Source organism: Muntiacus reevesi, chromosome 3 (assembly GCF_963930625.1).
Source record: "Muntiacus reevesi chromosome 3, mMunRee1.1, whole genome shotgun sequence".
Taxonomy (NCBI): domain Eukaryota; kingdom Metazoa; phylum Chordata; class Mammalia; order Artiodactyla; family Cervidae; genus Muntiacus; species Muntiacus reevesi.
This window is the reverse complement of record NC_089251.1, coordinates 66,863,017-67,151,374: the sequence shown is the minus strand read 5'-3', so window position 1 is coordinate 67,151,374 and position 288,358 is coordinate 66,863,017. Positions and strand designations below refer to the sequence as shown.

The 288,358-nt window shown below is 38.2% G+C and overlaps 4 protein-coding genes across 7 annotated transcripts in view; 2 read left to right on the top strand and 2 right to left on the bottom strand.

Moving 5' to 3' along the window:
* Positions 1 to 133,017: 133,017 nt before the first annotated feature.
* ASB3 (ankyrin repeat and SOCS box containing 3) lies at positions 133,018 to 248,582 on the bottom strand. Of its 3 annotated transcripts, none has more exons than XM_065929298.1 (10): positions 248,443 to 248,582; positions 219,541 to 219,749; positions 211,202 to 211,360; positions 176,979 to 177,091; positions 176,252 to 176,387; positions 173,541 to 173,718; positions 170,975 to 171,172; positions 158,285 to 158,542; positions 152,308 to 152,441; positions 133,018 to 134,814 (listed from the first exon to the last, which is right to left on the bottom strand). In XM_065929298.1, the coding sequence occupies exons 2-10, from the start codon at positions 219,734 to 219,736 to the stop codon at positions 134,609 to 134,611; spliced, it is 1,578 nt and encodes a 525-aa protein (XP_065785370.1). In that variant the 5' UTR covers positions 219,737 to 219,749; positions 248,443 to 248,582; the 3' UTR covers positions 133,018 to 134,608. The 3 variants fall into 3 exon arrangements, with proteins under 3 accessions (XP_065785370.1, XP_065785371.1, XP_065785372.1); XM_065929299.1 differs by lacking the exon at positions 248,443 to 248,582 and adding an exon at positions 247,615 to 247,723; XM_065929300.1 differs by lacking the exon at positions 211,202 to 211,360.
* On the top strand, positions 224,001 to 233,290 carry CHAC2 (ChaC glutathione specific gamma-glutamylcyclotransferase 2). Of its 2 annotated transcripts, XM_065927339.1 has the most exons (3): positions 224,001 to 224,262; positions 230,062 to 230,097; positions 231,678 to 233,290. In XM_065927339.1, the coding sequence occupies exons 1-3, from the start codon at positions 224,128 to 224,130 to the stop codon at positions 232,071 to 232,073; spliced, it is 567 nt and encodes a 188-aa protein (XP_065783411.1). In that variant the 5' UTR covers positions 224,001 to 224,127; the 3' UTR covers positions 232,074 to 233,290. The 2 variants fall into 2 exon arrangements, with proteins under 2 accessions (XP_065783411.1, XP_065783412.1); XM_065927340.1 differs by lacking the exon at positions 230,062 to 230,097.
* Positions 248,583 to 248,688: 106 nt separating the features above from the next.
* ERLEC1 (endoplasmic reticulum lectin 1) lies at positions 248,689 to 272,264 on the top strand. The gene is made up of 14 exons (XM_065929301.1): positions 248,689 to 248,996; positions 254,943 to 255,047; positions 256,478 to 256,558; positions 257,058 to 257,135; positions 257,269 to 257,332; positions 258,128 to 258,162; positions 260,320 to 260,543; positions 260,636 to 260,765; positions 265,433 to 265,594; positions 266,236 to 266,295; positions 268,796 to 268,920; positions 270,297 to 270,374; positions 270,677 to 270,752; positions 271,691 to 272,264. The coding sequence occupies exons 1-14, from the start codon at positions 248,835 to 248,837 to the stop codon at positions 271,760 to 271,762; spliced, it is 1,452 nt and encodes a 483-aa protein (XP_065785373.1). The 5' UTR covers positions 248,689 to 248,834; the 3' UTR covers positions 271,763 to 272,264.
* Positions 272,265 to 288,103: 15,839 nt separating this feature from the next.
* GPR75 (G protein-coupled receptor 75) overlaps positions 288,104 to 288,358 on the bottom strand; it is a 9,099-nt gene continuing 8,844 nt past the window's right edge. Inside the window, exon 2 of the mRNA XM_065929296.1 lies at positions 288,104 to 288,358. This exon is cut by the window's right edge and continues 4,009 nt beyond it. The gene's annotated coding sequence lies outside the window, so the exon portion shown is untranslated.

Here is a 288,358-nt window from a genome sequence, read left to right as displayed (position 1 = left end):
CTGCAAATCCTGCATACTACCAGACTCACTTATTCTTCTTTCCTACCTACTCACTGCCCTCCGAACACCCAGGTCTTCTTTCTGTTCCATGATACAGAAGCTCATCTCCACCTCTAGACCTTTGCTCTCACTGTTTCTTCTTTATAGAACACTCTATACACCAATCTGTGTCATCCAGATCATAATTCAAATATTGCCTCCTCTGTAAGACCCTCCTTGAATATCAATTCCATCAACCAGTTATTTTCTATCATTGTTTTACTTTTTCCTTTGATCTATTCATAAGTTGAGCTTCTCTCGTGAAATTATTTATTAAGCAGAAACACTGCTATGCTCCCAAAATGTCTAGAACAGGGCCTGGCCATAGTGTTAAGCCAAGGCCTTTTGCAAGAATGAATGAATTTTGTCCTCAGAGTTTAAAGTGTGAAGCAGTTCTTCAAAACAAAGCCTCTTTGAGTTTAGTTAACATGTGTGAATCTTCAGGAAATGTTACAAACTATTATAAAGACTATTGGTAGTCATTACTTAGGTTACTGTTTTAAATCAAATTTCTTCCCAACCATTTAAAGTGTTTAATTTAATTCTGAAAGGTCAAGGGCTTATTTCTGAGTCAGATCAAAGCCATTTTGTTTTGTTTTGTTTAGCGATAATGATACATCAATTTTGATTTCCTTTGAAATTAAATTTTTATTAGATATATGTCCACTTAAAGCAGAAAAGGGGAATATTTTCCAATTGCAGATCAAAAGGAACCCACAAAATACTATTAAGGATAAAGCAAATAAATAATTTTTCATCTCAAACAGGACATTTTTGAGAGCCAAAGGGGACAGTATTATTAACTGAGCTGTAAAAATAATGTAAACTAGAACATACTGTCACCCTAGTTAAGGGCCAAGAGATAATTTCAAAAGTAAGATGCAGTTGTTTGAACTAATTTTTTAATTTATATTTGATGGGAGAGTGTGTTATATTACAGATTTTTAAAAGAGAGAGAAATGAGAAGGCATGAAAGTAGAGGGCAATATGAAAGAAACAGAACTAGTTTTAAGGTCAGGATACAATTAACACTACTTGATAAATATAATAAAATACATTTATTTTAGATCTATATTTTGGAGGAAGAACAAAGAGGAAAAGTGAATGGACAGGAAAAGGACAAATACACAGAGAATGGCAGATGGGAAGAAAGTCAGAAACAAGCAGTGTGGCACACATAGACCCAAGAAGCTATCATTGGTTGTGTTTCTCAACCTATGGAAGGAAGATGGTGAGATGAAGGCTAGCATGTAGATGTCTAGACACCAGTATCTGCAGAAGCATGGGAAAGGAGGCATGGTTGGGAAGAGGAAGAAGTTATACTGTGATGCAGGACCGACAAAGCCTTCCTCCTACCTCACAAGGAGGTCTGGAGCCAGGAGGACCCTTCTGAGTTATCCTAAATTGGAACAAGGCAGCCAGGTCTTTACAACAAGTGTCGATCACTTGTTAGATGTGGGGATGTCTGAAAGGAAGCATGAGAGTGAGCAAGGCAGTTTTCTCCAGTAACACCATCTCCAAAGAGAGCAGAAGGCACAGGGTCCATGCAGAAGCTCAATGACTAGACAAGTCATTTGATTTCTCCCTCTTTCTCTCTGCCAGATGTGTGGCCTTTCACATATCTCTGGCTTTCATTTTTATGCCTATGAGGAAAGTGTGTATATATACTAATTTTTAAATATTTCTCTTCACATGTCCACTTGGGTTAAAATATCCTTAAGGGAGCAACTTGCCCCTTTTCCTTACTGTTTTATCCCAATAGCTCTTAAAATAAAACTAATTCATTTGTAGATATTCAATAAATAGTCTTGGAGAATTGAAATGAGATTCAGTCTGATCCCCAGCATCTTTCACAATCTGGAGCCAATTGAAAATGAATACTTCCTTTCTTATGTTAACTCCTTCCTTTGTAGAGAGAACTGCCCATAGTTTCCTTGAATTAATCAGTATATTTTTCTACTGCCTATATCATCATTCCTTTCTTCATGGCAACACTGAAGACAATATCTGATGCAGAGTAAGCAAATCAGAAAATGATAGCAATTATCATTAACTCTATTGTTTATGGGTAAATGCTTAAAATATATGAAATGTCAATTATGAAAGTATATAGTATAGTGTATTTACATTCATGAACAGAATAACAAATAACATTTAATCATGATGATCTTCCCTGAAATGTTGAGAACAGTCCATCTCTCTCAGCCTTAGATTCCATCAATGAGAATATACAAATATCTCATATTACTCAAAATTTTACCAGAAAAAGAATTGCTTACTATTTTTAGTAAAACTGAATTTCCTCCAAAAGTTCTAAGTACTCAAGCTTAATTTTGGTGTTTATCTTTCACCTCCTACTTTTCCAGATTTCAAAGGTATTAAAGGAAATAATTCCTAGACAACAATGTAAACAGTATTTTACCTTATAACATTTTGTCCTTTTCATTCTTTGATAAACTTGCTACAAAACCATAGGGCAAAATTTAGGGCAAAAATTTAAGCCTATTTGCAAATTTACATGCAAGTCCTAACCAACTATGGGAGGAAGCTGAGATTTTTAAACATGTGGGGTAATTTTATAAATCACCATAATAAAAATCACTTCTACATGCTTGAATTTTAACTTCCCAGGAGAAAGCAAATACTCTGTAAACTAATAATTGCATAAAAATAATTTAGTTTTAACATATTAGTTGTTAGTCCTTCATATTTCAATCAACTTGTTGGGACTTTTTATATTTCTGACTCAGTTTGCCACTTTTTCTAAGGATTTTTAGATACTTGCGATAATTAGATCTTTTACTCTCCTATCGGAAGCTTTAGTTTCTCCCTCAATTCCTGCCAAAAGCTGGGAAGTCACTGGGTGTTTTAGGGCTTAGACAAAACAGACTGACAACTTCAGAAAATTTTAAATGGAGACAGGCAAGTTTCAAAAATAAAATTCTAAGATATTACTAGCTATAAGAAAAGTAAAATTCTTTTTTTTAAGTTTTCAACCATAGATTAGATTCCCATCAAGACAGCATAAAAAAATCAATCAAATTTGAGTTCAAATGTTCTGACCTTCACTGTGACCAAAGTGTCTTTAATGCTCTGAACCTAGATTTTTTTTCACTCGTAAAATGATCACCTCCAACATCATTGTGATGATCCAATCAATAGACACTGAAGATAATATCTGATGCAGAGTAAGCAACTCAGAAAATGATACCAATTATCATTATTTCTATTGTTTATCAGTAAATGCTTAAAATATATGAAGTGTCACTTATAAAAATATACAGTGCAGTATATTTATATTCATGAACTGAAAAACAAACTATATTTAATCAGGGTGGGCTTCAAATTCATGTTTATGCTTTCAAATAAGTGTTCATGTATGGATGTGAGAGTTGGACTAAAGAAAGCTGAGCACTGAAGAATTGATGCTTTTGAACTGTGGTATTAGAGAATATTCTTGAGAGTCCCTTGGACTGCAAGGAGATCCAACCAGTCCATCCTAAAAGAAATCAGTTCTGAATATTCATTGGAAGTACTGATGCTGAACCTGAAACTTTGGCCACCTGATGGAAAGAACTGACTCATTTGAAAAGACCTTGATGCTGGGAAAGATTGAAGGCAGGAAGAGAAGGGGACGACAGAGGATGAGATGGTTAGATGGCATCACCCACTCAAAGGACACGTTTGAGTAAACTCTGGGAGTTGGTGATGGACAGGGAGGCCTGGCGTGCTGCAGTCCATGGGATCGCAAAGAGTCAGACACCACTGAGCAACTGAGCTGAACTGATCCTTTATATACCTTTCATGTTTTGGGCTCTCCCAAAGTTAAGTACAAACCAATTAATTATTTCTTAACCCTTTTATCTTTTCTTTCTTACAAGAATTCAAGAGTTCACTTTCTTTTTACCTTGATAAGTATCAGGCCGAGGGCAGGCCACACACAACTGATTACAACTAGGAAAGCACACCTCCATAACCATCCTGTGACAAATTATTCCACCAATATTTGGAGAAAAATCTTTTCATAGACAACTTCTCTCCCCAGCCATTTGTCTTACATCTTTTTACCTTATCACTTCTCTGCAATTCTGCAACAGTGAGCAATGAGAACATGTCTCTGGGTGTATGCTTTAAAGACACAGTATTTTCTTTCTATTATTATTAATGAAAAGATTTAACATTGTCTGTTACAGTTTTTAGTGTTTGTCACAGGCTTGTAGATACTAACAACAGATTTTAAAAAGCTTTGAGCTATCTGGATAATTGTTTACCTCATGTAAGAATTATATGGCAATGTATTAAATTACTTTATGACTGAAGTCGTGCTGAGTAGCTAAGAACATCAGCCATGCATATTCAATAAGAAATGGGAAACTTTGAGAGAAGTCCTAGCTGAATACCAACCAACTGAGCATCTATTGATCTGAGTGTTTTTCTATTTTTAATTAGAAATTGACTTTTGCAGTCATTTTACATTAGTAACAGATTAAAACAAGCAGGAGATTTAGAATATTTCGACGCTTACCTAAAAACCTGATATTATGTGTTGTTTCTACAAATCCAATATTACATGGGGGATTGAAGTAGTTATCTGGATAATTTAAAAACTCATTATATGCTATTAAGTGGAAACGGTGGGAAGTAGGGAATGGAGACTCAAATTATACATTTAAGAAAGCATTGTCTCTCCATTTACCACCATTAGTTCCCAAATGAAATGCCTCATTTAGGAGACAAGAAGTTCCAAAGCAAAGAGAATATTTCAATGCAATTATATCTAATTGTTTTTCAAAGCACTTCCAAAACAATTATTCACATCAGTAAAAAGGGGGGAACTCTGGCCATGGCATCACAAGTAAAACTTTGTCTAAATTATTTAGGCTTTTCACACAATGTCAGCCTTGCCCAAATGCGAGCTCCAATGCGAAGCAACAAGGTCTTGGACATGTTTGAAAAGCCAATGAAGTGGCTTCCCTCCCCTTCTCCCTCCAGTGTGATCCTGATGGGTAGAAGAGATCCAGAAAAGTTAAGGCAACGAGACAATCTGAATTGGTTTGGAAGTGGCAGCTAAGGTAGGATCACTGATACAGAGATCATTGACACCATCAATAAACTTTATTTTAGTCATGCCATTCACATCTACTAAAGCTTTCCCCCTAAAAGAAACCTGATAGATAGAAGACAGAAATCCAGGTACAAACCTGTCTTTCTACCCTCCTATTTAGCTGCCTTTCCACCAGCCTGGCTCCCTGGGACAAGAGGATGAAGCTTACACACTAGACAACAGACCAGTCTAAACCCAGGGTACTGCCTCACATGCATATAAATCATTCTCTTTAGGGGAGCCATGCATCAAGCTTTCTTTTGACAATTTAACATGAAAATTTGTGTCACATGCTCAGTCCCTGAGTTCACACTCCTTGAACAGGTTGAATGAAGTAAAATAAACCTGCCATCTGTTCCTGACACTTGTTTAATTTTGGAGGGAATCTAAAATTTGACTAACTCTGTAAGAGAAGCTGAGAAAACGTAAACAAAGCCTCTTAATTTAAAATTGACTAAATGCGTGTTTTTCTCAGTTCCAGACAATCTGCTGTCTTCCAGCTGTGCTTGCTCGGTTCTGCCTCATTCTGGGAGCCCTGGTGTCAGCACAGTGAATAGGATGGGTTCAGTGGAGATGAGACTGCGCCAAGCCCGCTTCGCCCACAGCATACCAATGAGCGCCCCGGGAAGGCATTAATAATGCACAGCGCACCAGGGCAGCCAGCCTGGCGCCCGGCACGCGCATCAGCGGACGCAGCCGGGCTCACACGACCGAGTGTGTCTGCGCAGGCCGACCGTCTGCGAGGCTGCCCGGTCTGCTAATCGCCAGGCTCCTTTCCTGTCACCCTCAAGGGCTTCATGAATAAAGATGAAGGACAGACTTTCTGCCACTTTCTGCCTCGCTTTAGTACCTCAGCAGGTGCACACTTAATAAACTTTCTTATCTCTCTGGGTACGAATGACCTCAGACGTTCTGCAAACCCAAAACTGTCATTATTTTTTCTCCTTTTGTCCACTAAAGATATGCCTGAACCACAGAGCAGGAGAAAATGCATGGGTGACAACAGTGAAAACAACAACAACAACAACAAAATCTCCAAGAGATGCACAATGTCCACTCAGAAAACATCCACCCACAGTCATAAATGTGCCTCACTCAGCAGCCCATCTGCTCTACCCACCAAAGAAAAATCAACGAACTCGAAGTTTTTGTGTGTTAGCACATGATAAGGAGCCCCGAGTATTTCTAAGAAAGATTTCTGAACATCTTTGGAAAGAGAAATTGGGATTGTATTAATTTGGTCATCTGAACAGATAAGATGTGATGCATGCATGCTCAGTCATGTCTGACTCTGTGAGACTCTATGGACTGTAGCCCACCAGGCTCCTCCGTCCATGGGATTTTCCAGGCAAGAATACTGGAGTGGGTTGCCATTTCTTCCTCCAGGGGATCTTCCTGACCCACGGATCAAGCCTGCATCTCCTGTACTGCAGACAGATTTTTTTTTTTTTTTACTGCTGAGCCAGCCAGGAAGCCCCATCTGAACAGCCAGCCAGCCTCAAACTCTAAAGCTGATGCAACAGCTACAGACATAACATGTAGCCATCATGGAAAGCATAAAGGGGACGAGTTGATGGTACAGACTGCTTTCACATTGTGGTTTACCATCAGATTACAACCTTTAACTGACCCATGATAATATGAAGACACAGATGCATAGGCGAGTCAGCCAGAAATTAAATACATTTTCAAAGTTACAATTATCTACAAGTGAGTTTGTTTTTATACATGGCAGCTTCTTTCATGCCACAGTGAGAGGCACATGGTAGGTGTTTACTGGATGCTTTGAATGAATGGGTGACAACACGGTTAAATTGTGGATCTTGCTACTGGTCTCTCTTGCTTCCCAAGTGTTCAATGCCTCTTCCAACATGCAGTTGTTATCATCATACAAACACACACACACACACACACACACACACACATTGCGGTAAAATATTCAAAAGGACTAAGCATGAAAATCAGGGAAGTATGAACTCAACTAGAGAAAGATGAGGATAACAATGAAAAAGCACTGTGTATAGGTCATAACAGCCTGTTGAGTTGCTTCCAAACTTCCTGAGACCCAAAAGAAAGAGAAAATCTGCCCAGTAACACACACGTTTGTGTCACCAGAAAGGACAAAAGATCTCAATTTCTTAGAAGAAGTCATGTTCTAAGTTAGCATCAATATTAGAACAATATGCTCATATGTAAAACCCTGTTCTGTTATTACAAAAACATGCTAGTTTGGGGGGCAGGAGGTACAAGGAGCCGGACCCACTCATGCCTCAGGCCTTTGTAGTCACTGTGTACTCTTCAGAATACTCTCGTCTGTCATCACATGGCTCAGTCCCTCACTGCCTCAGGTCTTAACCTCAAGTGTCACAGTCTCAGCGAGGCCCCAACAACTCTGCTTAAAATTGCAATTACCTCCTCCTTCCCCACCCTGCCATTCTCTGGTTTATTTTTCTACATAGTTTTCTAACATACCATAAAATATATCCATTTTGTTTATGCCTTTAACTTCAGGCCCATAACCAACTAGAATATGAGTTTCATGGAATCAGATTTTCCTCTGTTTTGTTCACTACTGTATCCCAGGGCCTATAACAGTATCTGGCAAATTTACTGAATGAATGAATAAGTGGACAAATTCTCAACAATGTTGTTATGACATGCTACAGTTTCCCAAGGTGAAGTGATTCCAGTGGACAAGATAACTTTGTCCTATTATATGGGCATCTAGCCCTGTGGCTTGATATAGGGTCAGATAATTAAACCACCCACAGAGGCTCTTAACCATAGAAGCAGACTGCTTTTATCATACTCCTTTAAGCCTCTCAAGAAAGAAATAGACCTTCTATTATACTGACAAAGAAAAAAATATACTGACAAAGAAAAAAAAAGAAATGAAAGAAGGAGCATTGCTACTGACATTACAAAAATTAAATATATTACAAGGAAAATATTATAAATAACCTGATGCCACAAATCTGAAAACTTAGATGAATCTCACAAATTCCTAAAAAGACATAAATTATTAAACTGACTGAATACAAAATAGAAAACCCAAAGAGACTTATAACAAGAGAATAAGTTAATAATTAAAAATCTTCTCATTCTGGGAATTCATGTTAAAACATAACATAAAACATAATTCCTCTTTTTCTCTCCTTTCCTTGTTTTATTTTCTTTAAGATAGCATCTTCTAACATTATGATCCATATGCAAACTCATTTCCTCCATTTGGAGATATCAGCAGACAGTCAATATAGAAATGAGTTGGAAAGTTTAAAGTACTATACAAAAGCTTCCCTGGTGATTCAGTGGTAAAGAGTCTACCTGCCAATGCAGGAGACATGGGTTCCGTCCCTGATCCAGGAAGATCCCACATACAGCAGAGCAACTGGGCCAATGCACCACAACTCCTGAAGCCCACTCACCCTAGAGCCCATGCTCCCCGGCAAGAGAAGCCACTGCAATGAGATGCCCACCTACCACAACCAGAGAGTAGCCCCCGCTCTCCACAGCTAGAGAGATGCCTGCACAGCAATGAAGACCCGGCACAGCCAAAAAAGTAAATAAAATTATTCTTCTTAATATATAAAGTACTATACAATATTAACCACTAATAACAATAGCAATTTTAAAAAATTACGTATACCCTAATTTGACAAGAAATACACAGCTAAGGGAAACATATTGGACCCCAAAACAGAGTATCTTGTATTCCCCTCCCACGAATTAGGAACACCAATGATCTTTCTGTCCCATTGGCCTGAGATGTGAGATAGGAGATGGAAAGCTTCTTAAAGGGATGGATTCTGTAGAAATGTCACAGAATGTAATCTCCAGGCAGGAGAGATATCTGAGGCACCTCACTTCTGGCAGCACAGAATTAAGGTGAGCAATGAAGCACAAAATGAAACCAGAAATGGCTCCTTGGGTATTGTCTTGTCTCGTACCATCCTTTAAAACTGTCATCTCCTCAGCTAATGAGTGAGGACTGAAACCCAAATCTGGCAAGAGCTTCACTCTTATTTCTCATGTACCTGTACTGGGGTCAGACTTAGGACTCGGTTTTCTTCCATGCCTGAAAAAACATTGCATTTTCCAGTCATCTGCAAGAGATAAACAATGAACATTAAGGAAAACAACCAACTCTAGAAATAGGTTCTTTCCACAGAGGGCACTCATAGAATATTTACCTCAAAGTCTTCAAAATCCAGAACACCGGGAATGTCGCAGGGGGCCCTAACTAAGCAGGTGAACCTCGGAGGACCTCACAGCTCTATGTGTTTTAGGGACTAGAGCTCCTGTTGCCCTAGGAACACTCACGCTGGCTGATAACCAACATCCTACTGATCTTCTGACGGGCTGGATGTTAAAATGCCAATTGCACCATGAAGGCTTTACGTTAAGGTTTACAGACATTTGCAGCTTAATGTTAATGAGTGTCAGATCCTTTTGTGGGCATGAGTCAGCATTTCAAGGAGGAAAAATACACATTGAATCAAAAAGTAGTGCATGTCAGCCACTTTACAATTTTACCTAGGTCAGACCTGAATGTGGATACTGATTCAGCTGATTGAAAACTACCACTTCATAAAAATGGAAACATTTTACTAACAAAAGCCGTCTATTTTATCTCCAACAGGAATGGCATTGTGGCTTAGAATGTGACTATCTGGACAGGAGGGAATGGAATACATCAATTTATTTGAAAATCATATTTGGAAGGAAAAAGAACTTGAGAGACTTTAGTGTTTCATCATAATGAAAGAAATCGTAATCCCCTGAAACACTGAGCAGGTAAAATAAAATTAGAAAAACCTAAAAGATCCACTTATTTCCTTAATTGTGGCAGAAGAACTGTTTTCAACAACCCCCAAAAATCGCAGGCAACAATGAAATAGTCTGAGGTACATAAAGTAGTTCTCTGAGCAGGGAAAACAAACAAACAAAAAAGAAGCCATTGGGTTGGCCAAGAAGTTCGTTTGAGTTTTTAACAAAAATAAGCTAATTTTTTACCAAAGGTGAGAGCCACTGGTGAGTGTCTGACTGCGCTCCTCTTCTGAACGGGGCTTAATCTGGAGGCGGCTGTGTTGGGCGGCCTAGCAAGTTGCTGAGCACTGGCTGGCCCAGGCCTGGCAGGAGCCTTGGTGATGATAGAGCCACAGTTCAGTTCAGTCGCTCAGTCACGCCTGACTCCTTGTGACCCCATGGACTTCAGCACGTTAGGCCTCCCTGTCCATCACCAACTCCCAGAGTTTACTCAAACTCATGTCCATTGTCAGTGATACCATCCAGCCATCTCATCCTCTGTTGTCTCCTTCTTCTCCTGCCTTCAATCTTACCCAGCATCAGGGTCTTTACTAATGAGTCAGTTCTTTCCATCAGGTGGCCAAAATGTGGTCCACTGGAGAAGGGAATGGCAAACCACTTCAGTATTCTTGCCTTGAGAACCCCATGAACAGTATAAAAAAGCAAAAACAGGACACTGAATGATGAACGCCTCAGGTCGGCAGGTGCCCAATATGCTACTGAAGATCAGTGGAGAAATAACTCCACAAAGAATGAAGAGACAGAACCAAAGCAAAAACAACACCCATTGTGGGTGTGACTGGTAATGGAAATAAAGTCCAATGCTGTAAAGAGCAATACTGCATAGGAACCTGGAATGTTAGGTCTATGAATCGAGGCAAATTCAGTTCAGTCACTCAGTCATGTCCGACTCTTTGCGACCCCATGAATCGCAGCACGCCAGGCCTCCCTGTCCATCACCAGCTCCTGGAGTCTACCCAAGCCCATGTCCATCAAGTTGGTGATGCCATCCAGCCATCTCATCCTCTGTCATCCCCTTCTCCTCTTGCCCCCAATCCTTCCCCACAAATTGGAAGTGGTCAAACAGGAAATGGCAAGAGTGAACTTCAATATTTTAGGAATCAGCAAACTAAAATGGACTGGAATGGGTGAATTTAACTCAGATGACCTTTATATCTACTACTGTGGGCAAGAATTCCTCAGAAGAAATGGAGTAACCATCATAGTCAACAAAGGAGTATAAAATTCAGTAGTTGGATACAATCTCAAGAACAACAGAAGGATCTCTGGTAATTTCCAAGGCAAATTTAATATCACAGTAATCCAAGTCTATGCCTGGACCAGTAACGCTGAAGAAGCTGAAGTTGAATGGTTCTATGAAGACCTACAAGACCTTCTAGAACATGCAAAAAAGATGTCCTTTTCATTATAGGGGACTGGAATGCAAAAGTAGGAAGTCAAGAAACACCTGGAGTAACAGGCAAATTTGGCCTTGGAGTACAGAATGAAGCAGGGCAAAGGCTAATAGAGTTTTGCCAAGAGAACGCACTGGTCATAGCCAACACCTTCTTCCAACAACACAAGAGAAGACTCTACACATGGAAAGAGTCACAGCACTAGAAAATAAAGATAAAGCCTAAAATTTTACCCACATGACAGGGGAAACATGGGCCTTGAGAACTCACACCTTGGAAGGCCACTTCTTAAGAAAACAAACTTGACACAGAGCTCTTAGCAGCCTCAAGAAGCACAGAAGCTGCCTGGGTCTATAGCTCCCTCAGTCAGGATGTCAGTGGAGATCTACCAAAGCCATAATGGTCATGTGTGAGTTTTACATGAGAAAGATGACCACTCAGGGCACTCCCATACCCAGCATGAAGTAAAATAAGCCTCCCCTTCTCGTCACAGCAGACTGAGCCCTCAGAACAGGCAAGTTGGATTCCACCTCAGGACAAGTGACCAAACAAGTGTCCAGGGGTTGTCCTTAAAATAAAGCTTCTCAGCTTACAGGATCAAATTCTGTATGGACTTTTGACTTTCAAGATCATTATTTGTTTCCCTAAATTATATGTTTGGCACCTGCTATCTTGGGTTAAATTTCCCAAATCTGATCAGGCCAATTCCAATCAGGAGAGTCATAAACTCCTTTTTAGTTCTATTGTGAATTATTATAGAAAACGTCATGTTTTAAGCTTTCAGTTCAGTTCAGTCCAGTCACTCAGTTGTGTCTGACTCTTTCCTTTAGGAGTTAAGTATTCAAATGTTTTATTTAATTTATTTATTTATATCAATTTTTCCACTTTATTGTAATCCAATATAAATGTAAAGGTCAATATCTCATGGAGGAAACTATGAGAAGAAACTTCACCTCAGTGACTGAATTCGTTCTCCTTGGACTATCTAGTACCCAGGAATTGGAGATTCTCTTCTTCATGCTCTTCTTCACCATTTATATGGTCACAGTGGCAGGAAATCTTGGCATAATTGTCCTCATCAGTGTCAATGCCCACCTCCACACCCCCATGTACTTTTTCTTGAGCCACTTATCCTTCATGGATCTGTGTTTCTCTTCCAATGTGACTCCAAAGATGTTGGGAATTTTCTTATCAGAGAGGAAAACCATTTCTTATACAGTTTGCGTGGTTCAGTGTTACTTTTTTATTGCCTTGGTCCATGTAGGGATCTACATCCTGCCTGTCATGGCCTTTGATCGGTACATGGCAATTTGCAACCCTCTGCTTTATGGTACGGAGAAGGCAATGGCACCCCACTCCAGTACTCCTGCCTAAAAAATCCCATGGACGGAGGAGCCTGGTGGGCTGCAGTCCATGGGGTCACTAAGAGTCGGACATGACGAGCGACTTCACTTTCACTTTTCACTTTCTTACATTGGAGAAGGAACTGGTAACCCACTCCAGTGTTCTTGCCTGGAGAATCCCAGGGATGGGGGAGCCTGGTGGGCTGACGTATGGGGTCGCACAGAGTCGGACACGACTGAAGTGACTTAGCAGCAGCAGCTTTATGGTAGACATTCTGATGTCTAAGTGTGTGCACATCCCTCATCACTGTGCCTTATGTATATGGAGCGCTCACTGGACTGATGGAAACCATGTGGACCTACAACCTAACTTTCTGTGGTCGCAATGAAATTAATCAAATGTTTTAAAATATAGCTTTTTAAATTGTAATTCATTTCATCTCCTAGAGTTATTGCTAAAAATATTGAATGACCTAAAGTTGTTAAGTTTGGTAGTGCAACCAACCACAATGCTTCCATTTTATAATTATTAGGATACTACTGGTGTTTCTGAGGTTGCAGTCCCACTCTGCTTACCCTATCGACTGCTTTTGTATGTGTTCCAGTTAGTGCAAACTCCTGTGTCTTCACATCCCCTCTCCCTGCCCATTACCCCAGCAAGATCTCATCTGAGTTCCCACAAGCTTCATATAAGTTTCTCAATGAACTTGTTTCTGGGTCAAATTTTTCTTCCCCCTTCTGTTTCTCTGCTACTCAATCCCATCAATGCTGTTGAATTAAAAATTTGAAGCTTTAACTACAATATTGTAAAGTAATTAGCCTCCAACTAATAAAAATAAATGAAAAAAAATTTTTTTAATAAAAATTTCAAGCTTTAAAAAAATAATAAATTGGAAATTACATAGTCTACAGTAAATATTTTACTCCCTCCAACTATTACTTGAGAAGTAGGTCAGCTGAAAAATGTGCATTTGCCATCCGTAAGGGGTCCCTTCCACATATGTTATAATTTAGTTTACATCTGGCTTTCAACTCACACCTACAATTCCACATGAAACTCCTGAACAGACAAATGAATGGTTTTATGAAATAAACAGGAATAAAAATAACCTAGCAAATCTCCTGGCATCCAACAGAGTCCCCAAATATGCAACTTTATTTCAGTGACAACGGTAGCCAAATATTAAATAAGGAATTAAAACCGTAAGTACTAAAAAGAAGGTCCTCTAATTTGTTACAGCTCATGTCCATAGAACATATATGAATCTTCAGGTGTCCTCTTAGCTTCCCAAGACTCCTAGATTCACAAATCTGGAATTTAAAAGCAGCTGAACCTCACTTGCACCTCTGGTTTTATGTTCCTGAATCTACTTAATTCCCATAACTCTAAGAAGACAACTGCTCAAGGTGGGACCAAATGCCCTGTGTGATTGCTCCAACCAAATGCAGTTGAGTTTTCAGACAGGACTTTGAGAAGCAAAATGCCCAGTACAGTGGAGACGTATCTAACTCTTCTAAAATTTTAGATTCAGAATTTTAGTACAAGTAAAGAGTGAAAGAAAAATTATGTGTGCAACTGTCAGCCTATCAACTCTTAACAAATAGAAAGATTCCACTCATCTAAACCTTACTTTGGTCTAATGACAGATAACTTGAACTGATGGTTCCTGTACTTATCAAAATAGCATCTGTCAATCCTGGCAAGAAGTTGAATTGTGTCTGTGTGTCCTCTTACAGAGCTAAAACTAATTATCAGGGTCTTAAAATCCTTTTGATGGATTAAGAGTTCCTGGTGAGCACAGTTAAACAAACCATTAGGTTGAGAACAAAATTTTTTTTCACACTGCAATGATCTGCTAATGAGCTGACTGCTGCCACATTAATCAGTTAGGAATTTGAACAATAGAAAATCTGAACTATTTTTTTCTTTGTTTTTTTTTCCTTTGTTTGAATTGAGATTATTTTTATAAATAACAAAACACATAGATTTTTAGGTGTATATTTGATAAGTTTTAATAAATGTATATATCTGTGTAGCCATAATGCTGGTTAAGATATAAAACACTTCCATCACCACAAAAAGTTCCCAGTGCTCATTCCAGTGAATCTCACCATCACCACCCAGAGGCAACCCCAGTTCAAACTAGAATAGTAATAGAAATTACTATTATTAATGTTAATTTAGTAATAGAAATTAATTAACAATATAAATTACTATTACCATAGATCAATCTTTCTTATTCTCGGGCTTCATGTAAATGGAATCATACAGGATGTATTATTTTGCATCTGGTTTCTTTCACTCAATGTTTTCAAAGTTCATTCATGTCTGTATTTTATTGGTTATTATGTGAATATATCAGAGTTTGTTTTCTACCCTCCTGGTAATGGACAACTGAGCTGTTTCCAGTTTGAGGCTATGAAAAATTAGCTGCTCTGAACATATTTGTACAACTGTTTTGGTAAACATACGATTTATTTCTCCTAAGTAAATACCTAGAAGCAGGCTTGCTGAGTTGTAGGGTAGTTACAGGATTTAACATTAAAAGCAATTGCTGAGCCTTTTTTTACATGAAAACTTCTACCTCCTCCAATTTCTTCCACTGATGACTACATGTCAGACGCCATTCTAAAGATAATGTATAATTTAAGATGTTTTGTTTCTCTCTTGCTTTCTGCTCTAGCAAGTAACTTTGATTGTCATTGGCAAGACAGCTTTAAGAACTCAATCCCAACCACTGCCAGTAAAATTTAAAAAATAAACAACAAATAAAGAAAATATACATATATGTATATGCATAGCTGAGTCACTTTGCTGTACACCAGAAACTCGCCTAGCGTTGTAAAGCAAATATACGTCAATAGAATAATTTTTTTATAAAGGATGCTCAAAAGATGAATTAGCTGCCTAGACCAGATCTTCAGAAGCTCTGCCAAGAAGGGATGTTATGCTTTTTGTTACAAGGGCATCATTCCTTGGTTAGCCTCTGGGCTTAGACAGCTGGAAATATTTTTTTTTAATACCACTTGGTTTAAGCAGTGAAACCACTGCTAAAAGAGAGGGTATTACGTAAATCAATATTACAATTAACTGCATGTTACTAAAGTAATCTTGAACAGGTCTTTCCCTTTGTTTCTGCTTTGGAGACTTGGGGTTCCCCAAATCCTCTTGGGTGGCATTCACCAGCACGAGGGGCAGGAAAGCAGTTGTTCACATTAAGGCAGATCCAGTTTTGGCATGATCAGCAGCCGTGCTCTTCACAGGATTAAGATTCATCCTTTCGATAATATCAAAAAACAAGAAAACAAAAGACTGCTTGAAAATAATGATTTAGCACAGAACACATTTTGCTTCAGTCAAACCTTTTTTTTTTCCTAAGGAAAAAGTGTGTGGGCTTATCTCTTGAAAATGCCAGCATGGCTGTGAACACTGGGGAAATTAAAAGACTGAATAGAATGGATTTCTTAGGAAAAATCAGTGTGAGTATGCAGAGGGTTGCATGGCTTATTTATGAAGTTGTGTGCTAGGGGAGGATTATCTGCCTCAGACTTATCTATTACTTTGTGGCAGTGGGTTTTAAATATAGAGGCTTTCTTGCATTGTGCAAAGCCAAGTTCAAATGGAATCTCAAACTAATAACTTTGGCAACTTTGGTTACGACATAGAAATCAGAAAATCAGAGGTATAAATACCATCTCTACCACCATCCCTTGCCCAGAAAAAGGAACATTCTGTAGCCTTTTGACATAGCGCCAATTATTCTTTCTTAGAAACAGAGGGCAATGGAATGTTAATGAAGGTGTCTAGAGTAATGAATGCTGCCTAGTAAGGCTGACAGTCGGGACATCCCCATGTACCACTGTGGCCAAAAAGGACCAAGACTGAGGCGCCTTTGTCATGTGAGGAAGAGAGTCACAATCTGGAATTACGTGTTACATAAAAAGAACCACCAACAGGACTGTGAGTGTACATTCCAACAGTGGCTGGGTGCCTTGAGGTTACACGCTGCCAGTTAATAGCGTTATTCTGCATCAATAATTTTTTTTGTTTTTAAGTTGAAAAGTGCTTTATAGCTATTGGTCAATTTTCAGAGTATTCTGAAAATAAAAACGCTGAGTCAATCCTTTTATTCTCAGATTTTATCTCAGAAGAAGATGACTAGGAATAGAAAAGTTACATAAAGAATAGACAAGCATTAGTCCCCAAGACTGCCTCTTCCCAGTCCTGACCAAACATAGTACTTTTAATTAAAAACATGAGTCTCTACAAAGAGTCTATGAAATGCTCTTGATAGTTCTTCAAAATTAATATTATCCAATGAGCATCCAAGTTGAACAACAGCAATATGGAACGTGGAACATTAAAAATGTGATGGGCTCTGTCTTATTCTGGCCCCCACAGTTACTTCTGTGTATAAAGCATGACATCACTATTTCCCCAAATGTAGCACTTGAAATGTGAGTGTCCCTGAAAGCAAACCTTTCGCCTTTTGGCAATAATCCAACTGGACTAGATCTTTAATTAAAATTTTGTCCTAAATGCATGGGTTACTTGCTATTAGAAAATATTAACTAGGGAAAAGTTTGCAATTTCCACCAAAGAAAGTGAATGACCCATCATTCCAAAGACACCACAGTCATATTTGTTTTCTTTCAAGACTCATAGTTCCAACCTAGCACACTCTTACAAGCACTGTCATGAGTGACAGACAGAAATACAAAGTGTAACATGACTCATCCTATAACCAGACTCCATATGAGGAGAGTGGATCTTAGAACTCTGCCAAGTGGTTTGACTCCTATGACATGACAATTCTTCATAAGGAAGTTTTACCTAAAAAGCATCAGGATGGCTCTCCGATGAGATTTATCAAGAAGAGGCTCATCTCCACAATTCCTTGAGTGGCACTCTCACTCACCTTGGGTCTTGGTTCCTTTCATTTCTTATTCATGTAACAGAAATCCTGCCTCCTCTGGGATGACCATGTGTTTCTTGAAAGAGGATCATCTGGCCAGACTCAGATCATTAGGCTTCTCCTGAAACCACATCTAATCCCTAGTTTTCATAATAGACAGGAAACAGAAAAACTACTCACCTGTGACAGGTTCATTGGTTAAAAGAAATCTGGTTATTTGCTAATCTTCATGTTTAAAAAGTGTAAAAACAGTACATTGATCTTCAACACAGAAAACTAATACTAGAAATAAAAAACCAAAGCCAAGAGTAGTTCAGAATCATTTGTTTTAACAAGCTTTTACTTAAGTTCTGTCCCAATTTAAGAGCCACATGGGCTTAGCTACTGTCATTCAGGACTGTCTGACAATCTGGACAAGCCTCCATCCTGTTTGGGGTGAACAATTTGTCCTGAATTTCCTGGGACTTTTCTGAATTTTACACTCACTGAAAGCTCCACATCCCCAAAACTTTCTTAGTCCTGGAAAAATTTGTGTGGTTGGTCTCATTATTTTAATAGCTAGCAGCCTGGAATCTCATTCTGGAATCTCTTTTAAGATCTAACAAATCTTATTAAGATGAATCTTCTTTTAGTATCTTTCCTACAAGTTCAGGCTGTACTTCTAAAAGATGCAGAGCAATAGGTGTACTAGTTTTCTAGGGCTACCATAACAAATTACCACAAACTAGGTGCCTTGAAACAATAGGAGTGTATTATCTCACAGTTCTGGAAGAGGCCAGAAGTTCTAAATCTTCCCTCCAAAGACCAGAAGGAACAAACCTTTCTTGTTTTCTAGCTTCTGGTGCTGGCCAGCAATCCTTGGTATTCCTTGGTTTATGGCAGCATAACTCCAGTTTCTGCCTCTGTCTTCACATGGTCATCTTTCGTGTGTATCTAAGTCTCTTTGTGTCTCTCCTAGTCATTCGTATTGGATTTAGGGCCCTAGTCCAGTGTGACCTCGTAAAGAAGATGTGGTACATACATATAATAGAATTCTACTCTGCCATAAAAAAGAATGAAATAAGGCCATCTGCAGCAACATGGATGGACCTAGAGCTTATTATACTAAATGAGGGAAGTCAGAAAGAGAAAGACAAATATCGCATGATGTCACCCATATGTGGATTCAAAAGTATGGCACAAACGAAATTATCTATGAAACAGCCTCAGACTCGCCTACATAAAGAACAGACTTGTGATTGCCATGGGGGAGGGGAAGTAGAGGAGGAATGGATTGGGAGTTTGGGATTAGCAGATGTAACTACAATATACTGAGAAGGAAATGGCAACCCACTCCAGTACTCTTGCCTGGAAAATCCCATGGATGGAGGAGTCTGGTAGGCTACAGTCCAAGGGTTCGCAAAGAGTCAGACACGACTGAGCGACTTCACTTCACTCACTTCATACTTCACTGGAGAAGGAAATGGCAACCCCACTCCAGTATTCTTGCCTGGAGAATCCCATGGACTAAGGAGCCTGGCGGGCCATAGTCCCTGGGGTCACAGAGAGTCGGACACGACTGAAGTGACTAAGCACTATAATATATAGAATATATAAACAACAAGGTCCTACTATATAAAATAGGGAACTAGATTCAATATTCTGTGATAAACCATAATGGAAAAGAATATGAAAAAGAAGAATCACTTTGCTATACAGCAGAAATTAACACAATATTGTAAATCAACTATAATTCATTAAAAAATAAATATATACATATATATGTGTGAGTATACACACACACATGCACACACATATTTATGTGGACTTTCCTAGTGGCCCAGCAGTGAAAAATCTGCCTGCCAATGCAGGAGACACAGGTTCAATCCCTGGGTCAGGAAGAACTCCTGGAGAAGGAAATGGCAACCCTTGACAACCAAGTATTCTTGCCTGGGAAATCTCTTGTATAAAGGGGCCTGGAGGGCTATAGTCCACAGGGCTGCCAAAGAGTTGGACACAACTTGGCGACTAAACAACTCCAACAAAAACAACTAATATGTGTGTGTGTGTGTGCGTGCGTGTATAAACCAATTAGATTCCTAAAGACCTTATTTCTGAATAAGACTGTATTCACAAATAAAAGGACTTCCCTTGTGGCTCAGCTGGTAAAGAATCTGCTTGCAATGCGGGAGACCTGGGTTTGATCCCTGGGTTGGGAAGATGCCCTGGAGAAGGGAAAGGCTACACACTCCAGTATTCTGGCCTAGAGAATTGCATGGACTGCATAGTCCATAGGGTTGCAAAGAGTTGGACACGACTGAGCGACTTTCACTTTCACAAATAAAAACCAGGAATTAGGACATCAACAAATCTTTTTGTTTTAGTCTCTTTTATTCTGCTTTTTTTAAAAAGTCATATTCCATTTGAGTCCTAAGCATGTAAGCAGGTACCATGGAATGTAAACAAGTAAGGAAACAGAAATATACTGAATGAATAATATGTGAAACAATGCTGTGACTTGTACAAATGAAACTGCTGCTTTGGCTGCACAAAAGAATTAACACTAAAACGTTTAAAAACAGACAACATAGGAATAAGCTATTTTAATAAAGCAAAAACAAAGTTTTGTTTATTTGGGTTTTATTCATTTATTTATTTCAATTGGAGGCTACTTACTTTATAGTATTGTAGTGGTTTTTTGCCATACATTGACATGAATCAGCCATGGGTGTACATCTGCTCCCCATCCTGAACCCCCCTGCCACCTCCCTCCCCATCCCATCCCTCAGGGTCATCCCAGTGCACCAGCCCTGAGCACCCTGTCTCAGGCATCAAACCTGGAGTGGCTATCTGTTTCACGTATAATAATATACATGTTTCAATGTTATTCTCTCAAATCATCCCAACCCCACCTTCTCCCACAGAGTCCAAAAGACTGTTCTATACATCTGTGTCTCTTTTGCTATCTCGCATATAGGGTCATTGTTACCAACTTTATAAATTCCATATATATGCGCTAATATACTGTATTGGTGTTTTTCTTTCTGATTTTACATCCATTAGTTCTAAAAATAAAATTAGACTTTTCCAACTCTTAATATCTGCATTTAATAATATCTTCTAACCAAAATACAGATGCTAAAACAGCAAATTACAATATATCTTGTACAGCATACAATATGTTTCACTGTTCACACTTACTTTAACTCTAGTTGGTCATTATGTACTCAGTGCATAAACATCACTTCAAATAACGTTTTCACAATTAACAAAAAATGTGACAAGGCTGTCTTAAAATGGCTCTGCTATAAATTATATAGAATATACAGAATTACAAAGTCAAGTATTTTTTATCAAAATATACACCTTTCCCTGAAACTAACACAAGCTTCAACATTTTAAAGAAATAATACAATTATAAAAAATATTTGCAAAATTATTTTTTCATGTATAAATATTCTGCCATATTTACCTTGGTCTAGATTTACCAGCATACAAGTCTACTTAAAAAATATCCACATGGAAGGGCTGGGAGACATCATTACATGTAATCATTTTATACTTGGAGTTACTGCAAATCAAAATGACTGAAATACGCAGTAATTCTTGATTCATAATCCTGATTGAGATAAAACAGATTGGCAGATCACAGGATTGCTTATTCAATTTTCTAATTATCAATTCAAAAATGATTTTCATAAGCCCTTTGTGACTATCTCTTTAACAAAACCCAAATAAATAGTTCAGGTGTACATATATACAATATGGCAGAAAGTGAAGAAGAACTAAAGAGCCTCTTGATGAAAGTGAAAGAGGAGAGTGAAAAAGTTGGCTTAAAGCTCAACATTCAGAAAACTAAGATCATGGCATCTGGTCCCATCACTTCATGGCAAATAGATGGGGAAAACTGTGGAAACAGTGGCTGACTTTATTTTTCAGGGGCTCCAAAATCACTGAAGATGGTGATTGCAGCCATGAAATTAAAAGACACTTACTCCTTGGAAGGAAAGTTATGACCAACCTAGACAGCATATTAAAAAGCAAGGACATTACTTTGTCAACAAAGGTCCATCTAGTCAAGGTTATGGTTTTTCCAGTAGTCATGTGTGGATGTGAGAGTTGGACTATAAGGAAAGCTGAGCACTGAAGAATTGATGCTTTTGAACCGTGGTGTTGGAGAAGACTCTTGAGAGTCCCTTGGACTGCAAGGAGATCCAACCAGTCCATCCAAAAGGAGATCAGTACTGAATGTTCATTGGAAGGACTGATGTTGAAGCTGAAACTCCAAAACTTTGGCCACCTCATGTGAAGAGTTCACTCATTGGAAAAGACCCTGATGCTGGGAGAGATTGAAGTCAGGAAGAGAAGGGGGCAACAGAGGATGAGATGATTGGATGGCATCACCGACTCAATGGACATGGGTTTGGGTAGACTCTGGGAGTTGGTGATGGACAGGGAGGCCTGGCATGCTGCGGTTCATGGGGTTGCAATGAGTCAGACACGACTGAGTGAACTGAACTGAACTGAACTGAACTCATTTGCATTTTTCCATTTTCCTCTATTACATAATACTATTGGTAAGTGAAAGTAGATGAACAAAAGATAAATGCAAATATAATATTGGGGTTATATAACAGCAAAGTACTACAATATAAAAAGATCAGCTTTGATTATGTCCTTTTCTGGGCGTTTGGATGCTTTCTGATCCACCCCAATCCATAAGAAGTCTTTTTTGTGGAGCCATCACAACACTTGAAGAGAGAACCTGGAGTCCTTTGAGTCATTTCTTCACAATGGTAACCTTGCAGCCGTGGGTAACCTTGGGTTTCCAGCTGTCAAATCCTGTGAACACAAATGGCTGCAGGTCACCCTTGAACTGGGTTCTAGATTCTGCTCATACTGGTGATCTGGTGATCAAATAAACAGGTAAGGACATTTTCTCTCTCCCTCCTATTCTGGCAGTTTAAAAAGTTAAAAGAATCATGACTTCCAGCTTCCCAGGAACCTAGTCCACATGACGGAATATCCTATAGGATGGTTAGATTTTGAGGGCAGTGTTGATAGTGCGGGTCAGCGTAAAAGAACATTAAACACAGAAGTGGGTTTTTAGCAAGGGGGCTGAAAGTGGCTCAGTTGTGTCCGACTCTTTGCAACTCCACAGACTGTATAGGCCATAATACTGGAGTGGGTAGCCTTTCCCTTCCCCAAGGGATCTTCCCAACTCAGGGATCAAACCCAGGTCTCCCACACTGCAGGCAGATTCCTTACCAGCTGAGCCACCAAGGAAGCCCAAGAATACTGGAGTGAGTAGCCTATCCCTTCTCCAGTGGATCTTCCCAACCCAGAAATCGAACCAGGGTCTCAGACGTCTGCAAACATGAAGACAAGGCATCTGGCTTGTGGCTATATTCTATATATTTTTGAGGCATGTAAGTAAGTGATGGAACCTCATCATTCCACATTCTGTCTCCCCACCCTCAAAAGACAAAGCTCCGTTTAAGGCGAGGAAGCCATCACTTCCTCTACCCACTCAAGTCATTATTGGGGGGTGAGTGGGGTGGTATTTCTGTTGTCCTTTATTTTTTAAATAGTATATGCTTATGGGCTGCATGATTTCCAAGAAGGCTAACAATTGTAGGGATTAGGCTTTCTGTCACTTTCAAGTCTCTAGGAATTCACAACCGTACACGTGCCTTGCACTTAATTTGCAAGACACTCCTTCAGTGGCGTAGAAGGTGCCAGGTTTTACTTGAACCCTTGAGAACTGTTAAATCTATCTGGAAAGAGTTCCATGTCCATGGCTTTGTGATGGATGGACATCAACAAATCTTTTGAGGAAACATAATTTAATCCAAAATAGCAGGTCACCCCATCTTTATGATTCTAGAAGTTATCAACTCTGAACGCAAATTAGAGTCACTTGAGGGAATGTGAAACACACACACACATATATATATATGCACACACATTCCAATGCTCCTTCCATTCTCCTCATTATAAATTAAATTAGAGTATCTGCAGGAAGCCTGGGCATTAGTAAACTTTAAAGTAATTCTCATACACATCCACTGCCCATAACATTTAATAACCTTGAAGAATAACTACTAAAGTGACATTAAGTATGACCTCCTCTCTCCTAAATGCATCCTTTCCAAACCAGCTTAAATTAACTTTAAGTGGTACCTTGAACTCTTATGTTTCCCTTAGTAAATTTTGAGCCAAAAGTAAAATTGTCTATTTTAATAACATCAAGAAAGCGCCCAACAATTTATCTCAGCCAAGAGAAAAACTATCTGGCAATTTAATCTCCCAAATTCAACATTTTTTAATGCTAAGTTAACCTAGATACATATTTGACACTTTTTTTACTGACACAAACTTGCCTTAGAACAAAAGAGACAATTGTTCATTCCAGAGACACTAATAAATATTTCTGATCAGAGAAAACTGTGACCTGTCCAAGATGAGGGTCAACCAAGAACACAAAATTTTTTCAAAAAATGATTTGGGAGTGGGGAGAAATTCTTGGTTTCAGATAAATGAGATTTTTTTCCTTTGTACTTTCTCATTTCTTTGTGGGTTTTTCCCTCCCCATTTAAACAAACTGGAATTAGGAAGCCATCTCTTGCTATCTGTTTGCCTACTCTCACCACCAGTTTTTCTTTCCTAATTTACATTTACAAGAAACAGCATTTTCTGAAGGTTACTCATGCTGAGGTGACCAGCAGCGAGCCTACTGAGATCCCATAGGATGCTAAATGAGTCAAAGGGACCAAGAAGGAATGAAATGATTGTTCTTAATTTAAGCAGGTCAAAGATACTGCATCGTGCACTCACCTGACATTTTTTCTCTTCTCTGAACACTCACATGCCTGCAATGCATTTAAGGCACTTTTCTTTCCTGCCAGATCTGTAAGGGGAAAGATTCCCTTCTCCTTCCCAAGGTGTCAAGCTTCGTTGTTATTGATGGCTACAAACCTGCAATTACTTGATGAAGCTAATGGGTAAAAGCACTTAAAAGGCTATGCTTTGTGGTTCCAATGTCATAGTTGATGTAAAATAAACCAGACCCAACACAGCCTGACAAGCTTTCAGCCTATTATTATTGGGGGCTTATTTAAATTACAGATTTGATTAAATTTATAATTTAACCATTGTACTTAGTATGCTTTCCTTTAAAAACTAACCCCAAAGTGAAAGTGAAAGTCACTCAGTCATGTCTGACTCTTTGCAACCTCATGGATTATACAGTCCATGGAATTCTTCAGGCCAGAACACTGGAGTGGGTAGCCTTTCCCTTCTCCTGGGGATCTTCCCAATCCAGGGATCAAAGCCAGGTATCCCACATAGTAGGCGGATTCTTTACCAGCTGAGCCACAAAGGAAGCCCAAAAGAGATGCTTAAAATTTTCCTACCTCCAACCGGTAAGACGAGAAAAATGTCAAGTGGCTTGGATGGTCAGAGGGAAGGGTTAGAGTGTACTTAGAATTAGTTCAATTCAGTTCAGTCGCTCAGTTGTGTCCAGCTCTTGGAGACCCCCATGGACTGCAGCACGCCAGGCTTCCCTGTCCATCACCAACTCCCGGAGCCTAGTCAAACTCAAGTCCATCATGTCGGTGATGCCATCCAACTATCTCATCCTCTGTTGTCCCCTTCTCCTGCGTTCAATCTTTCCCAGCATTAGGGCCTTTTCCAATGAGTGGGTTCTTCACATCAGGTGGCCAAAGTATTGGAGCTTCAGCTTCAGCATCAGTCCTTCCAATGAATATTCAGGACTGATTTCCTTTAGGATTGACTGGTTTGATTTCCTTGCAGCCCAAGGGATCTCAAGAGTCCTCCCCAATACCACAGTTGTTAGAATAGTACTAACACTAAGTACTAATAGTACTTAGAATAGTAAACTTAATACAAATCGAATTTCACAGCTAACTGCTTTTTACTGCTTTGTCAATGGATATAACATACATATTCATCCTTTTTTTAAAACTCCCCTATTAATTCTGCCATTGCATTGGAAAAAGAGCAGTATGAAAAAAAAAAAGTCCCCCACGTCATCCTCCCTTACTTATCCCTTCTTGATCAGATAAGCTCTTAACAAAGCATGAAGTGATTGCATTAAATTTTAATGTTTTAGCTCAAGAGTAGGGACACCACTTCAGATGTCTTCCTTTGGAAAAGAGCAGTATCACCTTGAAAGGCCAGCAACATATAATTATTCCTAAGACAAATCAGTTACATTTTAGACCATTCAAAATGGGCACCATAAAGTGATAACTGATGACACACGCACAGAGATATTTGTTTTTTTTTTTTGCACAGAGATATTTTATTGCAACAAATGTGAAGGCATCTTGCAAGAAAATTAACCCCAACATAGGTGTAGTGCAGAATGAATCTGTTTCTTCATCTATTCACACAACAGTCCCTGAGCACTGACCCAGGGCCAGACATGGCACAGAGGACAGGGACCCAGAAACAAGGCCTCGGTGTTGAGCAGGAAAGATGAGTATGCACGCAGTAATTACAAGGGACTCTGGTAAGGTCCTGTAAGAAGACTCTTCTTTGCTCAGAAATCCCAGAGAAACAAGACTCTGTAGCTCTGCCTGGTCGGGAGGTGGCAGGGAGGTTATATAAGACTTGAAACAGGAGATGGTTTTGATGTGGATATTTAAGAATAAATTATTTACAGAATTAATTGGCCAGGGAAGGACATTCCAAGGAAAAGCCACACGCTAGGCCCAGGAGAGACCCAGGAGAGGGGAAAGTGCAAAGTGTAGCACTGCATGGCCGTGGTGTCTAGAGAGAAGTAAGAAAAGAAGCAAGAGGTGGTGTTGGTAGGACCATGAAGGCTATGAGTCAAGCTAAGTGGTCTGGGGGCTTCATCTTCTGAGCTAAGGGCATAATCTGGTGACTCCCAGACATTCTTTCTTTTTTTAAAAATTCACACAGTTTGTTTTTGAAAACATTGAGCCAATATTTAAAATTGAGGAATTTCTGCACCCTCCCCAAAAAATAAAATATCTGAAACTTTTTTTTTTTTAAATATAGAACTTCTGGTGACAATAAGCCTGTATTCCCACATGGATTTAATCAGCTAGATATGAGTAGTAGAGCAGTTTCCCTACACGGGGCGTTCACTTTTCAGTTGGCCACAGTCTCTGAAATTCTCCTGGATCTCTCTAATACCAGGATGAGTCTCAGCTGCCATTTATCACTGACCTTAACCTTGTTTTCCTTGCAGTAGAGAGAAATGCTTCTCTGAACCCATGTGTCTATCACAGACAAGAGAACAAGAAGTCTGGGGGAGACACACAACAGTCTACTTTGTTCATTCACGGTAACTACCTAGCTTCCAAAGTTTATCTACTTAGATTATCTACTAGACAGAAAGGGTCAACAGATAATAAGATGGTATAATAATAATACTTTGTAATATTAGCAATGAGAGTAAGTTGTAGGGTTAGGAATGGCTTAGGAGTATTATTAACTGCTATTTGACTAGAAGACCCGGGATACCTGAATTCTATCTTAGATTCTCTCCCCTGAGATATTCTTGATGGAAATAAACTCCATGAGACAAGAGAACATGACCCATTTGATTAGTATGAGGGAAAGTTGTGCTTCTCATTCCACTGCAGAGATTTTCATTAAACTGGGCTAAAACACAGGGTATAGACTTAACACAGGCAGGCCTTTCCTGGTCTCTTCTAAAAGGCAGAGCTCAAGTGATACTGCCAGCCCGACAGAGTCTTCAGAGGAAGAGAAATAGTAAGGTGGCCATGCCCACAGAGGGAAGGCAGCTTCCTACTCAGCTCACCACCCCGCTCAGGACACAGGACCAGAGAGCATAATGGCAGGCATGGTCCTAGCTGTTGATAATGTGAGCCAATCCATGTGCAGGAATTTGAGCATTCCTCTGCCAGATCCTTCATAAAGGCTTCCCTGGTTATAGTGTATATAAGTTGGTTTGGGAAGGTGTCAGGAAGCATTTAACAAGAGGCTTCCTGTGTGCTGTTTTGGATCTGTCAGAAACCCTCTGGCCCTTATTAATTCCTGAATATTCAGGAATTAAGAGGAGAGGCACTCCTTTCCCAGGGCAGAGGAATCCAGGCATTTCTCATTACGGTGATAAGGACCCTCTTCCTTTTTATGAGCCATACGGTAAAAGGTGATTGTTTGCAACTCTCTGAGGTTATGTTTTGTAAATCTGGAATTTTAATCTTTATCTTTGCTGAGAATAACTACCTTATATATGCCCACACCTTGTTGATTAAAACACCTTTGCTCCATCAGACCTTGGGTCCCAGTGTCTTTCTTTCTATTCTTTCTTTCTATCTCTCTATTTCTGGCTAATTCCTTGGAGTGCGGAGGCCCGCTGAGCTCACTTTCTTGCCTGGGCTTCTAAGACCCTCTCAAGAAGGCACATTGTGCCTTCACCCACTCGAGAAGGTGCCTGGTGCCTACATGCAGCAGCGCGAGCCCTAAGAATAGGACTCTATTGGCTCTCCGCGTAAACCAGGGGATATTAGCCTCTTTCTCTCGCTTACTTTCTTATTGTCAACTCCGGACCACCAGGTTCTGGTCCATTAAAGGACCAACAGGAAGGGTGACAAGAACATCGGTGAGTAAGCAAAAGCAAATGTCTATGCAGAAAATGGCACCCAGCATCAAAATGAAATGGAAATAATGTGTGTTTAACAAATGATGTAAATGTAACAGTGGGACCCCAAACCCAGCACTGTCTCCCCATTACACCTCCTCTGCAGTGCAGGGGTTACCTCAGTTCAATGTCAGTGCCCAGACTATAAACAGAAATGTTAGCCAGACAAGGCAAAATGGTTCCCTGTGGGGATTATCACTCCTTAGTGGAACCAGACTTGGCAGAGGTCTCGGGGAGCCCACCGGGAGGTGAGACCCTGGGCAGGACACAGTTTAAGGACAAGAAACACACACTGTTGTTGGGGAAAGTTCTGTGCTGCCTCTCGGTCATGACAGGGAGGAGAGGCAGGCCCACCTTCGCGAGCTGACTGCAGCCCACACAGAGAATCAGTTAACAGAGGCCAGGCTGCACGTGTTCCCTGAGGGAGAGGAGACTCTAGTCAAACTCAATATTGAGTTTGAATCTGGCACAATTTCCCTGAAACATGTGACCAGAGGAGAAGAACACACACAATTGCCCCAGGGCCATTGGGAATGACACTGACAAGACTTAACTACATAAATCCCCATCACAGTAACGAGAGTGCTCAGCCATCAGTAGCTGAAAATCCCGCTTTTTGGTGGCCTGAACAGAGAGAGTTTATTTGCCTCCCATCACAGGAAGTCCAGCACAGGCGGTCCTGGGGTGATGCAGTGACTGGATCGAGCTGCCGGAAATGCCAGCTCTGTTTTCCCTCCTCCGCCCTCCAGTCCTTGGCTTTATCTTCATGCTTGTCACTTCTTAGTTGCCCGCAAGAGCTTCTGGCTCCCACTTCATCCTGGGGCTCAGATTTACATTCTAAGCAGAAGGGAGTCGATAGAGGAGGGAGAATGGAACAGCTTCTCAAAAACAAGCAGAGACAAGAGGCACCTCCAGCACAGGATTTCATCCTCCCAGATCTACCAAATACTCAGCGACTGGATTCCTATTCATGCACTTCTGACAACAGCCAGTATCCTAATTGTTGCTCTTTAGTCATTTCAGTCATGCCCGACCCTTTGCGACCCCATGGTCTGTAGCCTGCCAGGCTCCTCTGTCCATGGGATTCTTCAGGCAAGAATACTGGCGTGGGTTGCGATTTCCTTCTCCGGGGGATCTTTCCAACCCAGGGATTGAACCCATGAATTCTGCATTGGCAGGTGGATACTTTACCAGTGAGCCATCAGAGAAGACCATCCTTATAATAAATGTGACCATTTTCTTTTACTTTATTATATTGGCTCAAGTTCACTTCTGTCACTTGCAAAAAGAATAGTCTGATCAAATGTATTTATGAGGTCAGGTTCACCTTAGTCATACAGATATCTCCGAGTTTATGTGGCCCTTCAACTTTATGTTGGAGATCTGTTTCTAAACATTATGATTAACGGCTTATGCAATAATAATAGGGATGGTAGCCACTATTTATTGAGCACATGATACACTGCAGGCACTGTTTGAGGCATTTTATGCTCATTCTTAACATCCTCACATCCGGACAAGTGTCCTTGTACATAAAGGTATTGATGCTCAGAGAAGTAACTTTCCTGAGCCTGTTCAGCTAGTAATGATCCAAGGATAGGCCGACCCCTCTGTCTCCAAAGCTCAGTCCACTCAGATGTGGTTTTTTGAAGTTATGATCTGAGGGTTTTCTGGATTAAACACACGCTGGGTATTCCTAAATATTCAAATTCCTGAATCCTTTTTTTAAACAGACTGGTTTTAACTTTCTGGGGTTGGGACTGGAGGTTAGAATTCAGGAATCCAGTTTAGACAAATTTCTTGCCTAACTCTTCTCCAGGCTGTTAGTTTAAAACCGTGGGAGCTTCCCAGTGAAATCTGGAACTGGCTCCCATACACAGAGGGCAGGGAGAGACCAGGAAAAGAGACCCTAGACCACTCCAAGTTGGTAGGTGGCAGTTTTAATAAGCAAAGGAACACACATGCAAGGTTTGTCTTGGGTGGCCACAAGACAAGGAATCTCTGTATCTTTCTCTCCTTTTAAAAACCTGAAATGTAGTTGATGTACAATATTATATAAGTTACAGGTGAACAATACAGTAATTCACAATTTTCTTAAATTCACAGTTTTTTATACATATAAATTTTATATATCTTTAAAATTTTTTTCATTTAAATTTTAAAATTTTATATATAAAATTTTTTTCTATTTATAGTTATTATAAAATACTGGCTATATCCCCTGTGTTGTGCAATATATCCTTGATGCTCATTTTGTACATAATTGCTTATACCTCTTAATCCCCTACCTCTTGCCTCTACCAACTTCCCTTTCCCTATTGGTAACCACTAGTTTGTTCTCTATATCTGTGAATCAGCTTCTTTTTTGTTATATTCACTAGTTTGTTATATTGTTAAGATTCCATATATAAGTGATATCATATAGTATTTGTATTTCTCTAATGTATTTCACTTAGCATAATACCTTCTATGTTGCTGCAATTGGCAGAATTTCATTCTTTTTATGGCTTAGTAGTATTCCATTGTCTGCCTGATAAGGCAGGAGATGTGGGTTCGATCCCTGGGTTGGGAAGATACACCAGAGAAGGAAATGGCCACTCACTCCAGTACTCTCACCTGGAAAACCCCATGGACAGAGGAGCCTGGCAGGCTACAGTCCATGGAGTCACAGAAGAGTCAGACAGGACTAGCAACTGAGCACACACACAGTATTCCATTGTATATATTGATATATACACCTCATCTTTTTTATCCATTCATCTGTTGATGGACACATAGGTTGCTTCCATGTTTTGGCCATTGTAAAGAAAGCTGTTATAAACATTGGGGTAGACTTATCTTTTTGAACTAGCATTTTTGTTTCTTTCAGCTATATATCCAGGAGTAGAATTTCTAAGTCAGGTGGTAGTTCTAATTTTAGCTTTTTGAGAAACCTCTGGACTGTTTTCCACAGTGGCTATACCAATGTACATTCCCACCAACAGTGCGCTAGGGTTCCCTTCCTCTATATCCTCCCCAACATTTGTTATTTATATTCTTTTTGATGAAAGCCATTCTGACAGATGTGAGGTAAAATCTCATTGTGGTTTTGATCTGCATTTCCCTGATGATTATCAATGCTGAGCATCTTTTAATGTGCCTGTTGGCCACCCACATTTTCCCTTTGGAAAAAATGTCTATTCAGTTTTTCTGAACACTTTTTAATCAGAAATGTTTCTTTTTGTTTTTGTTTTTTTGATGTTGAGTTGTATGAACCATTTATATATGTTGGATATTAACCCCTTATCAGTCATATTATTTGCAAATATTTTCTACAATTCAGTAGGTTGTCCTCGATGGCTTCCTTTGCAGTGCAGAAGCTTTTAAGTTTAATCAGGTCCCATTTGTTTATTTCTGTTTTTATCTTCTTTGCTTTAGGAGACAGAATCTTAGAAGAATGTATAGAGGCCTTAATTGGGTTTAGTCATGTATACCATCCAGATGGTCTCAACACCACATTACTCTCTGAAGGTTGCATCCCTGCAATGACTCCAGCTATGAAAATGGTGGGCAGAATATATATTTCTAGAAGGAGGGAGTGAGGGATCTCCAATTGCCTGTGTCCAGCTCACAGATCAACCAACAGGCAGTCACACCCTCCTAATGGAGGACCAAAACAGGCTAGAGCCTGGAAGGCACAGTTTCTCCTTTCAGAAGTTGTCCTATGTTTAGTATGGTTAGCTTGTCTGTGGTTAACGCCAAGGGCATTTTTTACTGGAGTCAGGAGTAGTGTAAGGACAAAAAGCTTTTTAATATGAGGCCTAGTTCTTCCTGTAGAAAATAATAGAAGAGAATCTCCTACCTCCTTTTTCTTAGAACACTGACTTTAGAAAATTTATAATCATTAAGTACTTTCTCCTTCCCTGGTGGTTCAGATGGTAAAAGCATCTGCCTGCAATGTGGGAGACCTGGGTTTAATTCCTGGGTCAGGAAGATCCCCTGGATAAGGAAATGGCAACCCCCTCCAATACTCTTGCCTGGAAAATTCCGTGGATGGAGGAGCCTGGTGGCTACAGCCCATGGGGTCGCAAAGAGTCAGACAAGACTGAGTAACTTCACTTTCACTTTCTCCTTCTGAGATGTATATAAATCCTTCTGAAAATGAGATAGGCCATCTGTCAGCTCTAGGACCCAGAAATGTCTTTCTCAAAGGACCTGGAAGCCATCCCTTTGGAAGGCAAATATCTCGGGAGGTAGCACCCCTCCCTCCCAATTTCTGTGGGAAGGTCTGAGCCTAACCTCATTAGGGTGGGGTGGGGGGAGCAGAAAAGGAGGGCGTTTCCAAATTGCAAAGCTACTTCCTGTCATAAAGACATGAGACCTGTTTTCTTCTGGATCAAGCCAAGATGCTAACACAGACGGTTGCCCCAGTTACCAGATAAAGTTGGGATGAACTATTTGTGGCAGCCGGCTCCATCAAGTCCTCTTCCTTGATGACTAGCTATGGTCTGTCTCAGAATACGTATGGAGTGGGTAGTATCTGCTGGGTTATGTAAGAAGTGAGATGCCTTCCTGTCTTTGCAGTCTCTTAGTGGACTACCTGATATATACATCACATCCTGGCTTAATGCTTATTCAATAATAAAACTATTTTATTTTTCTACTACTTTTGTGAAGAGGTTTTCTGGGTTGGGAGAAGATTTGGTTTTTAATTATACTGACCACCTGACCTGCCTCTTGAAAAACCTGTATGCAGGTCAGGAAGCATCAGTTAGAATTGGACATGGAACAACAGACTGGTTCCAAATAGGACAAGGAGTATGTCAAGGCTGTGTATTGTCACCCTGCTTATTTAACTTATATGCAGAGTACATCATGAGAAACACTGGGCTGGATGAAGTACAAGATTCAAGATTGGAATCAAGATTGCCGGGAGAAATATCAATAACCTCAGATACACAGATGACACCACCCTTATGGCAGAAAGCAAAGAAGAATTAGAGCCTCTTGATAAAAGTGAAAGAGGAGAGTGAAAAAGTTGGCTTAAAGCTCAACATTCAGAAAACTAAGATCATGGCAACTGCTCCCGTCACTTCATGGCAAATAGATCGGGAAATAATGGAAACAGAGATTTTATTTTGGGGGCCTCCAAAATTACTGCAGATGGTGACTGCAGCCATGAAATTAAAAAACGCTTACTCCTTAGAAAGAAAGTTATGACCAACCCAGACAGCATATTAAAAAGCAGAGACGTTACTTTGCCAAGAAAGGTCCTTCTAGTCAAGACTATGGTTTTTCCAGTAGTCAGGTATGGATGTGAGAGTTGAACTATAAAGAAAGCTGAGCGCTGAAGAATTGATGCTTTTGAACTGTGGTGCTGGAGAAGATTCTTAAGAGTCCTTTGGACTGCAAGGAGATCCAACCAGTCCATCCTAAAGGAGATCAGTCCTGAGTGTTTATTGGAAGGACTGATGTTGAAGCTGAAACTCCAATACTTTGGCCACCTCGTGCGAAGAGCTGACTCATCTGAAAAGACCCTGATGCTGGGAAAGATTGAGGGCAGGAGGATAAGGGGATGACAGAGGATGAGATGGTTGGATAGCATCATCGACTCAATGGACATGAGTTTGGGTAAACTTCAGGAGTTGGTGATGGACAGGGAGGCCTGCCATGCTGCAGTCCATGGGATCGTGAAGTGTTGGACACAACTGAGCGACTGAACTGAACTGAACAGTACTAAACAGTAGCAATATTCTTACTCTATAAGATAAAAGAAAAATTATTTTGATTCTTCCTAAATCAGTTCAGTAGAATATATTCCTGAGAAAATGTTATTATTCATGACCATATAAAGAGTAAAGGTAGCAAGCTCAAACACAAGAGGTATAGGTCCTCATCTCACACTTGCTGCATGTTCTCCCTTACAATGAAGATAAATACCCCCAAAAAGACCACCTCAGTTTCATCATCTATGAGCTGGGATGCCACAGTGACAAAACCACATGGCAGGCTTAAGGCACTTCCTCACAGAAGGTTCCTGTGAAAGTGATTATCCATGATAAGATCAAGTTAAAATGATTCTGGAAACCATACTTGTAAAAACCTCATATCAGGAAATAACATAGAATAGAAATAAGATAATAGAGTCTAGGAAGGTTAAAACTGACAATTTCCACCCACCACATCCTTTCCCACAAAGCCCCCACGGCAGACTATCCTATAAACACTGAACAGGCCCGAAGTCCCAGTATCATAATCTCAGGTGGTGGGTCAGGGTTGACAAACCTACCCAACAAGGAACTGGGGGATGCAGAGTCAGGGACACACAGGTTCCTGTGGAAAATAAGTCCATTCCATCAAGGATATAAACACTGGCTTTTTCTGGAATTACTGAAAGATGATTTCTTCCTTCTGCCATTCTAGGGTTTTCACCTGCAAGGCAGATAAGGGAAAAGTGAATGGAATCAAAAGAAATGGGAATCAAGAAGCTACAAGGCAATGGAACAGGATAGAAAACCCAGAAATAAGTCCATGCACCTATAGTCAATTAATCTATGACAATGGAGGTAAGTCTACACAATGCTGGGAAGACAGTCTCTTCAACAAATGGCATTGGGGAAACTGGATAGTCACATGTAAAAGAATGAAATTAGATCATCAATTAACTCCATAAAAAAATAAGTTCAAAATGGATTAAAAACCTAAATGTTAGATCAGACATTATAAAATTCTTAGAGGAAAACATAGGCAGAACACTCTCAGACATAAATCACAGCAAAATTTTTTTTAATCCATCTCCCAGACTAATGGAAATAAAAGCAAAAATAAACAAACGGGACCTACTTAAACTCAAAAGCTTTTGCACAGCAAAGGAAACAATAAACAAAACAAAAAGACAACCCACATATTGGGAGAAAATGTTTACAAATTATATGACTGATAAGGGATTAAACTCCAAAATTTATAAAAAGCTTATGACACTTAATAGCATCAAAATAAACAACCCACTCCATGGGCAGAAGACCTGATAGACAATTCTCTAAAGGGGACATACAGATGGCCAATAGGCACTTGAAAAAATGTTCAAAATCTCTAGCTATTAGAGAAATACAAATCAAAACTACAATGAGATATCACCTCATACCGATCATAATGGCTATCATCAAAAAATCCATAAACAAATTCTGGAGAAGACGTGGAGAGAAGGGAACCCTCCTGCTCTGTTCGTGGGAATGTAAATTGATACAGCCACTATGGGGAACAGTATGGACGTTCCTTAAACTAAAAATAGAGCTACCATACGACCCTGCAATCCCACTCCTGGGCATATATCCAGAGAAAAACATGGCGCAAAAGGATACATGCACCTGAATGTTCATTGCAGCACTGTTCACAATGGCCAAGACATGGAAACAGCCTAAATGTCCATTGACAGAGGGATAGATAAAGAAGATGTGTGTGTGTGTGTGTGTGTGTATTACTCAGTCATTAAAGAGAATGAAATAAGACCATTTTCAGCAACATGGATGGACCTAGACAGTGTCATACTGAACGAAGTAAGTCAGAAAGAGAAGAAGAAATATCATTTGACATCTCTTATATGTGGGATTTAAAAAGAAATGATAAAAAATGAACTTATAAAACAGAAAGAGATTCATAGACTTAGAAAACAAACTCATGGTTTGCTGGGGGGGAAGGATAGTTAAGAACTTCAGGTGGGATTTAAAAAGAAATGATAAAAAATGAACTTATAAAACAGAAAGAGACTCATAGACTTAGAAAACAAACTCATGGTTTGCTGGGGGGAAGGGATAGTTAAGAACTTCAGGAAGGTCATGTACACACTGTTATATTTAAAATGGATAACCAACAAAAACCTATTGTGTAGCATATGGAACTCTGCTCAGTATTATGTGTCATCCAGGATGGGACGAATGTGTTTCTATCCTGAAAAGAAGTGTGTCTCAGTTACATGTATATGTTTGGATACATGTATTATATGTATGACTGAGTCCCTTTACTCTTCACCTGAAACTATCACAACATTGTTAATTAGCTATACCCCAATACAAAATGTTTTTGGTTTTAAAGAAAATAAAGAATAAAAAATTTTTTAAAAGAAAAAAAAGAAAGATACTAGGGTTTTATGTTTGCAGTTTTGTTTTTGTCTTTTTTGCCTTTCGGTCATTTTGTTTCTATTATTCTCCTCGTGGTAAGTTTAAAATGTTTACATTTATAAGCAAATTATGAAGGAAGGAAGAAAACAGCACCAACCTCATTTTTTCATTTAAAATTACCTGCAGTCAAAAGTAATGCTTAAGTTCCATGTTTCTTAGTGCTTTCTATTAAATGTATAAAAGACATAACAATAATCAAAGCTTCTTTACTAAAAAGCCTGAATTTGTGTTTTCACTCAATTGTGAGTTAGTTAAAGCATAAATCCTGAAAGAAAACTTCACCTATGCTTTTAAACACAGGAATGGACCACGTGCCTGGGGAATTCTCGCCAGTCCTTCAGTCATTTCTAGTAGAACACTCTAAGTCTGGATCTTTGTCATTGAGGGTAAGGCTGACAGCTCATTGTAGATTTCCATTTAGATGAATGTGCTTCTATCCTGAGAAAAAGTGTACTGCCCCAGCTTCATTAATGTTTCTGGCTAGTCCTCAATACTCACAACTGACTAAAGAGAGAAACACAGTCAAACTGTCCAGCCACCGCTCAGGACAACATCAGTAATGGGGCCACTCTGGACATTTAGAATATAATTGCAAACTTCAGTCAGGTCAGTAGGAAATAGAAGACCAGATAGGAAAATAAAGAACTTGTTACATAGAACTCCTTCAGTTGAGTTTAACACGGCTGCCTCCAAAGCAGGAGTGAGAAATTACCATGAAAGTGGTCAAGATTAACACTCCTTTCTAAGTCACGAGAAGGCTTTTCTCATACTGAATGCATGGCCAACCTCCACTCTGGAAAGGTAATGTAAATGCCAATTTAAGCTTTTATAACTGTCAAAGAGCCAAGCATGAGCAGCGCACAGCAGATGGCAGCTCTCGCCTATACTGATGCAAGTGTGGTCCTGGTGAAGAGGTGCCCCTAGGAAGTACGTGGTGACAAACTGTGTCTTCAGGATCCCCAGTCTGTCTTATTCCTACCTCCTCACAACTACTTCCAGCCTACAATCCCCAAAATATGAGACAAACCAACTGGTCATAATTCTAGTTTATTGCTACTGGGGAGGAAACATGCTAGAACAAGAGAACATTAACATAAGATGAGGCTGAAATTAAAAGTCAGTGTGTAGACACTTACTGAAGGAGCCTTTGGGCCTAGAAAAGAAAACACCAGTCTCAAAGGCCCTTGCTGAATCATCTAACTTCAGAGAAAACAAAACCAAACTTTAGGTCCTGCCCTGATGCTCCAGGCCGGTTGGATCCACCTGGGACTTATCACCCCCTGCCCAAAACCTCCCACCCCCTCTTCAACTACAAATGCCATCTCAACTAAAGAATACCCAAAATGTGCCTCCTGACTAATGTTTCCCTTATCGCTTCCACAAACCACCCTTTAAATATGAAGCCTCCCGATCCCTCTCGTGCTCAGCCTGGTTTTTAGGCTGACTGTCACCCCTCCTTGCATGAATAAAGGTAACCTACCTCTGTTGAGGTTGTCTCTCCTTTTCTGCCTCAGTCTGAACTGTACCTTACACTTACCTGCTACCAATGATGAAACCTGTGTTTCCTTTCTACTGGGTAGAGGTCTGATACTAACTGAATTTTTTCATCAGACATTATGTCTGACTCTCTAATGTTGAGGATTTAGAGATTTGCTTTGCTTTTCATTTTAAACACAAAGAGCATCTGTTGGCTGAAATAATTGCCTGTTACTGACACCCCATTTTCCCTTCTGTTATCAGCCCAAAAAGTTTTGTGTGGCTGCCATGGGCAGAAAGCCTCTGCTGTTCACTCTGCAGCCATCAAAAGATTTTGGAACTGAGCTCAGAGGGAGCCTGGGGAATGAGGTAAGCCTGCTGGTCTCCATGTAGGAGTGCACTGGAGGAGGAAGTGCCCCTGAAGACAGGAACTGCAACATGAGAACATTCCCCCACTTACCAGGTGGGGTTCCTGCTGTGCTTGGGATCACAGTGGGAATAAAGTTGGAAGAACTGTGCTCTGAAGTACTTCCCAACAGCCCCTTCCCTGTGGCTTCTGATGGCAAAAATGACTAGAAAAATAAACTGTGGGCACACATGTGTAAGCAATGTGTATTTCTCTTTCTGGTTAATTAAGACCTTAATTTTGATTGGGGTAACTATGTCCCTATCCCATGGAATGAATTTTGATTGTGTAAATCAGTCATGACCACCCACTGTCCTCTTTCCCAGACATTCTTGCGCTGGGAGAAATGTGTCTCTGTCGTGGTAATGACTTGTCTAAGGCAGAGGCCTTTGGGGAAAGTTTCACTTTTCTAGTAAGTGAGAAAAATGTGTTTGGCGCTATCCTTTTCTCCCCCTTTTCTTCCTGCCTTGAACACAGATATGGCATCATAAGCTTGGACATTTTGCTACCATGAAGAAACAAAGAGGATGAGAGAATCATCGACATGCCAGCTCTAACACTGAGTCACTGAGCTAACAATGCCGGCTTGTTACATGGGGGAAATGTGCCAATAGTCTGGATTTCCGTTGTTCACAGAAATAATTTCTGAGTTAAAAATATCTGCTCATCTTCTATGGCTTTGAGAATGAAGCAGTTTCTCATGAGGAATACCAGTCCTTAAATTGTCTTCCTGTTTATTTGGGATTTTTCTTATAAGCCATTATTTTTTCAGTTTTATAATACATCAGGTCCACAAGAACTTGTCCTCATGAAGGGCCAACCCATAAAGAGATGACAATGGTGTTTTACCCTCACAACTCAAGACAAGAGAAATTACATTGGTCCACCTGCCTGGGTCCCCGCTGGTCACACACAGAAAAATGGTTTTCACAACTGGTTAACATCATAGTGTGGCAGGAGGCTCAGGTACAGAAGCAAAAGTTACTCTCCATAAAAACAGACTCAGAGAGATGCCAATAAGGAGGTGGTGGGTCTTAAAATCACAGTGTCACAACAGTAAAGTTTGTGCAAGAGTAGTCTCTCATAGATAGAAGAAAAATTTGCCAAACTAAATGAAAGGCTGATATCTTTCAACAATTGATGAAATTGAGGAAAGACAGGCAGTTCTCCAGGGCCCAATGATCATTCACAGGCAAAGGAGCTGCTCATCTGGCTACAGGCAGTCTTGCCTCGATCATACACAACTATCAAGTGGCCACCCCAATTCCACGGTCTGTCTGAGACACCAGAAGAGTTAGATACTGTGTGCTCTAAAAAACATTGCCAGAGCATAGTAAGTGCTCAATAAATATTTGATCAATGTATACCACATTTTCTGACTTAAAAAAAAGAGAAAGCCCCTGCAAAGGGATGCTGGCCACATTCAAGCTTATATAGAAGAAACAAATGAGTAGGTAGAGATGACAATTCACATAAACCATGGTGACATATCCTGGTTTCTGAACAAACTCCCAGCAGAGGGCTAACAGAAAGTCCACTTACTTTGTAAATCCAAGTGTCCTGGGTTGAAAGACTTACATCCCAGCAGAGAGAACTTTCCTCTGAGAGCACCAAACGACTTCCAGTAATCTAGAGACTCCTTGTAAGATCTAAGTGGACAAAATCATTCATATTAAAATAGACCATTTCTTTTAAAAAATTAAAAAGAGAGAGGGAGATTGTGAATTCCCCAAGCTGATTGGTTGAATTTGATGGGTGAGATAGTAGGTGAGATTCCGCCACAGGGAAGCTGACAACAAAAGAGCTAAGACCTGTTGAATGCTTACAATGTTTGGAATAGGTTAGTTCATTCAATCTTCAAAATGACCTTAGGCAGTTAATAAGCATTATTGTTGCTCATTGTATAGTTAGGAAACCAAGACTTAGCAAGATTAAGCTACTTTCTTAAAATCACACAGCTGTAAAGGGTTGGGGTTCGGATTCAGCCCAGACAGTCTAATTCCAGAGTCCATACTAATACTCCCTTAAAATTATCCTTATTTTCCTATAAAATGTTAGCCCCTTCATGCAGGCTAAGGTATAGTTGGACTCCCAGGCCAGAGAGTGCCACTGGGCTTGGTCTGTGCTCAAGACAGAGAAGCAACCTCACTAAAAGGCCAAGAAACAGTCTAAGGAGAGGGTTTCTTAGCACCCCCCCCCCCTCCAGCTCTTTATCCCTCTCTGTAACCTTCCTCTCTCCACAATGTACACTCCATAGCATCTAATAATGCTGTTTAAAGAAGCACATTTATCTTACCATGTGTTTCCCTTGGTCCTTTTAGACTCTTTGGTATTTTTATTTTTTTTTGTTTTGTTTTTGTTTTTATTTTTTTAATTTTTTTAATTTTTTTATTTTTCAGTGGGTTTTGTTATACATTGATGTGAATCAGCCATAGAGTTACACGAATTCCCCATCCCGGTCTCCCATCCCACCTCCCTCTCCACCCGATTCCTCTGGATCTTCCCAGCCCAACAGGCCCGAGCACTTGACTCATGCCTCCCACCTGGGCTGGTGGTCTGTTTCACCACAGAAAATATACATGCTGTTCTTTCGAAACATCCCACCCTCCCCTTCTCCCACAGAGTTCAAAAGTCTGTTCTGTACTTCTGCGTCTCTTCTTCTGCCCTGCATATAGGGCCATTGTTACCATCTTTCTAAATTCTGTATATATGTGTTAGTATACTGTAATGTTCTTTATCTTTCTGGCTCACCTCACTCTGTATAATGGGCTCCAGTTTCATCCATCTCATTAGAACTGATTCAAATGAATTCTTTTTAACGGCTGAGTAATATTCCATGGTGTATATGTACCACAGCTTCCTTATCCATTCATCTGCTGATGGGCATCTAGGTTGTTTCCATGTCCTGGCTATTATAAACAGTGCTGCGATGAACATTGGGGTGCACGTGTCTCTTTCAGATCTGGATTCCTCAGTGTGTATGCCCAGAAGTGGTATTGCTGGGTCATATGGTAGTTCTATTTCCAGTTTTTTAAGAAATCTCCACACTGTTTTCCATAGTGGCTGTACTAGTTTGCATTCCCACCAACAGTGTAAGAGGGTTCCCTTTTCTCCACACCCTCTCCAGCATTTATAGCTTGTAGACTTTTGGATAGCAGCCATCCCGACTGGCGTGTAATGGTACCTCATTGTGGTTTTGATTTGCATTTCTCTTTGGTATTTTTAATTCATTAGGAACTCTTTTGTCTATGAGAGACCCACTTCCAAGTTCTGTCACCAACTTACCATACAACCTGTACAGCAAGTCAATCATAGTTGAAATTATCTTGTTTCCCAGTTTGCTTGCTTATTTTTGTCTTTTCTCTCTAGAATGTTAAATTCTATGAGAACAAGGATCATTTCAATCTTGGCCTAATGTGGTAGCTGACACACAAACGTCGCTTAATTTATATTTGGTAAATGAATGAATAAATGAAGAAGAAAGCCACAGATAACAAAGCAGTTGTATATTATGTCTGCCAATTCAGGGTTGCACAGATAATTGAATTCTTTTTCTTCTTCATTATTGTTATTACCAAAGAAACAGTTGTAGATTATTAAGTTGCCTATTAATTGCCAACACTATTGGGCATTTTAAATACATTATCCCATTTAATCTTCATAAGTAACATTACTCTTCCTGCTTTACAGATGAGGAAACTGGGGCTTAAAGAAATTAAGTTGTTTGCCAAAGGTTTCCAATCACCCTTGAGACAGGGTTTAGCTCTCTTAACATAGTTTACAACCTCATCTTTTTTTTATAGCTCAAACTTCAGACTGATGCTACATTCTCTGTCAGTTAGAATTGTAGCATATGGTAGCTTACCACATTTATTTTTCCATCTAAGAAGTCCAGGTAGTAAACGCAGGACTATCACAATAACTCTATGATATCAGCTCCTTCTGTTTTTCTTTTCATGCTATTCCAATATGCTGTGTTGTTACTTCAGGACCACAAATGGTAGATGTTCTTGCAAGTATTCTATCATCATTCAGAGGAAGAAGGAGGAGGAAGGGCAAAAGTCCATGGCAAGCAAGTTTTCCTCCTTAATCCTAAAAACAAAAACTTCCCAGATTTCCTCCAGCAAACTGTGCTAATATCTCATTGCCCAGAAATTTTATCACATAGCCATCATTAGCTGCAAGAGAGGCCTCTATGAGAGAAGATGGAAAAGAAAACAGAAGATAGAAATGGTTCTCGGGTCAGCTAATCAGCAACATCTGCCATCCAACCATCCAGACCTACTTCAGATGCACATGTCAATACTCACTCTTGTTTCCAGATCCAGTTCTTCCTGCTCTGCTCTTCAGCTCAGTGCAAATGCTTCCTTTTTTTTTTTTTTTTTAAATCCTTCCTGACTTGGAACTTCCTGCCACCAAGAGTGGGTAAATGCTTCCTATCAGCACCTTGAACTGACCTGCCTTTTTTCTCATCTGCATTCTCTTCTAGACCAAACCCTGTGAGAGTGCCACATCTTCTTCCTTGCTGTATCCCTGGCATCCATCACAATGTCTGACTCAATAAACCTTTACTGAATGAGTAAAGTGACAAAGCAAGGCGTCAAATTCTGGTCATTTCAGTTCCAAAGTCCATGCTCTGTTCCCTAGATAACACTGACTCCTAGGATTAAACAACCTTTCAAAAATCTATTAAAGAGACTTCCCTGGTGGTCCAGTGGCTGGGAATTCGCCTTGCAATTCAGATGATTCTGGTTCGATTTCTGGTCAAAAAACTAAGACCTCATGTGCCACAGAGCAAGTAAGCCTGCGTGCCACAACTACTGAGCCCATGTACCACAAGGAAAGATCCTACTTGACGCAATCCAGATCCTGCACACCTAAGCTAAGACTGGATACAGCCAAATACATAAATAAATCCATTGAAAGTTCTCCAACCTTCCCCTTCAGAGACACTATGGAGTTTTACTCTCAACATCATCACTATCATATTTCCCACATGTTGTCTAATAGAAGATCCAGAAACATTTAAAGTCACCAAGAGTTGAGCAGGAGGAAACCAGAACCTTAAAAATAGCCCAGTGAGGTGTCTAGTGCCCAACCCAAAGAAAATTGAAAGCTGAATATAAATAATGAAAACCAGTTCAGAATTCAAGTAGGATGCTCTGGTCTACTCAATTGTAGCTTTAGCACTAACTGGCATTTGCTTTTCATATTTCCATGTGTGTTTAGTAATTACAGACCATAACTCATGTTCTGTGATTTAAACAAAAAAAAATTGAATTCCAAATGCATTGTGATGACTCAGAGGTAACTGTTCATTTAGATGAAATGTACACCCAACAGACAGAGCTTTCAAGGCAGACAAGGCCCCTCAGAGGTGGCTAAGAAAATTTTATGCTTATCCTATGTAGTGTGGTTAGAAAGAAAGGAAACTTCTTGCCATCTGCTGGCAAGACACTGTTCCTCTACCTAATCCTCTGGACCTTAATGAGGGGCAAACCAGCAATACCACTGCTGCAGCCACCACAGGTACAGAAATCATTATCTTTACCTGGGAGCACAGTCTGTTTCCTTTGTCTTTTTAATTTTGACATGATAGGTCACTTCCTCTTTCTATTTTAATACTTCCCCTCACTCAACACATATATCTCATACATGTTAACACATATACCTCATACATGTTAAATGAGTCATCCATTTTTCTGTCTCAGCATATTGCTAATGAAAAGAAGTCTAAATAACTCTGGCAATCTAAAATATATTCACAAATGTTTTGACATACCTCCTTTCAAAAAATATAGCTTATTTCCCTTCCCTTTGAATGTGGGCTATACTTAGTGACCCACTTCTGACCAATAGAATACAAAGGAAATGACAGTAGAAGAATGGAAGACCAGATCACAAAAGGCACTATCTTCTCCTCCTCCTCCTCTGTCATCTTTCTTTCTTTCTTACTTACTTCCTTTCTCTTTACCTTCCTTTCTTCCTTCCTTTCATCCTTTCTCTCTGTCTCTCTTTTTCTTTTATCACTCACTCTGGGAGAAGGTCCATGAGACACTCAAGAAACCTTATACAGAGACCCATGCAAACAAGGAACTGAGGTCATATATGTGAGTTTGGAAGCAGATCTTCCAACCTCAGCCAAGTCTCAAATGACTGAAACCTTGTGAGGGACCGTGAGCCAGGATCATCCAAGCTGCTTACAAATTTCTGATCACCAAAACTGAGAAATTAAAAATGCTTGCTTTTTAAACCATTAATTTATTACACAGGAATAGATGACTGAAACAGCTACAATTTAAAAAATATTTTGTACAATTCATATATACAAATAGCCCTTCCTCCCAATATGATTTTCATTTTTGCATATTATCTTCTGTTTGCATATTATCTCCTGTTGACTAAAAAATATTCACAGTCTGAAAATAGAGTTATTTTATTTGGTGGGAAAATTTTAGGACTTTAAGCCTGAGATACAGCATCTCAGGTAGCCCTGAGAGACTGCTCTGAGGAGGTGGGAGGGGGAATAAGGATATATAGAAGCTTATGACAAAGGGAGGTAGGCAGTCTGAACATCAAAGATCACTATTAATTAAGGAAAACTAGATATCTCAAGTAAAGGCATTTAGCACTCTTCCAGTCCATGGGGTCTCAAAGAGTCAGACACGACTGAGTGACAAACACTTCCACTTTATGTAAGGGAAGATGCAGGAGTCTGGAGTTATTAAAATCATCCCTTTCATATGATCTCCGCTATTTGGGGCCAGCAACCTGTTTTTCTGATTCCTCACACCCCCTGATCTACTCAGCAACCACCTAGGAGGAGGGTAGGCACATCTGCTGGATCACAGGCTTTCTTTTCCCTTTCGGTAGCCCTCATTCACAGCTGGAGGCCCAAAAAAGCTGATGGCTGTTACATCCTTGTTTATTGATATGGCAGTAGATATTCCATTTCATGAGCTCCCCAGGTGGCACTACCGGTAAAGAACCCACCTGCCAATGCATGAGATGAGGGCTTGATTCCTGGGTCAAGAAGATCCCCTGGAGAAGGGGATGATAACACACTCCAGTATTCTTGTCTGGAGAATCCCATGGACAGAGGAGCCTGACAGACTACAGTCCATAGGGTCGCAAAGAGTCGGACACAGCTAAAGCAACTTAGCACAGCACAGCTTTCCATTTCATACTTCCATATGGAAATGCTTTATATAGTTATCACAATGAGGAGAAGGGGACGACAGAGGGTGAGATGGTGGATGGCATCACCAACTCAATGGACAGGGGTTTGGGTAGACTCCAGGAGTTGGTGATGGACAAGGAGGCCTGGTGTGCTGCGATTCATGGGGTCGCAAAGAGTCGGACACGACTGAGCGACTGAACTGAAATGAACTGAACTGAACTGAAATACAATTCTGACTTCTGCCATTTTCTCATATTTTGTCAGAAACATTTCCCTAGTTATTGTCTTCAAAGTTATCATTTTAAATATTTTATTAATATTTTATCATAATTTTTTAAACCATTTCCATGTATTGCTCATTTCAGCTGTTTAGTTTTTCCTACTAGAGCTTTTATTGCAGTGAATATCTTTGAATACACAGCTTCTTGCTTCTCTTGATTTATTTGGTCAGAATAAACTTTTTATATTTGAATTACAATAAAAAGATTGTGACCATCTTTGTGGTTATCATTACATATTGTCACATGTATTTTTTTAATAAAGATACATAAATTCCTTAGCAATGAACAGACATATCAGCTATACACAATCATGATTGTATTATAATCTTTTACAGTTTTGCTAGGAGGTATAAAATTGCATCTCAAGGTTTCATTCACTTGAATTTGATTTCTAATGAGGTTATAGGAGTTTTTTGCTTATTTAATTATTACTTGTTTCCCCTCATGTAAATTATCTCCTCCTATATTTTATGCTTATTCTAGTTTTAATGTATACCCTTTCTTATAAGTTTGAATATAAAATTACAGATTAGAAATATTCAATTCAGTTCAGTCGCTCAGTCATGTCTAACACTATGCAATCCCATGGACCACAGCACGCCAGGCCTTCCTGTCCATCACCAACTCCCAGAGTTTACTCAAACCCATGTCCATTGAGTTGGTGATGCCATCCAACCATCTCATCCTCTGTCGTCCCCTTCTCCTCCTGACTTCAATCTTTCCCAACATCAGTGTCTTTGCAAATGAGTCAGCTCTTCTCATCAGGTGGCCAAAGTATTGGAGTTTCAGCTTCAACATCAGTCCTTCCAATGAACATTTAGGATTGATTTCCTTTAGGATGGACTGGTTAGATCTCCTTGCAGTCCAAGGGACTCTCAAGAGTCTTCTCCAACACCACAGTTCAAAAGCATCAATTCTTCAGCACTCAGCTTTCTTTATAGTCCAATTCTCACATCCATACCTGACTACTGGAAAAACCATAGTCTTGACTAGATGGACATTTCTTGGCAAAGTAACTTCTCTGCTTTTTAATATGCTGTCTAGGTTGGTCATAACTTTCCTTCCAAGGAGTAAGCGTCTTTTAATTTCAGGGCTGCAGTTACCATCAGCAGTGATTTGGGAGCCTCTCCTGCCCCAAAAAAGTCTGTCATTGTTTCCACTGTTTCCCCATCTATTTGCCATGAAGTGATGGGACCAGAGGCCATGATCTTTGTTTTCTGAATGTTGAACTTTAAGCCAACTTTTTCACTCTCTTCTTTCACTTTCATCAAGAGGCTCTTTAGGTCTTCTTTACTTTCTACCATAAAGGTGGTGTCATCTGCATAGCTGAGGTTATTTATATTTCTTCAAGCAGTCTTGATTCCAGCTTGCGCTTCATCCAGCCCAGCGTTTCTCATGATGTATTCAAAGAAAGGCAATCCCAAAGATTGCTCAAACTACCACACAATTGCACTCATCTCACACGCTAGTAAAGTAATGCTCAAAATTCTCCAAGCCAGGCTTCAGCAGTACATGAACCGTGAACTTCCAGATGTTCAAGTTGGTTTTAGAAAAGGCAGAGGAACCAGAGATTAAATTGCCAATATCCGCGGGATCATCGAAAAAGCAAGAGAGTTCTAGAAAAACATCTACTTCTGCTTTATTGACTATGCCAAAGCCTTTGACTGTGTAGATCATAATAAACTGTGGAAAATTCTGAAAGAGATGGGCATACAAGACCATCTGACCTGCCTCTTGAGAAATCTATATGCAGGTCAGGAAGCAACAGTTAGAACTGGACATGCAAAGACAGAATGGTTCCAAATAGGAAAAGGAGTACATCAAGGCTGTATATTGTCACCCTGCTTATTTAACTTATGTGCAGAGTACATCATGAGAAACACTGGGCTAGATGAAGCACAAGCTGGAATCAAGATTTCCGGGAGAAATATCAATAACCTCACATATGCAGATGACACCACCCTTATGGCAGAAAGTGAAGAGGAACTAAAAAGCCTCTTGATGAAAGTGAAAGAGGAGAGTGAAAAAGTTGGCTTAAAGCTCAACATTCAGAAAACTAAGATCATGGCATCTAGTCCCATCACTTCATGGCAAATAGATGGGGAAACAGTAGAAACAGTGTCAGACTTTATTTTGGGGGGCTCCAAAATCACTGCAGATGGTGATTGCAGACATGAAATTAAAAGACGCTTACTCCTTGGAAGGAAAGTTATAACCAACCTAGACAGCATATTAAAAAGCAGAGACATTAAAGGTCCATCTGGTCAAGGCTATGGTTTTTCCAGTGGTCACTTATGGATGTGAGAGTTGGACTGTGAAGAAAGCTGAGTGCCGAAAAATTGATGCTTTTGAACTGTGGTGTTGGAGAAGACTCTTGAGAGTTCCTTGGACAGCAAGGAGATCCAACCAGTCCATCCGAAAGGAGATCAGTCCTGGGTGTTCATTAGAAGGACTGATGTTGAAGGAAACTCTAATACTTTGGCCACCTCATGCGAAGAGTTGACTCATTGGAAAAGACCCTGATGCTGGGATGGATTGGGGGCGGGAGGAGAAGGGGACAACAGAGGATGAGATGGCTGGATGGCATCACCGACTCGATGGACATGAGTTTGATTAAGCTCTGGAAGTTGGTGATGGACAGAGAGGCCTGGCATGCTTCTATTCATGGGGTCGCAAAGAGTCGGACACGACTGAGCGACTGAACTGAACTGAACTCTGCATATAAGTTAAATAAGCAGGGTGACAATATACAGCCTTGATGTACTCCTTTTCCTATTTGGAACCAGTTTGTTTTTCCATGTCCAGTTCTAACTGTTGCCTCCTGACTTGCATACAGATTTCTCAAGAGACAAGTCAGGTGGTCTGGTAATTTCAGAATTTTCCACAGTTTATTGTGGTCCACAGAGTCAAAGGCCTTGGCACAGTCAATAAAGCAGAAGTAGATGTCTTTCTGGAACTCTCTTGCTTTTTTGATGATCCAGCGGATGTTGGCGACTTAATCTCTGGTCTCTCTGCCTTTTCTAAAACCAGCTTGAACATCTGGAAGTTCATGGTTCACGTATTGTTGAAGCCTGGCTTGGACACTTTTAAATGTCTTTTCTGTTAGTTTCAGCTGAAGGCATTGTAAATTTTAAAATCTCTTTGATATTTTTCTCCTTGCTCACTTATTTCTCTCAAACCATTTAGAAAATGTGGTTCAAGTTTAAGAACCTGATTCCTGAATTGTGAAAGTGTTCAATAGCCAGTGCACATCTAGGAGAGGGTATTCCATGAACATCCCTCAGTCTTCACCACACCGAGAGTTTGCATAACTGCTTCTCTTCTCTGTCCCAAATGCCTTTGTACTCAGGGTGCTTACCTTCTTTCTCAGATACAAGTACAGAACACTAAGCCCTTACAGCCTCCATTTCAAAAGGATGAGTTAAAATGAATGACAAGTGGCATTTGCTACTTCCATTGAATGCAAATCTCTCGAATCTCTTTTTCTCCAACAATACATTGAAAACTGAGCACTCTGACAAGATTTTGATAGTAAGAGCACTAAACTGCCCTATTCTACAGATCCTGTCACAAATGAACAATGGTTGGTCCTATTAATAGCCATCTGAAAGATTGCAAATATCCAAACAACTTGAAGTTAAATAACAAGTTAAAATAAAATTTGATGATCTATATAAGTGTTTTTCATAGATTCTATGAGCTCCATGGGCTTCCCTGATAGTTCAAACGGTAAAGAATCTGCCTGCAATGCAGAAGATCTGGGTTTAATTTCTGGGTTGGGAAGATTCCCTGGAGAAGGGCATGGCAACCACTTCAGTATTGTTGCCTGGAGAATCCCATGGACAGAGGAGGCTGGCGGGCTACAATCCATAGGGTCACAAAGAGTCAGACACGACTGAGCGACTAAGAACATGAACTCCATAGAATGCTAAGGGTTCTGCAGAAATATCTCAGATGAGGGTAGGAGGAATTGAGAAAGTAGAGCTTGGTTCTGGCCCCCTCTTCGAGTGAAAAGCTCTGCTTTTTTATCTGTATTACATACAGGTTGGTCTTGTACAGAATATTTCACTTGGAGAAAAGATTTCTTTTTTAAATTTTGAAATACTATTAACACTTGATGCTTGGAGCAATCCAGATGTTTGCAATCAGGCAAAAACAATCAGATCATTAAGAAAAAGATAGGAAGAGACAGATACTATCTCTATCTTATTTTTGTTTTTAATCTTGCTATTTTCAGTTTAACGATTTAATCAACACATAGGTATATTTTCCAAATAAGAACTGAAAAAGAGGCTTTCAGTATTGGATCCTTGTTGTGCATCTGATCATCTCGACAAATGTTAGAGGGGTGGGCAGTAAGAGGAAGAAGGCAGGTTCTCATTGTTCCATTATAATATAATAACCTAAAAGCACAAATTACTGGCATAACTGTAGCATATTGGCAAACACAGTCTATTTCTATTGATTCCTAAACTTAAAGAGTCCATGACCTCATCCAAAGTATGCTTTTTAATAATTCACTTCATTTAAGAGTCCATTAAAATGTCAGAACTGTCATAAAGCTTGTAAACAGTTACCTCTAATGTCTTCAAAATAAAGATGCATTATTGATGAAATCTTGGTTTACAATCATTTTGCTTCCATTTGCAAAGCCAATGTAGCACATGCTTTCTCCATATCCCATCACACACTCCTCCCCCTTCAACTACAACACTTTGTTCCTAGGTCTCCCATAGTTCTTCCAAAAAGAGCTCTTTGGAACACTTTCTTGTTCTAAGCTAGGAAAATTGACTTATGGGCTAATTTGTTTCAAAAAAGAAACTAGCATATTGGTCTGATTATAAAGTTGGCTGGATAAGCCACCAACCAGAGTATGCAAAAGTGAGAGGAAAATAGACAGTGAGAAATTTACTGCTAGCTGAAATGCTGATTTCTTTGAATATGTAAGGCTTTCTCCTGTAGAAATTTCTGGGAGAGTGTAAGCAGGAACCCTTGGTTTCATACACCTTCTCAATGGAACATAAGCACAAAGAACAACATTAATTTGAGTATAAATCAAACAAGAAAAAGGAAAATACATTTTCTAATCTATAGTGATTCTCCCTAAAAATAAGTTTGTCAAATAAAATGCAAGATGCCTAGTCAAATAACAAATAATTTTTAGTGAAAATATGCCCTAAATATTGTGTGGGATATACTTATAATAAAAATTATTTGTCATTTATCTGAAATTCAAATTCTACTTGGTGTCTTGGACTTCTATTTACTAAATCTGGCAGTCCTACCTTCTAAGGCAAATCTTAAGCTTCACCTAACATTAAAAACACTGATAGTCACAGCTTAATAGTTTCTAATCCTGGCTACATGTTAGAATTATCTGTGGTTTCCTAAGCCCACCCTTTAGAGCAGCTAAATCAGAGTCTCTGGAGTGCGGAGTGGTGGGGCACAAACATTCTTTCAAACTTCCCAAAGGTTCTAATGGGAAATCAGGTTTCAGAATCACTATGCTAGAGGATTTTACTGACTTCAGTGTAAAATCTCAGAGAGGAATATCAGATATGTCTTGGGTCTAATGGTAGGGAAATACATGTCTTTTTTCAAGCATATTCAATATTTTAATGTAACTTTATATTTGGAAAAATAAAGTCAATATTTTATCGACTCTTGGTGACCCTATGGACTGCAACACACTAGGCTCCTCTGTCCATGGGATTCTCCAGGGAAGAATACTGGAGTGGGTATCCCTTCTCCAGAGGATCTTCCTGACCCAGGGATTGAACCCAAGTCTCCTGCATTGCAGGCAGCTTCTTTACCAGTTGTGCCACCAGGGAAGCTCTTTATATCATAATCTACTCCCCAAATTAAGAATAAAATACTGATCTAGCCCTGGAGAGCTAAGAGACAATGAAACACAGGGCTTGGAACCTGAGGCAGGTCCTAGACGAGTGGAGTGGCTGGGATGGAGAACAGGAGGCAGACAGGATCTGAAGGATGCACAGGTATCCCAGGTCAGAGGCTACCACAGACCAGAGCTGAGGAGGGTGAACAAGCAGGACAAGCAGAGCCCAGGAGTTTAGACAGAGTCATCAGTCAGGCACCAGATGACGCACAGCTGATCTTCTAGCCCTGCCAACTGTAGTATCTGGGGAGATGGAGGCATCAGTCCCAACACCTGGCAGACCCAAGGCTCACAGCTGATGCAAGGGTGAGCATTTGGCTAGAACAGGGGAAAAAGGTACAGAGAAGGGCATCTGGTGAAGTCTTTTATCTCAGTACGACTGACCTGCACCTGCTGTGATCCAAAATGAGTTTTGCACTTAGAAGACACAGCTTTTTGTCCTGTGTACTTTAAGCAAGTTGAGTGACACCTCTCAACTCCAAAGTTCTTTGAGAAATGGGGAGCCCGTAACCTTTGCAGGCACTTGTAGGTAGCATTTTAAATCATAAGATATATGTCAAAGTGGAATGTGGCCTACAGGTGTCTTCATGGAAGCCTGTCACTTTCTCGGTAACTGTCTCTACTGGCATGGGCCCCATGGCCTCTGTGTTCAGGCCTCCCCGGCTCCTCCTCAAGGCTCATTACACTCTCACTCATGTAAGTGGCTTGTTTATAGGACAGTGGGGATCCAGTACCTGTGTTGACACCCTGCAGGGTGGATCCTCAATGAATGCCTTAATTGGACCAAGAAATCCAAACAGATGTTTCTACCTCTGAAACACTTCTTGGTATCCCAATCACTGAATATTTTCATTTTCTCTTCTATTGATATCAGTTTAAGCCTTGTATTTATTAGCTGTGTGACTTTGAACAAATGATTTAACTACTCAAAGCCTCAGTGTGCCCATCCTGTAAAATGAGAGCATTAGTACCTTGTTGGCTTAAAGAATAGTCACAACCTAAAAGTTGAGTTATGTTTTATTCAGTGAAATTTTTAGGACTTAAGCCCCAGGAGGCAGCATCTCAAGTAGCCTTGAGAGAACTGCTCCAAGGAGGCAGGGGGAGGAACTAGGTTATATAGAAGCTTGCAACAAAAATCAGATATCCCAAGTTAAGGAATTTAGTGCTTTTCTATGTATGGGAAGATGCAAGAGTCTGGGCTCACTGAAATCATTTCTTTTATACGCATCTCAGGTATCTGGGGCCAGTATCCAGTGTTTTTCACATCCTGAGTTCCTCAGGGCTCCCCAGAGGGAGTGGCTGCAGCCTAATGGCTGTCAATCACAGGAATTCTTCTCCTTCCTGAGTGCCCTGGAGGGCTGGAATTGCTGATGACTGTAACATCCTTGTTTATTGATATGACAGGAAATATTCCAATTTTCAACCTTAAAGATTTGTGTTGAGAATTAATTCAGATATGTATGAAAACCTTAAGCCCAGTATCTAATACTGGATACTTCAAAAATATTAGCTATTACTAGAATTATCATCACTCAATTCAGCGTTATTCAAGCAAGATTCTTGACTTGGATATACGCATTCCATGCCACCCCTAATCCAAGTACTCAGAGACAGGTTTGCACTTAATGCTACAGTCCCACAGTAGAAGCTGGGCATTCTGAAGTCACCTACTGTTTCAGGAATCATGAAAAGAAACCATAAATATCCCACAGTTGTCAGTGACTACAAAATAATAAAAGTCATCCTGCATTTGCTATGTTCCCCTCCATCTTTATTTTCTGTCTTGGGTCTATATTTTATTGAGATTTCCACTCTACTAATAAAATAAAATCATGCTTTTATGATCTTCTCTATGTAAAAAGCCTTAAACCATCTCATCCCACCCCCTAAAGACATAAACTTAAACCTAAAGCCATATGGCACTAGAATTAAAGTCAGCATATTGTTGCATTGTATAATCCACCATCATTATAAATGATTTCTTGGTGATAACATTGTATTAACCCACTCTGCTGTGCAGTGATTCATTACAGATCCAAGTTTTCCTTTGCAGCCCAGGCAGCTGCCTTTCAAATGGAGCTCAACTGAATTTAGCGCACAGACATGTGTTGCCAGCACCATTCCCCAACCCCACCGGCTGCCTCGAGGAAGCTGCCTGCTTCAGACTATCCATGGAGTTTCTGGTTTTTAGTAAAGAATGCTGCAACTCCATAGCCACAGGATCCCATTATAATGTATGGAGGTAATCAGTTCTATTCATCATTAAAGACATATGACCTTGTGGCTCAAATTACACTAGAAAACGTTTAAGTCAGGGGCACAGCTTTCTAATTTGTTAATTTGCAAGTTTGATGGTATGAATGAGATTCACAAGAGAGACGGGGAATTTCCTTTAATTAATGAGAGGATGTGAATGTCCCCTCCTTTTAAGGAGGGAGCTTAGTAGTTAACATGCATGACAACAACTACCTAGGCAAATTTTATATATATATAAAATACATCACATATTAAGCACACAAGTATGCTTGTCACCTTGATGTCCCCAATCTTAAAGCCTATCTTAATATTCAAGTAAAATGATTCAAACAATAATACTCTTGAGAAACAGAAAAGTAGCCCCTGATATCCAGGAACTGGCCTGGCACACACAGGTGGGTGTTTTTCTGTTGAACATAACAATTTTATGGAACATCAATATCAGACAAGGCCACTCTGTGGCCATGATGGGTAAAGACAGAAACAGGACAACTCCAGATGTATAAACAGATTAAGCCATGAACGTGGTCCAACCCACAAAACACCAAAATATCCCCATCCCTGGTAACAAAAGTGACGGCTGTTTCTTTACCAATTACACCTTAAGCCTCTCCTTTAGTCTGGTTAAGATACCCAATCAGAGAATTACCCCTCCTTCTGACAGCATCCAATCAGAGCAAAGCTCTGTTTCCTTAAAACCTCCCCATACATCACCAACACAAGTTCAAATCCTATAACTGAACATCCTCTCCCTGGGATGCCACACAGTTTAACAAGCAACAGCCTCAGCTTGTTTCACGGCTTTCTGTTCCTGGTGGTCTTTGGCTAGAGGACATCAACACCACAAAATATCAGTACTTATCCTTCCTCCCTTTTCAAATGGCATCTGGTATCTTTGAGGGAAAGAGGTTTTATCTGGCTTCCACATCTGGATCAACCCTGCTTCACAGAAGTTCTCTAGATGCTGACTGGTACTCTTAGTTCTACCTTAGGAGCTCTAGGACCATTATCTTTTGACTTCTTTCTGAAGAACACGACAAATGCAAGGCTGTGAGCAAAACAAGCTTTTTTGTGAGGATTTGAAAGTAATGGAGTGCAGCATAGAACATGTAACTTAAAGCTGACTAATGTACATCCATGTGCTAAAGTTTCTCAGGTACTCTGTGTCACCTCCTCCCCAGTGCCACCCTCCTCCATCACTCCTTAAAATTTTGTATATGGGATCTCCTCGTTCTCTTACCTCCATGATACCAGCTTTGTTTATATGTTTATCTGTCCTTCCATCCATTTGTCCTGTCCTCTGTACCCCTAAACCTCAGCCTCCAGCAATGTCTCCCATGTGCCTCCCTTATTTATTTGCAGGGACCCCAAACCTGGGCTTTCTTAACCATGGAAAGAGGACCAGATCCGAAGTGACTCAGAACGTGACTGCAGTGGTCTCCAGGGACAGAAGGGAAGACTCCAGCGACCCAAGAAGTATACAACATAGAAGGTGGGAGAATGCAATTAAGCAAAATTAAGCAGTGGAGGTAGTAACTTTATTATACATGTCATTTTCTCTCTTGAATGCCTTCTTCTGAGCAGGTCATGTTGTGGTTGGGATGGAGCTGGGGGAAAGGTTACACACAGGGATACAATTTTTATGAAGCCATAATCCCAAGGAGGTATTTAAATTTCAAAACAAAAGAAAATATTCTTCCTGGTGAAATTCTGCTCTAATTCTACTAGAATTTGAATTCTTCTAGTCCAAACTTTCTTGGTCGGGAATCTCAGTGAGAAATACATTTATATGGCAACCCAGCATATATATACACAAACATGATAGACGACAGGAAGACAGAAAAAGATGTAAAGACACTACATCCTCATTAAGATGCTCTCTGATTTTTTTTTTATTCTACTTTATTGTTTAATGAAAAATTTCTACTTGGCTGCAACCTGTCATGTTGATTTCATGACCCACTAACGGATTGTAGATTGTAATTTGAACACAATCTCCTAAAGCAACAGCATTTAAACTGACAAAAAATTTTCTTCCACCGTATGTAGAGAGAGAAGCCCGCCTGAGGCATCATCTGGCCCATGGAGTGGGTTCCAAAGCCAGGGGGTTAATTCAAGAGAGAAAAAAGAGTAAATGAACTCCTCTTAGCTCTAGGTTATATAAGCAACATGGACTCACCTGATTGTAGCAAGGCTCAAAACAGACCATCAATTCACATGGTGACCAGTTCATGTGAAGGACTTCCTTGCAGGTGGAGGGAGTTGAAGCTTGGCCAAAGGTGGAGTAAGTTGAGGGCCAGATCAGAGGTGACTCAGAATGTGACTGCAGTGGTCTTCAGGGACAGAAGTGAAGAATCCAGCAACCCAAGAAGTATACAACATAGAAGGTGGGAGAGTGCAATTAAGTAAAATCAAGAATAATGGGACCATAGCAACAAATAGGACAGCTCAAGGGAGTCAGTATCAACATAGAGGAGAAAAGGTGGTTGATGGAAAGAACAGAGGGAGGAATGTCCCCGAACAGAGACCAGCTGGGGATAGAGGGGTAGAAGCCCCACAGGTGTAGTGATAATTACTCTGTCTCCAGAATCAGAAACTGTGGGTCCTGTAGGAAATGGATGTGCTTTCTTTTTTTAATATTTATTTACTTACTTGCCGGCATCGGGTCTTAGTTGCAGCACTCGAGATCTTCAGGGCATCATGAGAGATCTTTCAGAGAGGAACACAGACTCTCTAGTTGTGACACGTGGTCTCCAGAGCACACAGGCTCAGTATTTGAGGCACAAGGGTTTAGTTGCTCTGTAGCATGTGGGATCTTAGTTCCCTGACCAGGGATTGAACCTGCATCCTGTGCAATGCAAGGCAAATTCTTAACCACTGGAACACCAGGCAAGTCCCTGGCTGGAGTTACTTACAAACATCAATGCAGCTTTCAACTATCAGCAGTTCTTCTCTGAGCCGGAAAGTCCACTTGTGAATGTGAAGACCCCTGATATTTTTGCAAGGTGAGACCTCATTTCTATGAAAGGCAAAGACAAATTATGATACATTATTAAGCCCAGCAAGAGCTTCCCCCATGGCTCAATGGTAATGAATCTGCCTGCCAATGAAAGAAATGTGGGTTCAATCCCTAGATCAGGAAGATCCCCTGGAGAAGGAAATGGCAACTCACTCCAGTATTCTTGCCTGGAAAACCCAACAGACAGAGTCTCGTGGCAGGCTATAATCCACGTGGACATGACTTAGTGACTTAACAACACCACCAAAAGCCCAGCAAACTTAACAATAATGATGGTGATAACACACTGGTTTCAGCCAGAATTTGAGACAACATTTCATTTTGAGTAGCCACTTTTCAGCACCTTTACCCTTAGAATTTATCTATTCTCAAAGAAAGGTTTGAGGTGTTCATTCATTACCTGTCCCTGAAATTAAATTTATTTTAACTGATTTTTAAACTCAAGACAGCCTTGCTGGTATGTTTACACTGTGGTGTTTATTTTCAGAGGTAGAACTGCAATAAATAAAAAATATTTTCCCTTCAGTAGAAAGGGAAATATTACACTTAGATATTTATAACTATGACTGGTTATTTTTTAAAACATGAATTCAAAAATACTATAATTATTATACATCGCTAGCAATAATTTTCTGAGTGTTTCTGGTATAAAGACTGAAAGTAATATTCATGACAGGAACTATACCTCAAACTGAATATGGAATAAAAATGGATTTAAATAACCAGAGTGAACTGCATATCTAAGTAGTACATGCAAATCAGTTTAACTGTTTTATGTTAGAGTTACTATTATGGGAAATCACCACAATAAAAGTAATAAAGGTACAATTTTTGAGTACCTATTTTATTCCAAGTACCATGATGGATATTTTACATATTTTCTCTTATTTAATACAACAGCCCCAGGAAGTAGGTTCTATTAACCCTATTTTAGTAGGTTCTATTGACCCTATTTTGTAGATGAGGAAACCAAAGTGCAGAATAATTAAGTGATCTGCCCAAGGTCACAAAGCCAGTAAGTGGCCAAATACAATTGAGACCCTTATTACCTGGCACAAGCCTATGCATGTTTTGTGCTCTGACATGGTCTCCTCTATCTCAGGCTTTTGGGGGATAATATGCAGGTGCTTATTCTGACTATACAAGGTTTTGTCTAGTAAGATGCCATCATCTTATTAGTGGAACCTATAATATACAGAAGCAGTGACTCGTTCTACTGCTAAGAAGTAACCACACTGTATACTCATTCATGTGAGTTGCAAGCTGAACTCAAGTGGGTTTCGGAGGGTTTCTTCTCAGAGAGCTGCATTCTCAGCAGGAGCCTTCTACACCACTGCAATATCTGGCGAGTCTGGTTTAGCCTGTGATTTCAGATGGCTTTGGATGTTTCCCCCAGCAGACTGCATGCTCCTTAGAGAACATAGTAGGTAGCACAGAGTGGGCCACTCACTGAGGACACATAAATCATGATTATCTGCTTAGGGTCTGTAAGGGAGCAAGAAATTTTCCTCCTTTCTTCTAGGTTCTTTCTTCTAGGTTCTTCTGGCTGACCCAGGAATTAAACTGATATGAGACAGATTAAGAAGAGAAAATCAAACAAGAGTTTACATGTATACAAACATGTATACAGTGATAAATGCAAAGAAATAGAGGAAAACAATAGAATGGGAAAGACTAGAGATCTCTTCAAGAAAATTAGTGATACCAAGGGAACATTTCATGCAAAGATGGACACAATAAAGGACAGAAATGGTATGAACCTAACAGAAGTAGAAGATATTAAGAACAGATGGCAAGAATACACAGAGGAACTATACAAAAAAGATCTTCATGACACAAATAACCATATGGTGTGATCACTCACGTAGAACCAGACATTCTGGAGTCCAAAGTCAAGTGGGCCTTAGAAACCATCACTCTGAACAAAGCTAGTGGAGGTGATGGAATTCCAGTTGAGCTATTTCAAATCCTAAAAGATAATGCTGTGAAAGCACTGCACTCAGTATGCCAGCAAATTTGGAAAACTCAGCAGTGGCTTCAGGACTGGAAAAATTCAGTTTTTATTCCAGTCCCAAAGAAAGGCAATGGCAAAGAATGCTCAAACTACTGCACAATTGCACTCATCTCACACGCTAGCAAAGTAATGCTCAAAATTCTCCAAGCCAGGTTTCAACAGTACGTGAACCATGAACTTTCAGATGTTCAAGGTGGATTTAGAAAAGGCAGAGGAACCAGAGATCAAACTTCCAACCTCTGTTGGATCATCAAAAAAGCAAGAGAATTCCATAAAAACATCTACTTCTGCTTTATTGATTATGCCAAAGCCTTTGACTGTGTAGATCACAAAAAACTGTGGAAAATTCTGAAGGAGATGGGAATACCAGACCTGAGAAATCTGTATGCAGGTCAAAAACAACATTTAGAACCAGACATGGAACAGCAGACTGGTTCTAAATTGGGAAAGGAGTATGTCAAGGCTGTATATTGTCACCCTGCTTATTTAACTTAGATGGAGAATACATCATGCAAAGTGATAGGCAGGATGAAACACAAGCCTGAATCAAGATTGCTGGGAGGAATATCAAAAATCTCAGATAATGCATATGACACAACCCTTATGGCAGAAAGCAAAGACTAAAGAGCCTCTTGATGAAAGTGAAAGAGGAGAGTGAAAAAGCTGGCTTAAAATTCAACATTTAAAAAACGAAGATCAAGGCATCTGGCGCCATCACTTCATGGACAATAGATGGGGAAACAATGGAAACAATGACAGACTTTATGTTTTTGGCCTCCAAAATCACTGCAGATGGTGACTGCAGCCATGAAATTAAAAGACGCTTGCTCCTTGGAAGAAAAGCTATGAGAAACATAGTCAGCATATTAAAAAGCAGAGAGATTACTTTCCTGACAAAGGTCTGTCTAGTCAAAGCTATGGTTTTTCTAGTAGTCATGTATGGGTATGAGAGTTGGACTATGAAGAAAGCTGAGCACTGAAGAATTGATGCTTTTGAACTGTGGTTTTGGAGAAGACTCTTGAGAGTCGCTTGGACTGCAAGAAGATCAAACCAGTCAATCCTAAAGGAAATCAATCCTGAATATTTTTTGGAAGGACTAATGCTGAAGCTGAAACTCCAATACTTTTGCCACCTGATGCGAAGAACTGACTCCTCCTTGGAAAAGACCCTGATGCTGGGAAAGATCGAAGGCAGAAGTGGACGACAGAGGATGAGATAGTTGGATGGCACCACCGACGCGATGGACATGAGTTTGAGCAAGCTCCGTAAGCTGGTGATAGACAGGGAAGCCTGGAGTGCTGCAGTCTATGGGGTCACAAAGAGTTAGACACGACTGAGTGACTGAACCAAACTGAACTGAATACATTGGGAGAGTCATAGGAAAACTGAGTAATTTACAAAAATGGCTGAAAACCTCCCCTTAACTACCATCTTCACCTAAAGAGTAAAGAGGATATTGGGGGTGGTGGTTTGGGAGTTGAAGGGAAGGAAGGCAATTGACATAGAGATGAAAAAGCAAGTGTTTGCTAAATAAATGTTTGCTGGGCCCTGCAGAGACAATGGGACACAGTGTGTGTGCTCAGTCACTTAGTCGTGTCCGGGACACAGAGGAATTCTAACAGACTTTGCTGGGTTCTTTCTTGTCTACACACCTAGTTCATGGTGTAATGATGACTCCCTTCCTGGAATAGGTCCTCTGTCTACATTCTTTAGATAGCCAGGAGGAAGATCAAATGTTCTTCCCAAGTCTTTGAGCCTTGATTGCTTTCAGCTACAAATAACTGGCATGCCAAAGAGACATTTTGGGGTGACAAATTTTGTTCCCCTGCAGGTCTCTCCCAGCAGAATACTTCAGAAGAGTTGCACCCTGCAAAGATTTTCCCCCAATCCTTCATTTTCATAATTTCATTTTCCTGATATCCTTTCCAGATTCCCTTAGAAACAAAAGCATCTCTCACTCTCTTCCATAGACACACCTTCCAGAATTAAAATGCACATGTTCAAATGAGTGTATCAAGGTGACAAACCCGAACTTCACTGTGCTCTTCCTTCATAGCAGGGGACTGAAGAATGTTCTCCATAACATCTTGCATAAATCCCTTAGCAGCAACCAGGGATTCCTCCATAGGGAAGCAAACTGGATACCTAAAATAGGCCATGAAAGTATTAGACCATTTGACCAAGAAGACACTTGGCATCACAAAACCATTAGCGTTAATTTGTTGTTCAGTCACTAAGTTGTGACCCCGTGGACTGCAGCACACCAGGCTTTCCTGTCTTTCACCGTCTCCTGGAGTTTGCTCAAACTCATGTCATTGATTCAGTGATGACATTCAACCATCTCAACCTCTATCTCCCCCTTCTCCTCCTGCCCTCAATCTTTACCATCATCAGGGTCTTTTCCAATGAGTCGGCTCTTGGCATTAGGTGACCAAATTATGAATCTTCAGCTTTAGCATCAATCCTTTCAATAAATATTCAGGGTTTATTTCCTTTAAGACTGACCGGTTTGATCTCCTTGCTGTCCAAGGGACTTGCAAGAGTCTTCTCCCTCACCACAATTCAAAAGCATAGATTCTTGGGCACTCAAAATGAATTTCAATTTTAATAAGCTAGTAAATCATGTTCCTTGAATTTGGAAACTATGTACATTTTTAATGGACATTGTCCTCTCTCAGAAGGAGCTATCTCTAGTTTTTTGCCATAATTGTGGGATACATGAACTAATCATGATTTCTTATACAAGTGGTAAGAGTAAATATAAAACTGTAATAAGCAAGGAGGGGAGAAACAAAATGGAGACCAGTCTTCTAAATTTAACATAAATGGGACAATAAACAGTCGTGAAAGGAATTTTGATGATACAATAACTTTTATTAGCTTCATATGCTGACTGAGAAAAGAAATAGCATGCATTTTTAAAAAGTGACTTTTAAGGAAGAATAATTTGTTTGCATAAAATATGATTACTTACCCTCATAAATGTTTATTTGAATTTATTACACTATAACCAAAGCCAACTGCATCAGCCACAGCAGGGAAACCCAATTCTGAATTGCAAAACAAACCAAAGGTGTGACTGGGAGCTCATCAGCATTTCATGCTGACTCGGAGAAATTTCAGCAGTTAAGATTCTGCTGATTTCCCAGGATAAGAGGCTCTAACGAGGCTGAAACCTTTAGAAACAGGAAAAAAAAAAAAAAAAAAAAAAAACACAACAACTCAGACTGGGGCCCATCCTTCCCCAAAAGAACAATACCCAGAAGAGGCAGGTCAGCACCTTTCTCAGGCTCACCTAAGTTTCCAACCTGCCAGTCCTACTGGAATCTGTCAACCAGCAACTTGAAGCCAGTCCAGCAACAGATGCCATTTCTATAGGTTAGCATTTAAACAAGTTCAGAAGAATTTAGAGCAAAGGTTACAAGTACTATGCCCTCCAACGCATGAGTCTCCCCCATTTCTGCTCTTCTTGGGCTCCTACCCTCCATCATTTACCTACCCAACCACATGGGCTTGGGACCTCTAACCCACACACCTGCCTTTCAAGAACTCATGAAATACTACTCTCTTTCTATCACCAAGCTGAACACCGGAAGCCTTTTAAGGACATAGGCTCATAATGTCTCCGTCTAGAAGGAGAGAGTGCAAAAAGGACTTCGACAGTGGCTTTTATAATAATTATCTCATTGAAGCTGCTCAAGGAAACACAGCAAGTCAGAGGGAGCCCCGAGACTTAGTATCCCCATTTCCTAGTGCCCAGGCCTTTCAAAGGCCTAAAGTTACCTCTACTTCTAATCAACTGGATGTTCAATAAGCATTTATTGACGAAGGATGCAAGGAATGTCATGGAGGAAATGCAGAAGGACAGGCAAGGTGCTAAGGGTCAGAATAGAACATCTTGAAATCATGCAATTATGCAAAAAGTAAAATTGTTTTTATTCTGGTTACTGTCCATAATTGGATAATTTATTTACTTGGTGTCATCAAGGAAAATCTCTTCAATACTATGATTTTTGTTTTTATATAAACATGAAAGCATGACTTCTGATGTCAACTTTGCTACTTCTACTATTTAACCTTGTCTCACAGAAAACAATATAAAAGAGGGACAGGAAAAGGGATAAAAATAAAAAGGTAGAAGTATTGAACCTCCCAATGTGCCAAGCCCTAGGCTTGGTGAGTGTGTGTCATGGGATCCTCACTGCTCCTCATTGTAGAAATCTGGAAACAGGACTCACAGAGGACCCTGACCAAGGTCACAGAGCAAGTAACAACGTAGATCTTTTAGAGCTGCTAGCCAATTACCATTACAAGTCTTTGCTTCATTTTTTCAGATTATATTGCATGACTCAGGCTTTGGTTTTTAAGGCTGAAATAAAAACACAACATACTTACTGTGACATTTTCATTAACATGGGCAATTTCCATTTCCCCTTCACATACCTAGTTAAGGCCTTAGTGGTCCACAGTTCACTGAGTAACCACAATTTTCAATCTGATTCCCAAAGCTGTGACTTTAGAATGCAGTTGCAGAAGACAGAAGGGGCAGGTGTCAGTATTAATGCCACCGCATTGAGACAATTACAGGAAATGTAGCCTGAAGGAGGATTTTTCTGAACTCTACTGATGATGGTTTTAGTGCTGTTATTACCTTTGGCTATAGAGGAGCCCGATGTTAGTGAATAATTTCAGCTCCTCTAATGGAGACCTCTTTCCCCAGACCTCTTTCCATTGAGAGCACTACCAAATAACTTAAATATAAGGGCTGATAACTGTATTCCTAGACACCATATTATAACTGTGTTCACCATAGGAAGCTGATGCTGTCTTTTAAAAAAAGCATCATGAAGGTATCCTCACAGCATGAAATCTGAGAAAGAGCTGAATACCTCACACAGTGTCAAGAGGAGAGTTCACCAAAAAATTGCAAATATTTTATTGCCACATTATTTCCCTAAGCCCCTTTGTTGTCCAGACTTTTCCAGCCTTTAAACCACAGGTAGCTCTGACGAGGCTTGAGACAGATGGCAATGTAGAGCTCCTGGCAACCGAGATAAATGTGCATAATATCCAGCACCCACCTTGCAGCTTCAGAGGCTCACAACATCCCAGCTCCTTCCTGAGGCCGCAGGAAGGGTTGCTTGCTAAAATCATTTTCTGGTTAACAAGAAATCTATGCAACATTTCATGCCCGATGTTTCAGAAGCCCCCTCTGAGGGATCCACAGTCTGCATTTTAATTTAGGTCTACATGTTTCGTTTTTTAATAGAATGCACTGTGCATAACAACACACTTCACAATATGAAATGAAAAGCCCTTGATACAGTTCATCTACTGGAAGGTTTTAACTCTAAATCCAGAACAAATAAAAGCAAAATAAACACAGCAGGACTCCAGCTTTCCTCTGCCAACATTTGGTAACTAGTTCGGGCACGAAATGAGGAAAGATTTGGGGCACAGAGGAAGTCAGGAAAGCAGTAAAGCACATGAATGTTCATGATCTGCTAAGAAATGCTTAAACTCATCTCCAGTCAATGACCTTTTATTGAGCATCACAGTGTGTTAGACATTGTCCTGAATCCCTCTTGGTCATTTTGCCACATTTGCTGGTAATCAATCCTTTTGCAATCAGCTCAGATTTCAAATAACCTTTGAGAAGCTTTTTACTGTTGTAACATGTAAATTAAGATTTCAGGTCCATTTGATAACCCAGAAGGAAGGTTAATCTAGAGATAATAAACATTTTCCCTTTTCTTGCATTCAAATCCATGAGATTTTATAGAACTCCAGGAACTTGTTGGGAACACAAACTTTCTAACAAAAGCTCTGTCCATGAGCCGGCAGTGGTCTTCAGGAACCTGTACTCCAACGTCTGACTGAAGAGGAGTAAGATCAGGAGTGCTTAGCCGATTTGCCCACAATTCCACAGTGGCCAGAGGAGACTCCTCCAAACACGTCTTCAGAAGGCATGCCAGGCTTGGCAACTGATTCTGTGTCAGCCCTACACAGTGTGAAAAAGCAGAGACATCACTTTGCTGACAAAGGTCGTATAGTCAAAGCAATGATTTTTCCAGTAGACATGTACAGACATGAGAGTTGGACCATAAAGAAAGCTGAACACGGAAGAATTGATGCTTTTGAACTGGGGTGGTGTCGGAGAAGACTCTTGAGAGTCCCGTGGACTGCAAAGAGATCAAACCAGTCAAGCCTAAAGGAAATCAACCCTGAATATTCATTGGAAGGACTGATGCTGAAGCTTCAGATTCAATATTTTGGCCATCTGATGCAAAGCGCAACTCAATGGTAAAGACCTTGATTCTGGGAAAGATTAAGGGCAGAAGACAGGGGTAACACAGGATGAGATGGTTGGATGGCATCACCAACTCAATGGACAAGAGTTTATGCAAACTCAGGAAGACGGTGAAGGACAGGAAAGCCTGGCATGCTGCCATTCACAGGGTTGCAGAGTTGACACAGCTTAGCGACTGAACAATAATAACAATAAATATTTTTAAGGTTTCCTTGGTGGCTCAGATGGTAAAGAACCTGCCTGCAATACAAAAGACCTGGGTTCAATCCCTGGGTTGGGAAGATGCCCCGGAGAAGGGAATGGCTACCCACTGCAGTATTCTTGCCTCTAGTATTCCAAGGACAGAGGAGTCAAGTTCCTCACAAAAGTAAATACAATGCTAAGTAAATAATGAGTATTTAATAAATATTTGTCTTTGAAAAGACTGACAGTAAGAATAGGGATTGTAGAAAGTTAACTCTTCACACTTGTAAAAAAACAAAAAACAACAAACAACTAAACCTTTGAAATTCTAATCTGCTTCATCAATATGTTGGCTAGTGTGTATCTCTGTCCCATCTAAAAACTTCATATATAAAAGACCTGACCTAAAACCATGCAGCCTTCTTCTCTATTGTAACAAAGGGGAAAAAAAAAACAAACCTCTATTTCATTATTCAGAACACATGAGCATAACTTGGCATAAGTTCATTTTTCACACACTCAGGACCTCAATGTCTATTCCTCCTTAATGAAATATCTATAGAAAATATTGCAGGATTCACTTGAAAGAGAAAAAGAAATACATATCAAATTATAAGAAATAAGAGCTGGAAATAACTGCTTAAGGCACAAACACAGGTAGGATATACCTAAATTCCTCTAAGTTGGTTGATGAAAATCTAGCAGTTATGTCATAATAAGAATGAAGAAAGTTTATACTCTAAAGAAATGCCCTATGAGCATACCAAGCAAACTGTGGGTGTAAAGTTCCTAAGAGTTTACACACCATCTGCCTTGATATTAAAAAATGCAGTTCTAGGCATAAAGGGAAGCATAACAAATTAAAGAAACTTCTAAACTGGAATGTCCTGAAATTCAAGCTCTAAACGTTCCTCTTAATGGGAGCTGACAAGCTGAAGACTTTTTCTGAACAAACACATATTACAAGAGCATTAGTGAAGCAGTCACACATATATCAGTCTGTGTCCTTTCTCAGGAAGAGGCAATTTTCGAGTATTCTGGAGACAGAATACAGATGCCTACATTGATCCATACCAAACAAAGAAAGTATCTTCTCTGAGGAAAAATCTGCAATTCTTAACCACTATCGACCACAGACAATTGATTAAAACACACTGCTACTGCTTTACACCAACCATGTTGGGGTTCTGTCACCTCTAGTGGCACTTCTGAGGAACACCTAAGAAAGTGGCCTTCTAGACCCTGATGGTGGGAAAGAATGAAGGCAGGAGGAGAAGGGGACAACAGATGATGAGATGGTTGGATGGCATCACCAACTCAATGACATGAGTTTGAGCAAGCTGTGAGAGATGGTGAAGGACAGGTAAGCCTGGCATGCTGCAGTCCATGGGGTTGCAAAGAGTCAGACATGACTTAGCAACTGAACAACAACAACACATTATCAAGTGCTCACTGGCAAGTCATCCTTAGGAGGTGATAAAATAGAAAGCATGCAAATAACTTCAGAGACTAGCTCCAAGAGAAGTCACCAAAGCCCACCCAAACCTTTCCAGTTGCTTTCTAAACTGCTCAAAAAATTATTCCTTTTACTAATGAAGTCATTTGTGTGTGTAAGTTACTCAGTCAGGTCCAACTCTTTATGACCCCATGGACTGTAGCCCACCAGGCTCCTCTGTCCATGGAATTCTCCAGGTAAGAAAACTAGCGTGGGTTGCCATTCCCTTCTTCAGGAGCTCTTCCCAGGGATAGAACCTGGGTCTCCTGCACTGCAAGCAGATACTTCACCATCTGAGCCACAAAGAAAGCTCAAAATCATTTAGTCACTTTATTTAATAGACACTTACACAGTCCTTTTACATACTTTCACTAACCCTACTGTGTAAATAAGGATACTGGGCACAGAAAGACTAAGCAACTTGCCTAAGGTCACACAGCTCATAAGTGATTTGAACACATATTGTTCAGGCTGCTAAGTACACACTGCTCTGCATAAGTGTGAATGACCAATAACCCTCTTTGGTCATGATCATCACCTACTTAACTTGGTGGTTAGGATTCAATATATGCACTTGGAAAGGGCATAAATATTCAGCTCATAAAGGTCACAGATTCACAAGTCTTTATTTTCATCACATTCAAGCTATGAAGGAAAGAAGAAAAACTGGTCTTAGAAACATGGGGGAGAGGGGATTCCCAGCAGCCAATAGTGTGGACCCATCTGAGCAGCATCCAGGGACCAGTGAAGCACTTGCTCAGTCCAACGTGAATGCTAACCCACCTGATGTGTGATCTCTTTTCTGGAAATATATGCACTGGAACATGCCAACAGAGCTAACAACATGAACTATTTGAGCCATATTAAGTCCCTTAGTCCTGCTTCCATGGTTGACAAGTGGCCTTTTGATAATTTTGTTTCTCATGCACATTATATGTCTCCAGGGAAAGCACACCTGTCAGGTCAACCAGGAATTTCTGGTCCCAAGGCAATTGCATTTGTCATAGTAAATTATTAAGCTGGTATCTAGACTTTATATGTCAGCCAGTTGAGAGTTTTCATGAAAAGAATCTCCCATCAGCCCAATCAACTCAGGAATACCAACAAGATCTCTGAATTTTGGAGTGCAGAGAGCCAGATTCTGATTCCTCCAAGTATACACCATCTTGTGGAATCTCTGAGTGACCAATAATCTAGTTGTGCAGCACCCTGGATGGATGACCATGACAACATAACTGACATACTTTGAGCAATAGGATCACACTTAAAGAACAAGTGAAGCATAGAGCTTAAAGAGCGTTGGAGTTAGACAAACTTGTGATTAAATCCCGGTCCTACAACTTACCAGCTTTGTTGTTTAACCTCTGGCTGTCAATTTTCGCATTTGTAAAGCAGAATAAATGCCTTTATTAAAAAATCAGTGGTTCTGAAAGTATAGATCCTGGATGCCTTAGTCTGCTCAAGCTGCTATAAAAGACTACTATAGACTGGGTGTCTTATAAACAACAGCAATTTATTTCTCACAGTTCTGGAGGTGGGGAAGTCCAAGATCAAGGCACTGGTAAATCTGGTGTCCTAGTTCACAGACAGCTGTCTTTCCACTTTGTTTTCATAAGGCAAAAAAGACAAGGAAACTCTCTTAGGCCTCTTTTAGTAGGGCTAATCCTATTCATGAAGACACTGCCCTCATGACCTAATCACCTCTCAAAGGGCCCCCTCCTAGTACCATCATGCTGAGGATTAGGATTTTAACATACAAATATTAGGTGGACATTCAAATTCTTAAAAGATGGGAATACCAGAACACCTTACCTGTCTCCTGAGAAACCTGTAAGCAGGTCCAGAAGCAACAGTTAGAATCAGACACGGAACAGCAGACTGGCTCAAAATTGGGAAGCAGTACAAGGCTGTATATTGTCACCCTGTTTATTGTACACCCTTATATGTACACCCTCAGAGTACATCATGAGAAGTGCTGGGCTGGATGAATCATAAGCTGGAATCAAGGTTGCTGGGAGAAATACCAACATCCTCAGATATGCAGATAATACCGCCCTAATGGCAGAAAATGAAGAAGAACCAAAGAGCCTCTTGATGAAAGTGAAAGAGGAGAGTGAAAAAGCTGGCTTAAAATTAAACATTCAAAAGCTAAGATCATGGCATCCAGTTCCATCGCTTCACGGCAAATAGATGGGGAAACAATGTAAACAGTGACAGATTTTATTTTCTTGGGCTCCAAAAATCACTGCAGATGGTGAGTGCAGCCATGAAATTAAAAGACCTTTGCTCCTTGGAAGAAAAGCTATGGCAAAACAAAGGTCCATATAGTCAAAGCTATGGTTTTTCCAGTAGTTATATAGAGATGTGAGAGTTGTACTATAAAGAAGGCTGAGTGCCAAAGAATTGATGCTTTTGAACTGTGGTGGTGTTGGAGAAGACTCTTGAGAGTCACTTGGACTGCAAGGAGATCAAACCAATCAATCCTAAAGGAAATCGACCCTGAATATTCATTGCAAGGACTGATGCTAAAGCTTCAGCTTCAATATTTTGGCCATCTGGTGCAAAGCACGACTCATTGGTAAAGACACTGATGCTGGGAAAGATTGAGGGCAGGAGGAGACAGGGGTAACAGAGGATGAGATGGTTGGATGGCATCACCAACTCAATGGACGTGAGTTTGAGCAAACTCTAGGAGATAATGAAGAGAAGCCTGGTGTGCTACAGCATGCCTCAAAGAGTGGGGTCACAAATAGTCAGACACGACTTAGTGACTGAACAACAACATAGCACTGGACAGGCAGCACCAACACTTTAAAGAATTTATTGTAAGTGCAAATTATTAAACCATACAATAACCCTTCTAAATTGGAAGTTCTGAAGATTGAGCCCAGCAACCTGTATTTTAACATGCCTTCCAGAGTATTCTGATGCTCACTAAAGATTGAGAAATACTGGTAGGTTGTTGTGAAGATAATAAATTACGTATATAATGTGTCTAGTACAGCACCCAGCACAAAAGCAGATACTCAAGACACTTTTGGGCTTCCCTAATAGCTCAGTTGGTAAAGAACCCACCCGCAATGCAGGAGACCCTGGTTCAATTCCTGGGTCAGGAAGATCCACTGGAGAAGGGATAGGCTACCCACTCCAGTATTCTTGGGCTTCCCTTTTTCACTTTCACTTTAATCACCACAAAAAAATCTGAAGAATGAAGGAGTCTCCCAAGATCTCCTCACCTAGTAACAATTAAGAAATTTGCTGTTTTAGACATATAGTCAAGATCTTGTCATTGTTCCATTTTGATAGATTTTCCTTCTTTACTCAGCAACACATACTTTTTCACAGCATTCAAATTTCAGTGGTTGCCCAGAATTCATCAGGTGGACACGCCATAAATTAACTGTTTCCTTGGTTTTGACTAATTATGCTGCTTCTAATTTTTCAAGAAACATCTTTGGCATACGATGTATTCCTTTCCTTTGGAACATTTCAAACTCCTACGTGGAAGAATATCATGTCCCAGAGAATGAATCTGTGTGAGTGTTCTTATAAATGGCCTAGAAACAAATTATTATGCCAGTGTTTTCATTGGACTATCCCCAACTAGAAATGATATCACTTGGCATTTTATTAAGCAGAAAAATAATTAGTACTGTTAGAAATATTTTTAAATTACTACCAAGTTTGAATATTTATGTTTACTAAAATGCTATATGACATACAATTTATTATTTGAGTAACTCACAGAAATTCACAATTATTCTTCTCTGTAAATCTATACAAATGGGCGATCTTTTTAAATCTGAAAAACTGTAATTCTGATTTGGTTAAAAACTGATGGATTTCTGTATCCTTTTATGTGAGAGAATATGTAAATAAATAAAATGGAAGATAGATTCCTTTTATGAACTTGTGTTTAAATATTTAGAAACCTGATGAATTTTACTGTTGATAAATAATTCTAAATCTTGCCTTGCATTAAATTGATATATGCAATATATGAACAAAATTGAAAGCAATATAACATTAGTATTCATATTATCAGTAAAGACAATTATGTATTATGAATAAAAATAAAAATATGATATTTAACTGCTGTGTAAACACATAAGGAATTGAGATACTCATATCTGCTTCTGAATTACTATGTTGAGAATATATATAAGCTGAAAGATTAGAATTGTTTTGCTACTGCTGTTATCACCACCACAGTAGGAAATATACTATGTTTGGGAAAGTGGTTTAGTGGAATATAATGGGATAAATACTTATTCCTAATTGCTGTTTTGTTAAGATCCTAAAATTGTACTTAAGATTGAAGGCAGGAGGAGAAGGGGACAACAGAAGATGAGATGGTTGGATGGCATCACTGACTCTATGGACATGAGTTTGAGTAAGCTCCAGGAGTCAATGATGGACAGGGAAGCCTGGCGTGCTGCAGTCCATGGGGTCACAAAGAGTCGGACACGTGAGCAACTGAACTGAACTGAACTGAGAATTGTACATCTTGTTTATCCTTATGAAAAGTAGGAATCTTGAATTTTTCAATTTTATTAAAATTAGAAATTCAATTTTCAGGCCAAGAGCTATAAACTTCAGTTCAAAACGAATACATTACAGAAAATATGAAAACATAAGAAAATAAAGAGATCTATTATGAACGCCAATAAGAAATCTAGACAAGGTTTCTAGAAACAAAATCAATTTACTAAAAACTCTTTACAAGAAAATAAGAATTATCAATTTAAAAAAGAGCATATAAGATCTTTAAAGAGAATATTTTAAGATTCTAATTATAGGTTATAAAAGATATGACTTATGTGTGGAATCTTAAAAAAAAAAGGGTACTAATGAACTTATTTATAAAAAAGAAGTAGAGTCACAGGTGTAGAAAATAAATTTATGGTCACCAGGGGATAAGGTGGGGAGTGTTAAATTGGAAGAATGGGACTGACATATATATAGTACTATACATAAAATAGATAGCTAATAAGGACCTATTGTTAGCACAGGGAACTCTACTCAATACTTTGTAATGGTCTAGATAGGGAAAGAATGTTAAAAAAGAGAGGGGGGGGGGATATATGTATAAATGATTCACCTAGTTGTACACCTGAAACTAACACAAGATTATAAATCAACTCTACTTCAATAAAAACTTTTTTTAGAAGACATGAATAAATTGAGGGGCTCAACCATGTTCATGGATGTGATAGCAACATGCTAAAGGTGCCAATTTTCTCCAAATTAACTTCCAGACTTAGTATAATCCCAAACAAAATCTGGTTTGAGGAACTTGATAAATTTATTACAAACATTTATAGCAAAATAAAAGAACATAGACAGCTAAGTTAACTTTGAAAAAGAAGAGCAAAAAGGTAATACTTACTCTACCAGATATTAATACATATCTCAAAACCTTAGTATTAAAAATAATATGGGGCTCACCAAGAAATACATAAACTGAAAATAATAGAGCTCAGAGATACACAGACACAGGCATACATATAACACACACACACACACTCACAGAGAGACATTTGCTTTGTGATAAAGATGGGTACCACAAAGCACAGATTTAGTGGATTTTGTTGTGTAGACCTCTCACCACCTCAATTGCTACCACCCTGTCAAAACCACCATAATCCTTCACCTTGATTCCCATAAAAACCTCCTCTCGGGTCTTCTTTTTCCCTTAGATACTCTTTAGTCTATTTAACAGTGATCCTGTTAAAACATAAGCAAATCATGCTTGTGTTTTTCTTTTTTTTTTTTTCCAGCTTAACTGGAATAAAATTTGACATATAATATTGTATAGGTTTAAGGTGTATAGGGTTGATTCAATATACTTATATATTGCAAAATTATTACCCTCATAGTGTTCATACTTGTGTTTTTAAAATATGAACAACTTACATGAAGACACAAAAGACTTTCTGGTCCAATAAAATTAGGCAGAAAATGAAGAGAAGTGTTAGTCGCTCAGTCATGTCCAACTCTTTGTGACTTCATGGACTGTAGCTCACCAGGCTCCTTTGTCCATGGAGTTCTCCAGGCAAGAATACTGGAGTGGGTTGCCATGCCCTTTTCCAGGGGATCTTCCCAACCCAGGAGCTGAACCTGGGTCTCCCATATTGCAGGCAGAGTATAATAGCTAATAATTATTGCATACTTTTCTATTATTAGGGATTATATGATTTACATATAATCTTCATTTAAGATTACACATATCACTTAAAATTATACATAATCAATTACTTGTTACAAAAAACCTGTGAAATAGGCAGTATTTATTCCCTCTATTTTAAAGAGGCACAGAGATAAAACGATTTACCAAAGATCACAAGTTAAATACTTACCTCTCTGTGTAGAGGAAGAGCTGGGATTTGAATCCTGGAATTCCAGCTCCAAAATATTTGAGCAAGGTTTGCAGCACAGAAAGATTTGTTTCCTAAGACTTTTAGATTCTCTACATAGTTTCAATTAATTAGAAAATTAAGTCATGATGTTCATAATTGACAGCTATTATTCAATTAAATGGTAGGAGGGAATTATTACAAAATTTATTACAAAATTCAGCGTGTTGCTTGACCCAGCTTTCTGATGTCTGCCTGGTTACTACTACACTATTCTTTATATTATTCTCCTCTGCAGCAGGCATGGGAGATCTTTCCTTGGTTCCTTGATTTTTCTATCCCTCCATGAGAGATCAGACTGACAACAGGCCTGCACATTCCAGGGCTGTCCTGACACTTGATTGTTGATCAATCAGTGGAAGTAGTTTTGCTGGGGCAGAGAAAGGATGGAAAAGAAGGCGAGCAAGGGCAACAGAGCGGTGTGGGCTCAGGGGATTCAGTTTGCAGTAACCTGAAAGCCAATAAAAACTCAAAACAAGAAGAGTAATGCAAAGGGCAGGATGAACTGCAAAGGGCGTGCATGTGGGTGAGAGAGAGAACATTTAATGTATCAATACTCTCCTCTGAGTTGAACAAACCATGTATTTACATAGACCCTGCCCAGAGTACCTCAATTATCCAAATTAGCCAAGAAGTCAGGGACATTAACCCAACTTTAAAGACAAATATTGACCTGTGTGGCCATGACCTAAAGAAAAGACATAGTGAAACTCTAAATTTGAAAAACTGGATGCAACATTCACCTTTAGGATTGAGGGTTTGAGGAGTCTGGTAGGCAGAAAGGGAACTGATGATATATTTGTTATTGATACCTAATATCATTTTCCTTCCAGTTTTATTGCAAATATAACTGACACATAACATCATATAGTTTAAGATGTACAACATAATGACTTATGATATATGCATATATTGCACAATGATCACCACAATAACTGTAGTCAACATCCATCATCTCACATGAACATAATTTTTTTCTTATTATGAGAATTTTTAAGATCTATTCTCTTAAAACTTCCAAATATATAATTCTGTATTGTCAGCTATAGTTACTATGGTAGATATTACATCCCTAGAACTTATAACTGGAAGTTTGTACCTTTTGACCACCTTTACCCATTCCTCCCACTCCTTGACCCCCTATAGCAACTGACATTATTTCATTTAAAATTTAACAAATGTATAAGAGTCTTCTAGGTTTATCACAGGTAGTATTAATTGAATATTCAATATATGTGCCAGATGCTGAGTTATTGTTCGGACCTGAGTTAATCTCATTTGACCTTAACATAACCCTGTGGAATAAGGACTTACTATCTTCATTTTATTGATGGGGAAATTAAGATTCACCTTGATTCCCACAAAAACTTCCTGTCTGGTCTTCCTGCTTTTTCTTTTGATGCTTTTCAGTCTATTTAACAGGGATCTTGTTAAAACATAGTCATGATATCGAAGAGAAGAATAAGGATTTTAATTCAAGTCCAAGTCCAATACCTAGACCTCAAAAGTTATTTTAATAATGAAAGATTTGTTCATTTGAAAAAAATTAAGTACCAAAGATAATAGAGTAATTAAGAACAATAGAGTGAACGTCTATGTCCCCACTACTCAGATTAAGAATAAAACATTTCAAATACATTAGGCTCCTATGTTCATCTTGTTCCCTCTCTCGCAAAGATGACCATAAACTTTAATTTGGTTTATCATTCATGAGCATCCCTTTATATTTTTTTCTACATATGCTGGTGTACTTAAATAATATTTGATATTGTTTTGCATGCTTATTTAAACTTTAAGTAAATGATACACTGTATCCTTTACAATTTATTTTTTACTTATGGTGAGTGTGTGAAACTTATCATGTTGATAAATTTACCTCTAGTTTATTTATATTCTCTGTTATACAATATCCCACTTCATGAACACATCATGATATATTATCTGTTCTTTTGGTGATGAGCATTTAAATCAACTTTGACTTTTATCATTGCAAATAATGCCACAATGAAAACACTTGTATTTTTCTTCCTGTGCAATATTTATAACTAGAATTGTTGCATCTTAACACACTCACATCTCCATATTTACTTACTGTTGTAGAATTACTCCAAAGTGATTGTTCTAGTTGCCACTCCCATCACCAGTGCATGGCAGGATCTGCTGCCCACATCTTTGCAGATAAAAAAGGTTTTATCAGACTTTTTAATTTTTGTCACTCTGAAAGGTATGGAACGACATCCAACTGTGGTTTTCATTTAAAATTTTCCTCATCACCAGTGAGGTAGAGCTGTTTTTCATAAGTTTATTCAACTACTCATATTTCCTTTTCTGTGATTTGTCTGTTCATCAATTTGAGCCTAAAAGGTATAAATACACGACTCCTCCAGAGGACAAAAAACTGGAACTCAGGGCTCAGTATTAAAGATCCTACTATCTAGAAAGACAGACAGACAAGGGAAAATATCAGTAAGTCTGCAAAGTAAGTTGAAAGACGACAGGACTCAATGGGTAGGGGAAAGCTTTCTAGGCTTTCTAAGGCTTTCCTTAGGCTAATGACTTGAGAATTCATGACAGCCGTGAACAGAGGGAAGAACATTCTACAGTGAGGAAATGGTACCTGCACCTGCAAAGCCAGGGAGAAAAGGAAGAACCTGTTGTGTCCAAGAACATAACTGGTTGGAACAGAGGCTTCCTGAGCAGACGAGTGACTAAGAAGGGGAAGTGGCAATCAGATCTTGCAGGTCGTGTGTTCTGCACAAGATACTTGTAAGTATGCCCATTTTACAGATGAATAAACTAAAGAGTTTAAGCATTTTCTCAAGGTGATCAAAGTACATGGCAGGGCCTCAGCTTGAATCCTCTCTGACTCCAGAGATTTGTATTCAATCATGTCTCTCAACACATAAAAGTCTGGTCTCAGTTCCTGGTATATTGTAAACACTCCATTTATGTTACTATTGCAATTCTATAATGGTCAAATATTTACAGAAGAAAGGGTAGAGTCTTGAGGTATTGGTTAGAAATGTTTAAAAAGTACAAGAGAAGTAACATAATCCCAACCAATAATTTTGGAGGACAGCATACATCCACTTTGAATGGTAAAGTAAACTGTGCTTGTAGGTCTGTTGCTAGAGAAGTTTACATTCATCTATAAAGAAATAAAAATAGCACATTTGGGGAACAGAAAGGAAAATGGCCTGGCTGGCATAGAATATCCCCACTGGAGTATGGCAGGTAAAAGAAGTGTGTGTGAGTATTAAGGGACCAACTAGGGAACACGAGGTCACTCTATTACTCTCTTATATGTTTAATTTTATTTCCAAGAAGAAATGATCAACTTGGGACAAGAATTACTTCACGACTGAAATAGTGACTGACCAGATATTTGTGCTTATAAAAACTTTTGCTTCAGATAAGGGGTGTAAAATATTATTCACTCCCAAATCATGTGTGGTTTTAATACTACCTTGCAAAGGGATGAGCGGAATTAATGAGGTGTGATTGGAACTGGTGCCAATCAGATAATAAGAATAATGTTTACAGCAGACATGGTTTCTCTCTGAAACAAGTCAGGCCCAGGTGAGGCAGGAAAGAGCCAAATGTTTTCTCAGCCCAGCAATGATGGGACTTACTCTTTTGAAAACTGCAAAGCCAAAGCCAAGCTGGATAGGGAAAACATTCCTTGTCCTAGGAGACTGAACTGTGTGGTTTCTAAGAAAAATGAATTCTTACCCTGGTGAGGGGGCTTACTTCTTAAGGAGGTGAGTAAGAAAATCAGCCATGGAAATGCCTTCGTAGCAAAACAGATCCTCATTCAGAGCACCCACACTGACCCTCAAGGGCTTTTGCCCTTGCAAAAGTCTAAGACACTGGTCATTGCTGCAGTTGCAGGAAGGCCCCAACAGCAGAGCTGCTACTGAACATCACAGAGTGTGGCTTGGGAGTATGCCTGACTCAGGGCCTTGAAGAGGGGTGTCCCGTGGGAGTGAGATTGGAGAGAAGGACAAAATGCCCTCCTAGCCAAGTTCTAAACCTGAAAAGCCCTCCCCATTTGTGCCGTTCTGAGTAATATAAGGCTCACACAGAACCACTCTTCTGAGACTCCCTTGTCCCTTCAATAAAAGTTTCATAAACTTGCCTAATAGTCCAGTGAGTTTTATCGAGCGGAGAGCAGAGTAGCAGGGAGACTCCAGGAAGAGAAGGGATTCATCCACTTCCACCATCCCACAGAACCCCACCAGAGACAGGCTGCTGGGCTGTCTTCCCCCGCATCTCCGTGGATCACTAGATGAAATGAAGGGGCATGGAGAAGACCCCTCTGTCCTGAGGAATGCTGTGCTCCCAAATAGGGTTCCCTCGCCCAAGCTAAGGAAGAACAAGTTTTGGTAGAACAAAGGGGCACTGATAAGTAAGATCAAAGCAAAGAGGAGCAGGAAGGGCAGGACAACCTACTGATTCTCCAAGCACATACCAGGCATCAAGTGACCCTGACCTAAACGTAAGAGAAATAGAAAAATACTTAGCAAATCTGAAATCCTGTGAGCCAACAGCTAGATTCAAGCCATAACCCTTTCTAGATTCTCATACACTGATTTTCTGCCTGAATTATTTTCAGGAAAAAAATCAGGGCCCTAGGGCCTTCCCTGCATGATGTGTGATAAGTCACTTCAGTCATGTCTGACTCATTGCAATACTATGGACTGTAGCCTGCCAAGCATCTCTGTCCATGGGATTCTCCAGGCAAGAATACTGGAGTGGGTTGCCATGCTCTCTTCCAGGGGATCTTCCTGACCCAGGGATCGAACTCACATCTTCTGTATCTCCTGCATTGGCAGGCAGGTTCTTCACCACTAGCACCATTCCCTAACTCTCAAGAATTCTATAAGACTGACTTTTCAACCCCATCCCACTTTCTCTCTCCATGGATATACACAGACTTCCCCACAATTTGTACAAATTCCCAGGGAATCAGGTTCACCTAGGCCCTCTGCCTCCAGGTTCCTGCTGAAATTGATCTGTTCCCCACAACACTCATGAAGCATGAACTTAGTCCCTTTTCTAATCTTTACAACCTGAAACGTATATGGGTTAAATCTGATTTAGTGAAGATTTCAGTGAGGCAAAGACGGTTTACATCACAACGACATGTGCCTTTTCAAATGGAACCATACGTGGCATCATTCACAACTGTCTGCAGCCACAGTAAGACCTGGCAGTGTTCCTGGCCCTGCTCCCCACCCAGCCCAGTTGCTCTTCACATCACTGGCTCTATATCACCATCCTTCCTTCCTTCTCTCTCTTTCCCTCTTTCTTTCAAGAGAAAGAAAACAAAATCGAATTCCCCTCCTTGGTCCTGTAGCTCAATTTAGCAGTCACTGTTGGTGGCTTCTGCCCTTAGGAGTCTCATTCCTCATCTTCCCCTCAGCTAGGATTAAAAAATACAAAGACAATTCTCTCCTTGAAATTTGATGCCAACTAAGCAGGGCCAAGATTCAGGTGAGGTGTGTGAGGCTCTTATCTCAAGCACAAAAATTTGAAGGGACACCAAAAAACTCTATAATCGAGATATGTAATATTTTAATGTGGTATTTTTAAAAATCAAAATTAATACTGAAAAATTCCATGATGAACAAACTATCAAAATTTTAAATAAAGTAGGCTGCTGTTGTTTGTTTGCTGAGGACTCTTATAAACACTTATTTTCCAATTAGCCCAAGGTTTCCAGGCAGAGGGGCCTCTGTGTCCCCAAATCTGCATTTTTTGACAGTTGACAATAGAGTGTTTCAAAACATAGGAAGATATTTTGACCAGTGTATCTAGAGATACACATTTGTGTTGTGCCTCGGGCTCCAATATGGCTGGCGGGGTCCCCAGCAGGGCTGCAGCTAAGGCAGTACTGGTGCTCGCCTGGTGTTAAAGGTCACCATGGTAACGCACCAGAGAAGGGAGCAGCAGGGCATCCTGGGTAAGAACTTTGAGTCAAAGAGACCTGGGCTGAGGTACAGCTGCTCCTCAACCACAGGCCGTGAGGCTTCAGGTGACTCATTTTTCCATCTTCTCTCAGGCTCAGGGTCCTCCCTGGGAATACACAGGAGGTAACAGTGCCTGCTTCCCAGGATAGCTGTGAGGATTAGATGAAATATTAATCATCAAGCAGTTGGAACATACAAAGTGACCCATAAATATTAGTTGTCATTCTGCTGTGTGTTGTGTAATACTTAGCTGTGATGAGCAAATAAGTTGATTGTATTTGACGATATATCTCCTAATCTAATGGTGTGTCTATTTCACTGATAATTTTGCTTAAGGAGGATCTGCTCAGCATACAATAAAAAATTTGTTTGAAAGTAATAAATAAATAGTACCAATGCTTTTTCTTTCTCTCCATGAAATTCTTATTGGTCTTTTAAAGTCTGTTTTTTGATGTACTGTGCAAACCCAATCCAAGGCTGCAAGTTAGCAGACACTAGGTGCAGAAGCATCAACATATACACAACTTGCCTTCTTATCTAATATAAACAATCATATACTGTATACCTACCATGTGCTCTATGTGAGTTGCTTAACAAACTTTAACCTTGCACCAGCTCAATAAGATTTTACAACTGACAGAAGGAAGCTCAGAGAGGTGAAATAACTTACTTAATATAACACAACTAATAATGGTACAATGAAGACTTGAACATTGTCCTGTTCGTGCATTATGAATACTTCCTTTCTTTTTCTCATGGATTACCGTAAAATAGAAATGAAAACAATGGTATGGTCATAGTTCCGAGATTGGAATGTACTTGTGGCACTACAGGTTAACATGTATTTCCAACCTGGTGAATTTTTCTGACTACAAGAGCCAAACTCAGGGCTGAATCTTTGAATAAAAACAACTGATGGGGTGTTAAGAGAAGTTAAACACAACTTCTTTTGTTTTCATCAAGTAGGTTTCAAGGTAACAAAGTTCATAGCTTTTCAACAAGCCCTAAGTCGTTTAGAGCCTCTAATTGAAGCTCATCAGGAAGGAAAAAAACCAAGCTGGGAAAAATATATTTTATCATTGCCTCAAAACTAGGAATGAGGTTAGGGGACACATTGAAATGAAAATATGTGAATAAACTCACTATAAATTCATTTGCAAACCAGGAGGTTTGAGCAGTAGGGGCTTTGATGGCCCAGATGTTGTCTCATTCTTTTCTTGCCACTCAATCTACTTGGAACTTTTCTTTCTTCCCCCTTCTAATGCTCTAACACTGATGATATTGTTTGAAATCAGTCTGGGACTGGAGACAAAAATGCAGATGCAGTTATAGAAGCATGAATAGCTGAAGCATGAAACTAATACGATCAAGAAAAGTAATAGAAAAATCCTAGAGGCTGGTTTTAAAAAAAAAGAGAGACAATGCTGAATCAGAATCTTTACTGCTGGGTAAATGAGCTGGAAGGACCATTACTGGAGGGAAAGTAATAATTATTCACACCAACATTAACTAGAAAACAGGGTAGCCGTGAGCAGTATACCTTCCCTTTAAGGCACTAGGCCAGAGCAAGAGCGGGCATCCTGCTTTGCCATGATATTCCTCATTTATTTTTTCTCACCATCCCTGTGTCTCTGTGAGAAGGGATTGCTAGAACCTGATTCCAATCCTGAGATCAGATTTGGAACAGAATTCTTCCCACCTTCTGAGATGTCACATACCCAGCTGGAAACCCTGAGCCTCTGTGACAGTGCCACATTCTGCTTGCTATGAGTTACATCCTCAACGCCTCCTGAGGCTACTGGTCAAGGCTGTTCACAGAGAAGGGAGGCACATGCGCCAGGATTGAGATGAGGATGTGTTAGAAAATGCAGAACAGAGTACACCATCCTTCCCTCCTACAGACTCACAAAAATAAGGAAGAACAAATATCAGCCAGTGGTTACTTTGCGTTTTGAGCAAATTCTTAAGATGTGAGACCATTAGGCAAAATGGGTCTTCCAGGCACAAGTGAAATCATCAGTAAGATCAGAGGAGGAAGTACTAAGAGAAGTGAAGCAGAGGCAGTTCCCATGGCTTTCTGTGCCGATTCCAGATATTACTGCCAGAACATTCAGCCTAGAGGCACAGGTGAGTGCCCTGTGTCAATAAAGTCTCTTCATCCAGATTCTGCAGTCACCCACCCACAAGATCCCCTCCTATACAGGTTCCTCCAAGATCTGCAATAGCTTTGGTATCTAAGCTATTTCTTCCCTTTTTAGGCTGTACTAAGATCTTACTTTATCAGCTGGAGATACAAGTGTGGGAGGGGCAGATCTTGAGAGTGAGCATCTTCTTTCAAGGATCCACCTCAGGTGAGGTCATTTTCACAGACTACAGGGGCTACTTCTGCCATCCTGGGGGCTTCAGGGCAATCTGGGGATGTACTGTTCTCAGACACATCTACCAAATGGGTCCATCTCAAGCTTTTGGGCCCCACTTGATTCCAACCAGGGCCTTGACTCTGACAAAAAAAACCTGCTGGGCTTACACATTCAGCCCCATTTGTAGCTCTGCCACCCTTCTAATGAGATCCTTATAATTCCATGCAGGCTTCCTGAATCTGCAGTGGCAACAGCCTCCTTCAGAGCTGTCATCAGAGGCCTTCTGGCTTCAAAGTATGTCATGCATTGGAACTTGATTGTAATAGTCTACTACTGTCTTTTTTATTTGTTTTTAAGAGTAACACAGTTAAACATAAAAAGATGCTGAATATCACTAACTACTAGAGAAATGCATACTCAAACCTGCAATTAGGTTCCACCTCACACCAGTCAGAATGGCCTTCATTAAAAAAAAAAAAAATCTACAAATGCTTGGAGAGGGTATAGAGAAAAGGGAACTCTCCCACACTGTTGGTGGGAATGTAAATTAGTATAACCACTGTGGAAAACAGTATGGAGTTAATCCTCAAAAAACTAACAATAGAGTTGCAATGCGACCCTGAAATCCCACCCCTGGGCGATATCTGGACAAAACTAGAATTCAAAAGGATGTTTGCACCCCTATGTTCATTGAAGCACTGTTTGCAATAGCCAAGACACAGAAGCAACCTAAATGTTTATTGACAGAGGAATGGATAAAGATGATGTGGTACATATATACAATGGAATACTACCCAGCCAGAAAAACTAATTAAATAACATCATTTGTGGCAACATGGAAGGAAGATTATCATACTAAGTCAGAAAGAGAGACACAAATACCACATAGTATCAGTTATAGGTGCAATCTAAAATATGACATAAACTACCTTACCTACAAAACAGAAACAAACCTCACAGACATAGAGGACAGACGCGTGGTTGCCAAAGGGGAAGGTGAGTAGGGGAGGGAAGGATTGGGAGTGTGGGATTAACAGACACAAATTATTACAAATAGAGAAAGGATAAAGAGTAAGGTCTTACTGTATAGTATAGGGAACTGCATTCAATATCCTGTGATAAACCAAAATGGAAAAGAATATGAAAAGAAAGTGTGTGTGTATACACACACATATATATAACTGAGTCACTATATATCAACTATACTTCAATAAAAGAAAATTTTTAAAGATTTGTATAAAATAAGAGTAATGCAGTTAACAGAAGCCATAGCACTCCATCATCCTCATCACGCCCCACACTGCTCCATCAGTATACTCACCACATGACCCAGGACCTCTTCTTCCAGCTGCACAGCCTCCCAGTGAACTAGGGTGAAAGAAGCGTGAATGATTGCAATACCACATGGCAGGGTGATCACCACCTCCCTTACAACAAACAATGGGATCCTGGAAATTCCCTGGTGGCCCAGTGATTAAGAATCCAGCTTCCAACGCAGGAGACACAGGTTCAATCCCTGGTCGGGGAACTAAGATCCCGTACACTGTGGGGCAACTAGGCCTGCATGCCACAACTACTGAGCCTGGCATCTCAGCTTGAGAGCCTGCATGACACAAACTAGAGAGTCCACATACCGCGACTAGACAGAAACCCGTGTCACACAGCAAAGATCCTGCACGCCTCAACAAAGACCTAATGCAGCCAAAAATAAATATACTTTTTGAATGGGATTGTTGGTGCCATCAAACTGCTGAGTAATCCAGTTGAGGAGCTGCTTCTCCCAGGCTTATATTTTGCACCTGCGTTTCTTCCCCACAAGACGTCCACAAGATCTTCTCCTGCATGTGTTCCCTTAGGTCTGGCAATTCCTTTGGTTTGTAAGCTGTTTTATTCCTAGAGCAGAGACCTTGCCTGGGTTCCCCAGAACGCAGAGCCTGAGCCAGAAGACTTGTAGCTAATACTTAATTAAAAAGTAAGATACCAGAAAACAGGAGGGAAGGACAAAAGAGTGCAGAAGGACCAAGAGCCAATACACTGATGCATCAAGGAACTGGCCACAGCACTAAGTGTAACTGGTTGCTTGATTTGTAGGACTGTATCCCCAAGAAGTTTTATAAATAGCATTTCAGGGTAATAAACATACAAGTTCCCTGGCTTTGGTCAGATGCACTGTGAGAATTGATCTTTGCTTAGCCTGTTAAATTTCTTTTTCCTCCATGCACCTACTTGACATAATCACAGTTCCTGGGACTGCATGGGTGTGGTCTGAGTTTAGTCAGAACCAGGCATGTGAAGTAGCTTTTTAAACACAAGTTTGGTGGAAGAATCTGATACTTGTGTTCTTAGCTAATACCTAATGGTTCCCAGTGCAGCATCATAACCAAGGAGCAATGATAAAACCAGAGCTGGAAAGTCAATGGAACATGACATGATATGGCTCTTCATATCACGTGGCCAAAATATTGAGTTTCAGCTTTAGCATCAGTCATTCCAATGAATATTTATGGTTGATATCCTTTAGGATTGACGTGTTTGATCTCCCTGCAGTCCAAGGGACCTTCGAGAGTCTTCTCTGGCACCACAATTTGAAAGCATCAATTCTTCAGTGCTCAGCCTTTTTTATGGTCCAGTTCTCACATCTGTACATGACTACTGGAAAAACCATAGCTTTGACTATACAGACCTTTGTCAGCAAAGTGATGTCTTTGCTTTTTAATATACTGTCTAGGTTTGTCATAGCTTTCCTTCCAAGGAGCAAGCATCCCAAGGAACTTTGGGACAAAACCCCCAAATATCAGTGTCTGGATATCTTAGGCCATCTTGTGGATGCATGGTCTGGCCAAAGATAAGGAAAGCGCACAAGACTATGCACTCCATATTCCAACACGCCACAGGAGCAAGTGCAAAGTCACAGGGCAATTATGATCAATTCTAAAGTAACACTGTCCAGGTTTCTGCCACAAATGCTATCCTGCCATTTATATTTCAGGAGAAATACTGCAAGGAGCCTCACCTGCTGCTCTAAGTGGCTCTTTATTTTGGAGGTTGAGGAAATGGAGCCCATCACTGGAATTCGTAAGGAGGAAAGACCATTGATTTTCCCTACATGTGTGGTCATGTAACTAACCCTAAAGTCAAGTGCACTGGCCTACAATCTTAGAACTCCATCTGGAGTTCTTTCTTTACCAACTAACTTTAAATCCTGCTACTAACCCTGTTTTCTAAATACCAGCTGATCATATGTTGTCCCTACCCAAAAGACTTCAAAAGTTCACCACTGTTTTCAGCCCACATGCCTCACTCCAGCATTCAAAGGCTCTATAATCTGGCCCCAAACTTATATCCTTGGTATAGACCTCCTGTACATGCCAAACTGATATCCCCACTATTACCTAACAAGCCAAGTCCATTCCCATCACGAGCCTTTTAAAATGCCCTCTCCTTTCTAACTGTTCATCCAAATTCCCTAATTCACTCAAAACCTACCCAGAGTACCATTGTCAAACGTCTTCCCTCTACACAATCCTACCAATAAAATGCTCTTCCTAGAAGCATCAGTTTTTCCACTTCATAGACTATTGTCATGATGGTCAACTTCTCATGCAGGAATAATGTATCATTTTCATACTTAGCATCTACACTGATCTGCTGTTAGCATACTTGAGAAAAAGGAAAAGATCTATATTTCTCATGGAAGGAAGACTGAAAAATCCAAGCTGTCCTTACTAGAAGAAATAGACAGTGGAGTCACAGTCCACAGAGAACCTCCTTGGGCAAGACTGCTGGCTGCTTCTCTAGGACTCCTGACTCAGAGCACAGTCAGAGGACAAATTTCCAAGGGCCAAGTTCATCCTAATGGTTCATACGACAAACAGCTTGAGCTTTGGGATGCAACCCTTAGTTCTAGACTCCTCCCAGTCAATGAAGTCAGACCTCTTGCTCTATTTACATAAGAGAGGAGATGCAGGTTAAAACAAATATATTGAATTACACATCCCTCTGCAGAAAGTGACATGGTTCCCCACCTACCCCCAGCCCTGTACTCCCTTACTAGAATCTCCACAGCACTTGAATCTTGGCACAGAAGACAGCTTCTTAGGATCTTTTCCTTTAATGAAAAAAAAGTTAACCTTTGCACATCAACTAAAAATTTCCCAAAGCCTAGAACCTGATTATTCCTAAACTTCATGAATTATTCATGCTGCTTCAACTGAGATAGATCATATTTAATAATGTTCTGAGAGGGCATCTTCCCTGGAATTAGATGGAAAATATCATCATCTGTCTACTGAGCTGTTTGAAGAACAGGTTATCATGGGTTTTCTACAGAACTGTATATGCTGAGGAACAAAACAGGGTTCACTGGATTGGCATAAGGGGAATTAATACGAAACCAGAGACTCTTTTCCATATCTATGTGGAGCCTGTTTCTATTAAACCCAGGCAAGAATGACAGCAATACCAACACATACAAACCCTAATAAATTAGCTGCACCCAATTATTAAGAAGGCAGCCTTAGGTCATAAAAATGATTTTGTGAAATTGATCTTAAATGAAAAATGTGTAATTACACTTAAAGCAGTTACAGGCTGCTAGTCAATGAAAAATTTATATTTCCTGTGGAGTTGTACCACTTTCTCTGCATATAAAATCAGTTGGACTGGTAGAAACATTACATTCGGAAGTGGTTCAAGAGACAGAAACATTTTTCATTATACTTTTCAAAATGATCCCACAAACTGGCCAGCTATGCACCCGATGTGCATGTTATAATTTTACTGCCTTTGGCCAAAATCCACTGTAAGACCAAGTAAGTGTTCAGAATTGTAAGCAAGTACTTCACAGTATTTTTAAAGCCATGAATGCATTTGTTTCTCTATTCATTTTGTTAGTCTTTCTTTAAGATCTGAAAGGCTTATATTTAGTAAAAGGAAAAATGACTGAGGGAGTAAGTATGCATATAGGTGAAAAGCCATGGTATTCATCCCTTACCTCACCCACCATAACCCATCTACCACCAACTTCTGTGGGTTCCATCTCCAAATTTACCTCAAAACCATACACTCAGAAGAAAAAAAGGGACAAAACTATACATTTCTCTTCATCTCCACTGCTGACACCCTGGCCCAAGCCATCATGGCACCAATCTCTTGGCAGGCTTTTTCCTCCTGCTCATGATCCTTGCAATTCATTCTTCCCATAATAGGCTGAGAGATCCTTTTCAAAATTCAATCAGATCATATCACTGCTCTGTCTCAGACCATTCAAATGTTTCCCATTGCCCTTTAAATAAAACCCAAACTCCTCTTGTGGCCCATAAGGCCTTGCTTGATCTGGCCTTTGGCCCCTTCCTCAACTTTGCTTCTTCTTGTTCTCATCCTGCCTCACAGTGGACCACCACAGTGATTTTCTTTCCATTCCTGAAGTTCTTCTACCTCTAGAACTTTGTGCTTACTATTCCTTTCCTCTGGAATGCTCTTCACCTGACTCATGATATCTAAGTTCCTCTGCTTATTTCCTATAGAATAATCACTTTATTAATGTGTTTATTTGTTGCAGCCTGTTTTAACCTTCAGTGAATGCAAAACTATTGAGTGAATGAAATAACATATTTAAGAAATGGTAAAGTTATGAAGAAATACTTGAATAAAGAAGCAAATAGTTTAAGGGAAATTCAAGTTTAAGCATATAATTGTCTGCCAAAAGAACTAGCCCATTTCAGGGTTAAATTCTACTTTTTAGTTGCACTAAAAATTACATGAGGCTAGGAATTAAAGACTTCACTGAAGCGAGGGGAGATAAATTAGGAGTTTGAGATTAACATGAAAAAAAGACTTCACTAAAGAAATTCATGCTACTAATAAACACAAGCAATTTTGTGGCCTCTTTTATACTGAGCATTTCAAAATTTAAATGTATACATTAATTTCACCAGGGATATGTATCTTATCTTTTGTTTATCCTTTGGTAATCTTATATGACTTATCTGAAAGAGTCTCATTGACTTAGAGAACAAACTTAATGGTTGCTGGGAGGAGAACATAGGGAATTTGGGATGGACATGTACACACTGTGATATTTAAAGTGGATAAGCAACAAAGACCTACTACATACAGCACTTGGAACTCTATTTAACGTTAAGTCATATGTATGACTGAGTCCCTTTGCTTTTCACTTGAAACTATCACAACACTGTTAATTGCTATACCACAGTACAAAATAACAAGCTTAAAAAGTTTTAAAATATGAAATAGTCTCATTGGGAAAATATTAAACATTATTCCCGATACTAGTGGGTGGAGTCAAATAATATATCCATAACACCCACAAACTACCATACTTAGGTTTGCAAAACTTAGAAATTAAAGAGATTCAAAGAAGTATAAATAGAGATTCATTCATAATGGATCTTCCAATCTATTCTTGAGACAAAACAAAGATGGGAGAAGGATGGATGAAGGAATGAGTAGATAGATACTCAAAAGAGGGAGAACTCATCCTACAGGGAAGAGATCAGGGCAGCCATAAGCTGTTCTTTGCAAAATGGCTAAGTCTCAGATAAGAAAGGAGGGCAGGGCAATATTCCAAGCAGAGACAAGAATGACCACATGTGTCAAACATGCATGGAGAGAAGTGAGCAGAGGAAGCAGTCAAAACGAAAGAAAAAGGTAGTCAAGAAAGTTTAAGAGAACTTGGGGCTGAAAATTCAGATTATCATGCAGCAGCTTACTATGTTTTGGCCTCACAATACTAAAGAGTAATGGAAGATTTTAGCAAAAGAACAAATTAATGGGAGATAAATGCTCCCATTGTGAGAAACTCAGCATTTGAGAACCTGCATTCATGTAGGGTAAGGATGGACTTCCTCAGTGGTGAATGGTAAAGAATCTGTCTGCCAGTGCAGGGAACAAGGGTGTAACCCCAGATCTGGGAAGATCCTACATGCTGTGGGTCAACTAAGACCTTATGCCATAACTACTGAGCCAACAGTCTGAAGTCTGCAAGCCACAACTACTGAGTCCATGAACCGCAACTACTGAAACCTGCAGGCCTAGAGCTTGTACTCCGCACAAGAGACGCCACCACACTGAGAAGCCCACACACTACACCTAAGAAGTAGCCCCTGCTCACCACAACAAGAGAAAGCCTGTGTGCAGCAACGAAGACCCAGTGCAGTCAAAATAAATAACTAAATCTTTTTAATAACAAATACATCTTATTAAATCAATACTCAGAATAAATACATACCTTTTTAAATCTTCAAAGCAACTACAGTACTCTAGGGTACACTCTTTACAAAATCTTTAGTTACAGGAAATAAGGATCTCAGAAACCACACATAATTTGTTCAGAGGAAGGAAAAGAGTGACCCAGAGAAAACTGTAAAATCATGTTGCAAAGTAATGAGCACATAAGACCGAGTTCTACAGTAAACATGCATACATGTGTACTTCATCACTTATCTAATAGTTCACTTTTCTGATAATTTACAATTATCAAGTCTTCAAAAACCCCTGTGAAGCACAGTTTCTGGCTTTTCAAATAAGAATGAAGAATTAGGTGACAAGTTCAAGGTTACAAAGACAATTTAAACAAATAGCAAGTAAAAGGACTCTCTGAATTATTGCAACTTCCTTTCATCTCTACCATTTTACCAAGAGTAGCAAAACTCAGTGGTAGTTGTTATATGTGCACTGTGAAAACAAGATCCTGGTGGAAAACAAGAACTTAAAGACTGGGAACCGGCACTTGGAGAAATTTATATCTTTTCCATGTCTTGTGACCATCACACTTAGCATTTTATAGCCCAAACCCACAGATTACATTTGACCCTTGAACAACATGGGTTTGACCTGCATAGGTTACTGATACATGGATTTTCTTCAATAAATACATACTACAGGACTACACAATCTTCAGTTGGTAGAATCCTCAGACACAGAATCAAAGAAACAGAACTATGGATACAGTGCTGACTGTAAAGTTATGCTCATATTTTTTACTACACAATGTCAGTGACTTAACCCTAATGTTGTTCAAGGGTCAACCCTTGAATATATTTGTAACACGTTAGGTGGTGCAATGATAAAGAATCCACCTGCCAATATATGAGATCCAAAGGACATGGGTGTGAGCCATGGGTTGGGAAGATTCCCTGGAGTAGGAAATGGCAACCCACTCCAGTATTCTTGCCTGGAAAATTCCATGAACAGAGGAACCTGGCTGATTACCATCCATGGGGTCAAAGAGACAGACAAGAATAAGTGACTGAGCACAGCACACACCTTTGTTGTTCAGTAGCTCAGTCATGTCCAACTCTGCGACCCCATGGCCTGTAGCATGTCCTTCACAATCTTCCAGAGCCTGCTCGAACTCATGTCCATTGAGTCCGTGATGCCATCCAACCACCTCATCCTCTGCTGTCTCCTCCTCCTGTCTTCAGTCCTTCCCAGCATCAGGGTCTTTTTCATCTAAACTGTCCACAAGAAAAAGAAACGCAAAAAGGTAAAATGGTTGTCTGAGGAGGCCTTACAAATGGCTGAGAGAAAAAAAAGAATAGAATTGAAATGCATAGGAGAAAAGGAAGATATACCCACATGAATTCAGAGATTCAAAGAATAGCAGGGAGAGGTAAGAACACCTTCCTAAGTGAACAATGCAAAGAAATAGAGGAAAACAATAGAATGGGAAAGATTAAAGATCTCTTCAAGACAATTAGAGATAGAAGGGAACATTTCATGCAAAGATGGGCACAATAAAGGACAGAAACAGTACAGACCTAACAGAAGCAGAAGATATTAAGAAGAGGTGGCAAGAATATAGGGAAGAATTATACTAAAAAGATCTTAATGACCCAAACAACCATGACAGTGTGATCACTCACCTAGAGCCAGACATCCTTGATTGTGAAGTCAAGTGGGCCTTAGGAAGCACTACTAAAAACAAAGCCTGTGGATGTGATGGAATTTCAGCTCAACTATTTCAAATCCTAAAAGCTGTGAAAGTGCTGCACTCAGCATGCCAGCAGATTTGGAAAATTCAGTAGTGGCCACAGTACTGGAAAGGTCAGTTTTCATTCCAATCCCAAAGAAGGGCAATGCCAAAGAATGCTCAAACTACCACAAAATTGTACTCATTTCACATGCTAGCAAGGTAATGCTTAAAATCTTTCAAGCTAGGCTTTAACAGTACATGAACCAAGAACTTCCAGATGTACAAGCTGGATTTAGAAAAGGCAGAGGAACCAGAGATCAAATTGCCAGCATTCATTGGATCATTGAAAAAGCAAAGGAATTCCAGAAAACCATCTCCTTCTGCTTTGTTGACTACACTAAAGCCGCTGACTGTGTGTGGATCCCAACAAACTGTGGAAAATTCTTAAAGTGATGGGAATACCAGATTACCTTGCCTGCCTCCTGATAAACCTGCATGCAGGTCAAGAAGCAACAGTTAGAACCAGACATGGAACAAAGGACTAGTTCAAAATTGGGAAAGGGGTACATCAAGGCTGTATATCATCACCCTGCTTATTTAATATATGCAGAGTACATCATGCAAATGCCAACCTGGATGAAACACAAGCTGGAATCGAGATTGCCAGGAGAAATATCAATAACCTCATATATGCAGATGACACAACTATTATGGCAGAAAACGAAGAGGCACTAAAGAGCCTCTTGATGAAGATGAAAGAGAAGAGTGAAAAAGCCGGCTTAAAATTCAACATTCAGAAAACAAAGATCATGGCATCTGGCCCCATTGCTTTATGGCCAATAGATGGGGAAACAATGGAAACAGTGAGGGACTTTTTTGGGGGGCTCCAAAATCACTGCAGATGGTGACTGCAGTCATGAAATTAAAAGATGCTTACCCCTTGGAAGGAAAGTTATAACCAACCTAGACAGCATATTACAAAGCAGAGACATTACTTTGCCAACAAAGGTCCGTCTGGTCAAGGCCATCATTTTTCCAGCAGTCATGTATGGATGTGAGAGTTGGACTAAAAAGAAAGCTGAGCACTGAAGAATTGATGCTTTTGAACTGTTGTGTTGAAGAAGACTCGAGAGTCCCTTGGACTGCAAGGCGATCCAATCAGTCCATCCGAAAGGAGAGCAGTCCTGGGTATTCACTGGAAGGACTGATGCTGAAGCTGAAACTCCAATACTTTGGCCACCTGATGCAAAGAGCTGACTCACTTGAAAAGACCCTGATGCTGGGAAAGATTGAGGACAGGAGGAGAAGAGGATAACAGAGGATGAGATGGTTGGATGGCATCACCAACTCAATGGACATGGGTTTGGGTAGACTCTGGGAGTTGGTGATGGACAGGGAGGCCTGGTGGGCTGAGGTTCATGGGGTTGCAAAGAGTTGAACATGACTGAGCGACTGAACTGGAACTGGACTGAAATGTCCTTCTTTGCCTCTTCTAGTCTTTGTTTCAATGTCTGTCTAGTCAGAAATAAATATAGCTACTTGGGTTTCTTTTCATATCCATTTGTAAGGAAGATCTTTTTTCATTTCCTCACTTTCAGTCTGTCTTTAGATATGAAGTGAGTATCTTCATATATATGTAGGCAGCATACATATAGGTCTTGTTTTGGAATCTATTCAACTACTCTGTCTTGATAGAAGCATCTAGTCTGTGTACTTACTGTCATTTTGTTGTTTTCAGGTTGTTTCTGTAGTTCTTTTCTATTTCTTCTTCTTTTGCTTTCTTCCTTTGATTCTGAGGACTATTTTATTTTTTTGTTTGGATTCATTTCTCTTTTATCTATTACAAGATTTTGAGATTGTTTTACCATTAGTATACACACACACACAGCCCACGGGGGCACAAAGAGTTGGACATGCCTTGGCAACTGAACAAAAATACACACACACACACACAATTATTTCAAGTTGATGATCTCCTAAGTTTGAACACATTTTAATAGCCTAGCATTTTTATTCTCCCACTATGCTTAGTGTTTTTGACATTTTATATACTTTTTTTGTGTACCCCTTAATTACATTTTATAAATATAGAGTTAACCCTGGAACAAATCATGTTTAAACTCCACAGGTGCATTTCTATGTGGATTTTTTTTAATAGTAAATACTACACAATCAGTGGTTGGTTGGGTCCAAAGATGTGGAACCTCAAATATGAAGGAACTGTGGACATGGAAGCTTATATATGAGGGATAATTATAAGTTACATGTGTATTTTCAACTGCTCAAAGCATGTGTCCCTAATCCCCATTCTATTTAAGGGTCAATCCAAGTTGACTTTACTATTTTTGTCTTTTAATCTGTTAGCTTTATAAGTGGTTGATTTGCTACCTTTACTTTTACCATTACTAACAATATTGTTCCTTTCAGAATTCTCTTATTTCTAGTTGTGGTCTTCTATCTTCCAATTAGAGTGTTGCTGAAGTATTTTAGCCTTTGTTCATCTGTAAAACTCTTTTATATCTCCTTCAATCTGATTAATAGCTTTGCCAGGTACAATATTCTTGGTCATGGGCTTTTTTCTTTCTATCACTTTGAATATATCATGTCACTCCCTTCTGGCTTGTGAAGTTTATCCTGAAAAGTCAACTGCTAGTCTCATGCATGTTCCCTTGAACATATTTAGTTGTTTTTCCATTGTCATTTTTAAAATTCTCTCTGTATCTTTAATTTTTTTCATCTTAATTATAATGCATTTTGGTGTAGTCCTCTCGGGGTTGATTCTGATTGGAACACTCTGCATTTTGAATTTGGTTGTCAGTTTCCCTTCCCAGATTAATTAAGTTTTCAGCTATTATTTCCTCAAATAAGTTCTCTGTCCCTTTCACTCTCTCTTCTCCTTATGTGTCCTATAAGGCAAATGTTAATATATTTAATATTGTTCCAGAAGTCTCTTAAACTATCCTATTTTTACATTCTTTTTTATTATTTCTATTCAGCATTAGTAATTTCCACTACTAATTGGTTCTGTCCTCCAATTTGTTAATCTGTTGCTTTGTATCATCTAAGCTAATGTTGACTCCTTCTAGTACATTTTATCTGTTACTGTATATATAGTTTTATTTGGTTCTTCATTATATTTTCCAACAGTTGCCAACTATTTTCCAAACTTCTCATTGTAATTATTCTTCTCCCAATTTCATTGAGCATCTTTATGATTATTACCTTGAAAACTTTATTGGGTAAATTCTTTATCTCCACTTTGCTTGGTTCTTCTGGGGTTTAGTTTTTTTCCTTCATGTAAAACATATTCCTTTATGTACTCATTTTGCCTAATTCTGTTTTATTTTTATGCATTAGATAGGTCAGTTACATTTCCTGATCTTGGAGAAGTAGCCTTATATGGGATATCCTGTGAGATCCAGATGCACACTCCCTTCTGGTGTGCCCCCCAATGGCCTGCATGGGCTCTTTTGCTGTAGGGCTGACAATTGCGGGCACACTGCAGTCTGGTTGACTTCCAGGCCCTGGCTCATGCAGTAGCTGTTAACCAGGTCCTGGGACAGCTGGTTGCCAGTCCCAAGGGGGCCCAGGGTTTGTGCCAGATCACTGGTGGGTGGAGCCTTGTGCCGGCAAAATTGACTGTGGTCCAGGGGGTCATGGGGCTGGTGCTGACCAGCTGCTATGTAAGGCTAGGTCCTAGAGCAACTGGTTATACGGGGTTATGAGGGTCTGGGGCTGGTGCCAGCCTACTGGTAGGAGGAACAGCTCAAGGTCATGAAGGGCCCAAGGCTGGTGTCAGTTCACTGACAGATAAGTAAGCCCTTAGTATTAATAGGTTAGAGGGAGGACTCTAAAATGGTGTTTACCAGCACCAGTGTCTTCATGATAAAACAAACTCCAAAAATGCCTGCCACCAGTGTCTGTATGTTTCCAGGGAAAATCTCAGCCACCTCTGCCTCTCCAGGAGGCCCTCTGAGTCTGACCCAGGCTCCTTTCAAATTACTGCCTCTTTACTGGAAGTCAGAGCATGTGGAATATTTGAAGCACAGAGGCCCCATTTCCTATGTTTCTGACTCTCCTATACGGAAGCCCCATATTGGTTTTCAAAACAGAAATTCTGGTGGCTTGTCTTTCTGGTATAGGAATCCTGGGTTGGGGAGCTGGATGTGGGTATCAGATGCCTCACTCCTTGGAGAGAACCTCTGCAATTGTGATTATTCTGCTTATGCATCACCCACTTGCGAGTGTCGGTCTTGACTATACTGCATTTCCGCTGCTCCTACTTGTCTTGTTTCTTTTTTTATATCTTTAGTTGTAGAAAATCTTTTCTGCTAGTCTTCAGGTTGTTCTCATAGGTAGTTGCTCTGCAAATAGTTGTAATTTTGGTGTGCCTATAGGCTGCATTGGGGGAGACCTGCATTCAATCCCTGGGTTGGGAAGATCCCCTGAAGAAGGGAACAGCTACTCACTCCAGTATCCTTGCCTGGAGAATTTCATGGACAGAGGAACCTGGCAGGCTACAGTCCATGGGGTCACAAAGAGTTGGACATGACTGAGCAATTTCCACTTTCACGGAAGGAGATAAGCTCAGGGTCATCCTATTCTGCTGTCTAGGGTATACCAATATTTTCATTATTTTAAAAAAGAGCATTAGAAGATTTTATTTTTGACAATATACTTACCCATGGCTTAACATTTATTTCTCATAGCCTGGAGGCTAAGTCCAAAACCAAGATGCCAGCAGACTCAGTTCTTGGTAAGAGTTCTTTTACTAAACTTTTAGTTCAGTAAACCCACATGCTAGAGAAAGAGGGGGTTTCTAATATCTTCCTTTTCTTATAAAGAGCACTAATACCATCATAGGAGTGCCAATTTCATGACATATCTAAATCTAATTATCTCCCAAGGACCCAACCTCCATTAGGAAATAAGACTTCAACATATGACTTTAGAGGAGATACAAATAAATATTCAATCCATATCAGCAAGCCAATCTCAGACAAAATCACTTGCACTCTTCTAGCTCCTTTTGAGACTGTCAAGCAGATTACTTCGAATCAGTTTACAAATTCTAGGGCAGGACTCTATACACTTCTGCCTTTGCATCTTGGTATCAGATTAATCAAGAAGAATACAATGCAGTCAAGTCCTGGATGAAAGAATTCTTTACACATAGAGAAAAGACAATGCAAGATTAGCTTCAATAGTGGGTGTCAATCCCCCACAGCCTGTGGGTCTCTACCAGAAACATATTCGGGGCAATTTTCCTATGTTGCACCCCTCAGGTACCACAGTAGAAAGACCCTGTTCATTCTTCTGGAGGACAAGTAGGGTTGGCCAGGTGCTATGTGAAACATACTTCTAAAGGAGACAAAAGAACATTCAGTGAGCCGGAAAAGGGAAAGATGTTCCCATACAAGTTAATAAACCCAGCACAGGCTGTGTGGACTCTTTGTCTCTTAGTGAGGAAGTGTTCTAAGCCCAAGGTTCATTCTTATGCCACCAAGTGGAGGCCAAAAGACTGCATACACAAGACTGCCTTTTCTAACACAGATCTTCACCAGCCTATGTACACATGTATAACATACACCACACTTTTACACAGAAATTTCCTCGAGGAAAAACATTCAAGTACTTTCAACATTTGTTGTTGTTTAGTCGCTAAGTCATGTCTGACTCTTTCCAACTCCACGGACTGCAGCACACCATGCTTCCCTGTCCTTCACTATCTCCTGCAGTTTGTTCAAATTCATATCCATTGAGTTGGTGATGCTATCTAGTCATCTCATCCTCTGCTGCCCTCTACTCCTCTTCCCTTCATTCTTTCCCAGCATCAGGGTCTTTTCCAATGAGTCAGCTCTCTGCATCAGGTGGCCAAAGTACTGGCACTTCAGCTTCAGTATCAGTATCAGTCCTTCTAAAGAATATTCAGGTATTGATTTCCTTTAGGACGGACTGGTACATGCATTTTAAAATACTCTGAAGTAGTATTACAAGGGGGAAATCACTTGTTTATGAAAATACATTTTATTTCATACTAGAGTACCAAATTTGAGAGGGAAAGGGATATAAAATAGCAAAATAAATGTATCAGAATCAGCAAACACTAGTACATGGTCAGAGTTGTATTAGAAAGATGTTTGTCTTGCTGTGTGGGCAGGAAACAGCAACCCAGGGGAAGTTTGATCTTCCTCTCCATATCTCAATTTCTGAAACTTCTCAACATGCCACATTTCACACAAAACATTTAATGACCAAGGCTCCAGAACACCTTAAGTACTACACTACTTTCCAAGATGGCTGTGAACTTAAGAAACAAATGGAGTACTTTAGTCAGTGAACATAATTCCATCTTAGCATCTAAACTGCTAAGTGAAGATGCTTGCAACATGAGGACCAAAATAAAACTACATCCTTGCCAAGATATTAATTTGCAATTTTTCCCTTCCTTCTGGAATGTTTTCCTTCATTAGACTATTCAATTCTCAATACAGTTCTTCCTCCCACCACCCTTGCACTTAAGCTCTTCACATTTGCTTAGTTGGATCCTTGTCTTATTTCTTTGGTACACTGAAAACTCTCAGTAACAGTTATACTCTCCAGGCAATTTGAAGGGTCTACTGTGCACCTGGGCAGCGGGGCCAGGTGTTTTATATATACCTTGAATATACACATACATTGAATAATTTATACTCAATGTATAATTTAATATACTATCCAATACCATATTCACCATAAATCCACTTATATCTGGGTAATGTACTTATGTTCCAATGTGTTTAAAAGCCTCATCTGGTCTCTCCTGAGGTTACTAGGCAAGCCCACAATGTGCATTCTGAATAATTCAAAATTAAAGCATATTCAGTATTATGTAATTTGTTGTCTATTAAAACAAACAAACCAAAAAAACCAGAAATGCTTAATTTTTTTCCATTAGACATATTGAAACATGAAATTTCAAAACTAAATATAAAACATAAGTATGACTTTAGAATTAAGCATATTCTAATCAATTTCACTAAAATAAATATACCTCATATGATATATACTAAGCCAATATAAAAATATTAGCAGAACATATTCTTTCTCAACTATAGCCAATAATAATTACAGTACAACACAGCTAAAAAAATAAAAAATACTGTAAGCATAGATACACAGTAAATACTTGCTGAATGATCTTCATAGCTATCCTATAATATCCTATGAATCATATTATTTAAATCATAAAGTATCTTTCAAGTGCGGCACTCATCTATCCTTCCTGACTATAACTTCTGGAGAGTAGGAAACATTACCTGCTAATTTTTTATATTCCCCTCAAGCACCTCTTCTCTCAGTACCTTCAACACTGCCTTGAATTCAGTGCCCTCTTTTCAGGGAAGTGGGAGCCCAAGGACTGTAGTCTGGGCCAGGTGGGAGATATCCAGAGCCTGGGCACAGAGAGGTCTATAACTTACCCATAGGTGAGCTGAAACATCTTGAGAAGAGCCAAACTGAAACCCAGGCAGATCATCCACCTGAATCACTATACAAAGAGGCCAGAAGTGAAGACCAAGCATCCAGTAATGCCAACAGAACCTAGCAAGATCTAAGATCCTAAGAGGCCAGTGAGAAGAGACGCACCTGGAACAATCTTCTGCTTGTGAAAAGGCTGTTGCTGTGCCTTTCTTTATACAGCTTTCCAGTAGCTTTAACTATAGAGTGAGTCAAGAGTCACCAACCTCACATGAGTACTTTTCTCTCAATAAATGGAAGGAAAACAAGGAGGCAGAAAAAACTTGGGATCCATTTTTTCCTTCTATAGGCCTAGAGTGCTGCAGTCCATGGGATTGCAAAGAGTCAGACACAACTGGGCAACTGAACACCAACAAGAATATTTTATGACAAAGGATAATGAATGAACCATACACTTTTGCATACTTTGGGTGGTAAGAAACTAAACACTATCATAGTTCCTTTGCAAATTTTCTTGATAAGTAAAATTTCAAATAATGTTCCTCTATGAGCCTCCTGATGTAGAATCCAATGTGAGAAAATGACTGAAAGGGATAAGGTCCCTTCAGCAATTCCTCATAAAGGAATGTCCTTCATGTGATGGGAAGGGGAGTAAGGAACCAGCAATGCCCTAGGACTGTTTACCTTCGGGCTTTCTAATAAGAAGCCTCAGGTTTATATGCATAGAATGACTCTTCAGATGCCAAGAATTGCCACTGGCAACACTGTACACTATGCAGTATTGGCATCTTCAACAGAGCTCACAGTTCTTTCATATATAACAGCAGGGAGGAGGAACCCCAGCAATTTGTATAGTCGTGTTATCCTCCCTAATAAATTTAGGCATTTCTTCAGCTTCCAAATCATTTCCTCTAAACCAGAGGGAGGGAAAGTTATTGAGAAGGGAGATGTTTCTTCAATCTCATTTGGACAGGGTGGAATGATTTTGGCTTATTGCTTAAATCATTAATCCCCCATCATTTTCCAATGAGACTGTCATTTCATTAAAAGCAATAATAATTGACAATCTATTACTGTCCCTCATGCCCTAAATTATTATTGCTGCATTTTGTCATGGAGTATAAAAATAAAATATATAACTGCCAAAGATCAATTCAAAATAAACTCAAGAATTTTATTATCCAATGAAATATTCTATGGGTGCTCTATTTCCCATCTTGGGCATTCTACTAAGTTCCATGTGTCCAGAAGAGTGAAATTAGCATATTGTTCCAAAGTTCATCTCCGTCACTGTTATTTGAAATAATTTGCTGAACCAAATGGAACTCTAAGTCCTCAAGGCAGAGGGGAGAAAACATCTTTCCTCTGAGACCCTGCTGGACTCTGCTAGATAGGGCAGTCAACTGAGAACCTTACATTATCAAAGAATAAATATATTTTACTATTTAGGGTAGTGAGGCCAGGTGGGAGAGAAAAGTAAATTCTACTTAGCATTTGATCTTGGGAAAGCTACTTACAGTCACTAAGCCTATTTTCCCATCTTTAAAATAGTAAAAATAATATCTACCTCAAAGCACTTACCCCAATATCTGTTTATCATTTAAACCTTCATAAATGTTACTTGATATTATTTTCAGTATTACTTCCTATGGAAAAGCAGCAGTATATGAAATTTAAAAGACTGAAACAGTTCTTATTTAATCTTCAATATTATACTAAAGAGTCTAGATTTCGTAGCAAAAAAGGAATCAGAAAAAAAATTAATAACAGAAGTGACATGAACACATCTGAGTTTTAAGAAAAAAACAGAATCAAGCCGTGAAAGATACAGTAGATATAAATATAGATGTGGATTTAAATTTTTGAAATTTACATTTTTTTCATTTACCAAAATGGCCCAAAGCTATTAGCATAGTTCCTTCTTTGGTATAATTAACATATTATCTAAAATACTACAAAATGTCTATATTGCCAACTTATTTATTTTCCCTCTGGTGAAATAACGCCAATGGCTCAAACAGGGAGAGATTTTACCAGTCAGTCTTGTAATCAATAATCTCCTATACCAGGCATAAGCAGAATACTACTGATTCTTAATAACTAAGTGGCTCTCAGTCATTTGCATGTCATTTCAACTGAAAAAGTTATCTTAGGACATCCAGATCTACAGTGAGGAAGGAAAAACACCACAGATCTGAAATACATTTTCAAATGTTAATTTAAAATATAATCTAAACTATTTGTGAAAAGGGAAATTCTTTGACATTTTTTAACCTATCGAATTGGCAAAGATTCCTAAAAAGACAATACCCAGTGGTAGAGAAGACAGATATATTTTGGTAGGAGTATGAACTTTACACTACCTTTGTAGATGATAACTTACCAATTATGTACAAAGTTAGGAACTTCCCTCGTGGTCCAATGGCTGAAACTTCATGCTTCTAATACAGGAGGTCTGGGTTCGATCCCCACTTAGGGAACTAGATCTCACATGATGCAACTAAAAGATCCCAAGTGCTGCAGAAATGATCAAAGATCCTGTGTGCTGCAACTAAGACCCAGCCAGCAAAGAGAGAAATAATAAAAGTTTTTTTGTAAATCACAGCAAGATCCTCTATGATCCACCTCCCAGAATATTGGAAATAAAAGCAAAACTAAACAAATGGGACCTAATGAAACTTAAAAGCTTTTGCACTACAAAGGAAACTATAGGTAAGGTGAAAAGACAGCCCTCAGATTGGGAGAAAATAATAGCAAATGAGGAAACAGACAAAGGATTAATCTCAAAAATATACAAGCAACTCCTGAAGCTCAATTCCAGAAAAATAAATGACCAAATCAAAAAATGGGCCAAAGAACTAAACAGACATTTCTCCAAAGAAGACATACAGATGGCTAACAAACACATGAAAAGATGCTCAACATCACTCATTATCAGAGAAATGCAAATCAAAACCACAATGAGGTACCGTAACACGCCAGTCAGGATGGCTGCTATCCAAAAGTCTACAAGCAATAAATGCTGAAGAGGGTGTGGAGAAAAGGGAACCCTCTTACACTGTTGGTGGGAAGGCAAATTAGTTCAGCCACTATGGAGAACAGTGTGGAGATTCCTTAGAAAACTGGAAAATAGAACTGCCATATGACCCAGCAATCCCACTCCTGGGCATACACACTGAGGAAACCAGATCTGAAAGAGACACGTGCACCCCAATGTTCATCGCAGCACTGTTTATAATAGCCAGGACATGGAAACAACCTAGATGCCCATCAGCAGATGAATGGATAAGGAAGCTGTGGTACATATACACCATGGAATATTACCCAGCCATTAAAAAGAATTCATTTGAATCAGTTCTAATGAGATGGATGAAACTGGAGCCCATTATACAGAGTGAAGTAAGCCAGAAAGATAAAGAACATTACAGCATACTAACACATATATATGGAATTTAGAAAGATGGTAACGATAACCCTATATGCAAAACAGAAAAAGAGACACAGAAGTACAGAACAGACTTTTGAACTCTGTGGGAGAAGGTGAGGGTGGGATGTTTCAAAAGAACAGCATGTATATTATCTATGGTGAAACAGGTCACCAGCCCAGGTGGGATGCATGAGACAAATGCTCAGGCCTGGTGCACTGGGAAGACCCAGAGGAATCGGGTGGAAAGGGAGGTGGGAGGGGGGATCGGGATGGGAAATACGTGTAACTCTATGGTTTATTCATATCAATGTATGACAAAACCCACTGAAATGTTGTGAAGTAATTAGCCTCCAACTAATAAAAAAAATAAAAAAGTTTGTCTTCAATGTAACATTTATAGATAAGTGCCAGGAAAGTTCTCCTTTAAAAAATATCTACTTGTCAAGCGTGTTGTGAAATTTTTTTTCCTGAAATTTCCGTTGATTGTTTCACCTGTTGATGTCAAGTATTGACCTGGCTTTTTACAATAAAATATTCCAAACCTCGAAAAAAAAAAAGAAATTGAATCAGGAATAATAAGAAAAAACCTCCCAAAAAACAAAACTCCAGGACCAGACAGTTTCACAGGTAATTCTACCAAACATTTAGAGAGGAGTTAATGTCTATCCTTGCCAAACTATTCCCAAAAACTGCAGAAAAAGAAATGCTCATGAACTCACTCTACGAGCCTAGCATCACTCCAATACCAAAATCAGACAGATACCACATAAAAAGAAAATTAGAGGCCAATATCCCTGATAAACACAGGGACAAAAATCCTCAACAAAATATAAGCAGACTGAATTCAACAATACATTTAAAGGATCATGCACCATGTTCAAGTAGGATTTATCCATAGGATACAAGGATATTTCAATATCTACAAATCAATGAATGCAATACACCACATTAACAAACTGAAGAACAAAAACAATACAGTCACATAAACAGATGCAGAAAAAGCTTTTGCCAAAATTCAATGTTCATTTATAATTCTTTAGAAAACTCTCCAGAAAGTGGTTATAGAAGGAACAAAATTCAAAATAATAAAGGGCATATATAATAGGCCACAGTTTATATCACACAACAAAAAGCTGAAAGCATTTCCTCCAAAATAAGGAACAAGATAAGAAGGCTTGCTCATTATCACAATTTTTATTCAGCAAAGTATTGGCTTAAAACTCAACATTAAAAAAACTAAGATCGTGGCATCTGGTCCCATCACTTCATGGCAAATAGATGGGGAGAAAAGGAAATAGTGACAGAAATTTTTGTTCTTGGGCTCCAAAACTACTGCACACAGTGACTGCAGCCATGAAATTAAAACATGCTTGCTCCTTGGAAGAAAAGTTGACAAACCTAGAAAGCATATTAAAAGGGCAGAGACACTACTTTGCTGACAAAGGTCTGTTTAGTCAAAGTTATCATTTTTTTCCAATAGTCATGTACGGATGTTGAGAGCTGGACCACAAAGAAGGCTAAGCACTGAAAATTTGATGCTTTCAAACTGTGGTGTTGGAGAAGAGAAGACTCCTGAGAGCCCCTTGGACTGCAAGGAGATCAAACCTAAAGGAAATCAACCCTGAATATTCATTGGAAGGACTGATGCTGATGCTGAAGCTGAAGCTCCAAAATTTTGGCCACCTGATGCAAAGAGCTGACTCATTGGAAAAGACTGATGTTGGAAAAGGTTGAGGGCTTGAGGAGACAGGTGAGAGAGACGATGAGGTGGTTGGATGGCATCACTGACTCAATGGACATGAGTTTGAACACACTCAGGGAGATAGTGAGGGACAGGGAAGCCTGGTGTGCTGCAGTCCATATGGGATCACAAAGAGTCAGACAGGACTTATTGACTGGATAACAACAACAAGCATCAGCTATCAGACCAAAAGAGAAATAAAGGAATCCAAGCTGGAAAGGAAGAGGTGAAACTGTCACTGTTCCTAGTTAATATGGTACTATACATAGAATATCTTAAAAATGCCACCAAAAAGCTATTAGAATTCATCAATTAACTTGATAAAGTTACAGGATATAAAATTAATACATAGAAATCTGTTGTATTTCTATATACTAAACAAAAATATCAGAAAGAGAAATTAAGGAAATAATCTCTTTTACAACTGAATTAAGAATAATAAAATATCTAGCAATAAACCTACTTAAGGAGATAAAAGACCTATATTCAGAAAGCTATAAGACAATTAAAAAAAAAGAAATTGAAGATTACACAAACAAATGGAAAGAGATACTGCATTCATGGATTGGAAGATTAATGTTGTTAAAATGACCATACTACCCAAGGCAATCTACAGATTCAATTCAATCCCTATGAATTTTCTGGGGGGGGGGGGGGGGGGTGGAGGGCAGCAAGGGGAGAGACAGCTAAGTTTATTAAAAGTTAGCTTTGCACCAGTATGATAAAGATCACACATGAAAGCCTAAGACCAGAGGGCTTCACAGGTGAATTCTACCAAAAATTTAGAGAACAGCTAACACCTATCCTACTCAAACTCTTCCAGAAAACTGCAGAGGAAGGTAAACTCCCAAACTCATTCTATGAGGCCACCATCACCCTAATACCAAATCAGACAAAGAAGCCACAAAAAAAGAAAACCACAGGCCAATATCACTGATGAACATAGATGCAAAAATCCACAACAAAGTTCTAGCAAACAGAATCCAACAACATTTTAAAAAGATCATACATCATGACCAAGTGGGTTTTATCCCAGGGATGCAAGGATTCTTCAATATTTGCAAATCAATCAATGTGCTACACCACATTAACCAATTGAAAGATAAAAACCATACGATTATCTCAATAGATGCAGAGAAACCCTTTGACTAAACTCAACACCCATTTATGATAAAATGGTGTTTTTATGATAAAAACCTCTCCAGAAAGCAGGCATAGAAGGAACACACCTCAACACAATAAAAGCCATATATGATGAACCTACAGCAAACACTATCCTCAATGGTGAAAAATTGAAAGCATTTCCCTTAAAGTCAGGAACAAGACAAGGTTGTCCACTCTTACCACTGCTATTTAACATAGTTTTGGATGTTTTAGCCACAGCAATCAGAGAAGAAAAAGAAATAAAAGGAACCCAGATTGGAAAAGAAGAAGTAAAACTATGTTTGTAGATTAACATGATCCTCTACATAGAAAATCCTAAAGATACCATCAGAAAATTACTAGAGCTAATCAATCAATATAGTAAAGTTGCAGTACATAAAATTAACACACAGAAATCCCTGCATTCCTATACACTAACAATGAGAAAACAGAAACAGAAATTAAGAAAACAATTCAATTCACCACTGCAAGGAAAACAATAAAATATTTAGGAATAAATCTACCTAAAGAAACAAAAGACCTGTATATAGGAAACTATAAAACACTGATGAAAGAAATCAAAGATGACACAAACAGATGGAGAAATATACCATCTTCATGGATCAGAAGAAACAATATAGTTAAAATGAGTATAATACCCAAAGCAATCTATAGATTCAATGCAATCCCTATCAAGCTACCAACAGTATTTTTTATAGAACTAGAAAAAATAATTTCACAATTTGTATGGAAATACAAAAAACCTTGACTAGCCAAAGCAATCTTGAGAAAGAAGAATGGAACTGAAGGAATCAACCTGTCTGACTTCAGACTACAGTACAAAGCTACAGTCATGAAGACAGTATGGTACTGGCACGAAGACAGAAATATAGATCAATGGAACAAAATAGAAAGCCCAGAGATAAATCCATGTACCTATGGACACTTTATCTTTGACAAAGGAGGCAAGGATATACAATGGAGAAAAGACAATCTCTTTAATAAGTGGTGCTGGGAAAACTGGTCAACCACTTGTAAAAGAATGAAACTAGAATACTTTCTAACACCATACACAAAAATAAACACTCAAAATGGATTAAAGATCTAAATGTAAGATCAGAAACTATAAAACTCCTAGAGGAAAACATAGGCAAAACACTCTCTGACATAAATCACAGCAGGATCCTCTATGACCCACCTCCCAGAATATTGGAAATAAAAGCAAAAATAAACAAATGGGACCTAATTAAACTTAAAAGCTTTTGCACAATGAAGGAAACTATAAGCAAGGTGAAAATACAGCCTTCTGAATAAGAGAAAATAATAGCAAACGAAGCAACTGACAAAGCATTAATCTCAAAAATATAAAAGCAACTAAAAAAAAAAAAAGAAGAAAAGAAAAGCAACTCCTGCAGCTCAATTCCAGAAAAATAAATGACCCAATCAAAAAATGGGCCAAAGAACTAAACAGACATTTCTCCAAAGAAGACATACAGATGGCTAACAAACACATGAAAAGATGCTCAACATCACTCATTATCAGAGAAATGCAAATCAAAACCTCAATGAGGTACCATTTCACGCCAGTCAGAATGGCTGCTATTGAAAAGTAAACAAACAGTAAATGCTGGAGAGGGTGTGGAGAAAAGGGAACCCTCTTACACTGTTGGTGGGAATGCAAACTAGTACAGCCACTATCGAGAACAGTGTGGAGATTCCTTAAAAAACTGGAAATAGAACTACCATATGACCCAGCAATCCTACTACTGGGCATACACACCAAAGAATCCAGAATTGAAAGAGACACATGTACCCCAATGTTCATCACAGCACTGTTTATAATAACCAGGACATGCAAGCTACCCAGATGTACATCAGCAGATGAATGGATAAGAAAGCTGTGGTACATATGCACAATGGAATATTACTCAGCTCTTAGAAAGAATACATTTGAATCAGTTCTAATGAGGTGGATGAAACTGGAGCCTATTATAGAGAGTGAAGTAAGTCAGAAAGAAAAACACCAATACAGTATACTAACACATATATATGGAATTTAGAAAGATGGTAATGATAACCCTATATGTAAGATAGCAAAAGAGACACAGACATATAGAACAGTCTTTTGGACTCTGCGGGAGAAGGCAAGGGTGGGATGATTTGAGAGAATAAGCATTGAAACGTGTATATTATCATATGTGAAACAGATTGCCAGTCCAGGTTCGATGCATGAGACGGGGTGCTCAGGGCTCGTGTCCTGGGATGACCCAGAGGGATAGGATGGGGAGGGAGGTGGGAAGGGGGTTCAGGATGGGGAACACATGTACACCCATGGCTGATTCCGGTCAGCGTATGGCAAAACCACTACAATATTATAAGGTAATTAGCCTCCAATTAAAATAAATTTAAAAAAATAAAATAATTAAAAAACCAATTAAAATTAATTAATTAAAAAAAAAACACATGTGAGCCCATTGGCCTCTATGCGCCCCTGTCAGGAACACAAGACCTGCTCTAGGACTGCAGTTATAAATGGGAGATCCAATTAAACTCTTCCCAGAGAGTGCTCCTAACTAATACATCTTCCCCAAGGGGTCTGAGAGAACAGACGAGGCAAAAGATGAAGATACTGGCACTTTTCACAGTTTCACAACAAATAATTTTAAATTTTGTATGGAAGTACAAAAGACCACAAATAGCTTACATCAATCTTTAGAGAGCAGAGCAGAGCTGGAGGCATCACACACTCTGTCTTCAGACTATATCACAAAGCCACTGTCATTAAAACAGTATGGTACTGACACAAAGAGCTACATAGCTCATTGGAACAGAATAAAGAGCCCAGAAATAAATCCACACTTATGGTAAATCAATCTACAACAAAGGAGGCAAGAATCTACAAGGGAGAAAAGATAGTCTCTTCAGTAAGAACTGCTGGGAAACCTGGACAGCTACATGTAAAAGAAAGAAATTAGAACTTTTTTTTTACACCATATACAAATATAAACTAAATATGATTAAAAACCTAAATTTAAGACCAGAAACCACAAAACTTCTAGAAGAAAGCAAACACAGGATACTCTTTGACACAAAGTATAGCAATATATTTTTGGATCTGTCTCTGAAGACAAAGGAAACTAAAGTAAAAATTAACAAATTAAACCTAAACTTAAATGCTTTTTCATAGCAAAGGAAATCAATAAAATGGAAAGGCAACATACTGAATGGGAGATAATACTTGCAAATGACATGGCTGGTAAGCGGCTAGTATTCAAAATATATAAACAGCTCATACAACTAAATATCAATAAAACAAACAACCCCATTAAAAAATAGGTAGAACTGAATAGACATTTTTCCAAAGAAGACATACAGATGGTCAACAGGTATATGAAAGGATACTCAATTAATCATCAGAGAAATGCAAATCAAAACCACAAAGAGATATTACCTCACATCTGTCAGAATGGTTATCATCAAAAAGACTACAAATAACAAATGCTAGCAAGGGTATGGAGAAAAGGGAACTTTAGTACATTGTTGGAGGGAATGTAAATTGGTTTGACCAGGATGAAAAATAATATAGAGCTTCTTCAAAAACTAAAAACAGAAATACATATGATCTAGCAATTTCACTTCTGGGTATAGAGCCAAAGAAAATAAAAACACTAATTTGAAAAGATGCATCCACCTCAATGTTCTGCTTAGCATTATTCACAACAGCCAAGATATGGAAACAGCCTATGTGTCCATTAACAGATAATGGATAAAGAAGATGAAAGTGAAAGTTGCTTAGTCATGTCCAACTCTTTGCAACCCTGTGGACTATAAAGCCCACGTACAGACCATGCATAAGTCAAAGTACAATCCATATATATAAGACCATGTACAGTCCACATGTAGTCCATGTGCATATAGCCCATGCATGTACATATATAAGACCATGTACAGTCCATATAAGGTGTATGTATATATATAGATAATACACAGTGAAATATGTGGTGTGTGTGTGTGTATATATATATATATATATATACACACATGCATATATATACATAGTGAAAAATTACTAAGTCATAAAAAGAATGAAATTTTGCCATTTGGAGCAACATGGATGAACTTAGAGGGTACTATGCTTAGTGAAATAAGTCAGACAGAGAAAGACAAATACTGTGTATTATCAATCACAGTCTAAAAAATAAAACAAACTAGTGAATATAACAATAAAGAAACAGAGTCACAAATATAGAGAACAAACTAGTGGTTACCAGTGAGGAGAGAAGTGGTTACCAGGAGGGGCAAGATAGGAGTAGAGGATAAAGAGGTACAAATTTACAATGTATAAAATAGTAAGATACAGGATATATTGTATAGCACAGGGAACAGAGCCAACACTTTATAATAACCATATGTTATTGGAGTGTAATCCAATTATAAAAGTTTTGAATCACTATGTTGTATACCAGAAACTACTATATTAAAATGAACTATATATACCTCAATAATGCTTTTCAGTTGGCTCAATGGTAAAGAATATGCGTACCAACGCAGGAGCTATAGGACACGTGGGTTTGATCCCTGGGTCAGGAAAATCCCTTGGAATAGGAAATAGCAACCCACTCCAGTATTCTTGCTTGGAAAATTCCATAGACAGAGGATTGCAGTGGTGGGTTGCAGTCCATGGAGTTGCAAAGAGTTGGACACAACTAAGAAAGCACGCATACCTCAATAATAAATAAATAAAAAGTGGAAGCAGAATTTGCCCTCAGTAAGTAATCATAAATAGGCTTATAGATTTAGCTAACAAGATGTTAATCTAAGTACTAATAATAGTACCAAAAATACAGAACTCTTAGAATATCTATATAGAAATAATAGGAAAAAACAAACTATAACTCACAGGCCAATTTCAATTCACCAGTTTTTCATCCAGTCTATGACCAAAGAATAGTTTTGACATTTTAATGATAAAATAAATCAAAAGAAGGATAATATTTTATAACATACGGAAACTATGAGTTGGGTAGTTGCCAAAGGCCATATGGCCCCCAAAGCCTAAAATATTTACTATCTTTGTCTTTACATAAAAAGTTTGTAACCCTTGGTTAAGTAAACTAAGTTTAAATCATGGCATAATATATGCTGCCATTTAAAATGGTATCAGAGTTTATTTAGTATCTTGCAAGAATCCTTAAGGAATTAAATGAGATAGATTATCCAAAAGTGTATCATGTTATGACTACATTTTGTTCATTTTAATAACATACAAAATAGAAAAAAGACTGGAAGAATATGTACCAAAATATTAGTGGTTTTGCCTCTGGATGGTGGGATTGCAGGATTTTTTTTTTTAATTATCCATACTGCTTTTATTTTCTAAAAGAACATATCTTATAATATTAATAAAATAATATTTGTGGTAGACCAACTCTGAAATAGCTCACAATTGTCAATACCTCCTGGTGTTCACACCTTATGTAATCCATTTAGTGTGGATGTGACCTGTGACTTGCATTTAAAAATAGATGGCAAAGATTCGTCACTCTCATGATTAAGTTACACAGTAGTGACTTTTGCCTTGCCAGCAAACTATTGCCTTTTTGTCTTGCATGCTTTGATGAAGCAAGCATCCATGTCAGGGAGACTCATGTGGCCAGGAACTGGGTGTGGCCTCTGGTCAACAAGTAACTAAGATTTAAGTTGGTCTCTGGTCAACAGCCAGCAAGAAACTTCCGCCTTTGGTCCAACAGGCTGCAAAGATCTAAATCCTCCCAACAACTACATGAACCCAGAAGCAGATGCTTCTCCAGTAAAGCTATTAGATGAGACCTTAACCCTGGATGACACCTTGACTGAAAATCACGAGGACTTCCCTGGTGGTCCAATGGTTAAGAATCCACCTTGCCATGCAGGGCACACTGGTTCCACCCCTGGTCTCGAAAGATCCAACATGCCACAGGGCAACTGAGCCCATGTGCCACAGCCACTGAACCTGTGCTCTGGAGTCCTCAAGCTGCAACTACTTAAGCCCATGTGCCCTAGGGTCAGTGCTGAGAAACAGGAAAAAACACCTCAATGAGAAGCCCTTGTATTGCGACTAGCAAGTAGCCCCTGCTCACCACAACTAGAGAAAGCTCACATGCAGCAGTGAGGACGCAACACAACCAATAAATAAATAAGCAAATTTTAAAAAGAGAAAAGAAGAAAATCATGAGAGACCCTGAAGCAAAAGACTCAGCTAATCTGTGTCCAGATTCCTGATCTGCAGAAACTGTAAGACAATAAATGCATGCTGTTATAAGGCACTATATCTGCGGTTATTTGTTATGTAGCAATAGATAACTAGTACAAAGATAATGGCTATTTATATTAGACAATAAAGAAGAAAACAGCAACTTTTGGGTAGCTAAGCAAATAATCTCAGCGTTTTTTTTTCCGGATGGTTGATATAGTTACTGGGTCTTTCAAATTCTGACCTCCAGAAAAAATTAAGGTGTCAGCCAGTAACTGTGGGGGTTACCCCAAATCCTGTAGCTATTCATGTTTGAACTCAAAAGATCCTAGGAAGTTCTGACTACCCAAACCATCCTGAGCCTGAACATGCTACTGTCTAAGCTCAAAAAAGTTCATTTGATTGCCAGTGCTCTCTAGAGTTCTACACCCATCTCCTCCCCTCCAAAACCCAATCTATTTAAATGATATGAAATCTTATTGCCATAGGATTATTGCTCTGAAAATGCAGCTACTACCAATAACTAATATCTTCCCAAGGCCATAATAAATAAAGAAAATAAAATAAGCATGCTCTCTTATGTTTTTCACTAAAACCAAGTTTTCTTTTTCACCTTGATCAACAAGATAATTACATGTGTAACTCTCCCATTTTGACCCCAAAATTGTCTTTAAATAAATTTCGTGCAATTTTTATGTCTAACAAACCATTACATTTTTATTACTGAAGCAGTAACAGTAGTTTATTAAATTTTAAAAATGCCCTACGGATGATCACTGAAGGTCTTTCTCGTTCCTCAAGTAGCTCTTAAGTGACAAAAGTCACTGTTCATCACGATTACTAGGTATTAGTCACAGATCATAAATATCTCCTATTTCTTGCAGTGGGTCTTTAGGGGATTAAAAAAGGACAAAACGAATAAACTGCCCTCTGAACCACTTAAAAAGCATCCCATTTAGATTTAGAAATATTCTGGAGAGATAGTCAAAGCACTGTCAAGACCACTATTATTTGCATTTTTTGTAAACAGGAACAACTGATCTTGCACAGCCCAATAAACTGTACCACCAACATTAAATAAGCAAAAAAATCCCTTCTGCTGAGGTGTCCTCCTCTGTCTGAATCACTCTTGAAATATTTACGGTTACTCTTGTTACAGTAAAACTACTCTCACATCTATCTTCCCCCAGAGTAAAATCTCAATTTTAAAGGACTCCTCAGTAATTTTGTGAGTTTGTGATTCAAATTATCTTAGAAGCTTTGGCAGATGAAGAACTATAAAGACTTGAGAATGAAAGCTCAAACTGGCTGCAAGGATCAATAGTCTCAAGAGGAGTTGTTCTAAAGGAAATAATGAAAAAACTGATATTTTACTCCTTTGGCTCATTACACTTGACATCTGTGAAGTCTTTTGGGACATGGTGAAAGTTTCCATTCTTTATTTTTGTCTTTTTTCTGCCTTGCATAGGTCTCTGAATACCATAGTCCCTATGGCCTGAAGATGATAAAAGTATTTTTTTTCTTTCTTCAAATCTTTCAACACTTTTTTCATCCAATTTCTGTCATCATACTCTGTTTCATAATCTTTGCATATCCATTTTGTACTAAGTAATTTAAGGCTATCTATCTTAGTGTACAAACTTCCTAAAACCTTGTACAAAGTAGGTCCTTTAATATGTTGGGAAAACCTATAGATTTTTAAGAGATTAAAAGACACATTAACTGATTATAGAATGTGGGATTTAATTGCATCCTGATTCAAACAAATACCGTGTTAAAAAATTTGTGAGCAGGGAAACTCAAACATTGGCTATTTGACAATATTAAGTAACTGTTAGATGTAATTTAAAAAAAACATTATGTTGTTTAAAAAGAGTATTTGTGTGTGTGTGTATACCTATCAGTTCAGTTCAGTTGAGTTCATTTCAGTCGCTCAGTCGTGTCCAACTCTTTGCGACTCCATGAATCGCAGCAGGCCAGGCCTCCCTGTCCATCACCAACTCCCGGAGTTTACTCAAATTCATGTCCATCGAGTCGGTGATGCCATCCAGCCATCTCATCCTCTGTCATCCGCTTCTCCTCCCGCCCCCAATCCCTCCCAGCATCAGGGTCTATCTGTGGGAGAAATGATAGGAAGTTCAGAATCTGCTTCAAACTAGTTGGGAAAATGGGTGGGGGTATAAATGAAACAATGTTAACTATGACTTTAATTGGGTGGTGGGTACCTGGTAGCTCAGCTGGTAAAGAACCTGCCTGCAATGCAGGAAACCCCGGGTTGATTCCTGGGACGAGATCTGCTGGAGAAGGGATAGGCTACCCATTCCAGTAATCTTGGGGTTCCTTGGTGGCTCAGCTGGTAAAGAATCCGCCTGCAATGTGGGAGACCTGGGTTTGATCCCTGGGTTGGGAAGATCCCCTGGAGAAGGGAATGGCTACCCACTCCAGTATTCTGGCCTGGAGAATTCCATGGACTGTGTAGTTCAGGGGGTCACAAACAGTTGGCCACGAGTAAGTGACTTTCACACATACTTGGAGATAAGTATTGATGCTTTAAAAATCACCCCAAGTAGTGGATTAAAACATTTATTTTGCTCACAAATCTGCAATTGGAGCAGTGATTGGTGGAGACAGCTCAAAGATCTTCCACTTAGTGTCTACTGATGATCATGCTTAGTTGCTCAGTCATGCTAAACTCTGCCACCCCATGGACTGTGGGAATTTTCAGGCAAGATACTGGAGTGGGTTGCCATTTTTCTCTTCCAGGGGAATCTTCCCCACCTGGCATCAAACCTGCATCTCCTGTGTCCGTGGCATTGCAGGTGGATTATTTACCCACTGAGCCATCAGGGAAGGCCCAGTGACAATTAGGGTAGCTCAAAGTTTGAGAGGGATCACCTGAAAACTTATTAGCTTATGCCTGGTGGTTGATACTGACTGTTGGTGGGAACTTCTGCTGAGGCTGTTGGCCAGAAAACCTAGGCAGCTAAGTTTCAAGAGTGAGGTGAGAGGGAGAATGCAAATGAGCACAGGACAAACCCTCTAGTGTCTTATGACCTAGCCTCTTATCACTTCTAACATTCTATTGGCAAGTCGCTAAGCTAAAGCCAATTCATATCCAAAACTGTTTTGATGGGAGGCCTGTCAATTTAGAGTTCAGTCTGTAAACCAAAAATTATTTACATCCTCCCCACATGCAAATTATACTCAATCCTCTCAAAGCCCAGTTCCCAAACTTGTTTATCATAACAATAGGCTCAGGACCAAGGACAAGCATCTCATATGAATCAAGCCCAAGGGCAGGTGAGTTTACTCAGATTAGTTCCTCAAGTTAAGTTTTTAAATTCAGTTTTTGGTCTAAAGTCTTATGAATTAAAGACACAAGGTATCTGGCCTCCATAAAATCTAGCAATGGTTAGAAAGGAATACACACACAATACATAAAGATTTAATTGAATGACAATAACAGCACAAAGAAGTGGGAAATAGAGCTATATAGAAGCAAAGTTTCTGAATATTGAACTTAAACTGATATGAACCTGAGCTAGACTGTTATAGACTGTGATGGTAATCCCCAGGGCAACCACTAAGAAAACAACTCAAAAAAACATAGTAAAAGGAAGGACAAGGGAATTAAGCCCGTACACTAGAAAATACCTATTCAATACAAAAAAAGCAATGGAAAAGGGTAGAATTCCATTAAAAGCAAATATAAAGATAAAAGAGAATGACAAAAATAGTATCCATACAGATGATATAAACATGCCAGAAAGACACACCCATAAATAGATGGGAACTATAACCTTTTATTTCAAAATGAAAATTAAAGAAGAAATTAAGAAGATGAAAAGAGATTTAACCAGAATTAGAAAAAGTCAAATGAGAGATTTGACAAGAGAGAAGAAAAAATATAGAAAACAATTTAAAGTTAAAAAAAAAAATTATTTCCAAAGTAAATACTAAACCAGAAGGAAAACACAGCAAATGTGCACAATCAGTAATGCTGGAAGAGAAATAAAAGATGAAAAGGAAAAAAAAAAAACTTAATTCAAAAGGAAATGAAAAAAATAATTTGAAGGAAAGCAAAGAGTTCAGAAGGTAGACAAAGTAGATTTCAAAATGTATACAACAGAGAGTCACTGAAGAAGACAGCCAAAGAAATGGAATTCAGAAAAGACTAAAAATTTAAGAATTTTAAAAAATCTTTTGCCTATATGTTGAAATGACATACATCTGGGAAAATCAATCCAGAACAGCCAACACTAAGTAACAGAAGAGGGGGATAAAAACACATTTCCTTTCACTCCTCTATGTACAACACTTATTTCTCTCATTACTCTTAATATTTATTTCACTTTCGACACCAAATGTATGGTTTTATTCCCCCTACACTAATTCTCTGGCACCAGTTGCGTGTCCTACAACTTCATTCAATTCTGAAACTATCTACCAAGAGTGAGCGTCAGGTCCCACAAGTTATGGGCTCAGTATCTCTATTTCAGACCCAGTCGCAAGTTCAAGCCTGTCATACTTCTAACCAACTGGCTATAAACTGGGGGTTCTCACAACTCTCTTCCAGGTTCAATGATTTCCTAGGATGGCTCAAAGAACTCAGGAAAGCACTATGCTTACTGTTACTCATTTATTACAAAGAATATGGCTCAGAAGAGGCCAAATGAGAGAGCTGCATGGTGCAAAGAATGTGACATGAGGCATGGAACTTCCATAGCTTCTCTAGGGGCACCACTGTCCCAGCACTTCAAAGTGTTCACCTATCCAGAAGCTCTCCAAAGGATGGAAGCATTAATGAGTATGATTCGATAAGAGAAAGTACTTGAGGTTTAAGAACTGAAAGGAAGATGGAAACATCTGTGTTTTTAGATGGCATAATGATATATTTGTAGAAACAATAATAGTAAGTCAATGGAAATCAATGGGAAAACTTACTAAAATCAAAGAGACATTAGTAAAAGTGGTAGATGACAAAATTAACACAAAATCAACAGCTTTCATATTTATAAACAAAAACCCAGTTAAAAAGCATTAATGAAGAAGACTATGAAATACTTCTGAAAGACATAAAAGTAGATTTGAACAACAGGTAAAACAAACTGTGTTCTTGCACATCATCAGAAGACACATCATTCAGAAGTCACTTTTCTCTAAACTAATTAATAAATTTAGCCTGAAAGAACAAACAAGGGAAAATAGTCACAAAGAAAAGAAAGTATCAATGAAGAGTTGGTCTTGTCAGGTTTTTAAGACGTACTACAAGTCCTCTATTTTTAAAACAGTTCAGTACAGGTGCATAATCAGAAGACACGACAGTGGAAAACAAAAAAGCATTCTGAGATGTAGTGTCAATTAACAGTAGTATCTCAATAAAAGGGGAAAAGATAAATTTTCTAATAAATATTGTTAGGATAACCATGCAAGTTTTGAAGAAATCATTAATACTGGATTCATTCCTAACACCCATGTGAAAAGATATTCCATTAGAGAAATACAAACTGAAACTATACTGATACATATTTTTCACCTATCAGGTTGGCAAATTGCTAAGAGTTTTACAATCTTCTCTAACAACACTCTCCTGCATTACAGGTATACACTATTGCCTCTGAAGGGGAATTTGGCAGTATCCAGCAAATTCATGTATACATTTTACCTTTTGACACAGCAATCCTACTTTTAGGAATCTTCCAAAGCAAAACTGGCAAAAAAAAAAAAAAAAAAAAAAACAAAGAGCACAAAACTATTCACTGTAGCACAAGTTTTAATAGCAAAAGACTGGAAATAATCCAAATGTCCATCAATAGGGGAAATGCTGAATAAATCATGGTATATCAGCATTGCTGCTGTAAAGAGAAATGAAGATTCTCTCTATATGCTACTACAGAATTATTTCCAGGATACATTATTAAATGAAATAGATGGATAAAATTGTATATACTACCCCTATATATGGAAGGGCTTTGAGAACATATGCTCTTGTTTAAAACAAACTTTAAAAAATTATAAAATATACCAAAAAAAACTTCCCTTGAAAGAGTCAGAAAAGAGGATGAACAGGAAACAGAAGCCAGATTTATTTGAATATGCTTTTTTCTTTACATCTAACTTTGAACCATATAAATACCTCTTACAATTATGAAGCAACATTAAATTTTTAAAATCCTTACAAGATTGAAAATCAAACATATAATCCTGTGTATTCAAGTGACTAAAACACAACAATTTGACCATATAACCCTAAGTGCATGCATGCATGCTAAGTTGCTGTGGTCGTGGCTGACTCTTCGTGACCCTATGGACTGTAGCCCACCACGTTCCTCTGTCCATGGGATTCTCCTGGCAGGAATACTGGAGTGGGGTGCCATACCCTTCTCCAGGGGATCTTCCGACCTGGGGATCGAACCCATGTCTCCTGTGGCTTCTGCATTGCAGATGGGTTCTTTACCGCTGAGCCACTAGGGAAGATCTTCATTATCTCACTATAACTCTAGTGAGATATAGTTAAATAACAAAAAGAACCTGAGAGGGAAGAAATTTTTAAACACTATTATATTGTTATTGATGGTAGTGTAGAAAATGTTATTGAGACTACTGTGTGTGAATCTTGTATAAAACAAACGGGTTATTGTTATCATAATTGAAAAGTAGGATTTTCAACATAAAACAAAGGAAATGTACAGATGTAAGATCACTGAAGTTATAGTTTAAAAATGTACTCCTGGATTTGAAGAATCAATTTGCAGAATATGAACAGAATTAACATATACTTATTTCTTAGTTCTGTTCACTGAACAATGATGAAACTAGTAGAAGTGAACACCCCTAATGCTGAGATTACTCTCTATGTGTATTATACTCTATAAATAGCATTTGTGAAAAAAGTAAACAAAGCTCTTTCAAAAAGTAGCTAATTCCAGTTCTGAGGAAGGAAACAGACACAATTAACAGAATTTCTTATCATCAGAAAACAAAACTATCAAAGATTACTTAAATGTTAGCTTAAAATGGGACAATCTGACTATCAATAAGGGTAACAACTACAGTGGATTACAATATACTAAAAAAAACCCATGTTCAAGTTAATAATAAAAAATTATCGATCATCTTTTAAAAGATATTAGAGAATCAATTAATTGTTCAAAAGAACCAAGCACTGTACTGTTTTTCCTATATGTATTAGATATCAGGATAACCAAATAATTAAGAGAAGTTCTCTTTTTTAAAGTATTACAGCTAGTAGAAAAATGAATCTATAATTAATTAATAGATCTAGCTAAGAATCACTAGTGGCTGCCAACATCACAGAAATAAAATTCTCTTCATCTATGAAGCAGTAGTGTAAGGGAAAAAAGTGTGTAAGAAGCAGATGTCAATCTAATCAAGTCTCTAAATCCAGGGTTGATTTTATCATCTGTGTCATAACACAGGTCTCTGTGCTCTAGAATGGCTCCATGTTAGGCTCAATATTCTGCTGTTCCCATCCTGAAATTTGAACAAAGAGCCCCATATTCTCATTATGCACTGGGCTCTGCAAACTATGTAACCTTTGACTATGGAAATAAGAATAGTGGATTAAAAAGATAGTTGCACTAAATGTAAGACCAAAAACTGAAACTCCTAGGAGAAAAAGTTGGCAGAACACTCATTGGAATACATGGTAGCAATATTTAGGGGGACCAGTCTCCTAAGGAAAAGGAAACAAAAGCAAAAATAAACAATTGGGACCTAAATAAAGGAAACCATTGACAATACAAAAAGACATCCTACTAAATGAGAGAAATTATTTGCAAATGATATAAATGAAAAAAAGAGTGGAATCCAAAATATAAGACAGCTCATACTATTCAATATCAAAAAACCAAACAAATTATTGGCAGAAGATCAGTACAGACATTTTTACAAAGAAGATATAACAATGGCCAACAGGTATATAAAAAGATACCCAACATCACTAATTATGAGAGAAATGCATCTCAAAACAACAATAAGCTATTATTACCTCACACTTGTCAAAATGGCTATCAACAAAAATACCACAAATAGCAAATGTTGGAGAGGATGTGGAGAAAAGGAAACCTGTGGTATTGTTGGAAGGAAAGCAAATTGGTTTAGTCTGGTTGGAAAACAACATGGAAGTCTCTCAAAAAACTAAAAGCAGAACTACTATATGATCAAACAATTCTATTCTTGGGTATATATCTAAAGAAAATGAAAACACTACTTCAAAAAGATATGTGCACCCCAAAGTACTGCTCAGCATTTTTTACAATAAGCAAGATATGAAAAAAATCTAGGTTCCATCAACAGTGAATGAATAAAGAAGATCACACACACACACACAAATACTACTCAGCCTCAAAAAAGAAATTTTCAGTTCAGTTCAGTTGCTCAGTCATGTCTGACTCATCGCAACCCAATGGACTGCAGCATGCCAGGTCTCCCTGTCCACCACCAACTCACAGAGCTTGCTCAAACTCATGTCCATCGAGTTAGGGCTGCCATCCGACCATCTCATCCTCTGCTGTCCCCTTCTCCTCCTGCCTGAGTGAGTCAGTTCTTTGCATCAGGTGGCCAAAGTATTGGAGCTTCAAATTCAGCATCAGTCCTTCCAATGAATATTCAAGATTGATTTCTTTTGGGATTGACTGGTTTGATCTCCTTGCAGTCCTAGGGACTCTCAAGAGTCTCCTCCGGCACCGCAGTTCAAAGGCATCAGTTCTTTGGTGCTCAGCTTTCTTTATGGTCCAACTCTCACATCCATACATGACTACTGGAAAAACCACAGCTTTGAATAAACAGACCTTTGTCAGCAAAGTAGTGTCTCTGCTTTTTAATATGCTGTCTAGGTTTGCCATAGCTTTTCCTCCAAGGAGCGAACATCTTTTAATTTCATGGCTGCAGTCAACATCTGCAGTGATTTTGGAGCTCAAGAAAATGAAGTATGTCACTGTTTCCATTGTTTCCCCATCTATTTTCCATGAAGAGATGGGACTGGATACCATTATCTTAGTTTTCTGAATGCTGAGTTTTAAGCCAGATTTTTCACTCTCCTCTTTTACCTTCATTCAAGAGGCTCTTTAGTTCCTCTTCTCTTTCTACCATAAGGGTGGTGTCATCTGCATAGCTGAGGTTATTGATATTTTCCTGGCAATCTTGATTCCAGCTTGTGCTTTATCCAGCCTGACATTTCGCATGATGTACTCTGCATAGAAGTTAAATAAGCAGGGTGACAATATACAGCCTTGACATACTCCTTTCCCAATTTGGTACAGTCTGTTGTTCCATGTCTGGTTCAACTGTTACCTCAGATTTCTCAGGAGACAGGTAAGGTGGGCTAGTACTCCCATCTCTAAAAATTTTGCCCAGTTTGTCATGACTACACACAGGCTTTAGTGGAGTCAATGAAGCAGATGTTTTTCTGGAATTCTTTTGCTTTTTCTACGATCCAATGGATGTTAGCAATCTGATCTCTGGTTTCTCTGCCTTTTTTAAATCCAGCTTGAACATCTGGAAGTTCACAGTTCACATATTGATGAAGCCCGGCTTGGAGAATTTTGAGCATTACTTTACTAGTATGTGAGATGAGTGCAACTGTGCAGTAGTTTTGAACATTCTATGGCATTGCCTTTCTTTGGGATTGGAATGAAAACTGACCTTTACCAGTCTGTGGCCACTGCTGAGTTTTCCAAATTTGCTGGCATATTGAGTGCAGCACTTTCACATCATCATCTTTTAGGATTTGAAATAGCTCAGCTCGAATTCCATCACATCCACTAGCTTTGTTCATAGTAATGTTTCTTAAGGCCCTCTTGACTTCACATTCCAGAATGTTTGGCTCTAGCTAAGTGATCATACCATCGTGGTTATCTGATTCCTTTTGGTATAGTTCTTTTTGTTTAGTTCTGTGTATTCTTGGCACCTCTTCTTAATATCTTTTGCTTCTGTTAGGTCCATACCATTTCTGTCCTTCTTTGAGCCCATCTTTGCATGAAATGTTCCCTTGGTATCTCTAGTTTTCTTGAAGAGAGCTCTAGTCTTTCCCATTCTATTGTTTTCCTCTATTTCTTTGCACTGATCACTGAGAAATCTCTCTCTCCTTGCTATCTCTGCATTCAGATGGATATTTTTTTCCTTTTCTCCTTTTCCTTTCACTATTCTTCTTTCCTCAGCTATTCGTAAGGCCTCCTCAGACAACCACTTTGCCTTTCTCCAGTTCTTTTTCTTGGTGATGGTTTTGATCACCACCTCCTGTACTGTGTTACAAACCTCCACAGTTTTTCAGGCACTCTAATTACTTGAACCCAGTTGTCACTTCCACTGTATAATCATAAGGGATTTGATGTAGGTCATATGTGGATGGTCTAGTGGTTTTCCCTACTTTCTTCAATTTATGTCTGAATTTGGCAATGAGGAGTTCATGATCTGAGCCACAGTCAGCTCTCGGTCTCATTTTTGCTGATTGCATAGAGCTTCTCCATCTTTGGCTACAAAGAAAATCATCAATCTGATTTCGGTATTGACCTTTGGTGATGTCCATGTGTAGAGTCGTCGCTTATGTTGTGGGAAGAGGATGTTTGCTATGACCAGTGCATTCTCTTGGCAAAACTCTGCTACCCTTTACCCTGCTTCATTCATTGTGTACTCCAACACCAAATTTGCCTGTCACTCTGGGTATCTCTTGACTTCCTACTTTTGCATTCCAGTCCCCTATGATGAAAGGGACATCTTTTTTGGGTGTTAGTTCTTTTTAGGTCTTGTAGATATTCATAGAACCATTCAACTTCAGCTTCTTCAGCATTAGTGGTTGGGGCATAGACTTGGATTATTGTGATACTGAAAGGTTTGCCTTGGAAATGAACAGAAATCATTCTGTCATTTTTGAGGATGCACCCAAGTACTGCATTTCAGACTCTTTTGTTGACTATGAGGGCTATACCATTTCTTCTAAGGGATTCTTGCCCACAGTAGTAGATATAACGGTCATCTGGATTAAATTCACCCATTCTGGTCCATTTTAGTTCACTGATTCTAAAATGTTGACATTCCCTCTTTCCATCACCTGTTTGACCATTTCCAATTTATCCTGATTCACGGACCTAATATACCAGGTTCCTATTCAATACTGTTCTTTACAGCATTGGACTTTACTTCCATTACCAGTCACATCCACAACTGAGCATTGTTTTCACTTTGGCTCAGCCTCTTCATTCTTTCTGGAGCTATGTCTCCACTGATCTCCAGTAGCATATTGGGAACTTACCGACCTGGGGAGTTCATCTTTTAGTGTCGTATCTTTTTGCCTTTTCATTCTGTTCGTGGCGTTCTCAAGGCAAGAATTACCGACCTGGGGAGTTCATCTTTTAGTGTCGTATCTTTTTGCCTTTTCATTCTGTTCGTGGCATTCTCAAGGCAAGGATACTCCAGTGGACCACATTTTCAGAACTCTCCACCATGACCCGTCCTTCTTGGGTGGCCCTACAATGGCATGGCTCATGGTTTCATTGAGTTAGACAAGGCTATGATTCATGTGATCAGTTTGGTTAGTTTTCTGTAATTGTGGCTTTCATTCTCATCTGCCCAATGATGGATAAGTGCCAGAGGTTTGGGGAAGCTTCCTGATGGGAGGGACTGGCTATAGGGGAATCTGGTCTTGCTCTGATGGGCGAGGCCATGCTCAGTAAATCTGTAATCCAATTTTGATAGGTGGGGCTGTGTTTCCTCCTGGCATTTGGCCTCAGGCCAAACTATGGTAGGGGTAATGGTGGTAATGGTGGCCTCCTTCCAAAGGACTTATGCCAGCATGCTGTGGCTCCAGGACTGTTGTATTCAGTGCCCCAGTGCCACAGCAGGCCGCAGTCTACCCACGCTTGGGACAGAGACTCCTGAACACTCACAGGCAAGCCTGGCTCAGTCTCTTTTGGGGTCACTGCTTCTTTCTCCTGGGTCATGGTGTGTCCAAGATTTTGTTTGTGCCCTCCAACATTCTGCTTCCCCAGTCCTATGAAGTTCTGTAATCATATCCCAGTGGATAGGGTTCTCAGTTCTTTTGCCAGATGCCCAGGTTTGGAAACCTATTGTGGGCCCTATAACTTTCCCAAAAATGGAAGAACTTCTTGGTATAATTGTTATCCAGTTTGTGGGTCATCTGCTCAGTGGCTCTATGGTGGGATAACAGTGACCTCCTCCAAGAGGACGGATGCCATACGCCACGCCTCTGTTCTGGTCTGCTGCACCCAGAGCCCCTGCCCTGTGGCAGGCCACTGCTGACCTGTGCCTCTGCAGGAGATGCTCACTCAAAGGCAGGTCTGGCTCAGTCTCTTGTGGGATCCTTGGTTCCTGGTTCACGCAAGGTTTGTTTTGCCATTTCCAATAACATAGATGGACCTGGACTGTATTATGCTTAGTGAAGTCAGTCAGAAAAATACTGTATGTTATCACTTATATGGGGAATCTAAAAAAATTAAATGAATGAATATAACAGAAAGACTTACAGATACAGTGAACAAACCACTACTGAACAAACTAGTGGTTACAGGTTGGAAGAGGGAAGAAGGGAAGGGCATGATAGTGGTAGGGGATAAAAAGGTACAAACTACTGTGTATAAAATAAGTTACAAAGTTAATTATTATTTTAGCTGCTAAATTTGAAGCAATTTATTACACAGGAATATATAACTAAGACAAGAAAAAAAAAAAGAGAATATGTTAAATGACAGTATGAGTATGCAACCAGCAAAATTTCAACTATGGAAAACTCTGTAAGAAAATAACCTAGTAACGTCAACCAAAAAATTTCAAAGAAAAATAAAATCACATCACAGTGTTATTTTTGGATCTGGATTTAAGAAAACCATTTTAAAAGCTACTGATCAATTAAAAACATGCAAATATTGACTGGGTATTTGATATTAGGAAATTATTCATTTTTAAGGTGGTATAATGATGGTATTATCATTATGCTTTTTAGAAGGGAATCTGACTTCTATGGATATATACTAATATTTTTACCAACATTATGTTTGCAATTCATTTCAAAATGGATATGGAAGAAAGGGAACTGGTGGGGGAAAGGAAAGAGTGGCCATGAGGTGATAATTATGAAAGCTGGGAACATGGAAGCTCATCACATAATTCTTATTTTTTTCATATGCTTTGAACTTTTCATAATAAATAAAAAGGTATGCATTTACATCAGCACACATAAACAAACACAACACTAAGACATTCAAGAGTGGGCTGAATAAAATGAAATAATTATAAGCTAGATGACCATAAGGACTTGAATGTTTCATTATCTAAAATAAATAAATTTGACGTGTCAAAATCTAAATTTAGACTGCATGCTATTAACGAATGCATCTATTTATGGAACTACTCTGGCATGCAATTGATATCTTTGGCACGTATTACTTGATCCAATAATCCAAAATAACCTCAAAAGTATTAAGACTTCTGTTTAATGGTTTGATTCAAATCATAGTCATATTTAGGGACCAGATGGACTTTCTTCTTCACCTATTCCGTCATGTTAGAAAAAGAGTGGTAATTAGCACCTTATAATGACTCATGATAAGACTTTTATCATCCACATAGAAAAGTAGTGAAGAGATGGTCATGCTAACCATTTGATGGTAAAAGAGACATAAACAGATGCTATTCACAAGTCACAGTGTGCCAATAGCAATTACCACCTGTTCTGCTTTATCTATTAGTGATATGCATGAGAAAGAAGCCAAGAGACAGAAAAATCATGCAGACACTAATATTTACTGCAACAATGGTATTTTAAATTCCACCCTTAAAAACACACACTGTACATAGTTATAACAGAGTAATGCAAAGGATATGCAATTACATAACTACCCTGGGCTGAGACAAGATGACTAGCACAGTTCACAAAGCTCTCACCTCCATTCTTTTTCTTCTCATACAAAGAGGAAAGGGTTGTTTGCTTTATGCAGCTGTCTTAAGAGAGGAATCAAGTCAGAAATGTCTCATTATTTTTCTTTCCTACTAACTCAGAATTTGTAATAAGTCATGGCTTGAGCCTGGCTACAGGTATCAGTAACACAATATAGAAAAGGGTACAAAGTTGTAAAGGTGAGGCTGATTTTAACTATGAAAAAACAAAAGCCGTCCTCAAAGTTGTAGACAGATTTTTTTTAATGTAAAGGAAAGAAAATATTACAACACATAAGTAAACAAAATACTAAGTTTGGATTATAGGACTACAGCTCCATCTCCCTTCTTCTCTTTTCTTCCTGAGTTTTAAGAATTTTTTCCTTTTAAAATGAAACAGTTAAAATACTATTATTCTTATGGCTATGTGAGAAATTTTAAAAGACACATTAGCAAAGGGACAGGTTAACAGATACCCTTTACTCAAAATGTTTTATTCACTAAAGCAACTGCAGAAAATACGTACTTAAAATCTGTGCCTAAAGTATATGTTTCCATAAAAAGTATAATTCAAACTGGCCTCCTCTCAGTGTAAACTACTGACATGTCCTTACAAACAAGGCTATACATTTTCCTATCAACATGTAACAAAAATACTAAGCATAATCAGTTCCCTGTCTCATGAAAGCCACAGGTTTTTATTAACTCCAACAAAAAAGAAAACAAGTTTACTTATTTCCAGGTATTATGATTCAATGACCACTTGTCATTTAATTAACAACAATAATAATATACAGATGAAGAGTAGCCTCAAAAGAAATGAGGCTTTGTCATCCATCTCTAAATGGAAAAGAAAGCAAAACAAAGACACTCAAAAGTTACACATAGGAATATTAAATTTTCCTTAGATGTTTTACTTAAAAATGAAAAAGGATAAAGAGAAAAATACCAAGTATGTTCATATACTATTATGATAGTCTCTAAGCCTTCAAACATGGGCCATATTCACCTAAAGTCATAAACACCACTTTCTAGGGAGAATATGTAGGTGTAAACTCAGAAATCTAGTATTAGCTCTATATAGCTCTAGTTGACTGTACTCAGCACTCCTTTCCTGAGGCAGAAACACTCACTCTAGGTTATCTTTCAAATAATTATCCAGGTCACACAGAGTAATGGGGAATACAATTTATTGTTTGGACTCTCACTTACACATAATCTTGACACCTCAGTTATGAGGCTGCTTGGGATAAGCGAGAAAGGAGGAGGCAAGTACTCTAGCACAGGAAATTCAGGGGAATTAATAGTACCAAAGGGTCACAGGTAAAGTTTGAGAGATCCCTTTGGCTTAGAGATCCTTTTTAAATTGAGAATTTGGATAAGCAAGCAGGGTGAGGTTCCATTTACTTTAATTGAAGATGAACCAATGAAAATGGAAGCCAGTGTGACATTTTACTGGTTATTCTCCCTAAGAGTTAGATCTAAAATACTCGATCACACAACTGAAAATGGCTACATTATTAGAAACTTGACACTAGCCTTTTACCTAACCATTCACATCACTTAAAATCTTTCCACAATAGTACTATAGACCTGCTAGTACTGAGATAATAATCAAACTGAAAGCGCTTCTTCAAACAAATATTTCTATGACCAAACAAGAAACATAATTAGGGGAATATACCTCCAACAATATAGTTGTTATTGTTCAGTTGCTAAGTAGTGTCTGACTCTTGGTAACCCCATGGACTGTAGCACGTCAGGCTCCTCTGTCCTCCACTATCTCCTGGAGCATGCTCAAAGTCATATCCATTGACTCAGTGATGCTATCTAACCATCTCATCCTCTCCCACTCCCCTCTCCTGCTGCCTTCAATCCTTCCTAGCATCAGGGTCTTCCAATGAGTCAGCTCATCCCATCAGGTGGTCACAGTATTGAAGCTTCAGCCTTAGCTACAGTCCGTCCAATGAATATTCAGGGTTGACTTCCTTTAGAATTGACTGGTTTGATCTCTCTGCTGTCCAAAGGACCTTCAAGAGTTTTCTCCAGTACCACAGTTCAAAAGCACCAATTCTTTGGCACTCAGCCTTCTTGATGGTCCAATTCTCACATCCATATATGACTACTGGAAAAACCACAGCTTTGACTATGTGAATCTCAGTCAGCACAGCGAAGTCTCTGCTTTTTAATATGCTGTCTAGGTTTCTCGTAGCTTTCCTTCCAAGGAGCAAGGATCTTTTAATTTCGTGGCTGTAGTCACTGCAGTGATTCTGAAGCCCAAGAAAAGAAAATCTGTCACTGCTTCCACTTTTTCACCTTCTATTTTCCATAAACTGAGGGAATCTGATGTCATGATCTTAAGCTTTTTAAACGCTGAGTTTCAGGCTAGCTTTTTCACTCTCCTCTTTCACCTTCATCAAGAAGCTCTTTAGTTCCTCTTTGCTATGCTGTGCTTAGTCGCTCAGTCATGCCCAACTCTTTGCAACCCCACAGATTGTAGCTCATCATGCTCGTGTCCATGGGGATTCTCCAGGCAAGAATACTGAAGTGGGTTGCCATGCCCTCCTCCAAAGGATCCTCCCAACCCAGGGCTGAACCTAGGTCTCCCACACTGTAGGTGGATTCTTTACTGTCTGAACCAACAGGGAAGCCCTAGTTCTTCTTCAGTTTCTACCATTAGCATGATACCATCTACATATCTGAGATTATTGACATTTCTCACGGCAATCTTAGTTCTAGCTTGGGATGCATCCACCTCAGCTTTTCACACGATGTACTCTGCATATGAGTTAAATAAGCTGGGTGACAATACGCAGCCTTGTCATTTCCCAGTTTTGAACCAGTCCATTGTTCCATGTCCAATTCTAACTGTTGTTTTTAGACCTGCATACAAGTTTCTCAGGAGACAGGTTAGGTGGTCTAGTACTCCCATCTCTTTTAAGAACTTTGCAGTTTGTTGTGATCTACTTGGGCTTCCCTTGTGGCTCAACTGGTAAAGAATCCACCTGCAATGTTGGAGATCTGAGTTCAATCCCTGGGTAGAGAAGATCCCCTGGAGAAGCGAAAGGCTATGCACTCCAGTATTCTGGCCTAGAGAATTCCACAGACTGTATAGTCCATGGGGTGGCAAGAGTCAGACACAACCGAGTGACTTTCACTTCACTTGAACATTTGTTGGCATTGCCCTTTGGTGGGGCATTGCCCTTCTTTGGGACTGGAATGAAAACTGACCTTTTCCAGTCCCGTGGCCACTGCGGAGTTTTCCAAATTTGTTGGCATATTGAGTGCAGCAGCACTTTAACAGCATCATCTTTTAGGATTTGAAAGAGTTCAGCAGGAATTCCATCAGTTCCACTAGCTTTGTCCAAAGTAATGCTTCCTAAGGCCCACTTGACTTCACACTTCAGGATGTCTGGCTCTAGATAAGTGACCACACCATCTTGGTTATCTGAGTCATTAAGACCTTTATTATATAGTTCTTCTGTCTATTCTTGCCACCTTTCTCAATCTCTTCTGCCTCTGTTAGGTCCTTACCATATCTGTCCTTTATCACACCCATCCTTGCATGAAATGTTCCCTTGGTATCTTTAATTTTCTTGAAGAGAGCTCTAGTCTTTGCCCATTCAGTAGTTTTCCTCTATTTCTTTGCATTGCTCATTTAATGCAAATGATATAGAATTTTAAAAAAAGAATTTTCTATCCTGCTCAGCAGACCATGATGGCTACTCCATTTCTTCTAAGGGATTCTTGCCCACAAAAGTAGATATAATGGTCATCTGAGTTAAATTCACCCATTCCAGTTCATTTTAGTTTGCTGATTTCTAAAACATCAATGTTCACTCTTGTCATCTCCTGTTTGACCACTTCCAATTTGCCTTGATTTATGGACCTAACATTCCAAGTTCCCACGCAATATTGCTCTTTACAGCATCGAACTTTACTTCCATCACCTGTCACATCCACAAACAGGTGTTGTTTTTGCTTCAGCTCCATCTCTTCATTCTTTCTGGAGTTATTTCTCCACTGATTTCCAGTAGCATATTGGGCACTTGCTGACCTGGGGCGTTTATCTTTCAGTGTCATACCTTTTTTCCTTTTCATTCTGTTCATGGCATTCTCAAGGCAAGAATACCAAAGTGGTTTGCCATTCCTTTCTCCAGTGGACCAAGTTTTGTTAGAACTCTCCACCATGATCCGACCATCTTGGGTGGCCCTACACAGCATGGCTCATAGTTTCATTGAGCTAGACATGGCTGTGGTCCATGTGATCGATTTGGTTAGTTTTCTGTGATTGTGGCTTTCATTCAGTCTGCCCTATGATGAAGAAGGATAAAAAACTTATGGAAACTTCCTGAAGAGACACAGTCTTGAGGGGGGAAACTGGTTCTGATGGGCAGGGCCATGTTCAGTAAGTCTTTAATCCAATTTTCTTTGATGGGCAGGGTTGTGTCCCCTCCCTGTTGCTTCTCACTGTCCAACTCTTTGCGAACCCATGGACTGCAGCACGCCAGGCCTCCTTGTCCATCACCAACTCACGGAGCCTACTCAAACTCATGCCCACTGAGTCGGTGATGCCATCCAACCATCTCATCCTGTCATCCCCTTCTCCTCCTGTCCTCAATCTTTCCCAGCATCAGGGTCTTTTCCAATGAGTCAGCTCTTCGCACGAGGTGGCCAAAGTACTGAAGTTTCAGCTTCAACATCAGTCCTTCCAAAGAACACCCAGGACTGATCTCCTTTAGGATGGATTGGTTAGATCTCCTTGCAGTCCAAGGGACTCTAAAGAGTCTTCTCCAACACCACAGTTCAAAAGCATCAATTCTTCAGCACTCAGCTTTCTTTAGAGTCCAACTCTCACATCCATACATGACTACTGGAAAAACCATAGCCTTGACTAGACGAACCTTTGTTGGCAAAGTAATGTCTCTGCTTTTTAATATGCTGTCTACGTTGGCCATAACTTCCCTTCCAAGGACTAAGCATCTTTTAATTTCATGGCTGCAGTCAACACCTGCAGTGATTTCAGAGCCCCCAAAAATAAAGTCTGATACTGTTTACACATCTATTTGCCATGAATTGATGGGACCAGATGCCATGATCTTAGTTTTCTGAATGTTGAGTTTTAAGTCAATTTTTTCACTCTTCTCTTTCACTTTCATCAGAGGCTCTTTAGTTTTTCACTTTCTGCCAGAAGGGTGGTGTCATCTGCATATCTGAGGTTATTGATATTTCCCCAGCAATCTTGATTCCAGCTTGTGCTTCATCCAGCCCAGCATTTCTCATGATGTACTCTGCACATAAGTTAAATAAGCACGGTGACAATATACAGCCTTCACATACTCTTTTTCCTATTTGGAAAGAGGCTGTTGCTCCATGTCCAATTCTAACTGTTGCTTCCTGAACTGCATAGAGATTTCTCAAGAGGCAGGTCAGGTGGTCTGGTATTCCCATCTCTTTCAGAATTTTCCAGTTTCCTGTGATCCACACAGTCAAAGGCTTTGGCATAGTCAATAAAGCAGAAATAGATGTTTTTCTGAAACTCTCTTGCTTTTTCAATGATCCAACAGATGTTGGCAATTTGATCTCTGGTTCCTGTTGCTTGACCTGAGGCCAAACTATGATGGAGGTAAGGAAGATAATGGCAACTTAAAAAACTCAACATTCAGAAAACTAAGATCATGGCACCCGGTCCCATCAGTTCAGTTCAGTTCAGTCGCTCAGTAGTGTCCAACTCTTTGCGACCCCATGGACTGCCACACGCCAAGCCTCCCTTGTCCATCACCAACTCCCAGAGTTTACTCAAACTCATGTCCATTGATTCGGTGATGCCATCCGTCTCATTCTCTGTCGTCCCCTTCTTCTCCTGACTTCAATCATTCTCAGCATCAGGGTCTTTTCAAATGAGTCAGTTGCAAAGAACACAATCAATATAATTTCAGTATTGACCATTTAGAAAAGTCCATGCGTAGAGTCATCTCTTGGGTTTCTGAAAAAGGGTGCTTGCTATTACCAACACGTTTTCTTGACAAAACTGTTAGCCTTTGCGCCCTGCTTCACTTTGTACTCCAAGGCCAAACTTGCCTGTTATGCAGTTATCTCTTGACTTCCTACTTTTGCATTCCAACTCTCTTTGATGAAAGGGCATCTTTTTTGGGTGTTAGTTCTAGAACATGTTGTAGATACTCACAAAACTGGTCAACTTCAGCTTCTTCAGCATTAGCGGTTGGGGCACAAACTTGGATTACTTTGATGTTGAATGATTTGCCTTGGAAACAAACTGAGATGATTCTGTCATTTTTGAGGCTACACCCAAGTACTGCATTTCAGGCTCTTTCATTGACCATGAGGGCTACTCCATTTCTTCTAAGGGATTCTTGCCCACAGTAGTAGATATAATGGTAATCTAAATTAAACTCACCCATTTCCGTCCATTTTAGTTCACTGATCCCTAAGATGCTGATGTTCGATCTTGCCATTTCCTGCTTGACCATGTCTAATTTACCTTGATTCATGTACATAACATTCCAGGTTCCTCTGCAATATTCGTCTTTACAGCATTGGACTTTACTTTCACCACCAGGCACATCCACAATTGAAAGTCATTTCCACTTTGGCCCAGTTGCTACATTCTTTCCAGAGCTATTTGCAATTGCCCTCCACTTTTCCCCAAGAGCATACTAGACATGTTCTGACCTGAGGGGCCTTATCTTCCTACATCTTTTTGCCTTTTTATAGTGTTCACGAGGTTCTCCAGGCAGGAATACTGAAGTGGACTGCCATTCTCTCCGGTGGATCACATTTTGTCAGAACTCTTCACTGTGACCCATCTATTTTGGGTGATCCTACACAACATGGCTCATAGCCTCATTGAGTTACAAAAGCCCCTTTGCCAAGACAAGGCTGTGATCCATGAAGGGCTCCAAGAATAAAGAGAAGCATAAAAAATGAAAGGCAAATTTTTAGATAAAATTTCTCAACTTCTTTCTATACCTCATGCTGATGGAACCAAGTCCACTGTTTCAGAAGACACAGTTATTTACATTCTTATCACAGTTATTATTTATAAGTTTTTGAGGCCCAACACAATTATAGTAGAATTTGAGAATAACCAATCAAAAATACTCAGAGGTCTTGAAATTGTACCTGAGACTATACCTGAAGATCTACGAAGTAATACAATGTTCATACAGGTTTACAGATAAACTTAGGTGAGAACAAATCCAAAGTTTGAGCTATCAACTGATCATGTGACATAAATATGACACTTAGGCTGCCTGTCAAAGATTATCAATGTCACAAGTGATCATGGGACATGATGTAGGTAACTGATCTGGGATGCAGGACCACCAGAAAGCTGCCTATCAAGACACTTGCTACATGGGCAAAAGGGAGAGGGAAATAAAGAAATGATGTACAATGATTATTATTACACATGATAACATAAATGAATCTGAAAATGCACACAAAAGTAGGAAACTAAAGAGGGCATAGTGGATGATTCCAGGAAAAACAGATTGTTGGTGCTAAAACCCAGAAGAGTGATTACCCTTCTGGCAAGAACACAGAGACTAGAAGGGCCACAAAGGGAACTTCGAGCATGCTAATAATATTCTGTTTCTTGAACTGCATGCTGATTACACAGACATTTTCATTTTGTAAAAATATAGTCAACCCTTCAACATGCTTGAGCTGGTGCAGGTTTACTTATACACAGACTTTTTTCAACAGCAACACTACAATACTACACAATCTGCAATCGAAACTACCATACTTGATTAGATCCATAATTGGTTAAATTCAGAGATATAGACAGCTGACTGTAAGTCATAAGCAGATTTTCAACTCTGTCGAGGGTAGGAGTCCATTAACTCCCATGTTGTTCAAGGGTCAACTATAATCAGTTTGTATACTTACAATATGTATATTTTTTCTTACATGTGTTAAATGTCAATAAAAAGTTTACTTAAGAAAATGTGATGTCCAGATTACCATTATTATATGAAATCATCACAGAAAGATGTCCTATGACAGGAATGTTGAGCAGGAAATGCACTTAAAGGACAACATCAAATCAAGGTAGGATAAACTCTTGACAACTGTTATCAAAACCAATATGTGTCCTGCTCTGGTACTATGTACCACCATTAGAAAACCACTGTATGGAGTTCTTCATCAGGCTCACTGAGACTTTAAGAATACTAAAGCACCATGGGTACATGTAGGGCAGAGCTTCAAGTTCACACTACCTTGATGTATCATTTTGATCAGAAGTTGCTAGTGTAATTTACTTACCTTTATAGATACTTCTGGATTGGATTTCTTACTGAGTCCTTGCTATTAGTCATAAAAATAATATTTATGTATTATAAAATAGCCTAAGAGAAAGATATTGTATACAGTAAGTAAAATCATTTATGCTTTAAATACTAAGGGTCTTAATGTTTCTGAAATATTTTTAAGGTTTTAAGAATAAGAGCTCAATGATAAGTTATGAATAGTTGAATTTATTACATATTTAAACAGAAACAGAAACACATGAAAAGATTCACCCTAAAAGGTAAACATTCCATGTACACTGGACCCTAACAAAAACTGATTATGTTTAAAGCAGAGACTTATTAGGGTTTAAAAAAAATAAAGATACAAACATTTTAAAAATACTACATAGTACATACTTTTTTTAGAATTTATTAACTATTAGAATTTCCACCTGTTTTTTCCCTATCCACCCTTACTTCTGCATGTATACCCACTTCAAACTCCATCTCCACCCCATAGGCAGCAACTGTAGCTCCAACCTAAGCTGAATTTAGTTATCCTTTTGGACCTTAATGTCTCCATCATTTGGTATGCCATCATAACTGCTTTTATCAAATAGCAAAAGTCTATCAGAAATGAATCTGACTGATCCACTCCCATCTATCTTAAGTCACAGAATCCAAATAGGATAGAATACTTGCCTTCCCTTGGACCCCATCTCTAGTTGTCTAACATGACAGTATGCTTTCCTAACCTTTCTCTCAAGACAAATGCCCACAGCCTCTTATCATAGCTCACTTGATACAATATTCAGTCCTCTCTGATTCTAGATTCCTAGCAAACAAATGTAAAACCAATGAGGCAGTATCTCATTAACCTAGGTCTCTAAGGTTTAAATTTCATGGACTATTTGATAACGAATTCAGTTAGTAAAAAGGAAACACACTATAACATTAACAGAACTAGCAATCACTACTTCATAGGATTAAAGCTGCCCTCTGATTTGGAGACTGAATGGACCTACAGTGTTTCATCTGATCGTGAACAACTCAGGAATAAGTACCTTTCTTTCCTTAAAAATGATGCCACAGAAATGTCTCTCCCAATCTCCTAATTAACACTATGTAAATGTGGTAAAATGCACATTTATCTCAATATCAACCTAATTTTTTTTCAACATGTCTTTGAATTTAAGTATGTTCTTGCCTTTGTAGAAACAGGAATCTTTTTTTAGCCAAAAAGAGGATCAAAGAACTGGAAAAAAAAAAGAAAACAGCAAAATGATTTATTTTCTATAGTCTTTAAAAAGAGAATTCTCCCCTGAGTTTACCTGTGAACAGCCAATGAATTTCAAATGAATTAAGAGATGAGAACAGAATATAATACAGTTCCTTTATAAACATAAGAGATACTCAACTTCACTGTGTGTATACTTTCAGTGAAGACTTACTTACGCCTTTTCTTCTAAGCTCTAGCCCTAGGTAAACACAGAATCATAGGTGGAAATAGGCCATATTTAGCACTAGAAGCAGCATTCACAGTTCATTAACAGAATAAAGCAGAAAATGGTTAGGTAAATGAATATTACAACATAAAGAATACTGATGATGAAACTGCAATAAAGTAACTTACACGATGTTTACAACACTTCTTTTTACCAGGAAGCCTCGTTGTAAACATTTCCATTAAACCACTGCCCTCTAAAGCCTAACCAACCACACAAACAAAAATCATCTTTTGTGACCATAAAATTGTGAAGAATTTGTACTCCATGGCTCCTTATCTTGGTGGTTTTCATAGTAAGACAAAATTTGTGTTAAGTGGTTTCACTGATTTCTCCATCTTGAATAACTGCCAGTTCTGGAACTTCATTCATCCTCAAAACCTCAGCATAGAGCAAATAATCATGTAGGCTTCTGGGAAGAGGCAACTGACGGATAAAACCATCAGACTGTAGGTGTTCTAGCTTTAGACGGGACCAAATTTCCAAACGACAAAGGTGGGTCAGGGATGGAACAGAGGCTGGAGAAACAAACATAAAAAGAAAGATAAAAAAGTTGAACCAGAAAGTATAACAGTCCATTAAGGTAAATGCCCTTTTCCCCCCTCACCTCTGTTAGTAAAAACAAGTGGTATGTTACTTAGACTTATTTTTGAAAGATTACCTGGGCCAGGATGACCAAAATAAACTCCATTTATTTACTCATTATACAACTTTCCTGGTTCTTCTTCCTCCAATTTCTGGCCACACATTCCAAAGTCAGTACGCAGCACCATATAGAATTAATGTTCAAATTCTAAATATCTGGCAATACCAGTTGGGACTTAAGAAATGGGTGATCTAACTTTAGAAGTGATAGAAGAGCACAGTAGCAAACGTTACTTCCCACTCACTCTTGCTGCAAATGGTCTCCAGACCTACCACATCAAGTGAATAAATATGTAGCTTATATTTGTTTTGCTCTTTTTATCCATGATATAGAATGAAATTTTAAAACTGACACAGAGAGAAAAGGAACCTTTACTGAAAGCCTACTATGCCATATGCCCATACACATACTATCTTTATCCTCCTTTACTCTGTGAGGTACATATTATCATGCTCTCATACAGACAAGAAAACAAGAGATTTAAGTAACTTTTCAAAGGCTAAACATCTAATACATGGTAGACCAGGATTCAAACTCAAGTGCATATGACCCCAAAACGTGCATGTGTATGTACACATGCTAAAACCACTGCTACTAAAAGCTAATAACCAATTAAAAGGATAACCCACATATGTTTAATTAAGAATCATATGACAGTGGTTTTACTAAGATGAAAAGTGTTAACTAAAGAAGTTAATGTTCATGAAAACCAGGCATACTAAAAACAGATACTGGTTTTATGTGAATCAAATCTAATGCCTTTTGTAAGTGCAAGAAATCTTTTATAAATCCCTGTGAAATGAACCAAAGATTACCAGACCAGGATCAGAGCAGCAAAGACAAGTACAATCAAGAGCCCAACTGATATCAGACCTGCTGGTCTGACTTCAAGTCTAGGGTTCTTTAATAATAACCAACAGGGCCTGAGACATGCTAGTTCTCTAACATCAGCAATATCTTCCAAACCACTGACGTTAGTCCATCATCTCAGATTTTAGTTTAAGCTACTGGTGAGTTTAGTTCATTTGGATTTGGGTAACTCCTCAAGTCATAGTGTTTCAAAATGCCAAATTAGAAAAGCAACAGAGTTATCTTATTTTGTAAATAAAACCTAAGTCTAAGAAGAGTATTCCCTTAAACCATGAATCACACAGATCCCCCACTATAAAAATAAGACTACAGCAGCGACACTATAGAGAACATTTACTTCCACTGTTTCCATATTTAATACCATTTAAAATTTTACCCTTGTCTATAAACTTAAAGGAAGAATCACTCTCACTTCTAAGATGAAAAAACACAGATAAAGGGAGCGCTGGCATGATTAGCAGGAAGCCATACAGAAACCAAGCTCAACCTGCAAACCCCAACAGCCTTCCCAAGGAGCAGTAAGTAGGTTCACCTTCAACAAGTAGGTGGCCCATGTTCAACTGTTACACATAAGGAAGCCCTCTCTTCCTCTGAGATCACGAACAATAGTTGGCCCTAATGTCACTTGGATATGCACAAATGTAATAAAAGTTTCAGAAATGAGCATAAATGATTCTTGGTAAGCACACAATATCCTAACCACTGCAAACACTGATTATGCCATGGACACAGCCAGAAGGAACTGACAGAAAAAAATGATAAGACTACACAGTGCGTGGGTTAAAGTGAGGCTGGTTAAGAGAATTTTTACTCATATTATATTACAGTTTAATATGCACCTGGTTACACTGAAATCTTTCATTCTGCACATTCTTGTTAATGTAGATAGCTATTAAAAGTCCAAAAGGAAGATAAAGGATGGCTGTGCAACCTGGAGGAGAGCGGCTCGCTCAGAGCTAAGGAATCCTAATACTTCTCCAGCTTCACCAATTTGACAGGCTACACTGACTTGCAGACTTCTCAGTCTGACCAGGGAGTGTGCCTCTAGCTGTCCCACAGTCTCCTGCAGTGCAGACAAGCCTTTCAGAGCCATCTGACTACATCACAGGGGCACTATTGCTCCATCTTTTACAACCAAATAAACCATTCATCTGTTTATGTGGATATGTGTGTAGAAAGCTTAATCATCTGTGATCAAGTCAAACTGGACCAGTACACATTTATTAGGGACTTTCCTGCTGGCTCAGATGGTAAAGAATTTGTCTACAATACAGGAGATCCAGGTTCCATCTCTGGGTTGGGAAGATCCCCTGGAGAAGGGAATGGCTACCCACTCGAGTATTCTTGTCTAGAGAAGTCCATGGACAGAGGAGCCTGGCAGACTACAGTTCATAGGGTCACAAAGAGTTGGACACAACTGAGTGACTAACATTTTCACACTTACACATTTATTATAAGAAGTTTATATGACTTGCCCGTGTTGATACTGTACAGAAACAACAGAGCTGATACTAGATCCAAATGATTGGACCCCATGTCTAGGGTTTTCTAACTGATGATAAACCCAAAACAATCCTCTTAACATCTTCTAAACCACTGAAACTATCATAAATTTCAAGAGATCTTTCCATTTAATAATAATTTAAAAAAGGAAACAGTATAGTTACTCCAGTTACTGATGCTAATTTTAATGTACTATTTTGATTTTCCTCCTGTGAGCACAATAGATCACTGACCTGATGAACAGTTAGAAGTAAGAACTATATTCATTTTAACATAGACAATAATATATTCATCAGTGCCATCTTAGTTTAATATGCCAGTGAATACTAAGGGAATTGTATAATCATATATGTAATATTTCAAGGCATGCAAAATTCCTATGAAAGTTTTAGTGATGCATAGTATTTCCAGATGTGTTGCCACTAGACTGAGAGGAGATCAAGACGAGTCTTGAATTTATAATAAGGAAAAGCCCAGAAATTGTATGTAAAACATAACTTTCATAAAAATCTGTTAAAACCAGATTTGTTAAATAAAGCTCTCTTTCCCAACATTATGGCACTGATCATAGTCTAGAAAATGATGTATAAAACCACACTATATTTGGGTCACTTTTCTGACCCAATCATTTTCAAGTTAACACGTTAAACCCAGTTTACCTCCAGATGTATGAGCAGACAAGCAACCTTTACCTATTCATTTCTACATAGAAGTTTTCAATTTTGTTAACTTTGTCATATGTACAAAGAACAATCAAAATAGAGGCCACATGCTATATGAAATTGTACTAAAACTAAAATAATGATCAAAATAAACCCCCAAATTCTTAATTATGCTTGTTAATGTGAAGTTTACTATAGTAAAGCAATACATATACATTATACAAACCCATTACCTATATTTTCCAGAACCATTTCATCACTAGCCTGCCCTCAAGCCAATATTCAAATGATGTATCTGCCTTGACTTTATTTCTATGGTTCCTCTGCAGGGTTTTCCACATCAAATGCATTCATCTGACTTCTGGGCCATCTACTACAATATGTATTTTCATCACTAATATAATTTCTTTATGGTTCCATCCTTTTGTTCTCAGTCTGTCTTAACTTACTTGTACAGTCTCTCTCTCTCTTCCACTGATTACAACTAAAAACTTCAACAAATATAAAAAGCAACTACCTAAGGACTCTGGAGTATAAATAAGAGATAGATTAGGACAGGAAATGAAAGCTTAAAGAATGACCAGCAGAACAGCAATGAATACAATGAATGGAAAGGGCACCACCCAGGAAGAAGCCCTGAGCTGGAGCTGTGAAGCAAAAGTGAAAGTCACTCAGTCATGTCCGACTCTTCACAACCCCATGGACTACATAGTCCGTGGAATTTTCCAGGCCTGAATACTGGAGTAGGTAGCCTTTTCCTTCTTCAGGGGACATTCCCAACCCAGGAATCGAACCCAGGTCTACTTTAACAGTTGAGCCACAAGGGAAGCCCAAATATACTGGAGTGAGCAGCCTATCTCTTCTCCAGCAGATACTCCCAACCCAGGAATCAAACCAGGGTCTCCTGCACTGCAGGAGGATTCTTTACCAACTGAGCGATCAGGGAAGCTGAGCTGCAGTTGAAGAGTCATTATTAACCAGCTGTGTGACCTTCAACAAGTCATTTAAGTGCTTAAACCTTCAGCTCCTCTTCTATGAAATGAGCATAATGCCTCATCTATATACTATGAACATAACTGACACCACTCTGAATCAAAAGGTTATAAACTGTACAATATATCATACAAATGCTAAGCATCTTCTAATCTAGTGAACTTGAAATGTTTTGGCAGCACACTCAATTAGTGAAAAGCCTTTTGAGTACTTAACTCCAATGTGTGGATATTTCAGTGCAGTTCAGTTGCTGAGTTGTGTCTAACTCCTTGCAACCCCATGGACTGCAGCATGACAGGCCTCCCTGTCCACTGCCAACTCCCAGAGTTTACTCAAACTCATGTCCATTGAGTCGGTGATGCCATCCAACCATCTTTCTCTGTTGTCCTCTTCTCCTTCTGCTTTCAATCATTCCCAGCATCAGGGTCTTTTCAAATGAGTCAGCTCTTCACATCAGGTGGCCAGAGTATTGAAGTTTCAGCTTCAGCATCAGTCCTTCCAATGAATATTCAGGACTGACTTCTTTTAGGATGAACTGGCTGTATCTCCTTGTTGTCCAAGGGACTCTCAAGAGTCTTCTCCAACACCACAGTTCAAAAGCATGAAATCTTTGGTGCTCAGCTTTCTTTATGGTCCAACTCTCACATCCATATATGACTACTGGAAAAATCATAGCCTTGACTAGATGGACCTTTGTTAGCAAAGAAATGTCTCTGCTTTTTAATATGCTGTCTAGGTTGGTCACAGTTTTTCTTCCATGGAGCAAGTGTCTTTTAATTTCATGGTTGCAGTGATTTTCGCCCCAGAAAAAAATAAAGTGTGTCACTGTTTCCACTGTTTTCCCATCTATTTGCCATGAAGTGATGGGAGCAGATGCCATGATCTTTTCTGAATGTTGAGTTTTAAGCCAACTTTTTCACTCTCCTCCTTCACTTTCATCAAGAGGCTCTTTAGTTCTTCTTCACTCTCTGCCATAAGGGTGGTGTCATCTGCATATCTGAGGTTATTGATATTTCTCCCGGCAATCTTGATTTCAGCTTGTGCTTCATCCTGCCAGCATTTTGCATGATGTACTCTGCATATAAGTTAAATAAGCAGGGTGACAATATACAGCCTTCACATACTCCTTTCCATATTTGGAACCAGTCTGTTGTTTCATGTCCAGTTCTAATGGCTGCTTCCTGAACTGCATACAGATTTCTCAAGAGGTGGGTCAGGTGGTCTGGTATTCCCTTCTCTTTAAGAATCTTCCAGAGTTTGTTGTGATCCACACAGTCAAAGACTTTGGCATAGTCAATAAAGCAGAAATAGATGATTTTCTGGAACTCTCTTGCTTTTTCCATGATCCAACAGATGTTGGCAATTTGATCTCTTGTTCCTCTGCCTTTTCTAAATCCAGCTTGAACATCTGGAAGTTCAGGGTTCACGTAATGTAGAAGCCCTGGCTTGGAGAATTTTGAGCATTACTTTACTAGCGTGTGAGATGAGTGCAATCATGCAGTACTGTGAGCATTCTTTGGCATTGCCTTTCTTTGGGATTGGAATGAAAACTGACCTTTTCTAGTCCAGCGGCCACTGCTGAGTTTTCCAAATTTGCTGGCATATTAAGTGCAGCACTTTCACAGCATCATCTTTTAGGATTTGAAATAGCTCAACTGAAATTCCATCACCTCCACTAGCTTTGTTGGTAGTGATGCTTCCCAAGGCCCGCTTGACTTTGCATTCCAGGATGTCTGGCTCTAGGTGAGTGATCACAACATCATGATTATCTTGGTCATGAAGATCTTTTTGGTATAGTTCTTCTGTATATTCTTGCCACCTTCTTAGTATCTTCTGCTTCTGTTAGAAGCCATATCTAACATGGCAAGTCACTACATTATGCAAAACTTTTATCAAAATTCATCTGCCAAATCTCTATTTTTCCTGGTATCAGCTTATAAGCTAATTAGAAAGTTCATTTTTTCACATTATTATTCAGTTCAGTTCAGTTCACTCAGTCGCGTCCGACTCTTTGTGACCCCATGAACCACAGCACACCAGGCCTCCCTGTTCATCACCAACTCCCGGACTCCAACCAAACTCATGTCCATCGAGTCGATGATGCCATCCAACCATCTCATCCTCTGTCGTCCCCTTCTCCTCCTGCCTTCAATTTTTCCCAGCATCAGGGTCTTTTCCAATGAGTCTTCACATCAGGTAGCCAAAGTATTGGAGTTTCAGCTTCAACATCAGTCCTTCCAATGAACACCCAGGACGGATCTCCTTTAGGATGAACTGGTTGGATCTCCTTGCAGTCCAAGGGACTCTCAAGAGTCTTCTCCAATACCACAGTTCAAAAGCATCAATTCTTCGGGGCTTAGCTTTCTTCACAGTTCAACTCTTACATCCATACATGACCACTGGAAAAACCATAGCCTTGACTAGACGGACCTTTGTTGGCCAAGTAATGTCTCCACTTTTAATATGCTGTCTAGGTTAGTCATAACTTTCCTTCCAAGGAGTAAGCGTCTTTTAATTTCATGGGTGCAATCACCATCTGCAGTGATTTTGGAGCCCAGAAAAACAAAGTCAGCCACTGTTTCCACTGTTCCCCCAGCTATCTGCCATTCAGAAAACTAAGATCACATTAGTACTAAATACATTCAGAATCTCAGGGAATTGTTTCCATGCCAGTTTAAGTGTGTCAATAGACATTTAGGTCATGCACACTGTTTTTGAAAAGAAAATCTTGTAATAATAAAAGTATTTCTTAGCATCTGTTTTTAAGATCATCTCGTAGCAAAATTTCTTTCAAAAAGCAGTTGCCTTTCATTCAGCTAAAATATCATTTTTACCTTAACTCAATAGAATTTTATGATACATGTACTAGGTTTTATACTATTCATAGCTATTTATCATCAAGGAAAAAAAGATTAAGAAAATGAACAGCTGTATTTTCACCAAAGTATGCAATTCATCATTAAGTTAAAGGACTCTTTTTAATACTGTCACAAGATAAAGAGCAAATCTCTGGATGTTTTAACAATAATCATGGTCACTCCCATCTCATCATAAAGTACTACAAAGATTCTACATATTTTAAAGGTTGTGTTTTTAATAAAATTACTCACAACAGTATTATTAATACTTCAAGCAATTCTGGTTTCAATTCCTTTCCTGTATTAGCCTGACTCTTGATGCAATCAACTCATTTCATGTGTGATATTATCTCCATTTCCTCACATTTACTGAAAAGTAAGCCACTCCATCAGTAGACAGTCTTACACAGCTTCCCCCCCCCCCAAAAAAAATTCTATTAAGTCAGTCATTATTGTTGCAAATATATCATTTCCGGTATACATTTCCTTTAGTGACTCTCAGAAAAGCAACTGTATTCTATTTTTTAATTGAAACAGAATCTTAACAAATACTCTAAGCTGAGGCAGTTATATTCTTCCAACTTAGTGTACCACACATCCTACTTGCAGGATTATATTTTTATTCTTTTCTTTAACTCTTTAGCAATGTTTACTATGCTCCTTCCAACAGTATTTGCTAAAAAGAAATACATTTTACTTCGTCCCGATATTATTTCAGTGTGTTTTACTGTGTCAGTAAGAACATGCATTTCCCCAATGGTATGTAACTTTTTGTCTTTTCACTATTAGTCAGTTTATAAAAACAACAGACTGAGCATCATATGACTTAAATATTCATGAAATATCACAGAACTTATGTTTTGGACGCTTTCATTAAGAGTGTCCTGCTGATTATGATATTTTCATTTCCTTATTATCTCAATGCACATTATATACATCAAGGCTCACTGCTAACATTAGTAAAAGTGAACCATCTTTTATTTTACTTATTTTTCTAAGGTGAAATATATTTTAAATACTTTTCTTGATACCTTTGAACTTGCTGTCAGCTCACACTGGGTGGTCAGTATTTATCATATGACATGACCATCTGGGAAGAACAGGAGCTAGTTCTATGATTACTTTATGGTTCATTTGTGCTGATACCTTTATTTAGCATTGTTCACATAAAACATTTTTGCACAGAAATCTTTTTAAGCCACTTAACCAATTTTTGAGAATTAGTTAAAACTAGATGATGTAATCACAGGGCCACTGAACAGTCAAATCTAAACTACAATTCACTAAGGTACACCACAAGCATGGATGCCAGGTCATTCACTTTTGGAAGCACTAACCTAACCCATACAAATACATATGTACAAGACACTCAGCCATATATGCTAAGTGGAAGAAAAGAAAAGATGGAAGTTCAATTCTTACAACGATAACCTCACTATTACAGAAAAGATAAAGTGAAAAGGAACTTGATCATTGATAAGCAGTTTTATCTTCCTATTCCTCTCTCCCATCTTTAAAATGCCTCTCTCTGAAGCCTGGAACACGTGAAAATTAAGTAAAATCATCTGTGTCAGTAAGAACATGAATTTCCCCAATGGTATGTAACTTTTTGTCTTTTCACTATTAGTCAGTTTGTAAAAACAACTGAGCATCATATAACTTAGCATAAGCATCTTCCTATAGTAATCAAGCGAAAAAATAAATCATGGTCTCAGCTTTTTTAGAAAATAAAAATTCATTCTTCATTCCCCTAACTTATTTAGGGAACTAGTAATAAAAACAGTAGTCTGAGACAATAAGAAAAGACTAATTAAGCTCAATATTATAAATTTTAACTCTCCCCAAAACCTTTCCATAAAGTTCTCAGGAACCCCTAATTTTATCATATACAAGCCTACCTTCATCTAGAACCCTGTACAGAACACTCTCTTCACCTCTTGTCCTCACAGAAGCCTGATCCTTCCCCCAAATTACCTCCTTGACCAATTTCTGAGATATAATTTTCTCATTCTTTCACACCTTGTCACACCTATCATAGTGTCTCACAGTGGCAATTTCAGTCCTTCTGCACCATCTTCAGATTCACGTTTTTCTGTCTTTAAATTCCAACATATGCCACTTCCTATCCTTCCGGAGTGCACTCTCCCTTACTGTCACTACCTCTGGTCATTGAGACCATGGGCCCCAACTTCTCCTGCTGTCAAATTTACCAGATCCCTTTCCTTTCTCATTTCTTACTTGGCATCCACAGGCCTATCACTTATACTATTATATCATCCTCAACTCTGCTATACTTGCTCTGGCAATTCTCAGGACCAATCTACCCATTTTTCTTCTTTCCAATACAGAGAAAATGAAGCAATCCTGAGGAAAAAATAACCATATAACCATATGAAGTATACCACTTTCAACTTCCACAAGGTCCACAGGGCTGCTCAGCAAATCTCCTCCATTGGTTCCCAGTTTCCCACAACAACCCTTCTAAATCAAGCCTCTCCTACCAAATTCTCACTTCAGTTTCCTTTTCAGCAAGATTTTATCTCTTACTCCTAAGTAAAAACAAGGAATCTTCTATGCTCTCTTTCTCTAAGACTCAAACTATAAACTTATCTGTATCTACTCAGCCTCGTCTCTCTTCTTCTCAAAGGGAAGGGGACTATTTGAGTCTACCCATCTCCTTCTGGCTTATCTGAAACCTTATTATATAAACTATTGCTTTTAATCTCCATATCCTTAATGTTTTTCTGAAACAAATTGAGATCCCTTAATGTATATGTTCAAGCCTCTCTCATCTTAAAAAGAAAATTCTGCCATGACCCTGCATCATTCCCTTTTAGCCATTCCACTAAAGAGTTATGTTTATTTTTCATTCATAGATTTTAAATCAGTATCTGATACATAGATGACATATAATTAAAGGACTCAGTCACTAGCAATTAATAAACAGCTAAATTTGTAAATGTGCACCTACAGAAATATTTACATGATAGATTCTCTTCACTAAAGACTTCTGCTTATGCTCTACATTTAGAACTAACTATAATTACAGATTGAGTGGTTACAAGTTCTCAAATGAACAAATTATCAAAAACTAAAGTCTCTGTCCTAACTGCCCTCCCACCATAAAATAAATATTTGGGATCTGAAAGAATAATTTTCTTTTAACTAGGATATAACTGTCCCAGGGGTCTGCCTGCACATATATCCAATGCAGGATATGGGAAGAGTAAAATGGGCTTTAAATAATACTGGTGATCTGATATGATACTTAGGACATTAAGCATCTTAGCAACATTAAGTTGCTCTAAGGCAACATTTTCTCCTCTTAGCTTACCAATAGATTGCTGACAAAACTAAATCAGTTTTAACAGCAAAATGTCCCAGCAAATGTGGATACAATTCTTCAGTACCTATGTCAGATTCCCCCACCACATACATACATACACACACACACACACACACACACACACACATATATAAAATCCATTACTTGGATTTATAAGAGGCTGTGTGAAACTAAAATTATGAAATTATAAATGAGCATATGGAATCTTGTTAAAATTTAACTATAAACTTAACTTAAAAAACAAACAAACAAGAAATAAAAACCACAAGCTTGGCTCTTAAATCCAGTAATAAGAGCAGTGTGCAGGACACTGTTAAGCAAAGCATGATTCTACTTAAGTTGTGAAGGCCCATAACATGGCTCACGTCTGGGAGGTCAAAAGTTTCCTACTCTACAAATAGAAGGTCACATGTTCAGTTTTTAAAGATGACAGGCAATTACTAATGGGTTTTATTTTTAATTGAGGTATACCTGACTCATGAGAAACCCGTGTGCAGGACAAGAAGCAACAGTTAGAATCGGACATGGAACAATGGACTGGTTCAAATTTGGGAAAGGAATACGTCAAGGCTGTATATTGTCACCATGCTTATTTAACTTGGGCTTTCCTGATGGCTCAGATGGTAAAGCATCTACCTGCCAAGCAGGAGATGCAGGTTCAATCCCTAGGTTGGGAAGATCCGCTGGAGAAAGAAATGGCAACTCACTCCAGTATTTTACCTGGGAAATCTCATGGACAGAGAGCCTGGTGGGCTACAGTCCACGGGTCACAAAGAGTTGGACACGACTGAAGTGACAGCACACAGATAGCTTTCAACAGTCTTTCCCTGGTCAATAACTCTGGGACAGGATTTGATTACAGGTTAGCTTAGTTACAGACTGTGTTATGCTGTGATAACACATAAACTCTGAAACCCAGTGTCTTTGAATACAACAAAGGTTTATTTCTTGCTCATTCAAATCCTCTTTGGGTCAGGTGATTCTCCAAGGAAAGTGTCCTGAAGTGACAACTCAGTGTTCCAGGCTACTTCTATCTTGTGTCACTGCCATCTCAAACATGGCTTTCAGACTTTCTCAGCAAAGGAAAGTGACAGCACTGAGTATTCACATCCAGTATGACCTATGCTTTGACCACTTAAACCAATCACATAAAAATTAAGGCTGAACAATGCATTCTTCCTGTGTTTTGAGGAAGAGAAAAATGAAATGAAATTCAATTATATGAGGTATGTCTCTGTAGCATGGAAATATATACATGAGCAGGTGTAAACCGATAGCAGTTGAGGAGCTGCTGTATACCACAGGAGCCAAGTCTGACGCTCTGTGGCCCCCTAGAGAGGCGGGATCAGGGCGGGGGTGGAGGGAGGCTCACGAGGGAGGGGATACATGTACACTCATGGCCGACTGACACTGCCGCACAGCAGAAACCAGAACAGCATGGTAAAGCGATCAGCCTCCAGTGAAAGATAAACACAGCCCATCTCTGCCGTGACGACACAAGTCACTGTGACAACGATGTAAGGCAGGCCCTACTATCACTCCTCCTCATAACTGAGGAAATCAAGGCTCAGAGACACTAAATAACTTCTCTGCAATTAGAGAGTAGTGGGTGTCTAATTCCAGAGCTCCAATCTTTAACCACTTTACTCTATCTGATGTCCAGGCAGACTGGCACCGTATCATTACCAAGGAGTTAAACAATCAGAAGAGTTAAAATTTTCCACTAGCCTGAAATAAGATTGCACCTGAACATCCAACTTTTTAACAAGTAACTCAATGATGCACTAGTTTTGAATAAGAAACATACTCTTCACAGAGAACAGAAAATAAAATGTTCTAGTATGCTTGATTACTTTAAACCAGATATGGCTTGAGTAGACAACTGGAATGCTAGTTAATTATTACTAAAAAGGTACACTGTAAACTTATACTATGTTATAAGTAAATTATATTTCAACAAAGCAGGGAACAAATTACTACCAGAAAGGAATATAGATCAACTATTCCTAAACCTTTCATACTGTTCATGGGGTTCTCAAGGCAAGAATCCTGAAGTGGTTTGCCATTCCCTTCTCCACCTTAACCTGCCTCCTGAGAAATCCTGTATGCAGGTCAAGAAGCAACAGTTAGAACCGGACATGGATACAATGGACTGGTTCCGAATTGGAAAGGAGTATGTCAAGGCTGTATCACCCTGCTCATTTAACTTAAATGCAGAGTACATCATGAGAAATTTCAGGCTTGATGAAGCACAAGCTGGAATCAAGATTGCTGGGAGAAATACAAATAACCTCAGATATGCAGATGACACTGCCCTATGTCAGAAAGCACAAAAGAACCGAAGAGTATGGCAGAAAGCACAAAAGAACCGAAGAGCCTCTTGATGAAAGTGAAAGAGAAGAGTGAAACATCTGGCTTAATATTCAACATTCAGAAGACTAAGAGCATGGCCTCTGGTCCCACTACTTCATGGCAAATAGATGGGAAACAATGGAAACAGTGACAGACTTCATTTTCTTGGGCTCCACAATCACTGTAGATGTTGACTGCAGCCATGAAATTAAAAGACACTTGCTCCTTGGAAGAAAAGCTATGACCAACCTAGGCAGCATATTAAAAAGCAGAGACATTACTTTGCCAACAAAGGTCCACCTAGTCAAAGCTAGGGGTTTTCCAGTAGTCATGTATGGATGTGAGAGTTGGACCATAAAGAAAGCTGAGTGCCGAAGAACAGATGCCTTTGAACTGTGGTGTTGGAGAAGACTCTTGAGAGTCCCTCGGGCTGCAAGATCAAACTAGTCAATCCTAAAGGAAATCAGTCCTGCATATTCTTGGAAGGACTGATGCTGAAGCTGAAACTCCAATACTTTGGCCACCTGATGTGAAGAAATGACTCACTGGAAAAGACCCTGATGGTGGGAAAGACTGAAGGCAAGATAAGAAGGGGACAACAGAGGATGAGACAGTTGGATGGCATCACCAACTCGATGGACATGAGTTTGAGCAAGCTCCGGGAGTTGGTTATGGACAGGGAAGCCCAGTGTGCTGCAGTCCATGAGGTCGCAAAGAGTCGGGCACAACTGAGGGACAGAACTGACTGACTGACTGACTGACTGATTCCTAAACCTGTATTTTGTTTCTGGTTTTTATTCCCTAGTTTTTAACTGTAAATATAACAATCTCACAAGATAAGTTACCACAAATAGTTAGCTTGATGTACTGACCACATATGGTTTTTCTGAAAGAGTATATGAACAAGGGGCATTGCTCAAAACTAGCAATGCTGGTTAAAGTTTCATAGAAACTTGGTTTAAACTGAATAACTCACTCAGTCTACCATATTTAGGCAGGAGTTCTTATGTGTTTGCTGGGTTTCACAATTGAAATACTTAGCCTATCAACCTTTATTTTTTCATTTCTCTTTTACCTCTACTTTTAAGATCAACTGTTTCTTAGAAATACGTTCTCAGTCTGCAACACAAAGTAGCTGCACTCTAATACTTCTTAGGTAGTCTAACTTCGAATGCATTGCTAACTATCACTTATTTAAAACTGAGTGTAGAGTTACAGTATTTAGAGACAACTGCTCAAAGTGCACACAGGTACCCTCCAGATACTATAAATCTAGCCCTGGTCAAGTCAGAGCAACAGAGACCTGAGTACCAAAGCCCACTTAAGAAGTGTTTTTACTGAATTACCATAGTAATTCAATGTCTTGGTATGACAGCAACAGGCCACATTGGAAACTGGTAACATAAAGTCCCAAGAAACCATGGCTACCAAGATGTTTTCTAGGAAACTGTCTAGCACAACATCCAAGAATATCTGTACTTCTGAGCAATGAGTTTGTTTTATGTTATGAATTCTGTAACCTAGATCAAGAACTGTAGAGGCTCAGTCACAGTCAAATTTACAGTGTATCCACAGACAAGTTTCAGATTACACTGATAAACATTTGCTGACTCCATGTTTTTCTTTTGCTTCCACTTTGAACTTGTTTTACTGTTTTTTGTGTGATAATCTATATGTATAAACTGCTTTAAATCCTGTTTAGAACAAAACAGAGGAACACCAAAAAGAATAAGTCGATAGTTTCAAGGGGCCCTTACAGGATCCCTTGTAGAATCCAGATCCATGGATAGATAGAATTGTTCATATTTGATCATTAAAGGTTCAGGATGAACTAAAGCCAAGTGCTTTTACCATAAGCACATAATTACCTAGACTTGATCTTGGTCAGTTGGCTGGGGTTTGCAATTTTTTTTATTAAGAAGTCTATTGCTATGTACATTTAAAATGATGTTTCTAAGAGGTATATACAGGCACATGATCAAAAAAATTGCTATTAAAACTATAACCAGTCAGCAAATTTTACCTGGTATACTTTTCCTTTCTAATGCAAAGAACTTCTGAAAACAAATCTGACTAAATGATTAAAAGATGAGCAGCAAAGAACTGACTGTCTCTTTTATTTTTAAACTACCAGGGCAAGGTGCTATGTTTTTAAGGAGGAAAAGGATGAGGAAAAGAGAATTTTGAGCAAGTATAAGGCATCTCCAAGACTCGAAAAGAGCTTAGGAAAAGAATACAGAAAATCTTTTCCTTGGGATAGATACTGGTATACCTAAAGGAGCTAGAGAACTGAAATTATTCTAGGAGCTTAACAATAGCTTATCAAGAGCCACAAGAAGCATCCTGTCCAAAAAAAAATTAAAGAAATATTTTGACAAGGTAGCTTTCAATACCATGATAAGTTACTGGAGAAACTGGGGTGAGAGCAAGACTGTCCTATACTTAGAAAGGTAATCAAAGAATTGTGTTTCTGAGTCCACCACCTTCAGTGTTAAAACTCTGGCCATGCTTTTGCTTAGAAATCCTGTATCTCAAAATCCAAATAAAGGAGGGCAGAGTACAGATGACCAACATACAGAAACTGAATGTCCTGAAAACTGAAGAAAAAAGAAGAGTGGGGTACATGAAGACAGTCTTGAACCACAGAAAGGAAGAGAATCACAATCCCATTTGAAACTCAGGCAAGTGAGTAGACAGGCATATCTCTTCCTTCCAGCCTTACTTAAAATCTATCATCATAACAGCTCCTGTTACCTGCAGAAGATATTCTCAGTGGAATATCTGGAATAACTAAGAGTATCTTGTGAAACCAAGAACACAAGCATTTCTTGAGTAGTTTGCAGTAAAAACAGGGTTTAAAAAGTCTTCCTAGTATAGGAGTAAAAGACTTTTATAACACTGGGCAACACAAGAGTCAAGGTGGATCAGGGTTTCTAAACCTGGTCACTAGCGACATTCGGGTCAGGTAATTTTTTGTTGTGGGGGGCTGTCCTGTGCACTGTAGGATATTTAGCAGCATCTCCCTGGCCTCTATCCCCTAGATGGCAACAGCACCCCTACCAAATGTGGCAATCAAACTATCCCTTGTGGGGAGCAAAAATCACCCCTGTTGAATACCCCTGCGATGGATGAAACAAGTAACAAACACTTGCCAGGAATAACTCACTTTCTTGGTAAGCAGCACTCCCAAATCACCTCACCTTCTGAATGAGGAAACAGACAGAAGGAACATCAGGATTTGTAGGAAAAATGACAACTTCAAATTCTGAATATGTCAAAATGTGGGATACCAAGTGGAGATGTCCAAAAGTCAGTTAGACGTATGTGACTGGAACCAAGAAAAGCGGTCGTGGCAAAAGAAATAGACTAGAAAAGCATTAGCTACATTAATACCTCTGAGAAAGGCTTTTGTAAATCTTCAGCCAAAACAAAATCCTCTTAAGAGATGATGATTATTACCCTAGCAAGCTCTACCTAGAGCCTAATTAAATAAGAAGCCCTTGATGTATTTAGTCTACCACAGAATAAGGCATTCATGTACAATTCTTACCTTCATCTGGACAAACCTGCCATATGTTAAAGTCTACAGAGTAAACTCTCACATATCTTTACTAATTGATAGGCTGCAGTAATTTTCCCACTTGGTATATGCTCCTTCTTTTTGCCTTTTTGTTCCCAAATAGATATTTGCCCTCTATCACTGCATACATAATTAGCAAGAGCAGATACAATTCTCACAAGCACATGAGCTTTTAAACACTGTCATTAAAGAAATTCTGTACTGGAAGGTTTAGCGACTCCAAACAGATTACACTTTTTCTTCAACAAGAAACCTCACTAAGAGTTTGAATATACCTCAGTTCAAGAATACATTTTCCTGAATGTCTGTTTTTGACTGAGAAAATTTACTTAAATGTAATTTTCCAAGAAATTAGAGGATATTTCTACATATGCTAAGTTCACTTGTTAAAAACCTATTCAACATGTTTTATGAAGTGTGACATTTTCATGCAAAAATAGTAATGAAGAAATAATTTTCCTAACTTAAGACATAATCTGGTGAACAAAATAGATGAAAATAAATCTACATAAGTAAACAGAAATACTTTGCCTATGTTATATTTAGTTTAATTTGGTTTCCTTGTGTATAATCTTCTATTGCATCCTCTTTATTTCTTTTTTAACTAGCTTAAAAGCTTTTTTTTTTATAAAGTAAGAGTAAGTTGATAATTTGTTTTAAAATAGTCATTTAAAATATCAATCAATTCACAAAATTTCTACCCAGCTCACCTTCATAGTTGTATCTTACCAACACACTGGCATACATTCAGTAAGTTAACAATAAAGAATGGTGATACTTCCTTTTAGAGACAATAAAATATTAAAGCGAGCACACACATCAACACACACTCCGAAGAGGAAAATGACATTTAGCATTTTTCTGACCACAAACTAAATACTGACCAACAAAATTTTTAGGATTCACTTTTGCTTGCATAACCCTTACTAAAAACAAAAGGGTATCATTAAAATATCACTAAATACCTGTTATTCTTTACATGCTCCTTAGGCTAAACTTATAAAATCAGGTATGATTTATGTTGAAGGAAATTACTATGATCTCCCTCGCAGTTCCATCCTCTCCCCACATAAAGAAAATGCAAATGATGCCCAATTTAATTATGTTCTCCAGTGACTCTTATCACTTAAAATTACAACACAGCCTGAGAAGGCAGAGAAAAAAAAGTAGTGACATGTATTTTAAAATTGTACTTTCTTACCAATATGTTGCTGAAGAGCCCAAGAGGAGTTTGAGGCTCGAGCAGACAGCATCTTTTCAACAGCTGGAGGAAGTCTCCTCCAATTAGTAAACTCCAAAGTGAAGATAAGAATGTCATCACTGACTGAGTCAATCCTACATTGGCAAGATATTAACATACATTTAGACACAAAATTCACAAAGGATTCACTGTGAAAACAAATACCATATACCAATTCTTACAACATCCTGATGCGGAGGCAGACAGACAACAGCAGCAAAGAAAATATTCATGAAACAAAAGGCAAGTTCAGTGGATATGAAAAATCATTAAATCAGGTTCCTACATGAAACTCAAATGACTGTGCATGTAGTTGTCCAATAGATGACAAGAGGAGTTTCTACTCTAGCAGAAGCAGAATGCCTTGTCATTCCCCAGCAGCAGTGGTGAGAAAAGACAGATTTAGTGTCACTGTCATTAGTGGATATGCCATTATTTCCTCCCAACTGGACCATCTTGCTAAATCTAGATGGGTCATCCTTATAGACACTTAATTTAACAGTGAAAGGATAAAGTCTAAACACCCAAAAGTGAAAGTGACTCAGTCATATCTGACTCATTGTGACCCCATGGACTATATAGTTCTTGGAATTCTCCAGGCCAGAATACTGGAGTGGGTAGCCCTTCCCTTCTCCAGGGGATCCTCCCAACCCAGGGATCGAACCCAGGTCTCCTGCACTGCAGGCGGATTCTTTACCAGCTGAGCCACAAGGAAAGCCCAAGAATACTGCAGTGGGTAATGTATCCCTTCTCCAGCGGATCTTCCTGGCCCAGGAATTGAACAGAAGTCTCCTGCATTGCAGACAGATTCTTTACCAACTGAGCTATCAGGGAAGCCAAAGCTGTCTCTAAACTGGTGTATGGGAGAGACGGCTTATTTCTGACCAACCCTCAGAGATTTACTACAACGGTTGTCATCAAGAACCTTCCCCATTACAGATGAGACTCTAGAGGATGTACCAGAATAAGTTTTGTCTTTAAGGACTGAAAGAAGTGGTTGAAGACAAACAGTTCTACCTCTCTTTTTTCAAAATAATGTCAGATTTCCTACCAACCCACCCAAAAGAGACTTCCCAAATTATGTAAGTACTTGAATCCTAATGGAAAGGGCAATGACCTAGGAAAAGTTCTGATTTCTAACAATTCTACTGCTTACAAACATGTTGCCTAAATTCTTTAAGCCCTAGATCCTGGTCTCTAAAATGAGAATAACACTTACCCTGTGTATTTCAGGAGACTGTTCATAAAAGTAGCTGAGGCAATATAGTGAACAGATTTTTAAAACTATAAAATACTATATAAATATTTGATATTACTAGAACCGGCTTGGAATTTTCAGTACTATATTCTCAGTGGGCCTTATAACATTGTACACATGAAATTTAGTCAAAACATAAAGACAACTCTAAATTCTAACAAGATTACTCATCTTGTAGTCAATTAGATACTCCCCTAACATCACATTGTTCAAAGAAAAATAAAATCATTAGGGTCTCTGGTGACTACTTCAAAACCAGAAATTCTTTTCAAGGTCACTTTTTTGGAGACATTACTGAGCAAGGACAAAAGAAAGGGAAAAATAAAAGAAAAAGAAAGAAACTGAGTAATACTCTAAACTTGTCATCTCAAAGACAACTTATTTCATGTAATTCAGGGTCCAAAGTATCCTTGAAATGACTGGTTAGAGTATGACAATTATTTCCCAAATTTTTAATTCTCTAACATGCAAACTCATATAAGGAAAAACAAACTACAGCACAAACACTCTGGGAAACATTTTACTTCTAAAGAAATTCTCAGTGAAGTCACAATTTATCAGAAAACACTGAGAATAAATGAAATGATAAAATATATTCAAAGCAAACAATCTCCTTCACTTTCTAGGAACCCACACCAAAGGTTTCTCAGTTCTGGTTCCTTATTTCTTTTTTAATGGTTTCATTTTTCTATCTTAATGTGCTCTAAGTCTCACCGTGATCAAACACAAAGTCATTTTTATCCAGTTATCTAAACACACACACAATAAATCTGTTTACACAGCTTTAGTTAATATAATGTTGAGTATTTTACCAATGCTGACAGTGCCACTAAAAATGTATGGTTACTGTACTACATTGATCATTACACTGTACAAAGCAGCTGTACAATCATAAACAATTGACAGTTAATCAACTAAATGCACAGATGACATTCACTTTCTATTATTTGTCTATTGCATTGAGGGTGTGAGGGATACCTAGTGTTGCATTAAAATATTTCAACTCTGTAGCTCATATTGTGACAGGCAATTATTTAGTCAGATACATTTTTAAAGACTATTTAAGACAAGCAATATCTAGGAAAGACATTTATAATTCACATGACAAAGATTAAGCAAGAGACTTACATGTGATATAAATAAAATACAACCAAAATCCACTTTAACAGCATATTGGAATTTTTATGGGATAATTTTTTATAACAGTTCTTTGAATGTAAACTGATCAAAGAAAGCAAAATATCCATCACATTCAGCATAAGCACTGGCTTTATCCATTCAATAAAAGATTAGCAAACAAAAATTTGACCATGTTATGCATTTTTACTGATAAAAGTGAAATTTTCCATCGTGTTTTTTCTAATAAATATAAAGTAACTAAAGTTATTCCTTCAGAGTAAAATACATGCAATTTTTGTTCTCAATTCAATAGCTGAAAGTTTTATAATTTACTAAAAATAATATGTAGTTTACTGTTTATTAACTTTTTTCTATCCAAACACATCCAATAAACAAAGCACAAACCCAGTGGCTTATTACCACAAAAAATTCTCAAATGGGCAAGTTTTCACATGAGGGGCAGGGAACCCCATAGAAGAACTAGGGATAGAAGACTATTTTAGGAGCCTTTTAGTAGGATAAAGCTAAATAATTCCCTTTTCTTCCAACAGTCTATGTAGTTGTCTGAGGAGGAAAAGAAAAGAGGATACATTTAATTTTTTCCTTATAGAGGTTATTCCTAATTTAGGAATAGGAAATAGAAAAGTTGGCCCATATTCCTGCAGTTTAGGCAACAGATTAAAGTACCCTTGTCACTCAGATGGTGAAGACTCTGCCTGCAATGCAAACTACCCGGGAGGGATACCTGGATTGGGAAGATCCCCTGGAGCAGGGAATAGATACCCACCCCAGTATTCTTGACTGGAGAATTTCATGGACAGAGGAGCCTGGTGAGCTACAGGGCACGGGGTTGCAAACAGTCAGACACAACTGAGCGACTAACAAGGTACCTGAAATTAAGTGACAAAATTACCACAACCCTGGGGATATACAGGACTAAGGCAGAATAATAGCATAGGGGCTACAAAGACAGACTTGAGCCATTACTACTGGACAGCCTGGGTCCAAATCTTAAGCTCTAGCACTAAATAGCTGTGTGAACTTTGGCAAGTATGTCGAATACTCTGTGCCTCAATCCCTTTCTCCATAAATTAAGGATAATAGTATCTACTATATTTTATATTAAATGAGTTAATAGTAAAGAATCAATCATAGTAGCTACTGTATATCAGGCAATATTTTAAATGTTGGTTAAAGAAATAAACAAACTAAAAACCAGAATGGAACATGAAGGCTGAAAGTAATAGGAAGTAAGATAGAGCCAAGTAAGTAGCTTCAGTAGTAAAACACAAGGAGCATAGTTGAGAAAAATGTGGGTGCCTTGGGAGTAAGAACAAAATGGAGTGACAGAGGAAAGGGAACACACTGCCAGGACTGCCCACAGTTATCTATGAGCTGGATTTACAGTAGCATTTTGGGGAGGGAACGGTGAGGCGCAACTGCTACTAGCGTCAGAAGCCCAGACACAACAATAAAATCGACTAAGTGAAAAGTTAAAGGTACTTAAATAGCTCTGTTAATAGCTAGATACAGCATTCAGTAGTGAGTGTTTATGTCTCAGCAGTGAATGTATGTGTGCATGCACATGTAAAGGGGATTTGTTAGGACAACTAAACATATACAAATAACTTTTAAAAATTAGGTTTCTCAGTTAATTGTCAATAACTTTATATCTCAGTTATCAAAAAATACTATGAATTTTTGTGACAATTTATTGAAATGGTATACAAAGAATTACAACAATGAGTACTTGATAGATAACTATGTATTAATCAATCAACTGCTGGAGAAAGAAGTAAATACAATCAGGGACTCAAACCACTGTAAATTATAAACAAAAAGTAAAGTCGAGATTAGAGCATGTATATAAATTTGCTTTCCTTCTATATTCCTCAAACCACCTATCAGATAGCAGTTTTTCCTCACAAGCCACCAAACTGAAACATTCCGTATCAGAAAGACATGATAGTCCTAAACCTAAAATTTTAAATCTCTGCTTAGAGAAAATTGTTGAATTCTGTATTATGGTAGACATAATAAAAAGGCGAGATAAATAAAGATCTGCCAAATAAAGATCTTTTGTTTACAACATAGATGGAGAGGCCACCAGGTGGAAGATGGAGTCACAGAAATGCAAATTAAACTTACAAGTAGGAAGCACCAGTGTTGCCTGTATGAATCCCAGGGAGGACCTCTTTGAAAAGCAAAATTTAAACAACAAGATATCAAAGCACTCTTCTGCTGAAATCCAAAATTTCAGTACTTGCCTAAACATTATTTTAGCAAATGGTAGTTCTGAAGCACAAAAATGAAATCTTCCAAATATTTCATTGATATTTTATAAAACACCCATGTTCTCTATATTCCTAGAGACTTTTATTCTATTTTCTCACTTGACTTAAACTATCAGACCAAAAGAGTTCTCTCACTGCTACAATTATCAATAATTTCTCAGTCCATCTAGACACGTAACTCCTGCAAAGGCTTGTGTATACACAGATGTACAGAACAGACTTTTGGACTCTGTGGGAGAAGGCAAGGGTGGGATGTTTTCAGAGAACAGCATCAAAACATGTATATTATTAAGGGTGAAACAAATCACCAGCCCAGGTTGGATGCATGAGACAAGTGGCTCAGGGCTGGTGCACTGGGAAGACCCAGAGGGATGGGATGGGGAGGGAGGTGGGAGGGGGGACCGGAATGGGGAACACATGTAAATCCATGGCTGATTCATGTCAATGTATGGCAAAAACCACTACAATATTATAAAGTAATTAGCCTCCAACTAATAAAAATAAATGGAAAAAAAAATTTTTTTTTAAAGTTTTTATCCTTTTACCTAGAAAAATTCTGACTGAACTTTCATATAATCACTCATAGGCAATGCCCTTCTGAGAAACCACTTGAGGTAAACAGTTGTATCCTCAGCTGCTTCAGATATCAGTATTTATTGAGAGAGACTAAGTTCAAATAGACAAGACGCTACAGGATAGGAGTATTCAATCTAGTTGTCTAAGGGCTGCTAAAAATCGCCAAAGCTACTACAACCATTCTGTGGCAGGTGTTTTAAAAGCAGCATGAGGGATGGCCCAAGTAGAAGAAATAGCCGTCCCGAGAGGATTCACTGGCACCCATTCCTTTCTGTTCCCTTCTAGCCACCTCCAACCTTTTTCTAGGATTCTATCCTTACATTCAGGGCTTCCCAGTGGCTCAGTGGTAAAGAATCTGCCTGCCAAGTGGAGACGCAGGTTTGATCCCTGAGCTGGGAAGATGCCCTGGTGAAGGAAATAGCAACCCATTCCAGTATTCTTGCCTGAAAACTCCCAAGGACAGGGGGGGTTGGTGGGCTACAGTCCATGGGGTCACAAAAGAGTCAGACACGACTTAGCAATAAACAACTATCCTTACAATCAATCTCACTATTAGCAGGTCCCCAATTCCTTCATCCCAACACAGCCATCACAATCAAAACACATACAATAACAACCTCCTCCCAACACAGGGATTTCAAGAAATTGGGAGAAATGAAAGAGTAAGGTTCACAATGGTAGGATTTCTTACCAGGAACTGCACAGGAGATTCAGTGGGTCAAATCCAGCAAGCAGCAGAGATGGCAACCATTCTTTATATTTTGTCTGTGCTTTCACTGCATGATTTATAAATTCAGATATGTGGTCCCATGGTGTCGATGCGCAACATTTCTTCAAAAAGTAGCGAAATACTGAAAACCTCTCATACTTCAGGCAGTATGCCAAATGAAGTTCATTTAGCTGAGCTCCATATTTCAAAAGAATATTTACAATTCCAAAGAAGTCACAGCTCCATGAGCAAAAAGAAAGGAAGGTAGGGGAAGGGGGGGAGGGGAAGGGAAGAGAAGATTTTCACATTAAAAAAAATTCTTACAAATAATTAATAGTACTTATGACTGGAAAATAAGAATAGCAGATGCTCAAGAGGGAGGGGACATGTGTATACCTATGGCTAATCCATGTTGATGTACAGCAGAAATCAACACAACATTGTAATTAGATGTACAGCAGAAACCAACACAATATTGTGATTATCCTTCAATTAAAAATAATTTTAAAAAGAATGGCAGATGTGATAGTGGATGGTTTTACGTGTCCAGTGGATTGAGACTAGAAGACATTTAATTTACATCATGCTGCATGGTTTTTAATTTTCAACTATGAACAAGTCATGCCCTTAGAATTTAAAATACTTACCTTAAATAAAACTGTCACTGACAAGTAAAATTCTTTTCAAATTGTGATTTTTTTAATGCACAATTTATTATCTATATTACAAAATACTTGCTAAACAAAGTTAATAAACAACGTGATCAGTCAAAAAAGACAGGTCAATTTTCCCCTTTCTTTTAAATTTCTAGTGGTAGAAAGCAATCAAATAGAAAGCCTTTTTTATGAACAAAAACTTAACTTACAGCTTTACATTTTTTACAATTAATCTTTGTCAAGTGTTTTACTGAATGAAAGTCTATTATTTTACACCCGCTGAGTTGGTTACCTGTTTTACAAATGATCGTCCTGCTAAGCTGTGCTTAAAATGACTAAAAGTAAATTTAACTCTCTTATGAGAGAGCTAATTGGCAAAATGTGTCAAAAGAGGTATCATAACGAAGCTATAAAGAGCACAGGCTGGAGCCAGACTGCTCAGCCACTTACTAGCGGTGTGACTTTGAGCAAGTTACTTAACCATCCTGGCACACAGAACTAACATTATATAAGTATCTGCAAAATAAAATGATATGCAAAGTAAAATACCACACATTTAAATATAATAAACATAAATCCTGGGAATTTACCTATGAGACAAAAAGAAATTATATACTATTTGCACAAATATATTAACCACAGTATTGTCTATAACAGATTTTTTTAAATAAATTAACTGTTTAACAGAGGAGGAGATACATGCAAAATATGACATAGTCATTAAAAACTTAAATTATGATGGTTATGTGATCACATTTAAAAAACTGCTTATGATATAACTTTAACAAAGTTCAATAAACATGTATGTTCACTACGCAGACAACTGCGAAAGAAAATATGCAAGAATAAAATAAGTCTCCCTCTGAAACTGGCATTAATGCTATTTTAAGTAACAAGAAATAAAAAGAAATACTTCATTATTCATAGTTTTAGAGAATCTAAATAATTAAGAATCGTAAAAAGAATATAAAAAATATAAAACATTTAAACCATTGTCATGTGAGACCAACTACTTCTGAGAACTTGAGTCCAAGGTTTCAAAGCAGTTAAACACCATATATATAAATATCACTTATGTAAATTTTTGTAAATCTGTTTTATTTGCTCTCCAATTTGTGCTTCTTTTCTTCAATTAAAATATTAAATACTAATTCTCTTTATTATTAATAATACACATACCAATTAGAAAAGAAAAAGCTGTAACTCTAAAATTTTCTTTATAAAAATTAATTAACTTTGTTGTCTGTCTAGTATATATTGATACTTGTTCCTGGAAACACCATCATTCTTACCACTGTTCTTGAAAAGAGCCCTGTATATTCATTTTCTTTCTTATGGCTATTTTCAGATATAGGAAAGCTAAAAGAATTTATTGCCAACAGTCCTGCACTACAAGAAATGCTAAAGGATATACTTTTTTTTTTTTTTTGTATTGGGGTTTAGCCGATTAACAAACAATGCTGTGACACTTTCAGGTAACAGTGTAGGGACTCAACCACGCATATGTATTTGTATCCACTCTTAGAGGATATACATCTGATGGTTTTATTTTGAACAGTTATAAGCAATTTCTTTTTTTTTTATAAGCAATTTCTTTCAACCACTCTGACCTCATTTAACTAGGCTCTCATTATTCTGCCTGCAGTGATTACGTGCTGACTCCCCTACAGAACAGATGAGCAACACACGACATGGACTGTTGGACACAATCCAACAAACATACAGGAAAAGTGGGAAAGCCTCGAGACACCACCTCCTTACGAATGTCATACACAATTCTCAGGAGCACTTAATTTTCAAGGCATGTATGTTTACATGTACACTTCAGAACCTGGCTGAACTCTTCCCTCAAGCAACGTGAAAGCATCAATGGCCTAACCACAGATGCTTTAGCTCTCAGAGAGGACAACATATTTTTGCTACAGAATACAAAGGGCGCAAAATGCACCCTGTTATATTAATTGCCACAGATAGCTAGAGAATCTATTTTCTGTTTATAAAAAAACTATAAAACCAAGAGGCTTTCCTCTTCAAGTTTCAAATATAGCATCTAGCCATGTGACTCATTCTAAGAAAAATTTAAGGACAAGGCCATAGATAAACCAACCATCCATCTCTAAATGTTAGAGAAACATGTGCACATATAACTCCCCATAACAACAACTTTTATCTATTCTATACCAGGCAACTATGATAAATGTGTTACATGGAAGATTTGCCTTAATATTCACAATAACCCTAAAAAGTAACTTTTATTACCATCTCCACTCCAGATGCAAAAACTGAAGCTTAATCACAAAACTAGTAATTTGTAAAATTGGGATAATAATAGCAAATCAAAATCCAACAGTGAATATGATATAGCAAATATCAGAAATATCTCTTCTACATTATAAAAACAAAACATCTCAGGAAATAATCAAATTGGGAATTATTTTAAGGGCAGCCCTGTTTCTTGAAGTATGTTCCAAGGAACACTAGTCCCTGCAAATGATCTATGTTAAAAAAGCCTCCATAATTAAAATATTTGAGAGGCCCTTTATAATATACACTAGTCCATACAAGAGAGAAATACAGGATGAACTTAATTTTAAACAGTATGCTAGTTACATTTTTAAAACATATGCTCAAGTATTTTTCTTTAAACTCTGGATACACTTCAGAGGCAGTACCTTTAGAATTACAGCAATGGATCCAAACATTAATCAGAAAAAAGCATAAGAAAAAAGATATAAAATGCCCCAAAAGCCTGTAAACACAGGAGCAATAGTGTATTTATTGTAAAGTTCATCCTATGTTTCCAAACTTTTCAAACTCTGGTAGACTCATCCCTCCTTAGGAATTCATAAAACACATCACCATAAGAAAAATTCTTAGAAGCCCTTCAGGAAACAAATCTAATTACCACTGCTTAATCCTGTGTTTTCCAAACTTAATTAACTAAAGAACCCTTTTTATCCTGTGTATTATCTATTAACAATGTACAGAAAGAGTATTCTACAAAACACAGCTCTAACTCCTTCCAGTTATCACACTGCCTTGTATTAGGAGTAAAAGCACACTCCTAAAAGGCTTTTGTAAGCTACCTACTGCTACATTATAAACCCTTTTTCAACAGAACTATCATTTACATGGTCAATAATAAACACAAAATAAAACTGAAGGATCATAAAACTTTTTCAGCATGCCTTGAGTTTCTATTACATAATACATCTCAAATATACATAACAAGTTCCAGCAACTCAAGTAACTTCAGTGCTCTACAATGACCTTGATTATTACATGTCAATGAGCAAGATAAAGGCTTAGAGAAAACTTTGGTTAAAATATAAATTACACAGGAATATGCATGTGTTTCTCTTAACACTTAATACAAATTCTTTTTCAAGCCCTGATGGTGAATCAGAAAAACTCTTCAAGTCTTAGAGTAGTCCTTCTTATTTAACACAAATATCAAGAACTACTTATGACACATTAAGGGACTTCATATTATATAACAGTGAAAAACCACAAGGCACAGAGAAAGAGAAGTTTAAAAACCAAAAATGCAATGTCTAAACCTTATTTGTGGGCTTGTACATCTTCCATCTTACTGCCCTTTGAAGTTCAAAGCTGTGCACAGAAACAGGCTCAGATAAAAAAGAAGCACAGTAAAAGGAAATCCAACATGTTAATAAGGTTTCTTTTAAACAAATGGAAATGGACAAATATCTTAATAACCCAACAAAACCTCCAAGCAACTTTTTAGCTGAATTATTAAAAGGTCATATAGTAAGTTTTACTGAATGGTTTTTAGCCATCAGCTGAAAATAAAATAAAGACATTACGTTGTGTCAGATGTATCCATGTGTGATATACTGATAAGAATGGACACAATTATTTTTATAAAATTAACAGGATAACAATGATCAGTATTGATTAGAAAGACAGACATAATCAGGTCAGTTAAGCCAGGAGCCCTTTCTACAGCCATATATAAAAGGCATTAATATAAGTTTAAATTTCCTGTAATTTCTCAACTTCCCATCTCTTTTACCCATTCCAGTTAAAGAAGTCTTTTTCTTATATTTTCTCATTTGAGTTGAATTACTCAGCTATGCCCCTGAAAGACTGGCTTCATGTCACTGAAGCTGTTAACTTGTTAGCCCCAAAGGACAAAGAATTCTTTTGTACAGTGCGGAGGAGACAAGACAACTTTCCATCATGCTTTGGAGTAGGAGAAGAGCTAAAGGTCACTGCTTCAAATAGAAGCCTATTCTCTCCAAGGGATACTCAGTAAAAATGTTTCAGAATGCTAATCCTGAGCTAAAAAGTTAAATTGGCTAAATAAAACAAAAAAGAAGGGAAAACTTAAAACCCAGAGCCATTATTTATATTTATTATCTTCATCACTTTTTGATATTAATTATACTGTTTGTAAAAGCAGATAATTTTACCATAATGTAACAGGCCAACAGTGCAAAAAACATCAGAAATGTTAAATTCCTAGATCTCAGGAGAAATGCCAGAAAACATACAAATAAGAAAACAAAAGTTTTTGGAAACTATAAGCAAGGTGAAAAGCAGCCTTCAGAATGGGACAAAATAAGAGCAAAGGAAACAACTGACAATGAATTAATCTCCAAACATACAAGTAATTCATACAACTCAATACCAGAAAAATAAACTCAATCAAAAAGCTTGCAAAAGAACTAAACTAACATTTCTCCAAAGAAGACATACAGGTGGCTAAATAATCACCTGAAAAGAGGCTCAACATCACTCATTATCAGAGAAATGCAAATCAAAACCACAATGAGGTACCATCTCACACTGGTCAGAATAGCTGCCACCAAAAAGTCTACAAGCAATAAATGCTGGAGAGGGTGTGGAGAAAAGGGAACCCTCTTACACTGTTGGTGGGAATGCAAACTGATACAGCCACTATGGAGAACAGGGTGGAGATTCCTTAAAAAAACTGGAAATAGAACTGCCATATGACCCAGCAATCCACTGCTGGACAAACACACTGAGGAAACCAGAATTGAAAGAGACACAAGTACCCTAATGTTCACTGCAGCACTTACAAGACATGGAATCAACCTAGATGTCCATCGGTAGAAAAACAGGTAAGGTACATAAACACAATGGAGTTTTACTCAGCTAAGAAAAAGAACACATTTGAGTCAGTTCTAAAGAAGTGGGTGAAACTGGAGCCTATTATACAGAGTGAAATGAATCAGAAAGAGAAACACCAATACAGTGTATCAACACATATATATGGAATTTAAAAAGACATTAATAACAATCCTATATTCAAGGCAGCAAAAGAGACACAGATGTAAAGAACAGACTTTTGTTCTGTGTGGAAGAAGGCGAGGGTGGGATGATTTGAGAGAATAGTATTGAAACATGTATATTTACCATATATAAAATAGATGACTAGTGCAAGTTCAATACATGAAGTGGGGTACCCCAAACTGGTGCTCTGGGACAATCCAGAGGGATAGGGTAAGGAGGGAGGTGGGAGGGAGGTTCAGGATGGGGGTATATATTGCACTTGTGGCTGATTCACGTCGATGTATGGCAAAAACCACCACAATATTGTAAAGTAATTATCCTCCAATTAAAATAAACTAACTTAAAAAAAGTTTTTGACTCATTAATAACTAAAGTCAGATAAGTGTTGATTAAATCTTTTATACAATGATCTTATACCAAACCAACATTACTATAATAACATACTGCTACTATAAAAATAAAATTTCAAAACTCATACCACAGGCTTCCCTGATGGATCAGTGGTAAAGAAGTCTGCCTGCCAGTGCAGATGTGGGTTCAATCCCTGGTCCAGGAAGATCCCACATACCATGGAGCAACTAGGCCCACGCACCACAACTACTGAGCTCCAGAGCTCAGGAAGTGAAACTACTGGACCCACATGCCACAACTACTGAAGCCCTGAGCCCCAGAGCCCACGCTCCACACCAAGGAAAGATACCAAAAGGAGAAGACCATGTACCACAAAGAGTAGCCTCACTCCCTGTAACTAGAGAAAAGCCGACTCAGCAACAAAGACTCAGCACAGCCAAAATAAAACAAAACAAAACTGGAGATCGATTCAAGGCAGCAGAGCACTGAAACTGCAACCTAGCTGTTGAACAACAACTGACAGGACACTGAAACTCACCAAAAAAAGATACCCCATGTCCAAAGACAAAGGAGAAACCACAACAAGACACCTCAACCACCAGAAGGCAGACAGAAGAAGCAAGAAAATCCCACAGCCATTAGAACAAAAACCATGTCACAGAAAGTTAAGCAAAATGAAAAGGCAGAGGATCATGTCCCAGATGAAGGGATAAGATAAAATCTCAGAAAAGCAACTAAACGGAGTGGAGATAAGCAACCTTCCAGAAAAAGAATTCAGAATAATGACAGTGAAGATGATCCAGAATCTTGGAAACAGAAAGGAGAAGATGCAAGAAATGTTTACCAACGACCTAGAAGAACTAAAGAACAAACAGATGAACAATACACTGTTCAGTTCAGTCGCGTCCGACTCTTTGCGACCCCATGAATCACAGCATGCCAGGCCTCCCTGTCCATCACCAACTCCCAGAGTTTACCCAAACTCATGTCCATTGAGTGGGTGATGCCATCCAGCCATCTCATCCTCTGTCATCCCCTTCTCCACCTGCCCCCAATCCCTCCTAGCATCAGGGTCTTTTCCAATGAGTCAACTCTTTGCATGAGGTGGCCAAAGTATTGGAGTTTCGGCTTCAGCATCAGTCTTTCCAATGATACACTGGAAGGAATCAATAACGGAATAACAGACAGAAGAACAGATAAGTGACCGGGAAGACAGGATGGTGGAAATCACTGCCACAAAACAGAATATTAAAAAAAGAATGAAAAAAAAATATGAGGACAACCTAAGAGACCTCTAAGACAACATTAAATGCACCAACATTTGCATTATAGGGTCCCAGAAGGAGAAGAGAGAGAGAGGATCTGAGAAAATAGTTGAAGAGATAATCGCTGAAAATTTCCCTAATTTGGGAAAGGAAATAGTCAACCACGTCCAGGAAGTACAGAGTCCCAGGCAGAATAAACCCAAGGAGGACACAAAGTAATCAAACTGGTGAAAATTAAAGACAAAAATATTAAAAGCAACAAGGGAAAAATGACAAATAACATATAAGGGAACTCTCATAGCTTATCAGCTGATTTCTCAACAGAAATTCTACAAGCCAGTAAGGAACGGCATGATATATTTTAAAGTGATGAGGGAAGAACCTGCAACCAAGAATATTTTACCCAGCAAGACTCTAGTTCAGATTTGATGGAGAAAGCAAAAGTTTTACAGACAAGCAAAAGTTAAGAGAATTCAGCACCACCAAACCAGTTTTACAACAAATGTTAAAGGAACTTCCTAGGCAGGAAACACAAAAGGAGGAAAAGATCTACCCAAAATAAGCTTGAAACAAATTAGAAAACCGTAATAGGATCATGCTGCTGCTGCTGCTGCTAAGTCACTTCAGTCGTGTCCAACTCTGTGCGACCCCATAGACGACAGCCCACCAGGCTCCCCCGTCCCTGGGATTCTCCAGGCAAGAACACTGGAGTGGGTTGCCACTGCCTTCTCCAAATAGGATCATATGTATTGATAATTATTTTAAATGTAAATGGATTAAACACACCAACCAAAAACAGAGACTGGCCAGGGGGAGGACAAAAACGTGCATGTATATACTTCCACTTACCACATCACTCTACTTAATTCCCCAAACTGTATGTAATTATTTTATATTGTCTATCATGTTTCCATTATGGCTTGCAATTGTAATTATTTTTTATTTTTTGGTCTGATTACTGATTATGAAAACTGATAAACATTTTTTTACTATTGTGATCATATTAGAAGAAAACTTATACCACTAAACTTATTATCTATTACCAAATTTCTGAAAATTCAAATATCTAATAATTAATTTTGGAAAATAGTCTTCTAAGTTCCCTGGTATTATTTTTGTGACCAAAACTCAAATTCTTATTCATAATCGGTAAATGTAATACAGGAAATTCATACACTGTCCTAAGAAGAAACAGAACAAAAAGCTATTTTTAAACAAAATTAGTCAATTGTTCTTTAGAAAGGTAATTCTAATTAATTTAAATAATTTTAAGTATGCAACCTAGAGAACTCAAACTTTCAGATGCATATTGAAAGAAATAAAAAAATTAACAAATTTGTCAATTTCTTTCCCCAAGCACTGTCTATGTTACCCTCTTGAAATACTAAAACAAAACCTACTGGGAGAATTGACAACTTTCTTGCTTGATCAGCTTTACACGGAATCTCAAAATAATCAAATGATTTTCCCTTTATATGTACAGTGATTACATGAAAACTAAGAACCAGATATTAGCTTATGTAAATGTATTACAAAGACTAAAAATTTAATTGATTTTTAGATAAACAGAGGATGGCAAAAGATATGTCTTCTCCAGAAATGAAGAAGAGAATTAACCTTGGTAATTTTGTCTGATGTGCCAGACACCATGCAGTGTACTATATGTATATACAAATATTAAATATGAGCATATGTGACAATAAAGCTACCATCTCTTAGCCTTAGTCTCTTGGGAAATGTTTCCCTTTCAATTAAATTCCCCACTGGGTAGGTAAATAATGGCAAAGATGTTTCAAAATTAAGTCTACTGCCATGGCCCTGACAAACAATTAAAATGTAAATTGTAAAGACTGAGAGAATGTACCCTCATCAAAGAGATATTCTGATGTTTTGGCTTTTTCCCTATGGACTAACAAATAGCATTTTCCAGAGAGTTTTCTTACTGAAAACCTACCTTACTAATTAAAAATATATTTGGTCCAATTATAAGTTCCCACATGGAAGAAAATACATGACAAGTCCTTTTAAAGTCACTAAAAAATACTTCAGTTATGATACATAGGGCCACTTCACATAGCAACATTGCCAAGAATAGCAAAAAACAAAGTCTAATAGCTCATATCTGTGACCAAAGACTACCATAAACCACACTGTTACTTAAGTTTGCAACAGCTTAATTATTTTGTAAGCATGCTTTTATTTGAGCTTCTCCTATTTTGGTTTACTTAGCTTCTTAAATCTATAAACTTGTGTCCTTATCTAATGTTGGGATGTGTTTGTCCATTATCGGTCACAATCTCCTTCTCCTCTCTCTGGATCCTAATGACATGAATGTCAACACTGATGATATTGTCCCTCAGGTCCCTGAGCCTCTGTTCTTTTCTGTTCCCCCCAATCTTCTTTTTCTCTGTTCTTCTGTTTGGATAATTTATATTGGTCTATCTGCAAGGTAAATGACTCTTTCCTCTGTCAATTCCATTCCACTATGAAGCTCATACCGGAGAAGGCAATGGCAACCCACTCCAGTACTCTTGCCTGGAAAATCCCATGGACAGAGGAGCCTGGTAGGCTGCAGTCCATGGGGTTGCTAAGAGTCGGACACGACTGAGCAACTTCACTTTCACACACTGGAGAAGGTAATGGCAACCCACTCCAGTGTTCTTGCCTGGAGAATCCCAGGGACAGGGGAGCCTGGTGGGCTGCCGTCTACGGGGGGTCGCACAGAGTCGGACACGACTGACGCGACTTAGCAGCAGCAGCATTAAGCTCATACAGCTAACTTTTCATTTCAGATATTACACTTTTCAGTTTTTACTAAAAAGTCCATTTGGTTCTAATTTTTACTTCAAAGCTGAAAATATCTACCTTTCCATTTATTTCAAGTGTGTTTACCTCATTAAAACAGTTGTTTACAATTATTTGATATTTCCAATATCTACATCATCTCAGGGTTGACACGTGTTAATTGTCTTTTCCCTCCAAAATTGGTCATATTTTTCTGGTTCTGTCAAGTAATTTTAGATTGTATCCTGGATATTATGAATAGTAATGCTGTGTGTAGACTCTGGGCCCTGGGTTCTGCTATAATTCTTTGACCATAATACTGATTGTGTCGTTTTTTCCTTTTTAGCAGGCATATAACCTAGTTAGGTTTAGACTACAATTTCTTTTTCACCTCTATAGATAGTTATTCCAATGTGAATTCAGTTCTCAACCCTTTGCTATGCTGCTTTGAGTCTGGCCCCATGAAATGTGCCACTCGGGCCTGAGACTTGGGTGATAGTTCAAATCTTGTTATCAGTAATTTCTGTCCTGTGCATTCAAAGGTTGGATGGGCTCTGGACATATATAGGTTTGTACACAGAATTAAGAAAACCTTTTCTCCAGCTTTCTTTCTCCAGGATTTCCCTCATACCCTGTCCCAGAGGGTTCTATTCTACCCAATTCCTCAGGCCAGAAAAAACATTCATTTTAAGGTATTTTGGTGTTAACAGGAGCACTGCTGTGGTTTACCATGTTTAATTCAAACTACACTTATAAGATGATGATCTATGAGCTAAGCTGCTATGACAGAAGAACCAAAAATATCATTCCTCCAAAAGGTAAGATGAAAGCTAAAACAGATTACTGATATGCTGGACACACAGACATACAGCTATACAAAACCATTATGTTCTTATCAAATAAAAAAATGTTCAATTCTGATCTAATAATAAAAAAAATGGAGACAGATATAAATAATGACAACTGAATCAACTACAGTCAACAGTACAGTCCTAGTGAGGCAAACTAAAGTAACTAGGCCTCCTGTTTAGAAAGATAAAATCAAAGACACTATATAGTGAACTATGAAATCATCAGTTATGCAGAGTAGATCCCAGATACTCAGATTAACCACAACTCCAATACTCTGAGTACAGTGTATGTATACCTAGAAGCTTAAGTTCAGAACAAATAAAAATGAACTATTTTACACAGCAAATGTTAAGAGATGGTAGAGAATGAAAAGCTTAGCAAGTAAGTTCTTGATAAATTTTTAAGTCATAGGTAGTAATCCATAATGGTGAATCCAGGAAAGCCAATGAAATCTGAGATTAGCCCACAAATCTCTTTTGCATCATTAAAAGTAACAGCGTCTAGTTGCACAACTTATTTCATTATTAGCTGGACCATAGATTTTACTCAATATAGCTTCTTTTACATATAGCCTTTTTTTAATTTATTCTATTTTAAAACCTTACTAGTCTGATAGACAAATCTTGTCTAGTTTCGCCAGAAGCTAATCAATAATCTATCAATAATTCTTCATTTATTCTACTCATAGGATCATGGTAGATTAGCAAAAGAAACATTAACATTTTTAAATTTAATTAGTGTGATCTACAGAAATAAATGCTATATACCAAATACATTAAAAGTGATATAATATCTATAAAACTAAAGTTTTATTTTAGATTCATAACAAGTCTTATAAATATAAATTTTAAATGATAACCTGAAACACAGTCAATACAATACTTGAGAAATTTTAAAATCTTTTTTATCTTTTTATCTCAGTTTTACTGAGATATAATTGACAAACAAGATTGCAAGATATTTAAAGTATAAAATGTGGTGATTTGATACACATATATATCATAGAAACATTCATCACCTCATATAATTATCTTTTAGAGAGCATTTAAGTTCTACTTTCAGCAAATTTCAATTCTATAATTCAGTGTTGTCAGTTATAGTCACCATGTTAAACATTAAATCCTCAGGCCTTAGTCACTGTAAAACTTAGTTTAATTCTTGAAGTGTTTTGAAGATCAAAGATATCAGAGAATTCCTGCATTTACTTTAATATATTAAATATATTTCCTGAAATTGCTACACCAAAAAATATCATCCAGCTCCAAAGAGAGAAGGAAAAAAACCTGACATTATCACCTTGTTTTTGTTATAGTTTGATTAGTCAAACAATCAAAGGTACATCATAGAGGCTTTTGTTTTTGTCTGTTTTTCTGTTTTTAAGTTCCCAAGTTAGCTCTAAGACATGCTATTTTATCACAAAAGAGTCATCTGGAAACACATCTCCATACAGTCAAAAAGAATAAAAGTAAAGTAGATATACGTACTTCTTTTGGAAAGCCATACACAAGGGAGAACTGAATCCAAAGACAAGGCACATCTGGGCGTCTGGGCTGTAGCCAGACTGGAGCAACATTTCCAGGCACTCCTCATGCCCTCCAAACACTGCTGAGTACACGGGACTCACTTTGTTTGGCTCAGTGTCACAAACCCGGTCAGTGAGTGGTATCAACAAGTCCAAGATTCTGCAAATACACAAGTTCAGGAGTATGTTTCTGTATGTACATAATGTAGACATTTCTACAGTACATATTTTGAGTCACCCATTGATTGAATTTAAGAAGTCTGTCTGTCTTCAGTGTACTTTGTATATACAATAAATTATTACAAGCTACATGCTCCAAAATGCGTATTACTGTTGCTTAATAAAAAGGCCCTTAAACATATTTGAAACAAAACTAAATAATGTTCCTATAAAAGTAAATAGGTGACATATTGTCCTTTTTTATTTTTTTTATTAATTGTTTACATTACCACCACTACTCAAGTTCCCAAAATTCAAATTTTATATGAGATGTTTTATGATCTAATAAATTTTTCAAAACTTCATTACACTAAATACAAACTTATATCAAGACAATAAATTATTTTCCTTTGTAAAGTAGCAGCCACAAGTTTTATTTTTCTAATTAGTAAGAATTTTTTAGGATGATGAGAGACATGAAATGAACAGTATTTACATCAGGAAGAAATCAGGATTTCTGCTAAAATATCCTATTCTCAGAAAAGAAGATGAGCTCTTTTATGTGTTATGGCAGATTTATTTAAAAGACTAGTAGCTAACTAGAGAAAGTTCTAAACAAGATCATTAAAATATAAGTTCTTATTTTTAGACTTACCGCCAGCACTCAGCTGGAGAGGTCTATACTATAAGGATAATATAAGCCAGAAATTCTCCTCTTTCTGGGAAAAGGAAGGCAGAGCTATGCCAAACTATATTTATAACATTCTTTCTTTTTGCCACTTTTCCTTAGGTAAAGTAGGACTAAGATAATAATATTTAAGGAGAACCTATATTTACTATAAAGAAAATCATCAGTGACCAACAGAATTCTCAAAATTGAGAACAAATAAGCACAAATTCCAGAGAAGGCAATGGCACCCCACTCCAGTACTCTTGCCTGGAAAATCCCATGGAGGGAGGAGCCTGGTGGGCTGCAGTCCATGGGGTCGCAAAGAGTCAGACATGACTGAGCGACTTCACTTTCACTTTTCACTTTCATGCATTGGAGAAGGAAATGGCAACCCACTCCAGTGTTCTTGCCTGGAGAGTCCCAGGGATGGCAGAGCCTGGTAGGCTGCCGTCTATGGGGTTGCACAGAGTCAGACATGACTGAAGCAACTTAGCAGCAGCAGAGGCAGCAGCAGCGCAAATTCTCAAGAGGGGTCTGACATCAATTTAAAGCTCAGAGTATAACTGTAGATTTATGATTAAATAAAATATCAAGAGTAAAGAAAAACATCAAATATTTAAACCTAAGTATTTTGCTAAAATAAAGAACCTGTCGAGTGTCTCCTACATGTAATAAATGTGTTAAAAATTTTAACTGAGTTGGAAAAACTATACTCTCAGTTCAGTTCAGTGGCTCAGTCGCATCCAACTCTTTGCAACCCCATGGATTGCAGCATGCCAGGCCTTCCTGTCCATGACCAACTCTTCAACAAGGCACAAACAAGATTACAAATATCTTTAAGAAAACAGTAAAATACCATGACACCTAGTGGCATAATAACACAATTACAGTATCTGCTTTTCTACTATACGAACATATTAAATATTAAAGACAAGACCATTTCACTATTACTTTTTAAATAATACTAACAATAGTTATAAAAAAATTACTACTGCAGTATTAAGACTCTAAAAACTTTAAATATATATTTTTAAAAACTGTTTGGTATCAATCTATATTAAGATAGGCTGCCATATTCTCAAGGTAAAACCAGGTTTAATAATTTCTAAGATTCTTAGAACTCCCAATTTAAGGGAATTTCAACTTTCTTTAAGTCTCTCTCTCTCCAAAAATTTCATTTGAATTTTTGGCTAGGGAAGAAGAGTAACAGATGCATGAGAAAGTACCAGGTTGAATTTGAAATCAGACAAAGAGAAGTCCAGTCAAAGGGTTCAAGATGTGGCGGACTGCCTAGACCCCACAAAAAAAGAACTCCAACAGAGATCACAAATCCAAAACCTTTCTGGTGTCAGGGAGGTAACATAAGTAAGTTGAATAAAGTCATCAGATCAGTACCTCAAGATGTCTAGGATAAAACTGGAAAGGAGTGGAAGAGTAGCTTAAGAAAGTCAGAGGGAAGACTTAACACCCTGAGAAGGTCTCCTGGGCCACTCTGCCTCACTCTAAGAAAGTGCAAGACTAAGAACTGCAGGGGATGGCATGGGAGACAGATGTGGGGGTGGGCCTAATCATCGAGCAAATCAGTAGAGAAGGGAACACCAAGGATTATGTCTGGAGGTAAAGGGTCTGGTCCAGAAGATCTAATTTCTTACTACCTCTCAATTATGAGACCATTTTTATTTTCATTTTTAACACTTACTTTGTATGGCCCATCTGTGCAGCTGCATGTATAGGTAGCTGCCAATTGTCCTCATTACAGTAAAGGTCAGGATCTGCCCCACTGGAGAGCAAAAGCTCCACACATTCTGTGTGGCCCTCTTGAGCAGCAATGAACAAGGGAGTAGCTTTGTCCAAGGCTTGACAATTGACATTTGCACCTAAAATAAAACATTTAACATATAACCCTCTTTAATGCAAAAATTAAAAAAGATAATCAACAAACAATTCAAAGCAGCTGTCTTAAAAGGGTACAACAGATTTTCCTCCTTAATGGATATTGTTGTTGAAACATTAATTTTCAATTTCTTATTGGTAATCATTTAAATTGTTTTTGCTTTTATGTTAACAAGAAAAAAAGATTAATATTTTAGAATTCATTTTTAAGCTAAAATATGAATTTTACTCTATGAAGGATTCATTTCATTCCAACCCTTCCTCCAACAAACACTCTGAGGGTCTAATAAGCAATCATTTTTAAAAAAATGCAAATCATCAAGTATGGATAACATTTCTGATCATTACTGAAAGAATAAGAAAAAAAATCTAAATTATGAGACCTCATAGATGCAACTAATTGATTCAGGCTAAGAGTGGTGAAAAAAATTCCAGCAGATATGATATACACAGGGGCTATGACTTTAAACTAAGGTTGACTATACTCTCTATTATATCCCTTTTCTTCATGACCAGTATATAATGAAAAGAGCCCACAATAAAAGGAAAAAGCTCTATTTAAATGGGTTTCTAAGCTGAATTTTCAAGCATAAATCTAATCAATTATTTAGATGCAAATGTATAAAGATGTGAAAAAGTTTAGTGACCTCAATTTCTGTGAAGGTTTCAAAAATAGCAGACTTCCTCCAACTTTTCTCACTGACAAATAATGTGCTATGTATGTGTGTGTTAATACATGACCATGAAAATTTTTAAATTTCTGGAATACACCTCAGTGGAAAAGTCATCCTCCTCAAGGGGGAAGACTATTTTTTATTTAAAAGGGTGTTTCATAAATACACCTTGAATAAACCAAAGCCCTGAAATGGGTAAGAACAATGCAAAATACAAATGCTAAGTCAGAATTCACCAATAGTTACGAATGGTCAGAAATTCCAACTGGATATTCAACACGTCTAGATACATAGAATCTTCTTGACTTGTACAAGTTGGATGCTTCACCTACTGTCAGCATTAGAAAGAAATGAACTTTGCAGCTGAGGAAAGATTAAGTCAGAAAAGAAACCTACTTAACTTTCTTTTTTTAAGCAATGTTTTGTTTTGACTGACAATTTTAATGTGTAAGAATAAGGAACCAGTCTTTAAAATTTCAGGTAAAAAAGTTGGGGCAATAAGGAAGAATTCACTGAAAGTCATTTTAAAGAGTTAGAAACATGTATAGTTGCATTATAAACCTACCTATATACCTTTTCAACTTGCTGTTCATAACTATTCAGAGAGAAGAAAAAAAAAAAAAACAGGTGCTTAGTGTTCCAGGAGACAGGCTCAGCATGAGGAGTGTCAGTAAGCTGCAGTTTAACCTATTTCATTCTAAGTATTAGTTACACACTAATAATTGGAACTTTTGGGACTGGAAGTCATAAAATGCATCATGACAGTCCGTGGGAAGGTACAGCACAGAAGAAGGAAGATAAGAAATCAAAGTCCTGTGTCCGAGTCCAGATTCTGCCAATGAGTGGTTTCTATTATACATCTCTGGCACGTCACGTAAACAGCTCAAGAGTCTGGGATTCTTCATACAACAACAAAACACACGCTCGAATAAATGACTTTAGGGATTATCTCAACTCTCAAGATTTATAGACCTGATATTTGTAACGTATCTTAATTTTACACTTAACAAATGCTTGTTTCTCTTGCTTACTATGCCAACTTGAGTATTTCAAGGTTTATAATGAGAAAGCAGAAATTTGTTTTCGTAATTTATTAAAAGTTTAGATATTATAGAAGATATGTGAAAAGCCTAGATATTAAAAAAAAAAAAATTGTGTGGTGGCAAATCTGGTGTCTCTCCCATCTGCTCTTAGCTATCCGTGTTTTGTCAGGTTAGCACTGCGCACAGCAATGGTGTCAGAAGAACTGAAAAGCCCTTATATAACAAATGTTTCTGGTCACAGAAATGTCACACAGCAATAAGCATGCCACCTCAACATCTTCTCTGACAATGCTGAATATGTGATGGCTGTCAATGAAAAACTTTTAAGCAGGTTTTGTTGCTATTTATTAACATAATAGTGTAAACAGGCTTTGAAATAAACCCATTTAAATATCACACAATTAACCAAAATACACAAGTCAGAGGGTTAATGTACAAAAAAGCTATCTAAAACGATTAATTAAGACTATATTAGTCATGTACCCGAGAAAGTTAGAACCGTTCAGGTCACTATAATGGAAGGAGAGCCCCATCATTCAATTTGCCAATAAACCTACTTTAGCAATAGATCACTAAGGTCCTGCTGAGGTAAGTTAGTCGTTGCGCACTGTATTATGCTAGTTAATAGGGACTTAGTAACCAGGCTTACAAATTAACTTGTACGTACTCTTATTTACCACTAACATAAGACAATAAATTTCAGAACCTGATTTATATCTAGTTAAGAATTACTCTTCCTAGGAGGATACAACATTAAACTTGTGATCTTAACAGTGCAAAGGCTAACGGATGAGTCTTACCCGATGATACAAGTATGCGCAAGCTTTCTAGCTTGCCATACTGAGCAGCCACAAATAAAGGTGTGATTCCAAAGTCATCCTGGCATTCCTTGTTTGCTCCTTTTTTAAGAAGCAATTTTATGATCTCAGCATTTTCCTAAGGCACAGATTCATATTTTAAATAAGAGAAAACAACAATAGAAGATATCTCTTTTTTTATTGTTGTGTGTGTATATGCTTTTTATCCTCACTGAAGGAAAACTCTCTTTTAAAAGTGTTTTGGGCGATGGGAAGAAAGTGTTAATCATTAGTCTGTACCTTAAGCTAGCCCATTAAACATAAACAGATAAAACAATGATCTCTAGGAATTAGAATCCTTATAAAAATCCCACAAAATTAGTTTGCAAGCCCAAGCACTAAGGTATTATCACAGTTTCTAAACAAAGTGCTATAAATATAATAAACCATTGCTCACTATCAATTTATATATCCCAAATATTCTGACGGCCTCTTAACTAAGCTATCAACATTTGAAAAACTTACATAATCCCTGCAGCCCAAAGTTGCTAGAACTACTAGAGCAGCAGGCTTATTCAGAATGATCATCACCATTTAGACTGCCTTTCTGTACTGCCCTAACCACCATAAATCACAGGCAAGTAGGAAGCAAAGACTGTATAGAATTGTCATTTTAAAAGGGTAAAACACACAATTTACATGGAAATGAAATAATAAAAGCAGAGTTTACCTGAAAAGTAGCCTGGTGCAAGGCGTTCCATCCACACATAGAATGGGATCCATTAACATTTGCTCCATATCGAAGCAGCAGCCTTAACACATCCATCTGTCCATTTTCAACAGCTGCAATACAGCAGTTAAAAAAATTATCATCAGTAAAAAGGCTTGTTTGTACAACTGGGCACTTTGGTGATGTTTCCATCATTTATTCAGCCCAGAACTCACAATACTGTGACCATTCCTATCAACAAATCAAAACATATGTGTTCTCCTTGTTTAAGTACAAAACATTTATCACAATTACCTCAACCCAAATCCATTAATATATATACTCTTTTGGGACACACACAAAATTATTTTCAACTGTATCTTAAAAGATACAGAAGAAATGGATGCAAGAGGCAAACATTTATTCTCTCTGATAATGGAGACAATATGTTTATATTTTGTTAGAAATGCAACTGGAAGGCACATGGAATGAACAGTTAAGAAGAAACAGCATCAGTCTGGAGAAACAGTCTCAAAAGAATGGAAACGTTGGCTACTATTACCATTTCATCACAAATGACAACAGTAACTGACAAGCAAACTGCAAGCATAATACTGCAAGTCTTTACTTTAGATATTTTTAGCATAATAAACAACAATCTTTGTTAAAATGATGTTCTTTTATCAACGAATGAAAATTTAGTAGAACCCTGCTTATTTGAACTAAAAGGGGACTCCAGACAAACTTAGGAGCGTTGTTAAAGAAATGCATATTATTTCACTACAGTAAATTAAACGAATGACTCCCAAGTTGCTACTACAATAGACTGAAGGAAGAGTTTGCATGCCTATAGAGACCTAAAAATTATGTGCCCTTTTACTAATTACATTATGCTACTTTTTCCCACATATCTAACTTAATATTAGCACAGGATATGTGTAGTCTAGTATCATGCACATATAACAGTTTATAAACCCTACTTAGTGAGGATGGACATAGGTATAATGCTATTAACTTGATACAACAAACAGTGGGGCTGAACTTTCTACAATATTATCTGCACAAAATTTTGTTATGAAGGTGGGCAATTCTGGAGGAGTTAATGAAAAAACAGAATGCCAGAGATAGCTAGACATTAACAAAATAAGTACACACATACACCATTAGCAAATTATGTATACTGTGAATGCTGTATTAGGCTATCACACTAACTTTTCAGAACTGTAACTGTGAAGAAATATCAGTACCTAAAAGGAACAGAGATGTATATAGGAAGCTCTGATTTTTGTGCCTGATGATGGGAAAGGAGTTTTGAAAAACAAGATTTTTAACTTCATTTCAAGTATACAGTTATTCTGTATCTTCCACCATTGCAGGAGGCAGGAAATTAGAATCAACAAGTCTCAGTCAAAAGTTAAAAATGCACTAGACATTCGCACAAAGGACCACACTTGAAAAATGGTAATATAGATGAAACAATGGGAAGATAAAATCCTTAAATTTCCCTCATAAGGATTGTAAGAAGTTCTTTAATCAAGAATCCTCTTATACTGGAAGGTTTCAGATATTCAAATATCTTGGTTCAGATAGTATCACTGAAGTAGTTTAACCTAACTTCTCTTATTTCTAAGTTAATATTCAAGGACATTTTATCAGGCAAAGAACGACAGTTTTTCAAGCTAAGTTATTTTTCTATAATCAATTAAAATCAACCTATTTTTGGGGTGGAGGTCAGGACAGAAAAGGAAGTAAATTTGTTTCATATCCAATTCATACATCATTATCAATGACTGCTGGCAAAAATCACTCTACAGTCAAGACCCTGAGTTGAAGATTATCAGGTTGTCATTGGTGATATATGAAACAGAGTGAAAATAAGATTGTTTCCATGAATTAGGCTGACCTTCTAAAAATGAAAGTCAAAAAAAATTTGTTTTGATTATTAAATACAGTACAGAAGTCAGAGAGAAAAATTTTAGTATCATAAATACACTAAGATATGTGATTTCTGCATGTCTAGTGAAAAAATTTCTCAGTGGCAAAATAGCATTTTTACAGCTTTTGCTAATTATTTCAAAAAAAAGCAACTGGCTGATTAATGCGTGATAAATAAGAAATAGTGGTTTAGAAAAGCGTATTTAGAGCTTACACCCTAGAGACAGGCTGAGACCTGAGACCTGTTACCATGCTTGCACCTGGACAAACATCTCCTCAAGCAACAAAATAGCAAGAAATTGTATGGTACTAAAAATAACGATGCATGCATAGATGGGGCAAATTCTAGACAAAAGAGACTAAAAAACCCAAATGACACTTCTGAAGAACCTAGAGCAAAAGGGGGTTGGGGGCAAAAGCAGGGTACTGCGCAGGCCCCCTGCACACAACACCACACAAGACGTAGGGAAGCACCTAAGCCACTCCTCTGGCCCAAACTGGTCACACTGCTGCCCTCACTCCACATAAGGAACAAGTGTGCCCCCACTCAGGGAATGAGCAAGGGAACCCTCGTTTGTTCTCACTCCCACTGCTGTAGCAGGGGCTCCAATAAAGCCTTGCTTGAATTTCTAGTCTGGCCTCTGATCAATTTCTATTGGTTAAGGAGACCAAGAACCCTGGCTGGTAACACTACCTTCAAAGCTTCTCCTTTGGAAGAATTGAGTAACTTCTTCATCCTTATATGACAAGTTAACAAACTGAAGGGGCGGTGGTAACCATTCTATGACCAAGTGTACTATGCTTCAATAAAAGTTAATTTAAAAAAATACCCAAACTTGAACTTAATATTTGTTCCTCCTTATTATAAGGAAACTACACTTCTTGAGGAGAGAAACTGGGTCCCCTTCCCCTTATGTGCTCAGGGCCAATCGGAGACAGAAGACAGACAACAAATAAGCATTACTAGGTGAATGAAAAATAAATATCTAAAATAAAATGAGATTTTTCTCTTCTTAAGAATTCATTCTTCTCCAAACAGAACAGGTTTCAGAATTGTATTTCTTGATACAACACTATAACTGTGCACTAAACTAGCCATTGTAACAGTAGAAAATAGAGAGCAACTTTTTCTAGTATTAAACCAGGGCAAAAGACTATGATTCCTAAAGAAAGGAAAGAAAATACATGAGATGAGACCCATGATGATCCCAGCTATCTGCCTGGAGACATTTCTGGATTATGGGGCAGTGAGCTAAAGTCCAGGCACAAGAAGAGTAAGGTTGAAGAAAGAATACTGCAAGAAGAGGAAAGAGCCCAGCAGAGTACAGCGGTCCGCTGAGCTGAGGAATAGATCAGTTTAAGCAGCTGAAATCGGTGGGGCAAAGCCCAAGAGAAAAGAGAACTGTGCAGAGGTGAGGTCCCACTGTGGAAGTCTGCCAAGAATCCTTGCTTGAGGTCTGGGTTACACATGTACAAGGAAGATGAATCTTACCAGAGAACTGCTAAAGAGTTAAGAATGGAACAGACAACCAGAAGACTAACAGTGGTGAGGGGCAACGGAATTCCTAGGAGTTCTGGCCCAGTCAGAGTGGTGAAACCACATGGCTTGCTGCTTCAATACCTCATTAACACTGGGCATCTATCTAAGATATCTAAGGCAGAGCCCTTAGAATAAAGACCACATCTAAGACTAACGACTACTCTAGACCTTCTCTACAAAGCCTAAAATAAGCTCTGATCAGGATGGAGGCAGAGGATGTGAGTTGAGTCCTTCTGGGGAGTTAGACCTGGGAAATACAATCTCAACAGAGCACAAAACCAAACCTAAACATATTTCAGGTAATAAGCCAGTAAATAATCTATTATTTAAAAAAAGAAAAAAATCATTATTTCTCAGAGGATAACAAAATTCAAGTCTCTATGAAATACTATCCACAATGTCAAGTATACAAGTCAGAAAGTAGTAAGGAGAAACTAACCCCAAGATGGCCAAGATTTTGGATTTAACAGGTTAACTAAAGCAGCTACTATAAATGTATGTTAATATCTATGGTATACAGACAACCTAGAGAGAGAATCTGAGCAGAGGAAAAAAAATTTAAGAAAAAAAAAAAAAGAACCAGCACCAAATGGAAATTCTAGAACTGAAAAGAGAAATGGATGTGCTTAAAAGATCAGAGATAATAGAAGAGTTGGTGATCTTGAAGACATTAATAAATGATCCAATCTAAAGAACTGAGAGAGGAAAAAAAACACTAAAGGAAAATCAACTGTGTATCAGGGACCTGTGGACAACATCAAACAGTGAACCATACATTAGCTGGAGTCCCAGAAGGAAAAAAGAATAAGAATCGGGCAGCAAAAAAATATATATGAAAAAATAATGCCTGAAATTTTCCAAAATTTGATTTTAAAAACAACAAAAGCCATATTGAATTACATAGATCCCAAAAATCAGCAAACCAGTGTTTTGGAAGTAGTCACTACACTTAAGACTTCACATTATATGTAAGTTAAGGATGATTATATAAACATACTTGACAGCTCTGTGGAAGAATTTAAATGATTATAAAAGGGGGGTGCAAACAACAAGCCACTTAAATCAACTTAGCTATAATAATAGTTTAATTTTTTTCCAGGGCTCTTCAGTTCAGTTCAGTTGCTCAGTCGTGTCCAACTCTTTGCGACCCCACAGACTGCAGCACACCAGGCCTCCATGTCCATCACCAACTCCCAGAGTTTACCCAAAACCATGTCCATTGAGTTGGTGATGCCATCTAACCATCTCATCCTCTGTTGTCCCCTTCTCCTCCTGCCTTCAATCTTTCCCAGCATCAGGGTCAGTCTTTTCAAATGAGTCAGCTCTTCACATCAGGTGGCCAAAGTATTGGAGTTTCAGCTTCAACATCAGTCCTTCCAATGAACACCCAGGACTGATCTCCTTTCGGATAGACTGGTTGGATCTCCTTGCAGTTCAAGGGACTCTCAAGAGTCTTCTCCAACACCACAGTTCAAAAGCATCAATTCTTCAGCACTCAGCTTTCTTTATAGTCCAACTCTCACATCCATACATCACTACAGGAAAAACCATAGTCTTGACTAGACAGACCTTTGTTGACAAAATAATATCTCTGCTTTTTAATATGCTGTCTAGGTTGGTCATAACTTTCCTTCCAAGGAGTAAGCGGCTTTTAATTTCATGGCTGCAATCACCATCTGCAGTGATTTTGGAGCCCCCCAAAATAAAGTCAGCCACTGTTTCCACTGTTTCCCCATCTACTTGTCATGAAGTGATGGGACTGGATGCCATGATCTTAGTTTTCTGAGTGTTGAGCTTTAAACCAACTTTTTCACTCTCCTCTTTCACTTTCATCAAGAGGCTCTTTAGTTCTTCTTCACTTTCTGCCATAAGGGTGGTGTCATCTGCATATCTGAGGTTATTGATATTTCTCCCAGCAATCTTGATTCCAGCTTGTGCTTCATCTAGCCCAGTGTTTCTCATGACGTACTCTGCATGTAAGTTAAATAAGCAGGGTGACAATATACAGCCTTGACATACTCCTTTTCCTATTTGGAACCAGTCTATTGTTTTTTTTAAAACACTATTTTTTAACTTACAACATTTTCAGCTTACAGTGGGTTTACTGGGATGTAACCCTTTTCTAAGTTGAGGAAGATGTGAACTCTATTACATCTAGCTTCTCTGGTTCAACATTATATTTATAAGATTTGTCAATATTACTGTCTCCAGTTGCCAATCACTCCTTTTTGTTGCTGTATACCATTTCATTGTGTAAACAGAACACAATTTATTTACCCGTTCTATTGCTGGTAGACACTATTTGGATAGCTTTCTGTCTGGGGCTGTTAAAGAGTGTGCAACAATAAAAATATTCTAGTACATGTCACTTTGAGTGAACACTGATAAACATTACTTTTGGATATATTCCTAAGGACGGAATTGTTGGGACAAAAGATATGTACATATTTAGCTTTAGTAAATTCTTCAAAACAGTTTCTCAAAGTGGCTAAAACAAACCCACACTCCCACCAACAATCCATCTTCCAGTTGCTCCACATCTTCATAAACACCTGGCATTTTCAATCTTTTCTTTTTCAGCCATTCTGGTAGATGTGTAATTTTTACTCTTACCTTAATCATCAGTTACCTCAAATTCTCTTTGAAAGTGGTCGAGATATGAATAAATCAACAAAATATAACACTGTCTTTGTTCTGAGTTCCTTTGGGACTCATTAACTTGGGAGCAAGTCAAGTCATGTTAACTGTAAACTAAAATTTCAAATCCTGACATTGGGGTTACAGAAGAAATAAGTTGATAACAGCTATAACTGGCTGATGGTACAAAGGAGTTCACTATATTATGTTCTCTTTTCAAATACATTTTAAATGCTTCACAATAAAAGTTTTTAGTATTTTTCACCAGCTCATGGCCCCACCTGCATAATATGGAAGCTGCACTACCTAACAAATTCTATCCCAACAAAGACTTCTTGTCTCCTAAACCTGTCATCTTCTGCTCGGAGACACCTTCCTGAAGGCTCACAGCTGTAAAGGGCATTTGAGGTTTATAACTACCACAGTAGCAATGAGAATGTCCAGGCCATAGGCTTATCTCCCAATTCTCAGTATGCAAGATGCCCAAGTATGGCTGGTTTCCCTGCAGTCCCACAGGCAACGTGCTATGTATCTGAGCAGCCATGGAGAAGATGCCCTGTGCCCTAACCTCCAACATGCTCCGTCCCTAAGCCTCCTACAGAGTAGGGCCACTAAAAACCCTGTGCCTCTCAGCGCCGCTCACAGAGACAGATCCTTCACCTTCTGCCTTCAGCTCCTCTCACTACAGGGCTCAAATATGAATTCCAGGCTGTTTTAACCATGTCTCCCAAAACGCCCCCTACCTCCCAGTCAGGCAAATAAAAATCTTCACTTGAAAACCATTCATTCTACCCCCGAATTTGCCAATTACTGGTTCATGCTCACACAAATGCTCAGATGTCTCAAACATATCTGAATTATAATTTAGGATCATAATGGTGTCCTAGCTCTAATGGAAAAAACACAGACTGTGTAATCAGGCACTCTGTCCAGCTATGAGCAAGTTATTCCTTCATTCACACTTATTAAATAGGAATAATCTACTTACCTATGGGTTTTTATTTTGATTAAATAATTAATATAAGTAAATATAGTAAGTGCTCAATAAATGTTCCTTCTTTCCCTCCCTCAGTCCCCTTATCCCCCCTTCCTGATAAACTACTGGTCAACTTCTCTTCCTAACAAACTCTACAAATAGGATACTCAGAAGGTTATCAGTTTTTCAATCATGAGGAATTAGGCCATAATTAAAATTATCTCTATTATACAGACCTCTGATTAAACTTCTCTTACTGGTCACCATCATTCTATGTACCATAAGGTCAGTCTGTCCCCTTTGCAGAATCAATCCTTCTGACCAACAACCCAATTAACTGCAACAACCATCACCAGCACTACAAGAACTGCATATTCAGGCCCCCTCTAAAATGAGAGTGCAGACTCTCAGGTTTCCCCAATTTACTGCCCAAATTACTTCCTCCATGATAATCACCCACAAATCAGCTTTTTTAGTTTAATAAATGCTTTTGTTTAACTTTCCTCCTCCACAGCCATAGCTGATCCGTTTTACAAACATACACACCATTTCCCATTCAAAAAAGCAATTCAAAGTCCATAATCCTCTTTCTTTCCATGGTCACCTCCTCTATGAACAATCATTCACTTGCCCAATTTTTCTCTCTTCCAAAAAACAGAGCTGGGTCTACAGGTAGGCAGATGCTTATTAACACAGAACCTTTATGCTTTTTTTTTGTCCTTCCACTTCCTGTCAAAGTTTTCACAGACCTAAAGACACTTCGTTTTAGATGGTTTGGAGCATAAGTCTGATAGTCACCTAATCAACTGAGCATAATAAGGGAAATTCAGTTGCAATTTCTACCATCCCACTGATAAGCAAAGTTGACAGGATAAGTTGGTGTTCTCTTTGTCCCCTCACCTCTTTACATAGGACCCACCTAGTTCTACATGCTACAGAAGAGGACTATAACTCATTTAAGGATATACAAAGAGCTGCACTCTCCAATGCAGAAGCCAGCAGCCATACATGGCTACTTAAATCTGACTGATTAACTCAACCAAATGAAAATTTGAGTACCTCAATCAAACTAGCCTCATGGAAAGTGTTCAAGATCCACACGAGGCCAGTGATTGGAGAGTGCAAATTTAGGACACTTTCAAGTACCACCAGACAGCTTTGGTCTAGAGTTTAGAATTTAACTGAACTGGACTTTAACCTAGAATACTAGGCATATCTACCTCCAAGATACATGCCTGGCAAAGAGGATAGGGAGCCAGGCCATTAGTTGTGGTTCCTATGGTTTGAGACAGGTGTTCAAGGAGAGAAAGGAAATGAGTAATTCTGGAACCTGGAAAAGTACTGTGGATTCTCAAAGAGACAAAGAAAGTAGAATCACAGGATCTGATATTACACTGGCATCCAACAGGGACCAGAGTTCAAGGATAAAGAATAAAGATGAAATAAAACAACTCATTTAAAAAAAAAAAAAAAAAAACTCATTTCGAAGACAGAGCTCAGGGTGCCTGGGGTATAGAGAGAGAGGGGAGAAAGGCTTTCCTTTCTTCAATCCAAACAGATTTTGTCTATAAGACTCTAGCTGAGACAGCAGAAAAGAAAAACCAGAAGCTCTGGGGACAGGGACACTGCTCCTCCCACAACAGGTCAGACTACTGTGCTGAAGAAATCTGTACAAACTGAAGTCTAAGAAAGCAAAAAGGATATGAGAACATCATTTCTGCAATAATTTCTAGGGAGACATTTGTACTGTTGAAGAAACACAGTTTTTCCATTTCCTATATTTAACAGGGAAAAAGAAGTAATCTGGGATAACATAACCTGAATATCAAATATTACTGAAAAGAAGAAATCAAGGAAATGGAAGCAGCTGCACATAAAACTTCTAACCAATATCAAAAACTCAGTGGCAGCATGGAGCACACCGTGTGCCGTCAGAGGCCCACACAGAGAGTCATGAACACGTGGACTCAACACAGTATCCTCATCTGGGAGAAACAGGGTAAGAAATAAAGAGCTACACAAAATGTAAGTAATAAATCTAGGAATAAGAAACTCGAACTAAAAACGGCAAGCAATGATCATTATTTAATGCAGCATTCATTAAGGAATAAATTTCTAAAGGAAGGACTTTTAATAATGTGATTATCCTACTGAATGCCCTTTTGGAAAAATGCCTCAAGTGGCACTGTGTTCTAAGGAATTCCTGTAGACAAATTCTGTACCAAATGCAAAAATCGTAGTGAGTTGAGTTTTACATCTATAAGCTAGACATATACTCTTTCATCTTGAGGCTCAGATTTTGACCACAATTCTACTGAGAAATATCATGATCAGTAAGGCGGTATAGAACAGTTTAACCACAGGCTGTCCATCTCCTCCACTTATAGCAACAGGTTGGTGATTTTTGAGGGGTCAGAGATTACCTATATATTAGTACATTCGATTTATACATGAAATTTTAACTGCATCTACACTCTAAAGTTCTGGATCTATTCTCCATTATGCACTTCATTTTTCTATACAATTCAACAATAACATAATTTCAATTGCTTATCTAATTTGAGTAAACCTTTTCCCTATCTCTTTCACAAAGCAAAAAAGAATATTTGCAACAATTTTATCTACTGTGTATTTCTCTCGTCCTGTGGTTACACTGACATCTGGTGGCACTAGAACAGAATCTAGACTGCAATGAAAAATAATTTTTTTCCACTGCTGTGAATTCATCCGATGAATTCTATAACCTCAGATTTTATGTTTTTCTAAGATTACCTATTCCTAGGACAGCAAAGTACTATACTAACTCCACTGATGACACATGTTAGTTTCAAACTTTCACTTTAATAAAGTGACTAGCAAAGATGGAAAATTATTTCAAAAATGTCACTGGGTAAGTTGGACTACCCACAGGTATTTATCTCATAATTAAATTTTATAATCAGAATGGGATAACTAACAAAACCTTACTGTATAGCACATGGAACCCTGCTCAATGTTCTGTGCCAGTCTGGATGCGGGTGGGGGTTTGGGGGAGAATGGACACATGTATACGTATGGCTGAGTCCCTTCACCGTTCACGAAACTATCACAACATTGCTAATCGGCTATACTCCAATACAAAATATTTGCAATGTTAAAAAAAATTAAATGCAAATATAAAAAATAAAGTTGGAGAAGCAAAAAAATAAATTTTATAATCAGAATAGTTATAAAGTAAGACTTTCCCATTAAAGATATATACATACTTTCAAGCACTTTCCCTATATATTCAAATATATTTCTATAATGTGTCTTGGCCATGAATCTTTAGTCTGCAAATTGAAAGGGAAAGTCGCTCAGCCGTGTCCGACTTCTTTGAGACCCCATGGACTATAGTGGAATTCTCCAGGCCAGAAAACTGAAATGGGTACTGCTTCCCTTCTGCAGGGGATCTTCCCAACCCCAGGGATTGAACCTAGGTCTCCTGCATTGCAGGCAGATTCTTTACCAGCTAAGCCACCAGGGAAGCCCATTAATCTCTTACTGGGCCTAATTTAAATTAAAGTTTATCACAGGTATATATTTATAGGAAAAAACAGTACACACATGATTTGGTATAGTCTGAGGTTTCCAGCATCCACTGGTGATCTTAGAACATATGCTCCAAAGATAAGGGAGAAAACTAAACTGACATAAAATTAAAAGCAAAACTAACCCAGGGTTCGAACCCAGGTCTTCCACATTGCAGGTGGATTCTTTACCAGCTAAGCCACAAGAGAAGTCAATCTTTAGTCTAAAATGTAGTATTTTATTGCTTAGAAATTTTTTTTCTAAAGTTATAATCAAAAGTTCACTTCTTATAAAGGACCTGGTGTCTCCTAATAACTAACAATCTTAAAAATGTATACTGATGGGAAAAACCATGACCTCACAAAGTTTATTATGTTGCTGCTGCTAAGTCGCTTCAGTCATGTTCGACTCTGCATGACCCCATAGATGGCAGCCTACCAGGCTCCACTGGCCCTGGGATTCTCCAGGCAAGAACACTGGAGTGGGCTGCCATTTCTTTCTCCAATGCAGGAAAGTGAAAAGTGAAAGTGAAGTCACTCAGTCGTGTCCGACTCTTGGGGTCACTCTTAGTGACCCCATGGACTGCAGCCTACCAGGCTCCTCTGTCCATGAGATTTTCCAGGCAAGAGTACTTGAGTGGGTTGCCATTGCCTTCTCCGAAGTTTATTATATTAGGAATATATTAATAACAAAGCTTATGAAAAGTACCCCAATCAAATTCTATGTCTCTATTTCTGATACAGAGAAGCCAAATGGGCAAATAGACAACAGAGAGCATATCCAGAAAAGCACATCTTTCAATCACATGGAAGTCTTAGGAGACAAAAAACTAAAATTCCACTATTTTATTATTTCTCCACATGTCTCCCCACCAACAGAGCTGAGAGAAACATTTAATTTATATAGCACATCTTTAAATTTACATATTCATCCAGAATTATATCAGTGAATTCTACAACCCTTTATAATCATCCCATTCACGTTCTTGAAATACTCATAAAGCAGTATCCTCCTTACAGGAGCCACCTCTGCATGATCTCCACAGTATGGCTTAGAGAAATAAACCACTATACTGAGGAGTCCCTAGCAAAGGAAAAGTATATGGCAAAACATCCCTCATCCCAAGGACTCCTAATTACAGAGAAGCAACACTTTTATTTCAGCCATGCTAAGCAGTGATGTTCATTACACAATTAATCGGCCAGTGGCAATAATCAACATAAATAAAGGAACAACTGCATGAACTATGTGATGATTCCATCTGACAGCCACACATTCATACTGTTCAGCAGTGCTACTCAATACTGTTCACAGCCTCTTGATCTGCCAACTGTTATCAGTCCACAACAAAATGAGAAATTTTACTAGAACGTAAATCAATTATGTCCTTAAAACATACTGTTTAGTTCAGCTGACATTTTTCTTGAAAGAAAACTGTTTTGATGAAGGAAGTCTGTACAAATGTAAATCACTGATTTACATTATGGCTCAAGCCCCTTATCAACAGACTGACATTTTTGAGTAGCACTGCTCTATGGTATCTAAAGAGAACAGAGACTGCATTGTATGAGCAGGATGGGGTGAGGAATGGCTCATTTAAGTCTATTTCTACCATATACTAGAATTTTAAACTATACAAAATACTGACATCAAGAACTTTTGTCTTACTTTAAAAATATGGACTTCCACTTTTAATATTGTGGATAAAGCAGTTCCCCTTACTCTTCTTAGAAAGCATTAAAGAGCAATTAATCCAAAATCAGCAAAGAAAATAAGAAATAAAAACACATTCTGCCATTTTTAGCAAAACTACAAATTCTACTAAAACTTCAGATCAAATATAGGTAGGAGCCTTCTAAACAACAGAGGGTACCTGTGGGAGGAAGGGGAGAAAAGTGTCAACTGCACATCTCACAAGCAGCCCCAAAGTAAACTTCTCAGAGGTGGGACAGAGGCTCCCTCTTAGGGGCAAAACATAAATGTCCAGCAGAGGGATAAGATTCATGAACTAGAAGGAAGAAAACCTATATACAGAGTTGAAATATCAAAGTCAGAAGAGCTGGGTCTAAATAAGGAATCACACAACCTGCTACACTTGCAGGAGTAGTCTGTCTGGGCTAGCACAGAAGTGAAGCTGCCTTGTAAAAACCCCACAGCTGCCTATACCACCTAAGCAGTGAAACATAATGGCTAAATGAATTCACTCACTGGAAAATTTCAGTTCAGTTAACTTCATATCAGTCAGTCAGTCATGTCCGACTCTTTGCAACCCCATGGACTGCAGCATGCCAGGCCTCCCTGTCCATCGTCAACTTCCAGAGTTTACCCAAACTCATGTCTATTGAGTCAGTGATGGCATCTAACCATCTCATTCTCTGCCGTCCCCTTCTCCACCCGCCTTCAATCTTTCCCAGCATCAGGGTCTTTTCAAATGAGTCAACTCTTTGGATCAGGTGGCCAAAATATTGGAGTTTCACCTTCAGCATTAGTCCTTGCAATGAATATTCAGGACTGATTTGCTTTCGGATGGACTGGTAGGTTCTCCTTGCAGTCCAAGGGACTCTCAAGAGTCTTCTCCAACACCACAGTTCAAAAGCATCAATTCTTCGGTGCTCAGCTTTATGGTCCAACTCTCACATCCATACATGACTACTGGGAAAACCATAGCTTTGACTAGACAGACCTTTGTTGGCAAAGTAATGTGAAAAATCTCCTGAAACAAAGGTGAAACCTGAGCAAAAACTCACATCTCCAGAGAAGTTATCACAAAGCAACAAACACACATCTATTAAAGACACCAAAGAGGGGGAAGAAAGTTATGGGAAAAACTAATGGTAGACCAAAACAACAAAACACAAAACTCTTATTATAAAAATACTGCCTAATTAAACTTAAAAGTTTTTGCACAACAAAGGAAACTATAAGCAAGGTGAAAAGACAGCCTTCTGAATGGGAGAAAATAATAGCAAATGAAGAAACAGACAAAGGATTAATCTCAAAAATATAAAAGCAACTCCTACAGCTCAATGCCAGAAAAATAAATGACCCAATCAAAAAATGGGCCAAAGATCTAAACGGACATTTCTCCAAAGAAGACATACAGATGGCTAACAAACACATGAAAAGATGCTCAGCATCACTCAGAGATGCTCAATATTATCAGAGAAATGCAAATCAAAACCTCAATGAGGTACCATTACACGCCAGTCAGGATGGCTGCTATCCAAAAGTCTACAAGCAATAAATGCTGGAGAGGGTATGGAGAAAAGGGAACCCTCTTACACTCTTGGTGGGAATGCAAACTAGTACAGCCACTATGGAAAACAGTGTGGAGATTCCTTAAAAATCTGGAAATAGATCTGCAGTATGACCCAGCAATCCCACTCCTGGGCATACACACTGAGGAAACCGGATCTGAAAGAGACACGTGCACCCCAATGTTCATCACAGCACTGTTAATAATAGCCAGGACATGGAAGCAACCTAGATGCCCATCAGCAGACAAATGGATAAGGAAGCTGTGGTACATATACACCATGGAATATTACTCAACCATTAAAAAGAATACATTTGAATCAGTTCTAATGAGATGGATAAAACTGGAGCCCATTATACAGAGTGAAGTAAGCCAGAAAGGAAAACACCAATACAGTATACTAACACACATATATGGAGTTTAGAAAGATGGTAACAATAACTCTATATGCAAGACAGAAAAAGAGACACAGACGTACAGAATAGACTTTTGGACTCTGTGGGAGAAGGCGAGGGTGGGACGATTTAAGAGAACAGCATCAAAACATGTATATTATCTAGGGTGAAACAGATCACCAGTCCAGGTTGGATGCATGAGACAAGTGCTTGGGCCTAGTGCACTGGGATGATCCAGAGGGATGGGATGGGGAGGGAGGTGGGAGGGGGGTTCAGGATGGGGAACACATGTAAATCCATGGCTGATTCATGTCAACGTATGGCAAAAATCACTACAATATTGTAAAGTAATTAGCCTCCAACTAATAAAGGAAAAAAAAATACTGCCAGAAAATGAATGAAAATTGTGGCTAAACCTTTTGCTGTAAATTTTAAAGAGGAAAAAAATGAAGTAGGTGTAAAAAGGCACAACTGGAGATCAGTGGAGAAATGACTCTAGAAAGAAAGAAGAGATGGAGTCAAAGCAAAAACAAAACCCAGTTGTGGATGGGACTGGTGATGGAAGCAAGGTCTGATGCTGTAAAGAGCAATATTGCATAGGAACCTGGAATGTCAGGTAAATGAATCAAGGCAAATTGGAAATGGTCAAACAGGAAATGGCAAAAGTGAATGTTGACATTTTAGGAAACAGCGAACTAAACTGGACTGGAATGGGTGAATTTAACTCAGATGACCATTCTATCTACTACTGTGGGCAAGAATCCCTCAGAAGAAACGGAGTAGCCATCACAGTCAACAAAAAGAGACCAAAATGCAGCACTTGGATGCAATCTCAAAAACGACAGAATGATCTCTTTTTGTTTCCAAGGCAAACCATTCAATATCATAGTGATCCAAGTCTGTGCCCAAACCAGTAATGCTGAAGAAGCTGAAGTTGAACGGTTCTATGAAGACCTACAAGACTTTCTAAAACTAACACCCAAAAAAGATGTCCTTTTCATTACAGGGGACTGGAATGCAAAAGTAGGAAGTCAAGAAACACATAGAGTAACAAGCAAATTTGGCCTTGGAGTACAGAATGAAGCAGGGCAAAGACTAATAAGAGTTTTGCCAAGAGAAACGCACTGGTCACGGCAAACACCCTCCAACAACACAAGAGAAGAAGACAGGAGGAGAAGGGGACAACAGAAGATGAGATGGCTGGTGTCATCACCAACTCAACAGACAGAAGTTTGAGTAAACTCCGGGAGTTGGTGATAGACAGGGAGGCCTGGCGTGCTGTAGTCCATGGGGCTACAAAGAGTCAGACATGACTGAGTGATTGAACTGAACTGAACTGAGATATAAGTGCTCAGGTAAAAGATAACTAAATAATAGCTGATGTTATATTAACCTGGACAATTTAGTAAAGACCTGAGAGAAATTAAGTTATCATAGAATACAACTGAAACTGTAAAAATACTAGAGAAAACAGACATTTCTGAAAAGGAACAAAGCAGGAAAAGTAAAAATAAACAAAAAAGGTTTAGAGTAAATAATAGATATGAAAAAGATAGGACAAACAATAAATGAATAACTGGAGCCCAAGAAGACCATCATAAGAACAGAGCAAATATTTAAAGATATAATTACAGGAAGACTTACTAAAATAAATATTGAAACAGCATTCATTCCATGTCTCAGAAAACTCTGAAAGAAACAAAAATACTGCCACTAAAAAGAAAAGAAAATCAGAGGCCTCCAACTTCAACCCTAGAACATAATAAATTTTCACTACAAAGTTTTTCAAAGAAAATGCGTCCCAAATTTACCTAATCAAACTGCTATATAAATATAAAATCATGTAACTCTCTGGTGGTCCAGCAGTTAGAACTCCGCACTTCACTGCTGAGGGCCCGTTTTAGTCACTGGTCAGGGAACTACGATCCCACAAGTCAAGCCACACAGCCAAAAATAACTTAAAAATAAATAAAACCATTATTCAATTACGAATATGAAAGAATTCGAGGAATATTATCTTCATGGGTCCTTTTAGATGACTCTATTAAAGAAAAGAATTTAGTTAACCAAGCAAGACTGGAAAAATCACGGCAAAATAATTGCTGATAAATTTCTAAGCTATTTAATCATAGAACTATAGGAATAAAATAAAATGAAAGTATTAAGATGCCAGTATGTTACTGCCACTGACAACATAATATAACTAATGAAATTTGGAAAAGGACAGAAAAAAGAGAGTTACACAAGGAGAATACAAGGATACTGATTTCTTCATTTTTAAAAGCTGGAAGTTTAACTCTAACAATCAAACATGACTGACAAGAAGACAGATGGCATAAATACATTTAATTATACAAACTAACACAAGAAAAATAATATACTAGTTTTACAACTTCTTACCTTAAGGAACAAAAAGATATAGTCTTAAAAGATAGAAGAGTATAATATAAACCAATAAAAAAGTTACATCAAGAAAGTAAACAGAACAAGAAATTAACATTTTAAAAATGTAACCTTTTAGTGAACAGTCATACTTCAAACCTGAGAAAACTCAAACTTCTCTTTTCAAGAACATGCCCTCAAACAAAAATGCTTAGGTTAGAATCCTTGAGGAAGATGATTAATCATTCTATTTAAAGATCTAAAAATAACTCCAAATATTAAGTTTAATTAATATTAAATATATGAATGCTAAACCTCAAAATTCAAAGCACCTCAAAAAATAACTCTATGAATGATCACTGATCCATGAAAATACAAGTGAAAAGTGAAATCTAGGTTGGTTTGTTTAACTCTGGAATATACCAACAGAATCAAAGGATAGGCCACATGAGCTTAAGTATGACACGTTTTATATATTTAATATTGAAATAGGCACCTCTTTCCAAGAGGCTCAGTGATAAAGAATCCTCTTGCCAATGCAGGAGACACAGAAGAGGTGGGTTCAATCCCTGGATCAAGAAGAAACTCTGGAGGAGAAAATGGCGACCCATTCCAGTATTCTTTCCTGGGGAGTTCCATGAACAGAGGTGCCTGGTGGGTTACAGTCCATGGGGTTGCAACAGCTGCATGACTGAGCATACATACACATTGAAATAGGCAGGCTCACATAACACTGTTTATAAAACACTTTATTAATAAATATGTTGAAGGTTATGTTTAACGTTGAAGGTTACACAGACTAAGCAGACTGTGAAGAACAAAAAATGAAAAATCATCCATCAAAAGCCAAAACGGCAAGCTGTGCAGTTATCACAGAAAACTGTCCTATGAAGTCACAGTAGGTTGGATTTTAGCTTCCAATTTATCAGTGTTGTTTTAAATTTAGCAAAATAAAGAGAAAACCTATTTCCTACATAATCAGCTATATTTTCACTTAGAATCTTCTCTATTTATAATAAAGGTATTCTTATTTCCAAAGCAGTTTTACAAATCTATTCTTAGAATACTTACTGTGAAAGAATTTATGAAGCAAGGGAAAAGTAGCTGGGAAAGAAGGCAAGAAAAAAATAAAGGGCAGACTCCTTGTTAAACATTAACTTTAAGTTGCATATAGCAAATGATGTTCTATAAGAAAAATTGTCATGTCGAAAGATACAGAGATGTTTGGTAAACTGACCCTTTCTTGTGGGGTTTTCTCAATTTAATTCTTACTGCCATCGGGCTGAAAATCTTCCTTCCAAACTCAATGTTATGAAAATCTTGGTGAGTTTTGTATAGGGAAGACATTCCCATTACAAACAGTGGAGTAACAAATTTTCTAACTCTGCATTCAGCCTTCAGTTCAATCATAGTAACACACCATTGATGTTGATGACTTTTCCAGCTACCTGCAGTTTTCATAATTCTGTATTCAATTTCTATCCGTTGATCATTCAGTTTAAGTTCACTTGGAGCCACAGGATAGGTACAACGACATGCAAGGGGAATATAAGTTTCCCTTGGGGGAAGAGGCAACATACTCTGAAGTTTTGGCAGTGAACAACTTTGGAAGATAACCCACAGAAGGGGAAAGAAGCTATACTACATAGGCAGTTCCTCTTTCTCACTTTAAGTCTAGGTGGTCCACCACTCTTCCTCATCTAGAAATTATCATCCATAGTTTGGTTCAAATCTTAAAGCATTCTGGATTTTCTATTAAAAAAAAAAAAAAACTCTTCCATTATAGAGTGAAACACAGATCACTACAGTTATTAAAAAGAGGGAGAAAGATAGGGGCAAGCAAAGCAGATTACTAAAATTTGTCTTATTATTTATGGTGCAGAGCAGACACTAGAGCCCAGATCACCTAACTGAAGAAACATCTAATGCAACAAAAGGAGTAAAATACCAAGGGATTAATCTACCTAAGGAGACAAAACACCTGTATGCAGAAAACTACAAGACATTGATGAAAGAAATCCCAGGTGACACAAACAGATGGAGAAATATACCATATTCTTAGATCAGAAGAATCAAAACTATGAAAATGACTATTCTATCCAAAGTAATCTACAGAGTCAATGAAATCCCTATCAAACTACCAATGGTATTTTTCACAAACTAGAACAAAAAATTTCACAATTTGTATGGAACACAAAAGTCCCTGAATAGCCAAAGCAATTTTGAGAAAGAAGAATGAAGCTGGAGAAATCAACCTTCCTGACTTCAGACTCCACTACAAAGCTACAGTCATTAAGACAGTATGGTACTGGCACAAAAACAGAATTACAAACCAATGGAACAAGACAAAAACCCCAGAGATAAACCACACACCTATGGGCACCTTATTTTTGACAAAGGAGGCAGAATATACAATGGAAAAAAGCCTCTTCAAGAAGTGGTGCTGGGAAAACTGGACAGCTACATGTTAAAAAAAATAAAACAAGGACACTTTTTAACACCAAACACAAAAATAAACTCAAAATGGATTAAAGATTTAAATCTAAGGCCAAAAACTATAAAGCACTTAGAGGAAAATATATGCAGTACACTCTTTGACATACTAACAGCAAGACCCTTTTGACCCACCTCCTAGAGTAACTGAAACAAAAACAAAAGTAAACAAATGGGACTTGATTAAACTTAAAAGCTTTTGCACAACAAAGGAAACAATGACTAAAAGACAATCCTCAGAACAGGAGAAAACAATTGCAAACAAAACAACTGACAAAGGATTATCTCCAAAATATACAAGCAGTTCATGCAAATCAATACCAGAAAAACAACCCAACCTAAAAATAGACAGAAGACCTAAACAGATATTTCTCGAAAGAAGACATACAACTGGCTAGTAAACACATTGTAAGATGCTCAACACTGCTCATTAGTCAGTTCAGTTCAGTAGCTCAGTCGTGTCCGACTCTTTGCGACCCCATGTTTCACAGCACACCAGGCCTCCTTGTACATCACCAACTCCTGGAGTCCACCCAAACCCATGTCCATTGAGTTGGTGATGCTATCCAACCACCTCATCCTCTGTCGTCCCCTTCTCTTCCTGCCCTCAATCTTTCCCAACATCAGGGTCTTTTCAAATGAGTCAGCTCTTCACATCAGGTGGCCAAAGTATTGGAGTCTCAGCTTCAACATCAGTCCTTCCAACAAACACCCAGGACTGATCTCCTTTAGGATGGACTGGTAGGATCTCCCTGTAGTCCAAGGGACTCTCAAGAGTCTTCTCCAACACCACAGTTCAAAAGCATCAATTCTTCCGGGCTCAGCTTTCTTTATGCTCCAACTCTCACATCCGTACATGACTACTGAAAAAACCATAGCTTTGACTAGACTAGCTTTGCTGACAAAGTAATGTCTCTGCTTTTTATTATGCTGTGTAGGTTGGTCATAGCTTTTCTTCCAAAGAGCAAGGTGTCTTTTAATTTCATGGCTGCAGTCACCATATGCAGTGATTTTGGAGCCCAGAAAAATAAAGTCTGACACTGTGTCCACTGTTTCCCCATCTATTTGCCATGAAGTGATGGGATTGGATGCCATGATCTTAGTTTTCTGAATGTTGAGCTTTAAGCCAACTTTTTCACTCTCCTCTTTCACCTTCATTATTGGAGAAATGCAAATCAAAACTACAACAAGGTATCATCTCACATCTGTCAGAACAGCTATCATTAAGAAATCTGCAAACAATAAATACTGGAGAGGATGTGGAGAAAAGGAAACACTCTTGCACTGTTGGTGAGAATGTAAACTGATACAACCACTATGGAGAACAGTATGGCGATTCCTTAAAAAAAAAAAAAAAAACTAGGAATAGAACTACCATGCAATGTGTGCATGTGAATGCTAAGTCACTTCTGTCATGTCTGACTCTTTGCAACCCTACAGACTGTAGCCCTCCAGGCTCCTCTGTTCATGGGATTCTTTCGAGAAGAATACTGCAGTGGGCTGCCATGCCCTCCTCCAGGGGATCTTTCTGACTCAGGGATCAAATTCGCATCTCTTATGTCTCCTGCACTAGCAAGCAGGTTCTTTACAACCAGTGCCACCTGAGAAGTCAAAATTACCATATGACCCAACAATCTCACTCCTGGACATACACCCTGAGAAAACCATAACTGAAAAAGACACATGTACCCCAAAGTTCTTTGTAGCACTTTTTACAAAAGTTAGAACACAGAAACAACATAGATGTCCTTGCCAGATGAATGGATACAGAATTGTGGTACATATATACAATGGAACATTGTTGTTCTTCAGTTATCAAGTAATGTCCAACTCTTCACAACCCATGGACTGCAGCTCCTCAGCCTTCCCTGTCCCTCACCATTTCCCAGAGTTTGTCCAAGTCATGTCCATTTCATTGGTGATGCCATCCAACTACCCATGAGGAGGATATATAATGCCACATTACTTAGCTATAAAAAAAGGATGCATTCACGTCAGTCCTAATGAGGTGGATAAACCTAGAGCCTATTGTACAGGGTGAAGTGAGTCAGAAAGAGACAAATATCTTAATTATTAACACATATACATGGAATCTAGAAAGATGGTACTGACGATCCTACATGCAGGGAAGAAAATGAGACACAGACACGAAGAACAGACTTTTGAACTCAGTGGGAGAAGGAAACGGCAGGATGACTTGAGAGAACAGCACTGAAACATATATATTACCATATGTAAAACAGGCAGTCAGTGGGGATTTGCTCAGTGACACGGACTCCACCCAGTGCTCTGTGACAACCTACTGAGGTGGGACGGGGTGGGAGATGCGAGGGAGGTGCGAGAGGGAGGAGATATGTGAATCCCTCTGACTGATTTCTGTAGATATATGACAGAAACCAGTAAAATACTGTAAAGCAATTATCCTCCAATAAAAAATTTAAAAAAAAAACCTAATTGGAGAGTCATATATCCATTTTCATCACTATGTTTTTACAAAAGCTCAGGCTTGTACTTTTCCTTTTCTCTTCCTTTTTAAAAAATACTCTACTTCCCTACTTCCAAACAAGAATCTAAAACAACTGATGCAGTACTTGAGCATGTAGAAGTACTCTGTGTACTACATCTCCTTGGTTTAAAATCTCTGCTTAAGTCAAAACACTTTTGTATTACCCGATATAAAACACAATTAGGGTGGAAAACTTCCTGCCAAAGAAACTAAATACATCTTATTTAACTTTATAGAATGTATAGGATTTATGTAAACTAAATAAATCCTAATAAATTACTGAAAATAAGTGATTAAAAGTTATTTGCTGGCTTGAATTATCTTGGTAACTCCTCCCTCATTAACATAAAAATTGCAAGTTAACTATATCCTGAAATATAAATCACTAAATATTTATATTCAGTAGGAGCTTCCCCAGTGGCTCAAATGGTAAAGAACTTGTCTGCAATGCAGGAGACCTGGGCTCGATCCCGAGGTTGGGAAGACCCCGTGGAGAAGGGAACGCAACCCACTCCAGTATTCTTGCCTAAAGAATTCCATGGGGGAGGAGCCAAGATGGTAGAAGAATAGGACCGGGAGACCACTTTCTTCCCTACAAATTCATCTAAAGAACAACTGAACGCTGAGTAAACTTCAAAAAACAACTTCTGATCGCTAGCTGAGGACATCAGGCGCCCAGAAAAGCAGCCCTTTGTCTTCAAAAGGAGGTAGGATAAAATATAAAAGATAAAAAGAGAGACAAAAGAGCTAGGGATGGAGATCCGTCCCGGGAAGGGAGTCTTAATAGAGGAAGTTTCCAAACATCAGGAAACCCTCGCACTGGGTCTGGGGCAAGTTTTCGAATCTCGGAGAGCAACCTAACTGGGAGGAAAAATAAATAAAACCCACAGATTACGTGCCTAATAGCAACTCCCAGCAGAAAAGTACCCCAGACGCCCGCATCCGCCACCAGCAAGTGGGGGCAGAACGGAGAGGAGCGGGCGGCATTGCTTAGGGTAAGGACCAGGCCTGAGTGCCCTGAGGGCAATCAGAGGCAGCTTTTGTGAGATAGCAACTTAAACTGTGGTATAGCAAAAGAGAGAGAGAAAATTAACCAGCACGAACACAATGCCGGCCTTCGCAGAACAAAGGGTCTGAGCACGTCTAGAGAAGAGCTACCCAGCTGCTAACTGGCCCATCCCCGCAGGAGGCAGGAGGCAGGATGGAGGGGAAAGGGGCAAACTTGGCCCCAGAGATGGCATCCCCTACCACACTGCAAACAGGCCTCCAGTTTCTAACCAAAGACTTCCTGAGATTCTGGATGGTAGACATCTGCCGGGAGGGTCGCGGCTAAACACAAGGTGCACGCACCCAACTGGCACGGGCGGAAACTGAGGCTGGGACCCGGAGGGAAGAAGGCGGACCGCGCCTGGGGAGAGTGCGCCCGGGAAGCTCCTGGCTGCCTAAGTTGTTCGGGTTGGGGAAGGTACAAAACGCAGGCGCAACCGAGTCCGCAGTTTTGTGGAATACCCGAAACCTGGAACCGCACGCAACGCAGGGCACCATCCATATAGAGCAGCCAGAAGTCTGAGCAGCCTAGATGGGGAAAACAGCGCACCCCCCTCCCCGCAGCGCGACAGAACTAGCAACCTGAACAAGAGACCACCTCCGCCTGCCTGTGTCAGGGTGGAAATTAGACACTGAAGAGACCGCCAAATAGAAGCCAAATAAACAAAGGGAACCGCTTCAGAAGGGATCGGTGCAACAGATTAAAATCCCTGTAGGTAACACCGACTACACTGGAAGGGGCCTATAGATATCGAGAAGTGTAAGCTGGAACGAGGAGCTATCTGAAACTGAGCCGAACCCACAATGATCGCAACAGCTCCAGAGAAATTCCTAGATATATTTTTAACTTTTTTTTTTAATTAAAAAAATTTTTTTTTCTTTTCTATTTTTTTTCTCTCTTATTTTCTTTTAAAATTCCCTATTACTCCTTAACTTTCATTTTCATATATTTTTATGATTTTTTTTATTAGGAAAAAAATTTTTTTCTTGTTTTTTTCTTTTTCTCTTATTTTCTTTTAAAGTCCTCTATTATTCCTCTACTACTCCTTAATTTTCATTTTCATTTCACTATAATCTTGCAAAAAAAAGAGAAGCCCTATTTGTAAACCGAACTTCATATATATTTCTAAAATTTGTGTTTTTGTTTTTAATATTGTATTTTTAAGAGTCTAACCTCTACTCTAGATTTTTAATCTTTCTTTTTCAGTATGTGATATAAATTTTGGACATTTAAGAATCCAATATTCAGTCCCCATTTTTATTCAGGAGTGTGTTGATTACTCTCTCCCACTTTTGACTCTCCATTTTCTACCTCAGAACACCTCTATTTCCTCCTTTCCCCTTCTCTTCCCAATCCAATTCTGTGAATCATTGTGGGTGTCTGGACTACAGAGAACACTTTGGGAACAGACAACTGCATAGATCTGTCTCTCTCCTCTTGAGTTCCCCTTTTTCTCCTCCTGCTCATCTCTATCCCCCTCCTCCCTCTCCTCTTTTTCATGTAACTCTGTGAACCTTTCTGGGTGTCCCTCACGGTAGAGAATCTTTTCACCATTAACCTAGAAGTTTTATTATCAGTGCTGTATAGTTGGAGAAGTCTTGAGACTACTGGAAGAATAAAACTGAAATCCAGAGGCAGGAGACTTAAGCCCAAAATCTGAGAACACCAGAAAACTCCTGACTACTCAGAACATTAAGTAATAATAAGAGATCATCTAAAAGCCCCCATACCTACACTGAAACCAACCACCACCCAAGAACCAGTAAGTTTCAGAGCAAGACATACCACGAAAATTCTCCAGCAACGCAGGAACATGGCCCTGAGTGTCAACATACAGGCTGCCCAAAGTCACACCTAACACATAGACCCATCTCAAAACTCGTTACTGGACACTCCATTGCACTCCAGAGAGAAGAAATCCAGTTCCACACACCAGAACACTGACGCAAGCTTCCCTAACCAGGAAACCTTGACAAGCCAATCGTCCAACCCCACCCACTGGGTGAAACCTCCACAATAAAAAGGAACCACAGACCTCCAGAACACAGAAAGCCCACTCCAAACACAGCAATCTAAACAAGATGAAAAGGCAGAGAAATACCCAACAGGTAAAGGAACATGAAAAATGCCCACCAAGTCAAACAAAAGAGGAGGAGATACGGAATCTACCTGAAAAAGAATTTAGAATAATGATAATAAAAATGATCCAAAATCTTGAAAACAAAATGGAGCTACAGATAAATAGCCTGGAGACAAAGATTGAGAAGATGCAAGAAATGTTTAATAAAGATTGAGAATAAATAAAAAAGAGTCAATTAAAAATTAATAATGCAATAAATGAGATCAAAAACACTCTGGAGGGAACCAACAGTAGAATAAAGGAGACAGAAGATAGGATAAGTGAGGTAGAAGATAAAATGGTGGAAATAAATGAAGCAGAGAGGAAAAAAGAAAAAAGAATCAAAAGAAATGAGGACAACCTCAGGGACCTCTGGGATAATGTGAAACGCCCCAACATTCGAATCATAGGAGTCCCAGAAGACAAAAAGAAAGACCGTGAGATAATACCCGAGGAGATAATAGCTGAAAACTTCCCTAAAATGGGGAAGGGAATAGCCACCCAAGTCCAAGAAACCCAGAGAATCCCAAACAGGATAAACCCAAGGTGAAACACCTCAAGACACATATTAGTCAAATTAACAAAGATCAAACACAAAGTACAGATATTAAAAGCAGCAAGGGAGAAACAATAAATAATGCACAAAGGGATTCCCATAAGGATAACAGCTGATATCAATAGAAACCCTCCAGGCCAGAAGGGAATGGCAGGACATACTGAAAGTAATGAAAGAGAATAACCTACAACCTAGATTACTGTACCCAGCAAGGAGAATTCAAAAGCTTTACAGACAAGCAAAAGCTGAGAGAATTCAGCACCACCAAACCAGCTCTTCAACAAATGCTAAAGGATCTTCTCTAGACAGGAAACACAGAAAGGTTGTATAAATGTGAACCCAAAACAACAAAGTAAATGGCAACGGGACCACACCTATCAATAATTACCTTAAATATAAATAGGTTGACTGCCCCAACCAAAAGACAAAGACTGGTTGAATGGATACAAAAACAAGACCCTTATATATGCTGTCTACAAGAGACCCACCTCAAAACAAGGGACACATACAGACTAAAAGTGAAGGGCTGGAAAAAAACATTTCACGCAAACGGAGACCAAAAGAAAGCAGGATATACTCATATCAGATAAAATAGACTTTCAAATAAAGGCTGTGAAAAGAGACAAAGAAGGACACCACATAATGATCAAAGGATCAATCCAAGAAGAAGATATAACAATTATAAATATATATGCACCCAACACAGGAGCACCACAACATGTAAGGCAAACGCTAATGAGTATGAAAGAGGAAATTAATAGTAACACAATAATAGTGGGAGACTTTAATACCCCACTCACAACTATGGATAGATCAACTAAACAGAAAATGAACAAGAAAACACAAACCTTAAATGACACAATGGACCAGCTAAACCTAATTGATATCTATAGGACATTTCACCCCAAAACAATCAACTTCACCTTTTTCTCAAGTGCACACTGAACCTTCTCCAGAATAAATCATATCCTGGACCATAAATCTAGTCTTGGTAAATTCAAAAAAATTGAAAAAATTCCAGTCATCTTTTCTGACCACAGTGCAGTAAAATTAGATCTCAATTACAGGAAAAAGATTATCAAAAATTCAAACATATGGAGGCTAAATAACACGCTTCTGAATAACCAACAAATTATAGAAGAAATAAAAAAAGAAATCAAAATATGCATAGAAATGAATGAAAATGAAAACACAACAACCCAAAACCTATGGGACACTGTAAAAGCAGTGCTAAGGGGAAGGTTCATAGCATTACAGGCTTACCTCAAGAAACAACAAAAAAGTCAAATAAATAACCTAATTCTACACCTAAAGCAACTACAGAAGGAAGAAATGAAGAATCCCAGGGTTAGCAGAAGGAAAGAAATCTTAAAAATTAGGGTAGAAACAAGTGCAAAAGAAACTAAAGAGACCATAGCAAAAATCAACAAAGCTAAAAGCTGGTTTTTTGAAAAAATTAACAAAATTGACAAACCAAGAGCAAGACTCATTAAGAAACAAAGGGAGAAGAGCCAAATTAACAAAATTAGAAACGAAAATAGAGAGATCAAAACAGACAACACTGAAATACAAAGGATCATAAGAGACTACTACCAGCAGGTCTATACCAATAAAATGGACAACTTGGAAGAAATGGACAAATTCTTAGAAAAATATAACTTTCCAGAGCTGAGCCCAAAGAAATAGAAGATCTTAACAGACCCATCATAAGCAAGGAAATTGAAACTGTAATCAGAAATCTTCCAGCAAACAAAAGCCCTGGACCAGATGGCTTCACAGCTGAATTCTACCAAAAATTTAGAGAAGAGCTAACACCTATCCTACTCAAACTCTTCCAGAAAACTGCAGATGAAGGTAAACTTCCAAACTCATTCTATGAGGCCACCATCACCCTAATTCCAAAACTAGACAAAGATGCCACAAAAAAAGAAAACTACAGGCCAATATCACTGATGAACATAGAGGCAAAAATCCTTAACAAAATTCTAGCAAACAGAATCCAACAACATATTTAAAAATCATATACCATGTCCAAGTGGGCTTTATCCCAGGAATGCAAGGATTCTTTAATATCTGCAAATCAATCAATGTAATACACCACACTAACAAATTGAAAGATAAAAACCATATGATTATCTCAATAGATGCAGAAAAAGCCTTTGACAAAATTCAACACCCATTTATGATTAAAACTCTCCAGAAAGCAGGAATAGAAGGAACATACCTCAACACAATAAAAGCTATATATGACAAACCCACAGTAAGCATTAACCTCAATGGTGAAAAATTGAAAGAATTTCCCCTGAAATCAGGAACAAGACAAGGGTGCCCACTCTCACCACTACTATTCAACATAGTGTTGGAAGTTTTGGCCACAGCAATCAGAACAGAAAAAGAAGTAAAAGGAATCCAGATAGGAAAAGAAGAAGTGAAACTCTCACTCTTTGCAGATGACATGATCCTCTACATAGAAAACCCTAAAGACTCTACCAGAAAGTTACTGGAGCTAATCAATGAATATATTAAAGTTGCAGGATATAAAATTAACACACAGAAATCCCTTGCGTTCTTATACACTAACAAAGAGAAAACAGAAAGAGAAATGAAGGAAACAATACCATTCACCATTGCAACAAAAAGAATAAAATACTTAGGAGTATATCTACCTAAAGAAACAAAAGACCTATACATAGAAAACTATAAAACACTGATGAAAGAATCAAAGAGGACACAAACAGATGGAGAAACATACCATGTTCATGGATTGGAAGAATCAATATTGTCAAAATGGCTATTCTACCCAAAGCAATCTATAGATTCAATGCAATCCCTATCAAGCTACCAATGGTATTTTTCACAGAACTAGAACAAGTAATTTCACAATTTGTATGGAAATACAAAAAACCTCAAATAGCCAAAGTAATCTTGAGAAAAAGAGGATGGAACTGGAGGAATCAACCTGCCTAACTTCAGACTATACTACAAAGCCACGGTCATCAAGACAGTATGGTACTGGCACAAAGACAGACATATAGATCAATGGAACAGAATAGAAAGCCTAGAGAAAATTCCACGAACCTATGGACACCTTATCTTTGACAAAGGAGGCAAGGATATACAATGGAAAAAAGACAACCTCTTTAACAAGTGGTGCTGGGAAAACTGGTCAACCACTTGTAAAAGAATGAAACTAGAACACTTGCTAACACTGCACACAAAAATAAACTCAAAATGGATTAAAGATCTAAATGTAAGACCAGAAACTATAAAACTCCTAGAGGAGAACATAGGCAAAACACTCTCCGACATAAATCACAGCAGGATCCTCTATGATCCACCTCCCAGAATATTGGAAATAAAAGCAAAAATAAACAAATGGGAACTAATGAAACTTAAAAGCTTTTGCACAACAAAGGAAACTATAAGTAAGGTGAAAAGACAGCCCTCAGATTGGGAGAAAATAATAGCAAACAAAGCAACAGACAAAGGATTAATCTCAAAAATATACAAGCAACTCCTGAAGCTCAATTCCAGAAAAATAAATGACCCAATCAAAAAATGGGCCAAAGAACTAAACAGACATTTCTCCAAAGAAGACATACAGATGGCTAACAAACACATGAAAAGATGCTCAACATCACTCATTATTAGAGAAATGCAAATCAAAACCACAATGAGGTACCATTACACACCAGTCAGGATGGCTGCTATCCAAAAGTCTACAAGCAATGAATGCTGGAGACGTTGTGGAGAAAAGGGAACCCTCTTACACTGTTGGTGGGAATGCAAACTAGTACAGCCGCTATGGAGAACAGTGTGGAGATTTCTTAAAAAACTGGAAATAGAACTGCCATATGACCCAGCAATCCCACTTCTGGGCATACACACTGAGGAAACCGGATCTGAAAGAGACACGTGCACCCCAATGTTCATCGCAGCACTGTTAATAATAGCCAGGACATGGAAGCAACCTAGATGCCCATCAGCAGACAAATGGATAAGGAAGCTGTGGTACATATACACCATGGATTATTACTCAGCTGTTAAAAAGAATTCATTTGAATCAGTTCTAATGAGATGGATGAAACTGGAGCCCATTATACAGAGTGAAGTAAGCCAGAAAGATAAAGACCATTACAGCATACTAACACATATATATGGAATTTAGAAAGATGGTAATGATAACCCTATATGCAAAACAGAAAAAGAGACACTGATGTACAGAACAGACTTTTGGACTCTGTGGGAGAAGGCGAGGGTGGGTTGTTTCGAGAGAACAGCATCAAAACATGTATATTATCTAGGGTGAAACAGGTCACAAGCCCAGCTTGGATGCATGAGACAAGTGCTCGGGCCTGGTGCACAGGGAAGACCCAGAGGGATAGGGTAGAGAGGGAGGTGGGAGGGGGGATCGGGATGAGGAACACATGTAAATCCATGGCTGATTCATGTCAATGTATGGCAAAAACCACTACAATATTGTAAAGTAATTAGCCTTCAACTAATAAAAATAAATGAAAAAAAAAAAAAAAGAATTCCATGGACAGAGGAGCCTGGTGGGTTACAGTCCATGGGGTTGCACAAGAGTCAGACATGACTGAGTGACTAACGCAACTATATCCTGAAATATAAATCACTAAAAACTCTGCATCTCTAATTTGCTCCCGATACTTAGATAATAATTACTGAATTTCATAAATGGGACTGTTGTATTTTGAAACTGTAAACTAAGTGATCAAACTAACATTTCAGGATTAAAGTTAAAACAAGCAATGTTTTTTAAGAAACCATTTCAGAGACCTTTGGTTTTACATTCTACTCCAATTTACTGGCTCAACTGGTAAAGCTTCCCTTGGGCTTCCCTTGTGGCTCAAACAGGTAAAGAATGTGCCTGCAATGCGGCAGACCTGGGTTTGATCCCTGGGTTGGGAAGATCCCCTGGAGAAAGGAAAGGCTACCCACTCCAGTATTCTGGCCTGGAGAATTCCATGCACTGTATAGTCCATGGGGTTGCAAAGAGTAGGACACGACTGAGCAACTTTCACTTTCACTTTATGGTATCCCATCCTCTGATCTAAGTTTGGGAGTTAGGAGAGTGAACAAGATAAAATCCCTGCTCTCATGGAACATTCTTTCTAATGAGGGGAGTTGATAAAGTAGCAAATAAATATCTGCAGCTAGCGATAAGAACTTTGAAGATAGTAAAACAGGATAACATGGAGCACAGCGGATACAGCAGACTAGGTAGACACATAAAACTACATGGGTACTGTTTTCTGTTTTTCTGCATTGGGGAATACAAGACACAGCATTTCTCAAGTGTATGTTGATCTGGAATCCTTCCATCAATGAACATGTATTAGCTCACTGAATCAATTTGGGCAACACTATTCTAACCAATACACAGACGACAGCAAGATCAAAACTTATATATAGCACTCCTGATTCTAAAATACAGTGTTTTTACACGACCTCATCTGTGAGAGTTGAAATAATAATAGCACATATTTCATAGAATCACAGTGTAAAATAATTCATCTAAAACACCTGACACAGGGCTTAGTACACTTTTCTGTTCTATTATTTACAATAATGTAAATAAACATTATTGTTACTGTTAATACAGTACTCTACACACAATACCTTCCCCTGTCATCTCAGAGTGACTTTTGTTTCCCTCTTTTAATACTCTGCATCCTTTATCTCTGACAGGCTCTAGTTCATTTTGTTCACGCGTCTATGTTAGATTTTTTGAAGATAACAACTGGAATAAAGATTACACACAGCACAGCCCATTGAAAGCTTAAGCTTTCTATGTAGTTGTACAGAATATTCAAGGGGGATCAAATGTGAATGTGGGGGAAAAAAAAGAAACTTTATATAAAAGTAACCTCCCCCTCAGGAAACGCAAATCATATTACAGCAAGGCTTCCATGAAACATCTTCATAACAGTATATATCACGTATTCAAAACACTTTTATAAGTTAATAGCATCAGTAATAGATCATTTTCTTCCTGATAAAATGCACTGTCATTTCACTTCCCTAGTATTCCTAGAGAAATACATTATCTGCACTTTATCAAGAAAAAACATGAGAAAAACCCAAACTGAAAGACATTTTACAAAACAAATCGCCTGAACTCTTCAAAAATGTTAAAATCATAAAAGATAAGGACTGAAAAACTGTTACAGGAGGCTAAAGAGACATAACATTTAAATACAAAAAATAATCCTGAAAAAAAAAAAAATAATAATAATCCTGGACTGATCCTGAACCAACAAAAAAAATTTGCTAAAAGGGAGAGTAGTGGAACAACTGGCAAAACTGAGAAATCTGCAAATTACATACAATCTGTAGATTAAACAAAGTATTGCATCAATGTTAACTTCCTGATCTTGATTATTTTATGGCAGATATATAAAAGAATTTCACTGCCTCTAGGAAGTTCACACAAAAGTAGGTAAAGAAGCTTTATGTGTAGAATTTAATCTAAAAATGCTTCCAATAAACAACATATGGGTATACAGTGAGAAAAAATGATACAGTGGACAAAGGCAAAAGAACAAACTTTGGGTGAAAGGTATATAAGAATCTTTGTAATGTTATTTCCATAAATCTGAAATTATTTCAAAACAAAACACACTTTTGTCTAACAACAGAATAGGAAAAAAAAGGAAAAATGACAAATAGTCACAAGAAAAGATGTTCAATGTTATTATCAATCAGGAAAAATACAAATTAAAATCACAATGTGATATCACTAATTCCTATTAAAATGACTAAAATGTAAAAAAAGCAAAAGAAAAAGCTGTCAATTCCAAGTGACATGTTAAGGATGTGGGGCAACTGAACTCAAACATTACTAGAGAGAATGCAAAATTGCAAAGTCACTTTGTAAGAAATTTCCAAACTTTTCCAAAGTTAAATATATACTTGGACTTCCCCGGTGGCTCAGACAGTAAAGCATCTGCCTACAATGCAGGAGACCTGGGTTCAATCCCCGGGTCAGGAAGATCTCCTAGAGAGGGAAATGGCAATCCACTCCAGTACTCTTGCCTGAAAAATCCCATGGACGGAGGAGCCTGGTAGGCTACAGTCCATGGGGTCGCAGAGTTGGACATGACTGAGTGACTTCACTTCACTTTCAAACTTATCCAAAGTTAAGTATATATTTACCACATGACCTAACAATCCTAAATATTAATTTAAGAGAAATGAAACCTTATATTTAAAATGAAACCTACATACAAAAGTTTGCAGCAATTTATTCATAATCACTGAACACTGAAAATCACAATTCAAATGTCCATCAGTTGGTAAATGGATACACTGTGGCACAGTCATACAATGGAATACTACTTAGCAATAAATTAAAGAATTATTGATACATGCAACAATATGTATGAATCTCAAAAGCAGTATGCTAAGTCAAAGAAGTTAGTCTCAAAAGTCCCATGTTGTATTATTTCATATATATTTATGGACTTAGTCACTCAGTTATTCCATTCTTTGTGACCCCATAGACTACAACCCACCAGGCTCCTCTGTCCATGAGGATTCTCTAGACAAGAATACTAGAGTGGGTTCCCATGCCCTCCTCCAGGGGATCTTCCCAACCACGGGATTGAACCCAGGTCTCCCACATTGCAGGTGGATTCTTTACGTCTGAGTCACCTGGGAAGCCCATATATTTATGACATTCTGTTAAAAAGCAAACTACAGGGGCATTCCCTGGTAGTCTTGTGGTTAGGACTCTGGGCTTCCACTGCCATGGCCCAGGTTCAATCCTTGGTCAGGGAACTTAGATTCCCCCAAACCATACAGCATGGCCAAAAAAAAAAGAGCAAAATACAGGGATGAAAACAGAAAACAGATCAGTGGTTGTAGGCATGAAGTTAGGAGGGAACGCTGATAAAAATAGGAAATATGGTGAAATTCTGGAAGGTGATGAACTCTCCTGTGTCTTGATTGTCACTGTCATTACACATTTTTATACATACATCAAAACTCATACAACTGTTCACTAAAAAGGATGAATTCTACTGAACACAAATTTTAAGAATTTATGTATTTTTAAATTCACAAGGAAAAAATTATTTTCATAGACATTTGCCACCTAATAAAGACTTGGTAGGTACTATTACTCTCATTTTCTAAGTGAGGAAACTGAATCATACAGTAAATAAGTGAACTAACAAATAACATGTGGCAGGACCAAACTATAGTCCAAATAATTTGATTCTATATATTTTATTCTCTTAATTTTCTCATGTTCCACTAAACTTTATGGACCACAATGTGCCTGAAGACAAATATGATGAAAGACAAGGAGCAAAGAATAAAAGACAGGTACTGGAAATATGCCCTTTAGAATTTGGCCTCTGAATAGTGATCCATATAGGCAACAAATTAACTGGCATTAAAGATTTAGCCCATTAATTTCTTCCATAAAACTTTAATTTTTAAATGCTAAGAAAACACAGAAGCATTAAACATAAAACATTCACAGGTAACCTTGTAACTACTGCTACAATTTAAACTCTACCTAGTCTTCAGAACAACACTGAGAACAATCATGGTGACTATAATTTTGAAAAGATTTTACAACTTTAAACAGACATTTAATGATATCCTCCCCCCAAAAAAGATTATTCCCAGATGCTATCCCTCAAGGGTAGAAAATGAAGAAGAACATTTAAAAACACCTTTCTGGTTTCAAAATCAAAGAAATGGCAATATATTTGCCATAAGTACAATAGCTTGAGGGAAAATCTGGCTTAGTTTCTTAAGCAAAATATAAAATTAAAAAAATAAAAATTGTTATCTGTACCACAAATAACATACGTCACCTAAAAACAGTGGTGTGGTTTCCTCTAAAGTAGTTGCATTCGGATCTGCCCCAGCTTCTAAAAGAATCTGTATGATCTTCCAATGTCCCTGACTTGCAGCAAGATGTAATGCACAGAAGCCCTCAAAAGTCTTTGTCTTGATGTAGTTCTCAGATGAATCTATGAAAGAATAAACTATCAATTAGAAGATATCACTTCTGTTTCTTGGAAATAAAAAGCAAAGATTCTAAGAAGAATTTAATAAAATATTAAAAGATAGGGATAAATGGGAGGTCTTATAGTTTAAATCTCTAGAAAACCAAGAAAAAGTTCTATAAGGGTCACAGTGTAAACAGCTCTCCAGTAGTCTTAACACAGATTCTGCCCACATGCTCATTTTCTCCTCTATTTTTTGGTAATTGAGGGAAAGAGAGTAGCAGGAATTAAAAGGAAATATAAGAGCAAGATTTGAGATTTACGGAACTATTAATAAATTTGATTTTTTGAATTTCCTAATTTCCATGAGGAAAATGGTCTCATCCGTAGCATTATTTCTTTGCACTCAACTAATAAGATCTTTCCAGTTAGCAGACTGAGCTGACCCCTAAAAATGGTGCGCTATTCACTCGACCCAGAAAATCCCACAAAATCATGCAAATAAGAGGTTCAAATCTTCATGTTCACTTTAAGAATACTCGTGAAACTGCCCAGGCCATAGAGGGTAAGCATATTCGAAAAGTCACCAAGTATCTGAAAGATGTCACTTTAAAGAAGCAATGTGTGCCATTCCGTCATTACAATGGTGGAGTTGGTAGGTGTGCACAGATCAAACAGTGGGGCTGGACGCAGGGTCGGTGGCCCAAAAAGAGTGCTGAATTTTTACTACACATGCTCAAAAATGCAGAGAGTAATGCTGAGCTTAAGGGCTTAGATGTCGATTCTCTGGTCATTGAGCACATCCAAGTGAACAAAGCCCCCAAGATGCGGCGGAGGACTTACAGAGCTCATGGTCGGATCAACCCCTACACGAGCTCTCCCTGCCACATTTAGATGATCCTTACTGAAAAAGAACAGATTGTTCCTAAACCAGAAAAGGAGGTTGCACAGAAGAAAAAGATATCCCAGAAGAAACTGAAGAAACAAAAACTTACGGCCCGGGGAAAAAATGCCACAGAAAATAAATGCAAATAAAAGTAAAAGTGTTGGTTGTCTTGATTAGTTAAAAAAAAAAAAACTAATAAGATGAAAGAAGTTTAAAATACACCTTTTCTAAGCTAAAACTACATTCTAATCATTAATGAAGACTGCATTTCTAAAATAATAAAATGTACTCCAAAGAAATTGAACTGTACAATTTATATAGAACTTATGAATTAAGTGACTTTAAGTTTTCCGGGGTTTGTTAGGAAAATCTCTAAGTTTTGGTAACATTCAAGTTATGGAAATAATGTCCACATTAAATTTTCTGAAACTCCACAACAAAAGGTAATATTAAGTGACTTTCTTACTTTGCTTCCAAAACAATCAGATTCTAAACCCACAATAGAGGGATGGGCTGTAAGGTGACTGGGGAAGGCATTTCTGAGAGTATTGATAAAAACAAAAAGTAGACAAATTTTAAAAGTTTTAAGTAATATCTTTCTTGAAATATCAGAATTAAAACTAATGCTCCTGACTAAAATCATCATCGGTTTTAAGTAGTTCTTATAATCGTAACTCACTACTGAAACTGGGGGTCTAAGCTATAACATAAATTTAAAAAAGTCTCCAACTTTATAAGATACACAACTAAATGGCAAGATAGTTATATTTTAAAAGTTCCTATCAAAAAGAAAGTGTTCCCCAGATTAGTCAGAAATGGACATTTATTCAGCTATCCACAAAACTATCACATTAAGGGACTTCCTGGTGATCCAGTGGCTAAGATTCCGCAATCCCATGCAGGGGGCCTGGTTTCAATCCCTAGTCAGGGACCCAGGTCCCACATGCTCTAACTAAGAATTTGCATGCCACAACTAAAACCTGGTACAGCCAAATAAACAAATTAAAAAAACTATAATCTATTTCTATATATGTTGAAATTTTCTATAGAACATTTATACAGAGATATAGGTTCAATACAGATACATAAATAGCTCCCCAAAAGAAAATTTCAACATGATAGAGATGCTGATTCTGCCCAAAATAATAATAAATTTAATTCTAAGCAAAATGTCAACAGAGCTGAATGTTACTTGATTGACTGGTTTTATAATAGTAAAGTGACTCACGTTGATAGGGGTTGGGGAGAGTAGATAAGAATAACAAAGAATTTAGAAAAATAAAACAAGCAAAATATTGAGGGGAGCCTAGACTTTAAAAATTAAACCATGTGTTAAACTTAGAATAACGGAATAATGTGGTCCATCTGAACACAACTTTTTTTTCCCCCTTAAACTTAATTGTATTAGTTGCTATTAAAAAAACAATCTACAAAATTGTTTGGATTAGGGAATCCACCCATGAGTACTTTTTAAATTAATGCAGATATTGACATAGCTGTAGAGCTTGATAAAGAACTAAGAGTTCAAAGCAACACATTAACTTGGTTTTGAATCTTACAATTTTTCACTCATCTTTAAATTGAAAAATAGTGTAACAAGCAATTTTCATTAACTTAACACTTTTAAACAAATACCCAAGCAGTTTACCAATCATCTGTACTCATGCTCTGCTCACAGAACCTCCAGTGGTGGTGATGCCTTTGTGACAACAGGCTGAGATTGTAATAAAGAGTCCCCATCCTAAACTCTGTTAATGCAGGAGATAGTCTAACAGTTTCTGCGTGATCTTTAGTCAGGAAGACCTAGCTTGAGGTCTGTGAGATCAACGAAGACTTCTGAGGGCAGGGGACCCATGAGCTGACATCTCAGTGATGAGCAGGTGCTGGGGAAGGGGAGGCAGTGAAGAATACTCCTTATGTGGAAGGAAAACAGAGAGCAGGAGGACCTGAAGGGAGGCCAGTCAGGAGGCTGAGGAGTGACAATGACCCTCTCCTTGACAAAACTTTAGCCAGTCTCTTCTGAGCCTTCTTCTTGGATAGGCCTAGACCTCGTCCCTGGCCCCACGCTCCCTAGTCGTATCTTTGGCCTCCCTAGCTCAGTTCCAGAAAAAATCCTGCTGAGTCAGTTTAGCAAGAAGCCCCCTACCCTGATAACCCCTCTTAGTGGTTTTCCATTCATGAATCTCCTCACTCTGTTCCCTGACTATATATTCTCATTATCGTTATGTTCAAAGTTGAGCCAGCTCTCTTAAACTGTCATGATAGTCTTGACAGTGACTGCAATAACTCTGAATACACATTCTTATTCACTAAGCTAAATTGCCTTATTTATCTAAGGATTTCTAATATCTGTTATCATACCCAGTATAATAGCGTAATATTTTCTTAATATGAACTAATAAAAAGCACTATGAGTTAGTTCATATACTGGCCACATAAAAGCACTTGTTCATAATGTTATAATTAATTACAAAAGCTTAAGTAACCTTTAGTCAGCAAATGGTTTAATATAAAATGGCATGATTAACTGTCAATACCAATTACACCAAATTTCCAATACAAGAAAGAAAAGCAAATTTGTGATTTGTGCTAATACTTTATACAGAAAGCTAAAGTGAAATATATATAATACATACATATATGCATATTAAATTTCTAAGTAATCCACACTACACTTGAACGTTCTCCAGCTTGAATGAGAAGGCCATATATGACTGATTTCTAGGCTAGATTCTGGATTCAAAATGATGGTAAGCCAAAGCCTTTCACACCATTTAAGACTCTTCCATTATTTTGTCTAGGCCTGAGTACCTTCATACTTTAGTGCACTAATAGAATGCTTTAGGAATCTCTGACAGTTCACTAATATGAGATGAAGTTCAAGAAGGCAGAAATTATATAATAAAGGACACATATGTAAGAGCTGAGCCACAAAGGACAAGAGAATTATGAACCATATAAGACAAGGGTATAGCAAGTATAAAGAACGACAGAAATGTCAAACTTGCTTTGGAAACTTTTAAGATTAACCTACAGTACCAGGTTAACTGGTACAGATGTGAAGATGCCGCTATCATCAATAGTAGAAGAAGCTGGTGATCTGTTTCACCCTTGATAATATACATGTTTCGATGCTGTTCTCTCGAAATATCCCACCCTCGCCTTCTCCCACAGAGTCAAGAGACACAGAAGTATAGAACAGACTTTTGGCTAGCTAGACTTTTACAATGCAGTCAGTTACCATTCCCAACTGGTCTTTTTTTTTTTTTTTTAATTTGAATCACTCAGAAAAGTTCTAATTATAATCTTTCTTTAAAAGACAGAGGATCTGAATAAAGTATGGACTTTAAGGTATGAGCCAGGGGAATTCAGAAAACATTTCTGAAAGTGACTAATAGGTTAAATAGACCTTTTGCTTCATTTTAGTTTGATTTTTCCAGTTAGTGAATCAGATAACCAAATCCAATGAATTTTGGACATTAGTTCCAACCATACAGAACAACCAAACTCAAAGACTGGGACCAAAAACGTCACCATCTGCTAGAACAAGTCATATACACGCTTCCTACCCTCTGGAAACCCTGTTTTTTCTCTCCATCAGTTAGTCAGTCAGTTCAGTCACTCAGTCATGTCCAACTCTTTGCGACCCCATGAACTGCAGCAAACCAGGCCTCCCTGTCCATCACCAACTCCCAGAGTTTACTCAAACCCATGTCCAATGAGTCGGTGATGCCACCCAAGCATCTCATCCTCTGTCATCCCTTTCTCCACCCGCCTTCAATCTTTCCCAGCACAGGGTCTTTTCTTTTTTTTTTTTTTTTTTTATTTCACAGCAAGATTTACTGCTTTACAAACACAAACATGATACTTGGTCTTAATAGAAACATAACATCAGATACACCCAGAATATGTTTGGCATTTATGAGTCAGCTCTTTGCATCAGATGGCCAAAGTATTGGAGTTTCAGCCTCAACATTAGTCCCTCCAATGAATATTCAGGACTGATTTCCTTTAGGATTGACTGGTTGGATCTCCTTGCAGTACAAGGGACTCTCAAGAGTCTTCTCCAACACCACAGTTCAAAAGCATCAATTCTTCAGCACTCAGCTTTCTTTATGGTCCAATTCTCACATCCATACATGACTCCTGGAAAAACCATAGGTTTGACTAGACAGACCTTTGTTGGCAAAGTAATGTCTCTGCTTTTTAATACGTTGTCTAGGTTGGTCATAACTTTTCTTCTAAGGAGCAAATGTCTTTTAATTTCATGGATGTAGTCACCGTCTGCAGTGATTTTGGCCCCCGAAAAAAGTAGTCTGTCACTGTTTCCACTGTTGCCCTATCTATTAGCCATTAAGTGATGGGACTATTTGCCATGATCTTCGTTTTCTGAAAGATGAGTTTTAAGCCAAGTTTTGCACTCTCCTCTTTCACTTTCATCAAAAGGCTCTTTATTTCTTCTTCGCTTTCTGCCGTAAGGGTGGTGTCATCTGTATATCTGAGGTTATTGATATTTCTCGCAGCAAACTTGATTCCAGCTTGCGCTTAATCCAGCCTGGCATTTCTCATGATATACTCTGCATATAAGTTAAATAAGCAGGGTGACAATATACAGTGACGTACTCCTTTCCCAATCTGGACACAGTTTGTTGTTCCATGTCAAGTTCTAACTGTTGCTTCCTAACCTGTATACAGATTTCTCAGGAGGCAGGTCAGGTGGTCTGGTATTCCCATCTCTTGAAGAACTTTCCACAGTTTGTTGCAGTCCACACAATCAAAGGCTTTGGTGTAGTCAATAAGCAGTAGTAGATGTTTTCTGGAACTCTCTTGCTTTTTCGATGATCCAACGGATGTTGGCAGTTTGATCTCTGGTTCCTCCACCTTTTCTAAATCCAGCTTGAACATCTGGAAGTTCACGGTTCACGTGTTGCTGAAATTCTTCTATCAGTTCAGTTCAGTCACTCAGTCATATCCGACTCTTTGTGACCCCATGAACCACAGCACGCCAGGCCTCCCTGTCCATCATCAACTCCCGGAGTTTACTCAAACTCATGCCCACCGAGTCAGAGATGCCATCTAACCATCTCATCCTCTGTTGTCCCCTTTCTCCTCCTGCCTTCAATCTTTCCTAACATCAGGGTCTTTTCAAATGAGTCCACCCTAATCCTTGTATATATACTGCAAATAAATTAGATTTATAGAAAATTTATTTCATAATAGTGAACTCTAATAAAAATAGCAAGAAATTTTTATTTGACCTCTGTATCAACTATGTTAACTATGTGAGGCCATCTTATCCTCTAAAAACAACAAGTCTTAAAAAAACCAGTCATTAACAATGAAGATGGTATTTTTAATTTCTAAAAAAAAACACAAATGATTTACCTAGCCAGTTCAAACATATTAAGTCAAAAACATGCCTAATTTTATTCAGCAGCTAAAAGGAAAAAAAAAATTTAACATAAAACTGATGTGGGGGGACTTCCCTGTGCTCCAATAGTTAACACTCCTTGTTCCCAATGCAGGGGGTGTGGGTTCAATCCCTGATCAGGGAACTAAGATCACACATACTGAGTGGCCAAAAAGAAAAACAAAAAGAAAAATTGATGTAGAAAAAGATAACAGTGTATCTAGAATGAGCTTTTTAACCAGAAACAAATGTTCAAATTCATGCCTTTGTCACCCGAGATAGTTTGGGAATTCAAGCTATAGAATTAACTTCAAACAAATTCTGAACACATGCATTTTAAAATTTGAGTCATAAATTTTATTTTTTTAGTATCTTTAAACATTCAACTATAACAGACTCTAGAGCATGTGATTTAAAAAGCAGCCATAACAGATTGCCTGCATCATGATTTTTAGAGACTTTAGCCTTGCTGTCACTCATCCCTTAAAACAAAACAAACAAAAGGCCAAGCCAAAAACACTGTAAGGGTTATTTTCTTTCTAATCTATGAGGAAATCAGTAATTTTGATGAGCTATAGCCCCAAAAGACTACCTTCTGAATAGCAATACCTGGTGATGGTAAGTATAAAGAAAAGAAAAATCTGAGTTTCCATGATTAATGAAATGTAAACAGTGCACCAAGTGTCATAACATGGAGTGTTATATTCAATCTCAGCTTAAATTAACTGAATGTTAAAAATAGTTATTTTGATTAAAAGATGGGAGCATGCTATAGTGGGAAAACATGAGTCAGAGAAAAGGATTTAAGTCCAATTTCCTAGTTCATTATATAAATTTTGACAAGGCAATTTCTCTAAGCCTTGCTTGATCTTTTCAACAATAAAATGGGTATAACAATGCCTCAATAGCAGCTTTGTACTTATTAGATAAATAATGTAAATCAAGCATCTAGTCCAATGATTGCCACAAAGCAGGGCTCAGTCACCATTAGTTCTCTCTCCATGCTGTTTCCTGAGTGTCAAACTCTCTGCTAGTCTCATTTACTGAGCTCTTCACTCGGCAGTGTGCTGGCAAATGTAACTGGCTCTGAGGGAGAGGGAAAAAAGTTCCTGGAATTGGTTTGTAGCACTGGCTGAGTTCTGGGGTAAAAACACGTCCACATGGCCGACCTCAACTTATGAGCATGATCTCAACCTATGAGCATGAAGTGAGTCAAACACAGAGTTGGAAAAAGACGTACATGATTACTCTCTGTCCCATTACTCTGTTTTACTTTTTCCACAACACTGTCACCTTTTGAAATTATCTTGTGTCTACGGCCATACCACCCTGATGGCACCCGATCATCTGAAATTATCTTGGTTAACTGTTTTGGTATTTATTGTCTGTTCCCACCTTCACAGAATTAAAAACACCATAAAGGCAGAGATCTTGTTCGTCCTGCTCTCTTCTGTATCTTCATTAAATATAAAAGCAAACTAATTGCACAGAGTCCCAAAATTAAGGAAACCATAAAGTATTTCTAAAAAAGACTAACATACTCACACCCTCAACTTCAGCAGCATTGCTCTTTTCTTTGGAGAAAGAATAAAAAATAAACATAACCAGTAACTACCAAATGCTTAAATTAAAACAGCAGACTACTTTTGCCACATCACCTAGCTTAGCAATAAAAACTAGCCAGGCACAGGCACTTCCATATAAAGGACAACATTTACAGACATCTAGCTGAACACCATACTTACATAATTCAAGGTGGGCAATCTAACCATTCTTAACAACACAGAGGCAGTCACTGTATGATTACAGAAAGGTAAACAAATATTACTGTTAATAAGTCATGTATTACCACTTTTTTTATTAATCCTGCTTGCAAGTCCAGCCTTCCATACCATGAATTAACTTTACCTGCATGAATTAACAGCCGCATACATTCTACAGAGTTGTGATAAGCTGCTTCATGAATTGGCATCCATCCCCTGTTATCAGCAACATCAATGCTACGCCCCTTTTTGAGCAGTTTTCTTAATACTTTAACATTGCCTTCTCTGGCAGCAAGTCCAACCGTGGAGCATGTATCAGCATATGCCTCTGTAAAATCCATTCTTTTGACCAATCTACAAAACAAGGTAGAAAGAAAACACTATCATCAATAAATACTGTACTTCTAGATATTAAAAGATCACAGCTGATCCGTGGCATTTATTACATAACTGCTGAGGAAAAGCCTGAGGCAGAGATGGCCTGTCATGTCATCACCTCTGCGGGACTAAACCAGGAAGTCTCTCTGTTTGGGGTAGGATTCCTTAGATGCTCATGTTAAAGGTATCAGGGGAGTTTAAAGTGCTCTATCACTCCCTGTCTGAGCAACTTCTTCCTGCAGCCTTCTTCTTCCATTCAGACTCCAACAAAATGCACTCACTGGAATGCTGTTGATGAGATATAGCATAAGGTCCTCAGTTCAGTTCAGTCGCTCAGTCGTGTCCGACTTTTTGCGACCCCATGAATCGCAGCACGACAGGCCTCCCTGTCCATCACCAACTCCCGGGGTTTACTCAAACTCATGCCCATCGAGTCGGTGATGCCATCCAGCCATCTCATTCTCTGTCGTCCCCTTCTCCTCCTGCCCCCAATTCCTCCCAACATCAGGGTCTTTTCCAATGAGTCAACTCTTCACATGAGGTGGCCAAAGTATTGGAGTTGCAGTTAACCCCAAATGTATACTCTATTGTGTAGAGATGGCCATTTAACTACCAGCAACATTCAGCCTCAAGAATTAATTTCATAGCCCTTTACAGGAAAGAGCTAAACCCAAAACAGCCAGAAAGGAGTGAAAGACTTTTTTTAAAGAACAAAAATAAGCAGTAATTCCAGGTTTTCTGCACCTGTAAGTCCTTTCCAGAAGGAACGAAACTCTCAGGTTCTCTTTCCTTGATGAAACAGCCCCACTGACTTAATATGCTAAAATGAACAAACAGCATCATAAAGAGATGGGTCCAGCTTTCCTACACTAGCCCAGAAAGTTTTTCACAAAATTACTGCCCTCTTCCTCACAATCTCCCTTTAAAGTTCATCTCAAGTTCCCTTGGAGTCAGTGTCCTGTATAGCTCAGAATGTGACTCTTACAAAGACTATTTCTTGTTAGTCAAATTATGAGACAGATTGGGCTAAGACCCAGGATTTCAGGGCAATGGTTATCTCCCAAAGGGCAGCCCTTCTCAGTAACACTTCAGTTTCATCCTTCCTTCAGTTTTTCTAAAGATCTTAGGAGGTAGTTCAGGAAACTCTAAAACATGTCTAGTTCAATATGGGTAAAAAGGTTTCTAGAGCCATATTCTAAATAATTTAATCAGAAAGGTGGATTTGAGGGAAGAGGTTAAAAGTAAGCACACACAGTATTTCCTGTAGTGTTAGAAAAATTTAAACATATCTATGGTCATATTTGGGGCTTCCAAGGTGGCATGGCACAGAGGTAAAGAAACCACCTCCAAATGCAGGATTCGCACGCAGGAAACTCAATTTGATCCCTGGGTTGGGAAGATCCTTTTAAGCAGGAAACGGCAACTCACTCTAGCATTTTTGCCTGGAAAATTCCATGGACAGAGGAGTCTGGCAGGCTACAGTCAATGGGGTCGCGAAAAGTCAGACACGACTGAGCACACACACAATGGTCATATTTAAATATTAAAACTGTATCTGCAGGAACTGATAGCTCAATGCTAGCTATGTATTAATCTGATTGAATCAACTGGTCCAATACTAAGAAACTGCAGATATTTACTACTACAGAACATTTAATTATTCAGTTAATAATTATTTACTGAACACCAATTAAATGATCAGCAATAAGGAGAATATAAGATCACAAAGACACAGATTCTATCTCAAGTTATGTACCATCTCACAGAAACAATAAATATATGATTCAAAATAGAAAGCAGAAAGTGCCCTAAGAAAAGTACAGATAAAGTCATGAGTAGTCAAAGCAGGGGAAAACTACTTCAAGCTGTGCCTAAAAGATAAGGGAGGCTGTAACACTGAGATAACATGCAAAAGAGCATTTCTAGACAGGAGGAAAAAAACATAACCAAAATTATGGAAACGAACAAGCAAGGGTGAATAAGGTCCAGTGAGTAATGGAAGCAATCAATTCACTTTGGAAGGATTAGGTAAACAGTAGAAAACTGAGATTACAGAGGTAGCCAAATTATGGAGAATCTTGAATGCTAAACTGTACATTTCTGAACCACACTACTTGTAACGAGGGCCATTACATCCAAGTTTCACAAAAAAGAACAAATCACACATTATAAGACAATTCATAAACATATTCATCTAAGAGAAGAAACCTTTTTTTTCTACACAGGAAAATCACAAGCACACACACAAGAATACTATTCCAAAGACATTAAAAACAGCATTCAAGTAAAAACAGGTAAGAACCCCTTCTGGCTTTTCTCACAGTTACAAATACTGTTAATAGATCCAGATTAATATGCAATAATTTGAAAAAATTAACAGAACTGGATATCTTTGCACTTAAGAGAAAGAGAATCCAAAAGAAATGTACTATAATAGCAGGATCATTCTCTTCAACCCTTAATACAACAAGTTAACATGAATAAACTGCTTATCTTACTTAGAGACTTCCTTGCTGGTTCAGTAGCTAAAATCCCAAGCTCCCAATGCAGGGTGCCAGAGTTCAATCCCTACTCAGGAAACTAGATCCTGCATGCTGTGACTAATATTTTGCACGTCTCAACAAAACTGAAGAGCCCATGTGTGCAACCAAGACCCAGCAAGGCAAATAAATAAAGATCTCTTTTAATAAAACCTATGTTCTAGACTAAAAGAGAACACAAACAAAATACATATAACGTGGTAACAAATATGCATGATAAATATACCTCAGCTGGACCTGAACTGGTAAAATATCAGCTACAACAATCAATTTTGATGCAATTAAGGAAATCTGAACACAGAATAAATATCTGATCTAATTTTTGTTTATTTTCTTAGATGTGATATTGGCACTCTGGTTATTAGGAGAATGTCCTTATTCTTAGAATTATTTAGCAGTTAAGTCACAGCACAAGCAGCTTCAAACATTTCAGATTTAAAAGTATATAAAGAGAAATAAAAAGTAAAGTACCTGTGGCAAAATGTTAATTACTGGATCCATGTGGAGGACATAAATGGTCACCACACTCTATATTTCTAACTTTTCTTATGTTTGAAATTTTTCAGAAAAATTGGGAGGGGGAAACTAACCATTCCAGGCAATGTGAAACCACAACTTGAAGAAAGTTAAGACCTGGTTACTCTTAAACTAAGTTTTTCTTTGTGACAATTTTCTGCTGACTTCTTAAAGAGTATAAATAATACTCTTTGAACCTGGATGTTCTAGTATTCTTTTACACAGTTGAAGACTATAAAACATAAATCTTCAAGAAAGAACAAGCATTTGTTTAGGCTTCTGTTCTCACATACAGAAACATGGCCTTGATGGCGCAAGTGAGCTTCCTGAACAGTATTTCCGAGCAGCAGCTCTAACCTGCAGATCAAAACGCTTTTTTAGGATACTTGACCTATTGGATAAACTCATGAAATCTGTTAAATTCTTCAACAGAAAAACGTACACAGATCCCAAATCCTGTATAAAATTACAGGAGGTCCAACATACGGCTTCCAAAGCCTATGCGCAAGCTAAAAACATTTACCTACATTTTTCTGAGTGAGTTTCTGAGTATACTAAAGATGACTAAGGTCGTTTCACACAGAACATTTAAAAATATAAGCAGTTTTTGTTGAAATAATGATAGCTCTTCCATAGGCACAAAACTTCTGTAGTAAACTTTGTTTTTGAAAGGTAAAAAGATTTTTTTAATATACATAAAGTCAAATACAGATCACTATCGCTGCTTGCATTCCCCTAGCTCTTGTTAAATGGGCAGAAATCCAGTTTTCAAAGCATAAGAAATGTCTTTCTACGTGCCACGTAAGGTGCCCATAAACAGTTCGTCTCCGTGTATCTAGACCACACCACCCAAGATTCCCACCCTCTCTCTTCTCCTCCCATCTGAAGAAAGTAAACACACCCAACCTTAAAGCCACACTAAAAGGATTGTGGGTACTGTAGTCTTCTGACCACACACACCTCAGGAAAGGTAGGGTGATAAACAGAGGCTGCTGAAAAATCCACTGCTTAGCAGAGAGGAAATCAATGCTTCCAAATACCCTAAGCAAACAGACAAAACAGTGACGGTGGCTGAGACAGGGTGGGAAACCGCCCCGCGAACTGCAAGCCCCAATGTGCTTTGCGCCCCCAAGGAGGGAGTGCGGGCTTGCGCCTGCGCAGCCGGTTTCTTGCGTCCGGAAAGTCGTCGTCCCTTGCCGGCAGCACCAAGACAGCAGCTCTGAGACCACGGAAGAGGGGACGGCCACTGCCGCCGCCGCCGCCACCGCCAGCCACCACGGAGGAGAAGCAAGGGAAGGATGTGGGTTTTCGGTTACGGGTCTCTCATCTGGAAGGTGGACTTCCCCTATCAGGACAAGCTGGTTGGATATATCTCAGGCTACAGCAGGCGCTTCTGGCAGGGCAGCACCGACCACCGCGGAGTTCCTGGCAAGGTGAGGCGCAACCGGTCCCCTACACTCACTGTCCCCGGAGCACTGTTCCTCAATTCCTTGTCCAGCTCTGCGGGACTCACCCCACCGCCAAAGGCCAGTGGGTTAGGGATACTTCTCCTACCTCTGTGCGCCTTCCTCGGCCACCTGCCCCCGACTCTGGGATCCTAAACCAAGGGCAGTCCTTTTGAAGCCGCTGGAGATGCTGGTGGCAGTTACTTCTTGAGGAGACAAGAAACAGGCATAAGCTCCCACAAGGCTGACGTGCTAAGAGGGGATCCCATTTCTTGGCAACTACCCCCACACACACACACACAAAAAGGTGGGAAAATAAACTTTCCTGTCACCACGGAGTTGACATACTAAAATCAACTAGTAAATTCAGCTTTTTAACAATTAAGTTTGTTGACATTTCTGCATTCTGCCAGATTTTCATTGGTCTGAGCTTAAATGTGCATGTTATTTCTGGGATTTCTTTATATCTTTCCAAAGGTTTTATTTTATGACACCTATGTTCACAGAAAAACTAGTTTCCAAAATTACGGAGCTTATGTTGATCACCTTGGTTGTCAGGTACTTCAGAAGTTGAGTCCAGCTTTGTTACCTAAGTAGCACAGTACCAATACTATAGCCAACATTATTTTAATGTTTTTTTCTTCAGTGGTTCTCCTCTAAATTATAAATGTGAGATTAAGTTCTCTGATCCATTCTTCAGTCAGTTATGCAGGGACATTTATCTTAATACACTGTAAATACAGAGAATAACAGCTCACTACTTATGCAAAGCAGCCTCGTTTTGACTGCAAGACAAGTAATCCATAAGGAAAACTGAATTTTGAGTAACTAATAATTAGGATAAGCTGAACACTTACTATAGCTAACTTTTAGAAGAGTACAAAATGTTTAATTGCTAAAATACTGAGAATTATATGAGCTTACCACTTTCTTTAAAAAAAAATTAATATTGGCTCAAAAGCAGGAAATCTAAAATGCTAGAAATCAGATGTAGAAAGAGATTGAGGTTAACTCCAAAGAAATACCTGTAGTATTACATCATGGAAAAGGGAAGAGAAGAAGGCTGTAGTTTGCACCTGCTCATAAATGAGACACAGGATTAAAATCACCCAAAAAAAGCCATTCTACCTCAACTAGAGTTGGTAAATTAAGAATCTGGCTTTAAGGTAGACTTGAAAACAGGTCTTGAAAACATTTACCTCAAATGCACATTTACAGGCCAAAAGAGATTTCATGGCCAAACTATCTCCAAGAATATTGTAAATTAACATTTAAGACTTTAAAGAACTAAGCTAAATAAAATGCCCTTTGAGTTGTCAGATATGAGCACTTAAAATTGCCATTCTGCAAAGGAATGCCTTAACCTAGGCTTCAGTTTAAAAAACCAAGTATTAAATACTTAAGAACATGGTTATAATAGCATATTTCAGTACTCGACTCTCAACCAAAATGTTTGTCACACAGCACACTGAGTTATGTACACTGTCAAAACAAACTGATGATAAGAAATTGCCAAGTCAACACAACAATTCATGAGTCTTTAATAAAACAGTAAAGAAGGTAGCTATAAAAGTCAATATCTCTCTTTACTTAAATATATTAAAACATAAGGTAGGAAGATTGGGGGCAGGGGTGCTGCAATGGCTAACAGTTTGATACCAATCTTTATTTAAAGAATCCATCCTAGCATATTGAAGGAAAACCTAAAACATTAAACATTTCCTAAGTATACTGTTCTGCTAAAAAAAAAAAACTGGAAAGAACATTATTTTCTATTATAATGGAGCACAAGCCTTATATAAATATTAACTGTCTGACAAACAGAAATACAAAAGGCTACAGAAATACCTAGCAAATTAGAATAATAATGTAGATTCTACATAGCACTATGTTTTTTACAGCAACATATGCTGCTAGTGAGCTAGTCATCAGTACATATGAAATGTGATGTTACTAAACAAATGTTGGACTCATTTCTTCATACTGTAATGTGACATTTCTAAGAAAAATGCCAAACCTACTTCCTTTCCTAATTATGCTTTCTTTTTAGCTTCATTAAATTTTAATATCTTCCTAAGTTTAATTAAGCATCTCATTTATTTCTAACAAAACTAGCAATTTCTTATCAAATTAAGGATTTATTTAAATGTGAAAAAGTGTTCACAGAAAGAATATATTTCAATTTCAAAAAGAGAGAACATTTTAACACAAGAGATGATCATGAATATTTACTAAACCTCTAACATTTCTAGATGGTGATCAGAAACATTATTCATTACCCAATGAAAGGACCCATCATGGCTCATATTTCACATCTTCCAATCCTATTCACCTTTCAAGACCCCTTCTTCCATTTCAATGCCCTCCCCCAAAAATTTAAGTACACTTACAAATTTACATTGTTTCCCTAATAATAATAGAAACAAACAGCTTAAGTTTTATAAAATATTTCTAGGTAAATATATCAACAGTAGTATCAACAGTCCATGTGTATTTCATCCATAAGCAGTCAAAGGGGCCCATCTATTTTCCCTTCATGATTCCCTACATATGCTCTTTGTTTTCTGTTTCAATTGTCACCACCTACATCGAGGACTTTACTACCTCTCCCCCTTTCAACAATTACTACTGAGCACTCACATATAAGTGGGAAACACCTATGCAAACAACAATACCTAGTAAGTGCTATAAGGGAAAAGGTGCAATGAGAGTTTAGAAGGAGATGCTGCAAAGTCGCCTGGAAAGACAGCCAAGTCTTTATGAAAAAAGTGGCAGGAGGATACCCAAGGAATTCTAAAGAAGGGCATTCCCCTCTGCTGTGCAACCCTGTGCTCTGCCTAGTCACCCAGTCGTGTCCAACTCTGTGACCCCACAGGCTGTAGCCCGCCAGACTCCTCTGTCCATGGGAGTCTCCAGGCAAGAATACTGGAGTGGGTTGCCACGCCCTCCTCCAGGGCATCTTCCCAACACAGGGATTGAACCCAGGTCTCCATACTGCGAGTGGACTCTTTAATGTTTAAGCTACCAGGGAAGCCCATTCCACTCTGGGCACTGGTATATTCAAAGATATGAATGTTTGTAAAGGTCCCATCACTTCATGGCAAATAAATGGGGAAACAATGGAAACAAACAGTGACAGACTTTATTTTCTTGGGCTCCAAAATCACTGCAAATGGTGACTGCAGCCATGAAATTAAAAGTCACTTGCTCCTCGGAAGAAAAGCTATGAAAAGCTAGACAGTATATTAAAAAGCAGAGACATTATTTCGCCAACAAAGGTCCATCTAGTCAAAGCTACGGTTTTTCCAATAGTCATGTACAGATGTGAGAGTTGGACTATAAAGAAAGCTGAGTGCTGAAGAACTGATGCTTTGAACTGTGGTATTCGAGAAAACTCTTGAGAGTCCCTTGGACTGCAAGGAGATCCAAACAGTCAATCCTAAAGGAAATCAGTCCTGAATATTCATTGGAAGGACTGATGCTAAAGCTGAAACTCCAATACTTTGGCCACCTGATGCGAAGAACTGACTCATCTGACCCTGATGCTGGGAAAGATTGAAGGAGGGAGGAGAAGGGGTCGACAGAGGATGAGATGGTTGGATGGCAGCACTGACTGGATGGACATGAGTTTAAGCAAGCTCTGAGAGTTAGTGATGGACAGGGAGGCCTGGCGTGCTGGAGTCCATGGGTCACAAAGAGTTGGACAGGACTGAGCAACTGAACTGAAAAATTATAAATAATTCATTACAGCTTGAGAGGGAAGTGGTAAGAAGTGAGGTTTACAGTTAACTCATGTAAAGGAATTTTTATTTTATCCTGTAGAATATTATAACCCTGAAAAATTTAAAGCACAGGAAAATTCAAAACCCAATTTTTGCCACAAAAAGTCAACCTAGGGCCATGTAGAACAAACTAGAGGCAGAGAGTGAAAGCCCTAAGGAGGAAACTAAAGGATAAAAAGAAAACAAATTTAGAAAATAATCAGAAGATAAAGCTACCAAGAATCAATGAGTAGGCTGGTGAAAGGGGAAGCAAGGAAAGGTGGAGAGCAGAGCTCGTCCACAGACCACCACCATTTCTTGCTCACTCTACCTCCTTCCCACTTAAACATGCATACTGTATACTTCCCCGCCATGAACATCCTTGTATTGATGGACCCTGATGCTGGGAAAGACTGAAGGCTGAAGGAGAAGGGAACAACAGAGGACAAGATGATTGGGTGGCATCACTGACTCGGTGGATATGTGCTTGAGCAAGCTCCGGGAGATGGTGAAGGACAGGGAAGCCTGGCGTGCTGCAGTCCATGGGGTCACATAGAGTCGGACACAACTGAGCAACTAAACAGCAAATATACTTTAACACACCAATCTTCCCAAAGCACCTGCTTTTATCATGCCAGTCACCTACTAACTTGAGTGCTACAGTAGCACCTCATTTCCTGTTTCTCCCAAATTTCATTGGCTTGTTTTTTTCCATTACCCCCCAATTTCAACTCCAGTCTTTAGCTTTTCAAATCTGACTCTATCCTATTTCTCCAGTTATCTTTCTGAATCACCTTCCATACATGGAGAAGCCTCTGCTAAAGTCAGACACTTTGGCCTGGTTTAATTCTGCTCCTAGACCCTTACTCAGAATTGTGTCTTTCCTTCTGACCACCCAAGAATCAGAATTATTACTTCACTTAATAAACAGCATACATCACAGCCCTTAAGTATTCTCTACCTATTTCATGTTAATAAGCTCATATTCCAGACTTACAATATAAACTTTTAAAAACCAGAATCAGTTTTATCATCTCTACAACAAAGAATAGGTATTCAATAAATAGTTCCAAATTCACTTGGAAATCGAAGGTAATATGGCAATTCCTACATGACCCACATCAATATATGTATCCTCACTGTAGCATTATCTTAAATAGAAAAAGGCTAAATATAAATGTCCAACAGTACAAAGATTTTTAAATTATAGCTCATTGATGGTCGAGTACCATGGACCTACTAAAAAGTATCAGAAGACTAACAGGAAAGTTAAATTTTTAAAAAGTCCAAAATCCCATGTGTTCCATGATTATGAGTTAGCTATACAAATGGACAAAGACTAGAAGGAAGTAGAAACAAGGATGGCACAGATATCTGAATGATACAGGTTCACTATGTGTCACACAGCAGGCATACAAGTAGGTAAGGTTGTGGCTTACAACTCGACTTTCTCACTAATGTCTATTAAATACACAACCTTTAACACAAGGTAGGAGTTGTATAAAAAAAAAAAAGAAAAGCAAATTCTCAGACTGTTCCAGACTTACAGCATCAGAAACTACCTCCAAGTAATTTTTATCTACACTTGAGAACCATTTCTCTATAGGGAAGCACCCTGGAATGTCATGTTTTGTTCCTCAGTGGAACACTATAGCAATCTTTATTCCCTGAAGAGAAAAAAAAGTGATCAGAATATTTATTTATAGTTGCTTCTTCCTTCTGCTTTTGATTTCAGTCACAGGTGTGTTTTTTAATATATCCATTCTAAGTGAATACAATATACCTATTATACACAAATTTAAGAGAATTTTTTCAAAAAGGCCAAGATAGTTTGGATAAGATATTCTTTTAATTCACTTTAAAATTGATCATAAAAATAAGTAATTTTTAAAAACTGCTCAGTATAAACAAATGAAGTCAAAATATTCCATGTCAACAGTAAATTGCTAATGCTCAGTTAATGAACTTTAATTCAGGAAAAAAAAATTTTTTTTTTTTTTTTTTTTTTTTACTTTTCTTAAAACAGCCTGGAAGAGTTGTGACTCTTGTTGAAGACCCTGTGGTATGGTATAATTCTTTTTTATATAGTCTTTAATCATAAAATGTTAACATGTTTTGCAGTTTTAATAATCAGTGAAATCTTATTAGCAGTCATCACAGACAATTTGAACTACACTAAGCCTAGAAATTCCTCTCTGTATTAGTTTTATTTCTTCTTATGTCCTGGGGAAAGTTGGATGCAGAATTCAAGGTAGACAACGAAAAGCCAATGGCATGTAGTCTCATTTTTCCCTTCTTGATGAGTTTGTTGACTGAGAATTTTGTGGTTTCCTTTGACATTAACGGAGCCAACCCTCAGATAGCCAGATGACCACAAAGAATTAAATGAAAGCCTTAAAGCTTTCCTCACATTTGCTAGGAGTCTAATATTTCAGCAAAAGTCTCAGTCATGAATTATCACTTTCTTTACTGCCTAATCTTATCGATAGCACAACAGGTTTTTTAAAAAGTATGTAGTACTAGAAAACTTATCTCTCTGATAGTTCTCTGTTTCTTAAATATTTTCAATCATTTTATTGAGATACAAATTTTACACTGTGAAGTTAAATATTTAACTTTAGAAAGGACTTTGATATATAAAAATCAAAGCAGCAAAAATAATAAAAATCAAGCACCAGCAGATGAATAATGGTGAATTATGAAATGCTTTCATAACTTACATTAGGAAAAACATCTATAAAAAAATGGCTCCAAATTGGTAACTAAAACTCCTAATTAGAGGTAACAAAAGGCACTTTGTTCCTATAGAATGTTAATTTATTCAAGATAATTTATTCAACCTGAAGTTTAATAATTAAAAGTTGTCAAGAAACTAGAAAATCTGTGTTACAAACTATAAATCTTGCTTGTATCACAGATATTTTATTGATACTACAAAAAATCTTTGCAGCTAAAGTACATTGCTTTTACTGACACTGTTCATAGGCTCCCCAGACAGAGTTTGACATTTACTATTCTGGATGGAGTAATTTACTAAGGATATTTGAAAGTTTATGCAGTGAAGAAATGAACAAATAAATGAACCTATTGCCTTAATAGTTGATTACTTTATTACAGAGCTTTTAAAATACAGAACTCTTTTTGCAAATAAGGGAACAACTAATATATTTTATAAGGGCTTCCCTAGTGACTCAGCAGTAAAGAATCCACCTATCAATGCAGGAGATGTTGGTTTGATCCCTAGGTCAGCAAGATTCACTGGAGAAAGAAATAGCAACCCACTCCAGTGGGTTTCAGCATACTATCAGTGAAATGCTTATGGATTAAAGATTTAGAACTATATTTTTAATGACTAAATGAAGATCTGATATTTTTCATATCAGTCCCATTAGTTAAAAGACATAATTTTAAAAATTTAAACAAAGATAAATATCCTGGTATACAAGGAAATTATTCAGATTGAAGAATTTAAAATGCTTATTTCCTTTATTATTTAGTATATACCTCTTCGCTACACATTAAGGGAAGCAAAACTGCACTGATTTCTAAGAATATACAAGATATTTTCTTAGCTCATAATCTATCTTCACCTATTTTAGCCTTGTAAATACTAAATGGTACATTCTTTTCATTTTTCAACAGGGTTGTGTATGGGGTGTTGCTTACAGACTGCCAGTAGGAAGGGAAGAAGAAATAAAAGCATACCTTGATTTCAGAGAAAAAGGAGGCTACAGGACCACAACAGTCATTTTTCATCCAAAAGATTCCGCAACAGAACCATTCAGTGTGTTGCTATATATTGGAACATGTGATAATCCTAATTATCTTGGTCCTGCACCTCTGGAAGAGATCGCTGAACAAATTTTTAATGCAGCTGGTCCAAGTGGAAAAAATACAGAATATCTTTTTGAACTTGCAAATTCTATGAGAAGCCTTGTGCCAGAAGATGCAGATGAGCATCTTTTCTCTTTGGAAAAATTAGTAAAGGAACGTTTAGAAGGAAAGCAGAACTTCAATTGCTTAAAAAGACCTAACTGATTTTTCCAAACAAGCAGAACTTTTAATCTTCAGAGAATGGCTTCACTACACAATGGCAATATGATTTGTAAACGTGTTGACTTGAAAATCTTAGTTGTGTTTAATGTTGTAGTCAAGATAATATCTAAATTCACAGTTTAATTGCAGTTGGCCTGAAACTCATACATACTCAAAATATTGGGATATAGTTAAAGAAAAAATTCAATAATATAATGAATGATTCTCCAGCTACATGATATTGAATACTTGCTCATGAGAAGTTCTTTAGAAAAATACAATGAAGGACTCATTTCAGATCTTGTTTTTATCTAAATAAATACCCTTCTGTTGTTTCATATTGCAATACTAGTTTAAAGTTGTAGAGAATTAAACCAAAAGTCCAGTAAATATAATGAGGCTAGGCCTTTAATATATTCCCATATGTTAACTCTGTAATCATGGTTTAAAATAAATAAGCTTAAAATAACATATAATTAGATATGTATGGTAATATAGACAAGATTTTGGCCTTGATCGTGAACTTCTTTGTTTAGAGTTTAAATGAAACTCCAATTTAAGCCAAAAGGTTAACATTTTAATATAAAAATTTCTTTGAAATTATAATGTACTATATCTCTCCTTTTTTGAAATGTATTTTACTACATGGTAAAAACCCTTTCCGTTAAAAAAGCACAAATTACACAAATTACATCTAACAATTTATCATTCAGTTTGTATTAATCTTATACTGAAACTTAAAAAAAAAAGATAGGCTTTTTGATATTACAAATTAACAGAAACATATATAGTGAAAGTTTGCTGTTTGAAATGGCGTTTAGAATTGTAATTTTTTAAAGTAAGAAGTGGCGTTACCTGATCATTTGCTACAGTTTTTTTTCCTTCTTGTATCTTGTCACTTAACAAAGGTATCCACTAAACAGTGTGATGATGCTACCCACCTAGGAACCATGTATACATTATTAACACATGTAAAAGTAACCTTGATTCAGACTAATCAGATAAGTTCTTAATTAGAAGTGATTTCCTTCTCAACAGGACATACACTCTATCTAAAATCTTTCAACATGAAAAGAATTTCGATATCACATTAGATTTAATGTGAAACTAATAATTAGCACAGAAGTTGTTCATGTAAAATAAAGCTGTCCTTTTCATGTTTCTTTTTAATTTGTTATAAACACCTTACTTGGTAATTTAGTCAGCTGCATAAAATTTAAAATATTTTTCAGCATTTTCAGTATTCACTATATAGAAGGCATTTCACCAGTCTTATACAACAAGAAAAGCACTAACATTCATTAATGAATATTTCATAAGGATGTACTAGGCACTTTACACACAGGAGCATCCTCTCAGCTTGTTTTCATAGTAACTTGTATACAAGTACACATCCAGTAAGTAGCAGAAGTCCATGTCTCTGCTAAAGCACAAGAGTCTACAATATATTTAAAAATCCACATCTTTACTAACCTACATCTTTTTTGTGTAATGAAATAATATGTGGCTTGGTAGATAGATATTAATTTTGATAAATGTATAGAGATTTCCACAAATATAATTAGCCTGTCCAAGAGTCACATGCCATAGCTCAGAATCACATAGATGTACTCAGAGATCAAGCCTTTCATTTTACAAATAAACCTAAGTCCAAAGAAATTTGTAACTCCCAAAGTGATTCTTCTACCATTTAATATATGTTACAAATCAAGGGAGAAGGATTACTTTGGGATCGATCCACATTTGTATCTTTCGAGACTTTCAGTTATTAATAGAAGTTAACTAGAAAATACACATGTGGTATACCATCAACATTTATAGGGAGGCCATGATCCAAAGAGCCCAGGAACAGGGACATTCATTTCCACTGGGATGGGGAGAAATCGAGAAGCTAAACAATACTAAATTGGCTGCTAGGATCTGGAGCCCACAAGTGACTAAGGATCTATCATAAAGGTAGTAAGCTATCTAGAGCAAAAGTTATTTTTGTTAGCAAAAGTACAAGTTTCTTTATAGCCCTGGGACCTCACTTCCCAAGCAGTCTCTCTCATTCTGCCCTCATTACACACGTAACTCAGACTCAGTCCTCAGAGAACAAATCTTAGGTGTTAAATTTTAGGAATTCAAGAAAAGTATGAGTCTAAACCTTATACTGAGAAAAGAAAATTTTAATAAAAATCTCTATAATGGAGAGGATATTTTAAAGTAGGTCTTTCTACTCCTACTCCAGGCCACTATTATATTTCCTTTCCCCACTCCCAAATAAATAACACATTTACTCTTCAATCTACCAAGAAGTGTAAGCACAGTCTAGATACCATCTCCATACATAAAAAGTTATCATTAAGGGAAATAAAGTTTGTTGTGATGTCAACCTTGAATATTTGAAAACATAAACGTGATCTATTCCTTCAAGACTGATTTTAAAACATTGAATAGTCAAGATTTTATTCTGTTAATTTCTATTTTCCATAAAAACAAATCTTTTTTAAATTATAACTGGAGTAGTTGAGAATATCAATGTAAGCATCTTACTCCTATAATTTATATCCCTGATTCTTTCAAAGTCAGTTATATGATAAATGTGCTTAAAATTCCCTCTCATCACATAAAAGTTTATATATCAAATAGGATATTCCAATTATGTTTTTCAACAAAAATACTGTGACTATATTTTCTATAAATTTTTTTAGCTTTTAACAATCTTTTTTTTATATTTATTGTTTATTTGGCTGCAGTGGATCTTAGTTGCAGCATGCAGGATCTTTAGTTACTGCATGTACGACCTAGTCCCCTGACCAGGGATTAAAACCAGACCTTCCTGCATTGGGAGTGTAAAGTCTTAGCCACTGAACCACCAGGGAAGTTCCTAACAATCTATTTTTATGAATTTCTAAGGCTTTAAAATAAAATCACCCTAAGCACAAGATTTTTTCTATTTCCTTACTGGAAATGTCCCTCCAATCTAACTTTATTCTGCTGTTCTCCACCCACTCCATGTAGTCTCAGGTCTCCAGTGATTTTCTTATTCCACCCAAAGATCTGAGTCTTCATCTTTCTTTACAACTCTGATGCATCAGACACTAATGCTATCACTCAATCAATTTGTGTACCTGATAAACAGTAGTCAAAGATGTAAACAGAAATACAAGGAAGTGTAGCAAAATGTTGTAAAGCAAAAAAGCTCAACACTTCCACTGCATTTCTATTTACATCTTTGACTACTGTTTATCAGATACACAAACTGCTAAGAGTCCTAGGCTTTGATTACCTAAGAGTCCTTAGGCTTTGATGGGACCAGATGCCATCTTAGTTTTCTGAATGTTGAGTTTTAAGTCAACTTTTTCACTCTCCTCTTTCACTTCCATCAAGAGGCTCTTTAGTTCTTATTCGCTTTCTGCCATAAGGGTGGTGTCATTTGCATATCTGATATTTCTGATCAGATATTGCATATCTGATATTTCTAAATATTCTGATATTTCTCCTGACAATCTTGATTCCAGCTTCTGCTTAATCCAGCCCAGCTTCTCTCATGATGTACTCTGCATATAAGTTAAATGAGCAGGATGACAATATACAGCCTTGATGTACTCCTTTCCCGATTTGGAACCAGTTTGTTGTTTCATGTCCTGTTCTAACTGTTGCTTCTTGATCTGTATACAGATTTCTCAGGAGGCAGGTCAGGTGGTCTGGTATTCCCATTTCTTTCAGAATTTTCCACAGTTTGTTGTGATCCACACAGTCAAAGGCTTTGGCGTAGTCAATAAAGCAGAAATAGATGTTTTTCTGGAACCCTCTTGCTTTTCCAATGATGTTGGCAATTTGATCTCTGGTTCCTCTGCTCTTTCTAAATCCAGCTTGAACATGTGGAATTTCACATGTTTACATACTGTTTACATACTGTTGAAGCCTGGCTTGGAGGATTTTAAGCACTACTTTGCCAGCACGTGAGATGAGTACAATTGTGCAGCAGTTTGAGCATTCTTTGGCATTGCCCTTCTATGGGATTGGAATGAAAACTGACCTTTTCCAGTCCTGTGGCCACTGCTGAGTTTTCCAGATTTGCTGGCATATTGAGGGCAGCACTTTCACATTGCAGTTGTGTACACTGTTGTAGTTGTGTGCCCTGTTTCTATTACATTTTAGTATTATTAAAACATATATAGTATGTCTTAATAAGAACTCAAAGCAAAGTTAGCAAGGAAGCCCTGAAGTTCTCTCTGACATGACTTAGAAGGTTTTGAAGACCTATCGTTCAAGCAGGAGCTGTAAGATTCCTCAAGTAAAATAAGAACCTTATAATACAGCAAGAGCAAGAGTTTCCTACATCTTCTTGCCTCCAATCTTATGTCTTCTTTCCACCACATTCTGTACTCTGCACTCACAATTGTTTTTTTCTAAAATATGGAACTAATCTAGTCAGTAATGAAAATGCCTCCCAGAGCATACGAAGCAAAGCTCAAATTCTTTAATCTGGTATTCTACGACTTACAATCTAGTGTCAACATAGTTGTCACATCTCACTTCCCACCAATGCACGCTGTCCATGCTCCAGTCACACCTCCCTCCTCAATCATGAAGACCCAGCAAAAAAGAGGGACTAATGATACGTGGCAAACAACAACTCACACAGCAAGACTACCTGGATAAAAAACATAGCTCAGGACTCCCCTGGTAGCACCGTGGTGAAGAACTCCCCCGCCAACTCAGGGGACACAGGTGAGGTCACTGGTCCTGGAAGATCCCACATGCCATGGGCGACTCAGCTCCTGCGCCACAACTCTTGAGCCCTCGGGTCGACGACTGAGCCGGCAGCCACAACGACCCAAGTCCGTGCACCTACAGTCCCTGCTCCACAATTAGGGAAGCCACCCAGCGAGAAGTCCTCGCACTAAAACAAACAGTAGTCCCCAGACGTTGGCCACAACTAGGAAAAAACCCTTGCCCAGCAACAAAGACCCAGCACAACCAAAAATAAAAAGTAAATTAATACAAAAAGAAAAAGATAGCTCCCAGCTATTAAGAAGCACATTTGCTGGAGAGATGCACACCAAGCAAATCAATGTTACTCATCATAAAGACTGGGACATAACATACAAGCAAAATAGAGACAGATAAACTGTTAACTCAAAAGAACAAGATCAGAGAAAGCAAAAAAAAAAAAAGATCAGAGAAAGCTTCACAGGAAAAAAAAAAGTTGTTCATGTATCAAAGAATAGTAGCTAACACTTAAGGAGCACTTCCTGCAAATACCAAAATCTACTCTAAGTACTTTACACATATTTATCCCCAATGAGAGATAAAAAGAGTTTAAGTTAAATGAACACATTAACTATCACTGATTACTAGAACATGCTAAGCACTGTGCTGAGTACTAAAAAGGAACAAAACGGAATTAAGCCCTTTAATTCTGGTAGGGGGTAAAAGTGAGAGATGGTAGGTTCCTCCCCCCTCCCCCTCGTAAGTTTTAACCCCAATGAGATTCTTTCCTGAAACAGGATAAAGTTAAAAGAATTAAAAGGATTTATTTGGGGCTTCCCTGGTGATCTAGTGGCTAAGACTCCAAGCTTCCAATGCAGGGGGTCCAGGTTCGATCCCTGGTCAAGGAACTAGATTCCATATGATGCAAAAAGAGTCAGCATACCACAATAAAAGATCTCACATGCCAAACGGAAGATCGAAGATCCTACTTGCCGAAACTAAGACCAGGCACAGCTAAATAAATAAATATTTTTTTTAAAATGGATTCATTTAAGTACCTGTATTCTAAGGTCAGAGAGAACCTGTATTCCCTGGTGGCTCAGAGGTTAAAGCGTCTGCCTGCAATGTGGGAGACCCGGGTTTGATCCCTGGGTCGGGAAGATCCCCTGGAGAAGGAAATGGCAACCCACTCCAGTATTCTTGCCTACAGAATCCCATGGACTGAGGAGCCTGGTAGGCTACAGCCCACAGGGTCACAAAGAGTCAGACACGACTGAGCAACTTCACTCACTCATTCTAAGGTCGCAAGTCTTTTTTTAATTTAAACCTAAGTATGTTTTGCCCAATTTTTCTCAATAACACTGATTGATTTATTCAACAAATACCTATCAATTACCTACTTTATATAAGACAAACTAAGCATATGTGCATTTTCTTTCACTTCCTATCAAAGTCCCACTAAAGTGCGTTCAGGCATTCCGGAAAGAGAAAGCAGGTGGGATTATATTGAGGGTGAAGCAAGCACAGAGAAAACCACAGTCTAGAAGCAATGTGCAGATGCACAGGCATGCACGCATACACAGGAGACAGCTGCAGCCACACAGAGGCCAGTCCCGCCAGCAGAGTCTGAAGAAGAGCCAAACCGAGAGACAGAAGAAGGGGGCTGTAGGACAAAAATCAGGAAGATTAAAGTATCTATATGAGATAGGCACACCAAACCTTTTATCTCACTCCTTTACACACACAATGTCTAGCAGCAACAAAGCTAATTTCAGGCTTAAAACACAACTTTTTTTTTTTTTAATTTAACCATCTACCCTGAAAGCATCAGAACACCTTCATGCTCCACAATAAAGCCTTCTTCATTTGGGCACAGGGAGGAGGAAGAGGAGGAAAAGCAACTCTTTTTCTTCATTTCACAATGAAGTGAGGCCCAACAGTTGGGCCTCTCTGCACTTACAAAGAGCTCAAAAATCCTTTTTTTTTTTAAATTTTTGAGGAATGGCAAAAGCACAAAACGATAAAAACAATCAACTCACCTTAAGGAAGCAGAGTTTTTAAACTTATAAATGTTTAAAATTTGTAAGTGCTATTCTCAAAGAAATTCATGAAGATGCTGCATCTATTAAAAATGAGCAATTGGAAAGAAACTATGGAAATAGGAAAAAAAAAAACTGACAAAAGATATTCAAAAAAGAGAACTGACAGTCAAAGGAAATTGATCTCTTGAATTGATCTTCCATATTACCTAACTTTTTTTCTTTGTCTTTTTTCTACTTGGAAGAATCTATCCAAATGGTATTCTGAATAAAACAGAGAAAATGGAAGGTTTGAAAGTGAAAGTCACTCAGTCCTGTCTGACTCTTGCGACCCCATGGAACCTGCCTGGTTCCTCTGTCCATGGGATTCTCAGGCCAGAATACTGGAGTGGGTAGCCTTTCCCTTCTCCAGGGGAGCTTCCCTGCATTGCAGGCTGATTCTTTACCTGCTGAGCTACCAGGGAAGCCCAAGGAAAACATAATTGAAGAAATAATATTAGAAAATTTCCCAGAAATGAACAAATAGGACTCAAGGGGTACAATGAAAGATAAGTGATAAAGATCCACAACTAGAAAGAAATACTCTCATAAAACATCATAAAACCAATGATATAAAGAGTTCAATAAAATATTCCAGAGGAAAAGGAATATTAGTTGCTAAGGAGGAGAATCAGACCAGCTTTGAGATTCTCATCAGATATATTAGATAGTAAACTGCAAAGGCATGATGTCTTCAAAGTTTCAAGCAAAACAAAATGATTGAACTATGAATTCTATTCCCAAACTATTAACTGAGAAGGCAAGATGAATCCATTTTCAGATATACCAGGCCTGTGAAAATCAAAATATCTAGTTTTTATCATTTCCTTAAAAAAATTACTTGTAATTATTTATACCCCAACATGGTGGGAAAGAAATGTGAGATAAGGATGACATGGAATAACATAAAACAGTAGATTTAACCCAGGAGAGTTACAGGAAAAAATAAAGATAGATAGGTAATAGATAAATATGCATCAGATTTGAAAAGCAACTAGTGTAATTAGAACAAAGTGTTTCAGAGCTCAAAATATATCTTCAAGAACAAAATGGACTCACTTAGCAAAGGTGGTACTAATTTTAGAGAGCTAAGGGAACATTTTAAAGGGTAGAGGACAGACACAATTACATTTCCTTCTCTGCAGTTCAAATTACACCTCTGGATTTTATAGTGAATAGTACTTGCATAAACAATATTGTGAAGTTTGAGAATCAACCTATAAACAAAGCACAGAAAAACTGAATAAAGTCACAGAATGCAAATGTTACAAACATACAGTAGTAGCAAACTGGAAAGTACTGAAAATGGTATTAAAAGCTACACATATTACATACTTAATATGTAATGAAGGCACTACACTAAAAATAGCCTTACATGCAGTAACTCACTAAAAACAAAATGGCAGCACTGGGAAGTGGCCAAAAGAACAGATTCAGGAGCAAGACTGTTCGGGTTTGATATCCAGTTCCACTGCTTACCAGTGCTATGACTTTGGGCAAGTTGCCATATTTTGTTAATATATTTATTTCACTTTCAGACTTCTGAAATCGAGATGAGTCTTACACTAGATGGCAAGTCATAAATTTAATTGGCAGCAGTTATTTTGTTAATAATAAAAAAAACTTAAGAGAGAGCTCTAAAAGCAGTGGCAAAGGGGAACTGTTACAATTTAAAACAGATTTTAAATTGGGACTGACATACACACTACTATATATAAAATAGATAACTACTAAGAACTTACTGTATATGTATAGCACAGGGAACTCTATCCAATACTCTGTAATAGCCTATATGGGAAAAGATCATAAAAAAGAGTGGAGATACACACACACACACACACACACACACACACACACACACACACACATTATAGATTCACTTTGTTGTACACCTGAAAGTAACACAAAGTTGTAAACCAACTATACTCCAATAAAAATTTTTAAAAATAAAAATGACTTTAAGATAATTAAATGCAAGGCATAACCTTTGATTAGATCCTAAATGGGGGGAAAAGGCCAATAAATGGTGAAAGTTGAAACCAGTGTTATTTTTCTAAGATGTGATAACAGTACACATCTTAATATACAGAAAATAGATAATAATATACATGTTTATAGAAGAGTCTTTTTTTATTACTAGTCATCGAGTTTTTTTCAAGGTTTAGGCCAGTTGTCTTGTAGAATATGCCACATTTTTTGTTTGATAAGTTTCTTATACCCAGCCTTGGCAAGAATGCTACCCAGGTATTTATACACAGGTGTTGTATATACTATGTTTTTAAAACTCATTCTAACAGAAAAGTCTTAGAAAAAAAATAAAAGTATAAGGCATGGGATTGAAAAAAGAAACATTCTATCTTGGTCTGAAATCAAATTTCCAATCTCCCTTTTTTCCTTGTACCTAAGAAATGAGTGCATCCAATATTCATATTCCCATCTGTGTATTTGCTGGCATTCTGTCACCTGTATACATGCTGCGTTTTAACCAAAAATGTCTGAAGGCCAAAGCTTTTCTCATCATTTATTTTTCCCAAAATGTGTATCCCAGTCCTCTGAAGTCTTCTTATTACAGGAATTGGGAGGGAAAAAAGATCAGCATTGGAAATTAACAGGAAAGGGCAATTACTGTCTCACAGTCTCTGGAGTAATTACTGCTAAACAACCTCAGACCGCAGGCCAGCTGCTAAAGTTGAGCAAATGTCTTTATTTTTATCGATTTTTCCCTTTATATTTCTAAATGAGAAACAATACAGAGATCTGGGACAACTTTTAACTCAAAGCCCATCTGGTTAGTTCTCATTTCTTTCTCATAAAAATTTCAACTGGAAAAAAAAATGACAATTTTATTCAGCCATATTTTATAATATGGCAGATATATAATTTTATACCTGTGTGTGAATTATATTAGAACAAACTAACCTCTCTTGTGATTCAGTCTCCTGATCAGTAAAATGAGGAAACAATAAAATCTAACTTTAGGGGTTATTATGAGGAATAAGTTAACTATAAATTTACATCTATAAAGTGCTTAAAATAGTGCCTGGGCACAACATCTATTAAATTAACAGAATACATAATAAATATGAAGCTTCATAATAGTTCTTACATCTTACATTCGTTATTTTCTCCATTTTAAAGGTAAGAAAACTGAGCTCTAAAGAGGTTAAGTAATGTACTCAAGGTCACACATGCAGTAGGTAGGATCAGAATTTCACTGGCCTAACTCCTGAGCCCCTGCTCCTAATCACCTCACTTAATTCAGTTGTAAAGAGTTCGCATATAATTATTCAGCCATGCCTTATTATTAGAAAATCAGATATGCAAAGGTAATTTCTGTCATTACAGAAATTAATGCCACAATGAATTATCTTTATACATACATCCTTATGTGTCAGAATTTTTGTTTCTAAATCAGAGAATCCAAAAAATAAAATCACTAGGCTGAAAGGTTTGCATGTTTTTTATTTTAAAAATTACTAATTTTAAAAAGTTTATTATAGCAGGTCAATCTTTCCTTTTACAACACCTAGATTTCCTATCTTACCAAAAAACATCATCCCTACTTCAATTATACAAATATTCTCCTAATTGCCTCATATGAATATGTATCTTTAAAGCATTTACAGTTTACTTTTTCATTTTTCACTTTTTTTGCTGCGCCGCGCAGCTTGTGGGATCTTAATTCCCCGACCAAGGATGGAACCCAGGCCTTTGGCAGTGACTCTGAGTCCTAACCGCTACACTGCCAAGGAATTCCCACTGCACTGCCAAGGAATTCTCACAATTTACTTTTTATATATTTTATGATGAGGGGATCTGGTTGGTTTTCCTATAGGTGAATTACACCAGCAGAATCTAGTTAAAACATCCTTTTCCCACCAACATGAAATGACCCCCTTGTCACATATTAAAACAGAGACTATTTGGTTTCCACACTTCATTCACCCCATCTCTCACTAAAAGTAATCACCCTCTCTTTTGACTGTCTGCAATATTTTATCTGTATAGTACCTGGATGGAGGAGACTAATGGGCTGCAGTCCATGGGGTCAGAAGAGTCAGACATGACTTAACAGCTGAACAACAGCATTTTTACAACACTCTTCGAACTGAGGACAGTGCCTCCAAACCATATTTATTAGATAAATAACCGCACAACTTTCTTGCTCTCTCCCCAGATCTATAACTCTGCGGCTAACTGAAAATTGCCATATTAAGACTAATTCTCTTGCAGGCAAAAAAAGGTAGCTTTGTCAGATTAAGTGGCATTATCCTGGAATCCATGAAGCAGAAAGTTAAACAAAATTTAACACTGTGTTTTCTGTACCATACTTATATGAAAAAAGTCAAGACTATTAAGTGAAGCAATATTGACTATTTTTTCAAAATAGTTTCTAGGCAATGATGGGGTTAATACAGATTCAGGACAATCTTCTACATATTTATATTCAAAATCCTCTATGGTAACCGATATGCATAATAATGACATCAGTATAAGGTAAGATCGAGTGTCTTATGGAATCATCAAAGATATAATACAAACGGGATCACTTGCCTTACAGGCAAAGTAGGTATTCACTACACCGAAAAACTTTGAGAGTCCTAGAAAGGTCCCCTGCTTGACACTAAGTATCTTCTCACTCAGGGAGCTACTGCCTAAAGCATTACCATTGATATTCAAGCTTTTCATTTTAAGTCTAAACCAGAAACAGATTCTCAGCCAGGGGCCATCCCGCCTGCCAAGGGACATCTGGCAATGTCTGCAGAAGTTTCCGGTTGTCACACTTGGCGGGCAAAGCAGGACGGGAGTAAGGCTGCTGCTACCATCTAGAGGACACAAGCCAGGGCTACCACTAAACATGACACAATACGCAAGACAGCCCCTCCCGACAAAGGGTCACCCGGCCCGAAACGTCAACAGCACCAAGGCTCTGAGAAACCGGCATATACCCTGCTGAAAGGCAAAAGCATAACGTTTTTAATTTAATGTACAGATAAACAAGCCCTCCACTTCAATCAAATCAAGCTTTTTTTCCCCTCTACTCCTCCACCATGCAGCCAAATACACTGGTTACTTACTTATCCGCATGATCTACAACTCCTCAAAGCATTTACTTAACTGGTACAGTTCTTTCTCTTGACTTCTTTGGTATCTCAGTTTTCTGACTTTCTTTCTTTACTGGGCACGCCTCCCCAGGCCATTTTGTTAATTCTTCAATGCTGTTCAGTATCTAATGTTGCAAAGACTCCTCTTCCTTTTGTGATCCTCATTGTTTCCCTGAAGGATTGCAACCAGCACTATGGCTTCAATATACGTACGTGCTCCCCAGGTGACGCTAGTGGTAAAGAACCCTCTTGCCAATGCAGGAGACACAAGAGACCCACGGTCAATCCCTGGGTCAGGCAGATCCCCTGGAAAAAGGGATAGCAACCCACTCCAGTATTCTTGCCTGGAAAATTCCAAGGACAGGGGAGGCTGGTGGCTACAGTCCATACAGTCACAAAGAGTCAGACACAACTGAAGCAAGGCACGCAGGCACATGCAAATAACATCAAAATTTATAACTTCAGCTCTGACCTCTCCACCTGTGCCTCAGGTTTAATCAACATGTTAGCTCCACCTGGACATCTAATTGATGATATCTGAAACTTAACATTTCCAGTACATCAATTATACTCCAATTAAAATTAATTTTTAAAAGTAATGAGACTTGACATGCCCTAAATAGAACCATTGATTCCAAAATTATTATTATTGTAAGCAAACCACATATATAAAATGTTAATGATTCTTGCAAATAAATTTTATGTAAGTCTGAAATCACTTCAAAATAAAAAGTAAAACAAACGAAACACATGATTCCCTGATATCAGTCCACATTAGTTTCTTCCCTGTTTCAGTAAACTTCACCACCAGTTCCTCATAAAACATAGTTGTTCCGCCACTCAGTCATATTCGACCCTTTGCAGCCCCATGGACTGCAGCACACCAGGCTTCCCTGTCCTTCACTATCTCCCAGTTTGCTCAAAGTCATGCCCATTGAGTCAGTGATGCCATCCAACCATCTCATCCTCTGTCATCCCCTTCTCCTCCTGCCCTCTATCTTTCCCAGCATCAGGGTCTTTTCCAATGAGTCAGCTCTTCACATCAGGTGGCCAAAGTATTGGCACTTCAGCTTTATCATCAGTCCTTCCAATGAATATTCAGGGTTGATTTACGATTGACTGGTTTGATCTCCTTGCTATCCAAGGGACCCTCAAGAGTCTACTCCAGCACCACAGTTCAAAAGTGTCAATTCTTCGGCGCTCAGCCTTCTCTATGGTCCAACTCTCACATCCACACATGACTACTGGAAAAACTATAGCTTTGACTATATGGACCTTTGTCGGCAAAGCATCATTAATTCATCTCTGTAAGAATATGCCACATCTAACTCACCAGGAAATTCAAGATGTTCTACTCAAAAAATACATTCCAAAGTAGACTATTTCCCCCCATTTCTACAGCTGCCTAACTGGTCTCCCTGTCGCCACACTTTGCCCCTACATTAGCTTCCTAGGACTGCCATACAAACTATCACAAACCTGGTAGCTTAAAACAAAAGAAAGGTACTGCTTCACAGCTCTAGGAGTCAGAAGTCTGAAATCGAGGTGTCAGCAGAGCCAAAATCTCCCTGAAACCTCTAGGGGAGGATGTGTCCCTATCTCTTCCTAACTACTGGTGGTTGTTGGCAAATTTTAGTTGGTTTGTAGACACATCACTCCAATCTCTGCCTCCACCCTTTCTGTGTCCAAATTTCCCTCTTCTTATAAAGACACGAGACATTGTATTGGGGGCCCACTCTTGCTCAGTATGACCTTAACTTTACATCTGCAAAGATCCGATTTCCAAGTAAGTTCACACTTGCAGGTTCCAGGGGTTAAGACTTCAGCATATCCTTTTGGGGAACACAATTCAGCCAACAACATGCCCTATAGTCCATTTTCAACACAGCAACCATAATGATCTTCATGAATGTACATCAGGCCACATCGCTCTCCTACTTACAGATCTGTGCCCAGCTGGCCTCTTTCAGCCTCTCAAACTTCATCTCCTAAGTGCCCTCTTACACTCCAGCAACATCAGCCTTCTTTCAATCCCTCCAACACAAGTGTTTCCTGCTGGCAACTGCTGTGTGGCTTCCTCCTCCTCATTTCAAATCATAACTCAGGTGTCACTTCCTCACACAAGTCTGACCATCTACCTCGGTACCATATTCCAAAGTCATTTTCTTTTACATAACCCTAGTTTCTAAGCAGCAACGACCTTTACCAGAAATTATCTTATTTGAGTTTTTTGTTGTTCTTGGAGCTTCCATTACTACAGCCCCAGAGACTAAATCTCGGTAGACAAATACTTTTCATTTCTATTTAGTCAAATACATCTTTTTTCCTCCATGGTTTCAGGGTTTCCCTTCTTATAGATCAGGCTTCCCTAGTGGCTCAGTTGGTAAAGAACCTGCCTGCAATACAGAAGACCTGGCTTCGACCCCTGGGTCAGGAAGATCCCCTGGAGTAGGAAATGGCAACCCACTCCAGGACTCTTGCCTGCGAAATCCCATGGACAGAGGACAGAGGAGCCTAGTGGGCTACAATCCATGGGGTCGCAAGAGTTGGACACAACCCAGTGACTAAACCACCACCACCATAACAAGATCACTAAATTATTCCCCTAAATTTTTTCCTATTGTTTTTTTATGTGTGTGACAACTGACTAAATTTTATTAAGAAAGGAGACCCATGATACAATCTTAATACCTATTGCTTTCTTCTTGTTATTCATTTAAGTATCTAATCCATTTGGAATTAGTCTTGAACTAAGTTAGTCTTGAACTTAGTTCACTGCTCTAAGACAGCATTAATCTCCTCTGACTCCACTCTGCCCTACACTGACTGCACTGAAAAGCCCTAAGGGACCACCCAGAAGGATGGTCCTGCCTGATAAACTCCTAAAAATCCTTAAAACAGCAATCCTAATGTCATTTCTCCTGGCAAGACTTTCTTACTCAATTTCTGTCCTTCCTTATATCTAACATCTACTCTGTTATATAATTTAACATCTTTCTACTCTATAATCTATAGTTTATTGCTGTTTTAATCCTTCAGTCGTGTCTGACTCTTTGAGACCCCATGGACTGTAGCCCACCAGGCTCCTCCACCCATGGGATTTTCCAGGCAAGAGTATTGGAGTGGATTGCCACCTCCTTCTCCAGTGGATCTTCACCACCCAGGGGTGGGACCCTCACCTCCTGCATTAGCAGGCAGGTTCTTTACCACTGAGCCACCAGGGAAGCCCACAATCTATAGTACCTGGCTCATAATAAAGTACTTAGACAAGTGCAAAGAGGAAATGTTATATGAGTGTTAACATTTTATTATTACCATAATAGGTTACCATTATTTTTTTTATCACAGGTTACCATTATTTATGTAATTTGCCTTGCTATACCATAAGACACAAGACAGAGATTCATTTATTTGCCATTTACCAAGCCCACTGTTCACATACACACTAAACATTAATAGGTAAATCAATGAACAACATCTCAAATCTTTGATGCCATGGATTCCTTATGTTTAAAAAAGAAATAGGAAACTTTCAAAACAAAAAATAGAAAGAAGCTGTTCTTCCTGCTTTTTGACTTGGAGCAAACTGCAGGGGCAAAGAGAACACACGACGGACGACAGTCTTTAGCAAATCTAGCACGAAGGTCTAGCTTTTCTCACCTCCAGAAAGACAACGAGAAATGCTCTATATTTCACGCTGTATAACCCATTATCAGTTCAGTTCAATCGCTCAGTCGGGTCCAACTCTTTGCGACCTCATGGACCGCAGCACGCCAGGCTTCCCTGCCCATCACCAACTCCCGGAGTTTACCCAAACCTATTATATTAGTGATTAAAACAATGGCATTTCTTTAAAGACGGGGAGATGCAAAACTTTTTGTTTTCTTTTGAATGAGGTGAGAGATGTCTGAATCTTACGTGAATTCATAACCTTACGGTCACCTGGCCTTGAATCTTACTTAAAGAAACGTATCGGCTTCCTAAATAAAACAGCGATACAGCACTTCAACTCTGGGATGAAGGAAGAGCCCCACGTCGGGTAAAAACGAGGGGATAATCTAGCTGCCCTCCCCACGAGGAGAGTCTCCATCTGGGCCACCCTCGGAGAAGCGTAGAATTCTTATACGGAGGGACGACAGGTATTCTCGGCTCAGTATCCCCGAACCCAGGGGCTGCAGAAACTGAGCCACCCGCCCTGTGTTAATCAGGAGCTGAAAAGTACTCAGGTGACCACGGCCCACAGTAAAAGGCGGAGAGAAACTTCCAGAGGGGAGGATAAAAGTGTACAGACGCTACGTGCGGAGAAAAGGGAAAACAGAAGCAGCGAGAGTAAAGAGTAGTCAGAAATACCGCCACTTCTCACTTCTCGTCGCTACCTCGAATTTTCTCATCTAAACACCTGCACTAGCCCCGCTCTCCGGTAGCGGCTCCATGAGGCCCCGGCCGCCGCCCACCCTGTGGTGAGAGCCGCCCGCCTCCCGAACTCACCAGCTCTCCGTGCTGCTACTTCGCCGCCGCGGAAACGGCTGGTCCAAGGCCCAGTCTTCGGGCGTCCACTCCTGGCAGGCCACTGCGTTCGCTCCCCGCCGCCAGACTGCGGTTGTGGTCAACAAGAGAAGCGCTCCCGCCGTCCCGGCTTCCGTAGGCAGACGGTTCAGCGGCCCCGGATGTTGATACACCACCTGCCCCGGAAACGGTGGCGGGAAGCCCAAGGGGGCGGGGGCGGCGTTGCCGGGCTCTCCGGAAGGAGACGTGGCGGCGGTTGGGCCCCGGGCTGCCTGGACGCTTGGTAGTCCCGCCGCCGCCTCCTCCTCCTCCCCCTTCTCTCTTCTGTGGGCCGAGGAGGTTGTGGCGGCGGCTGGAGAACTCGGCGGCGGAGGATGGAGGAAGGAGGCGGCGGCGCGCGGAGTCTGGTCCCAGGCGGGCCGGTGTTATTGGTCCTCTGCGGTCTCCTGGAGGCGTCCGGAGGCGGCCGAGCGCTACCCCAGCTCAGCGATGACATACCTTTCCGAGTCAACTGGCCCGGCACCGAGTTCTCTCTGGTCAGTGCCCTTGCGAACCCGGTAGCCATCTCTCTTCTTCCTGGCACTTAAGGGTTCGACCCCTTCTCTCGGTATTCTACGCTTTTTTCCCCTAGAACCTCCCCTGCAGGCGCATGCCTCATTCCTAGTCCAAAGCTTCATTAACCCCGCGTTCGTTCATTCATACAGCAAGTGCGTATCAAACACGTTTTGTGGATGTGCCTGCATCCCTACACATTTAGGATCCAGTGGTCACCTGTTCCCCCTTTTAAAGAAATTTGTCTCTCCAGAGTTTACCAACACTCCCCCCCTGTGGAAGCAGCTTTTCTAGAATCACGTCAGGCGCATCTGTTTTCTCCCTGGCAAGTCAGTCACCTGCTGCTCTTCCTCCACCAGCAACCTTCTCTCCTTCAAGGAGTATTACACACACCCTTCCTACAAAATCAGTTGTACTGCGGATATGAGTTCCCTCTCTCATACTCGTTTTCCCTCTGGTATATGCACAGTATGCATACACCACACAGCTCTTTTACCTTCAAAGTTGTCTCTGAGAGGGCTGTTTGGCCAGTGAGATGTTAACGACACTATGCAGAATGTCCTTTACAGTTTTGATGTATTATAACTGTTACTTAAGACTCCAGAACGTGAGATTTTATGGTCGGTTTTCCTACATTGAAAAACGTATTTATAACCTCGAAGTGATGAATATTTGCAGTCCTTGCTTTGGGAAGTGGACTTCCGAGAAGTCTTCCTATCTATTGTCGGCCAATAAAAAATAGGCTCTTGTGACACTTACCGTATGGCAATTAATTCATTTATTTAAAATGGAAGTCAGGGAAAATAGCCCACCTGCCCCTGAAAAATAGTTGTTTCTTTTTTTTTAATTCTTATTCCAATTATCTGCAGTCGTTCTACTTGGAAGACTATTTTAGTATATTGTTCTGTTACCATATCTCTAAAACATGAATATGTGATACTATCATGTCAGCACAGAATGTCCCAGGAAAAGGGATGCCGTCATTTCCACAACCCAGATTTCTATTTGCTGTTGTTAGTTTTAGCTAATATTTCACACCTAGTTTATTTCTCCTTTCAGTTTTCAGTTCTTCCATTCTGATAGTTAGTGATTCTTAAATTTAAGTAGATATTTCTCTGGAAAGCCAATTTGTCTTTGCATTAATGCCAGGAGATATTTTTAATTAATATTTATTGAAGTATAGTTGATTTAAATGTTGTGTTTCTCCTGTACAACAAACTGAATCAGTTACACATATACGCTATATACATATACATATATCCATTCTTTTTTAGATTCTGTTCCACTATAGCTCATTACAGAGCATTAAGGAGAGTTCCTAGTTCTATACAGTAGGTTTCTTATTCAGAAAATACTAATATATTAAAATATTTATATAAAAGATTGTTATAAGTCAAATACAACTTTGAGATGAGAATATTTTAGTCCAAACTCTATGATTATTTCTGAAGAGCACACTAGGCGTGAACTTGGCAAATGTTTAAAGAATGTGGTCATTAAAATTTTTTACTCTACATCAATGTGGTGTTTCTTTAAAATTAAAAAGGGGCTAATATGTGGCTGTAAAAATTTACTGACCTATATGCACATGACTGAAACTAGCCCTTTTAGAAGTTATTACCAAACTGTTCAGTTTTCTTTCTGGCACTGTTGTTTGCTGGCTGCAAAAGGTTATGGAAAAAGATCTCAATGTATGGTGGACCAACTTTTCCTATATCTTAACAATTTTATTTTGAAATTTTGTTTTTAATTATTTTTCTTTGACAATAAAGCATAATCTAAGATGGGCTTGTTTGAAAATTTGGGAAGAATTTTTTTCCTTTTTTTTAAGTTTGAGTTATTTTGGGGAAAACCTAGAGACATTTTCCTGTGCCTTAGCAAAAGGCCTATGGCCCTCCCGCAAAAATAAGCCTCAAGAAACATTATCATTGATCTTCTGATTTTTTTAATATTTTCTTAATCTCAAGGCTTCACTTCCCTACTTTGTGTAATTGAAACTACAGGCCTACACACCTGGCACTGTCATTTTGTTTTATAGGCCAGTTGGATGGACATTTGTGTGTAACTAAGCAGCTGTGTGAGCTAGGATAAAGATCCTTTATCTCTCTACCACCTGAAATTGAGAGGGACTGGATTAGAAGATCTCAGGTTTTTTTAATCTTTAAAATTATTCTGTGCTTTTTATTCTCTTGCCGTTCAGATATATCAAAATGATGCATCATCTTTCAAATTTACTTAGAAAAATTATCAAATGCCAAAAATATATACATTTTTTAATGTTTCCAGTAATTAATGATTATGATATTCTTTACTGGTTTTTAGCAGTCAGTTTTGTTTTTGTATGTATTTTCCTTCTGAAACATCATCTCTGTGTCTTTAAAATGTTCAATTATTCATTACTTCACACAGAATTCATGAACATCTCCAAAGGAAAACCGCAAAATAAGTCTAATTTTCTTTCAACTTCTTTTGCTAATACAGAAATGTATTCCCATTTGAAAACAAATGCTACATTTGGGGAAAATGGTGACCATCTCCATGGTTTGAATCATGTCCTATGTGTTAACAAGTTGTGCCATTGAGTTTATTTTACAGACTCTCCAGGATAGCTTTCTTTCTCATCCTCTGCCTTAATTCCTCCAGACTTGTGTCAAGCATTAGAAATTTCACCCTTGCCAAGATAGTTTTCAAGTTCCTTAATCTTGAAGACTATACCCCTCCTTGATTAGTCTCATTATATTAAAATCTGATTTTTATCATATCACTAATATTGCCTCTTATACTGGAAATACTTTAAGGTGTCAAGTTACATAAAACAAGTTTTTTTAAACGCTATCTGTGATTATGTGCATTTGGAATTTATTTTTTTAAGTAAAAACCTATTTTACAAAATCAAAAGGAAGCATTTTAGTTGATCAAAAATTTTTTTAAGTTAAAAAATCACAAAAAGTTAACTTTTCTCCTATAATTTCCAGTGTTAAAAAGTTGGGTAAAATTTGTTAAAAATGTTTACTTTGTGATCCCAATAAGTGATACACTATTTCAGCAAAGAGTTTTCAGATAGAAGAAATGTTATTTGGTCTGTTCTATTGAAGAGGAAAGTAGCCTTTCCTATGGAGAAGGCAATGGCAACCCACTCCAGTACTCTTGCCTGGAGAACCCCAGGGACAGAGGAGCCTGGTGGGCTGCCGTCTTTGGAGTCGCACAGAGTCGGACACGACTGATGCAACTTAGCAGCAGCAGCAGCACCCTTTCCTGAACTAATGAAAAATGTTGGCAGAAACAACAATTCTTCAAATAAGAATAGTGATGGTTTCTATTTCTGTTACCTTTTACCTAAACCTTAAAAACAAGGAATGAATTTCATCATATAGACATAATTACAAAGAAAGAATTGTCTTTCTTTGCTGTGGTTCCAAACAAGCAGTTTCTTTTTCCATTGTTAGCACTGTTCTGAACGTTTTAGTAAATGAGTCAGTACTGCTATTTAATCCAGTTCTGAACATTAGATTGCAGTTACTTCACAAGTAGAGAGGATTGCATTTAAGTCTTATACTACTGTCCACCTTCACTGCAGTCAGGAATGATTTGACAAAACTTCAAGCCATCTATTACTAGCTAAATGAATGTGAGTCATTCTTTGCACAACTCACCATCATCTATTCTGACTATATCTGAAAAATACCAAAAGATAGAAATGTTATGTCTTAACAGCAGTTTGTTGGCTAAACTGAATGTATGTTTCTAAGGATCCCTTTATCATAAATTTGACTTTGCAACTCTCACTTTCAAATCTCTTTGATTCCTGTCTTCACTTATTATGTTCGTTTAAATAAGGATCCTTGGTTCTAGTCCAGGACACGACTGAAGCGACTTAACATGCAAGCACACACTGTATAGTAATCTAAGAAAATGTTAACCAAAGCTGATTCAGATATGTTAAAACAGTTAAGAGCACACAGAATGTGGAACCATTCAGCTAGGTGTCTTCTCTGGGCTGTGCTGTTTACCAGCTGTGTTACCTTGGACAAATTATTTAAGCCCTGGGCTTCAGTTTCCTTTTCAGTGAAATGGGTACAATGCTTGTTTCGAGCATTGATGAGATAATAATGTAAAGAGCTCAAGTGGTACTGTCATATAGCTAATACAGTCAGTATTTACTGCTGTTTGGGGTTTTGCTTTATTATCTTGGGAAAACATTGCCCTGATTTCTGTTTGTGTTTAAGATTTCAAGTACTTGAAGTTTCAAGTACTCAGTTTCAAGTACTACTGGTTTTATTATAGTTATGAGTTATTTTGTTAAATTGAGGAAAGAGTAGAGGTCTGTAATAAGGGTGGTTCTTTCATTACTAGGGCTAGCCAAATAGTTTTGTGGTTTTACCTACTGTCAGAAGAGAAAAGAGAACTGAATTGCCACAGAATACTGCTCATAGACTGTGAAAACTGCCTCAGGGGTGGTGGTGGTGGTGGTGGTTTAGTCGCTAAGTCGTGTCCGACTCTGGCGACCCCATGGACTGTAGCCCGCCAGGCTCCTCCGTCCATGGAATTCTCCAGGCACGAATACCGGAGTGGGTTGCCATTTCCTTCTCCCTCTGCCTTAGTAGTTAGTGACATATTTTCTGTCACAAAGCAGAGATTTCTTTTTTGTAAAATAATACCAGTTATAGTAATTGAAATGTTCATTTGAATTGTGTTGGTTCTTTTTGATTTGTGAATTTGTTTGGTTTTATAAACTGTAGCACACTTTGAGGATAGTCTTGTTGATATAATACCATGGGTCAGCAAACTACACCTTCAGGCTGGCCCACTCCAAACTTGATTTCTATAAGGTTTTTTGGTTTGTTTTTTTCTCAGAATACATCCATGCCTATCATTTACATAATGCCTGTGTACTTACTTCCTACAATGGCATAGCTGAATAGTTGCAATAGAGACCATATGACCCACAAAGCCTAAAATATTTATTATCTGGCCCTTTACAGGAAAAATTTGCTGACCCTTATACATACTAAAAAAGTTAAATTAGCACAGAGGATTCATAGTAATTTTTCTAAGTAATTTATCCATGTTACCCAAATATGAAAATCACTGCACTATCTTAGGTTCAAATTCCCATCAAAAAGAATTGAGAGTATGTTTATAAGGTGCTGTAGACTCTCATGTATAGGTGGTAACAAGTATTCCGTGATGGTGTATCCATGAACATTCACTGCCTCTAAATGCTTTTTAATCCATATTATAACTTCAGTCTGTTGCGTTACCAATTTTTTTTCCTTTTTTCCTTTATACTCCAAACTATATTTTTGTTCCTTTTTTTTTCTGTTACGTTGTTACACCAGGAAAAAGTCTGTTGTCTTCATTTTCAGTTCAGTTCAGTCGCTCATTCATGTCCATGTCCATATCATGTCCATTTGCGACCCCATGAATCGCAGCACGCCAGGCCTCCCTGTCCATCACCAGCTCCCGGAGTTTACCCAAACTCATGGCCATCGAGTCGGCGATGCCATCCAGCCAGCTCATCCTCTGTCGTCCCCTTCTCTTCCTGCCCCCAATCCCTCCCAGCATCAGGGTCTTTTTCAGTGAGTCAACTCTTCGCATGAGGTGGCCAAAGTATTGAGTTTCAGCTTTAGCATCAGTCCTTCCAATGAACCCAGGACTGATCTCCTTTAGGATGGACTGATTGGTTCTCCTTGCAGTCCAAGGGACTCTAAGGAGTCTTCTCCAGCACCACAGTTCAAAAGCATCAGTTCTTCAGCACTCAAATTTCTTCACAGTTCAACTCTCACATCCATATTTTGTCATTAAAAAATATGTAGACTTTTTTCCTGCCTTTGGAAGTAAATATGTTTGAGAATCCTCTGTTGAAGTGATAAATTATAGTTAAGTTTAATCAGATAAAATAATGTACATTTTTTTTGTTTTATTTCTAGCCTACAACTGGAGTTTTGTATAAAGAAGATAATTATGTCATCATGACAACTACACATAAAGAAAAATATAAATGCATTCTTCCCCTTGTGGCAAGTGGGGACGAGGTAAGTTTTTGTAAATACATTGATAATTCCTGTTACCAAACATTTATTTAAAACATTGCAGCTGCATACTTTAAAATAAAATTGAGTGACAGGTTTCTCAGTAATGCTGTCTTGCCATAAAAATAGTAATCACATTATTCCTGAATTCTTAGATTATGTGTATGCGACATTTTTTATAAAGAACTGCTAGTAAATAAATCTGTAGGTGCCTTATACTTTCTCATTACCTTAGTTCATGCCCGTTTCTTCCTCCTAAAATGCGCTAACTGCCTCTTATCCATCCTTTAAGGCAATGACTTCTTTCAAGATGAAACAGAGGCAGCATGGTAAAATGGAAAGGACACCAGCCTAGGAGCCAGGAGGCTGAGGTATAGGCTATAGTTAGCTGTGGAACCTTGAACAAATTTGAAACTCAATTCCTCCACTCAATAAATTTTTTGAGCTAATTACAGAATATTTTCACAATCTCTAAAATGGAAGTATTAAACTCAGTGAGTGCTTTCTTAAGAAGCTTTGTTCAGATTTAAGATCTGTGAAAGACAGCTATCTATTTCATTTTGTTTTAAACCTTAAGACACAAATATACGCAATCACAATTATACACAATTATATTTATGGCATTCAGGCCTGAAATGTAAAATTAGGAAACTGAGAAGTATCTTAAAACTTTCCAGTGTATTATGTAAGATCCAACTATTCGGAGGCTTTTATAGCTAGAAATTCTCAAGTAGGTGTATAAGAATTGTTCAGAAAACTGATACTCAGAAACCTTTTTCTAAGAGAAGGAAGAACTGAAGATTTTTCTATGGCTCTGTATTTTATACTTCAGTTCTTTTTTTTTAATTGGAGTATAGTTGGTTTACAGTGTTGTGTTAGTTTCAGGTATGTAGCAAAGTGAATCAGTTATACATTACATACATACATTCTTTTTTAGATTCTTTTCCCATGTAGTCCATCACAGAGTATTGAGTAGAGTTGCCTGTGCTATACAGTAGGCCCTTACTATTAACAGTTATCTGTTTTGTATATAATAGTTTGTATATGTCAATTTTGATCCCCCAGTCTATCTCCCTCCCCCCACCTTTCCCCCGGTAGCAATAAGTTTGTTTTCTACATCTGTGACTCTCTTTTTGGTAAATAAGTTCCTTTGTACCATTTTTTTTAGATTCCACATATAAGCAATACCACATGATAGTTATCTTTCTCTGTGTGACTTCACTCAATATAGAAATCTCTAGGTCCATCCATGTTGCTGCATATATTTCAATTCTTTGGAAAGAAATGGCATACCATAGGATCTTATTAAATCTTTTGACTTTTTTCCCCTTTTATTTCCAAGCATTTGTGATTTGACCAGTGAGTTAGTAGTTAAACAGCGGAGTTGAAGAAAGCTCCTGAATAATGATATTAAACTCTTCATTCTTTCATAGGAAGAAGAAAAGGATTATAAAGGCCCAAATCCAAGAGAGCTGTTGGAGCCCCTATTTAAACAAAGCAGTTGCTCCTACAGAGTATGTATTTTGTGTTCACTTGATAATTAGAAAATAAATCTCCAGCAGCCAATAAACTCTTGAAAATTTAAATTCCTGTATAGTTTTGTATATGCGGCAAACACCCAGTAATATCACTTAGCAAATGTGTCACTTACCAAACTGCTTTGAGTGTTTTTCAGATCAAAAGAAAGTTTCCTTATATACAATTTTAATAAGAAGTGCTCATTGTTATCTTTTAGGTTGTGTAGAAAATGGTCCCTTGGCCGAGTATTTATTACAGATCCCAGGAGGTGTAGACCTATTTGCGTCACAGAATTTTTACGTTTATCTAATTAGTGAAAACAATGAATAAGCTTCAAAAATTTCATATTTTCTGAGGCATAGTAATAACTTCCATTTAATGAAAGTTTATTCTAAATCTTGGAAGAAATCTGTTCAGTTGCTTAAAATATCAAAAAGTAATTCAGTTGAGTTTTGTGCCTTTTTTTGTGTGTTTAAATACATCCATCTCTCTTAGATTGAGTCTTATTGGACTTATGAAGTATGTCATGGAAAACACATTCGGCAGTACCATGAAGAGAAAGAAAGTGGTCAGGTATTTTTTTCTTCAAACTATGAAATATGGAACATTATAAAATGAAAAGTGTAGTAGTGAGATTTTTTTTTTAAGTTATATTCTTTAAAAATGTATTTGCAAAATACTTACTACATTTTTTTTTTTAATATAGAAAGTAAATATTCACGAGTACTACCTTGGAAACATGTTGGCTAAGAACCTTCTGTCTGAAAAAGGTTTGTTTCTGCAGTGATTCAGTAATAATGTTAGTATTTGGTTTAAAGTATGTATTCAAATTGGAATTGAAAAGATCTTGTGGGAAGGACTTCTCTGATGGTCCAGTGGTTATTATATTCCAGTGCAGGGGGCACAGGTTCAATCCCTGGTCAGGAAACTTGAGATCCCACATGCCACATGATGCAGCCAATCAATTAAAAAAAAAAAAATCTTGTTGGAGACTTTATGAATTGTAAAACACTTTAAATAAATTTCTAAACAATGCCTTAGAAAACTTTTCAAAGAGATCTTTTCATTATTTTTTGCTTTAACAAACATTGTTGCTTTCTTTCTACCTATTAAATTTTTAAATCTGGTAAGATATACATGTCAATATTATATTTATATAATGTTAGTTTTTGCTTGGTTTAAGCAAAGCCTTTATATATGGAAATAGACATGTAGATACATCCCTCAGATTATGAAATGTTTTAATCTTTATTATTGAAATTGGCCAACTCGTTTAAGACTAAACCTTTCACCGAGATAAAAACATTTTAGAAGAAAACTTGTGACCAGTTTTTATGCCTCAAATAGAGTATTTCCTAGATAAAGATAAAATGATTAAATGACTGTTCTTTCAAAAGAAACCATTTCAAGAAAATTAGCTTAAAGTAGTAAGATAAAAATTATGTGTATGCTTTGAGTCTTCTTTAAAAAGAAGTTTAAGGTTACAAATTGAAAACTTAGTCATTTTATGTCTTGTACATAAGTCACCACTCATTATTTACACTTACTTTTGTATTAATCCACAGAACAAGAAAAAGAAGAAGAGGAAAAATCAAAAGAGGCAAGTGATAATTGGTGATTTTTTTACTCTGAACATCTATTGTTAAACACAAATTTATGTAACTTAATTGACAGAATATAGCCAGGTGTTCTTTAACTGTCTATCAAATACCTCAAAGGATTTGGTCAAAGAAAATTTGCAATCTGTTAGGTTTTTCTGAAAAAGTTATCCTATATTGCTTTTATTTACTTTTAAGATCATACAAAAATAAATGAATTTATCAAAGATGTATCTGGGAAAGTTTCTGTAAAATTTGCAATCTGTTAGGTTTTTCTGAAAAAGTTATCCTATATTGCTTTTATTTACTTTTAAGATCATACAAAAATAAATGAATTTATCAAAGATGTATCTGGGAAAGTTTCTGTAATAGCATTACATGCCTTCTGTGCTTAGCGGTGGTTCTTCCCCTCTATTTAACATTGCAAACAACTATGATAGGAGCTTTTACATTTTTTTTCTGTTGTTTGAACCCTGTCTCTTGTGGGTAAAACAGATAAACTGTATGTGTAAATAACAAACTACCAGACTTCAAGCTTCTTAAAAGCAGGGCTTGTCTTTTATCTTTTTACTCCGCAGTGCAAAGTAGAGTGCCAGATATCATATAGGCCTTTCATGAATGTTTATTGAATCTGAATGCATAATTGATGACTGAAAAGTAGGATTGTTTAAAAAAGAACAATTCCTTAGGGTGACTAATTACAATTGTAAGTGCCCCTGTGGTTTAAGGAATGATTTCTGAATCCTTAAAATTTCCATAAAGTTAAATATCTTACTGTTGGAGAATATTTCTACAAATGGTTTCATATTGTAAGGATGCTTTTATTAGAAGTAAAGTAAAATGGCAGAAAGCCCAACAGATTACTTAAAAGGGGTGCCTGTAACTTAAAAAGGTGGCTTTGGGGGAATTGATTAGGTATGCATAGCCACACATAGCATTGCTATCTTAAAAGGTTTTAATTTTACAGACTACCTTTGAGATAAAATATTTATCTCAAAATATTTTTGGCTCTGGAGGATAGCAAGATGGAATTCAAAGTGAAATGATAAAGGAAGAGGAAGAAAAGGGTAAGGGAAGAAAACTCACATTTTTGAGCCCCAGTTTATAAGCTAGACGCTGTGCAAGACATATAACCAAGAGTAATGCTCAATTCTCCCTATCGCCTTTGAGTATGTATTATTATTCTGGTTTTACAAATGACAAGAACTGAAATTGGGTCCAAGTCATAAGGCTGGTGAATTCAGAGCTGGGATTTGAACCCAGGATTTTCTAATTCCAGACATTAGCATGAAAATAGCATACCAACCTCAAAATATTTTTCTCTAGAATCTTTTGTTTATTGCCTATTCTGTATATAGCACTGACAGGGTACCAAAGTGACACAGGATAAGCGTGCCTCCAAAGAGCTTGCTTGGAGCTTCTATTAACAACATGTTTTTAAAGCCCATCCATGTAATTTTTCTGGTGTTTGTTGATAAAAGTGTGGGAGCTAACTCCTTAATAATCCATGTCTCCTGAGATGATCTCCTTTATTCCCCCATTCCGTAAAAATGTCTTCATTTGTCTTTTGTTGGCCTTGAATAGATTTACTTAAGAGTTTATATGCTGAGAAGTGTCTGTTAATAACAGGAGAGAAGAGTAACCAGATTGATGAATCAGTATATTTAGATTTCTGTTTTAGAAGATAGTATTAATTATGTAGCCCCACATTTTCACAAATCAAACTTCAGACTTCTAAAATGTAAATTTTAACTCAGGCATCCACTGAGGGTTTAGTGAAGAAAGCTTTGACCAGCCCAGTATAGGAAGTTTCTGTATTTTATCCTGGTCTCTTTCTTTGTAACTATTGAAGATAATTCATATTAATTATATCTTTGTAATCCTTTATATAAATGTACATCTTAATTTTAGCACCAAGCAAAAATTTCCTTTTATGCTGTATTAAATTAGCTCTGAAAATATGTATATGTTCAAGTAAGAACACAAACCAAAAGAATATTAGGAGAGCTTATAGAAGATACGGAAGCGTTACCATTTTATTAAATAAATGTTAGTTTATAAATAAAATGTAGTTTTCTTCCTTTCAGAGTAAGTGCTTCTCCCGTCCTCACCCCACCTCTATTTCTAATGAAAAGTCTGTCTTATACTCTTTTTTTAAGATTCCCACTAAAAATATCGAAGGTCAGATGACACCCTACTATCCAGTGGGAATGGGAAATGGTACACCTTGTAGTTTGAAACAGAACCGGCCCAGATCAAGTACTGTGATGTACATTTGTCATCCTGAATCTAAGCATGAAATTCTTTCAGTAGCTGAAGTTACAACTTGTGAATATGAAGTTGTCATTTTGACACCACTCTTGTGCAATCATCCTAAATATAGGTAGGATGTGGATTTAATATTTTAAACATGAAATGCACACATGATTTAAAATGTTGTATGCTTAGCTTTAACACTTTGTTCTCACTGAACAGATTCAGAGCATCTCCTGTGAATGACATATTTTGCCAATCACTACCAGGATCGCCATTTAAACCCCTCACCCTGAGACAGTTGGAACAACAGGAAGAAATACTAAGGGTGCCTTTTAGGAGAAACAAAGAGGTATGAGAATTATCTAACAGTATTTTCTCAGTGCTTCCTTTTCCAAAAATCATAGCATATGTCAGTATTTTAATGATTTCTGTAGTATGGTAATAGTAATTTATTTTCCTGACTCAAAATTGTCAATTCGAATTCTTTTGACTTTAATTCTTTTTCCTTATTCTAGTCCTTCCCAGAAACTATTTTAGCATTTTCTTACAGTCATGATTCCATAATACTTTAAAGTTTGCCATCCTGTTCATTTCAGTTAAATTTTTCATCTAGTTAACTGAACTTCCCAGCTAAGCCTCTTGAAAATATAGACTACAGCCCATCTCCTAATACTTTATTTATTCTTCAACTCGTTGCTATTTCTTATCAAACCATCATTCTGTCATTCTCCTTAAATGGTTCTTACTAAGATCAACAGCTGTCTTTGGTTCTAAATTTGCTGGACCTGTGCATAACTTGATCTTAGCTGAACATTTGAAGCTTGAAGTTTTTCTCCTTTCTTTGCTTCAGTTCATTATCTCACTGGTTCTCTTCTCCTGTGTACTAGCTCTTTCTCTAATTCCTGCTTCTTAAAATGTTAGAGTTCCCTTGGTTCTGTTCACAGGTCCTTTCTCTCCTATTGTACATTGTCTCCTTAAGTAAGCTCATCCACGACCATTCTTTCAACTTCCATTTCTGTGCCTGTCTATTATAAATATACATCTACAACCCTGACCTTTCTCCTGAAACCACAATCACAATTATTAACATGTATTGAACCTTTACTGAAGAAGGGAGTGGCTGCCCACTCCAGTTTTCTTGCCTGGGAAGTCGCATGAAAAGACAAGCCTGGCCGGCTACAGTACATGGGGCCGCAAAAGAGTCAGACTGGACTTAGTGACTAAACAACAGTGAGTCCTTAAAGCTATTATCTAATCCTTACAACAGCATTTAAAATACATTGTTACCCACCTTAACAGGTTAGGGAACTGAGGTTCAGAGAGGGGGAGGGACAAGTAATGGGTTAGAGATTACAATTAAAGTAGTCTGAGTCTAGAATCTGTCCCTCTTAACCACTTGTCTCTATTGCTTCTCCCTTTTGGTATGCCATCTTCCCTTTTCATCTGCTTATTGGACATATATACATTTTCAATTATCTCAGACTTATCTTTTTTTTCCCTCTTTCACACTGACACTTTTGTCTTCCCCATTTCTTTTAAAGCAATGTGCTCTACCCAGTTGTCCAAGTCAAAAACCTGAGTCATTCTGCTTATCTTTTAATGCTATCAGTGTTATCCTCTGACTGCTTTTCAAACCTGTCTTTAGTTCAGAACCTCATCATTTCTTAAGACCTAAAACTATCTCCTCACACATCTTCCTTCTAATCCTTCCCACACAGCTGATAAAATGTTCTGTCTGAAATGAACATTTGATAATTTATTTAACGATTTGGTATTTAACATGATCTATCAGTTCAGTTTAGTTCAGTCGCTCAGTCGTGTCCGACTCTTTGCGACCCCATGAATCGCAGCACGCCAGGCCTCCCTGTCCATCACCAGCTCCCGGAGTTTACTCAGACCCATGTCCATCAAGTCGGTGATGCCATCCAGCTATCTCATCCTCTGTCGCCCCCTTCTCCTCCTGCCCCCAATCCCTCTATAAGTCCATCCTAAAGGAGATCAGTCCTGGGTGTTCATTGGAAGGACTGATGTTGAAGCTGAAACTCCAATACTTTGGCCACCTGATGCAAAGAGCTGACTCATTTGAGAAGACCTGATGCTGGGAAAGATTGAGGGCAGGAGGTGAAGGGGACGACAGAGGATGAGATGGTTGGATGGCATCACTGACTCGGTGGACATGGGTTTGGGTAGACTCTGGCAGTTGGTGATGGACAGGGAGACCTGGCGTGCTGTGTATGGTTCATGGGGTCGCAAAGAGTCGGACACAACTGAGTGACTGAACTGATACCTCAAGATGAAATTGTTGCTCATACAATCATTTTATCAAAGAAGAATTGAAGACCATTCATGATCTGGCTTCAGCCTCATCTCTCATTTCCATTCCTTTGATGCCAACTGTTTTAAACAACTTAAGCATTTCCTAAAAGTACCACATTCTTTCCAGCCTACTTGCCTGTGGATATAGCACTTACATGGCTAAAAATGTTTTTCCTATGGTTCTTCATTAAAAAGGAGGGAGGATTTTTAAAATTTTCATTACTTGGAGTTTCCAGCTTCTTGTATGATACCTGGTATGCTGTCGGTATTTAACAGTGGGTTAATTAACATTTAACTACAAGGCCTTTTTCTCCCCTTCCTCTTGAATACTTATTGTGAAAATACTGCCAGACTCTTTATGGATGTTGTGAACCCTGCCATTATGATAAGGAGGAAACATTATCTTAACTGTAATCTGCATTTGAAGTGCTGTATTGAAAGATTGGAAATGGAATTATTTTCTCATCTTCTTGATAATGATTTCAGTACTGACAAGTACTTAAAAGTCAGCCCCATCAAAATTCTTCACAAACCCAACTTTAATTATTCTTCAAGGAAGAAGTGCCAGTTTATTTTTCTTTTATGTGTTAAATCCGCAGGTTGAAAAAAAAGTTTTTTAAAGCTATAGATGATAGCTATAATGCTTTTAAAATACCTAGCATCTTGATAGTACATGTTGTATATGAAATCTTAGGTAATACTGTGAGTAATTACTTAGAACTGGTCATCTTTATTTCAGAATAATATTTTTTAGAAATTCAATTTATTACACATAACTTTTTTTTAAATTGATATTTGGTATATGGTTTGCCTTTCAAGTATGAATTAAGCTTTACCATAAAGAATTTTTTTTAAACAAAATATATATTTGGCTCTCCAATTGTGTCCAATTCTTTGCGACCCCTTGGGCTATAGCCTGCCCCGCTCCTCTGTCCATTGGATTTCCCGGGCAAGAATACTGGAGTGGGTTGCCATTTCCTTCTCTGGGGATCTTCCCAATCCAGGGATCAAACCCACCTCTTCTGCAATGGCAAGCAGATTCGTTACCACTGAGCCACAGGGGAAGCCCTATGTTATTATACCACATTAATTTGGAAATTACAGGATTTATTAAGAATCTATTTTCTGAATTTCCAAACCCTGATTCAAAAACTACTATCTTCTTGCTTTTATTGGGTTAATTTTCCTTAAAATGAAAGTAGATGTTCTGTCCAAAAGAAACAATAAATGGTCATGTTTCTTTTACCTCTTCCCCTTTTCTCAGCTACAGGTTTCACTGTGCAGTATTCTTTTCTTCACTAACTTTACTATAGGTCTTATGTATTCTGAGTAATTGCTTTACACTATTAGACCTTAGCTTCTTATGAGTAGCAACTATGTCTCCTTCATTTTTAATACTCAGTATTTAAGAGTGCCAGGAGCATAGTATAGGCTCTGAATGTAGAAAGAGCCTACATTCTATAAATGTAGAAAGAGCCATGTAAAATTCAAGGTTTTTTAAAAAAAAACAAGAAGGCATCTTGGCAGTCTTGGTTCTTAACATTGAAGGAGAGAGAGGATAAGCTCATTGGTTTCCAACATAACCATCTAGTGACTCCTGTTATACAAGTTGAAAACAAGAGAAGAACCACAATTGGTCAGTGGCAACTACAGTAACTGCATACATTTTACTGTTTAATTTTTTTATTGTTATTTTATTCAGTTCATTGGTACATTCATTCCTTCAGTTGTGGTCTAGATTCATTTTCTCTCTGCTCACTGTCAGTACCCAGATAATGTCCAGATTCTAAATCATTGACTTCTTTCATAACTATCTTCTTCTCTCCAACCCCACTTGTCACTCCCTTACGTTCGAGTCTCTTCATCTCTGGCCTGGGCCCCTAACTTGACGCTCCACCTTCAAATTTGTTACTATCCCTTCTTCCCTGTGACTGCTAGGGTAATTACTTAAAAATCTGATCATACCATATCTTTGCCTAAATGTTCAGACTTAGCATTACATAGCTTTCCGCTGTATAGTGCCTGCTTCTGTCTTTGGTTTTAACTATCATACCATACCACACATCGTTGCTCTTACCGCTTTCTCAGGTTCATGTGCACATACACACAACACATAACAGACCTTCGCATCAATCACAGATGATTAATGTTTCATGAATTAAGCAAGGGTTTTCTCTTTGTGAAGTCTTTATGTTTCAGTTCTTCATCAGAGTCTGTTTGAATCACCCATACCTCTGTGGATCTGCTATTCCCTCTACCCTTCCTTTATTACACAGCAGTTTGCTCCAGGGCAGCAACCAGGTCCTGCTACATTTGAATAATTACAACTAACATTCATATTCGTTCCCACTTAGCCCTTTATTAGCCTGCCTCTTATCCTTTCTTTATAGATAGTAACCACATTTTTTTAAACTAAATATAAAATCTAACAGATAGTGAAGTACTTAATAAGAATAATGACACAAAACATATGAAGTAGAAATTATCCCTGTGTTGTTAAGAGTGGTCACCATATCCCTAAGTGGTAGATGGAACTAACTCTTGACTAGAGCTTTCTCTATGCTATTAAGTGTTGCAAAATTCATTTTCTTAAAGCACATTAAAAGTGAGCGGACAACTTTTATTTTCCAAATTTTCTAAACTTAAAAAGTAATAATTTAAATCATACTGAAGCCTATAAATATGTTTGTTTAATTTTAGGAAGATTTGCAATCAACTAAGGAAGAGAGATTTCCAGCCATCCACAAACCCATTGCTGTTGGTTCTCAGCCAATGCTCACTGTTGGAACAACCCACATATCCAAATTGACAGATGACCAACTCATAAAAGAGTTCCTTAGTGGTTCCTACTGCTTTCACGGGGTGAGAAATAAACCTTCAATTTAAGTATTTATCTTACAGCTTTCACTTTGTATGTTATTTATGAAGAGACTTTAGCAGCACTGAAAAAGACTTTTTGTCTATAGAGAAATGGCAGGATTCTGGAAGCTTTCCAACAGACATTTCTCTACATCTCACTATAAGGCATAATCTTTATAATTTCTCTTTACTCACAGGCTAAAACTTGACCTTTACTTGATAATATACACACACACACACACACACACATATTCAAATAAGTAATTCATTTGTGATTCTGGCTAATTGCTAGAATGGGCACCAGTGATTGTATAGCCTGTATTTTGGTTATGAGCCTACATTAGCTTATTTAAAACTTGAGCTAACATCTGTAAAGGTGGAATTTTGCCTCTGACTCAGAGCTTCAGTGGAAAATAGGCTTATAAGTAGAATTTTCATTTTACTTTATTTTGCCAAGAAAGTTATTCTCTGTATGTCCATCTTTTAAGTTTATTAGTAATTTTTAATTGTGATTTTAAACCATATTATTGCTGGTACAATTTTTTTAATTACATATATGTCCATTACTGTCATGTGGCAATATTGAGACTGACCCCGGTACCCCTTTCTCTGTACTGAAACTTGATCTGTTTCCTTTCCTGTAGGGTGTTGGTTGGTGGAAATATGAATTCTGCTATGGCAAACACGTACATCAATACCATGAGGTATGGCACAGCATTTATATCATTCTATCACTAAATGGTTTAAAGTTTCAGAAATCCTTTGTGGAAAAATAGAGGAGTGGGACTGGTGTTACTTTTAAGTATGAGATGCTTTTAATATGGAAATATTCAACAAAACATCTCTAAATTCTGGGAAATGGAAAACTTGTTGTTAAGACTACATCAGTCATCTTAAAGTAACTTTCTTTATTAACTACTCAGATTCTTGCATTACTGTCAGTCTAGAATAGTAATACAGTACTGTGACTAACCTCTTCAGCTTTGGCTCAGAAATTAAGTCATTTTATAACTCATATTTAAGAAAGTGAATGGTAAGATAGAATGTTGTCACTAGTATCAGTAAAATAGGATAAATACAGCAAGTTTCTCAGCTAAAAGAAGGTACCGTATGACCCAAGTTTAAGTTTTAAGATTAAATGCTCTTTATTCTTTTATTTATAGTGTCATAAATCAGCATTCTCTCACACTTGAATCATAGCTGCTTAAATTCTGAAGTTCAAGCCCAAATAGTTTTATTTGTACTTTGTTTAGTAAGGTAAACTACTAGACCCTGAAGACAAACATTAATATTAAATATTGATTTGGTGGTTTTAAAAGGCTCTTTATTCCCCAAAATAAATAACTGGTAATTAGAAAATACTGTATTTGCCATTCTGAGATGTTTTGAGCCGATCTTAAATTCCATGATGGATCATAGCAGGAAAGATTAACTCACTTGCATTTAAATCACTCTAAAAAATGTATGTGGCATCTGTAAACTAGGGCTTTTTTTTTCTTCCGTTAAACCTGAGATGTCCCATTTCATTATGCTTTCCTCTTATTCTTACTGCTTTGTAGATGTTTTACTTATTTTTTAATAACATTTATTAATATAAAAAAGATAAAGTACCATCTAAGTACAGTCCAAATAATACCCAGTTTTTTTTTAATTAAGGGAATATATGCCAAAAATATAGAAGAATGAAAAGTAAAATTCTCCTCCACTATTGTCCCATTTTTCAAAAGTAACAGCTGTTAACATTTTCTTAGTTAGCAACCAAAAGGGGGGAAAAATGCATATCATAAATGTTGATACAACCTTTTTATTTATACAGACGTGATATACTGAATGCACTTGTTCTTTTCACCTAGTATCTTGGAGATCTTTCCATGTCAGCAACAACTGATTTCATTTTTTTCAGCAGGTACAGAGAATTATGCCCATACACACAGTGTATTAATTAGATCTCTATTGACTATCTTTGAGTTGTTTCCAGTTTCTGCTGTGATAGCATCTTAGTGAACATTTTTAAATAGTTGCACTTGTAAATTTTGCAAGTACGTTCATAGTACACACATCTAGAAATGTACTTGGTGGGTCAAAATATATACATACTGAACAGTTGCCTCCAAAGGTTGGATCGTTTACATTCCCATTAATAATGACTGTTTTCCTATACACTTGCCAACACTAGGTTTTATCAAACTTACTTTGGCTAAGGTAGTATAACCTAGAACTTTTCAAGGAACTCTGGTAGGAACTTTGAGCTATAGAACAATATTAATAGCTAACAAACATAGTACTCACTGTATACCAGGCACTATTCTAAGTACTTTACAGATATTAACTCATGTAATGCTCATGAAAGATAAGTATTGTTATTCTAAGATAAGGAAACTGAAGCAAAGATTTAGTAACTTGCCTCAAATCACATAGGTAGTAAATGGTGAAACCAGAATTCAAACCCAGACAATCTCTATATCCAACCTCTTATTAAACAGCTTACTATGCCAGTCTAATACCTGTCTGTCTAGGACTATGGTATGGTTGGTAAAAGAATGTTTAATGGCTCTCTCTTCCACTACTATACAGTGGCTATGCCTTTTTGCCTCTGTAAGAGTTTTTAATTCTACTCATCAGATGTATATTAGTACCCAACATGGTCCCTGGCATAAAATATAAGAAAAAAGGAAGACAGGAAGGAAAGAAAAATGAGAGAGAAGGAAGAAGTCCACGTAAAGGGCAGTATAGGGTGCATCATGTCAAATGGATAATATGGAAAGTAGTATAACGTGTAGGAGATACAAGCCAGAGATTTAAGTAGGAATCACAGTAGTATGTAGTTATAGTATCTAGATACGAGAGATTAAACTCTTAGTTGAGGGGTGAGATGCTGGCAATAGACCAATAGAAGAGTGAAGCCAAGAACATCTCTGGGAAAGTGACAGGACTGAGAAATGTAGAGTGAAAAGCAATAGAGTCAAAGATAACTACATCTGGACCTAACCTGACTAGGAAGTGCCAGTTTCATAATTCAGAGAAACAAGAAATAAACAATAATGAGCTCAAATTTCTTCTCATCAAGTTTGACTAACAGTATTACATCTAAACATAGATATCCAGTGTACAGTTGAAGATAAGTTCTGTAGCTTATAGGCCATCAGCATAAATGTCACCTTGATGTCAAACATTCATTGTCACAAACATTTTTTCATATATTAGGACAAGGATAGTGGGAAAACCTCTGTGGTTGTGGGGACATGGAACCAAGAAGAACATATTGAATGGGCTAAGAAGAATACCGCCAGAGCCTATCACCTTCAAGACGATGGTACCCAGACAGTCAGGTAAATACTAACTTTATTTGTCTCTGGATCTTGGAATATTTAAAACTCAGAATATTGGAAAATGTTAATTTAAAATAAAATCTTTCTGGTTTTTTTTTCTGGGACATTCTTTAGGTTAGTTTTTATTGATAGGAAACAACACAGTGTAATAGTTCAGAGGAGTTTCTGAAATCAGATACCCTGGATTCAAACACTGGCAATTCACCTACTGCCCTGGGCAGATTACATAGTCTTTGCAAGCCTCACTTTTCACGTCTAGTAGTATTTGCCTCAGAGAATTGTTATTGCTTGCAATAAACTTTGACTACTTCCTTTGACAGTGTTGGTGTTAGTAACACTGCTGCAATTCCAGGTATTAGGTCTAACCCTGTTATAAAGCATTTTACCCCTAACCTCTTTAAGTTACTTAATTCTCTTTAAATATACTCCAGCATTCTCCTTTGTTGTTTAACCATTGTGCGGTAATGGTTGAAAATAGTTAAACAATGTTTTTTTAGAAAAACTACTTCAACATTTCTTTGGGCTATTAGGTATATCTTATTATAGCAGAAGAAAATTAGTCTCTTCTTACCCAAGAATAACTAAGCTTTAGCTTTTCTTATAGTCCATTACCCAGTGAATTTTAAATCATTCATTCTTTTTCCTTCTCAGATGTTAACTTTGTCCTTCCTAGCACAGATGGTATTGATAGACTCTGTTTTCAGAATGACTTTTCAGTACTGACTTCTTGGACTGACTAAAATTAGCAAAGTTAAGAGATAGCCATTTAAGTATTAATATACTAAACAGATCAATTTTTTAAATGTTTGTATTTTTCAAGTGAAAGTAGCTCATGGTATCATGTGCAACAAGTACTGAAGCACAGACGTATGAGGCTAACAAAATTAAAGCTTTTATTTAGTTCCTGGTCTTTGGAATTTATAGCTTAGCATAGACTTTACCTTCATACTCCTGCATTACAGTATTTTAAGGAGTGCAGCTGACTGGAGGGTAGGAAGAAGGGAAAACTGACAAAGCAAACGATATTCAGGACAGGGGAAAAGAAGAGCTGGGGAAGTGGTTAACTTTAAAAGAGAACTTTTTGAAAAGCAGTTTAACCTTAACTACTTGTATACAAGTAAATAATATGCAAGTTATTAATAAGATCATTCTTATTAATTAAACCACTAAGAAGTATCTCAATTTTATATTCTATAGAACCTGAAAGACTTTCTCTGTGACATAACCTTAAAATATGTATTTTTAAGGAATATAGTTGGATTTTTTTATTTAATGCAAAATTGAGCCCTCTAACCATCTTCTCACCCTACCCATTAAAGTTACTCTGAATGAGTGAAGTTCTAGTTTAATAAAACTTGTTTGTTTTTCTGACTCAGGATGGTATCACATTTTTATGGAAATGGAGATATTTGTGATATTACTGACAAACCAAGACAGGTGACTGTAAAACTAAAGTAAGTTAGACCATCAAATCATGATCTATGCCTTTCTCTTTAATTTGCTTCCTATGGGCAAAAGTTTGTGTAAGATATAATTATGGATAATTATATTTATTAATAATATGAATTTTTCACAAAATAGTTTTATTATAAGATAGTAAAATCATCATTGTAATTCTTATTATTTTAATAGTTATTTTCAAATTAGACTGTTTCAATTATTAATTGTACAGAACCACTTACAAGATATTTTTATCCTTGAAAAAAAAATAATTTTGTGTGGTTTGGGCAATACCTTAAAGTACTCTCTGTTTTAGGTGTAAAGAATCAGATTCTCCTCATGCTGTCACTGTATATATGCTAGAGCCTCACTCTTGTCAGTATATCCTTGGGGTAAGTGGAAAACTAATACTCAGGAATTCAGTTTGGGGCCACATTTTAATGTTTACCATTAAGTCTAGAAAGGAGGTTCAGTAGTCTCCAGAATTTAATATAGCCCTCATACCACCTCTGTAAAAATTGACATCTTTTCTGTTGAGGTATAATTTATAAAATTTTTTTAAATGCAAAGTTCTTAAGTGTTGAGTCTGAGTTTTGGAAAAATTTTGCCCATCATCTATTTCTGGGACTCTGATTAAAACATGCTAATTTCAATTGTCCCCAAATCTTTTATCTTATTGTTATCTTTTTCTTATGGCAATTTGGGTCACATCATTTCTATTGAATTATCTTCAAGTTCATTGATTCTTTCCTCTGTTGTGTCCTGTCCACCTCTGAATGAATTTATCTCTGCTATATTTTTCATTTCTAACATTCCTCTTCAGTTTTTTTTTTAATGGTTTTATTTTCTCTGTTAAAATCCCCCGTCTATTCACACAGGTTGTCTATATTTTCCACTATTTTCTCTAATTTCCTCCATTATATTTATTATCATTATCTTAAATCTGATAATTTTAACACCTGGCCCATCTTTGGCCATTTTTCTTTACCCTTTTCTTGAATGGTGCAACTGATTATTTTGCCATATTCTTCTACATTTTGTTATGTAAGACCTAGCTATCTATTTCTCTCTTATTCTTGCCCTTTACTCCTTTTCTTTCTTATATCTTTTACTTAAAGATAAAAATAACTACTTACCTATCTAGCATTTTATATGGATGACTAAAAATTGTTTTCTAAAAAATCCACTTTGTAGAAATAACATTGGATGACTTATCCAAAAGAAGGACTCGTATACATTTATCAAATTTATATGTGTTCATTCAGCAGACTACTGAATAAAGTATTCAGCTTAGCAACTTTAAAATGGTTTTATTATTGTTGTTCTTTAGGTTGAATCTCCAGTGATCTGTAAAATCTTAGATACAGCAGATGAAAATGGACTTCTTTCTCTCCCCAACTAAAGGATAACAAAGTTCAGGAAGTCACGATGATTGTCTGACCATTGTCCTGTTACAGAGCTCTCAGTCACTGGACCTCATATAAAGGATTGTATAAAAGGACTCTCAACCACTTTGTGGATATATATGTGTATATAAGAGGTTATTGATAAACTTCTAAGGCAGACGTTTGTCTCACCTTTTTCACTTTTGTTGTGTCTTAGGAGCTGATTGTGTGTCTGTCTTTGCTTGGATAATGTGATTACAAAATAAATCTTATCCAAGCAATTTAGAGTTCATCTTAATGAACTGTCATATAATTGTTGTACCTATTGAAAGTGTTTAAATAATAGATTTATTATGTAAATTATATATAGCTAGCAGATAATGAAGAAAGAAATTGATAGGAGGTTGTTTAAATGAGAGACTGTTAAATATGTATAATTCTAGTGCCTGAAATCCTTTCAGCAAATTTTTATTTAGCAACTGCTCTCTACCAGGTATTAAACTAGAAGCTGGGCACACAGTGAAGCCTCATGTGTACATTTTCTTTTACTCCATTAACTTCAAGAGACTCTTATTGCAATAGGTTACTTCTCTTTCAGAACTTTTATCTCTTTCTATCTATATCATATCTCCTTGACATGAGTGTGTTTTCCCCCCAAATATGTGCCTGGTATAGACAGTAAATAATTCTTACCTTTCGACTTACAATGATTTATCTTAACAAAGCAGACTGTGCTGGCTGTCCTTTGTACTTGCCTCCTGTATACCACAGATTTTAGTTCTGGACAACTTCACAGCACAGTATCTATTTTAAACCGAATAAACTGTCCACAGCAGTGTTGTCATGTAGTCAATGGCAGGTTATTCAGTTTCTTTATTTTCTCCATTACTCCTCTTTCACACATCATCCTGTTATATTTTGGGCATACATGTCTAAATAAGGACAGAAAAGCAGCTGTAAAATTTTTTACCTTTCTTCCTTTTCAGCAGTCTGGTCAAAGATATTTTAGTCTGAGAAAAGGTGAATACAGTTGACTATTGAAAGGCTTTCTGTACATTTTAGTAGTAGGAAGCAGCACACACAGTAATAGCATGTACTTTGAATCCACACTTAGGTCCAGATACTCTCTTTGACTTACTAACTATGTGGTCCTGGACAGAGCAGTTAACCATTTCCAGCCTCGATTCCTCTTTCGTGGAGAGACTGCTTATTACTTCATAAGGTGGTTTTATCAGTGTATTAATTTTCTCTATTTTTAAAAAGCCTAGCCCCAGTACTCAACACCAGGTTCCCAGTAAGTGTTGGTTTATTTTCCTAATACTTCCCTTGTCTCCTACTGACATAATAAGATCAGAGACCAAAGCCATTAAAATGTATTTCTTTAATAAATTATAAAAGTATATTTATTATATCAAGACAAACAGATTTACCTTCTCATTTATATTATAGGTATAAGAGGAGAGAGTTAGAATTGTGAAAGGTTGGTATCAGAAAAACATTTGGAGGATATTTAAGCCAAACTCTATTTTGTAAGAGCAAGAGGGAAAAAAATTCTGAAAAACTGTATTGGAATTGTTTACTACAGAAGATTCTTAAAAATGGAAGTCATATTAAAAACTGTCAGTCTTCTGTTTTGGCTAACAGCTTAAACTTCTTTGAGAGGTGCACTGGACCAGGTAGCTGCATAACTCCTCTATTAGGAATCTCGGGTGCCCATCAGTAGTCTGTGAAACCTTGGATCTCTAACTTGTTTGTTGCTACCTCGATTGTGCAGCCTTTCTTTCATGTAAATGGGCTGAATTCCCAATAGGGAGGAAAAGGGGTCACCTGCAATATGTCTAATGGACTTTGAGAAGTCTTTCTCAAAGTGGAATCTCTATTAAGTGAAAGTCGCTTAGTCATGTCGGACTCTTTGTGACCCTATGGACTATATACAGTCCATGGAATTCTCCAGACCAGAATACTAGAGCGGGTAGCTGTTCCCTTCTACAGGGGATCTTCCCAACTCAGGAATTGAACCCAGGTCTCCCACACCGCAGGTGGATTCTTCACCCGGTGAGCCACAGGGAAGCCCAATCTCTATTAAGGGTAAATGAGTGAAGTCCCTCAGTCGTGTCCGACTCTTTGCGACCCCATGGACTATAGCCTACCAGGCTCCTCTATCCGTGGGATTTTCCAGGCAAGAATACTGGAGTGGGTTGCCATTTCCTTCTCCAGGGGATCTTCCCAACCCAGGGATCGAACCCTGGTCTCCCACATTGCAGGCAGACGCTTTACCCTCTGAACCATCAGGGAGATCCCAGTAGATGGGTGCTAAGTCAGATTCTTTATGCCAGAGCCTAATTATATGCATTTTGAATGTTTCTGAATGGTTCTCTTTATTTTCAATACTCCTCTGCTTGAGGATTACTGACCTAGGCACTTAACAACAATTTCACACATCCTAGCCTTCCTGATTAGGGTATCTAGAAAATAACTACCACCTCATCTTTACAGGAAGGTTGAATAATAATAATCAGTTCAGTTGTGTCCAACTCTGCAACCCCATGGACTTCAGCACGCCAGGCTTCCTGGTCCATCACCAACTCCCGGAACCTACTGAAACTCAAGTGCATCCATCCAACCATCTCATCCTCTGTTGTCCCCTTCTCCCGCCTTCAGTCTTTCCCAGCATCAAGGTCTTTTCCTATAGTCAGTTCTTCACATCAGGTGGCCAAAGTATTGGAGTTTCAGCTTCAACATCGGTCCTTCCAATGAATATTCAGGGCTGATTTCCTTTAGGATTGACAGGTTGGATCTCCTTGCAGTCCAAGGGACAGGTTGTGACACAAGACTTTTTTTCCAACTTTTTTCAGCTTTACCTGCTTTTCTTCAAAATACCACTAGATGGGGCCTTGTTTATATACTCACCCCTGTATCCTTAATTAAAAAGACTTTGGCAACAAAGGCAACAAATTATCTTGGCTAAACTGAATAGTAACTTTGTGTATAGTTCTTGGTGAACTATCCTTTTCAGTCAGTCTGATATACAAGAAAGGCCTGACATGATTTCTGACAAAGCTTAAACTTGGTAGTACATAATCAGGCCAAATTACTAACCCAGTTGCAGCAAATAGCTAACATAATCCTAACTCAAAGCAAATAAAGGCTGGCTCGACAATCTCAGAACTTAACAAAATGGAAAAAAACAAAAAAAGAAGGAACTTACAAAATGGAAAGGAGAAAGGCAAAATTATTAATAAATGGCATATAGAGCTTGTGGTGTTTTGCATCCACACCAATTTGTAAACTTTCAAGAATTTTAGAATTTTTTATATGTGAAACAAAAAGTTAATCAAAAGTAAATCAAGCAAAAGTTCTAGAAATGTTAATCATCTCAACTATGGAAGACATTAGTGAGACTATGAAATAATATTAAACCTTTCATGTTCTAATCATATAGTACATTATATACTTCAAATATGTTAAATTGCTTTCCAGCACCTTTCAATAGCTAAATTATGCTTTGCCTTAAATTTAAGACAAAATATAGCTTCTTGTATATTTGCCTGAATCACAAACGTAATTTTCATTTTGTAAATAAAGAATACTAAAAATCAAACTTCCTTGAAGGTCCAGCAAACTAGATTATACAACCCAGTGAGTCAAATCTGTTTTACTATCTAAATTTACTGAGTAGCACAGCCAAAAATAAACGAACTTTGATAGATTCTAAAAGCTTCCCCATCCTCAATAAAATAGTAGTTTGCAAATTAGTCTCCAGTGGTCTTTAATCACAATAAATGTGATTTACTCATTTAAGATTTCTATCCAAGGACTTGCCTGTGGTACAGTGGTTGAGAATTCCACCTGCCAGTGTGTGGGACCTGGGTTCAATACGTGGTTCAGGAAGATCGCATATGCCGCAGGGCAACTAAGTCCGTGCACTGAAACTGCTGAGTGCCCGTGCTCCACGAGGGAAGCCACTGCGATAAGAAGCCTACACACTACAATAGAAAAAGCGTACACGCGGCAACGAAGACCCACCCAGCACAGCCAAAGCTAGATGGTAAACAATTTTTAAAAGATTGTGATACACTTAAAAATTCTATCAGAGCTCCAAATATTATCCCATAGATTAGAAAATAATTGGTCAAGGAAATTGAAAGTCATTTTTTTTTCATAATTAGTTTTTCATACTTACAGTTATTAATGTTCTTAAACCATCTTAATGAATCATTGGTTGGAAAAACTTTCATTAACCACCTCTAAGAAAGTGTTTCACTCCCCAAAGGAGCCAGCTGTGAACAATCTTGGTCATTATTTGAATTTCAGATAACAGGGTATCCCAGACTCTGCTTTTTTTTTGCCCCTGGCCTCACTGTGTCATGCGGGTCCTAGTTCCCTGACCCAGGCGTTGAACCCAGACCCCTGCGGTAGAAACGCAGACTCTGCTTTTATAATAATAAAAGTAACTGTCACTTCTTGAACATTTATTAAATAGTAGGCACTAGGCTAAACCTATAGATATGCTATGTTCACAACCCTGTGAGTTAGGATTACTATCTTTAACTCACAGTTTAGGAAAATGAGGCTACAAGAATTGAACTAAACTATAGTTGGCTGAGCCAGCATTTGAATCAGTTTAGATTCCAGAGTCCATGTTTGTACATAATATGCATAGTGCTTTCTAGTCACAGAGCATCTGGCCAGTTAACCATTCTCAATTATCATCTTCCACCTGAGAGGAACTCAGCAAAATGTCCTGCAAAAAGCAAGAAATGACTGATTTTGTCTTGGTAATATATGACACCCTTTTTTTTTCCGCCACTAACCTTTCTTAAGCTAATGCAACCCACAAATCTGGCGAATGAAAGTTCACTAACAATATTAAAGTGTTAGTTTGGAAATTATGGCTTGGTTAAATGCCATCAAGTCCTACCTTCTTTGATAATCCTCTTGTGATAGTAAACAATGCAAGTGCAACTAGATCCTCTAGATCCAGATTGTATTTATGATTTAAATGATAAAAATTCCTTTATCTTGTATTTATCAGTGTAAAGAATATGTCTGTTTCCCCACAGACCTTGCATAAGACTGACATGCTACAATTATTTGTTGAGTAAATGATTGACACTTCATCCTCTTTGTTGTTTTCTAGTCACTAAGTTGTGTCCAACTCTTTTTGTTACTTAAGTGTGTAAGCAGTGGGTGTGTGTGTGTGTTGCTCAGTCATGTCCGATTTTGTGACCTTATGGACTGTAGCTCACCAGCTTTCTCTGTTCATGGGATTTTCCAGGCAAGAATACTGGAGTGGGTTGCCATTCCCTTCTTCAAGTGATCTTCCCGACCCAGGGATTGAACCTGTGCCGAGTCTCCTGCATTGGCAGGCAAATTCTTCACCCCTGAGCCACCAGGGAAGCCTTCATTCTCTCTTACCCACACCTTATAAAATCTAACTCAACTACTCCACTTCCCATGGGTCTCCTACCAGTTCTTATTTTTCAGTGTTTGGTGCTTGGAGGATAAAATATTTTCCTTAATTTTGCAATGGTTGAGAAAGAAAGTAGAATTATCCAGTTTTTCTGCCTGTATTCCTTTTCACTCAAGTGTCCTCCACACTCATACATTATTTAATTTGTTGATGCCTTACACTGCTTTCCTATGGTTCCATTTGTGGCTTCTCCTGCGTAACAGGGGTACAATGTGTCTCCTTACAGGGTTTCATTTCCCCCACTTGTGTGCAGTGGCTGAGTAAAGCCCCTGACCTCAAAGTTAAGGAAATTATTTTTTCTCTTTTCTTGGCCTTGCCACCCAGCTTGTGGGATCTTAGTTCCCTGACCAAGGATTGAACCAGCAGTGATAACGCCAAGTCCTAAGCTAACCACTGGACCACCAGGGAATTCTCAAAAAAGTTAAGCTTTCAATCTCTACCCCATGGACTAAAAATATGCTAGTCCCGAGGTAGTTTGAACTCCTCAAAGAAAATGTCTAACATTATACTTCTTTGTGAAGAATACAATTCCCAGCCACACCTTTCCTCAGAGTAATACTAATAAAATCAGTTCTTACATTTCTTTGACATACACTGTTGCTAAACCCAATCAAATGAGCAAGAAGCTTTTGTGAAGTCTTGTTAATGTCAGGTATGAAATATATTGAATCTGAAGCATTTACACAGTTTACAAAACCTATCCTAGTTCCACGGCCCCAGGAGACCGGCATAAAGCCCTCTTTGTGAACTGCTCTACTTTTTAAGGCCTTTCTGGCATCTGAACAAGGTACATTTTGCAAAACATCAGACTTTGCATGAGAATCAAGGTTCCCATTTGAAAGATCTCCACTCATCAGCATGCTACAAGCAGCTGAAGGTTCTAGAAAGTGTCAAAAGGGTAAAGCGTCACAGAAATGGAACTCAGAGAAACAAACTGCACTTATCTTGGCACCAGATAAGTGTATTCAGTTTTTTTTTTAATCAGAATTAATTCTTTATTGGAGTAAAGGAAGGAAAATTCACTGTTTTGTCCATAAACAATAAAGTGATATTTTTACTTTGGTAAAACTAATCTCAAAGGCATTGGACCTAAACAGATTACCTGTTAACTATCTCTTATTAAAAGTAAAATCTCTCTGAATCTGCACCTTTATTCAAATTGTCATCTACTTTAAAGTCATTTGTATCCTCTCTCGTCCCTCCAAGAACCAGTTCCTCCTTTTCTCCTTAACTCCTTTGTGGTTGCTGAAAAGTTTGCTTTCATCCTCAGAGTCTTCAGGCTGCATCATGAGCCAAGAAATTCAAGGAAGAGTGAATGCAGGTTGTCTGGCATCCCCAGGGCAGCCACGGTGGTCCCTTGAGAAAAGATGCCTTTAGAGCTGATCTCCTAAGGGAGTAAACAGAGAAACAATGTGCCTTGTCGTACTTCTAAATCAAGCCCTATGTACCCTTTCATTAGTGTCCTGCTGATAATCATCCTGGGAATACAGAGAGAGATACAAAAGTAACGAACATGGGGAAATTGTAAGCCAGCCAGAGACCTGGGTTGACATCACTTATGGGCTATATCCATTCAGTCATGTGTTATATGATCCATTTAGACAACAGTCATCACTGGAAGTCCATGAGGGCCAAGAACTAATAGGTATTAAGGAAACGGTGCTGATCAAAAGAGACAAAGTCTTTGCCTTATTAGAGTTTTTTCTGATGGGGAGACAGTCAGTAAACAATCAAGTGTAACTATTATGAACTGACGGGTGCCCTCCCCCACCCCCAAATTCTTGTTTGAAGCTCTTAACCCACATTGTGACTGTATCTGGAGATAAGGCCTTTAAGGAGGGAGTTAATGTTACATTAGGTCACAAGAGGGGGTCCTAATCTGATAGGATTAGTGTCCTTATAAGAAGAGGAAGAGACACCAGAGACCCCCTCGACCTCTCCCTCCATGCACGCACAGAGAACAGACCATGTGAGGACAGGCTGAAAAGGCAGCCTTCCACAAGCCAGGAAAAGAGACGTCACAAGAAAGCAATCCTGATGGCATCTTGACCTTGGAATTCTAGCCTCCCAAATTTTGAGAAAACTAATTTCTGTCATTTAAGCCACTTAGTCTGTGGTTTGATTATGGAAGTCCGAGCAGACTAATACAGTAACATAATGTTGGGGAATAAGAATCATGGAGAAAATAAAATATAGCAGAGGGATATATAGTGATGGGGTGGTGAGCTGTGTTGAATATGGAGACAAGGAAAGGCCCTGGGGAAGACCATTCCAGACTGAAGTATTCTTGGGGAAATTAATTCCCTGACATGGAAACAAAGTAGAGGCATGTGAGAAAGAGCCAGAAAGTCTGTGTGGCCCCAGCATATCACCTGAAGCCCTTGCCACGGCTGCATTATGGGGAGGAAAGAGGTGAGAAATAGTTGGATTCAGAGTATATTTTCACGATAATTCGGCATTGCTCTATCCATTAGACATGGCACGCAAGAAAAAGAAGAGTCAAGGGCTCCGATGAAGCTATGCACCGGTCATTTCTTTGCTGTTTACTGAGCTGATAAAACAGCAGAAGGCACAAGTTTGGTGGGGAGTGGGTTCTAATCACGAATTCAGCTTTGTACACATTAAAATTTGAGACTTGAGACTTCCCTTATGGTCCAGTGGTTAAGAATCTTCCTGCCAATGCAGGGGACATGTATTCGACCCCTGATTGGGGAATTAAGATCCCACATGCTGTGGGGCAACTAAGCCTATGCACCATGACAGCTTGAGCCCCCACACTGCAACAAGGAGCCAGCACAGTAAAAGAAAAAGAGTCTAATTTAATAAAATAAAATTTGAGGCATCTATTAGACATCCAAGTGGAGTTGTTGAATAGGCAGCTCAATAGACCAGCATGGAGCTCAGGGAGAGGTTAGGATTAGAGACATAAAATGATTGTTACTAGCATTTAAGTGGTATTGAAGCACCGGATATCACAATCACTGCCACCACCTGCTTCTCAATCAACAAATCCATATTTAGGGGTTGGCGAGGAAGTAGGCACCTAGTTTCCTATCTTTCTGCATCTCCTGTCCCTTCTCCTTCCCCTCAAAAATTACCGTATCTGGCTTCAAGCCCTCACTTCAATAAGACTTCACCCTCGGGCCAATGCTGCTGACTGGTGAAGCACATTCCCCAGTCACCAGTCAAGGCGGAGTCCTCCCCGCGGTGGAGTTTGGCTGCTTTGCCCCGTGGTTGTAAACTCATTCTAGGCCTGCCCTCTCTAGAGCCTGGATCCCTGGAGGAGGTGAGCATTTTACCTAACCACCCACCTGCCTTTCTTCTCACCATTCCACAGACCTGATGTCTTCACTGATTGTTTTTTTTTTTAATGGAGGAAAATTGCCTTACAATGTTGTGTTGGTTTCTGCCATACAACAATGCAAATAAGTCATAATTATACACATATCACCTCCCTCTTGAGCCTCCCTCCCCTCCCCCCAACCTACCCCTCTAGGTTATCACAGAGCGGCAGGCTGGGCTCCCTGTGTTATATAGCAACTTCTCACCAGCATCGCTTTTATACATGATAGTGTATATACGTCAATGCTACTTTCTCCATTCATCTCACTCTTTCTTTCCCCCACTGTGTCCACAAGTCCATTCTCTATATTGGAGTCTCCATTCATTCCCTGCAAATAGGTCCATCAATTCCATTTTTCTAGATTCCACTTGTACACGTTAATAGATGATATTTGTTTTTCTCTTTCTGACTTACTTCACTCTGTATAATAGGCTCTAGATTCATCCACCTCACTAGAACTGACTCAAACTCATTCTTTTTATGGCTGAGTAATACTCCATTGAATATATATACCAAATCTTCTTTTCATCTGTTACTGGACATCTAGGTTGCTTCCATGTCCTAGCTATTGTAAACAGTCTTCACTGACTCTTGGCCTCTCTTCTTCAACTCCAGTAGCAAGGCAGTGAGAACAAATCTCTCTTATGAGACCACAGCCCTCTTTTGTTAATGGAGAAGAAAAAAACTGCTTTAAGTGAATAAGGGAGAAAAAACCTACCTCTGAGAATCAAAACGTCCCACTGTAGTCTCCATGTATTATTGCCAATAAACAGAATGAAGAGGATGACCTTGAAAGGGGAGACTCCACAACCTGGCTTGGCTGAGTTATAGAGAATTACTCAAGAATGAGCCAGAGTCCATAGTCAAATCTCGTGGGAATCTAAACCTGCTGCCACCCTGAAGTGCTACTGGTGGCCTAGGGGAGAGATCTTCAAACTGGGGTGCAAGTATCTGGAGCAGGACAAAGGGAGCCAGTTAGTAGATGCTCATTTTCAGGCCCCTACAACTGAGCTGTTTGAGAAGGCTATTTACGACCTCATTCTGCTGTTTATTTGAAAGACCACTGCCCTTTCATTACTGCCCATTCTCACTTTAGAAAAGAATTCCTATCTGGAATCTTATGAAGGCATTGATTTTGGATGTAAAGAGTGGCTGCCCAAGGAACTATTCAAAATCTTAAGTGTCAAAGAAAGATCCTTAAAATTATTTAACAAGACCATAATTCTGTGTTTTCCCTTAGCTTATACTGAATGTTCTATATTACCAGTTCTAAGAAAAGCATTTTATCACATTGTAACCTCTGAAATTAGTGAATCTCCTGGGTTGGGAAGATCCCTTGGAGAAGGAAATGGCTATGCACTCCAGTATTCTTGCCTGGAGAATCCCATGGATAGAGGAGCCTGGCAGGCTATATCGTCCATGGGGTCACAAAGAGTTGGACACGACAGAGGACTAACACAGTAATACACTCTCACGTAAGCCCAATGGCTATGTGCATTTTCACAATCAGAACTTGTAGAATGCATATTGGTGGGACAGTGGAGCATTTTATCACTTAAGAAGCAGGGCTGTCGTGAGAAGATGAACAGTGGGTGGTGAATCAGATGAGGTTAACAACGTTACTAAAACAGGAGACAAATTCTTTTGTCTAGAATAACTCTTAGATCAAGAAGTGCTCATGCTCAGACTCTGATCATGTCCAGCTCTTTGCGACCCCATGGTCTACAGCCCATCAGGTTCCTCTGTCCATGAGATTCTACCGGCAAGAATACAGGAGCGGGATGCCATTTCCTCCTCCAGAGGATTTTCCCAGCTCAAGGGTCAAACCCATGTCTCTTAAATCTCCTGCATTGACAGGCGGATTCTTTACCATTAGCCCCACCTGGAGTTTCTAAATTTAAACCTACCATCAAGACATACACTCCTTGTTGCCAACACAGTTTTGACGCCTTAAAAAGTTCTGTAAGGGCAGTCTATAAGGAAGTACTCAATTCCCAACTCTCTCTCTTATTTGCTAGCTTGCCTGAAGGCAATTTTCCTTCATCTTACTTTCCTTGAACAGATACAGGTTTGGGAGTAATTTCAACAGTATTCATACAATGAATCTGCTCTTCAAAAATTTGATAATGTGACCACTTCAACAGGAAAAAATAGAAGATAAGATATACATTCTGATTATAACTTTGTACAAATGCAAGCTTATATAGTAATAAGGTTCAGAAGTGAATTTTAAGTAATACCTACAATCTTATTTTCTGAATTGCTAAAATAACACTCCCATAGCAACTCCCCTAACTGACCTCCACTTTAACAACCCAGCAATTAACAAGTTCTCTCTCCTCTCTGTAAACTACTCTGCAGGGTCCCCATGCACACCAACCACATACTAGTAGTCTATTTTCTGTGTATAGGCACTTTTGTTGCCATCTCTCTCTAGATCATGCAAACAAAATCAGTATGAACATGAACTACAGAACCAATAGACTTGCACTAATGAACCTCTAGGAAACATTTTACTCAACAATTTAAAAATACACATACTTTCCAAGTATACTCAGATCATTTAAACAAACTGCCCATATATGGGAACATAAAGCAAATTTCAAGTAATTTTCAAGGGCTGGAATTGTATAGATCTCACTTGCCATGGTGTCATCAAGTTAAAAATCAGTAATGGAAATATAACATTTGGAAACCAAGAGAATCACCTCTAAATAATCTGTGGACCCAAAGAAATATAATAATGGGAATTCAGATCTATCTTGTAATTAAATAATGTTCCTTTATTCTCCAAAAGCTGTTATTAAATTGAAGATGCATCTTAAAATCAATTTAATGTAGCTTAAAATCAATATAATAATGGAAATTAGAACTAAATGATAATGAAAATAATACTGTAGTCAATTCTATTATTGTCCCAAATAGTTTCTAACTTCCCTGCATAAAAATAACATCCCTGACACTTTCTCTGTCTTAACTATTTTGTTTTTCTTCATAGAACATAGCACTATATAAAAATTACATACTTGAAAAAAAAAATTACATACTTGTTGGTTAACCTGTTTACGCTTTATTGACTCTGCCAAAGCCTTTGACTTTGTGGATTGCAATAAACTGTGGAAAATTCTGAAAGAGATAGGAATATCAGACCACCTGACCCATCTCTTGAGAAACCTGTATGCAGGTCAGGAAGCAACAGTTAGAACTGGACATGGAACAACAGACTGGTTCCAAATAGGAAAAGGAGTACATCCAAAGCCTTTGACTTTGTGGATTGCAATAAACTGTGGAAAATTCTGAAAGAGATGGGAATACCAGACCACCTGACCCACCTCTTGAGAAACCTGTATGCAGGTCAGGAAGCAACAGTTAAAACTGGACATGGAACAACAGACTGGTTCCAAATAGGAAAAGGAGTACATCAAAGCTGTATATTGTCACCCTGCTCATTTAACTTATGTGCAGAGTACATCATGAGACACACCAGGCTGGATAAAGCACAAGCTGGAATCAAGATTGTGGGGAAGAAATATCAATAACCTAAGATATGCAGATGACACTACCCTTCTGGCAGAAAGTGAAGAACTAAAGAGCCTCTTGATGAAAGTGAAAGAGGAGCGTGGAAAAAGCTGGCTTAAAGCTCAACATTCAGAAAACTAAGATCATGGTATCCAGTCCCATCACCTCATGGCCAATAGATGGGGAAACAGTGGAAACAGTGGCTGACTTTATTTTGGGGGGCTCCAAAATCACTGCAGATGGCGACTGCAGCCATGAAATTAAAAAACACTCCTTGGAAGGAAAGTTATGACCAACCTAGACAGCATATTAAAAAGCAGAGATATCACTTTGTCAGCAAAGGTTCGTCTACTCAAGGCTATGGTTTTTCCAGTAGTCATGTATGGGTGTGAGAGTTGCACTGTAAAGAAGGCTGAGCACCAAAGAATTGATGCTTTGAACTGTGGTGTTGGAGAAGACTCTTGAGAGTCCCTTGGACTGCAAGGAGATCCAACAAGTCCACCCTAAAGGAGAGCAGCCCTGAGTGTTCATTGGAAGGACTGATGTTGAAGCTGAAACTCCAATACTTTGGTCACCTGATGTGAAGAGCTGACTCATTTGAAAACACCCTGATGCTGGGAAAGATTGAGGGCAGGAGAAGGGGATGACAGAGGATGAGAGGGCAGGATGGCATCACCGCCTCAATGGACATGAGTTTGGGTAAACTTTGAGAGTTGGTGATGGACAGAGAGGCCTGGCATGCTGTGATTCATCGGGCTGCAAAGAGTCAGATACAACTGAGCAACTGAATTGAACTGAATCTGTTTATCTCCCTTAGCATAATGTAAATGTCTGGAGAATAGAAACTTCACCAGTGTATCTCAAGTTCCTGGCACAGAGTATTCATTAAATATCCACTGAATGAATGAATACTGCTAATACTTTACTATTTGGGTGTTCTCTTTATCCATATTAATTCTCTTCTTTAATATGGGTTTGTTTTTAGTTCTTCTCTGCTATTAATGTTGTAACGCCCTTCTTTTTGTTCATCAAAGCATGATCTACTTTTCCTATCGTTTAATTTTTACATCAGTTTATCTTATATTTATCTAGTCCAAGCAACAAATTTTGCACATCCTTTTTTTCTTATGACTGTGCCATGTGACTTATGGGAATTCTAGTTCCCCGAACTAGGATTGAACCCACGCCCTCGGCAATGCAAGTGCAGAGTCCCAACCACTGGACTGCCAGGGAAAGTGAAAGTGAAAGTGAAGTTGCTCAGTCATGTCCGACTCTTTGCGACCCCATGGACTATTGCCTACCAGGCTCCTCCCTCCATGGGATTTTTCCAGGCAAGAATACTGGAGTGGGTTGCCATTTCCTTCTCCAGGAGATCTTCCCGACCCAGGGTTTGAACTGGGGTCTCCCACATTGTAGGCATATGCTTTACCATCTGAGCCACTGGACTGCCAGGGAACTGCCCACATATCATTTATAATTCAAGGACTTTTGTCTTTTATAAACAACATTATGCGTTTACATTTTTCTTGCTGTCTTATTTCTGTAAACCTGCTTTATGTTTCTTAAGTTTTGTTTTCTTAGTATTTCCTTCCCTCCACTATTTTATAAAAGTTATTTATTTTCTCAGAGGAAGGGATAAGAAGTAGGGAATGGTGGAAGAAGTTACAAAATACCAACTACAACATCCTGATCAAAAGCTAGTAAGGCCTGGGACTTCCCTGGTGGTCCAGTGGTTAAGAAGCTATCTTCCAATCTAGGAGATGTGGGCTCGATCCCTGGTCAGGGAACTAAGATCACACATGCTGTGTAGCAACTAAGCCTGCACATCACAACTAGGGAGAAGCCCATGCACTGCAATGAAGAGCCCACACTCAGCGCCTAAGACCCAACACGGCCAAAAATGAATAGATACAGAAGCAAGGCAGGCCTATATTAGCTCCCGTGTCTTCTTCCTTATGATACATTTCCACCAAATTCCCGTTCTTAACCCCATTTTCCTGCTGCTTTCTATAATATGTGTTTGTTGGCTTGGGAGCTGGACCCTACAGGCCTATAAGGCCTGTGCTTGCCCAGCTTCAAGGCCGAAGAGCCTGGAGTCAGCAGCAGAGACTCAGTCTGTGACAGGCTGGGACCTGGGACCTTTGCTGCAATGTTTGCACCTGGACAAATGTCTCCTCGCACAACATAACACAAAGAAACTGTGAGGGACTGAACGTAACTGAGTGCATGCACAGTTCAGACAAATTCTGGACAAAAATACCAAAGGACCAAAAAAACTCCAACTGCTGCTTCTGGAGAGCTGGGAGTAAAAACAGGGTTTCAGTCTCCATGGACAGAAGAGCCTGGTGGGCTACAATCTGTGGGGTCACAGAGTTGGACATGACTTAGCAAAAAAACAAAACAACCAGGGTGTGTCAGGAGAAAAAAGCAAGGTACTGTGCATGCCCCCAGCACTCAACACCAACAAAGAGGTGAGCAAAACACCTAAGCCACCCCTACGGCCTGACCTCTGGGTCATGCCTACCCTCACCCCATATAAGAAACCAGCTCTCCTCACCTCTGGGAGTGAGCAAGGGAACTGTTACTTGTTTTCTCTCCCCACTACTGTGACAGGCCTCTTATCAATTTGTGTTGACTAGAGAAGGCCAAGAACCCTGGTCGGTATCAAATGGTTTAATGGATCATGGGGACTGAAGCAAGGTCCTGGAGTGACACCCCACCACGGGCAGCAGTGGGTCTATGCCAGAGTGCAGGGAGATGACCAGTGACAGGGGAATTGACATCAGGTGGGCTCGTTAGTTACCAGGGGATCTAGTGGAAGGGCACACCACTCACCGCCTCCTTGATACAAACACTCGCCAGCTGGGGCCCGGGGCAAGCCTGTAGGAAGGTTAGCCAGGTACGTAGGGTGCTGGTAGGGCAGACACAGGATGCACAAACAGCGAGAGAGCAGCCCTCTTGAGTGGCCTGACCATTCAGTGGTAAACTTTACAATCCCATTCTTATGTTACAGAATATGAAGTTGAGATTTGTGACTGAACTGGAGAAGTGCATTGTACATCACCAAGAATGAGAGCAGTTGATTGGACTTTGCATCTTTCCTGTGGAGCAGAGAAGGATGTTTTGTTTAAATGAGAGCAGTTGTGTGGTGCTGTTGCTGCTGGTGTTCTTTGGACGTGCAGCTAAAGGAGTGGCTGCAGACGTGGAGTACCGAAGAGCGGGCCCTTGAGGACGGCATGGACTGGAACTCACGAGCTTTCCTCAGCCTCCTTTCAGTTTCCCTTTTCAGCCTAACTACACTTTCCAGGTTCACGGAACCTCGGGTTTTAAAGGTAAGTTGGGTTCTGCCAACCAAAGGTCCGGTGCCAAATTTTTTCCGCGGCACTGCTTTGATGTTCAGCATTTGCTTTGGAGGTGTCAACAGGATTGGTTGTAAAGGTAGTGGCAGCATAGCAGCCAGTGTCCTTGAAGCCCAAGGACCAAGGAAATCCGACTCCCTCCCTTCCTAGCAGAAGGAGCAGTTCTGCTGGCTATTGGTAGCATTTATTTGGAATTTTCCTGGAGACCCATCGTCAAAGAGCCTTGACCTTCTAACGATTGAGACATCTAACTTCCTATATTCAGTCCTTTTCTGCTTAAACTAATGTTTCCTGATCCTTAAAATCAAACCCTGATTGATAAACTGAAATATCCAGAATTCCATATCTTTTACCAGATTCATGTCATTTCAGACAAGTTTTTAAAATGTTTAGTCAGAACCTTTCCCACTTGGTGATAAACCTAGTTTTGTAAATAATTAACCTTTGGAGCTAATTATTCCCAGTTATTCTGAGTATAAAAGCATGCTACAAAATGTGGTCAAACAAGCTATTTCGTCTTTTAAGGAAAAGAACTTTCTCGGAGTTTCAACACAGCTATTCTCTGATGGTTTTTAAGTGATTGGACAGGAACGTAAAAGTATTACAGTCTGATATTCAGAAATGTCAGGATTTTCATAATTTTTATTTTCCAAATGTCAGTTTAAAAGAACATTAAAAGCATCAGTAATACAAATCTGGCCTAATGGTTAACATCAGAACAATTATAAAATGTTTGAATCACATACTTTGCATCACAGTAAAGCATCAAGAGAACTAATTAATATGCCCTGCTTAATTAGTCATATAAGTGAATTCTCATTACTCTTATAAAAGTTTTCATTTTAGCCCTTATGGAGAAGTTATATATGCCTATTTATATCTTTATCTCCAGGTAGATATAGATATGGCTAGACTTATA

What these genes read in the sequence shown, in the direction of transcription:
- ERLEC1 (XM_065929301.1), top strand. Translation starts at nt 248,835, where the DNA reads ATGGAGGAAGGAGGCGGCGGCGCGCGGAGTCTGGTCCCAGGCGGGCCG. An exon ending in CCGGCACCGAGTTCTCTCTG is followed by an intron (nt 248,997 to 254,942) that starts GTCAGTGCCCTT and finishes TTTTATTTCTAG; the next exon opens with CCTACAACTGGAGTTTTGTA. An exon ending in ACGTACATCAATACCATGAG is followed by an intron (nt 266,296 to 268,795) that starts GTATGGCACAGC and finishes TTCATATATTAG; the next exon opens with GACAAGGATAGTGGGAAAAC.
- CHAC2 (XM_065927339.1), top strand. Translation starts at nt 224,128, where the DNA reads ATGTGGGTTTTCGGTTACGGGTCTCTCATCTGGAAGGTGGACTTCCCC. An exon ending in ACCGCGGAGTTCCTGGCAAG is followed by an intron (nt 224,263 to 230,061) that starts GTGAGGCGCAAC and finishes TTCTTAAAACAG; the next exon opens with CCTGGAAGAGTTGTGACTCT. An exon ending in CTCTTGTTGAAGACCCTGTG is followed by an intron (nt 230,098 to 231,677) that starts GTATGGTATAAT and finishes ATTTTTCAACAG; the next exon opens with GGTTGTGTATGGGGTGTTGC.
- ASB3 (XM_065929298.1), bottom strand. Translation starts at nt 219,736, where the DNA reads ATGGATTTTACAGAGGCATATGCTGATACATGCTCCACGGTTGGACTT. An exon ending in AACCACACCACTGTTTTTAG is followed by an intron (nt 177,092 to 211,201) that starts GTGACGTATGTT and finishes GCTGTATTGCAG; the next exon opens with CTGTTGAAAATGGACAGATG. An exon ending in AATCTCCTGTGCAGTTCCTG is followed by an intron (nt 152,442 to 158,284) that starts GTAAGAAATCCT and finishes TTGCCAATGTAG; the next exon opens with GATTGACTCAGTCAGTGATG.